The following is a 288358-nucleotide window of genomic DNA, read 5'->3' as shown; positions in this document are numbered from 1 at the left end:
TACTTTACTATGCAAACATACTTTAGGAGCTGGTGCTTTAAAGTAAATTTATTACCTGGCTTTTATGACCGTGTAGACCTTCCCTAAGAACAATCTGTCTTTTCTATAAAAATACTCGTGTTCCATAGAAAAAGAGTGACACAGAGGAAACTAAATCAAAGGAGCAAGAATAGGATCCGACTTTCCCTCCTTATTCATGTAGAGCGAATTTGATGTTGAAACAAACGATCTCTCACTGTTTTGTTTGCCTCAATTAGGGATACCACAGCTTATAAAACTCTTTCCACACTGAGGGGCAAAATTTTGTTCTTTAGGTAAATTGAACCTGTAAATATCATTCAAGATATCACAGGGATGATTTAAGGAAATAAGAATCTGGCTTTTATAGCATCTTTCCTTGAATATTATATGATCATTATGGCATGTGGGTAAAAACCCAAGTTTCGATCTTGCAAATTCTATCCACTTGAGCTGCTTCTTACTGCTACAGCACATGACCTAATCCAGGAAGAATAAAATAATCGCAGAATAATAAAATTTTCACTGTACCTAGCAAAGGACATAAAAGTTGGATTATTGATTTTGTTTGAATGATGTGCTGTAATTTCATACGCCAACAGAGTGGAGCACAAATCCTGGCCTGCCAGCTTTCATTACTGGAATTCACTTTCTTGCCACCAAGTAACTTCTACTGAGTCACAAAATAAATCTGGATTTCTCAACTTACTGAAAATGAATCTCTTTTGCCCCAGGTAATTAATAGGAATTGAGGGCTATAGATCTGCTTCATTTGGGAGAAGAGGGGAAACAGCTGAACACAGACAGTTCTGTTACCACTTCTCTGGTTTACCATTATTCCCGTGCCAAAGATAAAGTAACATGCATGCAATTTCTAAATCTTTACCGTATCTCTTTGCCTCCTCGACATACTGTTTTTGGTTCTTTCTGTTGGTTCCACTGTGCTAGTTTAATAAATAGTAATGGTAAAAGTAAAAAACTGTGCATCAAAACAAGAAATAGGGGTGTCCAGGTGGCCCAGTCGGTTGAGCGTCCGACTCTTGATTTCAGCTCAGGTCATGATCCCAGAGTCATGGGATGGAGCCCCGTGTCTGGCTTGGTGCTAGGCATGGAACCTGTTTGAGATTCTCTCTTTCTCTCACCCTCTGCCCCTTTCCCCTGCTCACACACACTCTCTCTTTCTCTAAAACAACACAACACAACACAACACAACAAAACCAAACAAAAAACAAGAAATAAAACCAGGTAGAGGTCAAAGTGGCCAGGTTTGATCATTGTACACACTGTTTTGCATCAGCTATCATACGTTCATAGAGCTAAACCTAAGAGTTAATTTGTACTGATTTTTAAGGGAAAATGTGTGGATGACAATATAAAATCAATGGTAAACAGTGCAAAGGGCCTGATAACATGTCAGTTAGTCCATGATGCAATTCTTATGTACATAAAAAATTAGAAATTCATATGTAACTAAAGCATATACTATGCAAGTGACAAACTATCTCTGATTTATTTAAATAGGAAGAATTTTGTAACACAAATAATATATACCAATGGAATGAGAATTTCATAGAATCAAGAGGAGCTATGGATATAATTCCCAATAATGATTATTATATAATTAAGTGACAAGTAATATGTAAAGCTTTATGCATTATAGTTTTTCTTCCATACTCCAATAATATCTACTGAACACATGTCTAAAGTATTGGAGTTACCAATGAATAAAGATGGCATGCTTACGAACTAGCAGAAACTGTAGAATTATATTACAAAATTCTAGGCCTATAATTACTTGAAGAAGAAGTGGTCCATATCAAGATGAAGGTTAATATAATGGTGGCATAAATTAGGATTGTGCTTCTTTTATTGAAAAATGACATGGCCTATGTATTTTCAGGGACTATAGTCCCTCAGCTTGTCCCTCGAGAAAGCAGCCTTTTATGAACCACATTTATTCCTGTAGATGAAATTAATCTGCAACTTGGAGAAAACCTGGCCTATTCCAGGGAATTAGGAAAGACTGGCGATTAGAGAAAAATATTTACATTAGAAAAAAAGTATCTAGATTGAAAAAGTTCAATATTTAGATTAAAACAGGTTTAAGAATGAGAGAATTTTCATGGTCACCTTCCCTTCTCAAAGCATAAATTCCTTTCCTTAAAATAAAATGAAATCTTAGAAATACTTAAAAAGAATGCATAGCATAAATCTACATTCCTGGGGGTAACAAAGGCATGGATAAATTATTTTATGTAAAATTCTTTATGGTGGAATGAATAATTATTAAAACTTTTAAGACCTTCCACAGTCTTTATACTGGTTATTTTTTACTTCTTGTCTCTTTGCAGGACAGATTTATAATCTTGGTACTGCTTAAATAGAGTGGAGAGCAGAAAGTAATATGCTCCTCCAATTTGGGAGTTAAGAACAACTTTAAAAATAGCATATTAGTTCTGAATTTGGAGCTGATAATGTCTTTTCTGCTATCACTTAAGTTTGTGTGATATGTTAGGGAATGGAGAAAACTGGCACAACATAAAATTAGATTAAAATACTTATAAGCAGACATTCAACCGATGTCTGATAAAACTGTTTCAGATATAATCTAACGGCTTAACATCACCAGAAGACTAGAACTTCCTGTGTCTTCAAACAGACCAACCAGCAGGAGTCCCACGGCAGGGAAGAGAGGCTTCTGGTTAAAATACATGACTTAAAATGTCCTCACCACAGTGTGTAGTGTTGTAAATATCAGAGAAACTGACATTTCATAACCATCAAACTAAAAGTTTGGGCTTATTTTTCCATTAAGGTTCATGTAACAGGGCAGTTCAAATTTATGTTGGAGGCTAATATAATCTCAAGGTTTTAAAGGTACAAGGAACACATTATGCAAAAATTCTCCTATGGCATTTTATAACTAATACTGCTGAATATTATTTGAATTTCTCTTTTCAGAATGAAATTAGAGTAATGGTGATTCACGTATTATATACCTACACCATTCAGTAAGCACTTACTATGTATCATTTGTGGATGGGTCTGGAAATACAAAGACAGACAAGCTCCAGGAATCCAAGAAACAATGAGAAAGAAGAGGAAAGTGGAGGAAAGCCTTAAAATTATGAACACAACAGAAAGTGACAAGTGTTTTAGCAGAGCCATGTGTAAAACTGAGTAAGCATGCAGATAAAAGGAAGCAATTTTTCAGTGTGATTTTTAACTTTGTATATGGCATTTTACAGTTAATTTTTAGCTGTATACTCCCATATACTTTCAGTAAGTTAGTGAGTTAGTCGCTTTTGATTTGCACTGCCAGTAGTCTTCATGAGTTGTATCAAGCAATCTACACATATGCTTAATTAGTCCTTGAGAAGAAGGTTATAGTTACAAAACTGATGACAGGCTGTGGCCCATGGAAGTTTCTTTTTGAAAAACTCTGTCTCTGGTTATAAAATTAAATTGAGCCATGATTTGCACCACCTCCTAAACAAGAGATGCCAGTCTTATCCTTCGTTCCTCCATTTGCCTGTTCCCCTCCCTCAATTGGTTGTGGATTTTTACCAATTCTGCCTCAGAAATGTCTCTTTAATCTGTGTATGTTCTCTCCATTCCCATAGCCACTGCCTCTGTCCAGACGCCCACAACATCTTTCCTGTCTCCCTTCTCTTTTGTCCTTCCAGTCCCAGATGTCAAGTTTTCTTTCTAAAAAACAAGGCAGATCATGTCATTCTCATACATAAAGATTCTCTATTTGCTTTGTTGTTTGCAGGATACAACTCAAACTTCTGAGCTTGGATACAAAATCCTTGATGCTTGGGCTCCAGTCTACCCTGTCCAAGTGCCACATATGCTTGTCACAACCAACATCTCATACTCACCCTCATTTCCCAGATACACTAGTCTCTTTCACAGAAGGTAAAACCACTCTCTCTCTCTCTCTCTCTCTCTCTCTGGGATTTCCCTTCTTCTCTGGCAGTTTCTGAGACATCCAGTGGTTTGTCAGCGGCCAACTAAAACTTTTGGGGTCTCTTAGAGTTGGCAATAGACGCTGTCATCAGCACTGCACAGTGCTCCAGTTCCTATCTTTGTCCCTGCCCTTTCCATATGGTTCATACGTGGCTTACATGCCTCCTTCTCCTTACTTCTATCTTATCCTATTGGCTCATCAAATCTCTGGGTCCAACCCAGTGCCTTACATAAAGTTTACTCCCTATATACATCCAGTAAACCAAAGCAAATACGGCAACGATGCTGGTCTCAATAATAGCATTGGCGGTATTACTGTTATTAAATAATGTCAACAGCAAATAGTTACATAACACAGTGTGACAGACATTGTTCTAAGTGTTTTACGCAAATTAGCTCATTTAATCTTCACGCCAATGGCACTATTACTATCTCCATTTATAGAAGAGGAAATTGAACCACAGAGAAAGTAAGTGGTTTGCCCAAAGATGCCTAAGCCTCCCACAAATTTCCATGAAAGATATTCATTGGCATTAAAAGAAACAAACATATGAACAAACAAACAAAGGTTTTGTGTTCAAAGTAGTTTTGGAAATCCGGGGTTAAACAGAGATATACAAATTTCTTCACTGCAGGACTGTAGAGTCTTTATGCTGCCAACAAGCACTGTGACAATGTAAAACTGTATTAAGGGCATATATGCCCTGATTCTCTAGACATAGCCTTGTGGTGGCCAAGCGTCCTATGAAACTAGTGATCCATGAAACACACTTTGAAAAACACTGCTAGAGGGTTATTTAAGGTGACACAATAAAATCTGTTATCAATTAATATTTGCATGTCACTTTCTCTTCCTCTCCTTCTCCGGTCCCAAAATAGGTCTTAAGTCCCGTGGTCCTGCCTAAGGTCAGAGGTGAACAAATAAATTGTCAAAGACAGTAGTTAATTTCCTTTCTTCCTTCTCTCCTTTCGATTTACAGATGCTTTGATTACATATTAAGAAACACTGGACAATTTTTCTTTGCTGGTGTTACATATAGTTCTTAAACTAAAGTGCAAAGGCTTTTATATTACAGCTAGAACACGTCAGCAACTTTCTATGCCTAGTTGAGAAATGTACATTACAGTTGTATCAACTTTCCACTGAGCTTCTATGTGTTTCTAAAGGCAGCAAGCAGGATATGTACAGGGTAGAAATAAAGAGACCCGAGTTTGCACAAACTAGCTGTGAGATCTTACTCTGTGCCTCAGTTTCTTTATCTGTACATTAAGGATATTTGAGTAGCGATCTCTCAAGTACCATCTAATTCTAAAAGTCAAACTCATGCAGATTGCTCCTCCAAATTCACTGAAGCATAGAACAGAAAAACATTAACTAAATATCTAAACTACATTGTTGGGAGTTTTTCCCCCATATTATAAAGAAACTTCTGTCGACGAAATTAAATATAAATAGTAGGTCGTGGAAAGCATCGTCAGGAGAAGTGAAGAACAGGAGGTAAGAGGAATAAAATTTTTACTGCTTCCTTGGTAGAGACAGTTTTTTAGGCTAGAGAAATGGCAGATTCTTATATTCTGGTGTACAGGAACCATATGAATAAAACATGGCTGTGCAAATGAACTCGCAACCTTATTCCAAAGTACCATTCGGGAATAATACGTTTAATGTCTCATCAACTTCCCCAGAAAAGTGAGAGTAAACCTGTGCGCACAGACAAAACAACCATAACAAAAACCAAGGTAGAAATAAATCTGCTCTGGGGAACAGATTTGATCGACATTTGAAGGTTTTCAAAACTCTAAGTAATATGCTAGTCACTTAAAAATATTCCCACATTTCTGCCTTCTCCCATCATTCTATGCCTTAAGATTCATCTGTCAACTTTGATGCATCTTTTTAAGTACCCCTCCAAGCCTAAAAATCTAGACCACAGAAGAGCCCTCTTTGCTTTGAAACTATCTGATCAGTCCATAGATCATTTACCTGCAAGGATTATTTGGTGAAGCTAAAGCGGCACATCCACCAGCAGCATCTGAGGGCCGAGGCGGCTGAACGTGAACAACAAATTGTCATTGGCATCCCATTTATGAACCTTCAAACGGCATCAGATCTTTTCCATGGGAAACCAGATCAGGTCAGACTAGAGCTGAATATTTCTTAACAAGCTAACCATCAAAAGAATTTACGTTTTGAATAAAAAGGCTATCATTTGTTGATTTGAATATCAAAGGGATCCACTGCAAACTCCCAGTCTAGAAAAACCTCCCTAAGCTACACTAGACAGGTGTTTAATAATCTATTATTAAGGCACTATTTTAGGTTACTCAGAATTATAAAAAATAGCTGTAACTGTGAAGCTGCAAATGGGACTGCACAAAGAAATGAATGCTATTAACATACTATTAACAATTCAAAAGAATGAGTTGACATACCAATCAAACTTGTTAATTGACTGTCAATGGCCTGTCCCTGAATATACAACATGACTGCATTATAGATTTCAAATGCTGACAGGAAGACAGTTCCATTTGCATTAACTTCATAAACTGATCAACAACCAAACTGCCACATACATTTATAATGGGAAGCTGAATCATTTCAATATTCATGGAGCTCTGTAATTGTAAATTAGGTACTGGCAAACAATACAATACTGTACGTACTCTAAAATATCCTAAATTTCATTGACCTACTTTCGTTCTGATTTTAAAAGACAGAGAAAAGTTTCATCTTGAAGTGATCATTACTTTAATTTATGGTTTGTGCCTTAGGCAAAATGTGTTTGCAACCCAGTTTGCAACTGTGGTTTATAGAGGCAACTCTAGAAGCATCTGTGGTCTAGAAAATAGAAGGTACAAAAGGTGACGTACAGGTGCTCTTGCTTTAGTTGGGGATTTTGAAAACAGAAATATGGAACAAGATGGTATCAGCTCCTTCAGTGACGACCAAATGATCCGTTATGACAAGATGTTTAGCAAATAAACATTCATATAACAAAAAGAAGGTTAAGTATTAGTCCTGTCCTGGAGCTTCCTCGAATCTACTTACACAGCCCTGCTGCTGTGAAACCATACTTCAACATCTTCAATCATCTATCAGTTTGGGAGTCAATAGAGTAACAGTGAAGATAAATGAGGGCTGAAGATTATGGCTAACAGACGCTTCATGAGAAATGATCTGAAATTCAATAGTTATCAGCATGGAAATAGGCCTTTCAAATGCTTCTATGACCTCTTCAAGAATTAACACTGATTTCTTTAAAAAGCTGTTTCCCATGGAGGTAAATGCTACTTTTATCTCTAACATTTTTCTCTGATCGTTATCTATGCATAACTTCGCCAGACACTGGAGGTTGCTCAAAGTTTGTGGAGCAGTCCTGGAGAATTTGAACGTGTCTTCACAATTTTGGATTGGCCAATTTACTCTCATTAGCTTCTATAAAAAATATATTAATTTTGTTGTTGTTGTTGACTTTCCCAATAGCCTATTGCTAGATAATTAACCAAATGAGTTTACTTGTTGAAGGGGGGGTGTGGTACTCCTAAATAATTTGAATGTTATCCTTAGAGGATTACTCATCCAATCTGTTAAGATTTTTAAAATCTTTGTACAAATAACCAATAATATATACTACATAAAAGTAAATGATATACACACAATATGTCTGTGTATATAAACCTATATAAATGTTTAAATATAATATATAATGTATTTACTGTACTTCTATTTACAAATATAAATGTTTATAATATAAATACATGTATTTATTTATATGCAGACAATGTATATATTTAATAAACTTTTTCTTTACAGTAGTTTTAGATTTACAGAAAAGTTGCATAGGATAGTACAGTGTATATAATAAACTGCATCCAGTTTCCCTTATTGTTAACATCTTACATTATCATGACACATTTGTCACAACTACTCTACGAATACTGATACATTATTATTAAGTAAACTCCATAGTTTACTTGGATTTCTCTAGTTTTTAGCTAATGTTCTCTTCTCTGTTGCAGGATCTTGTCCAGGCTACCACATTACATTTAGTCATCAGGTTGCCTTTGGTTCCTTTGACTGTGACAGTTTCTCAAACTTTCCTTGTGTTTGATGAACCTGACAGTTTTGAGTAGTCCTTGTCAGATATTTTATAAATGATTCTTCGATTTGGGTTTGTCTGATGTTTTTCTCATGGTTAGACCAGGGTTATGGATTTTGGGGAAGAAGTCCACAGAAGTAAAGTGCCATTCTCATAAGTGATATATTTTTATCTTTGAAGGTTCTCAGGATACTAACTGTACTTAAAATATAATAATTTGTTTACTTAGAAATAAAAGGCAACTTATTTAAATCATCAATAATAATATACTAAAGAGGCCATGTGGCTATAACAGAAAGGCATTCTATTATTAATTGGTAGTACAGTAGATGTCAAGCTATGTGTTCACTGCAGGTTTTGGGCATGTCTGGGCATGTCTGTAGCACTGGTAGTTTAAGTCCACCAGGGGATGCATTCACAAGAAACGGAGCCAGGCAGGTAGAGACAGCAGAGGAAGAAGACACATCCTGACCAAAGGGAAAAGAGAAAACTTTACAAGTATGGTTCAGGGTCAGTGGACAAGCTTGTGGGGGATGGGGCAGGGGGATAAGAGTAGTGGTGATCTTGACTACATTATTTCCAAACTTTAGGACAAGAAATGTACATCGAGAGCATAAAGAAATATTAAAAAGGGTCTTTTGATAGACATTAGAGGTAGGGGTGGTAGCTACTTCAGCACTAATAGAATGTTAGTGGCTTGGTAGTGATACTGGAGGGTATTGGTGACTTGGGAAAAGACTGAGTACCATTAGAATAAACTTTAGTGTCTTCAATTAGTGTCAGTAATGACATGGGCAGGTATCACTCCCTACAGATGACATCAGTATAGCAAACCAGGAAAGGAGGAGAAAAATAGGAGAAGCTCCATAAATAGCCAAGGGTATTTGATTTTCATTTTTATGTAAGCTATTTCTTAGGAACACATAAATAACATCTTTGGGAAAAATCATAGGGCTAGATTTTTCTCAGAGAAGTTATAGCGTCTTGTTAGAGATATGCCAGATTAGATGGTTGTTTACCTATTGGCCTGACCTATAGTCATTTGCATTTTCTGAGTTTCCATAACCATGAAATGGGATCCAACCTACTTCAAAAAGTTGTTCTAAGACTTTGTAGATATGAGAATGATTTGGAAAGTATAACAATTTCTTTAAATTGGTTCTTGGGTTCTATGCAACTCAGGTTCAAGAAATGAGGATTTAACGTAGGGATCCAAGGGACATTATAGGAAACAAAATCTCAGAAAAATGCCTCATGAGCACTGGAACTAAAGTCTTGTTGTGGATTGAAGGTGGTTCTGAAGAACCACAGTAGCAAGGTGTTCAGGAGTCTCCATTCTAGCGTTCAAATGAAATTACAATTATTTTTTAGGTGTCAGCTTTTTCTGTGTGGCTTTCTTACTCATTCTATCATTATGACATATCTATTGATTGACTTGTGGTACTCCTGAACAATTTCAATGTGTTACCCTTCGATCATAAATGCAAGCAATAAAGGGAACTCCACAAATGGCTAGCTACTTAATTCACCACTCCATACAGCTTCCCTACCTGTTAGGTTCTGGTTTCTTGTGGATACAACTTCAGCTCTCCTATGGAACATCATAGTCCCTCCTATTTTGTGACATCTTTCTATAAATTCTTTTTACCTTAGCTGCCTGATATTTGCCTAACCCATATCTTTATGGGTAGGATGTTATTCTTTTTGCTTTTCAGTTTGTGCCAAGCCATTTGATAAGACCATTGCATGGCTGATGGAATGCCTAGTCCCTGGAACCTTTCTCTCTCTCTCTTTTTTAAATGTTTATTTATTTTGAGAGAGACAGAGACAGTGAGGGAGAGCAGGGGAAGGGCAGAGAGAGAGGGTGGGGGAGAAAGCGTGGGGGAGAGGAGAGCCCAAGTAGGCTCTGCAATATCAGCCCAGAGCCCAATGCGGGGCTCAATCTCATGACCCTGGGATCATGACCTGAGATGAAATCAAGAGTTGGACGCTTAACCAACTGAGCCACCCAGGTGCCCCTTTGAGCCTTTCCTGGACAAAAAGCCACTGGTGGTATGAGAGGTGGGAGTGGAAGTCATACCCTGCACAAAGACAGAGGAGCCTGTAATTGTTTTCTTCTACAAAGGAGATTGGAAGACATTTTTTCTCAGAAGGGAACAATGGACCCGGGAGACTCCAGAATGGTCAAGACCAGTGTAATACTTGAGAAAAGACACTTTGATTGTGATATTAGTTGGCTGTACAAAATCTAAACCTATACTTTAAAGTCTGCTCCTCAGAAAAATCATAGAATTTTAGAGTTAGAAAGGATACTAGAGATCATCTGGTCTAAAATTTTCAATTCATAATTTTCATATTCATATATAATGATGTGTATAATTATATAATACATAGTTTTTCATTATGTAGGCTTTTTATCTCATAACTTTTAGTGCGAAAGTCCAAGTCTGGGTTAAGTGTCTGCTAAAGGTTGGAAGGCTCTTTAGAACAGTGTTAGGTTTAGAGCTTAATGTCCTTTCTTTTAGTCCAACCTGTCTCAGGAAGCTTAGATATATGTTAATGTGGCAATAAACCTTTACCAAGATAGGAATTCAATTTTCTTTGAAACATGTTCACTCTTTTCTTTTTTTGGCCAATACTTGGACATCTATCTTTTACATGGTTTCATAAGGATTCCTTTGTTTTCACTAGTTGGTGATATATACACCTACATTTTCTATAGCTTCCAAATCCTTTCACCTTCCCTTATATATTTACTGCCCTTCATACTCCATATTCATCGTCTCTTTAAAATTCCTCCTATATGATCATCTCTCCCTCTCCATCTCCTCTTGAATTCTAGTAGGTGGTTCTAATTTCTATCAGATATTTGTAGAGGCAAGCTTAAGGCAACACTTTTTGCCCCACTTCAGTCAAAATCTTATGAGGCAGCTGAAAGAAGAGAATTACTGGCTACTGTGATTTATCCAAAGCAGAGATTTTGCTACAAATATAACTAATGACTGTGCATGTATACTATACCTCCCAAGAGGAAAAGCTGTCTTTGACACATAACCTATCATAGAAAGAAATGATTCGTTTCTGTAATCAGTGATAGTATTTACTCACAAGTAATATAAAATAGATGAAATAGAAATATAAGATTTCAATTATGAAATGCAGTTTCACAGGAATGGGCTCTGGAACATGCTGTACAGCTCCCTTTTGTATTTGTGATTATAAAGACGCTGAGAATTAATTAATTAATTAATTAATAATTAATTTTTGATAAAAAGAGAGAGAAAGGGAGAAAGAGCAGGGAAGGGGCAGAGAGAGGAGAGAGAGAATCCTAAGCACGTTCTGTGCTGTCAGTGCAGAGCCCAAGGTGGGGCTCAAACCCACAAACTGTGATCATGGCCTGAGCGGAAACCCAGGATCTGATGCTTAACTGACTGAGCCAACTAGTTGCCCCAAGACACTGACAATTTATTATTGCTTATTTATTTATTTATTAAAAAAAATTTTTTTTAATGTTTATCTTAGAGACAGAGAGAAAGCAGGAGCAGGGAAGGGGCAGAGAGAGAGAGGGAGACACAGAATCCAAAGCAGGCTCCAGGCTCTGAGCTGTCAGCACAGAGTCCAACGCGGGGCTCAAACCTACCAGCTGTGAGATCACGACCTGAGCTGAAGTCAGATGCTCAACCAACCGAGCCACCCAGGCACCCCCCCTGACAATTTAAAACAGGTTAAGCGATACACAGAAATAAGTAATATCATGATGTTTACTATCCAGAATGTAGTCAAGAGCCTTGAAGCAAGCTCCTTCCTACCTCCTTTACCAGAATTAAGCTGCTGAGCAGCCAATCTCAGTCCTGAGAGAGCCACATGCTTGTTAAGCTCACACAATCTCAGTGCAGTTTCTCAGATGTCTCCTCAAAAGTTACTTTCCTTTTACTTTACTTGTGGTTATCCCAAGCTTCTCGTCTGGTTTTTCTGCCCAGAAGAAGTTAGATACAACAAATTAGAAAGTGTCAGAGAAGAAGGCATGAGAGTCAAGCTCATGGATGTTACCAGGAAGGGACAGCTGGTCAACTAGTAGCCAGGGAGGAGACATAAGGACTACAGAAAACAAGTCCAAATACTGAGAAATGCAAATGGGGATAAATAGTCTTATTAACCTCAATAGCCTTTGAGAAAATTATTACTTTAGAGTAAAATAATGCTCATGATGTGACCATAAATCTTTAAGAACAATAAAATTCTTCAGTATATTCTTTTTAATATGCAGGGTGAAGTGAAATATATTTCACCAAGTTTTTTACTTAAAATATTTAAATAACATAAGTAATCTGAATCCTTCACTCATATAGAATATTTTTTTCTCTATCAATTTAGGATAAATGAAGCAACCGCGTACAATGGTCGCTCAACTCACTTTAGCTCTGATGAAAAGTCACATACTAATTTTCATGTATTTTACCTAGTTCCTTTTTGTCTCCTCCCCTATCTCAAGAGGAGAGTTCCTTTACAACAACTGTATTATCTTCTGGTTCTTATTTTTTAGCCTCTGACCTCAGGCAATCCATTTAAGAAAACTTTCAATTTCTTCAGAGTATCCTTTTCTTTGTTTCCAGATGCACTGGGCCTAAGGACGTCAATATGATCTGTAGAGGGTTCCAGCACAATTGTTACTTAGTGGTACTCATTAATTTTTCTGGAAGAACTCTAAGTCATTCCTTTTACCTTATACATTTTCTATATAACATTTTAACAACTACCCATCCTTACAGTTATTCATGTCTTGTCTATTGATTTATGAAAAGAAATTCCCAGAAGTCAAAGCCCACAATCTATTAAATCATTTCTTCTTGGAAGTCATTTCTGCATACCTCGGTCCTTCTTGCCTCATCTCCTTAGATGACTTAGTTTTTTTCTTTAACGGTTGCCCCAAATACATTCCTTATGCAGTTTCATTCGGCTTTTATAGAGAGATTTTATCCTTCCTGACACAGCACAGCAATAAAGTGTGCCTCAAGCACGGTACCCATAATCACACCGCTCTCTTTGCTGTCATGCAGAACTGGAAACATTCAGCTAACCTGAAATCCAGCATTATCTAGAGGTCTTTGTTGGCTTTAAGGGTTCCTCCCCCTCCTCTTGAAGGTCTTTTTTTGCTCCGTCTTTTAGTTCAAGTTGAACTTAATTCTCTGCATGATGATTGTTTTTCATGTTCACTCACTATCTTTTGCAGATGCTATGGCATAATTTAATAGTTCCACCTTGATCATTAATATAGTCACAAATATAGATTTGATTTCTCCAAATTATTAGACATAAACTTTATATATATAATAGAAGTGCTTAGGTAAACTGATGCCTCAGGATGGAATAGGAATACAAATCTAGAAAGTTAGTGAAAAAAGAAAACTCCTCCTTTGAATTACAGAAAGGAATGGGAATTTTACATTAAAGTGACCCAAAGCATAGAGTAAAATAGTTTTAGTTGAATTGATACTGGTGAAAGGGAAGCGAATACCACACATATTTAAAAAGTGATATAGAGGCACCTGGGTCACTCAGTCATTTGAGCATTTGACCCTTGATTTCAGCTCAGGTCATGATCCCAGAGTCATGAGATCCAGCCCTGTCAAGCTCTTGCTGAGCATGGAGCCTGCTTGAGATTTTCTCTCTCTCTCTCTCTCTCTCTCTCTCTCTCTCTCTGTCTCTCTCTTCCCTCCTCTACCCTGCTTGCACCCTCTCTCTAAAATAAAGAAAAAAAATTGTTAAAAGGTATATAGGGTGGAGATATATAAAAAAAAGGGTCTGCTTGAGAACTACTATGTATGGCCCTTACACTTTTCTCCGTGTTCACTATCCTGGGGGTTTTGTGTAATACAACAAATGAGTATACTAGAAAGACTGCTTATAACTCAAGATTCCACAGCAGTCAGTAAGTTTATACATTTGTACCATTTTTTCTCATTTCCTTAAAGATTTAAATTAGATTTGTTACCCGAGGCTCCTAAAATTTCCTATTTGAAAAATGATATAAATTTTTTCGTGTAATCTCCAAAGTGCTTCCAAAACAAGATAAACACATTTTATAAAATATTTTAATTCTAATAATGAGTCAGAAAACATTTAATCTACATGAACTAATTTTTCCTAAGTCTTAAAAATTTTTTTCTCTAAGTGATTTTTCAGAAATTAAGATTTCTGAAATAGCCATTTATGGAAAACTTTGTTTACTTTCTAACTGTATAAATATCTCTTTGTTTTCTTGCCAGATGCCATAGAGAGATCTTTACCATGATATCTTCCAGGAGTCCTACCACTAGATTATTCTCATGCTTACATGTCTTAGAGTGGAAAATGAAAATGGGAGAACCAGGCAAAATTTTGCCCTTATAAATCATTAGCAAGTTAAAATTGTACCATCAGATAAGGAATATGCCTTTAAAATATTTGAATCTTGGGCGATTTTAGCTCAATATGGATAATTAAGTGCCAAAAGGAAGACCTCTGCTTGACATGATAAGAGAAAAAGACATAGAAACTTTCTAATGAAGAAAGACATCTCAGTGGATTTGAACTCATTACTTTTGATAACTAAGGAAGATATTTCATTTACAAGTTTATCACACCAACTAATAATAATAATTTATCTACATATGTCGCATTTCATCCAGCAATCTCAGACAAACATCTAACTGATCTTCTCAACCCCCGGTAAGACTATGGTACCTGGGAATATTACAGGCATAAATTAGCTCTAGAAAGATCCTCCATATTGTCTCTAAGTTTGAAAGAGGATATTACCAAGAAAATGTTTTCAATGGAACATAACAGTTTATTTTTTTAATGGCTTTTTTTCTTAGTTCATTGACTTTTCACTCATATAAATCAAGTCTCATTTTAAAATTCAGGATCAAAGGAAGGATGCAAGTATTAAAATAAGTATTTCTCAAATGTCACAGGTTCTCTCTTTTCCCCTTCAGAGCAAGCAGCAAAATCTATTTCAAGAATTTATGCCGTGTGTTTTTTGAGTGCTTCATGAAAATAAAGAATAAAATTTTGTTTGTTTTCTTCAGTACTATCTGCTTCATTGAAATTAGATTCAATTTGGCATTTATTTCACCTGAATTTTTCTTTTTTCTACCACTGGCAATGACATTCAATATTTTCCAAACTCTGCTCAAAATGGCATTTAAAGGTTCTACTCTTATCTGACCCAGCATTTTAATATCTCTTTCATATTATCCCATTGCCGTGAATAAACCATAGCAGACTCTCTTTGGTTCTTAGGTCTCCTAGAACTACAAGTTTACAAGTATTGTTTGAAAAACAAAAGGGCTATTTTTAATTTTAATTGTGGCTAACATCCTGAAGTAGATCCTGAATTTCCCAATCATGTTGCTGAGCCTACCTTCAAACTTGGTGGGTGGGAACTGAGCAGTAGTCATGTGGAATGGCCTTTAATTGAGGTATCAGTTTAATACAACAAAGCACAACATGCATATTCATCTGTTCATGCATTCAGACAACAAACATTTGCTGACCAAAGTTCTGAGAACACAGAGATAAATAGGACACAGTCAAGACTGTAATGAAATCCCCGATACAATGTCAACACAGTGTGCAAGGTGTTCAGGGAGCAGAAAGTCTGAGAATCTAACTCTGTCGAGAGTCAGGGAAGACCTCATTGATGAGCTATTTGGCCTCTATTGGCTGAGTAAGAATATAACATGAAAAGCAGGATTTCAAGAATCCTCCTGGACATTTAGAAATAATTGAATGGAAATATATTATACTCCAATGTTCATAATTATTATTTATATAAATAATTATGCCTTACCAGATTGGGCCATGCTGTCTGTCGTCCACGCAGTGAAAACAAACCCATCGTATCCACTAGAAAAATAATTAAATATAAGCTCCAGGTTCTAGGGGTCAGAAAACACAAAATAACAATACTGTTTTTGACTATAAACATGGTAAAATAGCTTTAAATTAAATGTAGACTATAAGGAGAATCAAAAGAGATATTTAATCCTAAAATTCTATAAAAAGGAAAGAGCACAATACAAATGTAAGAAACCACTATAATAAAAAGAGTAAACTTTCAACTTAGCCATAAGAAAGCCAAAAAACTTCCTTTTGATAATCCTTAAATTAAATTTCATTTTTCAGAATGTGTCTCTTTTTCTTGAAGGCATCCACAGTCTTCCACATGATGCCTAAGTGTAGCCAGACTGAAGTGACAGTCTTTAGGCATTTCTTCAAAGAAAGGAATAAGATCTGACAGATTCCTTTGCACGAGGGGAAAAGGCATAGAAGGACAAGGTCTGGTGGGAATCTTAACATTACTCTCTCCATCTGCAAGATAGTCCTTCTCTGCTATACTGTGATAATAGCTTCTGAAGGTGTTAGCACCCAGCAAGACATCTCTCTGTTTTTTTTTTTTTTTGAAAAAAAAATTACATAGCTTTTACTTTTGGATTGGGACTTATCCATTGTCTTTAAAAATATACACACTTATCCCGATAATCTGTTAGAGTTCAGTTTAGAAATACTAATTTTCACTACTTGACAGGTAAAATATGGAACCAATTTAGAAAACAAACCAAAAAAAAGAAAAAGAAGTAAATTGACAAATTAAAAACAACAACAACAACAACAACAACATGGTCTCTCTTTTATATTGCTGTCATATGATTGTGGCATTATCAGTATTTTGAAGTCACACTGAAGTGTAACTGACCAGATGTAGCATAATACCTAAATTGCCTCATTAATGTTGAAGTGTATAAATGGCAACTTGTATAGTCAAACAACCTTGTTTACAGTTTCAACTGGTTGGCTCTGAGTACAAGTACTTCAGGACACGTGGAAGGAATATATTTTTGTAAAAGGATGTGTAATATGAAAACATCTAGGCCCAAAGTAATTTCTCCATCTGAAGTAATCTGAAAGGACTTCATGATATCATGAAAGGCTTCGGCTGCTATTTGGTGGTACTTGCTCCTGCACCAACTGCCTAGTTATGGGCGTAGCCGGTGGAGGTGCTTATTATATACTGTGGACCACAACATTCCACATATGATGCCTATAGGTCCACAAAAGTTTGAACCAGTGTATGGAATAGGCAATTATACTATAGTACATTTATACAGGAGAGCTATGGTAGCAGGAGGGGGGAGAAGAAAGCATGCTCAGACTAAGTATTAGAGTAGCTTGATTGGCTTGTATTGGTTTTATGGGTATATCTAATAAATCAGGTAAGATATACAAGATATGCTTCAGACCAACTGTTAATCCCTGGAAAAGTGGGAATTAAACTTCTAGTTTTAGTTCTGAACTAGTTGGAGCTTGCACTTTCAATCAATTAATATAAATTTTGTACTGTGCCAGTCTGAATCCATTCTGGTTAGTTAGTGCCTGTTCAATAATGACTGCTAACATTTTGAATATTATTCCATGTTGGTATCTAAAGGAAGTGTACCAGGCTACATACTTTCATTATAATTGTATTTAATAGTACCATATACACTGGACTTGAAAATCAAAAAGATAATATTTAATCCGCTGATAATCCTTTATAACTGTTCTTCACTGTCCTTCCTAGCTCTGTATTTTTGCAATGAAACAGGTATTATACTGGGAGCTTTGCGTGAAAGAACAGAAAGACATTGTTCATGCACTCAAGGAGTTTACTAAGATAGATAAAATGATTAGAGAACAGTTAAGTGCCAAACTGGGTAGAAATTATTATAAAAACCACAGATATTCAGAGGAAGTTATAATCACTGTAGGGAGCAATAAAAGATGATTTCAATGAAGAGATCAGTCATAAACTGGTCTTGAAAGAATGTGAAGATTTGAATAAATGAAAGATGAGACAAAGGAAATGTTACAATCCAGGAAGTGGAAATGTGCACGGACAGTATAAAATGCAGTGAAAAACAAACAAAACAAAACAAAACAAAACAAAACTGAGAGCAGTGAAAGATAAGGCTGCCAGGGGCTCTTCTCACTTCCAAAGAGCTTCATAAGCTGTGGTTAACAGGCAGGGAAGGGCTGCTAATCAGACTAGGTGAGGCGCCTTGATCTGGACCAGGCCCCTTTTCTCTGGGTGCCAAAACGTCACATGCAGGCACAGATCCTCTTTCTTTCTTTTCTTCTACCCTGGAAACCAGATCTGTAAAAGGATTAAGGACTTCTTCTTGGGTCAACTAGCTCTCGTTCTGCTGCTGCTGCTGCTGTTATTTTCTCACCCATCAGGCTGAGAGATAAGCCCTTCTCAAGGCAGGCACTTATTCTTACCTACTTATTGCCTCTCAGTCTGTCTGTCTCTATCTGTCTTCCCCAATCCTACCAGCACTTAGCTTCCCAGGAGTTCTTATTATCTCAGGCTTGGTGATTTGTTTATGGCACTATCTGGCCTTTGCAGGATGAGGGGGTTGTGCTTAGGCCTAAACCTCCAATTGCTCATCAGTTTTCTGGAATAACCTGAAGGTTTCAGACACCTTGCTAATATTACATATAATTCATATTCTCATTTGCCATTGCTCTTTGTGTATTTATCTCCCTTGAGAACCTCATTAGGACAAGGGCTGCATGGCAGGACAGGATATGGGAACTCCTGGTTCTCTTAGCCCAAGGCTGTAATGGGATCCTCATGCTACCATTATAGTCTAATGGAAAGCAGGCAAAATAATTTGAACTTGACATAGTATATTAAAAGAACCCAAAGGATTCTGAGCAGTAAAGTAACAATAATAAAACAGTGTTGTGGCCATGTCTGCAGAAAGAATTACGAAGGAGGGAGATGGAGATAGGTAGACCAGATAGACAACAATCCCAGTTGTCTAGATGTAAGGCAGGGTGGCAGTGGTAGGAAACATGATGAAAGACAGATCTGAGAGGCATTATTAAAGAAAAAATGACAGGACTTGGTGACAAATTCAATGCAGAAGTGATGATGAAATATTCAAAGGTGACTTGAGGGCTCCTATTTGGGAAGCCTGGAAGGTTAGTGATTTTATAGCACTAAAGAGAACATGAGGGATAGAGCATCTATTTTTTTTCTTATTATTTCTCTTTTTTTTAAAGAGGGATGTAGAAAAAACCTAGTGAAGGTGAAATGACTATAGGATGTCTTTTAATACCATATTTTTTGTTGAAACATAAGATTAGAAGGCAGGAGATCATAAACCAAATCATGCTACAGGACCACAAGGGCAGATAGGCTAATTAATAGAAGTCGTGAAGAATGAATAAATGGCCTAAAACAAAGTACCAGGAATTGGGCTTTGTGGAGGTAACCTTGGCTAGGGCACATGAGGAGGAAAAGATAGAAAAAGCAAGGTTGGCAAGGTAGAAGGAGAGCCAGGAAAGGCCACTAGGCAAAAGGAATGAAAGAGGAAAACTAAATAGGTTACATGTAAAACAATGTCGAGATGGGGCACCTGGCTGGCTCCATCAGTGGAGCATGTGACTCTTGATCTTGGGGTTATGAGTTCGAGCCCAACATTGGGTATAGAGATTACTTAAAAAAAATCTTAAAAAAATATCAAGATGGATGTGATCAACACAAAAACTACCTTTTGATTATATAAATCTCTTGCTTGGGCGTATGGGATGGGGAACTGGAAGAGTTGTAACATGGAAACTCTGGATCTGAGGGCTGGCAGTATTCCTCTGTGTGGACTGAAGAGGCAGAGAAAGCTATGCCACAAGACAGAGCAAATGCTGAGACAGAACAGAGATGACAGAGGGAGTCCTGTTAGTTTCTAGAAGGGCAGTTTAGCTCAGTGTTCAAGGGCATGGACTCCATGGCACATGCAGCTCTGTTTCAGCTTGCCTTCATCATTTATAAGCTATGTGACCCTGGTACGTTACTTAACCTTTTTTCTGCTTTCTCTTCCTCATCTATGAAATAGCGATAAATAGTACCGACTTTATAGGATCCGTGTGTGCACTAAATAGCTTAATACATGGATGCATGCTTATACGAAGGCCTGGTATCTAGGAAGTATGATGCTATAGACTGACTTGTATTCTTCCCAAATTCATATATTGAAACCTTAACCCACAATGGACTATACGTGGAATTAAGGCTTTAGCAGGTAATTAAGGTTAAATGGGACCATAAGGATGGAGTCCTAATCTGACAGGATTGATGGCTTTGCAAAAAGAGGAAGAGAGAGAGAGAGAGAGAGAGAGAGAGAGAGAGAGAGAGAGAGGTTGCTCTATCCCTTTAAGTACATGCACTGAGGAAAGGCCATGTGAGGACACAGTGAGAAGGCAGCTGTCTGCAAGCCAGGAAGGGAGACCTCACCAGAAACTGAACTGGCTGACACCAAGATCTTGACCTTCCAACCTCCAGAACAGAGAGAAATAAATTTCTGTTGTTTAAGCCACCCTGTCTCTGGTATGTTGTTATGGTGGCCTGAGTGGACAATGTAAACATGATGTAAACATTTGCTGTCATTATTGGTCTGATTTTAGTTCCTGGTTATAGTTCTGATGACTTTCTGAGGGCTAGCCAGCTCCCATCTTGAGGTTCTGGGAGACAGTGAAACATCATCATCACTAATTTCCTACATTTGCTTAAGTCAGCTTCTGTAATTGATAACCAAAGAGTCTTACCAATAAATGACATTGGATGTTAATGTAGACAAAAATGACTTGTAGACCATGGCTGGGATGAAAGTACCATCGAGGAGATGAGATTTAAGCTGGAACTTAAAAATGGCTAGACTTTGAAAAGGTGGAGAGAGGGAATGCTCTGAGACTATGGCATAGAGTCATGTGTGCTGGGCATGTCACAGCGGTACACACCAGGCTCAAGAGTAATAATCTGAATCTGAAATTTGGATTATTCTGGATTAAGTAATCACAGTTACAGAGAACTATTTACCAATGTATCTTAAACATATTAAAGGTACAAATGTCAAATTCAAATATCCAGATGATTTAATAAATGTAAAGCCTGGTTAAATAGGTGAGGTAAAAAATTCATTTTTCTCTTTTTTATTACGTTTGGTGAGGATGCAAATGCTATGAATTCCCTCAATGTTATCCATAACTGTCATTGCATAGAATTAGTTTTTAAAAGTTCAAATTCTCTCAGGAGTCTAGCGAATTTCTTGGCTCTTCTAGATCTTTGTCAGACAGATGATTCTATGCCTTCTACTGATGAAAGCCTCTTCAAATGTAATATTAAAATAGACACATAATTGCCTATCTGTCCTTTAACACCACTTCATTTACAATTCTGAGTGAACTATCCTGTAAAAATCAAAAGGGTATCTAAAGTCTTGCTCCCTAAAACAAACTCTTGTTTATAGGAGATCTCAAGGGTGAATTTCATCACTACTTCCTTTTAAAACTCTAATCAAACCATTCTAAAACAAAATTATTACGTATATTTCCCCAAATAGCTCATAAAACTAAAGACTCAAGAAAGGCATTGCCTGAAAACTATTACTTAAATGTTGCTATTTAAATATGCACTGAGACATATTTTGACCCCAAATAATTTTTTTAATTGAGAAAGCATGTTCCATGAATACATTTTCCAGTGTCACTTAAAATGGCCAAGAGGAGACATGCCTTTTGACCTGAGCAGGTTGCTGGAAGGCAGGGAACTCAATTTTATTTTCTATGGCTTTTCACAAAGTCATGACCTGTCAATATCCATTCTTCTTTGCAAAAAAAACTGGCCCACTCTTTTAGGTGTCATCTCTTTTAGGAAGACATTCATGAATTCCCAGGCTGGTGAAGGAAAGTACTCATTCATTCAGTAATTTGTTCATTCCTAAAACACTTACTGATTATTTTGTATGTGTCAGGCAAACATTCTAAGCAAAGAATCACACAGAGCCAATACAGCTTAGGGAAAAACATGCCACAGAGATATCTATTGTAGATATCTCAGGTAGCCTGTGTCAAGCTTTCAATACTCTCTGGTCAAGAGACTGGTCAAGTACTCACTCACTCACTCACTCACTCACTCTCTGGTCAAGTACTCACATGCAACAAACTGGTTTTTCATTGTGTGCTAGTTTCCTTGTTTTCACTTAAATTCAGTCCCTTGTATACGGTCTTCAGTTAACAATAGTCTAAGATGCTTCATGATTTAGACAACATGACAATATTCAAGAGTATAATAATATTCAACTCGTCTTATTAGTCCTTGCTTCTCCAAGACAATCCTTGATCCTTCTGTTTTCGTCACTTAAAAAACTAAGATGCCAGATCTTGACCTGTTTTTCTTGCTCCTAAGGCATGATTCAGTTTCTGTGCATAGGTTTTAAAGGAGCTTAGTTTTTGCCTTTTTCCTGGGTTCCTTCTTTCCCCAACTTGAAAAACAATGGATTAAAAGCATATAGTTTGAAGTCAGGTAGAACTGAGGTTCATAACCTATTCCACCAGGTAGTAGCTGTGTCCTTCTGGACAAGTTACATAACCTCTCTGAAGCTCAGTTTCCATAATTGAAAATAGGGATAACAATATTCATCTAAAAGGGTGACTGTGAGGATTAAATAATAAATGGATGGTTTAGCATGAGGAATATACAGTCTTTATGGCTTTGCCCCTGGCCCATGACCAGTTTTTTCTCTTTTCTTTTTTTTTTTTCCCAATTAGGTCTAAACTAACTTGCTTTTAAGAATGGTCTCCCTATTCTGTGGAGCCAAGCTTCTTCATCTTAACTGACTGTTCTTATTTATACTTTGGGTGTGCTCACATTGTAGTCATATGGTCTTGGAAGGGAATTTCATCTTTTCCTGGACCTTAACTCTATCATATTAGCTCCCTTTCCTGGCCAGACACAAGTTTTATGTCTTTCTGTTACCAGCTCTCCCCACTTCTCTTTGTGCTCCTGATGACTCATTACTTCTGTGGTCCTTCCACCCCCTCTAACTCCAGGGAAAGACCCTATAGAATCCCATCATCAACACCAAAACACTTTCAACCTCAAGTGAAAACAATGGCCACCATTTCTAGCAAGAAATATGATTTACCTTTATTCACTGAGCAGATAGTGTGCACATGGTCTTAGACAAGTTCTGAATGCACTGGAAAGTAGTTTAGACACCCCTATATAAGATGTATATCACAGTGATATAAATTGATGGTGGGGAGAACTGGTTCTCTAAGAGTTACATTAGTGATCCTTCTGGCTCTACATGTCTTTGCTGTGGTAATTTCAGATGTTTTATTCTTTCATCATGTATAAATTTTAGAATCCACTTGTTTTAATCCAGTTCCAAGGGGCCAACAGGACAATAGGAACACAATTTCTTTTCTGGACACACTTCTGTTCTGTCAACAGGAAAGCCTTCCATTTGAAGTGTGATCTGATCATCTTCCACAATCAGACCAGTGGCCTTTTCTCTTTTCTCATCTATTCTCATTCATTAACTGCCACACGCTTTCAGAAACTTTGAGAGTTTGATGACATCCCACTCTACATGCACAGTATGATCATAACACATATTTACAATTAATATATTTCCCATATAATATATGCAAGAAAAAATCCTCTGAATCGTCTGTGAGGAATAAAATTACCATGTGTGTGAAGGAAATGAAGTGGTATCTTTTCTCTTCTTTTGCTAAGTTAAAATGACTATCATTTGGCTAAATTCTTACCCTGAAATTCTCCAAGGAGCCCTGTCTACATCACGGACTAATAGACTGCAAAAATTTTCTGGGCAATAAAAATGGTGTTTTAAAAATTAATGAAGAGAAGCAAAATGAGAGAACTCATTGTTCTATTTATTTTATCATTTCAGAAATGTTTTCTAGTATAAATTATACATATAGTATATAAATTATTTTATAACAGTCAGTGGACCATTAATTTTTTTTTGGTCAGGGGGAGAAAAGTGAGGTTAGAAAAGAGTGGTTGAGGGAAGGACACCTTCTTTTCTTCACTGTCCTGGTAAAAGGACTTCAGGGCTTAAAAGGTAAGTTTGAGCCAGAAACAAGTACAATGACTTTTGTATTAAAAGAAGCAAACCTATGACAGATATAAAAGGAAAATACAGGGGTGAACCTCCAAAATTTATGTACACTGAAATGTTATTAGAGACATCTCCCCTGGTGGGGGAAAAGAAAACTGTATTTGAAATAAATATATGCTATTCTTTGCCTTGGTTTCTTTTTAGTTATTTTCCATTACCAACACCTTTTCAAAGAATTTATTAGTAAGTGAATATTTTTCTTTAAAATAATAAATTTTAAATTAAAATTTCAATAAATATTAATTAATTAATCTGTTTCCTGTATATTTAGTAATAAATATTTAGGGGCACCTGGGTGGCTCAGTCGGTTAAGTGCCCAACTCTTGATTTCAGCTCAGGTCATGATCCCATCATCATGAGGTCCAGCCTAGCACTGGGCTCTGTGCTGATAGTGTGGAGCCTGCTTGGGATTCTCTCTCTCTCTCTCTCTCTCTCTCTCTCTCTCTGTCTTTCTCTGCCACTCTCCCACCCTTTCTCTCTCTCTCTGTCTCTCTCTCTCAAAATAAATGAATAAATATTTTTAAAAAGAAATATTTAGCATTAAATTCTGTGGATTGTGGTTTAGCTAACATTCTCATTTACTCAGGCAAGTTAGCTGTCTACCCTGAAATATCTACAAAAAATATCTCTATGGTACATTCTTTCTTAAGCTCTATCAGCTCTATGATATTCTTGGTTGACTCAGTCATCATTTTCTTTGATGGTCTTTCTTGAGACTACTTGCCCACCACACAGAATCCTAAAGAACAACTATTAAATGATAGAGTTTATAGAGACCACTATTAAATTAAAGTTTGGGCAAAATAATAATAAAAAAGCATGCAAATACCATTAATAATCTTTGAGACAGTAAGCTTATTAAAGAAGACAGGTGAGTAAAAGCAGACTGGAAAACAAGTATAGTTTGCTTCCTCAAGTCACCTTTACTGGGAAAACAAACAAACAAACATTTTATTCTCAAATAAATTGGTGATTTGGGTTGCATCACAAAGTAGGTGGACAAAGAACCACAAATCAGATACCCTTCTGTTAACATGAAGATTACCAGGTACTTTGATAATGTAATGAATTTTCCAGGCAAGCACCAAGAACTGAATCCAGTCCAGATGTGATGATAGCACGTTAATAAGCTAATTCCTTTAGCTACCTCTTCATTTTCTGAGGCTCATTCCCAGAGTGGCAATGCCATTAACTCTGGATGAGGTGCTTTGCCCAATAAATACCTCTTGATTAAATTCGCTGATTGGGCCTTCTCTGCTCACTTCACTCTTTATCCCTCTGGGAAATAAACTCTCACACGGTATACTTCACAGGACACAGAAGAGGCTCCAGAAACAGTAGGAACATATACGGACTGAGCGAACAAATGGCTGAATGAACAGTTCATAAGACATTAAAAGTTAAACTATCATTGCTAGGTTAGTGGTCACTAGACAGGGTAACAGAATAATAAAGTAAAGACACTGCAGAAATGGATCTATAGATTGCATTACTCTACATGACTACATTGTTCTTTTTATTTAATTTAGAAAATCTTGTATGAAGAAATACAATTTAAACTTTTATTTTATTAAAATATATGGGAGGTGGGTGGTGAGATGTATACTTATTTGAAAAAGTTTTCATCATTCATCATAATCTTCTGTAAGAAAAGCTAAGAAATGGTTGCTGGCTGGTTCCTCCCCTGAAGATCATCTAAGAGTACTTTGCAATTTAAGGGAAAATACGAAAAAAGGTTCTAACCAAGACAAACTATCTGGCACATTTCCTTCAAGGAAAGAAATCTCACAGAAGCAACAGGTGCCTTTTTTTTCCCCCACGGTGGTATCCATCAAAAATAAGACAATGAAAAAATAATTAAAACGTGGCATAGACAACAAAAATGGAGTCTATAATCCCCACTCTTAATGCAACAAATATTGTACAGGATATCCACTTAATAGCCACAATACTGAAATTTGGCTGAAATGTTACAACCCAGCAAACAGGGTTCATTAAAACAATCTTCTTATGAGTCAAGGAGTGATATATTAGGGAAATAATGTTCATAAAAAAACCTAGTTTTTGACAATTGGCACCATAAAGCAGTTATTATCTCTGATTAGTAAAACAGTTTGTTTGAAAGCAATCAGTTCTGAAGAATACAGACAGGAGGGCAAGTTATAAAACATATGAGGTTTATATAGAAGGCCATTATTTTACAAACAACAAATGATTTAAAATGCTCTGAACTAACAATTATTTGGAGTCACTTTCATGTTATAGAACTCAATAAATAATACTTTTTTAAAAAAAAAACTTCACACAGTTTGTCTTGATCTTCTTGTAATTGTAGGGCATTATTAGTTTCATGTGTATCATGTTTCTGGATACTGGGTGTTGAAAGATTTATTCACGTTGAGCTGTGCCTGAAGGTAATCTTAGTTTTCATAAAACCTAATTCTACAATTATAACCATCTGAGAAAATGAGTATTCTTCCTATCTAACACTGTAGTAAGAAGAAACATTCTTATTACAAGCCTGATCCACACAAGTGATTTTTTTTCATTTTCCTTAAATTCTTTAATTTTTTTTTCTTATTAGACCCTCAACCCACAAATGTTCAACTGTCATAAAAGATCAATGTTACTGAACTGCCAGCATTAATCTTTTGTTTGAAATGTATAAAGAAAGACAAATAAAGGAGACATTGCAAAATGTCTTTGTGAAGTGGAAGCAGATATTGAAATGATAAATAACGTAACCTGCAAGCACTAGTTATAATGTTCTTGGGTAGAAGAAATTCCTAAATACCAAAGACGGCGGCATGACTGTCAGGTGCTCTATAAATAAACCATGGACAATTCCTGACATTGGACCTTTCATTCTTGCAACACTATGCTAAATAAGCATGCTCTCCTTGCCTGTCTGAATTCTACATGCCCATTTCCAGAAATGCCGCTGCAGATAAGTAACACTGTCATGTTTGTTTTGTCAACTACATGCTGATTATCCTTTCCTATCTGCAGTTGGGGAACATTATCAAGTTCAGAAGCAATCTCTCAGAGAACCTTTCCTAATGTGGCTGTATTCGATCATTTCTGTAAGCGACTTCCATAAGCAAACTTTTCAGAAGCACACATGTATTTTCCAGGATTTGACTTTTAGACCATGATAAAAGGAATGACTTAACCAGTAAGGCTTTGGGAATTTAAAACCAAAAGGAGGATGAAGTCATTCATTCTATGTATTTTCATTTACTCCCTGAAAATGCAATACTGGAGGATGGCATATCCAATTTTTTGAGATGCTTGTGCAATGACCCTACTTTCTCTTCCTTTCTAACCTCTTCCTATTTGTTTTATTTTATTTTGACAAATTGTTTATGAAGCATTTGCAACTGATGCACATATCACAAAATTATTTCTGCCAAGCTTCCTCTGTGACCTGCCCGTGGGACATGACATGCTCCAAGATGCATCGCTCTATCAACCCACATTTTTCCAGGACAATGCAAATTATGACAAATTCCATCATCCTGCATTATGTGCTTCATGCTAATCTCACTAATTCTGAAGAATCAGGAGGGCCCGCTGTTCCGCTGAAGGGCATACTGTCTGATTGAATGATAGGAAAACCACATTCGCCATCCCCTTCTCACAATCCCAGCTGTGGCCACCACTGCCCCACTTCTGCCAGGCAACTGCTCTTGCTGTGTAACTTCCATACCAGAATTAACTTCACATCGGCTAAGCTGTCTGCCAGGAAATTACACATCGCCAACCAAGATGGTGCTCAAGTCCAGAAAATAAAAGGCATTTGGTGGTAAAACGGAAAGAGGAAACTGCATTTCTACTGACTGCTGGATATCCAGATTTATTTTCAGCTATTTAAAATGAAGAGGGAAGACCAAACTTATCATCTAGATGCTAACAACCAGACAGACTTGAATGCTTTTGACCCAGAAGGCTTTTGCTACTGGATCACTGCAAATGGCCACCTGAGAAGTCTGAACAGCTAACCTTGAAGATAATCCTTCTGTGCTTCAGAAGGTGGCAGTATTACTACATGAAAGAAGCCTAAAGTCTACGTGCTATTCTATGGCCACATTGCTGAAATAAACATGTTTAATTCCCAAAGAAACGTATATTTTATCCGGTGGCATAATTTACTTATAACATTAAAACTCAAACACGGAGCAATTTGTAGCAATAACCATGATTATGCTGTTAGTGGCCCAAATGTCACTGTCTAGATTAGGCTAAATGATACCTAGCACCGAAGAGCTACTATGATTTATTTTTTATGATCACGGGTAGAACTTGCATGCTTAAAAGGCTCACCAGAAAACTGCCTTCAATAAATAAAAAAGGATGAAAAGATTGAAAGAATCTTGTATTATTGTTCGGAGATGTGCTTGTAAAAAAATGTCACAGGAATGAGGTAAATTTTAAATCTCAGAGACACTTCCAAAAGGAAAAAAAAATAGAGGGAAATATCTTGAACATTGCTAATGTTATGTTTTAGATTTTAAAATATTTTGTTGTAAACAAATCATTCATCTTATAGAATAGTAAATTAAAACATATCTAAAGTGTTTTGTCCTTTTATGAGTGTCTTCTGAAATGTCAGAACAAAATAAAGATTTTTAAATACATGTAATGCATTAAAATTGATTATTTTAACTACTTCTAGAGAATGCAGTAAATATAAATCTGTTGATAAGTGTTAGAAGTAAAATAGCCTATTCAAACCTCTAATAATTTACTTTTGGGGAATTCTGGTCTGCTGTGTACTTCTACCTAGAAGCTACATGATATCATAGATTTTTTTTTTTTTTTTTGCTCATTATCATCCATCAAATTGAAATTGTTATTTGTAATCAAAGAGAAAGGAACTTAACCTGTACTATCTAAAGTTGAAAAAGGATTTTACAATAAACATACATTTCACTAGTTACTAAAATAAGGGCAAATTTAAGTCAGCATTTATATTTGTGCTTTAATGGAACATTGCATAATTGGTTTAACGTTTTAGTGAGTCCTCACATAAGCTTCATAAGTACGCAGCACAAATCGACAGTAAAGTATCACTAAGAAGAGACAGGAAGATCTTTAGCTTTCTACTCTGCTCCCAGGGAGACCCAAGCCCCTTAGAGGAATACGACAATGCGAGCATGGCTTCAGCAAAGGCACTGGGCACACCCTGCGCATGCTGTGGCTTGTTGACATGAACCAGGGCAGGCAGGCACCAATAATACATGAAGTGCGGTTCAGAGGCAATTAGGATCAGTTGTCAAGGCCAGGCCATTAATGAAAGAACATGTCAGAGGAGCTGGAGACTTCAATGGTTGAGGGCAAGAAGGCGATTTAGTGTGACAGATCGAGTCCTTCCAATGTCCTCAGTGGTATATGCTAATACCAGCCTTAACAACCTTTTGTGGCAGTGTATAATGCGACTAACATGGACTTTGATTCAGCAAAATGACTGCTGCCACTGTTAGTCTGTCTCATTCAAACAACAGTAAAAGCATTGCTACAAATAATTATCCACTTCCGTCCCTCCCTCTGCCACTTAATGCATCCGCCCTTTGTGCATGCCACAGTGTTTGTTACTAGAAGGTTAGGGTGTTTTTCACTTTTGGTGTATGTGATACAGTTTTTTTGTGTTTTGGGGTGTTTTTTTTTGGCGGTGCATATATTCCCAATTAATTAATTACAATGGGTTTTAGGAGGCAAAATAAATAAACGTATTCCATTCTCAAGGAGATAACATTAAGAGTTGCTAACATAAGTCAACTTTGTCTAAGAGAAACAACGACTATCTTGTAAGTTACTCACAGGCAATAAGGGAAGTTGCTTACCTAAGGCTCCAAAACCATTAGCAGAAAATTAGCCTTATCTTCAAAGAAGTAAAAGCAGGAGCATTACAGAAAATTGCTTCATTGCCACTTTTCTGGTCTTTACAATTTGATAGTAATTTAAAATAAAACCCTACATGCCTATAACCTGATGATCATCAATGACTAGGAAGATGTGTTAAACACTGGTTAGCAATCCAGATAAACAATAGCAAGGGAAATATGATATTGTAATACAACTCAACCAATAGATTTTTATGTTACGATAAAACTCCATAGTATCCAACTCTTAAATTGTTTTTGGGTATAGACCCTGTAATTTGTTAATTTTTGGTTCTTCTTTCTTATTCTCTGCTTATTTGGGTAAGATATTCCTATGAAGGGAAAACTGACTTAATAGAAGATAAATGGCATAAGTTTTTTTATATAATTTATTTATGTTTGCACCCCCTCCCATTTTTTTCCAGGATTTACTTCTAGCATCTCAGCTACAAAAGCTGATGTTATGATACCTTAGGGCTTATGGCAGAAAGCTCAGCCTTGCCTGCTTATGAATGACCAGGGAGATATGAAGAAAGGTGTTTGGGTAGAGATTAATGGGAATCATGTTGTCAGGGTGGTAACTTCGTATGATATATACATTATTTTCCTGTGTCTTAGTTTTTCCTTCACTTCTGAGATGGTTTTCACTTCTTTATTTCCTATCTCACATACTGTTGTTCTCTTTTTTAGGAATTTTGTTCAATTCTCTTTGCTTACTCTGTTTTTTTCTTGCCTTAGCCAGTGTCACTGCTTTCCCTAATACTTGATTAATTATCAGCTTTCTTGCATCCTCATATAAGCACTTTTTTCCTTTCTCAGGAAAGCTTTTAGAACTGAGCCCTAAAAGGAGTACTGGTGTTAAAAGAATTGTCAGTACAAACATCTAAACGTTCATGCATTTAAGAAACAAAACAGATGAACGTATGGGAAGGGGGGGGGAGCGGAGAAAAGAGAGGGAAACTAACCACAAGAGACTCTTAAATATAGAGAACAAACTGAGGGTTGATGGAGGGAGGTGGATAGGGCATGGGCGAGATGGGTGATGGGTACTAAGGAGGGCACTTGTTGTGATGAGCCCTGGGTGTTGCACATAAGTGATGAATCACTGAATTCTATCCTGGAAATCAATATCACATGTATGTTAACTAACTTAAATAAAACAAAAAATTAAAAGAACAAAAGAAGAAAAAAACAAAAAATAATAAATGTTCATGTAATCCCAAAACATTTTCATAAATAAATATTTTTTTGATAAAAATATATATTTAGGAAAAAGGTTACTGTGCTAAAAATTATATTCCTTATAGTTTTATACAAAGTAAACACACTTTCCAAATGCCTGGCAGTATTAAGCTATTATTACATTAAAAATATACTAATGTAAATTGTCTACCTGGTCCTAACCAATAATGAATATATACCCTTCTATAGAGAAGTTCAACAGACTAGTGATCAACTCTTGGTCAGTCTGCAAGACATCTAGCTTAAGATTAAGATTAGCCCTCCAAAAAAAAAAAAAAATCAGCCCTCCAAGTCTGGGTCTCTGTTGTGAGACACGATATTTCTACATCTTGATATAAGATCAGCTGATATGTATTTTTTCCCCCTGAACTTTTAGGACTAATATGATAATGGAACTGGTTCAGCTGGTGACAGGGACCAGTTTTCATGATTTTTTCAGGCTCCTAGACTTCATGACTCAGAAACAGACCTATTGGGCTAGGAGTTAATATCACAAAGTTAGCTGTGACACTACCCATTGGTAGAACTTCAGAGTTTGCCAAAATAAAAATGATTTTATAGGTATTCATTTGGATAATAAAAAATTCCAAATCTATCAAAAGAAAATTCCTGGAAACTTCCTATTTAAAAAAAAAGTACAGTTTGAAATGAGCAACTTTTTTGAGATGGCCTTTGATAACTGTGTTCTGTCTCTCTCCCTCTTGGTTTGAAAATCTGGCATCTGTCATAATGTGTTTCCTTTGAGCATAACATTGTAAAGGTATTATTTTGTCTTCTAAAAACTCCTAAAAGGTTTGTTTCTCTTTGTAAGCATAATTATACCTAGTTTCTTCAATCAGTGTCTCATATTTTAATAATATGTTGCCATTTGGGTACAGCCATAACCATAATAATGAACACGGGGTTCAAAGATCACTAGATATATAGATGGCATGAACCATTAGTAAGAAATATTCTACACCACAGAGATCACACATTAAAAAGCCCTGAAATTCACTATAGAATTTGCTATTCTGACTAAGGCATCCTTCTATGTAATTAACATAAATCTCGTTACAAAACACGCTAGTTTTAATAACAAATAGGGACATTTTACAGGAAAAATAAAGAATAGAATACAAATAAAATTATAATATGAATAATTTAGTTATCTCCTTCTCATACCTCAAAAAGACATTTGTGTAGCTATAATGGACCTAAATCGGAACTATTTCCCTTGAAAAATAGGCTTATCTCCCTTTCCTATATGTCACTGAAATTCATATCATCACTTCCACACAAAAACACATAATTAATTCTAATTGTTTCCAACACTCTGAAAAGGAGAAATGGAGCCTGGGTTTCTCTCTTTTATGTGTGTTTAGCCTTTCTGGCCACAAGGGCACCATTTAGTAAGTTACTTCCTCCAAAACCCCCGGCCACTGGCCTCTTGGCCTGAAGGAGTTAACACAGCTGCAAGAGGTGAGTCACAGAATTCCTTTGTGACAGAAAGATGAAACTGGGTGATTGCTCAGAGGTGTCCTCCTCTGCTATTGAATGATGAGCCAGTAAGGAAAAAAAATCACTTCTCACAAGCAGGTTTTAACAAGACAAATGACGAGTATGCACTGTAAATGCACAGAGGGGGTGGGCGTGAAAGGAATGTGAGGGTGTTCCTGACTGGCACAAAATTAAAATGGAAACAGAATGAACTCTTCCCTAGAGGAGATTCTTCAACTTTGTTATGACTTGTGTCCACGATGACCTGACTCTGTATTTGCTGTCTTAGGATATTTGTTTTGGGTGACACTTGGTAGCACAAGGGAAGAGCACAGTTCCCATAAAACCTCTGGCTTTCCAACCTCTAGACTCCAAGTCCCACTCAGTTGGAAGAGAGCCTCACATCCTAGCTAGTTAAGTCGTTTGCTCCAACTATGACTAATTCTGACTTTCCCAAATAACTGTCTGAGGCATGGCTACGCTCCCCCAAATGCCCCGGCTCCTGGGTCTACCTCAAATATGGTCAAGTGCTTTCCTGCTTCATAATGTTGCAATGCTATTTTGTATCCTCTTTTTCTCATCCTCTTCTCCCCTCCCCATTGTATCCCCAAAGCACCTCTTCCTTCCTGGGTGCACTTTGCTCCCACAACCATTTACAGAACTGTAACAGCGGCTACTTCCTTAACCAGGGCTAGGTTCTTGTAGGAGCTGTCTTTGAAGTTGCCTCCAGACCTTTGTTGTCCCCCAAGATTTCCATCTTATGCCCTTCTGGCAATTACTGTTGCAACTAATATAGTCTTTAAATAGTTCTTTGCTTGCAGACCCTAGGTTCCCAGTGTTGCCTCCTCAAGATTAGCTAGGTCATGTCCATGAAGACTGAAAAGGAAGATGTTCATGAAGACATTGCAGGAAGATGTCCTCCTTGCAATTTAACAGTATCTCCTTACTGTTCTCTTACTGGTTCTCTTTAGCACCCTTTACACCCTTTCTTTTGGGTCATTTATACCTGCCAGCTCTGATTTGTTAATTCATTAAATGTATCATTGCTGAGCACCTACTATATGCCATACACCAAGCTTGAGGTATCGTAGTGAACAAAAGCAGGTATGCCCCTTTTGTAGGAAGCTGGGTCTAGTAAAACAGTCAAATTTGATAAAACAATCTCAGGCATAAAATGCAACTGAGACGCATTAATAAATAGATTTAAAGGTGAAGTGCGAGGTGATGTAAGAGCCTGGTCAGGGATGCCAGAGAGACAGGAGAGGTTTCCCTGAAGACAAGAAGCTTGTGCAGAGACCTGAGAGGAGACAACCAGTTAGTTAGTTTCCAGGCCCAGGATGAGGTACGTGCAAAGGTCCTGCTGCAGAAAGGAGCATGTTCAAGTTCAAGGGGCTCAGTGAAACTGCCTTTCCTCACAGCCTCAATCCTCGTCCTATTGCTATATCACTACTTCAAGACTGAAGGGAAGTCCCTGGAATTGCTTTGCTTCCAGTGAGGTTGCTCTTCCTCAGCTGAAACACCATCTCTCCTCTAAAACCTACCTAAGAAATCAAACTGTGAAGAAGGCTCATATGGGCTGACCGTCCACATTTTCTTTCATTACCATCATGACTAATCAGATCCATGTTAATCTTAGCCCAACCCTCCCTAGTCATTTTCATTTGACCCATCTCCCACTCTTCTCTGACCTCCCAAAGACTTTCCGTGGGCCCTGTGGAAGGCGCAAACTTAATAAAACGATACCACAGCAACAAAGTCCCCATATGCACAAAACTTTCACTCAATTTTCTTTTCACTTTTTTGCTCACAGTGAAACCAGGCTATATTCTGAGTCTATATCTTTCCCTGAGGTCATTCAAACCAGGCTCCTTTTCTCTTTCCCATCTCATATTCTAGGACCTGGGGCTAGTGTGTTCTCTCCAGTGCTTTAAAGCCTATAGCCTCTTAGAAGCACAAATCACAGCCAGACTGTACCACCATTTCTGCTTCATATCATTGAGCACCTATCACACTTGGCATGGCTCTCATTCATGGACTCAGTTGGCATGTATGTCTCTGTCTTCCACTGTGCCGCTACTCCTGTTGTCCTTGGCCGCTTCCACACGTAGACAGATAATCTAGCTGACCCTGTGGACTCTCAGGTGTCTGAATTCTGCATTTCCCACCACCCTTTCCCCATTCCCATAGTCATTAGAGTTGTGTTTACAAACTGCAAGTTTGGGTCCATTAGCAATCATAAAAATCAATGAGTTTTTGATTTGATTTAACAAATTATAACCAGGCTTTTCTTCCCCTTTTATGTGAGATAAAATAGATTTTGAATATCAGTTCATTACATTAAGTAAGGCAAACATTGTTTCATGAAAATTTCCTTCGGTTACACATCATATATGTATGGGCATACAAAGCTGTTTCGAAAATCATATTATTTATTTACTGTGTCCAGTCCAAAAAGTGTAAGAAATACTGACCTGTTTTGTCTTCACCAATGGCTACCTTACTTCCAAAACTTTGACTTTAATTTTCTTAATGTTTATTTATTTTTGAGAGAGAGAGAGAAAGACAGAGCGTGAGCAAGGGAGGGGCAGAGAGAGGGAGGCACAGAATCTGAAGGAGGCTCCAGGCTCTGAGCTGTCAGCACAGAGCCCAGTATGGGCTCCAACTCACAAACCATGAGATCATGACCTGAGCTGAAGTTGGAAGCTTAACTGACTGAGTCACCCAGGTGCCCCCCCAAAACATTGACTTTAAACATCCCACTTGCTAACTACTACCTTCTACTTTCAGAGCCCACATGTTCCAGGCTCTTCTCTATTAAAGTTTTAACCTCATTCAGACTTCCAAATCACTGACTCCACCACTTTCCACTAAATTGCCCGTTCCTGCTTCATATGCTCAAAACTCTCCTTGTCTGGCTCAGATTCCAGGCTCTAACTTTAATCATTCCTTTAACTGCTTTGCCCCTTGCTACTCTGGTTTTTTGGGTTTTTTTGTTTTTTTTTTTTTGTCAAAATCCCAGAAGCTACACCAAACTCTCCAACTACTTTGTGCTACCATCTAAGCTTCTTACTGTCACTGGAGAAAACAGAACTGTGTAGACATCACATTGAATTTCTGATCACAGATTTCAAGCAGGCTTTCAATGCTGCTTAATCCTACTACATCTCCCTAGGAATTTAACTTTCCCATTCTCCTGGCAACAATTTTATGCTTCATCTTCATTTTATGCTAAAATGATGACCTGGTTTATTTTGTTTTTCCAATACCAAATCTGTGAACAGTTGAGCCCATATACTGTGCCTACCCTTAGGTCACAATAGAAGCAGCCCTACTTCTGTTTAAGGTTAAACCACTCCACTTACAGTGAATTCTCATCCATCTTGCTGACACAAAGATTTGGATTCTGAAATTACTGTTATACTGTCCTATGTGTTCAGTTTTATCCTCTCATTTGGATTATATCCATTAACATAAAAATATGCTGTAGTAACCTCCATCTTAACTTTTTTGTTTTTTTATGATAGAGAGAGAGTGAGCGGGCGAGTGGGAGAGGGGCAAAAGGAGAGGGAGAGAGAGAGTCTTAAGCAGGCTCCATGCCCAGCATGGAACTTGACATGAGGCTTGATGTGGGACTTGATCATGACCTGAGCTGAAATCAAAAGTCAGACGCTTTACTGACTGAACTACCCAGGTGCCCAATAACCTCTATCTTAAAAACAATAATCTCTCAATGCTAATTTACAACTGCCCTATTTCTGTTCCCCTCTATACCAAAACCCCGTGAAAGTGTAATCCATACCCACTGTCCTTTTCCCATTTGCACTTTCACTTTAGCTATCAGTTTTTATCTCTACCCATCTGTTGAATCCAGTCTCGTCTAAGTTCGCAACAACCCCCACTTTGCCAAATCCAGAGGTCAGTTCCCTGTCCTCATCTTATTCTATTCAGAGCAGCATTTATACCACTAAGTCTTCATTTTTTTTCCCACCCCCTCATTCTTTAACTTTATTCTTCTGAGATACCATGCTTTCTTGGTTTTCTTTTTATCTCTAACACATAGAAATCCACAAAGGAGATTAACTGATGATCTTATTAAGAGTACTATAGGACTCGATCCCTCTCCTTGTCACTTCCCAAAGTTTTCTGTCTACTCATTTCTTAGATTTTAATCCCCACTGACATGCTATGGCTTTCAATTTTATATCTAGAGCCCTGACTTCTCCCTTGAGTTCCAAACTCATATAATTATATACTTGCTTGAAAGGAACACTTGGATGTCTACCAGATACCATAAACTTACCTTTCCCCAGCCAAAGGGGAAACTGGGTTTTCTCCCATCCCCACTTAACCTGCTTCTGTTCTACTCTTCCCTGTCTTTATTTATAGGACTACCATTCATTTGATAGTCAAGCCAAATATTTAGGGACTATCTTTTTTTCCCCTTTATTTGAGTACAGTTGACACACAATGTTACATTAGTTTCAGGTGGATAACTTAGTAATTTGACAAGTTTATACATTATGCTATGTTCATCACAGGTGTAACTACCATCTGTCACATTACATTGCTATTACAATATCAAGGACTGTATTCCTTATCCTGTTCCTTTTATTCTCTTGACATATGCATTCCATCCATTCACATCCCTCCCTTCTGGCAGCCATCAGTTTGTTCTCTGTATTCATAAGTCTGATTCAACTTTTTGTTTATTCATTTGTGGGTTTTTAAAAAATCTTTTTAGATTCTACTTATGAGTGGAATCATGGTATGTGCCTTTCTCAGACTAACTTATTTCTATTAGCATACTACCCTTTATGTCCATCCATGTTGTGTCAAATGGCACAATCTCATCCTTTTTTACGACTATGTAATATTCTCGTGTGTGTGTGTGTGTGTGTGTGTGTGTGTGTGTGTGTGTGTGTATACCACATTTTCCTTATCCATTCTTCTATCAATAGATACTTAGGTTGCTTCCCTGTCTTGACCATTATAAATAATGCTGCAACAAACACAGGGATGCATATATCTTTTTGAATTATTGTTTTCCTTTTTTGGGGGCAAATACTTAAGAGTGGAATTATTGGATCATATGGTATTTCTATTTCTAATTTTTGGAGGAACCTCCATACTGTTTTCTACCAATTTACATTCCCATCAATAGTGCACAAGGGTTCTTTTTTCTCCACATCCTCGCCAACACTTGTCATTTTTTATCATTTTGATTGCAGCCATTCTGACAGGTGTGAGATGATATCTCATTGTGGTTTTGATTTGCATTTCCCTAATGATTAGTGTTGTTGAGCATCTTTTCATGTGTCTGTGGTTTAGGTATCATCCTTAATTCCTACCTTTCTTTTTACCAACCATTAGCAAATTCTGTTAGCTCTACCTTCAGAATGTGCCAAATCATCCCCTTTTCTTTTTCTCCTACCACCATCTCCTACCTCTCCAACCTTATCTCTATTTTCTTCCTCACCTACTATGCTTCTCCCCACCCTAGCTCCTTCCTGCCTTTTTCTGCAGATTTTCACAAGCTAATTCTTGGGGGAAAGACTTCTCCAACTCTCTAATCTAAAAGGGAATACCCATCCTCATTATTCTCTATCTCTGTGTCCTAATTGATTTTCCTCCTACTACTTAGTGGAATCTGAAATTATTCCATTTGTTTGTACAGTTAGTGCCTACTTCTCCAACTAAATATTGATTCTCTAAGGTCAGGGCTATATGTTCAGCAACTTGAATGTAGTTGAATGAATGAATGGGAGCTGAAAGTGGAATCACGGTGGAAAGAGTAGTAATGGAAAAGGAATAAAGAGGTCAACATGATCAAATACAGTACTTTTAAGAAAATATCATTCTGGCTGGAGAGTCAGAGTTGATACCAAGGCCAGTAAGGAAGCTGCTAGAACAGGCTGGGTGAGTGATGATGGGAGCTTGTCCTAAGACAGTAAAGGTAGAGATGGTGAAAAGAGAATGGATTCCAGAGATGCTTAGAAAGAAGATCACTTGATGTCCTATCACACTTGGATATCAAAAGTGAGGGTCCAGGAAAGGGATATTTGAAGGATGTCATAAAAAATTTGTATTTATGCTTTACTACTGACTTAGGGACATTAAGAGAGGCCAACTTTTAAGGACAAGTCATGACTTATTGTTTGGGCATGCTAACTCTGATTTCTCTTGGCATAATTATGAGGAGATGAGAAAATGGCAGCTTGATATAAAATTCTAGAACTCTGAGAAATAATTTTGACTAATGTTATAAATTTGTGAATCATTTTATACATATAAGTGGTGACTGAGGTCATACATATGGAAACATGGAAAATCTCCAGGTTCCTGCCTTCAGAAACTGGTTGAATATTTATGATATTTCCCGTGATGGTTGAAAGACTGAAGGAAAAATGAGTTGGGGAGATATGTGGAAGTTAGGTCAGGTTAATAAACTATTATGGTGTTTTATTGTCTTTCACCACACATTGTAAGTCTGTATATTATTCAATAATTCTGGTGACTGTTTCCTTAGGTTAGTACTGAGGACTGAAGGTTCTCAGATATTCTTTGCAACATTTGAGGAGTAAGAATTTCCTTGGTAATGATCTCTTACGCCCCTGTGTGGTCACAGGCACATGTAGTATCATTATGCTGGGTTCTATACTTTATTCAACCATGTTGTCCTCTTCACAGAGTACCACCAGTACAATTCAACAACCAGGGTATGAGAAAAAATCATCCGCTTTTTAAGTGTTAGAATTGAATGGTCACAAGGGAGTTATTCAAGATGAGTTTTTGACCTGAACAACAATTACGTGATCTTGTTTCCAAGTTAGAAAAAAAGAATAGGAATCAAGAACCAAGGGCTTTTCTGAATTTAAACGTAAATCACACTAATTCTTTCAAATAGTACTATGTAGGTTTCAAGAAACTTAAAATTGAATGTATTATGAAAACACCCTTTCCAATATTAATTTGACCATATAGGTAACTGTATACTTTATCATCCATGCCAATGCATTTTGGGGAGTGAAAGAAGGAGTGGTTGATTATTACAGGTAACCATCAAGACTGCTCAGGCATATTGGGACCTATGGTCACTCATTTTATACAGCCTGATATCTTTTTTTTTAAATGTTTATTTATTTTTGAGAGAGAGATAGAGCATAAGTGCGGGAGGGGCACAGAGAGAGGGAGACACAAGAATTGGAAGCAGGCTCCAGGCTCCGAGCTGTCAGCACAGAGCCTGAAGCAGGGCTCAAACTCATGAACAGTGAGATCATGACCTGAGCTGAAGTCAGACCCTGAACTGACTGAGACACCCAGGTGCCCCTATACAGCCTGTTATATTAAGAATGAAAATCCAGACCAGTATCTTGTCCCACTTAGCTACATCAGGTGGTAAAATACAAGCATAAAATGAAAGTCAGGAATTCTGCATCTATTTAGTATTCTTGTTTTTCTTTTTTTTCATTGGTTGATCTAAACACATAATAACTGAGTAAGTTTTGAAAATTCAATTTGTTTACATACCTGTGAATTGAATTTGTGGTACAAATCCAGGTAATATTCTCATTTCATTACATCAACCCAGATCATATATTAGTACTTTAAAAACTTGAAGGGAATGCTAGAGACATATCATTTACACATTAAAAGAAAAATGAAACTGATTTCAAAACCCCAAATTATAAAGTAATACAGATTAAAAACACCAGTTCCAACATTCATTGTAGTTAATACATACAATACATCTATTAATAGGTTTGTTAAATACGTGCATACAAAGAAAACGCTGTTTACATATAGAATAAAACTATCATGCCTGAGCTCAATCACACTGAATACCACCTCTTTAGTAACCAAGGGAAAAGGTTCCCCATAATGTAAATATATACTTGGGGATGTTTATTTTTCTCATTTCAGTTTCATTTTCAAAATATGCTGTATTTTCCATGTAACCCATTTTTCATCTGCCCAATTACTAGCAATCTTTTTTCTACTATCAAAAATGATCATTTGTTTCTTTATTGTCGTAGATAAAACATCCTTTCATTGTTTCAGCTCACAAGCTGCGCAGATCCTACCCACTGTTCTCGCCTCCAGCACTTTACATTATTGGTGCATTATTTCATGCGTGCCCTACTCTTTTATCAATTGCTTTTGAAGTAATGTTAATAGACTAGAAAATTGAGACATTTATGAAGTATAGGCAGTGTTTATGAAAAAATCCATAAAATATGACACAGGCAAGACAAGATAAAAGCAGCATTTTAATAGATTATGGCAAAGAGATCCTGTCAGAGTTGACAACTGACTCCTTCGAGATCACTAATTTTTATGGGATTAATTCTGTGGTATAAAAAATGAAGTTAAATGTCCTAATTAATCTGTAAATAGCACACCCACAATTAAACCTTGTGGCCCCTTCTTGGATTGGGGCTGCAATGATTTTTGAAAAGTAATTATCTCATATTCATAATGAAGAAGGTTTTTCTTTTTTCATTTTTTTTCTCATGGCATTTCAGTTAAAAATCCACCTGGATTCAAACTGGAATAGCAGCCTTCTGAAACATAGATCAGTTCAGAGCTTGGTGTGGAGTCACAGCCATTAGACTTGTGAGCCAAATATTTATGAATGGTTTATGTATTAAGAAACTAAAATTTGGAGAAATGGTGGAGTGAGGTGGTGAAGGAAAATCTAGACTTTCTCCACATTTAAGTAACTCTTCTTTGTTCCACGATTTATAGCACCCAGAAAGGTATAGAATTCCCTTCTCTTATTGCGCCGGTAACATGGCAAAGCCCTGTCTTTTACAGGAGTTAGAAAGTACATTTATATAGAAGGTAGAACATAAAGCTCTTGTCTGGGTTGTCCTGATGCTGAGGCAGGGTACTCAAGAAATGTTGGTTTCATTCCCCTTCCTGCCTTCCACATTTCATATTTGAGTTTTATAATACTTTCTGTAAATGTATGATGCTAGTTGTATGTAGTCAGATGGAAATAATATAATTTATTAAATATGAAATATTTTAGAATATTTTTGTAAGACTTAATGTTAATAATACATACTGGCCTTTATGACTCACATTCATTATTTCATTTCATCCAGACAACAGTAATCCAAGGTAAGGATTACTGTTACCACCTTGTTAAAAACAAGGAAAATGAGGCTCAGAGATGTTTAAGGAACTATCCTAATCATATCTACATGACAGGTGACAGATTCTTGAACCTAGCTCTCCTGAGTTAACGTCCTATGTTTTTTCCACTATAAGTAAACTATGAGGTTATGTCTTTACAATCAGAAATACCCTGTTAATACAGTAAAATATTCTGTTTTGGTGAAGAAAAAAATTATTCAAATTAGTGAGTTCTCAAATTAAAAAAGGTTCAATGACTACTTAGCTTTCATTTGGATACTCTGCGTTTTGGAGGAATAAGGATATAGTTTTGTTTGTTTGTTTTGTTTTGTTTTGTTTTGTTTTTAAGAAGGACAGTTATGTTCTTCCTTGAGTCCCATGAGAAAGTAAGTTAGTGAAACTTAATCTAATTTATCTACTTTATGTATAGCCTATGGCCCTAGCAATAGGTAAACTGTGGTTATACTCTGGAAGATAATATTGTAGCAAAATCATGTACTACTACCATATTTGAGAGAAAGATCTTTTAAGTCGTCATTGCTTGGCAAAGTAGTACGAATATTAAGAAAACAGATACTCATGTTCTCAAGATACGACAATGTGGTTTTCTGACCGTTCATAGTCTTACTATAAACGGTTTAAATATTTTGGCTGATCAGATGCTTGGTTAACATGGTTAAATGACTTATTTATTTGATGCTTAACGGATGGAATGTATTTTGCACTGGAGGAATCTTACAGGCTGGCCAAAACCTCTCACATTTCACATGGAGAAATAGAGAATCAAGAGACATTGAGTGATTGCTCAAGATCATATACAAATTAACTTGCAGACTCCTGACTAGAACCCATGACTTCTGATTCCAAGTCCAAAGTTCTCTTCCAATAAATTACCTTATCTGATTATATCAGACTATTATTCAGTCAAAACCTTGGGTACACACAATCCAAGAGTTTAGCACATCCTCTGATGGAACATTCTTCAACAGGTAAAACATTTAAGAACAGATAGGCCCAGTATTATAAACATGTTCGCAAAGAGAAGTCTTAAGCTGACAGAAAGAGAAAATAATAAATGGCAGCTTTTTCATCTCTAAACTCTCTAATACCAAGAAAACACCTTAAAGCCCTTGCCTTGGGTAAAAAATATTCGAAATGCCAAGTCCAGTTATCAATTCATCTCTATGTGTGTCGGGAAGGATTACTACAGTTAAGTATATTCTAAGCCTGTTTATACCCAGCATAACTCCTAAAGTTCCAATAAGAGTGCCTATTTTTATTTTTATTTTTGAAGTGACACTAACTTGAGAAGAAAGAAAAAGAACAAGCAAGTTTACACCATTCTTCAAAGTTCATTGCCATGAAGCTATTTTGATGGTTTAAAAAAAGAGGAAGCAGGCTGCAGCTCAATTAGATGGTCTCACTCTCACATTCTCTGCATACAAATAGCAAAGGAACTTGATGTAACAGAGTTGGCTAATCAAATCTGAAATTCTGTTTATTTATACAGTTACTGCGTCCTAGAGCTGAAAATACAGACAACTAGTTACAGAGGAACGCTTTTAATACTACTGTGTCCACATCTTCATGTAAGAGTAGATGAGGAAGTTTCCTTGTATGGCGTGGCATGCAACAAGGCCAGCCTGTGTACTTGGGAATGCTTCGGAGATGTGAGTAAAGGTTTTTACTGAGCATTTAATAATACTCGTTGAATAAATAAACTTGGGTGCCTCTGAGTCAGGGAGTACGCTGTTGATTCTGCTATGTACAGTGAGTGCTACGCAGTGACTCTTTCTAGGGTATGTAATAATTATCAGTGACATTCCTTACACTTACAAAGGGCTCAGTAGTCTCGAATGGAAAACAATGACCACAGTCTTAAAGAATGTAGAACTAGTTTTCGTGACTTTGGACTGCGGACACACTTAGCAACAGCAAAATTAACATTTTCCAAACCACTTTTGTGTTCAGTTCCTGATTACTCCCATGATTCAAAGCACTTAGGCTTTAAGTTTTAGATTACTCCCTTTTACGTTCAATTACCACATCAGAAGGTTTACAATTGAGTTGAGATCTACCATCTCTCTACTTGCCACAAAGCCACCTGTGTTAGAGTTGGAGGCATTTTGACATGGGCATAGAGAAAATTAGACTCTTGGCTATTGTGCTTAGACACGTTGAAAAAACCCATTAAAGACCTCACTCACATCAACAGAATCCTACATATATTCCTACGAAAGATCAGTTACATTTTATTTTTCAAGAATACACAAAATAAAATAACATTAAAATGGAAATAGAAAATTAGCATGACGGAAAAGAAACACATGAGTCAGACCTCAAGGGTCAACATGGGAAATCAAGTTTCATCATTTTTTTTTAATGGTTATTCTGTTATTCTTGTGTTAGGTAATGGTATTGTTGGAACAGTAAGCCCTCAACATCTGTGCACTTTGGATCACCTTAAGCCAGCTGGTTCCTCTCAAAAGTGCTCATCTTTTGTTCTTACTATGTCCTGACCTGGGCCTCTAGCCTTAAGACAGCTCTGTGCTTTCTGCAGCCAGGATATCCTCTTCAAGACTGTCAGGCAATTTCAAATGATTGATGTGCTAGTCTGGTGCTCTGGTATTTTTCCCTCAGTAAGTCTCCAGTAAATCTACAGCTCATTCTGTAAGAATGCTAATTAGATCTACTCTTACTTAACTTCATGCACATTTTTCTTCTTTTCCCCTCTCTTTGGAGGTGAGCTCGAAGTTTACAACACAGTGTGTTTCTAAGATAGTTTTTTTTTTCCCCACCAAGGGGAGCAATTCAAGCAGTAAACTCGGTTGACACTCTTCTCTCTAGAGCTGTGCATCCATTCTGCCCACCTTGAAACATGATTTCTAGGCCCACTCTGAAAGTTAGCAATCATTTACCCACTGGCCTTTGAATCCCTTTGTCCTACTACTCTGTACTCTGCTGAGTCTTATTTGGATGCTGCTCTACTCCTTCCTTCGTGACCGGAGGCGACCAGCAGAGGAGACCCTGTGCTCTCATCTCGGAAGAGAACTTTAGCTTCTGCTGCAGAGGGTCACAGACGGGACTCTCACCTTATGTGGGCCATGCCCCTAACTAAGACAGCCTTCTCTCAGTCAAAGCCCACGCAAGGCACAATATATATGGAAGATTAGAAAAACATATCAAATTAAAATTTACTTGTATGCAAGACAGTATTCCTATTCTTAGAAAAAAAAATACACTGAACGATGTAAAAGGCCATGTAACTGACGTTTAAAAGGCTCAGAAAAATGCATGTATGCACATAAAAATACACACACATATACACACATAATAAATATATGTTTTCTATACACACATATACATATGCAGAGAGAGGGAGAAAGAGCAGGTGAGCACACACATCTGATAAAGGAAATGGGGCAAAGTGTCCACAACAGGTGAATCTGGGCAGAAGACATATGAGTATTCTATGTATATGCCCTGTATTCTTATATTCGTCATTTTCTGTAAGTTTGAAATAATTGCAAAATGAAGCCATAAAGAAACAAAAATTGTGCTTTAGAGTCCCAATAGCTTCTACCATACAAGATATCGTCAGCTATGGTGAGGGGTCAGGGAAAGCATGAAGAAGGTAGGACAATTGGTGCAGTAGACAGAAATCTCTCAGTTTAAGTGTGTGGTAGTCAGAGAGAGAAGGCAAATACTTGGATAATTCATAATTGGAAAGGTAATTCCTGTAGAGAGGAGAATATATACATATGCCCAGAGGAGATTGCTTTCTTTCTTTATTTTTTTTATAGTTGGAGTTGAAAGATTTGGATTTTATGAAGACATAAAAAACGACTTTGTGTAGTAATGTCTATGTTATTTGTACTTCTCTACACTAAATGTAATAAATGTAACTTGAATGTAACAATACGAGGACCAACACTGTGGACAGAGTTAATATGTGCTTATCTGAAACTTAGCAGATAAAGAGATACTGCCAAAATAAACAACCGAAAGTGAGAACGGACATTTGAAGTACATTATTGTGTTACTGGAACATCTGGTACTAACACTGTCAAGTTTACATATGTTCTCAAATACTTATTTATGTAACAATCAAATGCTAAGCATTCCAGCTGCACTTGTAAACTTTTTATGAACTGAGTCATATGCACAAGCTCAGCTAAATATACTTGACAGAGGGAGGAGCGTGAGGAAACTATTAACTCTCAGAAGTGAAGTTTGATTGCAGTGGGGCCTCTGGCAATGTTACGGACCAGTGTTTGGTAGAGCTGAGCTGCTTGGCTCATGTGAGATTGATTTCATTCTGGTGGGTAGAATCACAAATATCTAGTCAATGGTCAAAATCATGATGTGACAGCTAATTGTTTTTTTAGATACAATTTTCTCAGGAAAGAAAACTGTATACAGATTGAAAAAAATAGAGTGGAGGACATGATGATGTAAGGTGATTAAGAAAAGGGTATTGGATTCTAAAAGTAAAAAAATATTTTCCTCAACACATTCTAGAGTCAGACAGGTGGTCTGACTGTAGCAATGCATAAATTAGAAAAGATAGCATAAAAAGACAAGGCACTTTTGCATGATGATCATCTAATATTGCTCCCAATGAAAATTAGTTTAGTGATACTTGCCTCTTTAGAGACAGAATAAAGAGTAACCACCTTAAACCCTTCTGAAAGAGTAAAAACGCAAGAAGAATGGAAACAGATATTTCTATGCCCAGTTTCCTTTTCTACAAACAAAAGGAAGAAGATGGACATGGCTTTTCCCAAAGTTTGCCTAATCACTGCTTTGATCCAATTTCTAGAGGATGCAATACCACAGAAATTCACCGAGTTCTTTATTTTATGAACAGCAGACCTTAATCAAAGTGATTTCTGGCAGGTTGAGGTTAAAAGGACATATTTGGAGGGTGGGGGTAAGAATCACTTCCACCCCCAATCTCCTGGCAGGATTCTGAAAGTTCCTTTAGAATTCACCAGATGTTTCAGAATGATTCCTTGATCTGGAGGTGTGAAGATCTGTAATCTACGTGACCCTCCTGCCCATACTTGACTTACGCCAAAACTTGAAATCACAGATCCTGGGCCAGGAAAAATACTATTTCCCCTTCACCTTGTGTAGCTCTAGGAAACCTAGATTCATGTTTACCTTCCTGGGGGAACTCTTAAAAATCTCAAACCCATGCTCCATCCCAGACCAGTGAAATCAGAGTGAAATGTAGGTATCAGCCGCACTTGACTGTGCACCCAAGGTTGAGGATAAGGTTGGGCATTTTTTCAGGATCATGGGATTCGTTTTATAAAAAGGGCATCGTTTTTGCAAAATAATTTGGAAGCGGTAGGCGTTCCCCATGCTCTGTCTTTTAATTAGGTCTGGAAATGTGGGAGTTACAAACACAATAGCTCTGACTCTTCAAACTCCATCTCTTCTCACATCTTGAGAACACCTTAAGGGCTGCTAAGGGACCGTCTGAGGATAGGTCGTCTAGCTTTCCAAGTCCTACAGCTTCCCTCATTTTAGCTGAAGAAGGGCTGAGCAAGAACAGTGTTTTGTTTTGTTTTGTTTCATTTTTGACAAGTTATGAAAAAAGTTGCAAATTCTGCCTACACAACTATATCATACAGTCATGAATGTGAAGGGGAGGGTGGGATTTAAGCAGGAGCTTAAATTATGAGCAGGACAGAACATACGAACCTTTTAAAAATACCTTTTAGGGCTTTTTGAAACAATGAAGAATATAAACATATACATATAAATTTCTTGCCAAGAAGAATAACCTGGAATTCAGCTTGAAGAAGAAAGACTATAAATCCTGCTCTGCCTGGACAGTTCCAGTTTACACGTATTGTCTCTGTGTATTGCTAACAGTACCTTCTTTGACTCAGAGTGTCCTGTTTGGATTGTGAATTACACTATGAGGGATTAGAGAGTTCAGACTGAACACAGAACTCAGTTTAAAAAGTAGAGACAATGGGGCACCTTGGTGGCTCCGTTGGTTCAGCAGCCGACTGGCTCATGATCTCATGGTTTGTGAGTTTGAGCCTGCTTGGGATTCTCTCTCCCTCTCTCTGTCTCTCCCCTACTTGTGTTTTCTCTCTCTCAAAATAAGTAAATAAGCTTTAAAAAAAGAGTAGAGACAAGATACATGAATTATACATAGCAAATGCTCAACAAGTATTATTTGCTGTAAGACTATCGTCATTATTATTAATTCACAAGCAACATGTTTTACAGGCAGTCTACAAGTATTAAAAGGAAACAAAAACACACACTGCCAGATTTCAACCACATCTCTACGATTGAAAATTGGTTTCCTCTGCATTCCCACAAGTGGTAATACAGTGTCATCTTTGAAAACAGAGGGCAGTTTTCTTACTCTTTTTTCTATAAAAAATGTAATTCAAGGTAATTAAAAAAGGATTTTGTCTCTGAAATGTCAGAGGGTGTGTAAGATGTAATGTAAAGATAGTTTTTAATCATTACTAAATAGATGGCCTTCCTTCTATTATTATCTAAGCTTAGCGATTTATGTTCGATGGTCTGGGACAAGAAAGCAGAAAAGAAATTAATTAAAAATGAAAAAGACAGGAATGGCATTTAGATCTGCTTTAAGTACTATCTAAAATGTTCTCTTGTTTTGACTTACTCCAGAAGGAAAACTTAAAACAATGAGTAAATGAGTATAAGTTACAAAGAGGCATATTTTAGCTCAACATAAGGATTTTTAAAATAGAGTTGTCCAACAGAATGGATTGTTTCAGGAAATGATGAGCTCCTTTGCTGAAGATATCCAAACTGAGACCGGATGAGCATATGCCAAGGATGCTGCAGGAAACATTTCTGCACTGTGTGGGAGGTTAGCCAACAGAAGATGATGCCTTAGGTTCCTTCCAATGCTAAACTGTATAAGTCCTATGACTATCGCAAACATGAATAACTACCTTAATGATACAAATCCCAAGGCCTGGTTAAGAAATTGAAAAAAAAAAGAAAAGAAAAGAAAAAAGAAAAGAAAAGAAAACCAACCAAGCAACGCACTTTACTCGGGTTCTAGGGAAAACAAAGCATGTGAGGAAGCTTTTTTTTTTTGAATGTGAAGACAAGAGAAGTTGCTACATTCTAAAAGTATACACTTTATGATAAATGCAGTTATTTTATAAAATTTAAGGCAACCAATAAAGCATGCATTTTCAAAAGATAAATGAACTGAAGAATAAAGAACCATTTGCTGAATTACCAAATTATCCAAAATAGGATAAGAAGCTAGGCAGAAAGCCACTGAAGGAAGGTTTTCCACAGTCTCACAGTCCCATGGAGAAAAAAAAAATAGAGTTCAGAAACTTCTAAGGGGGAGAAATCCTGATTAAAAACCCTAGGATTGCAATTAGAAACCCAGGTATCCACAATAGCAAAGCAGAGACAAAAAAGTGGTAGATTGAGCAATTACCAAATCTGCAGTTAAATCTCAGGATCAGAATAAGGTAATCTGCCAACATTGTATTGCTCAACCAGATCCACAGAGAAAGTTGACATTATCCAGAGTCACTACAGTTTAGCAAACATAGTTTTTGGTACTAATAAAACACACACACACACACACACACACACACACACACACACACACACCAAAACAGGACAGGAGATAAAAACCAAATCAGTAGATGAGCGATTTATTGGAATTATCAGGTTGGAAACAAAGAACTATGATTAATAGTTTTAAAAAATAAATGACATGAAAAATTTATAGATTCTAGAGAGGTAGAACTTATTTAGAAAATCAAATAGAATTTCTAGGACCAATAATAAGTGGAAATAAGAACAAGATTGGTGGGTTAAATACAATGTTGGAAACTGAAAGGGGTAAGTGATCTGGAAGAAACACCAGAGAGTATTTGGGTTGAAATCTGGGTAATAAAAGGAATGAAAATACTAAAAATTTTAGCTATAATATATGAATGAAAAAAAAGTATACTTCATGTTCAGACTGTGGAGGAGAAAAATAATAGGACAGGAAACAACTGAATAAATAAAGGCAAAGGATTTCCAAAGTGAAAAGCATCAAGGCAAAGAAAGACACATCATAGCAATACTGCTAAAAACGATAGACAAAGGAAAAAAAAGTTGAAATAGCCAAAGGGGAAAAATATACCTTACTTTCAAAGGTACAGAAATAAGAATAATAGTTAACTTATCAATGGAGATAATGAAAGGCAGATAATGGAATGACATTTTCAAGCTGCTGAAAGACAATTGTCATCCTGGATTTTATACCCACCAAAAATGTTCTCCAAAAGTGAAAGTGAAATAGAAAATAGCAGACAAACAAAAAGAAAATGAAATATCCTCAATGAAATGCATACAAAAGTTAGTTCTGCTGGCAAAAGGAAAATGATTCCGTTAAGATACAAAACAGATGAACATAAGGGAAGAGAAGCAAAAATAAAGTAAAAACAGGGAGGGGGACAAAACATAAGAGACTCTTAACTACAGAGAACAAACTGAGGGTTGCTGGAGGGGTGTTGGGTGGGTGGATGGGTATTAAGGAGGGCATTAAGGAGGGCAGTGGTTGGGATGAGCACTGGGTGTTATACTCCAGTATATTCATCTGTATATTCCAGATGAATCACTGGAATCTACTCCTGAAATCACTATTGGACTATATGCTAACTTGGATGTAAATTAAAAATTAATTAATTAATTAATTAACATTAAAAAACAAAAAAGGAAAATGATTCCAAATGGAAGCACAGAAATTCAACAGGAATAATAAAAATGTGGGTAAATATAAATGAATATTGATGGTACATAGCAGCAATTACAACACTTTCTGGGGGAATAAAATAGATGCATTAGTACAATGATTGATGACAATAACACAAAGGATGGTGATACGTAGTATTCTAAAGTCCTAGCATTGTTCAGGAAGTTTTAAATGTATGGAATTATATTACGTTGTAATAAGATCAGACTGTATGGTGTATTCTTCAGGATAGGCACTAACCATAATAAAAGAATGTGTAATTAACAAACCAACAGGGGCACCTGGGTGACCCAGTCAGTGTTCGACTTTGGCTCAGGTCATGGATCTCACAGCTTGTGAGTTTGAGCCCCGCGTCAGGCTCTGTGCTGACAGCTCGGAGTGTGAAGCCTGCTTTAGATTCTGTGTCTCCCTCTCTCTCTCTGCCCCTCCCCTGCTTGTGCCCTGTCTCTCTTTCTCAAAAATAAATAAACATTAAAAAAAATTAAAGAAAACGAAGGGTGGGGTATAATAATGAAGGAAATCTGTTTAACCTTGAATAATGTAAAGAAGGAAAAAAAGGAACATGAAACAAGTGAAGAGAAGAAAACAGTTATACACACAAATACATGAGTAATTACATTAAAAGTAGTTGCTTTGGTTAAAAAATATTTCACACTAGATTAAAAAATACTGTAAGAGGAGTGCCTGGGTGGCTCAGTCGGTTAAGTGTCAGACTCTTGATTTCGGCTCAGGTCATGATCTCACGGTTGGTGGGATCAAGCCCTGTGTTGAGCCATGCACTGGGGTCTATGCTGACAGTGCAGAGCCTGCTTGGGACTCTCTTACTCCCTCTCTCTCTCTCAAATTAAATAAATTAACTTTAAAAAATACAATCAGATGCTATTTATAATTGATATTCTTTAAATATAAGGATAGAGAGAGGAGCCTGGGTGGTTCAGTCGGCTAAGCGCCTGACTCTTGGTTTTGGCTCAGGTCAGGATCTCGCAGCTTTGTGGGTTTGAGCCCCACATCGGACTCTGTGCTGGCCTGCTTGGGATTCTCTCTCTCTCCCTCTCTCTCTGCTCCTCCCCACTCATGCCTTCTCTCTCTCTTTCTCTCTTAAAATAAATAAATAAACTTAAAAAAATAAATATAAGTATAGAGAAAGGTTGGAAGTAAAAGGATACAAAAATATATAGCATTGTAACTCTAACCAGAAAATCTGCTGCAGTTATTCTACTTTTAAAATGGATGATAAATGATAATCCATCATAAAGAAAACAATTCTAAATTTGCTTTCACATACCTCCAAATATCTAAAGCAAAATGGACAAAACTTAAAGGAGAAGACAAATCCTTACAACCAGTTCCATCAATTGTTGGTAAAGAAGGGAAAGGAAAAATATCAGCAAAGATATAGAAGATCTAAAGAATATTTTCAACAAACCTCCTGTAAGTGGCATATATACAGCACTGCACCCAATAGTAATAGAATGCACATTCTACATAAATGAATATGGATCATTTTCCAAAGTTGGTCATGTGGGCATAAAACAAGCCACAACCAATTGCAAGAGACTAAAATCATCTAGAGTACATTCTTTGACCACTACTTACTTAATTAAGCTGGAAATCAATAACTAAAAGATAACAAATATCTTTGTTTCCTAACCTAAACTAACACTACAACAAATAAGAACAACCAGAAGTTTTCCACTGCAGAAACTGATCCAGAAATTATTTTCAAACATTTAAAACCATGCTGTAAAATAAATTTGCATTGATTTTCAGCTAATTACCAAAAATCTGCAGAGCATTTGTTTTGATTAACTTTGTATAGATGAAATAATACATAAAATTGCTTAATTGTTTTTGCCAATAAATGAGGTCCCCCTCTTAAAGATGTCACTCTACATACCTGGGATCACTAATATGATAAAGATTATACTTGAATCGAAAACTTTGTTATTAAAAAAGGGCCAACCTGTCAACTTCACGTATTTAGTCAATTGCCACAAAAATAAGAAAATCTTAAGCACATCTACTAACCTTGATAGACTGACTGTATGGTCCAATGCCAGCAGGTGCTCAATGAGAAATACTCTGAACATGGAGGATTTCTTTGGGACGAGAGGGAGACCATCACCAATCTTCACGTCACTCTGGTGGGCAAGGCAATCTACTGAGAAACGTATTCCTTCCAGCAACCTAGTTTCTACACACACTCTGAAAAGTAAGCCAAATTGAAAGGAATGAGGTAAAGTTAAAAAAATCAAAACCCCAAACCATGGTAATCAATGTGGAAAGATCGTTTATTGTTGTGGGTTAAGTTATCGGATGGAACCTAAATATTTATTTTTTGTTCCTTTCCTAATTCTAGTGAAGCAACAGTAATACTATAAATCTAAAAATACATCTTTAGCAATGCTGCAAAGTTAGAGGGGTGCTAACAGCATACCAGAAGAGGAAGGAATTTCTGGAAGGTATGAAGCAAGACTATGAAAGAAAAACTGGGGAAAAATTGCAACAAAGTAGAGAATTTGCAAACTCAAAACAAAACAAAAACAAAGAAAGGATATTACATTCAACAATTATAACTTTCACCTCTTTGCTAGTCACATGGGGTGATGTAAAAGTCTATTTAACCTCCAGTTCACTAAACTGATCTTCAGCCTGTTCTATTATTCAGCCTGAGTGATTTTTTTAATGTTTATTTTAATTTTTGAGAGAGAGAGAGAGAGAGAGAGAGAGAGAGAGAGAGAGAGAGGGAGGGAGGGGCAGAGAGAGAGGGAGACACAGAATCGGAAGCAGGCTTCAGGCTCGGGACTGTCAGCACACAGCCCGACATGGGGCTAGAACACATGAACAGCGAGATAATGACCTGAGCCGAAGTCAGATGCTTAACTGACTGAGCCACCCAGGAGCTCCTGGCCTGAGTGACTTTTAAGAAATCACTAATAATTTCATTTTCATAGCAGCTTTTTATTTTTTTCAATTTTTCAAGTTTATTTCTTTTGAGAGAGAGAGAGAAGGGAAAAAGAGAAGCCTAAGCAGACTCCACACTCAGCATGGAGTCCACCGTGGGGCTCACTCTCACGACTGTGACATCATGACCTGAGTCAAAATCAAGAGTTGAATGCTTAACCGACTGAGCCACCCAGGCACCCCCATAGCAGCTTTTCAAAAAAGCTATTATCTACCTCGGGTGCCTGGGTGGCTCAGTTAAGCATCAGACTTCAGTTCATCTCATGGTTCGTAAACTTGAGTCCCTCTCAGGGGAGCACAAGCCCTGCTTTGGGTGAGCCCTGCTTCTCTATCTCTCTCTCTCTCTCCCTCCATTTCTCTCTCTTCCTCTCTGCCCCTAGTGGGATTCTCTCTCTCTCCCTTTCGCTCTGCCCCTCACTCACTTGCACCCTGTCTCTCAAAAAAAAAAAAGAATATAAAAAAATTAAAAAAATATTATCTACCTCAATGTCACTAAAGATATTAAATAGAATAATTTTGAAGTTTTCTTTATTTATCAAATTAACTTTGTTTCCACAAAAGTTCCATTGTTTTATTTGTTGAGTTCCTTGCCTCTTTGTGCTTGTGTTGGTTATTCTTGAATTTTGGTTCTTGGTTATCTACTCATATTTATATGCAAGGATCTTGATTACTGAATATTGCTACCTGGAGTGTATTTCAAGTGACAATGTTCACCAGAACATTGTTCTGACAGTAAAGATGATTCCCTGGTGTTGGCCACACTTACAGGCTGGCTTGTGTATATACCATACCTTTTTGGTGGACACATTCTCTTGTTTTGGGGACCCCACTAATCAGAAGAGACCCTATCCCATTAAAATCTCCTTTGGGACTCTCTCATATCATATTTAGTTTTCCCAGTTTGTGGCTTTATCCTGTACTTAGTAGAGTCAGCTACTTTGAAAGCAGAGTGCTGGTATAGTTGTTCTAACACCTTGTAATTAATTGGCCAACCAGACATAGCCTATTCCTCTCAGTTCCTTATAGCTGCTAATCATGGGCTTATTCCTTTTGTTTTGGAAGATCTTTTCCATCTCTATGGAGCTTTGTTGGGATATGCCATCAGTCTTATCCTATTTGCTTTGTATCTTCCAGAAATTTGTACTTCTGATAGACCCCTTCCCTGCTTTCGGTAGTTGCTATGGATTTATTATTGTTTTATATTTCTTGTGTCAGTTCAATAGAATTCTGGTAGGGAGGAAAGACAAAAGCTGTCAAAATGTTCAGTCAGTTCTCTTGAACCAGTATATAAATTTCTGTCAACTCACTCGAACTGAATGAGCAATTAAACAAATGTAATCTGATAACACTTTCTAGTTTACTGAAATGGAAGCCATCCATCTTAATTCCAACTCTCCATTAATGTTTTAGTAAATTCACTTAGACTCTGCTTTTCTAACCTTTCTTCAATATTAAGAAGTACACTGTCCCACTCCCCAACTCTTTCTCTCTTTTGTATCTCTAATCTTTCTTCTGTGGGTCCTTCTTTTCTTCTACAACTGATGATAAATCTTCCCTATCCCCCAAATAGCTCCTCAATTCAACCTCTCTCCTATCCTTCACAGCCCTTTCATTAACTCTAAGCCCTATAGCGATGAACACTGCCAAATACTCACTCTTGAGGAAGTTTTCCTTGGAGTCCCATGATCCTATCTCTTAGTTTGAAGTTAGTGGGATAATGGGGAGTGGAAAGAGCATAATGCCAAAGATAGAGAAGAATCATGAAAATTCATCAGGAATGGGAAAAGGATGGAAAACAATGCTGGAGCCTTCATAAGTCAAAACCTATGTTCTTTCTTTTCTTAGTCTTCATCTGCAGCAATGAACACCACTGAACCCTCTCTCTGAATGTAACTTCCCTAGAATTCCATGGTATTATTTGAACTGGGTCTTCTTCTCACCTTTTTGACAATTCCTTCTTAGTCTGAAGGTAGTCATACAATGCAGGAGGTTTCTACAATATGGAGTATAATCTGTAGGAGAGACAAAGATTAAAAAAAAATTCCTTGAAATTCATCAGAATGTGGAAGGAAAATATAGAAAATAGGACAAACAGGAAAACAGGCTGGAAGTAATATAAAGTAAACGGTGGACCCGGCTGGTCTGTGGGTTAACTCTGGGCTTCAGAGCCACTGAAGTCTGTGTAGGAAGTTGTAATCTTAGCATTGTCTACACAGTAGAATGGCTGGCAGATGTCAGGTACTCGAGCCCCTATCTGTAAAGCACCCAGTGAGCATTTCTTACCTCATTTGCCTAATAGTAATAGAGATTCTCATATCCTGGTCACTGTTCCCTAGTTCTGGAGTGAAATGGGTAGCCTGCTCATGCCTGAAAGCTGTTCACTGTGCCACCTGAAATAGGCCCAAAGCAAAGCAGATGTTCCTGGTTTCCCTGGGTAATGCCAGAATACTCTGATCATTCCTTTATCTCCTGCCTACTAAGTATTAAAACATTTTCTCATTCGTAAATCACTTTCTGCTTATTAACCTGTGCTGGGCCTTGGGTTGTTTCACAAAATTATATTACCTAATTCTTAGAGAGTTAGAATCTCTAAACCTAAGAAAAATCTTTTTCCTTTCTTTCTTTTAAAAGATGTATCTCCCTGAAATAGTGTTTTGCATAAAAATTAAATGACTACCAGTCTCTAGAAAACTTCCCAGAAAATCAACTTTTCTGTCAAATTACTTTAAGCATTTTCTGTGATACAATCAAAACCATCTTCTTTTTCTTCCTTGATTTACTTTGAAGGTTAAGTATTTCAAAAATAATTGAAAAATATGATTAAATATTAGTCAATCTCCTTGGTCAGTCTTACATAGTCAAAAAAAGAACAAAACATGTGGTGTTCAGTTGTTTAAAAGTATGTCTGAAACCATTTATTTCAAGGATAAGGAAACCAGGCCAAGTTGGACCATTTGAAAATGAACATAGATTGGAAGCAGAGGTGAGGGGAGAGAGTAAGAGGAAGAGTGTACTAGCTCTGCAAAGATGCCTTCTTGACCTCATTGCCAGTACCTCTCTCCAGTATTAATTTTCCTCTGTGTATATTCCAGAATTCCTTTACTTCTCAAGCCGTACCATTAATGCATGTCTCTCTGTGTGTGGATTACTGACAATGGTTGTTAAAGAACAGTAAGAATGGCCACGTAAGATAGGGATAGAGAAGAAGCCTGTGATAACAAATCATGCTAGGAAACATTAAAGACACATACATTTGGAAAGCAACACAACCACTCTACTAATGGGAGAGAGCACGATAAAGGGCAGGCTTGGGAGCCAGACAGAGCAAGGCATGAAACTGGAATGGGGATTTCAACCAGATAACCAGAAAAGTGCCTCATGCCAGGCATTCGGGCAACTTTCTCTTCACATGACAGCAATAGTTACCTACCTTGCAGGCAGACAGAGGTGAATGTGGTCACATATGCTGAGTTAGCAGCTGGGAAATTCTTCACGCTTTTTCAGATAGGTGGACCAAAATGATATCTTTAAATTCCATTTCCCTAATTTAATAGGAGCTGCAGAAGAAAAGAGATTTTCATAAGTTCAGGAAAATTGTAATTAAAATTCTTCTTCTAAACAATTATTGGTGATATTTTGAGCAGGCTTCATAGAAAATATATTCCATATATTATATATATTTCTCACAATGTACTAGTGTGACTGTAGCACTTGGTGATGAAATAATGCAGAGGTTGGCAAACTTTTTCTGTAAAGGATTAGATAGTAAATATTTTAGACTTTGCAGGACAAGAGGCAAAAATGAAGACATTATATAGAACATAACACATTTTGGAAAATCTAACAAAATGTAGACAACAAATTGCTTTATTAGCAAAATTCAAAATACAACAGTAATAATTGAAACATTAAAAAAATGTCGATTAATGAGAAGAATGGAGTTCTCTTTTCTTTTGGGATAACATTTCACTCAATAAACTTTCAACGTTAGTATTCCTGACATCAAAATGGTTGCAAAAGGTCATCTGTAAAAATCATTCTTAGCTTGTGGGTGGTATCAAAATGGCAGCAAACTGGCTTTGGTCTAAGAGCTTTAATTCATTGAAGCAGTACTCAGCTCTAAAGCTATCATGATTTGGCCTTTTATAAAAATTAAAGTGTGACTTTAAACTACAGGTTTTAGAAAATCAATCAATTATAATTCACCAATTTTTTTCCTTATAAATTTTATATTAATAATATTAAATAAATGATACATTTTTAAATGTTAACATTATGGAAAAATAATCTATTGGTTTTTGTTTTAGCATACTTCCATTGAGTAATCTCAATGCTTTTAATAACTCATCCCTTAGTGAACAATAGCCAGAATAAGGAAAGAAACCATTACCCAAATTTCAATTAAAACAAATTGATCTTATTTTTGACCTCTGAAATTTCTTGTAATGCCCTCTATGCTGGATCTGACATTAGAACACTTTCTATTTGATTTGCCTTAGATAGATTGTAAATACTAGAAAATTAAGATAAATACAATTTTCTTCAAGATTGTTGATTATTTACATATATTGCTATCACTTACTTTCTCCAAAGCTCTAGAAAATAATGAGATAAATCTTCATGGAAACAAACACCAGAAGGATTTAATGTGATAAAGAAGCAAGAAACCAGAACCACATCTGAGGAGACTGAACATTACAAATAAAACAGAAAAGGGCAATAAAATTCTTGGGATGAAGTTAATCCTGGGGTGACCATTGACTTTATAGAACTCAGTTGTTAAGGAACTTGGGAGAAATTCTCTCTCCTTTAAGGTGATTCAGTTAGAACTGAGAATCACAGACAAAGAATGCTGAGAAGATAACTGAGCAGCTAATTATCAGTAAAGTGACAAAAGGAATAGGATTTAATATATATGATATATTCTGAATAAAAGAAAATAGCTACAAAACAAAATAATAACTTACAAACAGTTCCATTTGAGGATCTTAAGCTGTTTTCTAAATTAATATTATGTCATTCTTACACACTAAAAAATTATGTCAAAATAACAATTTATTTCTTGTGCCAGCAAACAGCGATATTCTTTTCTTGCCAGATCCATTTATTTGGGCCGGGGCAAGGCACTAACTTCTCTTATTCAACATTCATCGGTGATAGTCTTTCTTAAAGTACTAAGAAAATGAATTAAACTTATTCTAATGTGTTATAGCTTGATATGCAAGTTAATACTTAAAAGTAAGCCAAAGATAAAAGGTTAAAAGTGAGATCTCTAAGCAAGGATTAAATATTTAGTCTTAAATTAAAAAAAAAATCCCATTTATTAGAACTTCTGGCTATAAGAATTCTGAAATATTTGACTATTGGAAAGATTTTTGGGTTTCATTCTTTATATTTTTCAAAGAAAGCACTGCTATTTTTCCAAGTTCAAGTATAATTCTGCTCAAGAATAGAGATTGGGCCCAGATGAGCTCTTGCCGTTCCTTTCTGGTTGGTGATCGTTTGCTAAATGTGGCACTCAACAGCATTTACACCTAGGAGACAGAGGATACCATTATAAAGCAGAGAATCTGAAGCTCCCATGTCAGAATCCTTCTCCAACTGCTCCTAGTCTAGAAGTAACAGAGAATTAGAAACTTCCCTCACTCACATCTGTGTTTTCAATAGGTCTGACAGCTGGAGATCTTGAATTGAAACTCATGTTATACAAAATACGTCTACTTTTAGGATTTGGAATTTTCAACCCACAGCTATTCCCTGAGGATGACAAACAGGTGATAAAAGATACCTGACTCACTTGCTGGCAACACCTGGCTGGTTTGCTTGCCTACTGAGAACATTTGGGATAGAGCTGCTTCCACTCTTGATGGTCTAGGGATACTGAAGTCCTTGCACTACGATGCTGAGAACACTAGGTGTCCTGATTATATGCAGCTATCCCCACAAACAGTAGTAGATAAGAGACGGGCTGAAAGGTCCACTATTATCCATAGCTCCCCAGAAGATGAAGGCTATCTGCTACTGTGGCAATCTCCCTTTTCCTCCCAACAAGTCTGTAGTGGGTCAGGGTGCTAAGGAATGCTACTCTGGGAGCATCAAGATGCACTTCACTGCTTTTTAATTCTTCGGAGATTATCCTTTTCATTATCCCGTTGGGCTATCTGGATTTATGACACGTTAATGCCGAGAATTTTCAACTAGGAATTTCTAGCTGAAAATATAATTTTTGTCATAGAAATTGATTTGTAAGAAAAAGTTTGTTTAGTCATGCACATGTTATGGAAAAATGATTTGAGACAGCTACTTGTGAAAATTTACCTTGCCAGCAACTTTGTCAGAATCTGTTATCCTGCTAACTTTATAAGCAAGAAACAATGTAACCACAACGTTTAAAGTGCTTGGTCTCTTGAATTCAGAAAATTCTCTTTCAACTAGACTATATTGAAAAAAAAAGTATTATGGATACTTTAAAAATATATTCTTTATCACTTTTGTGTGTCCTAAATATCTTGAAAATTTGAATAACTATAGAAAGCTATACCTTACCATATTAGTAAAAGTAAAAGATATTAATAATAGTTTGTGCAAATTTTGGCAAGTGTGTGAGAAAAGCTGGAATTCATGCACATTTTATAGGCATATAAATTGGTTCCACGTTTAAAAATTTTTTTTTAACGTTTATTTATTTTTGAGACAGAGAGAGACACAGCCTGAACAGGGGAGGGCCAAAGAGAGAGGGAAACACAGAATCTGAAACAGGCTCCAGGCTCTGAGCTGTCAGCACAGAGCCCGACGTGGGGCTCCAACTCATGGAGCGTGAGAACATGACCTGAGCCAAAGTCGGACGCTTAACCGACTGAGCCACCCAGGCGCCCCTGGTTCAATGTTTTAAAACAGTAATTTAACCACATGTTCAGAGTCCATTTTTGGAATACGAAAGATACAACTTTTGGAAGATAACAGGGTCTTCATGACTTTGAGATAGGGAAATATTTTTCTTAAATGAGACACAAAAAGCATTAACCTTAAAAGACAAAAAAAAAAAAAAAAAAAAAAAAGAAAAAAAGAATAAATTGTTCACCAAAAGACATCACTGAGAATGAAAAGGGAAGCCACAGTATAGAAGATGATATTGCAACACACATCTCTGACAAAGGGCTTACATTTAAAATAGTAAGAAGGCTCTTAGTGATCAATTAAAAAGTATGACAGATAATCTTGTAAAAGAATGTACAAGAGACTTACACAAACACTTTAGGATTTCCAGATGGCTAAAAAGCAAGCAATCACAGGACTACTAATTAATACAATGAGATACCACCATGAACTCACTAAGATGGCAAGTATTAAAAAGACTGACATTGTAAGTGTTGGTGAGGCTATGGGGCAAATGGAACTCTACTAAACTGCTGGTAGGAATTCAAATTGTTTCACACACTTTAGAAAACCCAGCAATTCTACTCAATGAGAATGCATACACATGTAAACAAAAGTTCCGTAGAAGAGTATTCGTAGCACAATTATTTGTAATAGCCATTTAATGCCCAAAAGTCCATCCTAGAATGGATAAAGTGTAGTATATCCATACAAAGGAATACTCTTCAGAAAAAGATATAAAAGAAAAGATGAACCCAACCTGTCTTTACAACAACATGGAAGACTCTCATCACCATAATGTTGTGAGAAATGAAATGAAAGAAGCCAGGCACTTCGGATTCTGTGTCTCCTTCTCTCTCTGCCCCTCCCCCACTCATGCTCTGTCTCTCTCTCTCTCTCTCTCTCTGTCAAAAATAAATAAATGTTAAAAAAAAATAAAAAAAAAAAAGAAAGAAAGAAGCCAGGCACAACAGAATACCTGAGAATGAACATTTTCATTTGTGTAGTGTTCAAAAACAAGCACTCCTAATTACCTGTGGTATTAATTGTGAGAACGGTGCTCACCTTCAGGAGAAGGGGAAGGAATGGTGACTGGGAAAGTCACAAAGCTGAGGGGAGGACTTCTGCAGTCCTGATAAAGTTTTATTCCTTGGCCTGCATAGCAATTATGCAGGTGTGAGCACTTTGTGAAATTTCACTCATCTGTGTATTTGATTCTTGCTCTTTGTGTTAATACATCAACAAAATGATACAAAGCAGTTGTATGGATTTCACTAAAGTGATTCTCCCAATATCATTTCATTCATGCACAGGTGACAGACACATTTCTTCCAGCTTCTCCAATTGCACAGCCACCATCTTCTAATAAATTTTGGTCATGTCACCTGTATTTTTAAACATTTTCTCTCACCGTCCTTTCTGTGTTACTGCATTTGTCTTTTTCTTTGAAGTGGTAGATAATAACCCTGAGAGCATCCAAGAGTAGTTTTGGGTGGAAGTTTTAGTCTGAATGATCATGTCTTCTCAAACTAAGGACAATTTTCTTCTATTTTATAAAATATCTCTCCTCTACCACCAATTTGTGTTCTGTTTATTTTAAAGTGGGGCCCACATTTTTCTTCCATATCTCTCAACTTCTCTTCCATATTTTCCAGTTTGTTATATATTCTGGGCCACATCCTTGACAGGTGGGAAATTATTAGATTATAAACTTGTTCTTCTGTTTTGAACTATATGATATGTCTCTGAAAGTCAGGTTAACATATACTTGATTTCAGGAATCCAAGTAGCTTTCTGAATGAATTTATCAATATTTTTGGAAACACCTGGATTTTCATTGAATTTTTGAGTTTTTTCACTCACATATATTATTCAAACACAGTGAAAGAATAAAGGAAAAATAATGAAGACAATGCTCATGGATGAGTTTGAAAAAGATGCTAAATTCCGCCTTGTCAAATGTTATACAATGCAGACATTAAGTAATTAAGCTGGATTCTTAAAAAGTTAAGGTCCAATTCTGAATATGGCATTTATTTTTTTATTTTTTTATTTTTTTTTAATTTATTTTTGGGACAGAGAGAGACAGAGCATGAACGGGGGAGGGGCAGAGAGAGAGGGAGACACAGAATCGGAAACAGGCTCCAGGCTCCGAGCCATCAGCCCAGAGCCTGACGCGGGGCTCGAACTCACGGACCGCGAGATCGTGACCTGGCTGAAGTCGGACGCTTAACCGACTGCGCCACCCAGGCGCCCCTGAATATGGCATTTAAAAAAACATTCTATTTAAGGAATAAACAATAACATCTATTCTTAGAATCTATTATAGAATAACATCTATTCTATGATGTTATTAAGATATAATATGCTTTAGACATGTCATTTTCCTATGAATGCTTTGAATCATCTTTCTTATAGAGAATTTTGGTTTCACGTCTCGCTTAAAACAGTTTTTTTGGTTTTGTTTCAATGAACATATTTGTGGGACGACAGCCAAGAAAAGGTGCCATTTGGGGAATGAAGGGGAAAACATTTTGTTTCTTTTTTTTCCTTGGGATATTTTTGTTTACAGAGAGAACACAGGTTGCCATCAAACTTCCAGATCTGAACAGCAGAGGTGACTGTCAGCATCACTTTGTTCCTAAAGTCAGTAGCTTTCCAAAACAGTGTCCTTGCCAGCTGACCTCTTTAGTTACTGCCACATTTAGACACGTTAACAAAAGCCTATTGTTTACCCTAAGTGGTATCATTTCATTTTTATGTATGGCTTGCTCAAGGTGAATTTATTTGTAAGGAGGATTACTGCTCTAGAGTTATTCCATTATTAAATTGCTCTAACAACACTGAGAAATTATTTTCAGCCACTAATTAAAACTAAATGCAGCACCAGAACCCATCCAGTAAGTATTTGCTTTGCTTCAGCACCTAGAAAATGCTGTCATTAGGATTCCATTGGAAATAATTTATTTGACAACATCTGACAAATTTCTACACTTAACTTTTCACTTAAAATTTCATAGCTAAGTAGCTTGAGAAAAGTACCTATGTTTTTTAACACAATCCTTCAATGACAGCCTTATAATGTAGGTACATCACTGACCTATGGAGAGGTCATATAGCATAGAAGTTAAAGGCAGAAGCATGAGAGCCAGAGTACTTCTGTTTATCTCACCAACTGACTACTTGTGTGAATTTAGCCTAATTAATTTTTAGATACCTCAGTTTCGTCATCTGTAAAATGGGGATGACAACAGTACCTAAATCATAGGGTTGTTGTGAGGATAGATGAGTTAATACAGTGCCTGGCACATAGTAAGTATTAAATAAAATCTAGCAGAGTGCCTGGATGGCTCAGTCAGTGAAGCATCTGACCTCAGCTTAGGTCATGATCTCATGGTTCATGAGTTTGGGCCCCACGTTGGGCTCTCTGCTGTCAGTGCAGAGTCTGCTTCAGATCCTCCATCTCCCTCTCTCTCTGCCCCTCCCCTGCTTGCACTCTCTCTCTCTCTCTCTCTCTCTCTCTCTCTCTCTCTCTCACACACACACACACACACACACACAAATAAATAAACATTTTTAAAAATTTAAAAAAATTTAGCCAATTCCTGTTTTTAGTGAGGAATCATTAGAGAGTGTCTGAAGATGCTAAATCAGTAGAGATATGCATGTATTGTATAAAGTTATAAGTCATCTTCCAAAAGACTTAAAGATAGAAATTGCTAACTTTAGAAGTCAAGGGAATGATAAACCCAATAAAAATAGACGAAAAATAGCATAAAAAATAAGGGCATAAGTTAGTTAAATACAAAACCACTCTTTCCTCTTGTGCCTTCTGGCTTTGCTATTTCTGTTATTCCTGATGCTTTTTAGCAGCTCTCTCTATGATTTCAAACATTGCCTATGCCCTGTCTTCCAAGCACTGAGCATATACACACAATCACATTGAAGCTGAGGAACCTGTAAACCCCAAGAAGAGAATAAAGATCGCCACACACAAGTTCCTGTACTTTTCCATCTCTGCAATTTTTGCACTGGGTTGTGTAAAAATTCCTCAGCTTAACCTTCCAGCTCCTTAAGCTGATGTTTAGATCAGTTCTTCCTGCCATGCATCCCAATACCAAGGTTTCATTTTGTTTACAATTGACTCACTGTTACAACAGCAGCCCTTTTTGTTAAGTCAGCTGTACCTTCTGTAATTTATCTGATGCTAATGGTAATAATTAGTTTTCTTCTGCTTCTCAACTCATCTTCCCAAACACGTAAATTATTCCTGTGTGTTGAATACGATGCCTGTCTTTTGTGCCTGTGTTGGTTTTCCTCAAATTTTTGGTGATTCTTGGTTATCACTTGATGTTTATGGATAAGCATCTAGATTCCTGATCACTGGTAGCTGCAGTGTATGTCCCCAGTCCTAGTGACAATATATATTTTTTTTTCCTGATTCTGTGTATAAGCTCTGATTATATGGGCTCTGGCCATGCGCCCAGGCCTTCATGTGGGCTTATCTTTTGGATGCAAGTATGCCTGCTCTCGTGAGGCCACCCAGTAGCCTACATCTCTAGCTGAGGAACAGAGTATAAGCAGAGTGGAAGAAGCAAAATATACCCTATGTTAGAAAAGGACAAGTGTTATTGAGACGTTTAAAACAAGGAAACACAGACAAGATATTAGAGTGAGTATGTGGCATTCCTAGATAGGGCAGCCAAGGCAGGCCTCCCTGAGAAGGTGACATGCCCCCAGGGGCACAAAGTAAGGCAAGAATGTTCCAGGAAGGCTAAATTGCAAGTGCAAAGGCCCTATACAATGTCTGAAACTTCTGTAAAAGGAAGCTGTGTTAATCATTCACATTTTGCCTTTTGGAACTTCTACTGGTTCCCCATTTGCTTTGTGCTGCAATTTAAGATGTTGCAAGTTTTTGAAGCATTAAACACGTTAGTTCTTGCTGAGTGGTTATAATCTAGGTGCTTTGTAAAGGCTTTCTAAAATTGACTTTCCAAAATCATTATAATCTTACTACCAAAAAGTCCTGACTAAAATCTCCAGGGAAGGTCCTATAAGCAATGTTGAGAGTCTCTGAACTGGAAGTCAGGTGATATGCGCTCCAGTCCCATCCCTGCTGGTAACTTGCTGTCAGCCTTTGGTCTCTAAACTTCTTCAGTCCTCAGTTTCCTCACCTATGGAATGGGACAGGTGAGTTGATTCAGGTATCTTATGTCCACATTTTGTTCAATGAATAGGGTATTTTGAATAACCTTAGACTGAACTCTTTGGTTTAACTCTACTTCGCCCCAGTAAACATCGAAACTTGCCATCTTCTATCTGGCCCATTTCGTTCCTTGTTATCTGCCTGACTCCTGACAAAACATCTTTTATGGACCCTCTAAGTTATAAGGGCATGGTACTATGACTGTACCTTGTTTATTAAACCCTCCTAAACTTAGGAGGCTGCTCTGGTTAGTTCATTTATCTTCGCATAACAGGAACCATCGAAACTTCCACTCACTGGGATAAAGTTAGGGATACGTTGTGGAAAAATGATATTGAGTTTCTTATTTCCTGATTGTGAAAAGGTGGAGGCTGTCATATCTGGGAAAAAACATACCCAGGACAGTTTTCAAGCAACTGCCTTCTATGCAGCTAAGTCAGGGTGAGGTGGCTGCAAGAGTCTTCATGGGATAAAAGTACAAGTCTTTGAACAATCTCCAAAGCTTTTTTTATTTTTCTGCAAAAAAACCTTCATCTTAATCCTTAAATACAAATTGAATACACACTCTTGCCAGTAGATTGTAAGCTCTCTGAAGGCAGGACCTATTCCTTAGTTGTCTTTACATCTCAATGGCATGACATGGTACCGCACATAATACACACTTAACACATGCTTGTAGGTTGACTTATGTTCAAAATTTTCTGCCTCCCTTGTCTGCCTTCTGGCCCTCTGTGGCATCATACTCTCTCTTGTTTCTAGATCTCATAAGGCTATTTGTTGTCTTTGACAAGGCAGCATTTTTCTCCTTCTTTCTCCTATCTTCACCTGATAACTCCCAAGACACCTGAATCCCCCCGAGATCTAGGTCAGGTGCATTGCTCTCTCTCTGTCTCTCTGCCTCTCATACCTATTTTGTTATGGGTATCATTTTCACTAGACTCTAAATCCTGTGAGTGCAGACAACAGGTCCGTTTCCTTCTCTGTGGTACGCCCAGCATTTAGCACAGTTCCTGGCACAGGATAGATACTAAGAAAGTGTTTGCTCAATGAAGGTTATGAAAAGAAGGAGTCCTAGGATACAGCTGGTCAAAAGAAGAAAAGGTGATGAAAGAAATAGGTGATAAGAGGAAACAAAGACTTAAAATAATTTATCAAGGAAGATAAATCAAAGTTAAGTCCTGAAAAGTTATTTGAAACTAGTGCTCCAAAATGATTGCTAAAAAATTAAGCTGAAGAATCCTCATAGGTCACAATCCTTAATATTGAGATTTATTCCAAATAGGTGGGAACGTAATGCTGTTAAGTGCAAGCAAAGACACTTCCTTGGGGGTCAGTGAAATATATTAGAAAAGTATAAATTAATGGTCACTGGGGAGGACTTAAGCATGGCAAAGTACAGTATCAGATGACTACAGTGTGTGCTAGCAATTATTCACATCCAGGATGTATTGACTTCTAAGATTATAACACACAAATGCTATCTGGCAATATTTGTTATTCGATAAAATATAGGGAGATAGAGTTGTGAAGGATGGGAGGAGTGTCAGCTTTCAAGACAGTAATAAACATTAAGAAGCAACTCAGTCTTAATTTTAATATTACTTCAGCTAACTTGTGAAATTCTAAATTCTTAAATGTAGACTTCTGAATTCCTCTGGCAAAATTTATCTTCTTTGGGGGTTATTAAATCAATTAACCTTGGGAAGGGAAGGTTAAGAGGACTTCTGTGGGCTACGTTCTCACAGCATGAAAGAGAACAGGCAGAAGCCTGAGTGAACCACGGGTAGGGTTCAAGGAAAGGTTTACACTAGCAGATGATCAGCTCTGTTCTTGCTAAAATTTGGCAAAGAAATACACTGTGGTTTCTTCAGATGACAGCATCATAATTCATTTAGCTCTCTCCTACCTTTTCACAAAAAGGCCAAAACCCCACAGGAAATGTGAGCACTGACATTTTCTACCCAGGATCAAAAACCGACTATTTTGCCAGAAATTGAAAACAATATAGCTAAAACAGTAAATACAACAGTAATGTGTTGAAAGAAATAGGCTGCTGGACTGGCCAGTGACACAATCCATCATTTCTATTTTAACTTCTGATGGATAGAAAGGTAAAAAAGAAAAAAGAAACAAAAAATAACAAAAATATGTTTGGATTGGCAGACTTCCATGAAATATAATGAAAACCAAATAAATGTCAAAAAATCCCTTTGCATTAATTTACAGATTATGCTCCACAGATTTGCACTAAACGCAGTACTTCTAATGGCAAGTTTGATTATATGTTTCTAGCTGATTTCCAGGCAGTTAAAAGCTAGCTTAAGGGCCATCTAGAAGGCCTGATTTCTTTTCTTTCTGCAAAATGCTAAAGCTTCTTTATCATTCTGTATTCAGCCATGAACTCAGCTGCACAAGCCAAATGTAAAGGTTTTATGGGCCAATCTATCATGTGAAATCGTGAACAAGAATACAAGCCTACTCATGCAGACGCTGAGGGTGATTTCCATTTTTATGAATGAAAAAGAACCCTGCATAAACATTCTTTATTTAAAGTTTTAAATGAAGAAAGATGCAAAACAAAATGGGAGCATTTTGTTTTATATGTCAATATCTTGTAAGAGGGGCAAAGTAAGGGATCTGGCTCACATGATTCCCAAGACAGCAGTATCTCCTTTGCATTAAGTACATAAATGAGATTTATGGCCACTGACCTAATCTTAGATGCCAAAATGTACAGCAGGAACAGCTTTCTGAAAAACTTAATTTAAAATTATGGTGTTAACAAAAGCATTTTAGGAAGCAGACAACACGGCTGGCGTGCACGCACACAGGCATCTAGGAGAGCTGGCTCTAGAAAGGAGCTGTGGGTATTTGCATAAAGCTTTTCAATACATCTCAGAGGTAATTTAAATCCACAGGTTTTCCTTTTTCTCCCTACCACCCTGGTGTTAATGAATTTCCAAATAAACTCATATCACCAGACAGTTGATTTTCATCACTAAAGGTCATTTAATACCAGACATTCATAGATTTTGGGGAGGCTTAGAATAAAGAAAAATAAATAAACCTGTTTATTCCTTTTCTGAATTTTAAAAGCAGGTTCCTTACCACTAAGTACTTAACTAGATTAGCACCTTGGAGAAAAGAAAAGGCTTGAGCAACTGCACTTGGAATACTTTATCCACTGAATGAGAGAAAATGGGCTGTGATACTGCTAATCCACTGGTAACCACTTGGAGATTTTCCTGAACACACTGGTTTTTGACCTGAAAAAGACAAAAAAAAAAAAAAAAAAAAAAAAAAAAAAAGAAGAAGAAGAAGAAGAAGAAGAAGAAAAAGAAAAAAAGAAAGTAGTAAAGGAAACCTACACTGACAGATATCAAGTCAACACTTTCTTAATATAGTCCCATAAAACAGAATTCCTGGAAAAAATAACATCCTGCAGAATAAAATGTCAGGTTGAAGAAACGCATCCCTTCCCTTATCATTGGATTTTAACAAGTGAACTGTGCATAGTTGGAGGAGGTAAACATATAGTAACATGTTTTCCCAATGATTTCAAAAGCTTTTACTTTTCAATACAGATTTGAAGCATGAAAGTGTACACTTCAGGTATACCTACGTATATCATCTCCCGGAAACAGACAAATCATGTCACTATGTAACATGTATATAGGGCTAAAAAGATTATCAAAGAGAATCATCGAAATTTTGAAATTAAAATGCAGAGTTCAAAAGAATGTTGGATTATGTAAATTATCTGAACATTCAGTTCCAAATTCCTGTCTCAGTTTATGTTGTCCCTAAACAGTCTAAAATATGAACTTGGCTGTAGGTAATTTCTTTGGGAGGTGAATCCTAGGAAACAGAGTGAAGGAGGTGTGGGGAATGAGAGAGGGAAAGAAAAACCAATAATGCTATTGAGTTCATTAATGATCTGGGCAACTGAGGATCAATTCTCCTGGCATTCTCTGAGGAGCTCTGTAGAAAGTGCCTTAAAATTGCTTATCTGAAGGATGTCAGGCTGGTGCCTTTATTCACAATACCCTGTTTCCCATTAGTTGAGGGCTGTTGCAGGTGGCAGTGACTCCCTCACCCTTTCAGGCTTTCCTGGCATAAGGGCTGAGTGAGGTCCGCTGGCTTCAGAGAAAGCCTCAGGGAAGAAGAATGGAGGAATGCACAGCTCATGCTTCTGGCAGAACACTGTCAGTGTGCCTAGGGCTGTTCGGTACTGCTGTAGCTAGGGTCAGAGGTGAGATGACAGCATGTGACAAGGGCATCAGACACCTGTACCTCAGATGCTAGGTCACCTACAAAAGCTTTCACTACATGACTTTGAATCAGCTCACAGGATGGAGATTAGTAAGACTCTTCATAAATTCAAAGTTTTTGCTTTCTAAAATTCATTATTATTCCTAAATTTAAAAAAAGCTGCAAACAATCTAATTTATAAAAATAATTTGTGTTCATGTAACCAATCCAATCTCCTTTCCAATTAACATTTCTGTGTGTGTGTGTGTGTACTTTCTGAAGAAATTGATGTTTAAACTAGGCAAAAGAATGCACTTGAAATTTAAAGAAAAAGAGGAAAGAGAAGAGGGCAATGATGCTAAAAAAGAGAAAGAAAGAGTATCACCTAAATAGGTGTTTATGACAACTAATTTTCACATTGTGTCAGCAGTACAAAATTATTTAAATGGAAAATAACGTAATTATTTTTTCACCTCAATAAAGAACAATCTGGTTTGGATTAATTTAACATTTTTCAAATGGTTGCTTCAGCATCACGAACAAACACATTGTCTTAATTGTATTTTTTAAAAAAGACCATATATCATAGTGGTTAAAACTGCTCAGGCCTTGAGGTCAGATACTTATGTCTGAATTCTCACTCTACAACTTACCAGCTGTGCAAAATGGTAACAGTGACATATTTAGTAATACATTCAGTAATTGGTACTTTAGAATTAAATCACATGACATCATATAATATGTATGGAGCCCTCAGAAAAGTGTCCAACTCAGAATAACTGCTCGGTAACATTGTTTATTATTATTGTTGTTGTTAATATTCTGCAAAAATTAGGTGGTAAAAAGTCATAAGGGCAAGTTCGTAATTATGTGTGTCCTCATATATTGTTACAGTACAAAGTAATAAAGGAGAAAGAGCATGTAACTGAGTGAAATATAGACTCACTGTTTTGTAGAAGGTGACTCCATGATTTCCAATGGGAGGTGGAGTTTCACCTTGGTCTTCTTCCCCTGTTACAGTGAGGACATTGTCCTCATTACGGTTCACCTCACATGAACGGCTACCCATAAACAGCTTGTCTGAGGATTCCAAATGCTAAGAAAAAAGATTAGTGAGCAGAATAAGAAATGATGACTCAGGAAGCTTTTTTAAAAAGCTGAAATTGGATAGGTAAGTAGAATTTACATTTACTCAAGATAAAACTGAGAGGAAAAGCAAAAAGTTTACCCATTCATAGGAAAACGCAATTATCTGGGAATGGCAAGCAAGTTGATGTTGGTGACACCATACGGTCTGTGAGTGGCGGAGAAGAAAAGAGCTACAACAATCGCACAAATCCTTGGTGTATCACAATCATACAAAGGAACAAAGGCGTTATACTACAGCAGTGTAGAGTTGGGTGGTGAAGTGCTTAAGAGAAAAGGAAAAATATATGGCCGCTAAAAGCATAACAGACACAAAGAGAGCATCAATTAAAAAAAAGCTTTAAAAATTTAAAAATTCCAGTAGGAGAAAAGGTTGATCATGCAGTATCAGGCCAGCATTAGAAACTCATGTGTCAACACCATTAATAAATGAGTTCAATTAAATAAATTAGTACATAAATGTTGTGTAAAGTAGGACAAAGTAATATAAATGAACAAACTTAAAGTACTGGGCATACTCATAAGAAATGAAATTTGCGTTCAATCTGGATTAAATTTGTTCTTGCACATGGGTGTTATGGGTCTAAATTACTATAGTGATCTAATGGGCACCAAATATGATAGATAGCCATTCTTAATTCTTCAAAGTCCTCTAATTTTAAAAATGGAATAGAGAAGTGTACTAATTTGAGATTCTGTAATTTCAGCTCTAAAAGAAACATCAGCTTAAAATTTTTTTTAATGTTTATTTTTGAAGGAGGAAGAGACAGAGAGAGAGAGAGAGAGAGAGAGAGAGAGAACGAAAATGAGAGAAGGGGTGGAGCAGAGAGGAGACACAGAATCCAAAGCAGGTTCCAGGCTCTGAGCTGTCAGCACAGACCCCAACGTGTGGCTGGAAATAACAAACCATGAGATCGTGACCTCAGCTGAAGTAGGACACTTAACCGACTGAGCCACCCAGGTAACCCAAAACATCAGCTTTTAAAAGATGAAAACTAAGTTTATTTTAAAGAACAGATGACTGGGTTTCTAATAGAGTTTGGTTTAAAGTAGACACACGTAAAATATGTATGAAAGGTAAACTTGTGTATCACAATAGAAAATAAAGTACTTTTTCCTCTAGGTTTTCAAATTGGTTTCCAAGTGGTTTTTTAAACTGGGTTTCATGTCAAAATATACTTTTCTTATTATATGGGTTTTCATAATATGAACTTGAGAAAAAATGTTAAATGCTTTCCTAAAAAACTAACCAGTAAATTTTAGAGGTGTCAAAGATGATTAATTCATGCCCATCAGGTCTGTTTTTCTCAATAATATTAAATAGAGTTTCTGTAATTCATGGGTTGTCTGACTTCCTTCCTTTGGATACAGTCAAATGAAGAATGAGACTCAGCCTAGTATTCCTCCCACTCAGCTTTAACATTTGTCAATTCAAAGCTAATCTTTTCATCTGTACTTTCACCCACCTCTTTATCCTCACTGTGATTATGTTGGAGGAATCCCAGATATAGTATTTCATCTGTATATATTTCAGTAAGTTAAGGCAGAAAACTCATTTTTTCTTTTTAAATACAACCACAATACAATTATCACACCTAAAAAAATAATTCTTTAATATCATCAACTGTCTTGTCAATGATGGTTTATTGAATTTTGACAGACTATAGTTCGATGAACTATAACAAAGTGTAAGATATCTTAGCAGATGGTACAATAAATGGCTGAAGCAAAATCCACACACCTGATCTAAATATATGCCTTAGTAATTAATTCACATATGAATTATTAACAGGTAAAATTCTTAAGTATCCAATGTTATTTAATTTAAAATCTCCACTAAGCAATATAGAAGGATTTTGACTTTAAGATTCAGTAGTTGCCAATGAATTATCTCCCATGTGTTCACTTTTCTTTCTGTGAATAGTCAACACTAACTTATATTAATATCTGCACACAGATAAAAAGAGATGATGCCCATAACACAACAGTGCATGAGGTCCTTTTAGTTATATTGCTGCCTTATTTTCTATTATATACTACCTCATATTCCAATAACTATTTTATCTATGGTGACAATGAATAGTAGGGCTCTAGACTGCTGTAAAAGATGGCTTTTAAATCAATCATCCTCTGACAAATTTAAGGAGATGACTAATTCACCTCAACTTAATTCAACAAATATGTATGTATGTATGTATGTATGTATGTATGTATGTATGTATGTATGTATGTATGTATGTATTTAGAAGGAGCAGGAGAGAGGGGCAGAAGGACAGAGAGAGAGAATCTTAAGCAGGCTCTACTCAGAGTGCACCCTGATGCGGGGCTTTATCCCACGACCCTGGGATCACCACCTGAGCCGAAATCAAGAGAATGATACTCAACCGACTGAACCACCCAGGTGCCTCTCAACAAATATTTATTGAATGCCTAGTAAATGCCTCTGCAATATTATATATACTGTGACGTCTGCAGTCACCAAGAGAAAAGTGATCTCTCCTCTCATCTAGCTAATGATACAATTTAGTAGGAAAACTGTAAAAATATGCCAAAGCAATAAATGCCCATGTGATCTATTTCTAACATTTAGAAAATATGATATTTAAAACAATACCTAGCAACATTTGTTTCTCATGTGGAAAATATAATTTTATTAAGAAAAAATTGAGGAGAGGTAGGAAGCTTCGCATATAGAAGGATACTCAAAATTAATGGGACTAAACTGATTAATCTAGATTTTTTCCTGGATAAGGCACTTGTTACTTTCCATTTTTAATAACAGTTAGCTGTGCTTAGGCAGATGAAATAACTTATAATTAAACCTGAAGTAATCAAACAAGATAAGTTTAAAACATCAAGTCTATGTTTTATTATTAGGTACCTTTCCTTTTCAGAAGTTTATAATTACCACTGATGATAAAGGGAAGCCAGGTTAGAAAGAAAAAGGAGTGGCGGGACATATACTAAGTTCAAAGAGAAAATATAACTGCCAATCCTAAATCCATTTAAAAAATGGTCTCTCTCTTAAAAACTGAGAACAAACTGAGGGCTGATGGGGGGTGGGAGGGAAGGGAGGGTGGGTGATGGGTATTGAGGAGGGCACCTTTTGGGATGAGCACTGGGTATTGTATGGAAACCAATTTGAAATTAAATTTCATATTAAAAAAAATTAAAAATAAATAAAAAATAAAAATAAATAAAAATAAAATAAAAAATGGTCTCTATCTTTAGAAAAATACTTGTTCCAAACTGAACGCCCCATTATTTGCAATGGAATGGAAACTTAGCTTATAAGTGACGTGGGTCAAAAGTGTAAACCAGAAATTCAAAATATACATAAATACTTGACCTAAAAACAGAAAGTCTCTAGTTAAGTAAAGCTGTACATTGAAAGTTCTCAGAAGACTCAATTACTGTCCTTCATTCTTCTAGTAAATACAATTCAGGAGAGGCTTAAAAGGAAGTTTAGAAAAGATTCCCGAAGGATTTATATTCTCTCATTAAATATTCACTTATTTAAGGAAGTGAATGACCAAGTGATAGATATCAAACTGAATCAATAAAAAGAAGCAGTTAAATAATACATGCTATAATATTGTGTAAAATATTTTCCTACATGTGCACCATGGTCTCCATTATAAACAAAATAAAAAATAGGTTACCAAAACCCATCATTTTGTTCTGAACTTTAGTTATAAAAAATATAGAAAATTCACTATTTATGTATTATGTTACAGTTAAAGAATGTACAAAAATATAAGCAGATAGCAGTTTCTACCTTATTTCAAACTGAACTTGAACTACTTTTGAACTTAATCCAGGGAAATCACTTTTAAAGCAGTGGAGGATCTTATTTTTAAAGGGACGTGAAACCTTACCCCTTGGTTACACTATTAGAAAAAAGATAGTATATATGTAATGTACAATATGATTACAGTGAACACTGCTGTACGTTATTTTTTTTTTTTTTTTTTTTGTGCATTTCCTTCTTTGTTTATTGTTATTCTTTTTTTTTTTTTTTTTTTTTTTTTAATATATGAAATTTACTGTCAAATTGGTTTCCATACAACACCCAGTGCTCATCCCAAAAGGTGCCCTCCTCAATACCCATCACCCACCCTGCCCTCCCTCCCACCCCCCCATCAACCCTCAGTTTGTTCTCAGTTTTTAACAGTCTCTAATGCTTTGGCTCTCTCCCACTCTAACCTCTTTTTTTGCTGTACGTTATATAGGAAAGTTGTTAAGAAGTAAACCCTGGAGCACCTGGGTGGCTCAGTCGGTTAAGTGTCCTACTTTGGCTCAGGTCATGATCTTGCAGTTTGTGAGTTCGAGCCCTGCGTTGCTCTGTACTGACAGCTCAGAGCCTGGAGCCTACTTGGGATTCTGTGTCTCCTCCTGTCTCTGCCCCTCCCATGCTCATGCTCTGTCTCTGTCTCTCTCTGTCTCTCAATAATAAATAAACATTAAAAAAAAAGTAAGTCCTAAGAGTTCTCATCATAAGGAGAAAAAGTTTTCCCTTTCTTTTTTCTTTTCTTTTATTGTATCTATGAGAAGATGGATGTTATTGATGAATTTATTGTGGTGATTATTTTACTATATATGTGAATGAAACCATCATGCGGTACACCTTAAACTTATACTGTGATATATATCAAATATTTCTCAATAAAAGGTTTTATGTGTTTGAATTGGATCAACAATCCATGAACTTATACACATATATAAAAAGATCAACAGAGACTCAAATATGTAGCTGCAAAGTATCATAGTAGATAGTATTTGCTCAATAAGGGTAGAACTTTTGATGTAATGTGGCACCCGATATACCGCTAACATTCATTGTGAAAGTACTACCGCTCAAATAACATAACAATGTGAACATTTTCTATGATTACAGTAGCCATTTTCTAATTAATAGATATTATTAAATACTAATATTATTTAATAATATTAGCACTGTTAGATATTAGCTCATTTATAATATTTGAGACTGACCTATTTGGGGGAGGTGTTGCATTATCATTAATTCTTCTTGAGACTTTCTTTTTCTATTCTGTCCACAACTATTTTACTGCTTCCAAGAACTTCAATTCCTAATGCCACCTTTAATATATTAAAAAGGTCAAATGTAACAATAAGAGCATTACACTGTTTTCTCAGAGAAATTTTGTATTTGCAGCAAATTGGGAAGTTCTTCCCAATCTTTACCATGTTAAGTATAGATTGTATCCTTAGATTATAAACCATTAAGAAATTATAAAATATTATTGCCTAATTTTATCACACAAAAAAAGATAAATTTAGAAGCAAAAATCCAGGGGCACCTGGGTGGCTCAATTGGTTAAGCATCTGACTTAAGGTCAGGTCATGATCTCATGGCTCGTGAGTTCAAGCCCGGTGACGGGCTCTCTACTGACAGCTCAGAGCCTGGAGCCTGCTTCAAATTCTTTCTCTGTCTCTCTCTCTCTCTCTCTCTCTCTCTCTCAAAATACAAATAAACATTAAAAAACAATTTAAAAAAGAAGCAAAAAATCTAGAATTCTTTCCTAACAAATCATTCTCCATGTTTCTCTCTGTCCTTTTTTCAGGCTCATAAATTTTAAACATCTATAATCATACCATAGGCATAATTGTGTCTTTAAAATTGTGCATTTACAGCAAAGGAAACAACCAACAAAACTAAAAGGCAACCAACGGAATGGGAAAAGATATTAGCAAATGACATATCGGACAAAGGGCTAGTATCCAAAATCTATAAAAAGCTCACCAAACTCCACACCTGAAAAACAAATAATCCAGTGAAGAAATGGGCAGAAAACATGAATAGACACTTCTCTAAAGAAGACAGCCAGATGGCCAACAGGCACATGAAAAGATGCTCAACATCGCTCCTCATCAGGGAAATACAAATCAAAACCACACTCAGATATCACCTCACACCAGTCAGTGTGGCCAAAATGAACAAATCAGGAGACTATAGATGCTGGCGAGGATGTGGAGAAACGGGAACCCTCTTGCACTGTTGGTGGGAATGCAAATTGGTGCAGCCACTCTGGAAAACAGTGTGGAGGTTCCTCAAAAAATTAAAAATAGACCTACCCTATGACCCAGCAATAGCACTGCTAGGAATTTACCCAAGGGATACAGGAGTACTGATGCATAGGGGCACTTGTACCCCAATGTTTATAGCACTTGTACCCCAATGTTATAGCACTTGTACCCCAATAGCCAAATTATGGAAAGAGCCTAAATGTCCATCAACTGATGAATGGATAAAGAAATTGTGGTTTATATACACAATGGAATACTACGTGGCAATGAGAAAAAATGAAATATGGCCTTTTGTAGCAACGTGGATGGAACTGGAGAGTGTGATGCTAAGTGAAATAAGCCATACAGAGAAAGACAGATACCATATGGTTTCACTCTTATGTGGATCCTGAGAAACTTAACAGAAATCCATGGGGGAGGGGAAGAAAAAAAAAAAAAAAGAGGTTAGAGTGGAAGAGAGCCAAAGCATAAGAGACTCTTAAAAACTGAGAACAAACTGAGGGTTGATGGGGGGTGGGAGGGAGGGGAGGGTGGGTGATGGGTACTGAGGAGGGCACCTTTTGGGATGAGCACTGGGTGTTGTATGGAAACCAATTTGACAATAAACTTCATATATTGAAAATAAAATAAAATAAAATAAAATTGTGCATTTAATGGTATGCAATATGTAATTATCAATGTTGTATACCCTGTATAATAAATATTTTGAATGGATGTCTTCCACTGAGCTGGTGTACTATAATTTAACTATTGCCCTTAAAAAGAAAAATGCAAGCATGTCCATATTTAAAATGCTTAGAAGAGTATCTGTTATATACAGTAAGTTCTGCATTAGTGTTGGCTTTCATTATTGTCATTATTATTATTGCTATCACTGCTATTGTTATTGTAATTGTTCTTAAGGTACTTAAAAAGTAACACTTAAGAAGAATAAGTGAGATGTAAAAATATCCTAATTAGTTGATACATATACAGTTGACCCTTGAACAATGAGGAGGATGCTGACCTCCCTGTGCAGTTGAAAATCTGCATATAACTTACTTTCCCTTTTTCCAAATTTTCATTTAAATTCCAGTTCGTTAACATACAGTGTAATATTAGTTTCAGGTGTAGAATTTAGTGATTCTTTACTTACATAGAACACCCAGTGCTGATCACAAGTGCCCGCCTTAATCCCCTTCACCTATTTCACCCATCCCCTACCCACCTCCTCTCTGGTAACCATCAGTTTGTTCTCTATAGTTAAGAGTATGTTTTTCGGTTTGCTTCTCTTTTCCCCCCCACCCCCCACCATGTTCATTTGTTTTGTTTTTTAAATTCCACATATAAGTGAGATCATATGGTATTCGTGTTTCTCTGACTGGCTTATTTTGTGTATAGCTTTTGACTCCTTAAAAACTTACCTACTAATAGCTCACTGTTGACTGGAAACTTTATGGATGACATAAACAGTCAGTTAACACACATTTTAAATGTTATTTATTATATAATGAATTATTACAATAAAGCAAGCTAGAGCAAAGAAAATGTTAAGAAAATTATAAGGAAGACTAAATACATTTACAGTATTGTATTAAAAAATGAATCTGTATATAACAGGCCCATGCAGTTCAAACCTGTGTTGTTCAAGGGTCACTTGTATATTCTTGGGAAATCCAAAAGAATTAACAAAAAAAGATACTAGAAATAATAAAATTTTTTTGAGTTAGTGCTATAAAGTCAATTTATAAAAAACCAGAAGCTTTATGCAAACAATAACTTGTTAGAAAACAAAATGTAAGAAAACTATAATTATAGCTAACGTTTATTGAACATTTGTTAAGTGCCAGGCATACCTTATATTTATTTATTCACTTAATCTTCAAAATTACCTTACATTCATCAAATCCAAGACAACATCCACTGGGAGACACATAATTTCAAAGATGTTAAAGTATGGAAAACATGGTTTATTATCTATAAAATTCAATATTATCATCCCTATTTTAAAGGGCAAACTGGGACAAGAGAGGTTAGAAAATTTGTTCAAGGTTGGTCAACATGAAAGTGAAAGTCAGCCTGGATCCCTTTCTCTTTCTGGGAATACATAAATAAAACTTTTTTCTACATTAACCTTGTATCCAGAAACTTTACAAAACTTACTATTAATTCTAAGAAGTTTGTAGATTTGTTTTATGTTTTCTATTTATACACTTATAATCTTCAAATAATAATAGGTTTCTTTCTTCCTTTCCCTAACTTATACATTTATTTATTTTTCTTGCCTTCTCTACTGGTTCAACAGAGGTAATGATTTCAAGCATTTTTATCGTGTCTTTAAACTCAGATGAAAAGATTTCATCAACTCACACTGAAAGTAGGATGTTTGCTGCATCATTGGCAATGGTCCTATGCTTTTGTCTTTGTTATTTTGTTTATATGGTGAATTCATTGACTGATTTCCAGTTGTTAAGTCAGCCTTGCATTCCTGGAATAACCTAACTTGATTATTCATTTTATACATTACAGGTGCTATTTGATAATATTTTTTGAAGGATTTAAAAATCTATGTTCATGACTGTGATTGCTTTACTATTTTTTAAATTTCTTAATAAATTCCTTAATTATCAGATTTTGTTATTTCCAAGTATATTTAAAAAAATTAGAATCATGAATCTAAGACAAATATAGATTGAACATATATCAAATATCAGTAAAGATTGATTTTACCCACTGAGTAAAACTAGTCCAAGGAAATCAGAGAAGTTACACTAATGAAAGAACTCTAGAATAAGACAGGGATAAATATACAAAAATGGTTAATGTCCTGCAGGGCTCTGTTCTACTTCACAGAAAGCATTCACATCCCTGCTGAGCAAAAATCTACATATCAATTAGCAACTTCACAGAGTCTAGGCCTTAATCAGTAAATTTTAAGTGAAATACAAGTTCATCTCCTAGACAATGAAATATTCCTTGAGTGGGTTTAATAATACCCCAGAATAACACTGAAAGGATATGCAGTCATCCTTTCCAAAGCATTGTAAACAGAAATGTCAGTTATACTTAACAGAATCTACATTGTAATAACTAAATAACATTATAGTAACAAAATAATGAGTCTCCTCTGCTGTTTTTTTTTGAAAAGTTTCTATAAAATTGGCAATTTTGCCCTTAAATGCTTGGTAAAACTTACAAGTGAAGCCATTTAGACCTGGAAGTGTGTGAAGATCTTTAGTAATAAATTTATCTAATACAAAGAAAGGACTATTCAGATTTGCTGAATTATTTCTGGTGCCAGTTTTTTTTTAAAGGAAATTTCCAATTCATCTAGGTTTTCAAGTTTATTAGCATGAAGTGGTTGGCAGTAACTTCTTTTTTCCTTTTAACATCTGAAAGAACCATAAGGATGTCTTCCTTTTAAGATTTCTGGTACTGTTCATAGTTGACCCTTGAACAACATGGAGGGTTAGAGACACCAAACCCTTGTGCAGTTGAAAATCCACATATAACTTTTGACTCCTTAAAAATGTAACTACTAATAGCCCACTGTTGACTAGAGGCCTTACAGATTACATCAACAGTCAGTCAAGTAACACATAATTTGGATGTTCTATGTATTATATACTATATTCTTACAATGAAGTAAAATAGTAAAGGAAATGTTAAGAAAATCACAAGGAAGAGAAAATATATTTACAGTAACGTCTTTATGGAAAAAAATCCATGTTCAGGCAGACCTACGCAGTTCAAACCTATGTTGTTCAAGGATCAACTCTATTTGTGCCTTCACTTCAATCTCAGTGTTGCCAGGGATGAATTCAGTTTAGTCATTTCCAAGAATAAACTGTTGGCTTTGGTGATCTCTCTACTGTATGTTTCTATTCTATTTAATTTCTTTTTAAACTTTATTATTTTTGTTTCTTTGGGTTAAATTGCTATTTTTTATCTAACTTCTTATGATGATGGCTTAGCTCATTGATTTTCAGCCATCCTTCTTATCTAATATATGTCTACATCTATATAGATACCTATGTAGATATATATTTGAGGCTATATATGTAGATATATATTTGAGATATATATTTGAGGCTATAGATTACATTAGAAATACTGCTTTAATGTTATTTTATAATTTTGATATGTCAAATTTTTCATTGGCAATTTGTTCAAGAAATTATTAATTTCCCTTGGGATTCATTCTGTGTATCATGGATTACTTAGAAATTTGTTTAATTTCCACATGTATGAATATTTTCAATCTATCTTTTTAAAATTGTAATTAAAAACTTGCAACATAAAATTTACCATCTTAACCATTTTCAAATGTACAGTACAGCCATGTTAACTATATACATATTGTGCGACAGATCTCTAGAATTTTTCATCTTGTAAAACTGATAGTATATACTCACTGAACAAATATTCAGTTCTCCCTCCCCCTAGCTCCTGGCAACCAATATTATACTTTCTGTTTCTAAGAGTTGGAGTACTTTAGATATTTCAGATAAGTAGAATCATGAAGCAATTGTCTTTTTTTATGATGGGCTTATTTTACATAGCATAATAATCTAAAGGTTTGCCCATGATGTTGCATATGACAGGATTTCCTTCTTTTTTAAGACTGAATAATAGTCCACTGTATGTATATACCACTTATCATTATCCATTCATTTCTTAGTGAATATTTAGGTTGTTGCCACATATCAACTATTGTGAATAATGCTACAATGAGTGTGATAGTACTATTTAAGACCTTAATTTCAATTCTTTTGGATAAACACCCAGAAAGATTTCTGGGTCATGTTCTACTTTTAATTTTTTGAGGAATCTCTGTATTGTTTTTCTATAATGGCTGCACCATCACATTCTTACGAAAAGTGCACAAGTGTTTCCATTTCTCCACATCCTCACCACTATTTGGTATTTCTCCTCCTCCTTCTCCTCCTCCTCCTTATTCTTCTCCTTATCTACCTTTTCCTTATTCTCCTTCTCTTCTTTCTTTAAAAATTTTTTTTAAAAAGTTAATTTATTTTTGAGACAGAGAGAGAAAGTGCAAGCAGGGGGTGGTCAGAGAGAGAGGGAGACACTGAATCCAAAGCCCAAACTCTGAGCTGTCAGCACAGAGACTGATGTGGGGCTCGAACCACAAACTGCGAGATCATGACCTGAGCTGAAGTCTGACACTTAGCCGACTGACTGAGCCACCCAGGCACCCCTCTTCCTTTTTTGAAAGTGCAACCCTACTGAATGAGGAGATATATCACTGTGGTTTTTATTTGCATATCCCTAATAATTAGTGATGCTAAACATTTTTTTATACAGCTGTTGGCCCTTTGTCTACCTTTGTTGGAGAGAGTATATTCAAGTCCTTTGCTATTTTTAATTGGATTATTTTTGTGATTGAGTTAGAGTATTTTATATATCCTGTATAATAATGTGTGTGTGTTTTTAATGTTTATGTATCCATTTTGAGAGAAAGCATGAGCAGCAGAGAGGCAGCGAGAGAGTGGGGGAGAGAGAATCCTAAGCAGGCTCCACACTGAGGTGAGATCTGGGATGAAATCAAGAGTTGGACGCTCAACTGATTGTGCCACCCAGGCATCCCACTAATATGATTTGCAGATGTTTTCTTCCATTGTATAAGTTGCCTTTTCACTGTGTTGTTGATTGACTGATTTTCTGTGCATAAGTTTTTAAGTTGGATGTAGTCCATTTGTCTATTCTTGCTTTTGTTATCTGTGTTTTTGGAGTCATATCCAAGACATCACTGTCAAATCCAATATCATGAAGATTTTCTCCTATGTTTTTTTAGGAGTTTTATAGTTTCAGGTCTTATGTTTAGGTCATTAATCCATTTTGAATTAATTTTTGTAAATAGTGCAAGGGAAGAGCCCAAATTTGTTCTCTTGTTTATGGATTTCCAGTTTTCTCAACACCATTTGTTGAAAATGGCATTCTTTCCCTATTGTGTAGCCTTGGTACTCTTGTTGAAGGCATTTGACCATATACAAGAGGGTGTATTTCTGGGTTCTCTATTCTTTATGTTGGTACCATACTGTTTTAACTACTGTAACTTTGTAATATTTTTTAAAATTAGAAAGTATAAAGCATTGTTATTTTTTCAAGATTACTGGGATATTTGGGGTCCTTTGAGAATGTATATGAATTTTAGGCTGGTCTTTTCTATTTCTGCAAAATAACAATTAAAAAAAGCAATTGGAATTTTGATAGGGATTGCATTAAATTTTTGGATTATTCTGGGTAGTATGGATAATTTGACAATACTAAGTCTTCCAACCTACAAACATGGAACGTCTTACTGTTTATTTGTCTTCTTTAATTTTTTTCAGCATTTTTTTGTTGTGGTTTTTACTGTATAAGCTATTCATCTTCTTGGCTAAGTTTATTCCTAAGAATTTTATTATTTTTGAGGCAATTGTGAGCAGGACTATTTTCTTAATTTCCTTTACAGATTGTTTTTAGTGTATAGAAATGCAACTGGCTTTGTGCGTTGCAACTAGTTTTGTATCTTGCAACTTTGCCGAATTCACTTATTAAGTTCTAACAATTTTTTGAATGTTTGTTTATTTTTGAGAGAGAGGTATACAGCAAGAGAGAGAAAAAGAGAGAGAGAGGCAAAGAGAGAGGGAGACACAGAATCCAAAGCAGGCTTCAGGCTCTGAGCCATCAGCACAGGCCCCGACGTGGGCCTTGAACTCATAAACCGTAAGATCATGACCTGAGCTGAAGTCAGATGCTTAACCAACTAAGCCACCCAGGCACGCCTCTAACAATTTTTTCTGAACAAAATCCTTCCTTAAGGTTTTCTACATGTAAGAACATAGCATCTGCCAACAGAGAAAATTTTACTTCTTCCTTTTAGATTTGGATGCCTTTTATTTCTTTTTCTTATCTAATTGTTCTGTTTAGGGCTTTTAGTACTGTGTTGGATAGAAATGGTGAGAAAGGAATCCTTGCCTTCTTCCTAATCTTAGAGGGAAAGTTTGTTTTTTTACCTTTGACAATAACGATAGCTATGGACTTTCATTTATGGTTTTTATTCTGTTGAGGTAATTTCCTTATAATTTTAGTTTGCTGAGTGCTTCCATCGTGAAAGTGTGTTGAATTGTGTCAAATGCTTTTGCTCTATCAATTAAGGTAGGTAGTTACTGTCCTTTACTGTGATATATTATATTGTTTGATTTTCATATCCTGAACCGTCTTCATATTAAATGAATAAATCTCACTTGGTCTTGGTATATAACAGTTTTAATGTATTGTTGAGTTTAGTTTCCTTATATTTTGTTGAGGATTTTTGTGTCAACATTCATCAGGGATATTGGACTGTACTTTTCTTGTATTATCTTTGCCTGATTTGGTATCAGGGTAATACCAACTTCATAAAATGAGTTTGAAAGTATTCCCTCCTCTTCACTTTCTTGGAAGAGTTTAAGAATTCCTGTTAATTCTTCTTTAAAAGTTTCACAGAATTTTTCAGTGAAGTCATCTGGTTCTGGGTTTTTCTTTGTTGGGAAGTTTTGATTACTAATTTCATCTCCTTACTAGTAACAGTTCTTCTCAGATTTAAAATTCTTCATGATTTAGTCTTGGTAGGTTGTATATTTCTAGAGCTTTATCCATTTCTTGTAGGTTATCCAATTTGTTAGCATATAATTGTTATAGTAGTAGTCTCTTATCCTGTTTATTTCTGTTACACCAATTGCAATGTTTCCTCTATTGTATTTTATTTTTGTTGAGTCTTCTACTTTTCTTAGTCTAGCTGAAGTTTGTCAATTTTGTTGATATTTAAAAAAAAACTGTTTCATTTTTTTTTCTATTGTTTATTCTTTCTTTTATTCCTGTTTTAATCTTTATTATTTCCTTTCCTCTGCTAGCTTTCTATTTAGTGTGTTCTTTTTCTAGTTCCCTGAAATGTAAAGTTACATTGTAGATCTGAGATCTTTGCTTTTTTTTTTTAATTTTTAAGAATTTTATTTATTTTGAGAGAGAGAGAAAGCACAAGTGGGGAGGGACAGCGAGAGTGTGATAGAGAATCCCAAGCAGGCTCTGCACTGTCAGCGTGGAAACTGATGCAGGGCTTGAACCCACAAACTGTGAGATCCTGACCTGAGCCAAAGTTAGTTGCTTAACTGACTGAGCCACCCAGAAGTCACCGCCCTGCCCCACACCTTGCTTTTGTTTTTAATGTATGTGTTCACTGCTATAAATTTACCTTTTGGTGCTGCTTTTGCTGTATCTTATAAGTTTTGGTATTTTTTTTTTTCTTTTTTTCTTTTAGAGAGATAGTGCTGAGTGGTGGGGAGGGGCAGAGGGAGAATCTTAAGCAGGCTCCACTCTCAGCATGGAGCTCAGTGTGGGCTTGATCCCATGACCCTGGGATCATGACCTGACTTGAAATCAAGAGTCGGATGCTCAACAGACTAGCCACCCAGGTGCCCCTGTTATTATTTTTTTTCCTTAAGATATTTTCTAATTTCTTATGACTTTTTTCTTTGACCTATTGATTGTTCAAGAACGTATTTTTTTTTTTTTATGTTTATTTATTTTTGAGAGAGAGAGAGAGAGACAGAGTACGAGCAGGGAAAGGGCAGAGAGAGGGACACACAGAATCCAAAGCAGGCTCCAGGCTCTGAGGTGGCAGCACCGAGTCTGATATGGGGCTCGAACCCACGGATGGAGAGATCATGACCCGAGCCAAAGTCGGCTGCTTAACCAACTGAGCCACCCAGGCACCCCAAGAATGTATTTTTAAATTTTAGTAGCTTTGTAAATTTTCCATTTTCCTTTTGCTATTGACTTCTAGCTTCATTTCATTGCAATTGGAAAAGATACTTGATAGGATTTAAATCTTAAACTTGTTAAGATTTGTTTTGTGGCCTCACAGGTGATCTATCCTGTAGAATGTTTCTTGTGTGCTTAAGAAGAATGTACATACTGCTATTATTGGGTGGAGTGCTATTTTTATGTCTATTAGGTCCAATTAGTTTATACTATTGTTCAAGTCCTCTGTTTCTTTACTGATCTTTGAATTGGTTGATCTATATATTATTGAAGAAGAAATATCAAAATCTTTAGTATTATTGTGTCAATATTTGCTTTGTATATTTGGGTGCTCTGCTGTTAGGTGCATATTTATTTATTGTTATACCTTCCTTGCGAATTGACTTTTTTTTTTTTTTATCATAATGTCCTTGTCTCTTGTGACAATTTTTGACTTGAAGTCTATTTATCTGATATATGTATGGCAACTCTTTCTCTGTTTTGATTACCATTTTCATGGAATATCTTTTTCTATCCTTTCATGTCCAGTTTTTGTATGTCTTTATGTCTAAAATGTGTCTCCTATAGATAGCATATAGTATAGCTTATTTTTTTTATCCGTTCAGCCACTCTGTCTTTGATTGAAGGAGTTTAACTTATTTACATTTAAAGTAATTACTGATAGAGTAGAATTTACTACTGTCATTTTGTTCATTGTTTTCTTCATGTCCTGTAATTATTTTGTCATTCCTCTCTTGCAGCTGTCCTTGGTGTGTTTCGCAGGTTTGTTTTTTGTTTGTTTATTTGTTTGTTTTGTAGTGGCATGCTTTGGTTGCTTTCTTACTTTCTTTTCTGCATTTTCCATAGGTATTTTCTTTGTGGTTACTATGGGAATTACAGGAAACAGATATCTTACTGTTATAATAATCTATTCAAACTAATAATATCAGTCATATAAAAAACTCTACTCCTTTACATTCTTCCTCTTCCATTTTATATTACCAATGTCACAAATTACATCTTCATATATTTTGTATTCTTATTTTTAAATTTTTATTTGTAAAATTCTATATCAGAATTAAAAGTAGTTTACATGACACCATCATAGTAGTACAGGTTTCTGTACGTATATTCACCTTTGCCAGAAAGCTCTACATTTTCATATGCTTTAGTGTTACTGTCTAGTGTCCTTTTATTTCTTTTTCCTTTTCAACATAAAGAACTCACTTTAGCAATACTTGTAAGACAGGCATGTTTAGCAGTTGATGGACTCCCTCAGCTTTTGTTTATCCGGGAAGGTCTTTATCATTCCTTCAACTTTTCTGAATGTTTAAAATTTTCTTTAATAAAATGTTGGGATAAAACAAAAGTGAAGTTAAGAAAATTTCAAAGAAAAACTAAGAAAATTTATTATTAGCAGGTTCACACCAAAGGATGCTAAAGGATGTTAAGACCTTAACATGAATGTTATTATCTGGAATTATATTTGCCTATTCCTTGAGGAAACAAATTGCAGTGAAGTGGACAAACCATAAATGTACCATCAATGAATTTTAACAAATGCCATTACTGTCATCCTGGAAGTGCCCTTGCTTTTATGTCTAAAGGATATTTTTGCTGGGTACAGAATTCTAGGATGACAGTTATTTTCATCTAGTATTACAAAAGATATGATTCCATTGTTTGGGTTTCTCCTTTTTTTCTGTTTAAAAGCTAGATTTTATTCTAATAGTCTGAGAGTAGCCTGTTTTGAAGACACTTTAACTGTTTTTAATTTCTTTGCATTTGTTTTCAGCAATTTCATCAGCATATGCCTATAGAATTCTATTTTATTCAGCTTGGGTTTCATTAAGACCTCTTGAATCTGTACCTTGGTGTGTTTCATCAACTTTGGAAAGTTCTCAGTCATTATCTTTTGAAATATTGAATCTTTCCCATTATCCCTCTCCTTTCTTTCTGACACCAGTTATATGTATTCCTAGACCACTTCGTTGTTTCTACTTCTCCTAACCTCTAATGTGTGCTTTCTATCTTTGTTTTTCTACATGCTTCATTCTTAATATTTTCTTTTCACCTATTTTCCAATTCACTGAATCACTCTTTGGCTATACCTATAGATGTTTCACAAGACCCTCTCCCCTTCCCGACCTTAACCCAAACAGTCATAGCTCACCACCACTCTCTGCCATATGACCAAAACTTCTGGTCTTATTACTCTGAATCTGGGTTTAAATCTATCACCATGGAAGCCCAGGATTCTCAGACTATGCTTATTCCATAAAATTGAATCCCCATTTCTTTGGGCAGTGAGGCAACTTTCCCACCATTTTCTTTAGTTTATATATTTATTTGTCTCACTCCATAGGATCCATAGGCTATCCATAGGATAAAAGCTTCAGGAAAGAAATGATTTTTGGGTGTTCAGTTCACTACTGCATCCCTACTATATGAACAGTGCTAGGTATATAGATGTAAACACTCAATAAATATGTGTTAAACAAACGAACAGTATTCCACTTTTCTTTTATTTCTTTTAATACTTTCCCCACTTCTCTTTTATAAGAAATCAACAAAGTGAAACTTTATAAAAAACATCAAAAACTTTATTTTAAAAATAACAACAACAACAAGCCACATAGGAGAGCATAACAACTAAACACTAGGAAATAATATATAGTCAACTAGAGTTTAAAAGCAGAGAAGAAAATTGATTGGTTATTTTATATTACCTTCCCCCAAACTGATAGGTCCACCACGGATTTTGGAATGAAAAATACTCTTCTGCTGTCCAATTTGATTCTTGACTTGTCGACACAGTGGTATATTATTGCTAGTATTGAAATTCATGCATTTGGGACAGAAATGAGTCAAGTAGTTCTCTAAATTTGAGTGAATCTGATGCTTGATTACTCTGCTCCAATGACCTTTTGTAGCAATAGTGACTTACTGGTACCCAAAGCCAAAATCTCTCTGAATCTCAAGTTATGTCATTGAAGTTTATAGAATTAGGTTTTAAAGCTTCTGAAATGCCTTGTTTCCCCTTACCAAATCATTTTCCTCCTCTTTAGCTTGAGGACAAAGATGCGGAGGTAGGAAAGATGGGGTAGGAAAGCTGTACTGAACCAAATGTTGGTGAATAAAAATCATCATTTATCTTCCTTCTTTTGTCCCTTCTGTAAGGAAATATTTTTGAGGTGGCATAGAACAGTGGCAGCATACCTCTATGGATAGGATCTTCCAGTTTATACACGTTGCTATGAGTGGTGAGAGCAAATTTTCATGCATAACAAACTCAAGAGGCCTTCCATCTGAATGCTTTCAGTCTCTTTTATACATATACTTTCCCCCGGCAATCTCTAAGTAGACTTTAGCATAGGATCAACTAGATTTCAACCCACATTGTGGGTACCATTTTCACTTGAGTTCTATGGAAAGTTTTAAAGGGCACTAATATGTCTCTTTCTACTTAGACTACTAAATAATGTTGCAGAATCACATTTAAATATTTATTTAGCACTAAAACTCACTACACCATCTCCACCCTGCCCCTTGAAGTTAATTTTCTTATACAAATACTTAAAATGTACAAGTATATGCTCATTATAAGATGTCACCAATTACAGATATGTAAGTATTAAGCTTTTCTATTTTCTCTCTTCATGCCCCTTTCCCCCAAAGAAACCAATATTATCACTCTGGTTATTATATGCCCATCCCTATTCTCCTTATTCAAATATAAATAAATACATAAGCTCCTTGCCTCCACCAATATTTTTCAGAAAAACAGGATCAAATCCTACACATCACTCTAGATGGACTAGAAATCTGTCACGGTAATCATGATTCCCAGAATAACTTCATTTTGAAGTTAGAATTAAAATTACTCTGTAATCTGTCCTTATTTATAGTGAATTCCATAGGGGCCTAAGAGATTTTTTAAACAGAGTAGGTGTCCATAGGTATTTGTTAGATCGAAGCAAAAAATAAAAGGAGATAGCTTAATGTTATAAAGTTTTTCAAGATATTTGATGATAGTTTGAAATAAAGCAAAATAAAGTGAAAGAGCCAAGAATGGACTATGAGACTATGGTATATTTAAAAGTTATAACTTCCACGAATGTGGGCCTTTACAATTATGTAAAATATATAATTGTCCCATGAGATTATTTCAAAAATCAAAATTAAGTACTAAGTAATAGTAGAGTCCATTAATAAAACTGGGGCTAACTTTCTGTGAACCTGTTTCTTTAAATATGCAGTGGCTTTGCCAACAATTAATTTGAAATATTATTTCCCATAAAGCTGTTTGGAAAATCTAAAACAACTATATAAGGAAGAAAAAGCTTGTAATGGTGAAAAGTAAAAGTCTTGATTCTTCTGTTAAAGGTTATGCATTTTAATATGATCTTTTGGCTGATTTATGTAAAGCTTTGTATTTTTCATTTTCTCAAGGCTGCCACTGTAGTGATATATGGTACATTTTAGCATCAAGTTTGCCATAAGCAATAAAGCCTGGGCCCCAAAGAAATTTTAATATATTTCCCCATTTTTTAACCTGGAGCTTTCCATTATTCAGTTATTTTGTTTAAGATCCCCTGTTTAGTTAATATAAGTTTTATATTCACATAAATAACTTCACAATTTTAACTTAAAGATAAAATTTAAATAGATTAATTATTTGATAGAGAAGTTTAAGGGTCATCATATGTAAAGTGAAAATCTTAGTGATAATTTAAATTTTACACTGACAATCTGTCTAAAGGTTGTATTTTTATATTCTAGTCTGTTTGGAGCATTTTTTCTCTAACAACAAGATAAAAGAAAAATAAACAAGAAATTGACTTTCATTAAATGGTATGCAACAGGAAAAGGAAGCACATGTCTATAAAATTCTGTAAGAAGAAAAAATGAAGAAAATAACAATTATAAATTCAAAGATCTTATTCCAGAACTAATAGTTGTTACAGAGAGTATAAAGATAAAAAGGGAATAGTCCTCAAGAAATTTATGACCTAGTGTTAATAACAAGTGCTTAAACATTATAAGATATAGCTGATTATTTGTCACAAGAAAGGAAGAAACGAAGTGTTAGGACAGACAGTTCATCAGGTGGGGCCATGAATGTTTGAGCTCAAGCTCAATCTGCCAGGAATATCATGGGTAGGATATAAACAGTTAAAGAAAGTGAAGAAGAAAGGAAGACAAATAAGATAGAAAAAGCAAAGGCAAGAGAGGAGAGAAGCATAAGGCACAGTAAGAGAGTATCCATCTAATGACTCCATACTACTGGAGTAAAGGATACACGTAGGGGGGTCCCGAGAGCAAGACTGAGAAAGGACGTTATGGTTAACATGTTGGACAGTCTTCAATTCGTGGCTAAAAATCTTTTTTACTTAGAAAAAAATGTAGCTGTATTACACATTTTTGTGCACAGAAACAAAATCTAGGAAGAAAAAATCAAGATGGCAGTGGGACAGAATTTGGGGATAATGAAAGCAAGGAGTCCACTTAAGGAAGCTTTATGTTCTCCAAGAGTTTAGGCAAGATACTACTTTCACTAGAGAGATGGGCAAGGAGATGGAATGGTGTAAAAGATAAATTAGACTAGCATGTAAAGAACTAGATAACCAACTTAATGTCATGCTAAAAGAGAGAGAGCTGTAAGAAATGATGCCAGTATTCTTTTCCTGAGTTATTAGGGGGGAAACAGTTGTGTTAAATAATAAAAATAAGGAGAAAGTACATTTGGAGAGGACAATGAGTTCAAGGTTTGTACACAACGAACTTGACAAATACTGAATAGAGTCACATTCAGCAGCCAGTCAGAAATAAGGATCTAGAGTTAAGGAGAAAGAGTAGTTATCAGCAGAAAGATCAGAAAAAGAGTGACTTGAGAATCATCTGCATAAAGCTGAAAAGTAGACTGTGGGAGAAGATGAAATCCCAGAGACAGAAAATATGAAAAAATTAAAAAAATGTAGCCATAAAAGGAACTGGGGAGTATATACTTGTTGAAGGTAAGAAACAGAGAAACTACTGAAGGAAACAGAAGAAATCTTGAGCGAGTACAAGTCAGAATGGTACAGGGACATGTAACCATTAGAGGGGAATTTTTCAAGGAGGTGGTGGCCAATATTATCAAGGAACAGGATTAATTAAAGATTATGAAGATTGAGAAAAGACCAAGAGCACTTCATCAAAGTAACTGAGGTCAAGCTAGATTGCAAATGTTATAGAGTGAATGGAAATTAAAAGAATTTAGGGAACGGATATAGATTTTCAGAGTGGTATTCAAGGTACTACCTTCTAGATCTATTATTTGGGGTGGAGGTTTAATTAATTTACTCTGAATTTGTAATAGCAATGTGATTTTGATAAAACATGTGAGAAAGTATCTATATTTTTGCCCTCTAGCATTTATTTACCTTCCTTTTGGAAATCATACTTCGTTTTCCCTCTAGAATCCCCTTCTCTACTACTTGGGTGAGTTCAGGAGTAAAGCTGGTGACTAAAACAATGTGATAACACCACACATCTATTAGAATGGCAAAAGTCCAAAATATTGATAACACTAAATGCTGATGAGGATGCTGAGCAACAAGAATTCTCATTCATTGCTGGTGGGAATATAAAATGATGTAGCCACACTCGATGACAGTTTGGTAGTTTCTTATAAAAACTAAACACAGCCTTAACCATATGATCCAGCAATCACACTCCTTGGTATTTACCCAAGGGAGTTGAGAACAAAAACTGGCACACAGACATTTACAGCAGATTTACTCATAATTGCCAAAATTCAGAAGCAACAAAGATGTCCTTTGGTAGGTGAATTGAATGATAAGTAAACTGTGGTACATCCAGACAACGGACTGTTACTCAGCACTTAAAAACTAATGAAAAGACATGGAGGAAGCTTAAATGCATATTCCTAGGTGAAAAAAGCCAAACTGAAAAGACTACATATTGTATGACTACAACTATGTGACATTCTGGAAAAGATAAAACTATAGAGACAGTGACAAGATTAGTAGTTACCAGGGGTTAAAGGGAAAGCAAGGATGAACAGGCAGAGCACTGAGGATTTCTGGGGCAGTGACACTATTTTGTATGATACTATAATAGTGGATACATGTCACTATACATTTGTTCGAATCCATAGAATGTACATCATTAAGAGTAAACCATAATATAAAGTATATACTTTGGGTGATAATGATGTGTCAGTGTGAGTTACATTGTTACACTGACTGTAACAAATGTACCACTCTGATGCCTGATGTTGATAGTGGGAAAGGCTGCGCATGAGTGGGAACTCTGTTCCAGATATTCAATTTTGCTGTGAACCAAAAACTGTTGTAAAAAATTAAGTCTGTTCAAAGTAAACTCGTCTAATGTCAGCAAAGATAATACCAAAAAATTACGTTAATAATTTGGCTATTATAGATAATGCTGCTATAAACACTAGGGTGCATATATCCCTTTGAATTAGTATTTTTGTATTCTTTGGGTAAATGCCTAGTAGTGCAATCTGGATCATAGGGTAGAGGCATAGGGTGGTGCTATCTTTAAGTTTTTAAGGAACCTCCATAGTGTTTTCCAGAGTGGCCATGCCAGTTTGCATTCCCATCAACAGTTTAAGCGGGTTCCCCTTTCTCTGCATCCTTCCCAACACCTGATGTTTCTTGTGCTAATTTTAGTCATTCTGATAAGTATGAGGTGGTATCTCATTGTGGTTTTGATCTGTATTTCCCTGACGATGAGTGATGTTGAGCATTTTTTCATGTGTCTGTTGGCTATCTGTATGTCTTCTTTGGAAAAAATGTTTATTCATGTCTTCAGCCCATTTTCTACTTAGATTATTCATTTCCGGGGTGTTGAGTTTTGTTAAGTTCTTTATATATTTTGGATACTAACCTTTTATCACATACGTCATCTGCAAATATCTTCTCCCATTCTGTAGTTTGTCTTTTAGTTTTGTTCGTTGTTTCCTTTGCTGTGTAGAAGCTTTTTATTTTGATGAAGTCCAGTAGTTTATTTTTGCTTTTGATTCCCTTGCCTCAGGAGATATATCTAGAAAGAAGTTGCTAGAGCCGATGTCAAAGAGGTTACTGCCTGTGCTTTCTTGTCTAGGATTTTTATGGTTTCAGGTCTCACATTTAGGTCTTTAATCTGTTTTGAATTTATTTTCGTGTATGGTGTAAGAAAGTGGTCCAGTTTAATTCCTTTGAAAGTTGCTGTCCAGTTTTCCCAACACCATTTGTTGAAGAGACTTTTTCCTTTTGGATATAAAAATTGTGTTTTTTAATGTTACAAAATAACCAGTAAGAGTTAATGATATTCTTCCTGATTGTCCAATAATGTTGATAAAATGAATACTGTATCAAAACAAAAATGACAAATCATGTTGGAGACATCCAGTAGAATAAACTTGATTGGCTAAATAAAGTGATTGCCTTTTCATCCTGATTTTCAAATGCTCTGCATCATTATATAATTGGAGGAGATGAGAGCAGGGAAGAGAGAAAGGGGAAAATAAACCAGCGTGATGAAAGCAAAGAAATGTTACAGAAATGAGAGTTGAAGATGAAATAAAGGGGAAAAAGGGCACACATCAGACAGAGGTCATGGACAGGACATGGTAACAAAAGTCATAGAAAGTGAATCCTGAAGAAATTGCCAATAAGAATGAACAAGGTTTTCACATTTCCCCAACTAATCAATGTTTCTATTAGAATAAAAAAATGTAAAGAAAGAGCTGGATATAGTAATTGAGAAAATACTACGTAATTTTTTCCATAAATGGCAGTTTAGTAAGCAATGTCCAAAAATGCTTTTTAAGAATTATGTATATAATTAGATGTTCTGTAGTTGTCAGGCAATGGGGACACCTAAAAAAAAGAAGAAGGAAAACTCACCATATTTATTCATATTTATCCCACCTTAAAGAAATCACATTCTTTTTTTCAAGAGGGCAAATGGACTGTGAAAACCAATGAAATACTAAAACAACAAATGAATAAGGAGCTATTTAGGTAAAGCCGAACATACAATGAGTGATGTCTAAACAAGAATTCGGTGGTTTTTATTTTCTGTGCATTGCACGTGGCAGCAATAGTAGCAGAGAACTAGAAGGTAAGAGGTTCCTTTCATTGGATATGAAGGAGGTTTGGATAGTACGACTTCATTTTCTTGAGGATTAACAGCTTTTGGGGAAAAGATCACCAGTAATCATCTAGCTTAATTCAGTGACTTACTTTCAATCCTGTCAACCCTAATTTTTCTGGACACTACTAATTATTTTCTCACTTTGGAAACTCATTCTAAGATTTCTGGAGTTACCATTCTTTTCCTTCCTTTGCCAATCCTCATTAAACCCTTTTGATTCTTCAGATTCCCTGTAATATATATAACTTGGGTGTGCCTCAAGACTTGGTGACAGAACATGAAACATGCAGAAAACTTTTTCTGATCCTTTACATCTCAAGGAATCGACCTTAAAAATTTTGTTTTTATGTTTACTCATTTTTGAAAGACAGAGAGAGACAGAGCACAAACAGGGGTGGGGCGGAGAGAGAGGGGGACACAGAATATGAAGCAGGTTCCAGGCTCTGAGCTGTCAGCACAGAGCCCGACGTGGGGCTCAAACTCACAAATCGCGAGATCATGACCTGAGCTGAAGTTGGACGCTCAACCAACTGAGTCACCAAGCTCCTCTCAAGGAATGGACCTTTTAGTCAAAGGATGCAAACCAGATCTTTACCTATTCCAAATACATCTTTAAATTGACATTCTGCTGTATCTTGACAATCAAGGTATTTAAAATAAAACCCTTTATCACACTTCTGCCTCACTTTCCATGTTTCACTTGTACTTCTGTTCTCGTGGATAGTTTTGGAAAATCTCTTGTTTCTTTTTTTCCTCCACTCTTTTTTAAAAAAATTTTTTTAATGTTTTATTTATTTTGAGAGAGAGAACGAGAGAGCGAGGGAGCACAAGTGGGGGAGGGGCAGAGAGAGAGGGAGACAGAATCTGAAACAGGCTCCAGGCTCTGAGTTGTCAGCACACAGCCTGACGCAGGGCTTGAACTCACTGACTGTGAGATCATGACCTGAGCCGAAGTCAGACGCTTAACCGACTGAGCCACCCGGGCACCCCCTTTTCCTCCAATCTTAAACTTCATGTAATGAAGCTCCAATTCTTCCTCAAACCTTTCCTCTCAGGCATATGTACAATAAACTAATTTTTATTTTACTAGATGATTTAATATTTGATTATATAATATCCTGTCCTCTCACTACTTCATGTATATAGGAGTCCCTTTTGAAGTGAATTACAAACTCTTCGGAAATGTAATTTATTTTGCATCATATAGAGTTCTCACAACTAAAAACATTTGCAAAGTTCTTCACTAAGTATATGAAAAAAAACCCCAATGCTTTTTTTTTTAACCCTTTTAGCTATTGTTATAGAATTATATATACAGAGCCAGTGCATGTATCTCAACTTTCTATTGAAATCACTGTTGAGTCTGAATCTTAGATTTACTTGCCTTGTCCTCCAAGTGCAATTCCAAAAAGCGTAGATAAGCAACAGGTGCAAATGCATCAGCTGAATGTATGACCACTTCTGATGCATCCCTAAAACACAAAAATTTTATAATGCATTTACTTACTACATAAATTATGGCAAATTGTTCTCTGCTAGTGTCTAGAAGAGACCAAAAATCCCCCTTTTGTATTTATTTCCACTGGTAACAATATGTAGTGATTAACTACATATTAATAGTCCAATTTTTAATTGGGAAAAGGATTGGGGAAATGAAATTTCCAGGAAAAAGTAACGAAGCTTTTTGTCTTCATAACGACACACAGTTCAACTTTCAGGTTCACTCAAAGCTCTCTGAGCACTTTTGAGACTTAAAATTCCTATTCAATTTCATTTTCACAAATTTGCTTGGTAGGGGCTAACCATTAAACAATAGCGCTTTATCTTCATTATTCCTTTCATTTTCAAGAGGTAATTCATTCAGTGTTTCACACAAAATCTCAATTATCCTTCACAAAAGCAGTGCTGGTGATGGTTTTAAGCTCTAGGTGAACTCTTCACACTGCAATATCGTTGCTATTAAAATTGATTGTCTGACATAGTAATTACCACATTCAGGTAAAATGATATGAACTGCTTGCTGGCACCATATGGATACATGTAAATTAACTCAACTTTTATCAAAGATACCCTGTAAAGCACATATGAATAACTAAGATGTGTGAAGTTCTAATAACTAATTATTTTTTATTGTTGTTTATTAAGAAAGCAATAGTGTTTTGCATTTCAACCGAAATTTTAAAAATAGAAATTCCCCCATATCTCTTTAATGCCTTGGGAGCTAGTTCCATTGTTTATATTACTACATTGTTAGCATTTTAACCTTTGTAGGATAGCAAGATAAATTGTTACTTTATTTGACTTTGCCACTAATGTAAGTTATTTTTGAGTCAACTTTCGTAATGTAAAGTTATTTAATGGCAATAAAAGGAACCTCAAAATACTTGGCTCCAAAATATTAAATTTTCATGGACAAAATCTGTTTACTTTCCCCTTTGAAAGATCAGAGATAGAAAAAAAAATGTTTGATGATTAAAAAAGTCAACTACCATTCATGAACTTTTAATATCAAATATGCCTCTTGTTAGTGCTTAGGAAAAATAACATTAAAAAAGGCTTCTGTGACATTACAAGGAAAGCAACTTCTAGTATAAAAGAAACAGAATTATTAAAGAGTCAGGATCTTGACAGAAAGGTATAACTGCCTTCACAGGCTACATCAACCAAAAGATGTCTCAGGTATAATGAGGAGGAGGAGCAAGACAAAGTAAAGAGGGCCTCAGGATTTCTCCCACGTGCCCCTCTGGCTTGTTAGCCCTAATCCTATTTCTCCTACTTAGTCCAGAGTTGCTTGTTCTGATCCTATCTTGGCTCAGCAATCAGATTCCGATTCCAGTTCCTATGTACAGTCTCACTCTTACATTAAATTTCAATCTCCCTGTTCCTGATCTCAGCCGTGGATACAGACCCTGAGCCTTGATTATGCCTCATCTAGGCAGCTTGGTCTTGATATTCTTGACAATGGAGTACACCAAAACTCTAATTAACCCAGAACCAATGCTATGTCAGCAGAAAGGGTGTCAGCAACTCCCTTGTCATGCCAGTATTCTCCACTAGAAACAGAAGGTTGAGGGGCACCTGGGTGGCTCAGTCGGTTGGGCGTCCGACTTTGGCTCAGGTCATGATCTCACGGTTCATAGGTTCGAGCCCCGCGTCGGCCTCTGTGCTGACAGCTCAGAGCCTGGAGCCTCCTTCGAATTCTGTGTCTCCCTCTCTCTCTGCCCCTCCCCCGCTCAAGCTCTGTCTCTGCGTCTCTCAAAAGTAAATAAACATTAAAAATTTTTTTTTAAAAAGAGACAGAAGGTTGACAGCAAATAGCTCATTTAATAAATGTAATTACTGCATTCTGAATAAAGATCGTTATTCAGAGAAAACACAGATATTCTAAGCGCTAAATAAAGAAGAATATGATTTTTATGGATTCTATTAAACCCATAATCTCTAATTGACTAACATCAATTCATTCACTTATACAATAAGCCAGCCAACTGGAAGAGACTAGATCTCAAATGAACAGTGTTTAATGCTACCATTTCTCTTCTTTACCCTTTTGGAATATCCTCAGAGTTACCCAGGAAATTAAGACCAACTGTGCCACAGCAAAAATGTTTTCCAGTTGGCTACTTTCCTGTCCTTTCCCTATTAATACAAAGAGTCTGGGCACTATCTCTTATACAAGTGGGGCTTCTCTGCAGCCAAGGGGGCTAGCCCATGTTCCCTTTCACTGTGGCATTAGACTTACCCCTATTTACAACTTCAAAAGGATAGGTGAGTCAGGCCAGGCTCCCAAGGTGTGAGGTCAGGCCCTATCCCCTCACGTCAAAACAAAAAACCCTGACATTATCTCTTGAGACACAGCCATGGTCTTTGTTCCTACCCTTCTTCTAAAAAGACAACTGTAAACAGACCCTCTGTGGATTCACACTTATCCTCATAGACATGTCCAGTATCATTTCTGCAAAGCCTTCCCTAGTTTTCTCCTTTATGTGCTTTAGTAATGTGTTCACAGACTTTTCATTGCACATCTACTACATTATAATTACGTGTTTGTATGCTTGTCTTCCTTCGTAGAGAGGGAACAGATTTTGATCACCTTTGTCTGACTTACCCCACCCGACCTCTCTTGGCTCAGTACAGAGTACATTGCCTGGTATTTATCAGACATTTGCTGAATAAATGACTGTATAGTGAAACTTTGTTAAGTATCTTCACACACACTAGTGAGCTCTCACAAACCCACACTAATTTTTCAGTTACCTATCTTCACATGAATACATACTTTTTCATATGTGCATGCTGTATGTATACGTGTGTGTATACACCAATAATAGCATATAGGATCTCTAGCATAATAAAGATAATACTTAATAGGTCTAAAAATTTAAATATAAGGAAAATAGTTCATAAATTTAAGTAAATTCCCAGATTATACAGGATAGACGTCAGAAGGTAGATAAGTGCTTGATTCATCCTTACTGCTAAATGTCACATTATGATGCTCTGTGCTGAATGATGCCTTGAGTGGGTAGAAAATAGGAGTAGGTGGGGAAAATGAGTACAAAGTATTTTAACCATGGAATTTAGTTCTCCCTCTCTCCCTCCTTCTGTCCTTCACATTCTTCCTTCCATCTGTTCACCCATCCATCCATCCATGCATGCATCCATCCCATGTGTAGCAACTTTACATTAGCAGTATAGTAATACCAATACTAATAATTCAAATGGAAAGATGGAGTTGTATCAAATCCTGACATTTACAAAATATGTTCGTGGACAGAAGAAAATCACTTCCATTAAAACAACATTAAGAGTTCAGTTTTTATGTCTGATACACACAGATATATATTTCAAAGTAAGAAGTAATAAGTAGGCTCTTTATTTGAGGATCTACAATTGTCTTGCAATTATCCTCCTTTGTTAAAGGCTAGGCTATAATTCTTTTCCTCAAGGCCTTTCCAGAAACAAACAAACAAACAAACAAAACACCCACCATTATTTTCTGAACTAAAAATCTGTATCTAGAAATGAGTAATCACATTCTAATTGACATGAAAAGTGAATTGTGAAATGTTCTAGCTAGTAAGTTTTAAAATTACTTCCAGACAAAGACTGCTATATGACTTTCCTGTAAGATTTAAAAAATGTTAATTGAGGCAAAATGTATATTATAATAAACTTCCAGAACCACCTCAATTTCTCTAAATTACTTCATTATACAAAAAGGATTCAATCTGTGTTTTTGAAAAAAAAAATCCCTAATAATAATCAAATCATTTTGCAAGTAAAAGTTTATTTTTTCTCCCCTTAGAGGTGGTCTTCTCCTTCTCATCAAAAAAAAAATATATATATAAATTGATTTAGACATTTGAAATGAGCTTCCTAATAATCAATTAGTTTTATGCCAACTGTGGCAGGCCACTATTAAATCAAATAGAACAGGATAAATTGTTAAATTTGTCCAAGGAATGAATTCGAAGTTACAAGATCCAGATTTATTTATTTATTTATTTATTTATTTATTTATTTATTTATTTATTTTTGAGAGACAGGGAGAGACAGAGCACAAGTGGGGGAGGTGCAGAGAGAGAATAAGACACAGAATCCGAAGCAGACTCCGGGCTCTGAGCTGTCAGCAGAGCCCGACATGGGGCTCGAACTCACAAACTATGAGATCACTACCTGAGTCAAAGTCGGATGCTTAACTGACTGAGCCACCCAGGTGCCCCTACAAGATCCAGTATTATTAATGGTCAATTGTTAACAAACCGTTACAAGAACTACACTTTTAATTGTATCTCTAAGTCAAATAACTTTAATTTGTCTAACCTGTTATGTTAGGACTTTGGTATGGGTGATTTTCCCACCTCTCCTGTTGCAGGAAGAACTCATCTACAGGGCAGGGCATTAGCTTGCAGAGCTCTGCTCACACAATTCATCTCAATAAACGATTATTCAATTGAACTTAACAGCTCATTTCGGCACTAGAGGGTTCTTTTTTTTTTTTTTTTTTTTAAACTAGGGGGTTCCATACCTCCCCTGACATCCCTCTCTACGATAGCATGACTAATTTCCCTCATGCTATTGTCTTGGTCAGGCTCAGGTTTCTGTGCCTACAAATGATGTCTACAAAAGATTCAGTGTTTAGGGCTAAAGCACTATAATAAACAGACCTTCTGGTTATGTAGTGTAAAGCAGTACATCTCTTAGAATTCTAAGTTGGTCATAAAGACTTCTAAGACCTCAAGTTGTCAAGTAAACGGGAAAAGTTTGCTTCTTTGGCATTTTTCTCTTACTGTGCTTTGTTTTGTTTTGTTTTTACTAATTTAGTTGGACCCATATTAATAAGCAAATATATTGCAAGTTTCCCATTATACTGTAATTCAACTTAGCATGCAAATACTCTTCTTGAAAAACCAGATAGTATAGAGTAAGACCTAATGTACACTTCATTCAGGAATCATACCCAAATGAAGAAATATCTCCTACCTATGAACTTATGACTTTTATCCTTTATCATCTTGTATCTTAATTGTGTACAGATGTATCCTCCAGCTAATCTTCAAAGGCAGGACCTATCTTTTATTTTAGTGTTTATTTACTTATTTTGAAAGAGAGAGAGAGAGAGAGGGAGAGCAAAGCATGAGCAGGGGAGGGGCAGAGAGAGGAGAGAGAATCCTAAGCAGGCTCCACACCTGGTGTGGAGCCCGACATCACACTCCATCTAATGACAGTGAGATCATGACCTGTGCCAAATCAAGAGTTGGACACTTAACGTGCTGAGCAACCCAGGTGCCCCGCCATCTCTGAACAACAATGATGTGCAGCAGAATGCTCTAGACATAATAGGTACTTGATAAATATTTGCCAAATAAATTATTCTGTTGATGGTTATTAAAGGAAAAGAGTTAGAAGAACATGAAAGAAGAGTGGATGATTATTATATATATGATAATGAAAGTGTCCTGGCCATGTTTCACTAGATAAACGTATCTGTTTAGAAAATTCACCTAGAGTTGTCTTAATTTTCTTAGCTCACTCCTCTGCTCATTATTAATATGTACCAAAAAACCCATCCCTTAGTGGTGAACATGTTGAAGCTGTTCCTCAATACAGGATTCTAATCTTTCATCAAATGAGGCTTCTGAAATCAAGCATAATTCTGCCAATCTTTTCCAAGAATGAGAGCTTAGGAAAAGCAGATAAAGTGTTCTTTTAGCATAGGAGAAGAGTGACATAATTTAGAGTATGGATAACAATGTAACAAACTGAACAACAACAACAAAAAAAACAAAGTTCTTGTTTTTCACTGAACTAATTTTAACAATCTTATGCTCACCATAAATAGAATTCATTTAAAAAAAGTTTATATGTAAAAATAACCCCCCAAAATGAAAGAGAAATGTTTAGCATTACTATTCCAAGTTGCTAAAAGCCAAGAAAAAGGAAAAAGAGGATGGAGTTAATGGAACCCACAGGCTACTGATGTGGCAGTTTATCAAATGTAGCTGTAATGAAAGATAAATAATACAGGCAATTCACACTTCATGAAAGGATAAAAGTGTCAGTGTGTAGGTACCAGTTTTACTGCAGGGCATAATCAGCAAGTAAACGAAAGTGCAATGTCTAAAAAGTTTATAGCCTTCTATGAAGGCCTCGTCTTGTCAGGTATTGATTTAGGTATTCAGACGATTTCACTGGTATTAAACAAATTGAGTGTTTGTGAACTTGGAGGACATGTTCTATTTCTCCCAACAAAAGTTGCCTCGAGCTTAATGTTAAGTTGCTTCCATCACTTGAATTTAAGGAAAGTGAAGAAAATGCTGAAATGGTATCTTACACAATTATTTTCTTCTTAAATAGAGGGCAATCCAAAGTGAATGTTTCATACTCTCCGCCTTCTCCACAAACATGGACTCCATACTTCTTAGAAAGCTAAAAAGAGGAAAACAACAACAACAACAAAAACAACAACAAAACTTAAAATTAGATAGCAAAAATTGTCACTTAATAGCATTTTTCCCTAAAAAAAAATACATGTAAGAAACTTTAATTCCAAAATACATCACAAGCTACAGGAAAATAACTTTATATTTCTACTTAAAACATATGTTTAAAGCCATCTGAAAAATGTTATCATAAAGCATAGGAATGTTAGTAATCCCCAAATCCTTGTAAAAAGATGTAAAGGACCAACATTTTATGTATAATGAGAAAACTTAGAGATCATTATAAATGTCAGGAATGACACCAGCTTTAGATTCAAAGAAGGCTAAAGAGGAAAGGTACTGAGTCATTAGATAGTAAATGAGAATATACGCAGCCAAACTGTGCTTGCTTCTTGTCCTTTGACCTATATGTGAATGGGGAAAAATAGGTCATGTTTAGGCCATTTTTCGGAGACACAGAGAAAGCAATCTAAGGCGTTTCCTGTGGCCTGTGAACAGAAAGGAGTCACAGACATGGTTATTATGCTTGAGGCTGTTTTTCGTGAAGTTCCAAGGGTACCAAGAACTAGTGACATTCCAAAGCTGTAGACAAGCCTTAGGAAGGTCTAACTCCAAGAAATGTTGGCATAGATAGCTTATCATGTTGTCTAATTAATTCTGAAATTAAAAATCAAACAAGCAAGCAAAGAAATAAACAACCTGTGATTTGCATTAAATATAAGCTGTATTATTTAAATAATCCTGATATCAACAGTAAATTAATCTCCCATTGGGCTGATATATGACTGGAATTGATGCTGGGGAACACGCTCACTGGCTGTGTCAGAGAATCTTCCTGCTCTTGTGTAGACGCTTTATGACTGTGATTCCATCCCCTTTGTTCTGAATTTCATAGCTTTCCCTGCTTATAGCCTCCCCTAGTCCAGAGTCCTTACTGCCCAAAGGAAGAGTGACTCCATTGATGTCACTGTTACTGCCAGTGCTGGGACTATGGCCTAAGTCTTCAGTTTTATCTGAATAGTTATGTATTTATTTCTTTGGTTATTTTTGTGGTTGTGCTATAATTCTGAATCCATTACATTTCAAGTCTTGACTATGTGCCCTTAGGGATTCAAGGCATGGGTTTGTGAGAATTCTGTTCTCTCCACGGATCAGCAGTAATGTGAATGACACCGTAAAGCCAAACAGTAAGAAAAGGAGGGAAAGAAAACTGGGTGGCATTTGCTATACGAGCTCACAAGAGCAAAGCAGAAATTTTCACCATGTTGAATCATGAACTAGAGTATCAGCAAGGCAGAATTATGGCAGTGGCCCTTTTGGGAGCAGAAAACAAAAACAGCTTACTTTACCATATTAAGTCAAATTAAATTAATATCTGCTTTGCAATAAAAATGTAGAAACAAAAATGGGATATGGGTTTCAGCAATGTCTTCTCGTTCTACCAGCTAGGGCCTGTCCTCTTTTTGGCTTGTCTCCCTTTCAATGGTCTTCTCATTCCAGCACCTTTCCACCAAGTGAACCTTCAAATCTCACTTTTATGGTCAGTCTTTTTATGTGAGAGTATACATTACCAATTATTAGCTTCCTTTAATTGGAAAATGCTTTATCCAAGCTTTGCATACTTTCTATAATCTACCAGCAAAGAATAGCTGGATTTTTAAATTAAAGTTGGCATTGCTGTTATCCTACTGAAGTAGTTCTATTAGTCTCTAGTAAAAATAATGTAAGTTGCTATGTGAAACCAACATATTATCATTATAAAAAGACTGCCAGTACTAGGAAGTCTAAAATTTGGATGTATCCAGTGATATTTTCATTTCATACACAATATTTCCATAATATTCATGTAATCACTTCTTCAACTAGTATCTATTGAAAAATGATTATTAGGCAGGTCATGCTAGATGAGGAAGATCCAAAAGTAAATTAAGACAATATCCCTGGTATTTTGAAGCTTATCAAATATCTTACACCCTATATTTCAACACCACAAGATAATGAAACAGTGATGTGTCTTCTATTACTAAATGTACACAATCTCTTCTCCCTTTCTATTATTGATTCATCAGCATGAACACAGATTCTAAGTCAAGAAGTCTGAATAAAGAGCTCACTGGTTTTTATAGCTGATGAACCAAGAAGTAGTCTTGAATATGAATGCTTAGGATGTCTTTTGCAGCCATTCTAAACTCTACTAGTTTCAAGCTCTAATAGACATGAGTCCTCAAAGAAAAATCCAACTGTATCAGCTTACTTTTAGCCAGCTCCAAGGCCCTTTGACGTTGTGAGAGAACTTTCTTAAGAAGCAAAGCCTATGCTAGTCAACCACTCTCTGTAACGAATCTCCTGCGAAGACACAGCATTCTATTAGAAATCAATATCCTTGCAGCACCAAAGCATGATGTATGCCTGTTATAGAAAGGGTCAGTTTAGGGAAGTGGAGAATCCAGATGTGCCCATTCCAGAGACATGTTTGTGATACACAATATTCACTTTACTCTTCTAAAATCTGTTAAGTCTGTGTTACTAATATACTGTCCACAGAAAACTGCAGCTTAATAAAGTTGCAATATGTCTCTAACATGTCTCAAGTCCATGTCTGGTTTCAACTCAAAATTGCCATTATTGCATGCTAGCACTTAATCATTCCAAATACAGTTTTGCAATTCTCTTTGATAAGTTTTTCTATCAATCTTACTGTCACTGAAAATGCTAAATAGGTAGCAGTTTTTTTAAAGTTTAGTTTCTCACTAAATTATCATGATTTTTTCTGTAATTTAAGTACATAAAATAGCAATATTGAAAAATATTTTTCAATTTCAATATTTCAGCAATATTGAAAAATATATTGAAAAATAAAAAAATAAAATTTTTTTCATATTTCTTCACTAAGGGCTAATATTTATTAATGATTAAACTATATTTAACAATTTCAGTTAGTATGTAAAAAGTGGAAAACACAGTTGTTTTCACCATAACAGCAAAAATATGTCAGACAGGTTACAAAATCATGTTTTTTTGTTTTATATAGAGATAGCTAAGGAGGCAAAGAAGTCTGGATGAACTAAATTCCAGGTTGGGGTGGACCTTTCCTAGGCGAGTGAAGATGCATGGCCACTTTCCTAATGGGAGAACGGCATACTTCCACAGAGAGACTTCGATCAGCGTGTGTAGAAAACAGTCAAACACATGACCATCTGCGGACTTCTGCAATGGCTTATTAGAGTCCTGGGGAGACCCAGGAGTCAGTATAGCCTGCCAATTCTTTCCCAAAGGCTTTAACCAACTGCACATAGTGACTATGTGCTGGGGCCAGAAGACAGAGAGAGAGAGAGATTCCTTTGGGAACATCTACTTATCAAGTCTTTTCTATTGAGCTTTCACTGTACCAAAGGCTGGGGATAGAGCAGGAAAACTAAGAGATTTTTTTCCCAAGGCTTGGAAGGCCAGGAAGAAGTCAAGGAGAGGCTCAGAGCACTAAGCCTGTGAAAAGGCACGAAACACTGGTGGCAGGACAGTAAAGCAGGGGGAGAGGACAGAAGTGAGGAAGGAAGAGAAGGAGGGAGGAGAGGGGAATGGAGGGAGGGAAGGGGAGAGAGAGAGAGAAATCTAGACTCACTGGGAGCATAGACCACAAGCCCTGATAAATGAAGAGCCCTGATCCTACTCTTGAAGCATTTGAAAAAAGTAGTAAACTGAAATAAAATGCAACTCAGATCAGACCCAGCTCAATTGGATATTAAACAGAATAAACACCCCAGACTAGCTGTCAGACAGAGGAAGGGGTGTGGTTTGGGGAGGGACGGTATTACTTTAGTCTCTACTCTTCTTTTTTATTCAGTATCTACCACAACATATGTAAAAAAAAAATTTGAGATGTCAAAAAGTGAAAACTGTGACTTATAATCAATAGAAAAACAAACAAACAAAAATGGAAACAGACCCAATATTAACCACATATTGGACTCAGTAGGCAAAGACTATAACATAACTATTGTAAATATGTTAAAGAATTTAGTGGAGAAGATAGGCAAAATTCATGACCAGAGAATAGTTTCACCAAAGATGGAAATCAAGGATAGACAGATCTAGGTTCATATACTGGCTCCAACACTTATTAGGCATAGAACATAGGATGAATTGCTTAACTTCTCTGAATTTCCATTTTCCTAGTAATAACTACTATTATAAGTGTGTTGTCACTGCTAAAACAGATAATAAGATAATAGATAACAGATAACAGATAATAACAAGAGCTCTTAAGTGCATAGTAAGCACTCTCAATATATGCTATTTTTTCTCTATTAGGTTAATTTGCCCTTCCCTTGGGCCTTCTGCTCTTTTATCTATACCCTCCCTTTTTGAGGATCATGACCACTATTCTATTACTTCTATGCAAATGACTCTCAAAGCAAAAACCCTAGTCACTGATCTCTCTCCCATATATTAGGCCCTTGTGAAAATTCTTTTTTTAAATGTTTATTTATTTTTGAAAGGGAGGGAGGGAAGGAGGGAGGGAGGTAGAAAGAGAGAGAGAGAGAGAGAACACGAACAAGCGGGGGAGGGGCAGAGTGAGAGGGAGACAGAGGATCAGAGGTGGGCTAAAGTGGCGGCAGCAGAGAGCCTGATGTGGCGCTTGGACTCACGAACCTTGAGATCATGACCTGAGCCAAAGTCAGACGCTTACCTGACTGAGCCACCCAAGCACCCCTCAAACTTCTTACTGTTTTACTTGGGAGCCTTCTTGTTCTAAATTTAACATGAATAAAGCAATGTTCTTGATTTTTTCTCAAAACCTTCTCTCCCTGCTCAATTCCCTATTTCTGTAATGGTTCAATCACAATGAAAACTTGAAATATTGAAGAACTTGACTCCTTCCTTTCCTTCTGTCATTCTTTCTGCCGGAGAGCCTACATTTAAAATTTTTACATTAATTCATTTATTGAATCAACAAAGATTCACTCAGTACTTACTAAGTGCCAGATCCTAGGGTATATACTAGGGGAACGGTAGTGAACACTATCTTCCAGTCTAATATCCTTCATGATCACTTCACACTTCAACAATTACAACCATCTCTTGTCTTCCTGCTTAGTTTTCATAACTCTCAATCTACCCTACATATTATTACCATACTAACTCTCCTTAACAATATATGACCATTTGCTTAAAAGTTTTTGGGGGCTGACTGTTACCTGTTCAGTAAAAAGCAAACTCTGTAGACTGACAATCAATGCTTCATCCATTTCATCCGATCCTTTGCATGGATATAAAGATTGAAACGTAATACAGTAGGTAAAATAAAATAAAAATTCAAAAGGATCTTGACTGGCTGAAGGAAAAAAACACACTAAATCTTATAAAATGAAATATAAAGTGATAAACCCCAACATCTAGTTTTCTTCTCTTCAACTTAAAAGGAATTGCCCTTTTTATTGCCTGTGGGACTATACTATGATATATTTCTGGCTTGTGATATATTTCTGCACTGCATCACTATGTACCTCTTGAATTTAAAATTTTTCATGTGTGACTTTTTCTCATGAGACTATGTTTCTAAATTCCTTAGACTCTCTCCCAGCTCCTTCCCACTGTATAGCACGTAGTACTTAGTGACCCAATTGGGTGCCCTCCTTATGGCCCAGATACCCATGCATGCTCCCAGACAAGAGCCCAAAAGACATGGACTGATAGGTCTAATTTGAACTAAAACAAAGCCACCCCTAATCAGAATTACCAAGTAAAAGGGCAGAGAAAGTTACTAACTTCTTTTTCTCTACCCTTACAAACAGGATTTTTATCCTCTAGTTTTAGAAATCTGAAACAGTAAATAAAATTCAAACATGATAGTCAATGTTTTCCTTATCTCATTAGCCACTGAATCAGTGATGTGACATTTACCCCACTCTTTTCAACCATTTGGGGAATGTTATGTAGAAAAAGATTTAGACCAGCTGGTTATTGGGTAAGATTAACACATGTGCTATTTTGCCGGACTTCTACCATTTGGTCCCAACCTTTGTATGAATACAAAGATATAAAGCTAATACAATAGATAAATTAAAAGTTCTAGAGGATCTTAACCAGTTGAAAAGAAATGTTGCTGTTTTCTAATGAGTTGAATTATTTTTAATAAAACAAGATCATTTCTTTACTTATTACACAATATAATTTTCATCGCACAAAAGCATACTCATTGATTCATGTATATCTAAATTGTGCTATGTTCTATTTTTTTTTAAGTTTATGTACTTATTTGTTTATTTATTTATCTGAGCAAGAGAGAGAGTCGGGGAGGGGCAGAGAGGAGGAGACAGAGAATCCTATGCAGGCTTTGCCCTGACAGAGCGGAGACCAATACGGGGCTTGAACTCACGAACTGTGAGATCATGACTTGAGCCAAAATCAAGTCGGATGCTTAACCAACTGGGCCACCCAGGCACCCCTATGTTCTCTTTTAGATAAAACTCTTAGGGAAAGTGAACATTGGGTTTCCATCTAACTGTTGTTAAGATAAGTTTTTTAAAAAGCAATCTGACAGATGTGGCTGACTTGGGTCATTTCATGGATTATAAAAATGCCTCAGAGTATGAACATTTAAGAAGTGAATTCCTAGTAAATAAAAAGGAAATTACTTACATGATTCTATTTTTTTCTAGTGTACTTATATATAGATGAATATTCATAGTCATAACAATTCCATTTGAATGCTACTGATTCTTGAACTGAAAAAGTTAAGGGCATCTGGCTTTCCTGTTTAATTTTTATTCCTTTAAAAGATTATAATAAATACAATTGTGAGAATTTCTTATTAAATCAAGATTTTTCTTCTTTTAAACCAGCTTCATTTATCTGTTGGTCATCTTAAAATTGGAAAGAAAAAAAAAGTGAAATCAAATTACATTTCATCCTCTCACCACCTACAGAAAACCATGAGGTTTATAAAAACCGCTAAAACATAGAACTTACTCAAGAATTATTTATTGAGTATCTACTATAGGTTTGGCATCATTTTAGGTGCTGCGGATAATGATGGGAGCAGACATATAAATCCTGCATAGAACAGCTTTGTATCTGGAAATACAGACAGAAAGTTAAACAAGCAATCACAATAAAAGGTAGTGGTTGCTTTTGTGGATGCAGGAGATGCTGTGGGAGTATAAAGCACAATACCTAAACAGAAGGAACCCAAAACCTTCTCAAAATAAAACGTAAGGTAAAATCTGAAGGATGAGTTAACCAGGAAAGGCTAAACGGAGAGAGGCAGAGGTGGAGGGAGAGAGAGAAGGAAAGGTTGTTCCAAAGGGAACAGCATATATTAAGTACCAGAGCACATGATGGGTCCTAGAAACTGAAGTAAGTATGGCATAGCTGGATCATAACTAGATGAATAATGCTGAGATGAGGCTGACTAGAAAGAAGACACATCTTATGGGGTTTTGTAAGTCATGCTAAGTCATTATCCAAAGTTCAGTGAGAACCTATGGTAGGTTTTAAGCAGATAACTGAACTCATCACATTTATCTTTTAGAAACATTCTGGTCACACAATGGGGAATGGTTGAGGCAAGTAAGTCAGGAAGCACAAAGAACTGAGAAGTTGCTGGAGGAATCTAGCCAGGGGGTGAGGATTTCCTGAACTGAGGAAATGGCAGTGAGGACAGAAGGGAGAGGCAAGGTATTTTGACAGATATTGTTAGGAGGCTGCATACGTGAAGGCTCCATACATTAGGAGGCTCCATAATTGAATGGAGGAGTGAGGAAAGTTAAAAAGAATTAAGGAAAATTGCCAGTTTTCTTCACTGGGAAACTGGTGGATGGTGGTTGTGTTTATTGGTATCTCAGCAGGAGAAGCATTTGCTGGGAGACTCCAGTGACCTTATCCTTTCCAAATTTTATGTGGCATGATACTATGATGTCACATATCTTTGTAATCATCTTCCTCAGGTCTCATGTTACCATGTTTCTTAAGCTATTGTTAAGCTTCTCTGACTCCTTCCTGCTCCTCCTAAATTATAAATATCCCTCATGATTCTCTGTAATATATTCTTCTCAATTTATTCCCTTGGATAGCCCATATACTCCAAGGCTTCGACCATCACCTTTATGTTATTCTGCTGCTGCTAAAACCAACACTATCACCATTCATTAAAGACCATTTGTTTTATGCCTTAAAGTTAAGAAAATGATATAATTATTTAATCCTCAGAATGACTTTTAAGAATAAAAAGGAGCATGGATTCTGGAATCAGACAGACAGATTTAAGCACATATTCAACATCTGCTTTCTCCAGCTGTGTGACTATGGGAAAAATTACTCACCCTCTGAATGATCCCTCATCTGTAAATGTAAATATCAATGGTCACAATCTCATAGATTAGTTGATCAAATAAAATAATGCATAAAAAGCGCTTAGCACAGAGTATGGCACTTAGTAAGCATTTAATAAATACACAGCTTTGCTACAAAAGTAAGTAAGGCATATATTTGTAGTCACGCGCAGCGAGAGCAGTGTTGCACAACTGGTTAAAAGCAGTAGTGCTGGAGACACATTCCTTGGTTTCAACCCTGGCTCAGTCACTTTCTAGCTGTGCAATCTTAGGTCATGCCAGCTCTCTGAGCCTCAGATGGCTGATCTGTAAAGTGGAGATGACGACGGTACCTATCTCATAGAAGAGCTGTTTTCAGAAATAAAACCAAATGAAAGGAAAGCCTAATGTTCTGTCCAGCATATAATATACACTCCATAAAATGGCTAAAAAAATTTATTTTTTCCCTTTTCTAGTGGGGAGAACTGACTTGATTTGCAAAGGTTATGGAATTTAGAACTAAATAAAACCAGAACTTGAAGCTGTATATTGACTCTAAAATATGCTGATAAATGAACTTTAGAGTTTTGCCTGAACATCTCAATTGGGCTCCAATCTCATAGTTTAAAAAATATGCCTTTGGTTTATATGTTATAATTAGAAGCTCAGTGTGTTTAAGACCAAGCTTATCATGTTCTTTCTTTTCTTTTTTTTTTTAACGTTTTTTATTTATTTTTGAGACAGAGAGAGACAGAGCATGAACAGGGGAGGGTCAGAGAGAGGGAGACACAGAATCTGAAACAGGCTCCAGGCTCTGAGCTGTCAGCACAGAGCCCGACGCGGGGCTTGAACTCACAGACCGCGAGATCATGACCTGAGCCGAAGTCGGCCGCTTAACCGACTGAGCCGCCCAGGCGCCCCATCATGTTCTTTCTTAACCCTGTTCTCCTCTGCAGAAATACATGCTTCCAGTCTCCGCAGTCATTATGTGTGGACTACTCTTTAATTCTTTCCTTTTGGCTTCTGTCAGTTTGATGCCAATTTCTTTTCCATTTCTTCCATCAGAATCTTTCTTTCAATTTTGTCCTCTCTCTTCATCCTTACTGTCAGCAGGCATCATACTCCAACCCTTCACACTGTTACCTATAACAGCGTCTTAGACTCTTTTTTTATTTCTAATTTCCTCTAATCCCAAATCCATAACTACTGTTGCCAGACTAAATTTCCTATGATATCTTTTAATAATATAAATCCCTGCTGATAAACCTTCTACATCTTGTTAGTTCTTACCCCAAATTGCCTGGCCCATCTCTCCAGGCTCTTTTTGATGAGGTCATAAATTCCCACCTCATCTGTTTCTTATGAATCTACCAACATCAGCTCTTAGTTCCATTTAAACCAAGTTCCTCATTGTTCCTGCATGGCTTTTTGCCAAGAAATCTTCATTCATATTGTCTCAATTCATTGCCACCATCCGTGTAAATATATCCATCCTTCAAACCAGTTTAAGTGCTAATACTTGAATGATATCATTTTCAGCTACTCCAGGTCATGCAACCATCTTCCATTTTTTAGCTTCCAATTACATTTATAGTAAATACCAATTTATCTGGCTTCATCTTATCCAGGTCTCTAGACTTGTTAGACTCTCTATGTCATGAAAAATACCAAATCATTTACTTATTTTGTACCCTTTAAAGCGATTAGCATAGACTGGTTGTATAAAAAGTCCTTACAAATACTTACTATTCAATTCTATTAGTACAACATGACACTGGCAATTAAGAGTTCACCTATGAAACACATTCAGAGAAATGTGAGGAATAAGTTCAAAGTCATATATTGAAACAGCCACTAACTATGGAAGATGGCCTGCACCTCTTCTCTTTAAATACAACAATCAATGGACACTACTGCCTGGTCAAATTCCTTAAAGTACACTTTTAAGGACTTTACTGCCTTCCCCTAAAACTTTCAGTTATTTCTCATTGTTTAGATAATTAAATACTCATTTCAGGATTCAAAATCTCTTTCTGTCTGGTTTCAACCTCCTTTTTCAACTTCCTCTCCTACTGCTCAAAAAATACTCTAAATAATCCAGCCAGTCAAAAATACTGTCCCTCTTGTAAGGCCAGTACGACTGTCAGTTTATCTCTGAAGTTACTCACAATACTTTCAACATTTAATTTTTTTCTTTGAAATTCTCTGGCAAATATTTTTTACTTTCTTAGAGTAAATTTTAACACATCTTGTAGTTTTTATTGATCATAGTGGACATCTTGACCATAAAGTTTCACATATCCTTCCAACTCAATTATGTTCAAAATTCAAAATCTCTTGTCAAAGATATTCTGCCTACTTTTTACTTTCAAGGTCAGTCAAAGGTGTTCTTTTCCATAAAGTTGGCACTGCAGGGAACAAGGCTTAAAATTCTGTCTCTCTTAAATCAACTTTGGTGAAATTCTTTTTCTTTTTCTTTTCTTTTCTTTTCTTTTTAATGTTTTATTATTTATTTTTGAGAGAGAGAAACAGAGCATGAGCAGGGGAGGGGCAGAGAGAGAGGGAGACACAGAATCTGAAGCAGGCTCCAGGCTCTGAGCTGTCAGCATAGAGCCCGACATAGGGCTTAAACTCATGAACTGTGAGATCATGACCTGAGCCGAAGTCAGATGCTTAACTGCCTGAGCCACCCAGGTGCCCCTCTTTTTCTTTTTGAAAAAGTGATAGGTAGCTTGGATTGCAGACTGTACTTTTGTCAAACCCAGAAGGAAGATAAGTTAACTCCTATAGAACAGAGCTTGGAACACAGTTTTAAGCTTGAAACTTGCATTACACTTATCCTGGTGCATTACACTTATCTGCTTACCTTTGACTCAAGGCAAGAATTCAGATTTCCCAATTCTATGTGAACAGTCCTGGAAGAAGCAACCAAACCTATGAACTCACACTTTTTCACCTGGTATGGTTCCACGCTCCCATCTAGCAGACAACTTTTATTTAGATGATCTTAAGAAATTTCTTGATTAAAGACTAATTGTTGCTGGTAAAGATGGCAGATTGAATCCCGATATCTACTCTCACTCCTTTCTAAAATCTTCCTAGAATGTATTTCTTAACACGGAATAAACTGACAAAGATGGGGAACAGAAGAGAGGAAGTGACAAAATCAAACAATTTAGCAGAACGAAGAACACTGAGTCCTAGGTCAACAGTGGAGAGTGTAGAGGACCAACCCAATTTACACAGTAGAACAGCTCTTTCCCCTAAAACAGAGTAAGGAGTTGGCAGCACCAGGTACCTCGAGAAGTGAAGGAGAAATGAAAAGTGCCCCAAAATAAAGATTGATTGGCAGTCTGTTTAACAAGCAGTCAGATCCCTAAATTCCTTCCCTGTAGCCTGGCAACTGTCTTTCCTCCACCCTGGCAGAACCCTGGAAGTTTATTCTCTGCATACGGTGATGAAAACAGAGGAACTGGCGTAGGAGAAATGAGACACAGCTGAGGGAAGAGGAACTATAATAAAATGGAATCAGTTAATGTATGCACATAAGATTCTGAGACTGCTAGTCATTTATTCCTGCCTAACTCCCAGGAAAACAAAACAAAACAAATCAAACCAAAACAAAATAAAACAAAACAAAACAAATTGCAGCATGTCTTTACTTCAAGAAAGGAGATTGGAGAATCCTTTTCTTTGGAATCTAGATGGCTTAGATTAAATGACTTAGCCATACCTTCCTATAGTAAAGTTCGAGATCATAAAGCCCTATCCACACATTTAGTGCTTACAATAAAAAATTTAGGCCCTTACTCTTAAATATGAGGAGAACACCAAGGTTAGCAGAAACATCTCTAAAATTAAAGTTAGAGACCAACGGAAACAATGGAGAAAACAGACTATATACGGGAAAAGAAAACCAAAGGAAGAAAAATGAGAAACAAAAAAAGAGAGAACAACAATAAAAATAGGATACACTCTAATAAGGATAGAGTGCTATAATTTTAAAAAAGAGAATTCAGAGAACAAAAAATGAGCTTCTAGAAATTAAAAATAGGCCATGAAAAACTCAGTTGAAATTGTAACCAAATCCAAGTCCATCTGCCTGATGTGCAGCAAAGCCAATCACTGAGACAGAAGTCAGGTATGCTTCAAGGAAAGGGTTTGAGAAGCAGCCAAACGTGGAGACGAGACTGGAGGGCAAGCCTCAAATCTGCCTCCCTCCAAAGGGAGAGAATATGTTTTTTATAATCATAGGGGTTGAGATTACATACATATTGAGGAAAAGGGAAGGGAAAAGTTATGAGTATTCATGAGGGAAGATGGATTCTGTACACTGAGCAAACATGCATGTAACATGTATGTAACATACATCCCATGTTCACTGGGGAGTGGAGACTGACACCACAATGAGGCACAATTCAGACCCTGAGTCAGGAGATTACCTGAGGGCAAGGAGAAGGAGCTACAGGCATGCTCTGAGGGCAGGTAGAAACTAGATGAGGTCCGGGACTCCTTATCTCTAGGAGATATCTTATACCTAGGCTGGAACCATAGCAATTGACCTTGAGTCCAGGCTTCTGCAGACATAGCTAGTGGATTTGTTGGGGGGGGGGGGGTGTCTAAAAAGACACAGTATCTGATGGGGGGGGAATAGTTCTCTGAAAAACAAGCTTTAAACTTTCGGCTAGTTTCAACCTCATTGACCCTATGGGGCACAGTTTCAAAGGTTTGAAGATAAAATTGAAAATTCTAGAAATGGCAAAAATGAATCAGATAAAATAAGGAAAGAAAAGTTAGAAATTTAAGTAACATCTAAATAATAGGAATTCCAAGAGGCAAAAACAGAAAGAAGATAAACATCAGTGAAATACTTCAAGGAAATTTCCCCAAACTGAAATTTTCAAACTAAAAATTCTACCTATCCTAGCACAACGGATAAAAACACACTCACTCAAGACATAGCAAATAAATTTTATAATTCTAGGAACAAAAGAAATATATACTCTTGGAGAGGAGATGGAGAGAGAAATGAATAAGATCACATATAGTTAGGGATCAGAATGATTTTGGGCTCTCAACAGTACTGAGATGCAAGGAAATAAGATTCAGAAGGAAAAATATTCTGAAAATAGAATTCTGTGACTAAAGAACCAATCCAAAGTGAGGAAAGAATGAAGACATTTATAGAAATACACAGTGTCTCAAATGTTTTACCTCCTGTGGACCCTTTCCTAAAAATCTTCTAGAGAATATGCTTCACAAAAGTGAGAATAAACAAAGAAAAAGGAAAATGTTGTGTCCAGGAAACAAGGGCTCCAAGACAGAGGGAGGATCAAGGGATCTCCAGGACTATGGGGAGATGCTAGGATGACAGCCTTACAACAGGCATAGGAGGAAACTGGTCCAGGCTACATGTCAGAAGGCGTTGGAGAAAACTTCTTCTGGGGAGAAAACTGACAAAATACTCAATACCCCTGAACATCTAGATAAGAGATTGATAAACCAGTAATGAGTACAGCATTGAATTAGTGGTGAGCACAATACTAAATAAATCAAAGAACAAGACAATTATTATTTCAAGGGAAAAAATAAAAAGTTGTACAGGAAAGGTTTATGACCAGAGTTTATTACCTAATTCAGCTGTGTATTGGGTTTTCACAGTTATCATAATGTCAACTAGACTTGCAAAATAACCATATGGGAAGATGGTAGAGGGAAAAAGTTCACATATGCGGTGGAGGTAAAGGGAGACAGCTAACTCTGCATATTCTGGAGTGATAAGTGAATAAATAATGCTAAAATTGAAGAGAGTCATGAAGTAGTAATACAAACATGTAATTTAGAGATGTGGAGGTAAATATCAAAATAATCAACTACAGAGGATGAAAGTAAGATGTTGAAATGGGAGAAGGGAAAGACTCAGAAGGTTGTTCCCGAACCAAAAGTTGAAGACTCATTTGACAAAGACTGTAAAACATCACAAAAATAAGACTCCTCTTTAACATTTAAGGAATAGTTCTAAACCTTTAAAATTTGATGCAACTTTTATATTAAAATTCATCTACTTTTTTGAACAATGAGAAAATAGTCCTGGGGGAAAAAACCCACGAAGGAGAAAATAATTTTAGAATCCATTTGTTCACTTATCAGATGATAATTTTAGGAACCTGCAGAAGTTTAAGAAGCAAGCTAAAATTGTTCTATAGTTAATTTAGAGTTACAAATGTACAATCCTTAAAGTTGTATTTTTTGATCTAGAAATTACATTCCTAGGAATTTATCTAAAGAAAATAATAATCAGAAAGGTACATGAAGATTCAGTAGGAAAGATAATAATCATAATATTATTTATAATAATTTTAAAATAAGTAAAATTATTTATAATAATTTAGAAATAACAAACATTTCCAACAAGAGATAACTCATTAAATTTGTCATAATACATTTGTATGTAGGATACAAATATGATGGAATCCACACAGTCATTAATTAATGTATTTTCAAATTAGATATATTTATGTGGGAAAATAAATATGACATAATGCTAGGAAAAAAAACCAAGACAAACTATATGTACCGTTGAACCTAATTATGTAAATAAAACATGCACAACTATTTAATTATGTGAACTTGTAAAAAAAGTGAACTCTCAGGAAAAAAAAAACAGTTTCAGAAGGCACCAACAATGTTAGCAGTGTGCATCACAGGGTGGAGAAACTATGCTTTTTATTTACTTCTCTGTACGTTATTATACTCAAATTTTCAGCAATATGCAAGTACCTTACATTGTTTTTTTTTTTAATTGCCATTTATTTGTATAATTTATTCAAGATTTTTCCTTATCAGAGGCAAACATTTAGAAATATTTAATGGGTATCTTTTGTCTATGTCCTTGCAAATGTATTATTATTTTGTGTGCCTGTATTTTTAATTGATTTCCATGTCACTTTTATGCATTCAACACTTTGTTGCTATATGCACATTGAAGATATTTTTCTAACTGCAGACCTGTATTTCATAATGTGCACTCAACACATTTTAAGTAACTGGTTAATTTTAACTAACTGGCAATGGACATTCATACTGCTTCCAAGAACCCCAACACCATCAAAAATAAACCTGCAAAAACTATTTTCACTAACGTCCCCTTGTGGACTGATAGGATGGGGATATTTAATGTAGGAATTGCAATACTGCCTTCCAGAATGGTAGTACCAACCTATATTCCTAAGGTTCTGTAAAAACCTCACCTGTCAACAACTGGCATTATCCAGTGTTCTTATTTTTGTCAAATTGGTACAAGGTAACATCTTATTATTGCTTTAGTTTGTCCTTCTCTGATTGCTAAATCTGTTTGATCATCTCTTCATATCTGTACTTGGTTTTGAGATATTATTTTCTGTACAGCGTTTCTCCACAGCCTTTGCCAGTTTTCTGTTAGGATTGTTATCTACATGTTGATATATGTCAGTTAACAATCTCTTGAGAGTTTTAAATGTTACTCCAACTATTGTGTCTACTCAGTTTTCTGGGGTTTTTTATTGTAAAGCAGAAAAATTTCAGGATTATTCTTCAGTAATAACAAATTTTACTCATAATAGTAAACATTGCTAACATTTATTGAGCATTTAGAATGTGCCAGATACTGAGCTAAGCACCTTATATATCATTCTATTGCTATTACTTCCATTTTATACGTGGGAAACTAACTAGATCAATGTTTGAAGTAAGCAGTAGAGTCAGGATTCACAGCTGAGCTCCTGGGTACAGAGTTAGCTTGCTGACTGCTGTCTGACACTGCCTCTTCCCCAGGCAATCTGAATGAACTATGAAAAGGACCCTTGCCCAAAGGTATCATCTTTTCTCCGCCACCTCTGCCACCAACCTGTCTGTAATTCTCACGATTAAATAGTAATTTCTTCAAGGGAAATCATTATAATATACAAAAACTCCCTTAACTAAAAAATATTAACTCTTGGATACAATAATATATTAAAGGATTAACATATTAGCTCAATTAACTTATTACATTTTATAAGTCATGTCCACCCACATTACACAAAAGGTACATAAAAGATGTTTCAGGAGATCTGAGGCAGGTGAACAAAATGGGTTCCTCTATTTAATCCCTTTTTCTCCCATTCCTACAAGGTCAAACATTTTTTTTTCTCTTTTTGAATATATTGAGTATTTGGGAGAGTTGTGCCAACAAGTTGAAAAATGAATACGTAGTTGATTTTTATCTCACTTAATGAGGTTAATCACATTATTCATAAAGATAGAGACATACAGACATTCCTTAAAATTTGATTTGTCTTAGGCAATGACAGAGAAGACAGAATCCTAGAAAACGTGTCTTTAAAAAATTAAAAAAAAAAGTCATACCCTACAAATGCAGAAAGAAGATGGAGTTTGACAAACGACTCATTCTGCTTTAATATTAGAATCATTGTGCTCTGGGTACATCAGATTGAGGTCTCTTTTATGAGCATAAGTAAAAATGAAAGGAAAAATAAGAAAACCAAAAATCTGGGTTAAGATCTGGGTTGTGTCAGATAACTGTTGTGCATGAGGTGAGAAATAAATTGATAACAAATTGGTGTAAAAATTTAGTTAGCACTTACTTCATGGAAAGCTCATGTACACACAGATTAGACTATGCAGAAGCCAGAGAAAAAGACACACTAGATTATTTTGCATAATTTTCTGTAACCATCAGGAAAAAATAATTCCTGCCGAAAATGTGCAATTAACCATTAATATTCAATCCTTCTCTTTTGAGCAATTTTTACCATTTTGAAAAGCTCCTTGTCAAAATCAGCAAAAATAATGACAGGTAAATCCTATAGTAAAATCCCTTCAAACATTGCTTCTGTTCCTTTTTCTCTCTCCTTCACTCCTGCAACTCCAGTTACAGGTATGACAAACTTCTCTCCTTTATATCTTTTATATTCTTCTCTTTACTTTCCATCCTGTTTTTCTTTGTGCTTCAGCCTGGATGTTTTATACCACCCTATCTTCCAGGTCTTTAATTATCTACACAGTTGTATCCTTAATTTCAGATATTGTATTTTTAAGTTCCAGAATTCTATTTGATTCTTCTGTATAGATTCCAAATTTCCCTTAAAATAGTTCACCTTCTCACCCAATGCCACAGTCATTTTAAAGTCTAGATCTGGGAATGTGATCATATGACTCCTCTGAGACTGTTTCTAGGGTGTGTTTTTTTCTCAGTTTCTCTGGTTTCACTTCTCTCATCAGATCTCCTGATATGCTTGGTAATTTCTGATTGCCTGCTGAAAACTGTATGTGAAATATTTTAGAGACAGTCTGAAGCTGTGAATCATGTTATCTTTCTTAAGAGGAAACAAGCAATATGAGTAGTAGCACAGGTTAATTCAGTCTAGGATTGGTATGATCAAAAGTGGGATATATGTATTTGCAAGGGCTGCTCTATTTCTGGTTTGCCTTTACCCCTAAGCTATAACCCATTCAGGAGACCGACTGAATACCTGGAGGGTTAACCAGGTCCACTCCACTTTGGTTTGCAGTGAATTCCAATTTGGGTCTCTCCAGTGCCATGAAAGCCCTACTCAGCTAGAGTTTTCTCCATAACTTCTTCCTATCCCTGTACCATTTTTTGAATTAGAAAATATCTTGAAGGGAATAGAGGCTCTGTTCTCACTGGAATCCCGTCAAATTTTCTCATTTTTTTTGTAATTCTCTAATGCCTTCCAACATTATTTCTGTTTTAATTTCATATAACTATTCTAATTTTTTTAACTGGGAGAGTCGGTCTGATATAAGTTATTCCACCACAGCTGAAAATGGATGTCTTCAATGTCTATTACACTTAAAATCATATATACATTCTGACGCAGTATTTCCATTCCAGGACTTTATCCTACAGATAAACTTATTCATGCCACAAAATATATGTACAGTAATGTTCATTCCGGCATTATTTGAAGTAGCAAAAGACATGAAAGCATGAAAGAAATCAGTAAGGAATAAAGTTCATCAATAAACAATGGGCTCAATAGTTATCCACATAATCATGTTGTGGAAACAAATAACATGTATCTTTATGTGTTAAAATGGAAGATGGAGAAAAATGTGCACAGCATGCTCCAATTTAGGTAAAACTGAATAAACACTTGCATATGTATTTACATATGCAAAAAAAGTTTTTGAAGAGATACATTAGAACAGAGAAGACTGGTTGCTGTGGGAAGGGGTAGAAAACCTGGGGACTTGGAATCATAAGAGTTTTCATTTTTGATAGTGTTTGAATTTAGTTTTTATACATTACATGGTTTAATGTTATAATAAACAATAGAAAAAATATATAGCATGAGAAGTCTACATACTGGGAGTCAAAGAAGAAAATGGCAGCTCACAGGAGGCTTATTTAAGCATGACTGTGAAGTTTAGACTTTAAGGACAGTTTGGATTTACTTGAGTGAAGGAATATGGGGCACCTGGGTGGCTGAGTCAGTTGACCATCTGTCCTACTCTTGGTTTCGGCTCAGGTCATGATCTTATGGTTCATGGGTTCAAGCTCCATGTGGAGCACTGTGTAGGGCTCCATGCTAGCAGAGTGGGACCTGCTTGGAATTCTCTCTCTTATTTGTCTCTCTCCCTTTCTCTCTGCCCCTCCTCTGCTCGTGTGCACATGTACACTCTCTTTCTCTCAAAATAAAGTTTGAAAAAAAAGGAGAGAGAAAGCATGCAGAGAGGGGGAGTAGAAGATGGAGGAACAAGGGAGTACTCACTCTAGGGAAACCATCACTAGCAGCAAACTCATAAAGGATAGATAGGGTGGATGTAGAAGACTGCCCATTTTTACAAGCCTCAGTTTCCCCAAGGACACATTGGGCTGTGTCTAGGAGTTAAATTTTACTTTGAGGCAATAGGGAACAATGCAAAAGTTTACAAGCAAAGTGTAATATGATCAGATTTACACTTCACATGTGTGATGATGACAGTCCTGTGGACGATGGATTGACAAGGGGTAAGGTGAGGAGGAGAGACTTGAGCTAGAAGAATGCAATAACCCCAATGCACTGACAACAAGGATTAAAAGGGGCAGATAATAAGATAGAAGGTAGAATTAAAAGAAGTCAGGGCCTTATTTATGAATAATGGAGCCTATGAAATCATTTATTATGATTCACTGTTTCTTGGTCTTGGACAACTGGGTAGAAGACAGAACCTTTCATGGTCAGGACACATAAAAATGGCATGGATATGTCACCAAAGAAATGTTTAGTTTTGCACAATTGAGATTGAAGTGCTTGAGTCATATAAGAGAGAAAGGTGTCCAGCTGAATACAGATGTCTGGAGCATAAAAAGATGGCGGAGGAACAGTCTTAATTGTCATAAGAATAAAATTGGTAGCTGAAGTCATGGGGGGTATTTAGTATCACCACAGGAGGAAGGCTATGGATGGGACCACCACTTATAAGGGGTGGGACATATATGGTAAGCCTCAAAAGCAAGCTAAGAAAATATTCAGAAAGCCTTCAAGACTTAAGTAGTAGAAGCCAATGGATGACAAGTTTCAAGAAGGCTTACACTCTTTCAGGGAAATCTAGAAATATAGGGCTTGAAGTGTGTTGTTGGTATTGAAGAACTACAAGATGATATATATGATCACTGTGTTAGAAGTACTTAGTGCTTGTTTAAAGATCAGATTCCTGGTCCTTCTGAACTCAGATTTCTTATGGTGGGAAACGAGTACATACATTTTAACAAGGTCCCCAGTAAACTTCACTCTCAGGTCTGAAAGTAACGGTGGCAGACTGTCCACTCCGTAAGAACAAGAATTTTTTTGTTTAATTCATCGTGTATACTTAGTGCTCACCACAGCATCTGCCACATAGCAGGTCCTCAATAAATGCTAAGTAACTTAAGGATGAGAGCAATGAATGGACGCACAGACAGATGAACACACAACTGCAGGAAAGAACTGAAGAACTAGTATCTTTGCCAAAAACCTTGGTAAGATTACTGGAACTTACGTTCTAGTGGGATGGGTGAGGGCACAACAGATAATACACAGGTAAACAGATAAACATGGTAATTTGTAGAGATCTATGTAAACTGGGGTAGTCTGGGAAAGCTTTTCTGAGGAGGCAGCATTTGAGCTGTTGCTTAAATTATGAGAAAGCAGTCGCCATGTGAAGGTCTGAGGTAAAAAACATTTCGGGCAGAGCAGAGTTCTAAGAAAAAGGGCAAACAAGTGTGTTTAAGTAATGAGGAGGCATCTGTGGCTCTGGCCCAGTGAGTGAGATGGAGACTGGCAGAAAACGAACCCAAGAAGATTGAGTGGATGCAGATCATACATGGTTTTGTCGGCTGTGGTCTCATAGGAATTTGATGTTATTCTAATTGCAATGAGAAACTGTTTAAATTAAACAAAGCACTGAAATGATTTGATTTACACTTTTAAAAAATTACTTTGGCATCTGTATGAATAATGGATTGTAGCAGGGCAGTGGTGGAAGTAAGTAGACCACTTAAGGGTTGATGAAGTACTCCGGACAAGAGAGGATTATGGTGGTAGCAACAGAGACGGTGAGAAGTGCTTGGGTGTAGAAGATATTCCGGAGATGGAACAGACAAGATCATGCTAACGGGTTGGCAAGAGTAAGTAACGGAAAGGGGAGTCTAAAGAACTTGGATTTTAGCCAGTGAGCAATGGGGACTTAAAGTTTTGAAGTGAGTAACACAATTACAGTAGAATATATTAGAACAGTTATCTTCAGGCAGTGAGCAAAATGCATTCTTTGGGAAATGAAACGGAAGGTAGAGGCAAATTTGGGGTTGTCAATAATACTGTAGGCCTGACGTGTGACAGGCACTGAACTAAGGTGAAGACAAAATGAATGGCAAAAAGTGAGGTATAGCTATAAAGGCCGCCATCAAGTTTGTGGAGATTTAATTTGCAGTGCCTCCGGGCACCAGAGCTTTGCAGAGAAATTTGGCCAAGCAAGATTTCGGAATCATCAGAATATAGCTAGTTATTAAAGCCATGTGAGTGACTGATTAAACCCAGAAAAAGGTGATAGAGTAAAAATGGAGTCTAGACCAGGAACTGACAAAAGAGACTAAGAGTAACCAGAACAAAAGGAGAAAAACTAGGAGAATGTGGCATCACGGACGCTGATGGGGGCATTTTAAGAAGTGTTTATAGCTGTCAGATAAGGGCTAAGAAGCATTGGTTGGGTTTGGTAAAACAGAGATTGTGGGCGATCTTGGTCAGAGCTGTATCCATTTGGAGGTGTTGAGAGAAGCCAGACTCCAGGTATGTGAGGCGTCTGGGACAGGAAGAAGCACTGACCACGAATATAAAGAACACTTCTGAAATTTCTGGTTTGGAAGCAAAAAAGAGAAGCAGCTAAAGCAATAAACAGAGTGGAGGAGGGGTGGAATCTGGCATGGGAGAGACGGTGGTATGTGTTACTATGATGTGAAGGACACAATAAAGAGAAAGAGGAGGAAGATACAGGAGGGGATGAGTGTTTGCAAGGTCTGCAATCCCAAAGCCTTAGTTGCCTGTGCTACAAAGACTCTACATGCTTGAAACCTGAACTTGTAACTTTAGATTTATGGAGCAGCTTGCAAAAAGCTTTTTTGCCAAAGCCCCAGTCTCTCATTTCTGAAGTTCTCTTTCTTTCGCCCCCATAAACTTAATTTCATTATTTATCTACATTGCTTTTTTCAGAGGCAACATTTAGTCTGATGGTAGGGAATAGATGTGAACATAGGTATCAGGTTGTGAGAAGCTGTAGCCGCTGTGAGAAGAGTCCCATCAGAGCAGTATAAAAAGCAACCATGTTCATTTAGCTCAACTTAAGTGACAACAAATAATCTAGAAATCAAATGTAATTTGTGGCAAATATATGCTAACTTCATTTTTATTTTGATCTTTATTTACTATTTGCCTCGCACATATTAGATGCTTACTAACGCTTGATGAAAAAAGGAATTAATGTTTCAGAGATTTCTAAGCATTTGGTACATATTGGTAAACCATAAAATAAATGCAAATAACTGAAAGAAAATATGAAATCCACAAAGTTAGTAAAGAAGGTAACTGCTAACATATCATGGCAATAGTATTAACAATGTCTAGAAATAATGTTGATAAATTAAGAGCAGTGGAGGATAAAATGCTAACTTATTAGAGGAGTTCCATTCTTTCATAGAAGTAGGGTAATTTTCTTTTTTTCCATCATAATTGTGACATAAAATATTCTTACAATTATATCTTTTAGTTATCATTGCCATACTAATAACATTTGCTCCCAAACTCTCATAAAATATAATACACAGTTAATAGAAAAGAATCAAAATAACTAAATCTTTCTTTAATGTTTAGAACACATTTAGGATTTGACAACGATATGGGTTTAACAGTTGTTACTTGAAACCTTAAAATAATTTTTTTGCTACTCTGCAGGTTAATTTCCTAATTGGTAAAAGAGAAGAGGTTAGATTAGATAATATCTGAAGGAAGTTCCTACTCACATTTCTGATTGAAAAGCATATGATCACAGAGACCATCAGCTACTTTAGGAATATAGTACTTTTTATATAGCATACAATGTCCATTTTAATAAAAGAAACCTTCTGACAGGACAGTTCCCTTTTGGTATAACTTACTGTTTTATTCAGACCCAAAAGCTGGTAATGATTTTCATAATTAATTTTAGACATTTTTATATCCATTAGAAGTTTAATTTTTTCACAAAATTATATCATGAATGTTATCTGAGTTTTTCCAAAATAAAATTAATTTTGTAATCATCATATGACGGTCTCACTTTTTCTTCCTTTAGAGGCCTATATTTTGAGAAATAGTATAAATTCTTACCTCTAAGAGATAAGGTTCCATTTGATCCAGGGTTTTTCCAAGATGCTTATCTGGATCTAAACCTGCCAAGAAAGGTTACATTTTTTTTTAAGATAACTATTGGAGTATGGAACCCAATTTGACAATAAGTTATATTTAATATAAAAAAATAAAGATAATTATTGGATTGGATGTTTAAAGACGCATTCCCCTACCCTCTGCCCCTCCTTGCCTAGGAAACCAGTACGTGTATATTTCAAATTGCTTTGATCCTAAAGTAAAATATATTTTCCTATTCCCCTTGGATAACTGGTTTTCTTGCTCTTGAAAGGTAAGTTTTATACCAAATCATTTGATTGCACTGTATCAGCTTCCAGATACATTGTTTCAATTCATTTTGAGCAACTGTAATTAGGATGGAAAACAGGTTTCATTTCAAAGGTCATTTATGTCCTCGGTATTTTAATTATTGTCATTATTTTACTGATGGACAACAGTGAGAATTTTCTTATGTGTCCCTATTCTATCTAAGCTTTAAAATTCTTACTTTGAGAGTAAGAGTAGAAAATAGGAGAGTGGTAGACCATTATGCTTTTATAATTAATTCACCTCAAAGGAGGGTACGAACAAGGACAAAAATAGTTACATTATCAAATTAAATGACATTTCATTTCAATGACCACTTGTGCAATAATGTATTTCCTAAGCAAAGACAGAGACAGCTCTGAAAAAATTGTTATTGTACCAACAGCATGTGCATAATCTTAGACAGAGATGTTCAACTGATATAGTAGAGTTTATGTAGGTGACAAGGTATAGGCAGATACGTATGGACAATAAACTCTTCCGACATAACAAAACTCACTTGCCAGTGAAGAAAAAGTCACATGCCAAATGGGTGCTATAGAATGAAATAATTCATTTTAGATATTACATTCATAATACAATTAGATATTTACATCCATAACATATGTATTGGCCTAGCCTCATTTAAATAAGTTATTTTTATTTCTTAGGGGATTAAACTATTTAGCTTATTAATTACACAAACTGATTAATAATTTTCTGCTCCTAGTTGGATGCCTTTTTTGGTAACATGATATTTCTTATAATCACACATCAGAAGAAGGGAAGTCAGGCAAAGACTGAGGATTCTTCTGCCACTGAGTATTTTTAGGTGAAACTCAAAGCAAAAAAAACTCAGACCAGTAGCACTATGGAGACTTTCTGAGTCAACTCCCTTCACAAAAATCTTATTCTGATGGTCTATTCACTAAAATTAAAATTGCAGGGAGATGGGTGAACGCATAAATGAACCAATCACTGACTTTGTCTGGTTCCTCCACGTCTACCACCACTTAGCAATTCAGTATTTAGAATGAACAAGTAAATGAAATGCTTTGACAGAAACACCTGTATAATCACCACCCACATTTAACAAGCACTAACATCATGTCATATTTCCTCCACAACATTTTTTTTTAAGAAATAAACACCATCAACACAATAGAATGTCCCAGTATATTTACTCTTAATCTATATCCCCTATTCCTTCTATAATGTAACCACTCTTCTAAAATTACATTTTTATAATTTTACTGTAAATGTATGTATCCAAACAATATTTATTATTGTTCATGTATATTAAATTTTTACATAAGTGATGTCATCTTTAACTTGATTTTTTTGTTTCACACTGTTAAAGAGATTTACTTATATTGATTACTATGGCTCTTGTCCATTCATTTTTACTATTGTATTCTATTCCATTATATGGGTATACCAGAATTTAATTATACACCTCTGATAGATGGGTACTTGGGCAAAGGCTGTTTCTAATTTCTGTTTTGCCACAAGTACTTTTTATGCTGCAGTGAACATGCTTTTATGTGAAATTACTATGACAGAGGAGAATATATACATATAATTATATACATTATTGTATATATGCGTGTGTGTGTGTGTGTGTGTATGTGTGTAATCTTCAAGTCTATTAGATATTGCCAAATTACTCTCTAAAGAAGTATTACCGTTTTACTTCCACTTTCAGGGACATAGAATTCATATTTCACATAATGTGAAAATAATTTAGTGGTGTCAGAATTTTAAATCTTTGTTAATCTGATATACATACATATACACATATATGTAATATACATGTATACATTGAAATATATAAAATATACACATAATTGTTTTAGATATTTTAGTTTTAATTTTCTGATTACTGTTAAAAGTAAGCACCATATCAGGTCCAGATGGTTTCCCAGGTGAATTCTACCAAATATGTAAGGAAGAGTTAAAACCTACTCTTCTCAAACTATTCCAAAAAAAAAAAAAAAAAAAAAGAAAACTACAGGCCAATATCTCCGATGAACACAGACAAAAATCCACAGGAAAATATTAGTAAACTGAATCCAACAATACATTAGAAAACCATTCATCATGATCAAGTGGGATTTATTCCAAGGATGCAAGGGTGGTTCAATATTTTCAAATCAATCAACATGATACATCAAATTAACAAGACAAACAGTAACAGCTATATGATCATCTCAAAAGATGCAGAAAAAGCACTTGACAAAGTATAAGATTCACTTATGATAAAAACTCTCAACAAAGTATGTTTAGAGGGAACATAACAAATAAAAGTCACGTATGAAAACCCCACAGCTAACATTATTCTCAATGGTAAGAAACAGAGCTTTTCCTCTAATATTAGGACAAGACAAGAAAGTTTACTCTCCTCCCTTTTATTCAACATAGTACTAGAAGTCCTAGACACAGCAATCAGGTAAGAAAAAGAAATAAAAGACATCCAGACTGGTAAAGAAGAAGTAAAACTTACACTATTTGCAGATGACATGATGCTATATATAGAAAACTCTGCAGACTCCACCAAGAACCTGCTAAAACTGATAAATGGATTTAGTAAAGGATACAAAATTCATGCACAAATAATCTGCTGCATTCCTATATACCAATAATTCTGTAGCAGAAAGAGAAATTTAAAAAAATAATCCCATTTACAATAGTACCAAAAGGAATAAACTATCTGGGAATAAGCCTAACAAAAGGCAGTGAAAGACCTATATTCCAAAAAAATATAAATCAATGATGAAAGAAATTGAACATGACAAAAAAAAAATGGAAAGATATTCCACGATCATGGATTGGAAGAAACAATACTATTAAAAGGTACACACTACCTGAAGCAATTTATAGATTTAATACAATCCCTATCAAAATACCAATAACATTCTTCACAGAACTAGAATAGATAATCCTAAAATTTGTATGGAACCACAAAAGACCCCTTAATAGCCAAAGCAGTCTCGAAGAACAAAGCTGGAGGTGTAACAATCCCAGATTTTAAGACATACTACAAAGCTTTAATGGTCAAAAGAGTTTAGTACTGGTACAAAAACAGATACATAGATCAATGAACAGAATGGAGAGCCCAGAAATAAACTGACACATTCAAGGTCAATTAATCTATGACAAAGGGGGCAAGCATATACAATGGGAGAAAAGACAGTCCAACAAATGGTGCCCGGAAAACTGGACAGCTACATGTAAAAGAATGAAACCGGACCATTTTCTTAAAAATAAAATGGATTAAAGACCTATTTGTGAGACCCAAAATCATAAAATTCCTAGAAGAAAACAGGTAGCAATTTCTTTGACATCAGCCATAGAAACACATTTCTAGATATGTCTCCTCTGGCAAGGAAAACAAAAGCAAAATCAAACTACTGGGACTATGCCAAAATAAAAAGCTTTTGCACACTCTGAAGGAAACCATCAACAAAACAAAAAGGCAACCTACTGAATGGGAAAAGATGCTTGCAAATAATATAACTAGTAAGGGGTTATACAAAATATATAAAGAACTTACACAACATTAAAACTCTCCCCAAATCATCTGATTTAAAAATAGGTGACAACCGGGGCGCCTGGGTGGCGCAGTCAGTTAAGCGTCCGACTTCAGCTAGGTCACGATCTCGCGGTCCGTGAGTTCGAGCCCCGCGTCAGGCTCTGGGCTGTCCGTGAGTTCGAGCCCCGCATCAGGCTCTGGGCCGATGGCTCGGAGCCTGGAGCCTGTTTCCGACTCTGTGTCTCCCTCTCTCTCTGCCCCTCCCCCATTCATGCTCTGTCTCTCTCTGTCCCAAAAATAAATTAAAAAAAAAAAAAAATAGGTGACAACCTGGGATGCCTGGGTGGCTTAGTTGGTTTAACATCTGACTTTTGATTTCAGTTCAGGTCCTGATCTTACGATTCATGAGATCAAGCCCCACATCAGGCTCTGCAATTTGAAGAGCCTGCTTGGGATTCTCTCTCTATCCCTTTCTCTCTGCCCTGCTCATATGCTCATATGCCTGCATATGTTCACTCTCTCTAAAAATAAACAAATGTTTTTTTAAAATGAGCGGCTAGCTGAATAGACATTTTTTTCAAAGAGACGTACAGATCGCCAACAGACACATGAAAAGATGCTCAACATCACTCGTCATCATGGAAATGAAAATCAAAACCACAATAAGGTATTAATTTACACCTGTTGGAATGGCTAAAATCAAAAACATAAGAGATAAGTGTTTGTGAGCATGTGGAGGAAAAGAAACCCTTGTGCACTGTTGGTGGGAATGCAAATTGGTGGAACTACTATGGAACACTATGGAGGTTTCTCAAAAAATTATGCTTTATGTATTTGAGAGTTATGTTGTTATGTGCATACACATTCATAATCTCTAAAACTTCTTAAGATTATTTCTTTATCCATTAGTAACAACCTATTCATCTCCATATGTCTCCATATGTGGTTTTTATCTTATATCTTATTTACCAATGTTACGACACCAGCTTTATTTTGTTAATATTTTACTGGCATATATTTTTCCATCATTTATTCTCAAATTTTCTATGTGCTTTTGTTTTAGATGTCATTTATAAGCTACATATAATTGGATTTTTAAAAATTTTATCCTATCTTATAAATACAACTCTAAAGAATGGAGTTTAAAAATCTTACTGTAGATTTCCTGTTAAGCTTTATACAAATTTGTTCCTTTGCTCTTTTCTGCTTCATGCTATAATGAAAGGATTTTTGTCTGTTTGTTTTCTCTACTGATTAGGAAGCTATAGACTGAATTTCTACTCTTTTAGTAAATACTTGTAATTTTTAACATTCAAAACCATATTTTTAAAGTCTAAATTTAGTATCTAAACTGGGACGCACCTGGGTGGCTCAGTTGGTTAAGTGTCCGACTTTGGCTCAGGTCATGATCTCATGGTTCATGAATTCAAGACCTGCATTGGGCTCCGTGCCTGCAGTTCAGAGCCTGGAGCCTGCTTCGGATTCTGTCTCTCCCTCTCTCTGCCCCTCCCCACTCCAATCTCTCTCTCTCAAAAATAAATAAACATTAAAAAAAATAAATGTATTATCTAAGAAGTATGAATCTTAGAATATGAATCTAACAATTTATTTAGCATCCTTTTGACTAAGAGAAATTAGCATGTTTTCACTGGTACTAAATAAGCCCTACCATTTCAGTTGTTATTATTGTGTTAATTCTTATTTCCACCAGTTCTGGCAAGAAAAATTAAGCCTGCCAACATATTCTACCATGTCTATGTTCACAATTGTTTCTCATTAACTTCTCCTGGAATTCAATCTATTTCTAACTGAAATCCATTCTTTATTACTAATTTTTTTTTTTTTTTTTTTTTTTTTTTTTTTTTTTTTTTGACTGAAGATCTGTGAGTGGTAAAACCTCTTAGGTTTTAGATGTCTGATAATATCCTATTTAATTTCATCATTACATAATAGATTAGTTATAATATATTCCTTCTTCAGAAATTAGTTGTTCCTAATAAGATTTATGCTGTCAGCTTAATAGTGCTTCCCATATAATATTTATTTTTTCTGTGCTAAACTGTACAGTTTTCAACGTACTTGTGACATACTATAATGTTAACATAATGTGTGTAAATGTATGTTTGTTTATTTTTATTTATTTTGAGAGAGAGAAGGTGCAAGTGGGGAGGGAAGAGGGTTAGAATCCCAACCAGGCTCTGGGCTGTCAGCGTGGAGCCTGATGTGGGGCTCAAACTCAGGAGCCCTGAGATTATGACCTCAGCCGAAGTTAGAATCTTAACTGACTGAGCCACCTAGGTGCCCCAGTTTATTTTTATTTATACCCTATAGCACCTAATGTACACTTTCAATTCTAAAATTTACATTTTTATTCCAGTCTAGGAAATTTTCAGTCATTATGTCTGTAAATACTGTTTTTCTGCCTTCTATTTTTTTTCTGAAACATCTATTACACAAACATTGCCCTTTACCAATCTATCTTAGTATTTTTAAATTGCTCTTTCAATTTGTTTTTCTCCCTCTATGTTGTCTTTTGGGTTATTTTTCCTGCTTCATTCATTCTCTTTGACTTGACTCACCTAGAGTTTATTCTATCCACTGAGTTTTTTTGATTTTTTAAAGTGACTGTATGCTTCATTTTCAATATTTCTTTTCTTTTTTAATGTTTATTTATTTATTTTGAGAGAGAGATAGAGAGAGAGAGGGAGAGAGAGAGAGACAGAGAGAGAGAGAGAGAGAGAGAGACAGAGAGAGAGAGAGAGACTGAATGGGGGAGGGGCAGAGAGAGAGAGGGAGAGAGAGAATCCCAAGAAGGTTCTGAGCCACCCAGATGCCCCTCCAATATTTGTAATTGGTTACTTTTCATATCAGTCTCTTGCTATTCCAATGTGATTTGTTTTTCTAATTGATTGCTTTTTCTTTAATGGATGTTTTATTTTTCTTCATCTCTCTGAGGTTCTCCTTCATACAGGACACTTTCAGTCTCTGTTTCCCCCCAAGATTATGATCTCCTAAGTGCTTTTGCCTGCTTCCTAACCTTTTGTATTACAGCCCCACAGTTCAGTCTTGTTTACCATTTTGTATGTGTACTCATTTCTACTTCACAGAGATGTTTATGTTTTCCAGCCCAGCTATGTCTTTCATACTTTTCCTTCGTATCTTTATCTATTACTGTGGGCTTGAAATGGGAATGTGGAAATTTTAAAGCATGAATGTACAAGGCCAGGATGACTGGAAGTCACTTCTTAGCTTTCCTTCCAAACCCTTGATTCTTACATATTGGTCTTACAACATAACCTATCTCACTCAGCACTTGGGCACTAGGCTACACATCATTAAAATCATTTTAAAAGTCTCTCATGATTGAATCTAATAATTGACATTTTGCTTCTCTGTAAGGATCTGGGAATAAATAAATGCCTGTCTAAAAGTCATGAAGGGAATTTAAGAGGACATGGTTTTACATAGGTAGGCACTGGAAGATCAAACTGATAATCTTCCCATTTTTCTTCCAGTCGTTTACTTCATTATAGAATCACCAGGCCTCAGCTCTAAACTGTTAACCTATAAAAATAGCTGTTACATCTCATTTCAGAGATTGTTGCATTCCATGATGGATAAAGTAATTTGGCTTGTCTTTAGATAATAGTCAGTAAAATCTGTAAACATAAGCCACTAGGCATAATTTTTCCACATGAATCTGTGATCATCACACAGTATATTTTATCAAAAATTAGTTGGTTATTTAAAGTTTTTCCTTATTCATTGAAATATTTTCAATTTATTTAGTCCTGGAGTATGGCACTAAAAATATTAAAATAAATCAAAATTTAAAACCTTAAATAAGATTTTCAAATATTTTCCTGAAGCACATTATAGACCTTTTCACTACAGTAGAAAATTACTATAAAGCTATAAAATAGCTAAAATAAAAGAGCTACATTTCTTTTCTCTTAGAGTTAATAATGAAATAAGCTGCATGTATAAGTCTTTATAGTATGGTAATGGGGTTTGTGTTATGTTTAGTGAGCATGATAGGTTCTATGATTCACGGTCTGATGCTTTAGACATTTCACACAGGGAAAACAACCAATCAGTAACATTTCACATACACAAAGCAATAGATGATTTCACTGGACATATAAAAGCAAGAGAATGGCAGGACCTGAGAAATAAATAGCTTAGACACATTGTAAATTTATCGGAGGTTTTGTCTGGGGATTTTGGTAGGCTTCTTTGGCATGAACAATGATTTAAAGGTTCTTATCTCATGATCCGATGTTATTTAAATAGACTAGAATTCTTTTCCAAAAAATGTCTAAATTCTATAATGAAACTCTTTGTCTAGGTTCAATACAATAGTCTACATATTCTCTTGAATGGATCTTACTACTTTAAATCAACACTGTATATCATGCACACTTGGGTCAGGCCAACCCATTCCACTGTACTTGATTATGACTACTTCAGTCCTTTTCTCCTGATGCTTTGCTGGGTACTCTGTCCAAGTGCAATCTGTCTTTGCTTCCATTTTTCTGTTCATTAGAAAGTGACAAATCATTGGGGATCTCATGATCACTACTCATATGACATGCCCATATGAAATTTCAGATTGTTTTTATAAAATGTTTTCTTGGATAAGATCCAGAGATTACTAGCAATTCAAGCTACTCTCTTTAAGAAATTAATGGCCTGGAACCACCATGGTCTCAGAGATCTCTTCTAAATCAGCTGAGCCTATTGCACGTGGGATGATATTAGTCAGGGATGTGGTAGGACGATTATTCATCCTATGCCAGAATATATTCAGATATAGAACTCTTCTCAAGAAATCTTTACTTCCTAGAACACTGATGATTCCATAAATATTAAACTACATGCAAATGAAAACTCGTTGTAACTTATTTTTATAAATATAATGAAAGTTTGAATATTTAATTTTCTTACACTTCCACATATTTTTTCACAAGTTTCCTCATTTAGAAACATTGTAGCATTGTATGTACAGTCGTTATGATATTTAATTCTTCTTAAATGGAACAAGATTATTACTAAAATAATTTTAAAACAAGGATTTGGAGAAACAAATCACTTTAACATGAAAAAACTGTTAGCGTATCTATAATTATGAAGCTCATGGATGTCAGTCTTTTATCTCGTGTATTTTTGGCTTGGGTATTTTCTAACTTGGTGATATGCATGGAAAATTCTGACATTCTTGAATATCTTTCATAATTGAGTCCTTCATAATTGAGAATGGAAGGTCAGGGTCAGATTAGCATCAAAAAATATATTTATCATTGGACATATTTTTTAACTTTTAAGCTTTAAATGGTTTAGAGAGAAACAGTTTAAATAATGAAGTCAATATTTGAGTAAAAATTTAACACAATGGTTAGACAACATTAATACCTTCTCTGTTTAATTTACTTGTTTTACCAATAAGAATCCACCCATATTTCTAAGTACAACTAAAGATACTAATGTACCAATATATTTGTATTATATAATATAATATATATTTGTATTATATAATATTACATCTTCTATTACACAGAATCATTTTATCTATTCCTTCTTTCCTCTCTCTCCCTCTCTCTGTCTCTCTCTCTCCCCCCCCCCCCCTTTCTTTCTTGTAATCTCCACATCCAACATGGGGCTTGAATTCATGACTCTGAGATCAAGAGTCACATGCTCTACCGATCGAGCTAGCAAGGTGCCCCATACATAAAGTCATTTTAAGGCATAAGAATAGATAACAATACATCAGTAATTTTTAAAGCCATCTTATACACGCATTCATTCCATTTTCAATTTTTCAGCAGTAGCCATTTAACTGGTATATGCAGCCAGTCCAAAAGGCATAATCTTCTCTTTCTTTAAATAAACCCAAGAATCTAGACCCAGTACAGTTTCAGTATAATTTGAAAATCTCTCTCCTAATCTTTGTAATGTCATTGTTCCCATTTTATTTTATATAAAACTGTATTATGTTAAAACTCTTTGAGGGACTATGAAAAGCCTATGAAAAAGCCACAATGGCTCACGGGCTTTTTCAAAGAAATTCAACTTTATCTAAAAGTTTCAACTTATCCCAGTCCTTGAAAAAGATGTTTCTTTTTTAGATTCACTCAATTTAGGTGTTTTTTTCTAGTGAAACCTGGGTCATGAATGGACATAAACTGCACTTCCCCCAAACCTTAATAGTCTGTTCAATTTACCTCCTGAATCAGTGAGTGGTAGAATGAAAGTCTCAATATATCTATCTACCATATGAAAACATTTTTATTGATTGAGATGTTTACATTTATTAATGTTAATATATATATATCAATATCAAGAAACATCAATAGTAATAAAGAAGATAATTACATTCCATAGAACCCAGGATGCTGTTATATTTAGAGTAAATTTGAACTCAAATACGTAAGTTACTTACAGTTACTAACACATTTTTCTCCAAAGTGCAGAAAAAATTTACTAAAAATCCTGACCCCTAACCATTTAATCATGTCTTATAGACATTCCTTGATGGAAGCTGGGTGGATGAATAAACCCACAACAAGACCTAGGCACTGGATAACTCCATGCAGAATTAAGAAATTAATTAGGAGGAAGAACCGTAATTTGCAGAGCTGACATCTATTTTACTTTACTTTCATGTATCAATGGGAAGCAATTACAATTCAATTAAAATATTCAATTTTATTACTTTACTGACTGACCTTGAAGTTAATGCCTGTTTTATTTAATTGCATCATCTATGAATAAATGTTAACCCTACACTGTTATGCCCCATTATTTTCAATGCATTTTTCAAATTCTCAACTGAATTATATCAGTCAATTTATTATCTGCTGTCATGAAAGCAAGTGGAGGTTTATTTCTTCATGACAGCCCAATATACGATATGAAAGAAACATCACAAAATGTTTGATAATGCTATTTTTAAAAGAGTCAAGTAAAATGAATTGTGTTCTCATATCAACTTTTGTAGCCTAGACTTTTACTGTAAAATCAGTAGGTGATATTAGAAGAGGTATAATCCTTCTGAGAAGCAATTTCTAGTCTGCCTATAATTTCTGATAAATTCAGTGCAGACAGGAATGGAGCATCCCATGTATCTTCAAAAGCTAAACACACACACACACACACACACACACACACACACACACTTAATAATCTCTTCCTATTTCTACCAGATTCACCAGCCACCAGAACAAGTAGATCTCATTTAAAAAGCTCTACAGTTTTGTTGGTAAATGCAACTTTTTCCTTTTCTTTTTTTTTTTTATTCCTAGACTCCACTTGAGCACACCATAATAATTGAGCATTTTAGAAATAAAATGATTAAACCTGTGTAAAAATGAACAGGTAAGAAAGACTAATTATGTGATCTTCAAAGTAAAGATAAACTCACATATTGTGAAAGTTGACTATTTGGGGAAGGATGTTATTTCACTTTCTAGATTTTCCATTTCTACTATTAGACCACTAAATCCTTACCTTAGAGGTTGTATTAGAACTCATCTCAACATAACTTCTTTCTGAAATCTATTAATTGGTATTTTACTTCAGTGTAAGTAACATAAAGGAAACTCAGATACTTTATGGATTCACTTTTAAGATCCATGACATCCATAAAATTAATGACCAATAAATCATATTAAGTATAATTCTGCAGTTAATGATAATCAATACTTGCTGGTGATAGCTGAAATGGTCCTTTTTTTTTTACCTTTAAAAAGATTATACAGTTTTAGCATGTAAAAAATGAATCAAAAGTAAAAGATACGGGTTTCAAACAGAGGGATTTTTTTTAAGGGAGCAATTTGAAATATTTCATTTAGAAATATCTTCCTACACTTTCATAGTATTATTTAACATAGTAAGTACTGGAAACTGAAAGCTTGATATGAGTAGGGAGTATTTGAAGGAGTAAAAGTTGAGGTTAAAAAAGTAGACAAAAGCCAGATCCTATAGGGCCTCGAGTTTCATCTTAAAGAACTTACACCTGAATGTAAGGTCACAGAGAAGACAGAGAAATGATAAGCAGAGGAATGACAGGATCTAATTTGACTTGCAGAAAGATCACTCTAGCTTCAGTATAATTCCTTGGCAGGAAATAAGACTGAAGGTAAGAAGGCACATAAAGGGGCTGCTGCAGTAGTAAGAGTATGTAACTGACAAGGCAGTAGGTACAAAAGGAAAAGAACAGATTTGAGAGCAACATAAAATAGGTAAGATATATAGTACTTGCTAATGAACTATAGGATGATTCTCAGGTTTCTGACTCTGGACAATGTTAAAAATGGTGGCACCATTTACTTCAGATACAGGACAGTAACAGAAGAATGTTTGGGAAGGTAAATAAAGGTAGAATCAATTCGGAAATGTATTTGAGGTTCCAGTGAATCATCCAAGAAGGGATATCTAATTGGCAATTAATTATAAAGGGTTAAAGTTTAGTAGAGAGGTCTGGGCTAGAAATACTAATATAGAAATAGATGCTATGAGATGAAATGACTCAAGGAGAATATGCAAAGTGACAAGAGAAAACACAGGAAAGAGCTTTGAGGAATATCAAACTTTAATTGACACTGTAGTCAGCTGTCCAAAGTCCAAATCGGATCTGGTCATTTTCACTTCAAAATCTTTCAAACATATTCTGGGCAAGATGAGCACTAGCTTCTAATTTTTCCATTTTTTTCCTGCAATGGTTAATTTTATGTGTCAGCTTGACTGGGTCATGAGGTCCCCAGATTAAGCATTGTTTCTGGGTGTATCTGTGAGGGTGTTTTCTGGATGAGGTCAGTGTTTGAACGGTGGTCTCAGTAAAGTAGCTTGCCCTCCCCCATGTGGGTGAGCATCAACCAACCCCTAAGGGCCTGGGCAGAACAAGGCACAGAGGAAGGAAGACATTACTCCTCCCCTTTTCCTGCCTCAGTATTTGAACTGGGACATCTCACATCTCCTGCCTTTGGGTTTGGATTTACATCACTGGCTCCCTTGGTTCTCAGGCCTTCCAACTTGGATTAAATTATACCTGTAGTTTTCTTGGGTCTTCAACTTGCAGGCAGCAGATTGTGGGACTTCTCAGCTTCCATAATCATGTAAGTCAGTTCTTCATAATACATCACCTTCTACATCCTATTGGCTCTGCTTCTCTGAAGAACCCTGACCAATACATTTCCTAATACATTTCTCCATTCCAAACTCCACTAACAAAAAAATCTCTGAATAATCAGGAAGAAAACATCAGGACTGAAACTACCCAGAACTTGAACTAAATTTTGCTTGACAGAAGATGGAATCAAATTCAGAAGAAAATATGTCCTAAGACTTTTCTGGTGAAAGAATAACTTGTTAAGAAAAGTAAGTAAAGGGGACTCGGGAGAATCATAATAGCCGGTACCTCAGCTCCCATATCTTGAGATGTGATACCTCATGTGGTTCTTATATAAGTTTATACTGACTGTGACCTATATACATTTGTTCAAATTTGAGACATCAACCAATACAATAGTATCTACCTGAAAGAGAAGTCATCAGAGGACAAGCCCTACAACCTTTATAACATATTCTTGCTCCACGCAATTTTAATTGATAAATGTTGGGTGCTCAGCTACAGTAGGATAATCTCACTTTCCAACCATGGCAAATACAGAATCATACTGGTATTAAGGCACGAAACACAAATATCTGCTTGGACAATATAATTATTAAATAGTCATATAACTAAATAGACAAATAGAAAAAGATTTGTGGACTTACTTTCCAGGAGTTTTCAGTTAACTGTTACGTATTACCATGAAAGTTGTTTTAGCATAAGCTGTCTGACACAGATATAAATGTTAGAGGGCTCACTTTTATAACAACTGCATTAAATAAGATCTTATTTATTTGTAAATATTGCATTCTGTGTATTTTTGATTTTTGTAGAATAGAGGGAATTGGAGCTACTCGTTGAGATGAAGATAGAAAGATAGGTTTTGGAATTATAATATAGTACATATTTCTTGTAAGGCAATATATTACATATATTAACACACACACCATGGCTTTGGGATGGAAAGGACCTCAATCTATTAAAAAATTCAAAGAACATATGCATACCAGCACCAAAGAGTTATGGATGTAACTTAGTGTTAGAACAGCCTGCCCCACCTAGAGAAAAAAAATGTGTTAGCAATAAAATGAACAAAACCAGCATTTATGTCCTCTGCTGTTATAATCTGTTACTCCCCTTTAGAGACTGACCAAAAGGCATTTTATTCAGAGATTATGAACCTTGGGATTGGCAGTATTTGTATTTGAGTCTTAAGGAAGGATTCTACCACACATACTCAGAATTTGATATTTAAATCTTTGTTTATTTCCCTCTCAATTTAAAATAGTAGGTGATTTACAATACATTTGGGAAATGTCAGAAGTCTCAACTTTTGATGTTTCAATACTTAAGTTATAAGTTTAAAAATTTTGCACTAAATTATTTTGTATAAAGATAGAAATATATTTCTAATAGCAATTAAACTACACTCGAATGCACATTAAGTAACTCTTTTTAAACAAAATAATTATTTGAACAAAGTTCAGGTAAAAAATGATATGTTAACCACAGAATATGAAAGAATAATGCAAATTGCTTCTAACCTTTACTGTTCACCATTATTTCCTAGGAAGACTATTGCAATGAATGGTTTTAATTATGTCCATTATTATCCAAATGAATGACAGAAGAGCACAATGCGTAGAAGCAATAATTAATATGCCTTATCTTGGCTTATTTGGGCAGTTACAAAAGAGGAAATAGATTAATATGACATACAGGAATTACCACAGGTGAGTATGCGTAGGAGTGGAACTCAGCAATTGGGAGGGTTGCACAATTAAAGCTCGTGTTCTAATTAGTATGGGCATCTCTGAATGTTAACCCAAAGGGGTAAACTATAAGAAGTATATGTTAAAAATCTAAGAGAAAAAAAAAAGGTGGGCAGCCCTCTAAGAGAGAGGCAAGTAAAGAGTTTAAAAACTATCCAGGCTGCTTGGAAGACAGATAAGGATGCCGGCAATGACAGGTGTATGTACCGTGTCATTATCTGAAAGGTCAAAAGAGAAATTTGTGGATGGGTAAAACAAACAAGCAAAAAACTAGAACTAAGTCCATACAGACATTTACGAACACACTGGAAGTATTTAGAACATTGTTTAATGCAACTTTTTTTTCTGAATTAAATGCCAAAAATATATTGTCAAAGAAAGGGAGAATATGGAAAATAAAAATACAAAAGGTAACATGCAGGCTAGACAGCCAACATGAATGGTTGGACTAAGTGCTGACTTTCTCTCCACTGACGAGGACTTGCTACAAAGACAGCAAGTAAGAGGACAAGAAGCAGCAGAGAAGTTTAATTCAGTTTTATTTGGCATTGACCTTGTCTGTACAGGATACGAGGGAAACGACTATTCCAAGGGCACTTTCTGAGAAAATCAGTGGGGCAGTAACAGAGAGCAATCTCCTAGGAGAAAATAATAGAGCAACTTGAGAAATTCCACCACAGCAATAAATCACCATGACCAGATGGTATTCAACTGAGAGTTTCTGAAGTAAATAAAGTGTGAAATGGCTGAGCTACAGATGAGGATATGCAATGTATCTGGAAAACCAGCAACTGTTTTCAAATATTGCGACTTTGCTAATATGGTCACTTTTCTGTAGGAAAGAAAAAAACAATCAAATTAAGATTTATAGAATTACAGACCAGTGGCTCTCTTGGTGATAATGGAGAAACTGATAGAGTCTAATTAAGAATAGCTTCCTTCAACATCAGGATAAGGTTAACCTGCTAAGGTCAAATCACCCACTGAGTCTATAAAGAGAACACTGTTTCTCTCCATCCTATTAAACTTATCTGGAAATGTCAATAAAATACTAGATAGAAGCAAACCAGTAAATGTAATTTATTTGGGAATTACATGAAGCTTTAACAAGGTCACATGAGACTATTGGGGAAAATAAATAAGCACAGTCTTTGGGAGGAGAGGCCACAAGAGAAACTTCTGTCATTAATTGTAAAACTTGCTAAGTATTGAAAACAAAGTTTCAGGGACAATTTCTCTTTTCTTCCCTAACACTAAGTTACCTTTTCCAAAAGTATAGATCACATTCAAATTAAAAAAAGAAAAAAAAAATTTCACCATGGACAAGACACACAGTAACAGAGTAGGGAAGAAAGATGTGCTCCCAAATCAAGAAGGAAACAAGAGACCAAAAGACAACAGCAAGATAAGCAAGTAACAAAATTTTTACCTATCCAATGGAATCTGAAAGCCATAACTGAGTTTAAGTTTCTCATTACTGTGCTCTGTGCCAAAATCAGATTTTAATAAAAACTAACAAGTAGTAGAGTAATGAGACTGACTTTTACGTATGCAAATGAAGGCTGTCACCTTCAAGGTGGTCATCTTGGCACACTATATGCTTATTCCAACAGTACGATATATTTATCCTCAAATGATTTCTAAAATTTTTTCTATAGATATACTGCCTTCAGAGCCAGTGGCATACTGTTCTGAAATCATCCAGTGGTGGCAAAGCTTCATCCTTCAATAGTGCAGCCAGAAGCCATTGGGGAGGGGTAGCATTCCCTCCCGAAAGCAACCTTTGCTAGTCCAATTCTATAACCTCTGATTACCATTTTGTTACACACAGTACAAAGAAGCCATATTATTTGGGAAAAGGCAAGGGCCATGCAATAGAGTCTTGAAGAAATCACACAAGGGCCTGGGGCAACCTCCTGGGCCATTATTTGAGAGCTCTCCAAATGTTAGAAAGTTCTCATAACTAAACCAAGACATGTTTCACCATATAGCTTCTACTTGCTCTTAGAATTATCCTCTGAATCCACAGAAAGTACCCGCAGCCTTTCAAATATTGTGAGTTGCTACAAAAATCCCTGTTCTCCTTGGCCCAGTAACCTGCTGCCTTCACTTCAGGCTAAATATATAGCTCCTTTATATAGTCCTCCTGTGGCACCACTGTGTGTCCTTTCATTGTTCTGGTCACTTTCCACTCAGTATAGCTGTTTCTGTGTCCCATTTTAATGCGATCTTTCCCCCTGCTTAAAAAACCAATTTCTGCTCATTGTAGGAAATAAAAAAATTAGCAAAACTTAAAAATTTTTCATGTTAACACTTTCCAGTAATATCTTCTGCTAATCCACTGTCATTTTATTTGTTTTTTTTTTCCCCACAAATACCTTTTGCATACATTTGAGATCCAATTACTTATCCTGCTTTTTTCTTAAATTACTATAGCAGTAACCTTCGTAAATTAAGGTGCATAATGAGACAAAATATTCTACCTTAACTGTTAATGCAACCCCTCAGATCTGTTTAGCTGTTTTGGTAGCTACAAGGTACCACTGACACATATGTAATGTCATAAAAGCTCAAAGATTTTTCTCTCAACTGCTAGCGTTAAGGAGTATCTTACCTATCCTGTATCGTGGAGTTGGCTTTAGGAATTAACATTCAGAACTCTTTATGTTTACTTTTTCTACATTTTACCTGGTCAGATTTAGTCCCTACTCCTAGCCAATTAATATGAATCAGTATTCTGAATGTATCATTCAAAGTATTAATGATCCTAAGAACCTCTGTGTCATCTATATATTTAATCAGCATGCCATTCAAGGGTTCATTCAAATAACTGTTTAAAGGAATAAAAGGGTAGGATAAAAAAGAGTGATACAGGTCTTCCAACATGTGATACTGACTTACTATAAATTTAGTATTAGTTTTATTTAACTAAATATGAATTAACTATTAAGTCATTTGTTTTATCTTACACGACTTACATACACACATTGTATATACAAAATCTGGTGTCTTTGAAAAACTCTAAGTAAATTAAATCAAATTTTAAATATCAACAGAATTCAATATTGAAAGGATTTGTGTAATGAAAAAAAATCTATCCCTAATATGAGTAATATTTTAGTAATGCTGTTTTATTTTAACTGTATATTGGTGTGTAGTTTTTATGAGTTAGGAGTGGTAAAAAGCAAAACAGCGATTAAATAGGAGCTAGATCCTAGGAGGCTATGGACATAAGAGCTAAAACTAGTCTGTGAGCAAAAAGAGGGGGGATTAATTTGTTAATGTGGATCTGTGTCTTAGAACAAAGTTAACCACATTAATATGTAAAGATTGAATTAAAAAATAAATCATCAAAATATGATATCTACTTGTTCAAATATATGTCTAAGTAAACCTTGAACTTTTTAAGTGAATGTACATAGAAAAAAGGGAACAAAGATGAAAGTAGTTTGAAGTCATGCTACTGCTAATGAATTAGGGACTTACATATATAATAATTGCATACTATCGGCTGCATTTGCTTCTCCTCACTGGAGTCTATTATTTGGTAATGCATTCATTACTGCTTGGTTTATAAAGTACTACAGTTATTTACCTAAAAGATAAATAGATAACCTGTACTTTAACTTTTTTGCTACTTGATATGTTAAACAACCTTCATACTTAAAAAAAAATGCAATTATCGAAGCACAGCTGAATGGCCCCAGAGCACACAGGCTCCATTAAATTTGCTTACATCTAATTACTCCTGCCTGAGGCAGGTGAGAAATTTACTCTTATAAGATCCTTCTTTATCTGGTAGCCAAAAAATAAAAAATAAAATGAAATAAAATCAGTGATTTTCAATCTAATTACTATCTAAAACTATTTGTAGCACTTGCTCTTTCAGACCCTATAAAGCTGGGCTTTGTGCAATAACCATTATAATTATGTTTTTAACTGCTTAATACAAACATTTCCTCCTAGAAAAATTAGTGTAAATCATCATCAATGTCAACTATGAATTCATTTCCTGGATCTTTCAAATTAAACATTTTAGGGTCATTCAAAAACATTGTTATTTATAAATTGTGATACTGTTCCATTTTCCCAAAACATATAACTTTTAAGTGATCTTAAAAATCTTTTGAAAAGCAAATAAAAATGTGAGATTAACAAGTACAGCATAAGAAGCCAAAAAGCTACAAAATTTAATCTTAGTTCAGACACTGACTTTTCTGAACCTGTTAAAAAAAAAATACATCTCCTAGCTCCATTTCCATTGAAAACCACCAGCTTTAATTTTCTTGTCTAAATTCCACCTTTTGCATGGGAAACTTCCAATGAGTTTTATAGGGGCAAAGAGAGAGAGTGGTGTATTGGATTTATGTTGCATTACAGTTATACAACACCCAAGCTTCTTTTTTTTTCCAAATGGAAAAATGAAAGAGCAAATGAAATATATGAGAAAAGCTTACCCACTATGTGTACTTGTTAAAATACATCATTGCATATCAAAAGTCACTCATAATTATCCCTATACCAGTATAGAAGTAATACTAATGTGTGTAACATGTTAAGCTGTTCAAAACTTTCATAGAGTCCTACTTTAGAAATGTTTAGTAGGACAGATGATAAAATATTTGTTTTACTGATAAGAAAATAGGAGCTGTGAAAATGAAGGTTCTGGGGCTAAGTGAATTCTCTAGATTGCAAGGCTAACACATGATAAAATCAGGCATTGAAATGACATATTTTGATTCTGAGTCCAGTACTCTTTCCTAAAGATCAAGTTAAACCATAATAAAATAAAAAAGGTGCTCCTTAAACTCCAGTACACAGGCAGCAGTGTGCCACAGGCTATATCGGCCCATATTAACATGACATACCTTCTTGGAACAATTTTGTTAAGAGAATTAGGGACATAAATATCCCAAACAATGAAATATAATGAGGATGAGCATTTTGATATTAGGCATACACTGAAAAGCCTAAGAGGTGGCACAATAAATTATTATAAAATTTTTTTTAACGTTTATTTATTTTTGAGACAGAGAGAGACAGAGCATGAATGGGGGAGGGTCAGAGAGAGGGAGACACAGAATCTGAAACAGGCTCCAGGCTCTGAGCTGTCAGCACAGAGCCGACGTGGGGCTTGAACTCACGGATCGCAAGACCATGACCTGAGCCAAAGTCGGACGCTCAACAGACTGAGCCACCCAGGCGCCCCACAATAGATTATTATAATAGGCAGAGAGTAATCTTCAATCTTGGCTGCCCCTTCGTATCAATCACTTGGCAAACTTTTAACAAATACCAATACCTATGCCTCACCCCAGAACTACCAAATTAGAGCGGGGCCTATGTAGAAGTACTTTTTTCAATATCTCCCCAGAGGATTCTAATGTGTAGCCATGGTTGAGGACCACTGATAATAATATTACACATGTGGGTGAACAAAATACAAGGAAAGCAGTATATGAAACTTGGAAGAATATAAGAGAAGGGAAAAAACCTACATGTTTGAAATGGGTAAGAATGGGAAATATCTTATAGAAGAGTATATTGCTAATTTATATTCCTGAAAGAGGTACTATCTTCCAGGTATAATGTTTGCTGCAGTTGAGTTTCCTATCATCATTTACTATTCTCTTCGGTGGTTTTTCAGACTCACATTTATAAGAGACCTCTCAGACTATGCACAATCCTACCAGAAATTAGCCCAACTAGAAAGAGAGAAAAAGGGCCTGATCATAGGCGAAAGCATTCATTCCTGTAACTCAGGGAAGGAGGGAATAGGCACATCAATAAAAGTGTTGAATTATTGCCAAGCAATCTTGAAAAAGAAGTACAAAGCTGGAGGTATCACAATTCTAGATTTCCAGATATACTACAAAGCTGTAGGAATCAAAACAGTATATTATACTGGCACAAAAATAGATACATAGACCAGTGGCACAGAATAGAAAGTCCAGAAATAAACCCACACTTTTATGGTCAATTAATCTATGACAAAGGAGGCAAGAATATATAATGGGGAAAAGATAATTGCTTCAACAAATGGTACTGGGAAACCTGGACGGCCATATGCAAAAGAATGAAACTAGACCACTTTCTTACACCATATACAAAAATAAACTCAAAGTGGATTAAAAGACCTAAATGTGAGACCTGCAATCATAAAACTTCTAGAAGAAAACATAGACAGTAATTTCTTTGACATGAGCTATAGAAAAACATTTTTCTAGATGTCTCCTCTGTCAAGGGAGACAAAAACAAAATCAAACTACTGGGACTACACCACAGTAAAAAGTTTTTGCACAGTGAAGGAAACCATCAACAAAACAAAAAGCCAACCTACTGAATGGGAGAAGATATTTGCAAATGATAGGGGTTGATAGGATAGATATTTGCAACCCCAATAGGGGTTTATATACAAAAATATATAAAAAAACTAACAGCTCAACACGAAAAAAACCCAAATAGTCTAATTAACAAATGGGCAGAGGACCTGAATAGACATACAGATGGCCAACAGACACATGAAAAGATGTTCAACATCACTCATCACCAGGGAAATGCAAATCGAAACCACAATGACATATCACCTTAGACCTGTAAGAACGGCTAAAATTAAAAACACAAGCATTAAATTTCAATTAAATTAAAAATAAGGCATTTTAAAAATACAAGAAATAACAAGTATTGGTGAGGATGTAAAAAAAAAAAAAAAAAAAAAAAGAGAAAAAAAAAAACAAACCAAACCCTTGTGCCCTGTTGGTGGGAATGCAAATTGGTAGAGCCCCTGTGGAAAACAGTATAGAGGTTCTCCAAAAAATTAAAAATAGAATTACTGTATGATCCCATAATTTCACTGCTAGGTGTTTATCCAAAGAAAATGAAAACACTAATTCAAAAAGATATATGCACCTCTCTGTTTATTGCCACATTATTAGTAATAGTCAGATATGAAAGCAACCCAAGTCCATCAATAGACAAATGTAAAAGATGACATCACTACTGATCCTACAGATGACAGGACAATGAGAAGTCATTAGGGATTACTTTATACCTATAATTTTCACACCATAGAAGAAACAGAAAAAATTCTGGGAAAAACACAATTTATCAAACTGAAATAAGAAGTAGAAAATCTAAACAGTCACTCTAACACAGAAATTGAATTTTGAATTGAAAACTTTCCCTGAAGATATCTCCATGGCCAGAGGGCTTAAACAATAAGTACTTCAAGACACTGAAGAAAAGATTAATACCAATCTTACAGAAAAACTTTTAGGTAATATTAAAAGAAGAAACACTACAAAGCTTTATGAGGCCACGGTAACTTTATTACCCACATCTGTAATTACTAGGAAAAAAAATTATAGATCAGTCCCTCTTATGAACATGCAAAATTCCTAAACAGAGTAATAGCAAACTGAAGCAATAACTATAAAAGAAAATTTATCACAAAATATTATATGGCAATAAATATTAATCTATGATATAAAATAGATGAATCTTGAAAACATTGTTTCAATGAAAGAAGTGAGTCCAAAAGATCACATATTGTAAAATTCCATTCATATGAAATATGCAAATGTATAAATACATAGAATAGGCAAATCTATAAAGACATAAAGATGCAAAGTGGCTTCAAGAGGCTTAGTAGTGGAGATGCGGGGGGAAAGTTGGGGAAAAATGGGGAATTATTGCTAAGGCATACAAGTTTCTTTAAGGGGGTACAAAAATGTTCTAAAATCTGATTATGGTGATGACTGCACAACCATGTGAATATACCAGAAAACATTGAGTTGTACACTTTACATTTGTGAATTACAGATGTTAATTGTATCTCCAATAACTGTTAAAAAGAGTGTACAGTATATAATAGCTTTATGCTTGGACCAAATAGAGAACTCAAAAAATAGGTAGGGAACATTCAGAAAAACATGTAAAAAATTCTTTTTTGCGATTCTCAACGATAATACTGGTGGTAGTAGTAGCAGCATTGTTATTCTAAGACTGTTTCATATATTGCTAAAATTTTAATATCTATATTTATTAATATGCTGAATGCTAATATGAGTTTCCTGGAGCAGAACAGATGATTATTACTACTTACATATAATAAGTAGATAATACCATTCTGGCTCTTCTCTGCCCCAGCTCTTCTCACAGGAGCCAGGTGATGAGAATGAGATGTAATCTTTCAAGTAATTGAAACTTGAAGGTAAGGAATCTCCCCAAAAACAAATCTGCATGTTTACTTAGGAAAAAGAAGACAGTTGTTCCCCTCTCCCCTTCTGAGAGTTTTTCCTTGAAAAAGTGAAGGGAATGACTTGTGTCTTCATACTTTAGAATGTGAAAAAAAAAAAATCTCTGGGGGGAATAAACTAGTGTCTTCAGTTTTACAACCCAGATGTCTCCAAGATCCTGGTCTCATCCCCCGACCCTTGAAATATAAACATATGCTTCCAGAGAAGTAAATCTCACTGTTCAGTCATAAATTAAATTTTAATGCTTGTCTTTTAGCCTAGGTCCCAAGTTTCTATCAAATTTGCTCAGAAAGCCCTAACCATGCAGATACTTTTAAAGAATAGAAGTAATGAAAAAGTACAGCAAATCAGGAGGCATTCCAGGACCATGAGAAGAGCTTTCCAGGTCCTTGCTTGTTACAGTAGATATACTGTGGCCCAGGTTAACATACGAGGTCAATTAGAATTATAGTAACATTCTCCATTTCTTCCCCAACAAAAACAACTCTTTTCATACACATTCACAGTGACTAGGGTAATGACCAGAAATTATCATTCAATAAATTCTTGATTCCATCTGGTTTGAGAACATAACTATATCCCAGATATCACAGTATGGGCTTTAACAGTCATTAGATTCCAGATGTCATTATGCAAGATGCTCTTTTCAGGACAACACAGTGTTGTTCCTTTATCTGTCCAATCCCAACCAATGTATCATGAGAAAGATAAAACCCCTATAAATCTGTGGTACCTAGGCCATTAGAAAACATACATAAAGGTCACACTGTACAGTAATGTCCTATCATAATTTAGGTTGACCATAGTATTCCCATAGTTGGCATCCTTTGCTTGCCTTCCGTTACTCCTGGTCATTGATCTTTAAAAACATCAACTTCCATAATGATTAGAATATTAAATAGTCTTTCCTGGGTAAGGATACAAGTCCTCTTCCTTCACTGTTAGCTGATAATGATGCTCCATTAAAGTAAATACTCTATTAGTCCAGTCATTTAAAGCTTTGTTGTCCCTCCAGGGCCATTTCTAGATAGAGCCAGTCTCCTGGAGGAGAGCTCCCTCTAGTGTCTCTATTCGGACTAGCAAGTCCTTTTCATCATGATGAGCTTTCAGGAACATTATTTTGGTCTGATGTAGTTTCCCAAGCCCAGTACCCAAAATCCTGACAGAACATCTGGCACAGAGGAGACAACAGCAGTCAAACGACGAAATAAGTTATTACCAGAGTATATTAGTATATCTGTACGATTTAGGAAAATGGTTTGCACACAAAAATAAGTCCAATGACGTTGTCAATTGGTATATTATACCCAAATATGGCTCTGTGTGGGTGTCATGGATATTCCATAAAAGTATTTTGCATAACTTCACAAAGGAGTTATCAGTAATATTGATTCATTATATTTCCTCCAAATCTATCTCCCTCGAGGGTGGTGTTTCCTTAAATAAATTCCATTTTCACTGACATATTCTGTATTCAAAGGACTAGACCAAGCTATAGCAGGCAGCAGAAATCTGTTTTCCATTATACATATGTCTTAGCAACATATTGTTTTGATTTATGCCCATAAAGAGAGCAAAAGCTCTACTGTTCAGAGTCTTACACCTATATAATTCTTTAGTAATTATCAAGTCATCAGAAATATGATCAGAATGGTAAAGACTATTGCCTTTACACTAATAACTGAGTGCTAACTGTAAGAAACTAGCCCTTTACTGAGCCATCAAATAGCACTGTGTCATTTAGTTGCTCCAAATTATACAGATGGAATCTTTAGGTAGAGCTCATACATCAGCAATTTCCCTTCCCTGCAAAAACAGGTTCAGACTTTTCTCTTGACAACAGTTAAGTAGTCAGCATCAGATCTGAGAGAGATGCCTAAGAATCTCCACCTGAGAGGCCCTGGCACAGAGGTCACATGATTGCACCCCTCCATAGAATTGTAATCTGCTTATAGGTACATTTCTATTTCCTATGATTCCTTTCATTTCCATTTATTACCTGTTTGACCCATAACCTATCCCCTGTGATTGGTCTCTCTGGCTCAGCAGATGTATTATAAATCCACAAGGCCAGTAAAAACAATAGCTTTGTTAACACATCTCCTTGGACTCACTCCCAGGCTGATATAGAATTTGAAAGATAAAGAATCATAGGACACATGGCCCTATGTTTACAGACAGGCCTTAACTTGCCTACATGGATGAAGCTATGACATACCCCTAAGAGTCTTTAAGAATGGTCTAAATGGGTGATGGGCATTAAAGAGGGCACTTGTTGGGATGAGTACTGGGTGTAAGTGATGAATCACTGGGTTCTACTCCTGAAACCAATACTACACTGTATGTTAACTAGCTTGAATTTAAATAAATAATAATAAAAAATAATATGCATGTCAAACTTAGTGGTATCAATATTTGTTTAGTGCATTGATAATACTTCCCTATGGTAACTTTAAACTTAGGCCTGGAACTACCAGATCAAGTAAGACAAAAGAAAAATTTTGTGAAGTAGGAAAAATATATAGTTGTGTACTTATAGTGTCCTATCACCTCATTCCTATCTCCCAATTCTAGAAATCTTCCCTGTAGAGTCTTGGCATTACTTTCTTTTATCTAGTTAAGCTACAAAATCATTTAACTGGTTAAGCTAACCCTTAAATCAATCTATCTATCTATCTTTCTTTCTTTCTTTCTTTCTTTTTCTTTCTTTCTTCTTTCCTTCCCTTCCCCTTTCTTTTTCTTTCTTTCTTTCTTTCTTTCTTTCTTTCTTTCTTTCTTTCTTTCTCTTTATTTCTTTCTTTCTCTTTCTTTCTTTCTCTTTCTTTCCTTCCTTCCTTCCTTCCTTCCTTCCTTCCTTCCTTCCCTTTCTTTCTTTCTTTCTTTCCTTCCTTCCCTTCCTCTTTCTTTCTTTCTTTCTTTCTTTCTTTCTTTCTTTCTTTCTCTCTTTCAAGAGAGAGCAAGAGCAGAGGGAGGGGCAGAGGGAGAGGGAGAATCTTAAGCAGGCTCCACACTCAGCATGGAGCCTGACACAGGGCTCAGTCCCATGAATGTGACATCATGACCTGAGTAGAAATCAAAAGTCAGATGCTCAACTCACTGAGTCACCCAGGTGCCCCCTTTTTTCTTTCTTTTAAGTAGCCATTTTAATTAGCTAGTGTATCAATTGCCCATTCTATTTTCAGTGACACTACTGCTCGGAGACTGTTAATAAATATAGTATGTCTATGAAATATTTTTTGTCCATTTCTGTGCATTTGTAGCAGTAAATATGTTTCTCTAATTTAATTCTTCTGTGGTCAGAGAACATACTTTGCCTGATTTCAGTATATTACACATACTGAAATTTCTTTTATGATCCACAATATGGTCTATCTTAATGAATGGCCATGTGCATTTGGAAAAAATATGTAATTTGCTGTTAATGGATGGAGTATTTTATAAGTGCTAACTAGGTCAAACTGGTTGGTAGTGTTGTTCAAATTTCCTACATCCCTAATGATTTTCTGTCTACTTGTTTTAGCTATTACTGAAGAGAGACATTGAAAGCTCCATGTACAATTGTGGATTTGTCCAATACACCTTGCAGCAGTTTTGTGTTGTAATATCTTAAAGCCCTGTTATTGTTATATAAACCTTTAAACTGTTATGCTTTCTTGATAAATTGACTCCATTATCATGATGAAATGTCCCTCTTTATCCCTAATAATACTCATTGTTCTAAGGACTACTTTGTCTGATGCAAATATAGCCACTTCAGCTTTCTTTTATTAGTGTTACAACATCTCTTTCCATCCTTTCAGTTTTAGCCTATGTTTCTATAATTAAAGCACATTTTTTATACAGAGCATATAGTTGGGCCTTGGTTTTTTGTTTTTGTTTTTTTCAAATCTGAAAATCCCTCCCTTTTGTTTTGAGGGAGTAAGATCATTTATATTTAATGTAATTATTAAAATTATAAAGTCTGCATCTACCATCTTATTTTTGTTTTCTATTTGTCTCATCTGTTCTTCTTCTTTTTTTTTTTTACCCTTTCTTGCTTTCTTTTGGATTATCTTATAATTTTTTATTTACTTTCCATTATTGGACTATTACCTATACTGCTTTATTTTTTAATAGTTGTATTATTGTAGGGATACTTGGGTGGCTCAGTCAATTAAGCGTTCGACTTTGGCTCAGGTCATGATCTCACGGCTCCTGAGTTCGAGTTTCGCATGGGGCTCTGTGCTGACAGCTCAGAGCTTGGAGTCTGCTTCGGATTCTGTGTCTCCCTCTCTCTCTGCCCTTCCCCCACTCACGCTCTGTCTTTCTCAAAAATAAATAAACATTAAAAACAATTTAAAAAATAGCTGCATTATTGTTTATATCTTTAAGCTATCACAGTCTACGTTCAAATAATATTATACAACATCATGTATTATTTAGAAATTTTACACACTATACTTTCATTTCACTATATTTCCCCCTTCTGTTATTTGTGGCACTGTATATATTTTACTTCTCATTTGCTGTCAACCCCACAACATACTATTATTTTTGCTTTAAATAATCTAATACATCTTTTAAAGAGATTCAAAAAGTAAAATAGATTTAGAATTTATTTACTTTAAAATAATTATTTACTCTGCTCTTTATCTTTTTGTAACACTGAATGTCATAAATTTTTTCCTTTTGTCCAAAGAACTTTTTAAAATATTACTTGTAATGCAGATCTGCAGGTGATGAATTCTCTCAACTTTTGTACTATCTGAAAATGTCCTTATCTGACCTTCATTTTGAAATCTATTTTACTAGGTATAAAATTCTTGGTGACATTTAGTGATTTTCAATACTTTAAAGATGTCTTTTCATCATCTTCCATAGTTTGCATAGTTTCTAAAGCAAAGTCTGTTAACACTTTTATCTTTGTTTTCTGTATAAAATTAATCTTTTCACACTGGCTGCGTTTAAGATTCTCTCTTTACCACTGGTTTTCAGCAATTTGATTATAATGTGTTGTGTTTTTCCTCTTTGGATCTGTAGTCTTATAGTTTTTATCAAATCAGGAAAATCTTTTGGCCATTGTTTCTTCAAATAGTCTCCCATTCCCTTTTCTGGGACTCTACACTCAAGTTAGGCTGCTTGATATAGTCTCATAGCTCGCCAATGTTGTGTTAATTATTTTCAGTCCCTTTTTTGCCCTCTATGTTTCATTTTTGACACTTTCTATTTGTCTTCAAGTTTATTCAGCTCTTTTGCAATGTCTAATTGCTGTGCATTGTTCATTTCAGATAATGCATTTCTGAAGTTGTATTTGGGCCTTTTTATATCTTTTATCTTCCTTGTCACAATCCTGTATTTTTCTACTTTTTTTGAACATACTGAGCATATTTATAAGGGCTGTTTTAACTTCCTTGCCTGCTAATTCCAAATCTGGGTCTATTCTGATTGATTACTCAGTATCAATCAAATGTTCTTGCTTCTTTGCATGCTGGGTAATTTAGATGCAAGGCACAGTGAATTTTAATTAGTGTGTACTGGATTTTATAGTATTCCTTTAAATAGTTTAGGATTTTGTAGAATCACCATCTGATCTAGTAACTGTACTGCTGGGTCTTTATGCAAAGAATATGAAAACATTCATCTGAAAAGATATATGCACCCCTATGCTTACTGCAGCATTATTTACAATAGCCAAATCATGGAAGCAAACCAAGTGTCCCTCCATAGATGAATGGATAAAGACGTTATGGCGCACACACACACACACACACACACACACACATACATACACACATACACACAACTACACACACACACAGGAACATAACTCAGCCAGAAAAAAGGAATGGAATCTTTCATTTGCAACAACATGGATGGACCTAAAGGGTATAATTCTAGGCAAACTAAGTCAGAGAAAGACAAATACCATATGATCTCACTCATATGTAGAAATCAAGAGATAAAACAAATAAACAACAAAAAAAGAGACAAACAAAAGACTCAATTATAGAGAACAAATCAATGGTTACCAGAGGGGAGATGGGGTGTGTGTGAAATAGGTGAAGGGAATTAAGAATACACTTATCTTGATCAGCACTAAGTAATGTATAGAATAGTTGACTATATTGTCCACCTGAAACTACTATAACACTGTATGTTAACTGTACTGGAATTGAAAAAAAGAAAAGAAAAAAAAGAAAAAAATAGTTAAGGATTTTGTTTTGGCATGAGTTAAGTCATTTGTTAGATCAGGTTCATAGCAGCCCTTAGTCTAAGGCTCATGACTACCAAGGTGATACCTGTTTACCTCAAGTAGTTGACATAGATATATATTTACTGACATGGAAAAAAATCCCTAAGACACATTGTTGAGTAAAAAAGTCAAGTTGCCAATCAATACACAGATTATAATACCATTCATGTAATATATTAAGAACCCCATAAAACAATCATAGGATTTCGACTCATACATAATACATATACAAAAGAAGTGACATAGACAGATGATCAGTTATTACTCTGGTATATACCTCGGGAAAGGGAGTGCCTGGAGGAAGAGAAGATAACAGAAAACACATGGAAACTTTATATACAAAAATTTAATATTATGTGGCTAGAATGTTTTCATGTACTACTCACATAATTAAAAATAAGTATTTCTAAAAGGCAAGATTCTTCTTAAATACAATGTACACATCATTCTTCAAGTAAGTCTAAAACTCAGAAACTTCTTAAAACACCAAGTTGTTAATGTTAGATTTCACGAATTCACTGATGGTTACAAGACACCAAGGTTATGTGACACAGTTATCAGAAATACATTTTTATTCACCTATGTAGAACCCTTTTCTAAGACCACTCTATAATCTAATAGGCCACAAAACTTTGCTGAACCCCTCTCCCTATAAAGATCCTTTTGTCCCACTTTTTGATTGAAACCCTTTCTGAAAAATAAATGGGCAGGGTGGTGGTAAAAAACTTTGGAAACCTATATCGCACCATTTACACATTTTTGTGTCCTTAGAAAAAATGTTCCACTCAAGAAACCTTTCTTAATACTGTTCTCAAGAATAACTTTTATCTTTGTATACCTTTAGGTAATCAATAGAAACTATGTGCTATAAATGTTAAAATCAGATCTATACTTTTGTCATTGGAATGATAAAGACAAATTAGCTCAGCGTTATACTTTATCCAAAAGTTTAATACAGTGAAACACCATCTCTAACCCTTACTTAGAGGTGCACGCACATCCACACAGACCAGTGAAAAGACACACAATATCAGTTACACTATAATAGAGGTGTCAGTAAGGTTATATCCTATGGCTCTGTCTTGCTAATGAGGTAGGTTCTCTCTGGGTTGTAATCCATCCTATTCTCCAACAGTAAAAGTGACAGAATATGTACTGTCCAGTGAAGTGTCACATGAACTTCATTACAGAACTAGGCAATCTTAGCAAATCCAAAAGAGAGAGCAAGAGACAAAGAGAAAGCAAGAGAGCATAATCTGTATAGATTTACATAGAAACTCAAAGGACAAATATATCTATACTGAGAATTTCAGTCATGGGTTGCTGAGCCATCTTTTCTCAAATATGAGAACACTCACCTTGATCTTTCTCTTTAAAAGCTGAGAAGATCAACTTCAGGTTCTTTTTATAGGACCTTCCATGAAAGACAACATTTTAACTTCAACAAGGAGAGAGTAGATTGGTGTTTACCAAGGAGAAATATTATGAGATCTTTCTTTTAATGTTGTTTAAAATGTGAATTTGTCTTTAAAATCCTCCACAGCTTGAGACCTCGTTATTTCAGAGATCAGCAATGTAAACTCACAAATGAGGTACATGATTTAGTCTTTGAGAAACCTGAGGCTCCAGGGCATTTACTGTAATAGGTTTGTGAAATAAATGCATTGAGCTAAACCCACTGAAAATGAATATTATTATAAAAATTCAAAACAACAAATGAAGTGTGTTCGTATGTAATATCCATATTTGAATCACATTACCACCTGCCCGTTGTGTCTATGCTAACTGATCAAATGACAGTCTCTCAATTATAATCTTCTTACCATCCCCAACAAAAACCTACTACTCTGCTTATTTTGGACACTACAAAGCCAATCATTCTATTTTAACATATTCAAAATATGTTTAAAAAAATAAGAAAAATATCACATGTTGTGACAAATATAGATTTTAAGAAGCTTAAAAAGAAAAAGAAAGAAAGAAAGAAAGAAAGAAAGAAAGAAAGAAAGAAAGAAAGAAGGTTTTTTCCTGTTTCCTGTGAACCTGGGTTCCCAATAGTATAAAAAGACCTTAAATCAAAGGTCCGTAATGCTATAACAATTTTAGAGGCAGTTACACATTTAAAAAAGAATATGATGAGGCTCATTTGTAATCACTTTGGTAAATGGTCAAAAACCCATCTTAAACTTCCCTCTACTTCAGTTGTGATTCCACACTTTTACATTTTAAATTATTCCTCCTTTTCTGTTGTAACTGCTTATTAGTGAATACAGATTATCTGTGTGGTAACAGACAGCTCCCTTGAAAGTCTGGCTACATACCCAAAGCTGCTACTTTGATGATGATTGCTTGAATGTTAGATGATATCATCTCTCGGAGCAAATCTTCCTGGTTTCTCTGCCAAAGGTAAGCTAAAGGCTGGAGATTAAGCCTTTTACACCTATAAAATAAAAAAAAAATCAGATGATATCTTAATGTTCTATACTTGGATCCATAGCAATTACTTTGATTTTAAACATAATGCTTCTCTCAAGGATTTTAGCATTTAAAATGCTTTAAAAAAACATGTTTTGCATAATGAAGTTTATATATACAACATAAACATATTTAATTTCCACAGGCTATGCATAAACAGATAAAAATGAAATCTCCAGGCAGATTAGAAATATTAATTTTAGTAAGGCTCTAAGTTTAGAAATCTATGCTAAAAAGCTTCCAAATGCCAACGGATGCTTATTCTTGTTTTTAGAACTTCCTTGGGTATCAAAACTGTGAAGCATATGCAAAATAGGCAAATCAACTTATCCTAATAAAATAATCATATATTGATTAACTTTACAATACCTATGGTTACATGAACTATTCTTATCTACCAACTTTGACATTTTTAAAAAGAATTTGACTCTGAGTGGAAAAAAAAGAACAAAAAGTACAATATATTGAGCACCAAATATGCTGTAGGCATTGTGTTACATATTTTACATTATGGTGCAGCAGAAAGAATATAAGTTCGAGTCAAGACAAACGTGGATTTGAAACCTATCCCTACACTAACTAGCAACATGACTTTGACAAGTCAATGAAACTCTAGGTCTTTAGTTTCCTATTTCATAAATAGGAACAAAAATATTTCCTTTCAAAGTTCTTGAGAAGATTAAGAAATTAAAAATTGAAGTCATCCTTTATTCCTTTTGTTTTGTTTTGTTTTTCCTTCATATTTGTCATCCAATCTACCCCAATACAGGACAGAATCATTCCTCACCAATACCACTGCGAACACCCTGGGCTGAGCCACCGTTATCTTTTGGGTCAATATCTCCCTAAATTCTTTCCCTGCTTCTACCCTTACCCTTTTAAAATCAGTTTTCAATGCAGCAGCCAGTGTGATCCTTTTAAAACATAAAACAGATTATGGGACTCCTCTGCTCAAATCTCGACATCACTCCTTGTAAAAGTCCTTGCAATAGACCTGCATGGATCTCACTCTGGTTGGTTCTCATACCTCACCTCCTACTACTTTCCCTTCGCTCCAACTACCACCATTGGACTGCCCACTCTTGTCTAATAGACTAGACATGCTTCCTACCTTTTTCACTTATTTCATGCCTTTGTTTAAATGTGACTTCCTCAAGAAGGATTATAATTGATTAAAAGTAATATAAATAAAGAAAATAGTACAAATGCCTAGATAAAATAAATATTCAAACAACGGTAGTCAAAGCCAAGTGACTTGCCCAAGTCACAGCATAAGTGGCTGAAATCAGATTTCAAATAAAAAACATAGCCCTAAAACCCAGTGTCTGTAAGTTTGCCTGGCTGACTAGGCCACAATGATCTTTTTCTCTCAGAAAATCCCAATACTTAGTAAATATACCACGTTTGGCCATTTACTCATACATGGCCTTAAAAATATCACTGCTTTTAGGAGGGCCAGGGTAGCTCAGTCGGTTGAGTGTCTGACTCTTGATTTTGGCTCAGGTCATGGTGTTGTGGTTCGTGGGTTCAAGCCCCACGTCGGTCTCCACACTGACAGTGCGGAGCTTGCTTGGGATTCTCTCTCTCTCTGCCCCTCCTCCTCTCTCTCTCTATCAAAATAAATAAACTTAAAAAAATATATATATATCACTAGTTTTTCCATGTATACATACCCTTTCAAAAAAACCAAAACCGTCCTACTGCAGACTGTTATACATACTTTGTAAAATATCCCAGAGCATCTACAGAAATGTTGAGGAAGTTAATAAACACAAAAATAATATAACTGAAACTACCCATGTAACAAAAGTATAATTCTAGCTGTCCTCTTAGCAGTGTTTAATGCCTACCTATGAAACTGGGCTCTCTACCTCTTTTAAAAAGCTAAGATTTTTTTTAATTGAAAAAACCTTATTCCACCCTTATCTTTATTGTAAAATTCTTGATTGTTGCTTTGATAACCATAACCTTTTGATTATTTCTAGACTTAAGTCAAACTTTTTTTTTACCTATTTAAATTCTTTAACAGTTCAAAATATCATGACTCAAATACACTTCCTCTGTAAGTCACTACTGCAGTTGAGCTGTGACATTTATTAAATACTTTATATATTAAAAATACACTGATGCAATACAAACTACAAATGTAAGACACGCTAATTGAAAACTGAGTTTATTATAAACGAACGGACTCCCAGTAACATTGCTTTAACATTTTTAAGGATAAAATTATTGGAGATATGCCTAGTGGTACAAAATCTGGGTATTTTAACCATGTGTTGAAGCGTATCTAGACTGTTTTAAGAAAAATCTTGCTCTATCTATGGGTATGCTATGGACCTTTCTCCCATATAAATGTAAAGCAGCCTCTTAATCAGGAGCACATTTTCATTTGGCTTTTAACTTTCATAAATAAATGTCAGCCCCATCTACAGTTTGGCTACCCATTAAACCATGTGGGCTTGAACTTATTAAAAAACACAGATTTGTAAGCTAAATAATTCTCAGAGAATGTGACCTAAAACTTGATGAAAATAGTATTTCCAACATATGGTTTAAGGGCTATGCAATCCATCTCCATTTGTAGATCAGTTGTTCTCAAATGTAGGCAAGTAGAACGTAAGGAAATCTTTTTCAAATTACACATATGACCTCCTCCACTTCCACCTCCACTCTCCCTTCTCTAGAGATACACACCCCAAAATAGGAGATCATCATAGTCCCCTTCATTTAATTATGCTTTGTCCTATATTTCCTCTGTTTACTTTAAAACTTCTGGATTTTTAAAAAATGCTTTACTTTTTTTTTTTTTTTTTTTTTTTTTTTAGTAACCCCTACACCCAACACAGGCCTCAAACTCACAACCCTGAGATTAAGAGTCACATGCTCTTCGGTCTGCGCCAGCTGGGCAACCCTAAAAACTTTGGACTTTTGACTGCCTTGAATTCACTGTAGAACTAGAAACAAAATAAATGCAATAATAAAAATAAAACAAGTTTTCAAGTCAATTAATATGCAAGTTTTTGATGTGATAGTTGATACGAATGTTTCTTTGTCAAGAATTTGAAACAATTACACAAATACAGTCCTTATGTGATTTGCATTTATCCTTTTGGATGGCAAAATTACTTATTTCTAGGTCAAGTTGTGTGCAAGATTAATACTGGAGTCCACATTTTCTTTTTGCTAATCTAATTATATGTAAAGTCTCTATACAGTATTTTATGTATCCAGAAACTAAAAATGAAAAATAAATTCATGTGATCTTTTGCCAAGTGAACATTAAATAATCAATATTATCACTTGACTTCATGGTTTTTGAAGAGATCAATGGAATGGATTATTTTGGTATTTGGAGATACAATATTTTACCAACCTTAGAGGGTGAGAAAGATGGAGAGAGCAATAATCTAAAAAGTCCTTGAAAGTTGAATGACTTTGTATATAAGTATTTTAATCACATGAATATTTTTGGCCAAGAACTGAATTCTAAAGACCAAAAAAGGAATGATTCCTTAATAAGCCTTTTTTTTTCTTTAAAATATCACTGTATTCCTCTTATTAGCTCCTGATTTTTATTACAAATGATGATGAGTTAAAAGGGATTAAACAGGTATACTGATTCAAATAAGGAAACACTGAAAATAATACTTTTGATTTTAAAAAATCTTTGTCTTGATTTTTTTATTGTAGTTTATTTTGTTACTTTGGTAATATAGATAGTTCCATGAGATATGTACAATATCACATTCTATTTATTATTTGGATACAATTATATTTTCATTTATTCACATTCTTAAAATACATGTAATTTTTAAAATACAGGAGAAATTAATGCTCTCTTACACATTTTCTACTCGAACACGCTGATAGTCAGAAAGTATAGCACCTACTGATATCCCCTCTACTTCTTCTTTTTCCTGAAAGTAAAAGAAAAAATATAACTTTAAAAATAAACATGTGGCTATGCATTATGCTCTGAAAGTTATAAAAGAACTGGGTCTCATCTAGAAAACCATTTTGAAGCAGAATAATTTACGAAAATGCAATCCACATTCAGAAAAAATAAATACATGTATTTAAGTCATACTCTCAGCTGTGTGGAAAGTAATTATTCTTTTTACTTAAAATCCAAATAAGTACAGACCATTTTCTGTGAAGAAGGCAAAGATTTAGACGGTACTTTCAAGATGTTTCCTCACTAAAAATATTTTTAAAGACTCAATGATGTTCAGTGAAATTTTTTGAGAAATTTCTATTTTTTCAGACTGAATAACTTTATTTATTTAGTTAGTTATTTATAATGTTTATTTATTTTTGAAAGACAGAGACAGAGCACAAACAGAGGAGGACCAGAGAGAGAGGGAGACACAGAATCTGAATCAGGCTCCAGGCTCTGTGCCAGCAGCATAGAGCCCGATGTGGGGCTCGAACTCACGAACCGTGAGATCATGACGTGGGCCGAAGTCGGTCACTTAACCGACTGAGATAACCAGGCACCCCAGAATGAGTAACTTGAAAAAAAGTAAGCAATGGCATAAATAGAAAAGGGGACACAATGATTTTATCTGTATCTCCAGGAAGCAGAGATAATAGAGCCATTACTTGGATAATGGTATAGCACAGTGGAGAAAGAATTCTATGATGAGAAGAAAGCAATGGATTGCTATCAGCAGAGTTACAACTGAGAATACCCAGCACTACATCTAACAGAATCTCACAGGAAAGAGGAATAATCTATCCAGTGTGCTCATTAATGAGTTGGAGGAAATGTAAAGTCAAATATGATCAAGTTTGCAAATGATACAAAGCAAGGATGGGTAATAAAAAAAAAAAGGAAGAAACGAAGATCAAACATGTACATGGATGGATATGGAGAATTTGGGGATTTGGAAGGACGGGTTTAAGATGAGATTTAATGTAGAGAAGTATAAGATAGTACACTTACAGAAGAATAATACATAATACAGGTATACACTAGGAATCTGTTATCTAGAAAACAGATATGAAGACAGTGACTGGAGGGTAATTACTAACAACAAACTAAATAGAAATTCTCTGAATAGGCATAAAAGAAAATCCATCCTGGTATATGGAGTACGGAAGAAACTACTTGAGAGAGATGACTTCATTATTAATACTCTTTCCATACTTGGAAATCTACAAAGAAAAGCAATCGTGTTTCACATAAAAACATATGTAATACTTCAAGGCATATTGAAATAACCAGTGTGTCCTAATAGGATGCCATAATAAATAAACAAAATGCGCAACAAGAATCTCTCAAGTCTTTGGAAATAAAGACAATTTAGAGTTTCTCCTCCAAAATGAGAAAGAAATATCTGCCCAAACATCCCCCAAATAAGATTCTATTACATAAGGTTTACAGGAACAAAAGCAATTTCCTGTACTTTCCTAGTTTAGCAACATTGTTAGAGCATTTGCTTATAACCTTTCTCTTCACTTCCTAGCCATTTTCTTTTCATAAAAGTCATTGTATTCTTTAGAAAAAGTCAAGACATAGTGTTCCTAAATAAATATAAACATGGCAGGTGCCTGTGTGGCTCAGTCAGTTAAACGTCTGTCATCCAGCTCTCCACTCAGGTCATGATCTCCAGTTTCGTGAGATCGAGCCCTGCACTGGGCTCTGTACTGGGCTCTGCACTGGGCTCTGCACTGGCAGTGCAGAGCCTGCTTGGGATTCTCTCTCTCTCCGCCCCTCCCTCTCTCTTTCTGTCTCTCTCCTAAACGAAATAAATAAATAAATGCAAATATGTCATAGATCACAGAGTAGTGAATAGTGTCATCAAAAGATCAAAATCAGTTATATTATTCCTATATCATATAGTGGTTTACATGAAGTTTTGCCATAAGAAAATATAAAGGACTAAAATTATATATGTATATGTGTGTATTTCTCTATACATCAAGGAAACAAAGATAAGAGGTACTGGTACTTTTCTGTTTTAACTAAGTCACGCCATTGTCAAAATAAAAACTGGCATTGACTATCCATTTAAAATGTGCTATCATTCTATAATTCTCATTTAATGTTCACCGTAACCCTAAAATAATTATTATTTAATCATTCTTAGTCTACATACTTTCTCTGGAATTCTCTTCTCTTTCCATCTCTTTTATTTTCTATTTGATAATACCTAATTAATCAGCTGTAGAATCATATACCAAACTGAATTTGGACTATCCTTCCAAACTAGGCCTAAATATAGATCACTCATTTAAAAAAATTTTTTTTAATGTTTATTTATCTTGAGAGAGAGAGAGAGAGAGAGAGAGAGAGAGAGAGAGAGAGAAAGCATGAGCAGCGGAGGGGCAGAGAGAGAGAGGGAGACACAGAATCCGAAGCAGGCTCTAGGCTCTGAGCTGTCAGCACAGAGCCCAATGTGGGGCTCAAAATCACGAACCGTGAGATCACGACCTGAGCTGAAGTCGGATGCTTAAATGACTGAGCCACCCAGGCGCCCCTAAATCACTCATTTTTTAATGTGAGAATCATTTATTAATTTTTAAAAATTTTAATTCCAGCGTAGTTAACATTAAGTGTTACATTAGTTTCAGTTATGCGATATAGTGATTCAGCAGTTTCATATATTACTCAGTGCTTATTGAGATAAGTATACACTTTAATCCCCTTCACCTATTTCACTCCACCCCCTGTAACCATCTGTTTGTTCTCTATAGTTAAGTCTATCTGGGGGTTTGTCTTTTTTTTTTTTTTTTTCCTGTTGGTTCATTTGTTTTGTTTCTTAAATTCTACATATGAGTGAAATCATATGGTATTTACATCTTTCTCTAACTAGCTTATGTCCCTTAGCATTATTCTCTAGCTCCATCCATGTTGTTGCAAATGGCAAGATTTCATTCTTCTTTATGGCCAAATAATATTTCATTATATATATAGTATTTCATTTTACATATACATATATATGTATATATATATGTATATATATGTATGTGTGTGTGTGTGTGTATACACACACACACACACCCCACATCTTTATCTATTCATCAATCGACAGACACTTGGGCTGCTTCCATAGTTTGGCTACTATAAGTAAAGCTGCAATAAACATAGGGGTGCATATATCCCTTCAAATTAATGTTTTCATATTCTTCGGGTAAATACCCCATAGTGAAAATACTAGATCATAGAGTAGTTCAATTTTTAATTTTTTGAGGAACCTCCATACAGTCTTCCATGGTGCCTGCACCAGGTTGCATTCCCACCAAAAATGCAAAAGGAAAAAGAGCCCTTTTCCTCCAAATCCTCACCAACATTTATTTCTTGAGTTTTTGATTTTAGCCATTCTGACAGGTGTGAGGTGATATCTCATTATAGTTTTGATGTACATTTCCCTGATGATGAGTGATGTTGAGCATCTTTTTGTGTGTCTGGCCATTGCCCATATGGATATCTTCTCTGGAGAAACATCTGTTCATGTCTTCTGCCCATTTTTTAAATGTTTATTTTTATTTTTAAATTTTTTTATTTTTAAAATTTACAACCAATTAGTGAGCATATAGTGCAACAATGATTTCAGGAGTAGATTGCTTAATGCCCCTTACCCATTTAGCCCCCCCCCCCGACAACCCATCCAGACACCCTCTGTTTGTTCTCCATATTTATGAGTCTCTTATGTTTTGTCCCCCTCCCTGTTTTATAGTATTTTTGCTTCCCTTCCCTTATGTTCATCTGTTCTGTGTCTTAAAGTCCTCATGACTGAAGTCATATGGTATTTGTCTTTCTCTAATTTTGCTTAGCATAATACCCTCTAGTTCCATCCACATAGTTGCAAATGGCAAGATTCCATTCTTTTTGATTGCTGAATAATACTCCATTGCATATATATATATATACCACATCTTCTCTATCCATTCATCCCTCGACGGACATTTGGGCTCTTTCCATACTTTGACTATTGTTGATAGTGCTCCTATAAACATGGGGGTGCGTGTGTCCCTTCAAAACAGCATACCTGTATCCCTTGCATAAATACCTAGTAGTACAGTTGCTGGGTTGTGGGGTAGTTCTATTTTTACTTTTTTGAGGAACCTCCATACTGTTTTCCACCAGCTTGCATTCCCACCAGCAATGCAAAAGAGATCCTTTTTCTCTGAATCCTCGCCAACATCTGTTGTTGCCTGAGTTGTTAATGTTAGCCATTCGGATAGGTGTAAGGTGGTATCTCATTGTGGTTGTGATTTGTATTTCCCTGATGATGAGTGATGTTGAGTATTTTTTCATGTGTCGGTTGGCCATCTGGATGTCTTCTCTGGGGAGAAGTGTCTATTCATGTCTTTTGCCCATTTCTTCACTGGATTATTTTTTGGTTGTTGAGTTTGACAAGTTCTTGATAGATTTTGGATACTAACCCTTGTGCTGATATGTCATTTGCAAATATCATCTCCCATTCTGTTGGTTGCCTTTTAGTTCTGCGGATTGTTTCCTTGGCTGTGAAGCTTTTTATTTTGATGAGGTTCTAGTAGTTCATTTTTGCTTTTGTTTCCCTTGCCTCCAGAGACATGTTGAGTAAGAAGTTGCTGAGGCCAAGATCAAAGAGGTTTTTACCTGCTTTCTCCTTGAGGATTTTGATGGCTTCCTGTTTTACATTTAGGTCTTTCATCCATTTTGAGTTTATTTTTGCGTATGGTGTAAGAAAGTGGTCCAGGTTCATTCTTCTGCATGTTGCTGTCCAGTTTTCCCAGCACCACTTGCTGAAGAAACTGTCTTTATTCCATTGGATATGCTTTCCTGCTTTGTCAAAGACTAGTTGGCCATACGTTTGTGGGTCCATTTCTGGGTTCTCTATTCTGTCCATTGATCTGAGTGTCTGTTTTTGTGCCAGTACCATACTGTCTTGATGATTACAGCTTTGCAGTATAGCTTGAAGTCCAGGATTATGATGCCTCCTGCTTTGGTTTTCTTTTTCAAGATTGCTTTGGCTATTCGGGTCTTTTCTGGTTCCACACAAATTTTAGGATTATTTGTTCTAGCTCTGTGAGGAATGCTGGTGTTATTTTGATAGGGATTGCATTGAATATGTAGATTGCTTTGGGTATTATCAACATTTTAACAATATTTGTTCTTCCTATCCAGGAGCATAGAATCTTTAAATGTTTATTTGAGAGAGAGAGAGAGAGAAAGAGAGAGAGAGAGAGAGAGAGAGTGACAGAGAGAGAGAATGAGCAGGGGAGGGGCAGAGAGAGAGGGAGACAAAGAATCCAAGCAGGCTCTGCACTGCTAGCACAAAGTACAATGTAGACCTTGAACCCACGGACCATGAGAACATAACCTGAGCCAAAGTCAGAGGCTTAACCGACTGAGCCACCCAGGAGCCCCTTCTGCCCATTTTTTAATTTGACTGTTTTTGTTTTTTGGTGTTGAGTTTTATAAGTTCTTTGTGCATTTTGGATACTAACGCTTTATCAGATAATGTCATTTGCAAATATCTTCTCCCATTCAGTAGGTTGTCTTTTAGTTTTATTGGTGATCTGCTTTGCTATGCAGAAGCTTTTGATTTATTATTATTACTTTTTAAGATTTGATTTTTAAGTCATCTCTATACCCAACATGGGGCTCAAACGCACAACCCTGAGACCAAGAGTCACATGCTCTACTGATTGAGCTAGTCAGGCACCCCAGAAGCATTTTATTTTGATGTAGTTGCAATAGTTTATTTCTGCTTTTGTTTCCCTTGCCTCAGGGGACATATCTAGAAAGATGCTGCTGTGACCAATGTCAGAGAAATCACTGCCTGTGCTTTCTTGTAGGATTTTTATGGTTTCAGGTCTGGCATTAGTTCCTTCATTCATTTTGAGTTTATTTTTGTACACAGTGTAAAAAAGTGGTCCATTTTCATTTTTTTGCATGTGGCTATCCAGTTTCCAACACCATTTGTTGGAGAGACTGTCTTTTTACATGAGAATCTTTATTTTGACAAATAAATACCGTATACAAAATGTTAACTTAAAAAAAGCAAGTAAAAATTAACATTTACAAATTATTGTAGAAATAATAACAACAATACAAGGGTTAAAATTCTTACAGAGGAAAAATAAAAACATGTCCAATTGTATAAAGGCTCTTCCCTTGCAGGAAACAGGGATAAAGTTGAAGACTCAGTTTGGCCGTGCTGCTGAAAAATGTACAAAATAACTCAGAATAAAGAGTTGAGGTCAAGTGCTATGAACCCACTATTTGTACCTGCCTACTCTTGATCTGAAGAAAGTTAACAACTGGAGTGCAAGGCAGAGCTGATGGTAGGATAGTCAAGTTCTCCATCTGGGAGTTCATAATCTAAATATAGGCCTAACTAATGACTTGTTTAACAATCATGATTACTGCTACCCATTAAAAATCCAACCTTACCACCTACTAGCTTGGTGGTTTTGAACAAGTTACATAATTTCTGAGTTTCAGTTTCCTTATTCATAGGATAATAATAGTTCCTGTTTCCTAGGGTTACTGTGAAGACTGAGTAAAATAATCCAGATCAATAACAGTAAGCACTCAAAATCTTTTGTGTCATTATCATAATCTTCTTTCTTATTACTACTACTTCTATAACTACTTCTGTTACTACTTCCATTACTACTACTGGCCACCACCAGCACCACCTACTACTGTTACTACTATGTAATGAAGGCCTAACTTGACAGATAAAACCCTTCATTCCTGGGCATTAACTTCTTGCTCATTATCATTCCTCAACACAAGCCTACAAACCTGTGATGGTTAAGTTTATTTGTTAACTTGACTGGGCTGATAAAAGGTTATTTCTGTGAGGGCACTTCAGAAAGAGATTATAATTTGAATTGTTAAAACTGAGTAAAGACAGCCCTAACCAAAGAGGTGGGCATCATCCAATCCAATGAGGGCCTGAATAGAACTAAAAGGCAGAGGAAGGGTAAATTTATTCTGCTTGAGCAGGGACATCCATCTTCTCCTGTCCTTAGATATGGTCACCCCTGGTTTTCGAGACTTAGAACTTGCACTGAAATTTACATCATTGGCTGCCTTCGTTCTGAGGTCTTTGGGTTTGGACTGGAAACATATCACCAGTGCTCTGGGGTCTCCAGTTTGCAAATGGCAGATCCTCCATAATCCTCCATAATCAGATGATAATCTCTCATAATAAATCTCTTTCTATACATCTTTGTATATCCCTAGTTCCCTGTGTCTCTAGAGAGCCATGGCTAATACATAACCCTAACACTCAACTCTACAGTCCAGATACAACAAACTTTCAACATAGTGAGTCCTGAATAATCCAAGGGTAAGTAAGACTTCTGTTGAATCCTTAACCATTCAGAACATACTACTAACTTCGGAGAAGGCAAAACAGACCTTTAAAAGATAAAGATCTAACAGAGTCAATTTACTCTGTAAAAAAATTTAAAGCTAATAAGCTCATGCCTTGACCCATGACCTGTATCATTTGGGGAAAAAAGTCAATAAATTAACAATAGCAGCAAAATAATAGCAGTGGAAGTGTCAACAGAGAAACAAAAAGAAAATGACGACTAGAATCAAAAATGAACTGAGGCTGCATGAAGACACAGCCAGATAAATCACCTTGTGCCATAATAGAAATAAAAAATGGATGTGCTGCAGAAAATAATTAACACAGAATGTGGGGCCCTGAAGTCTGGCCACACTCAAACCAACTTCCTATGATCTGATTCTGTGCCCACTAAGCAAACTTTAGACTCTAATTTAGGTTGCCTTGTTACTTTCAAACCCAGAAAGATTATGCTAATCCATCAAAACAAGCATTCTCATCCTTTTAACACAAATGGTCTACATTATAAATGAACTGACATTCTGGCTTAGACATTAGTCTTAAAGGAATTTGGTTTATATTAATCTATACTAGAGAGACTGATAACTTCTTGGTACATTGTCAAAACCGATCCTGGAGAGCTATACCATATTGCTCACCAAGTACTATTATCAAACTTAACCAGTCATTTAACCCTCTCCAACAATAAATGCTAACTGTCATTGTTCTTTAACTGTTCGTATAAGCAACAAAATAAGGGCATGACATATAAGAAGGGATGGTCAGCTGTATTGAGTAGCTGCTGTTGAAAGCACATATCAAGAAGTGGAAGGAAAAAAGGCTGCAAAATGTAGCCTGGGATCAAACTGTTGGGCAATGTGACCTGCATCCTGAAGGCAATGGAGAGCCCTTCCCTGTAGGATTTTTTTTTTTTTAATTATGTCTATTGAGGTGCAATTTACATACAATAAACTGTATCCATTTAAAGTGCACAATTCAATGAGTTTTAACAAATGTGTATATACCAGTGAAACTGCCACCACAATCAAGATACAAATCATTTTGGTTATACCCAAAATATAGCTTGTGTCTCTTTGCAGCCCAACCCTCCCTTCACTCCTGGCTTCAGGCAACCACTAACCTGCTTTAGGTCATTACACATTAGATTGCATTTTCTATAATGTTTTCTATATATATGTGTGTATATACACATATATATGGACATATATACTTACATATATATATACACACATATACATATACGTGAATGATACATATCCTTTTGTATTTTGTCATATAATACATATCCTTTTGTTTCTGGCTTCTTTCACTCAGTATGATTTTGAGATTGATCCATGTTGTGTGTATCTATAGCTCATTCCTTTGTGTTCCATTTTAATCCATTGTACAGGCCATACCACATTTGTTTACCATTCTTTTGTTGATGGATATTTGCATTGTTTCCAGTTTACTCTTGTGAATAAAGCTGCTATGAATTTTCCTAAATGTCTTTGTGTGAATACATGTTTTTGTTTCTCTTGGGTCATGCTAAGGATTTTAAGAAGATACGATCATATATACAAGTAGAAAGATAAGACTCACAGTGTCAAGGGTACACAAGAGAGTAGAGAGAGAAGGAGCTTAGTCTGAAAGAACTGAAGAATGGAGATAAGAAGCTAAATTCCAAAAACAACTTAGAGACAAAATTAATAAAACTTGGGAACCATCAGCACAGAGACAAGAAGCACATATAAAAGGTGGGACCAATGATTCCACTTTAAGTGACCACTAGTTAAGAAAGGAACTACATGTCTTAAAACAAAATACTGGGTTTATTTAAGCTTTATGTATATTTTTAAGTTTGTTTGTTAGGTATCCAAAGTAGAAAGACTATTAGGTATATTGAATACTCTGGTGCTCAAAAGAGTATAGAGAAAGATGTGGGTGTTATCAGCATATAGAAGAACTTGAAGTCGTAGGAGCAAACAAGAACCCCAAGGAGCAGGACAAAGAGCAAGAAGGTGCCTCAGTGTAAGACAGTGAGGGTACAGCTAAATGTAAGGAGAAGAAGAAAGAGACTTCAGTGAAGACACTGGAAAAGAGTGGTCATGATAAGAAGAGACACAGCAAGGAAAGAGTAATGAATGTGTGCATAAATAGAATTTTGATGAAAAAGAAAGATAAAGCAACAATATTACCAAGTGCCTAGTATATGCCAAAATTTGTGTTAGGTAATGTGTATATCTTATCTTAGCTATTCCTTATAGCATTCCAGAATACTATTAAACTGATTTTATATATGAAAAAATAAGATTATCTCATTCAAGTTGACACAGCTGGTCAGTAGAACAAGCAGCCTTTTCACTGAGGCCTGTCTGCCAACCACACCTGTGCTCTTGCTTATATACATATACATAGTGCCACATGCTATAGAAAGTTCAACAGAACCACTGTATTTTACAATTAAGAAGTTAGTTAGTTACGACTACTGTGGGGAAAGTTGCAGTCATGTTTGATGAAAGCAAGAACAAAATATTTGACACAAAAACCATTGCCAAATTCTGCAAAAAATGAATGTCAGAGCCTCAGTAAAACAAATGACTAATCAAACAATGAATATCTATTGTTAAATTGAACACAGTTCACAGAATTTTGAGAGTGAATACAAATCAAATTACATTCCTGTCATCAAGATTGTCAAAGGCAGAGAAAAGCAAAATAAAAAATAATAATGTCAATGATAGAGAAGTTAGAGACAAAGATTGGACCCTAAATAGCTGAGTACATTGCTAAGCCACAGGAGCTCTCAAACACAAATGGACACTACTCAGCTTAGAACATTATCACTATCAATGATGGACGTGTTAGTTCTCCTGAGGAAATAATAGTCAGCAATGGCATCACTGAGTATGAGAAACAGCAGTGCAGAATACCATTAAACATTTGTATTAGTTACTACTCTCAACAATGCTCCAAGGTAGACTGTCATCATCTTCTTTGTTTTGTAGATAAAAAATGCTAACACATATTTACAAAGTCAGCTATGACCAGATCAGCTAAGTAGACATCACAGGGGTCATTTGTTGCTTACATCACCCTTTCCCCCAAGCTTTGTCAATGTGAGACACACCTGTAAGACTGCTGAGAAGCTAGTCCATGCAGCTATCTGACCAACAAGGCCAATCATAACAATAGAGAGGGCATATGCAGAAGCAAACATACTCACAAACTGGTACAAACACAGCTTCATTATTACTAGCATGTGGTACTATGTAGATAAGCAAGAGCACAGGTGTGGTTGGTAGACAGGCCTCAACAAAAAACGAATTAGCAAGGTAGAAGACATACCAAAGATAGAAATTTCTATCATTCTAAGTAGTTAGCAAATTGTTCAATATCATCTTTTATGTAGAGAATTCTCCCCACCAGTTTCACTGTCAACTTTATCATATGCTACATTCCTATACATGTTTAGGTCTTCTGTGTACATGTTCCACTGATCTATTTCTGGGTCAGCATCACACTGTTTTAATTACAGCATCTTCAGAATATGTCTGAATACCTGTTAGTGTATGTCTAATCCTTGTCTTTTTCAGTCAGGAAATATTAGTGAGCTTCTTAGACTTCTCTGCAATTATATATTACAAATCTGCACTGGACTCTTAAGGCAGAGGATTGTAGTTTGATCTTCAGCAAATAGTTCTCCTACCCCCTCACTACCTCTCTTTTAGCTCTGTCATTATTTTTTTTTAAGTTTTTGAGAGAGAGAGAGTGCACACATGAACGAGCATGGGAAGGGCAGAGGGAGAGGGAAGGAGAGAATCTTAAGCAGGCTCCATGCTCAGTGCAGAGCTTGACATGGGGCTTGATCTCACAACCATGAGATCACGACCTGAGCTGAAATCAAGAGTCAGACAGTTAACTGAGTCACCCTCTTTCCTTTTGAAGCAAACTGTATTGATTTTAATTAAGCATCATCATCCTGAATACATACGTGATTTTTTTCCTGCTCTTGGGAACCATTCTAAACATTTAGAAAAGAAAGAAAATAAAATCCAGAAAGATCTGACTAAGGATCATCAGCTCTATCAACCTATCAGAACCTGTACCTATAGATTCTGCCTCTTCCTATGAAAATGGGCTCCTAAGCGCTAACTGCTCCTAAGTGATCCTTTGCATGGGATCCCAATACATCTAGATGGCTTAAGGGCTTTTTGTTTTTTTCTTGTACCATCAATTTTTACTCCTGGTTCATGTTCATCATTATATAATATACTGTGATAGCAGCCAAAAAACTCATGTCCTCTTCCAGGTATCATTATTTAATAGGGATAATTATTATCTTTACTAAAGTAAAACTTCAAAAGAACGTATATATTTTTCTCCATTTCCTCATCATCCATTCTCTTTTAAACCCCCTCCAGGCAACCTTGAGTTCCTATCAGTATACTAAAACTTCTCTTATCCTGTCAGTGATCACTAGGTTTGCCAAATTCAATGGGCAATTCTTGGTCATTACCCTACTTGAATTCTTCTTCCTACCTTAGTGGCTATTCCTCTCTCTCCCTTACTGGCTCCTTGTCCTCTTCATTATCTCCAAAAATTAAAGTGCCCAGAGTTCAGTCCTTGTCTCTCTTCCCTTCTCTAACTATATTCATTCCCCGGCAATTTCATCTGGTTGCATGTTTTCTAAAGATCCAGGATGCAAATGTCTGCTCTAATGCCCATCTGGGTGTCTACTAAGTATCTCAAACCTGAACAGATTCAAAACAAAACTCTTGATTCAGGCACATACACTCATCACACCTAGAGATGCTTCCATATGGCTGCTCATCTTAGGAAATGACATTGCACATATATTTTTGGTCAGGCCAAAAATCTTAGAGTCCATGATTTTTCTTTCCCTTATGACCCACATCCAACCAAGCAATAGTTCTATTAGCTCCATCTTCCAAAAATATCCAGAAGCCAATCACTTCTCATCTCCTCCACCACTACCACTAGTGTTAACCACCATCACTCTCAATTGGACTACTGCAATAGTTTCCTAACTCACCTCCTGAAGCCCATACTTCCTCACTACAGTTTATCTCCACAGAGAAACCAGTGATCTTTCAAAATATAAACCAGAACATGCAGCTCCCTGCTTGAAAATCCTCTAATGGCTTCCCACAAAGCTTAAGAGTAATACACAATCTCCTTTTGGATAATATACAAGGTTCTAAATGGCCTGGACCCTCCCAGCTTCTCTGACATCACCATCTACTACTATCCTGTCAGCTTATTCCAATGATCCTCATTGGACTTCTTGTTCCTCAAACATTTAAGCTCATTTGCATCTCAGGGTCTCCTTCCCTATGCCTATGAAACACTTCCTGTAGAAATTTACATGATCTATTTGGTTACTTTTTTAGGGTCTTGCTCAAATATCTCAGACAGGCCTTCTCTGCCTTCTTTCTAAAACAGTCCTCCTACTCCACTCACTACCCCTCCCTAGCCCTGTCACTACTTCCTTGCCCTGAATTTATTTTCTTCATAGCATTACCTGAAATTACATTGTATGTTTACTTATTTAATTTTTATTTATTTATGTTTCTCTCTTATTTAATTTTTTAAAATGTGTCTTTAGTTTTATGAGGGCAGGTACTTGGTCTTGTTTCACTATATCCTCAGCTCTAGAAAAGCACCTAGGACAATATTGAATATTCAATAAATATTTATAGTTGAATGAAGATGATTACATAAAATTACAACTTCAGCAATTATCCTAAACAAAACTAAGTCAATAAATGAAAATAAAAATACCACTTTGTAACATACATGAGAAAGAGTTAATGTCTTTGTCTTTCAAGATAGAAGGAACAGATTAACACCCAATAGTAAAAATGAGAAAAGATATTACTAGGTATTTTTAAGAGAATAACTACAATGACTAATTTCAACCTTCAGAAGAACAAAGAAAATACAAACTAGAATTACTTTTTGTCAAACAAATATAGATATATGTCTGTGTGTAATTTTATTAAAATTTGATTAATACTTAAAGATGATTAGGATATGGAGAGTTGCATAAGCTCGTGCACCATGGATGACACTGTTGCTAGTGCATCCTTTCTGAAAACCAACCTTGTGATATGTATCAAGAAGCTTTATTATGTTTATTTTCTTAGACCCAGTAATTTCGTTGTTTTTCTTTAACAATTTTTTAAAAATTTAAGTCCAAGTTAGTTAACATATACCGTAATAATGATTTCAGGAATAGAACTTAGTGGCTCATTACTTAGATATGACATCCAGTGTTCATCCCAAGAAGTGCCCTCCTTAATGCCCATCACCCATTTAGCCCATCCCACTACCCACCTCCCTCCATTAACCCTCAGTTTGTTCTCTGTATTTAAGAGTCTCTTATGGTTTGTCTCTCCTTCTGTTTTTCTTATTTTTGCTTCCCTTCCCCTATGTTCATCTGTTTTCTTAAATTCCACATGAGTGAAATCATATGATATTTGTCTTTCTCTGATTGAACTAATTTTGCTTAGCATAATACACTCTAGTTCCATCCACATTGCTGCAAATGGCAAGATTTCATTCTTTTTGATCATGGAGTAATATTCCATTGCATATTTATACCACGTCTTTATCCATTCATCAATTGATGGACTTTTGGGCTCTTTCCATACTTTGGCTATTGTCAATAGTGAGACCCAGCAACTTAATATTTTACTTTCAGAAATGTAGTCAATAAAACTAACTATAAATGTACACAAAAGTTTATTTATAAGTATCTTCATCTTATTTACATTCTTCATGTAATTGGAACAAAAATTTTAAAATCCTAAAATCTCAAATAATAGGATGGTACATTAATTTTTAAAAATTTTTTTTGAGAGAATGCACACGTGCATTTATGAACAAGTGGGGAACAAGCAGGGGAAGAGGGAGAGAGAATATCTTAAGCAGGCTCCATGGCCCAAGGTGGAGTCCAACACAGGGCTTGATCCCATGACTGTGAGATCATGACCTAAGACAAAATCAAGAGTCAGATACTTAACCGACTAAGCCACCCAGGCATATCCATGGTACATTTAGAAGAGAGAAGACAAAGCAGTCATTAACAAAATATTTTCAAAGAATATATAACATGTGGAAATACTTATTTATTTTTTTACATTATTATTATTTTTAAATATATGAAATTTATTGTCAAATTGGTTTCCATACAACACCCAGTGCTCATCCCAAAAGATGCCCAACATGAGGAAATATTTATGACATAAGATTCAGTGAAAAAAATTTCCACAGATTGTGTATTAAAATATATGAATTTTTTCTGAAATATCCATAAGGCATGGAAAGAAGAGCAGAAATAGACCAAATTACAATAATGCTTATTTCTAAACAGTATTTCATTTTTCTGTTTTATTTACAACTTTATACCTTCTCAAATACCTTTTTTAATGTTTATTTAATTTTTGACAGAGAGTATGTGCTATTGGGGGAGGGCCACAGAGAGAGGAGACAGAGGATCTGAAGTGGGCTCTGAGCTGACAGCAGAGAGCCTGCCATGGGGCTTGACTCACATGCCCTGAGATCATGACTTAAGCTAAAGTCAGATGCTTAACCGACTGGGCTACCCAAGTACCCCACAAATATTTTTATACCATGTGTATTACTTTTTCAATTAGGGGAAATATTATTAAAAATATATCTATTATTAAAATAGATCTATTATTACTATTAAAAATACATACATATTCATCTCTTATCCCATGTGTGGACAAACTGGCAGGCAAAATTACTCATGTATTTATTAAACATTAATATATAAAACCCTACTGTGTGACCAATCCCATATTAGGAGAGGGTAAGCACATTTGAAATAGCACAGTTGTTAACCTTAAGAAACTAAAATGCTGTGAGGGATGCAGGAGAATGGGAATTTTAAATAAAATATGTGACATAAGTCTATACAGAGGATAATGAACCAAAAGAAGGAGGGGAGGAATGACTTTAGGAAATACTTAAAAAAAATTATACCCCAAGTATGGAACAATCAGAGATATTGATTCTTTGCCCTTCTTGACTATAAGAACACGGATAACTGCTCCTATTACTGTCTTCCTATACCCTCCTTAATAAAGCATTTATGTAAAAAATCCACTAAATATTTTTCTTCAAAGAAACAAATCTGACTCTAACAAGAAATTTATATATAACTTATCTGCTAACAAACTGACATAATTCTAATTGCCTATCTCCATTTGGTATCTGATTGTATGGTTGAATCTTCTGTATTAAACAACCAACTAATAAGGGCCTAATCTGCCATTAGTCCTAGTCTAATCGCTGGAAGAAGTAGAAACATGGACCTTCCCATAGTCCTAAAGTGTTATTAACGCCTACTCTTAATATCAGTACCCTAAAGTGTCAGGAACATAGACACACAAGGAGATAAATGGACTTATACCTGATCTGTTTTTCTCATTTGTATGTGAAGCTCTACCATATCACAGCCGAAAGGCACCCAATACAGACATTGGGATGGTGAAAGCATTTGGCCATATGGTAACAGTGATAATTCTAAGTTTATAAGGAGGGTTTCAAGGTAGAAATCCAGACCCAAATTAGATTTACTTGTTAGACCCAATATTAGAGCCAAATATTTACTTGTCTCCATACTAAGAAGTTGGTTCACAAAGACGACAAGATAAATTGAACACAAGCTGCCCTTTTTTTAACAAATGAAAACTAGACCCACTTATTCTAAAGATAAGAAGATATGTAGCTTGCATTTATCGGGGATATTATTTTCTTTGAAAAATGCCCCAGTTACGAGTATTATTCTGTTAATGAGTTCCTGCCTGTTGAGAAAAAAATGATCTGCTGAATTTAAAGCGGTTTTCATCTGAAAAACATTCCAACATTTTTAATATGAACCATTCATTAAAGAAGCACACTTGCATTATAGCTCTGAGTGGTGATATTTGGACTTCTGGCAACATGACATTATTAAATAAGAAACATTTGTGAATGCCAATGATGTTCTAGGGCCTGGATAACTAAATAAGAAATTTATATGGCCAGGAAAGCACTAGATAGTTTTCCTTAAACTTCCAATTCTTCACTTGAGTAGAACTACACAAGTCCAGGTTAATAAAAATAACTACAGAAATGAATACTATTTTATATGAAATAATTCTGAAAGTGACACTGAGAATTTTCAAATGGTAGTGATTTCAAATGACATACATTCTGACTAAAAGTTTTGTTTGACTTGTTAGAAAGGCGTTTGTTTTTCTTAGTATCATCAATATAAAACATTTCTGAAATGGAAAATGATCACCATGTGGAGTTCTTCCATTAAACAGTGAGCTCATGACAGAGTATTAGGTCACTAATTTGTGGGATTATTGTCTCCCTTTGTGAGCTTTCTCAATTTAATAGGGAAAAAAATTGTTAAGGCTGAAAATTAAATGACACAGAAACTGCAGAAAATCATAACCATTTGTCATTTATTTCTATTTAAAGCTGGTGTATTATTTTACTTTTGAGTCTCCATTTTAGTTGCCATAGTATGACAATCCCAGTTTTGAATAAATTAGCCATTACTACATCTTAATGTGGAAGCTGAGAGTTTGCTATTCATCCGATACCAAATTCAACCTAAAAATGAAGCTGAACAGAAGTCTAGAACTATAGTTCCTTTTTCAATTGAGTTTCCCAAGAATATTCTTCTTGGTAAAAAGATAAGGTGATATTTTGAGGACTTCTGTGGAACTCTTTAACAACAACAAAATAAATAAACAAAGGATTAAACTGTTAATCCTTTTTGGGAGAATAAAGCAACAATCAATAAGTTTTCAATTCCAAGCAAATCAGTTTGATAGAAAGCATTTAATCTGTTTGGAAGATGCTTTCTGCACTCATTTTTTAAGCTCCTAAGAAAACTTCCTTTGATTAGTTTGAGATATTTTTTAAATGCAACTCATATAAATGAGGATTATTATTTTTTATATGATTTAAAAATTATTCCAGGTTTACTGAGTTATAATTGACAAATAAAATTGTTAGCAATTTAAAACATGCAATGCGGTGATTTGATATATACATACATTGTGAAAGAATTCAAAATTCTCACTATCAAGTTAATGAACATATCCATCAATTCGCATATTTCCTTTTTTTTTTCTTTTGGTGACAACATTTAAATCCTATTCTCAAAGCAAATTTCAATTATACAATACAGTATTATCAACAATACTCACAAGTTATACATTAGATCTTCAGACCTTCTTCATCTTACATCTGTAAGCTTATACCCTCTCCAACCTCTCTCCAAGGGCAACCACCTTTGCACTCTATGAGTTCAACCTCTTTTTTTTTTTTTTTTTTTTTTTTTTAGTCCCACATATAAGTGATGCCATGCAGTATTTATCTTTCTCTGTCTGGCTTCTTTCAGCTTGTATAATGCCTTCCCAGTTCATCAATGTTGATGCAAATGGCAAGGTTTCCTCTTACTTTCTTTTAAGGCTGAATAATATTCCATTGTACATATGTATATGTATATATGTGTGTTTGTATACACACACATATATACCATATTTTCTTTATTCATTCATCTGTCAATGGACACATAGGCTTTTTCTATACCTTGGCCACTACCAATAATACTGCAATGAACATGACAATAGAGGTATTTCTTTGAGATAATTTCATTTCCATTGGATACATACCCAGAAGCAAGACTGCTGTATCATGTGGTATTTCTATTTTTAATTTCTTGAGACACCTCCCTACTGTTTTCCATAGTGGCTGTATCAGTTTACATCCCCACCAATAGTGCACAAGGGTTCCCTTTTCTCCAAATCCTTATTGGTATTCATTATCTCCTGCCTTTTTGATAACAGGCATCCTAAGTGATATCCTATTATGGTTTTGATTTGCATTTCCCTGATAATTAGTGATGTTAAGCATCTTTTCACATACCTGTTGGACATTTGTATGTCTTATTTAAAAAAATGTCTATTCAGGTTCTCTGCCCATTTTTTAATCAGGTTATTTTTTAGCTATTGAGTTTTATGAATTCCTTATGTATTTTGGATATTAATCCCTTAACCATAAATGTGGTTTGCAAATAGTTCTCTCCCATTTCACAGGATGCCTTTTCATTTGTTGGTTTCTGAGGCTGTGTGGAAACATTGTAGTTTGATATAGTCTCATTTGTGTATTTTTGCTTTTGTTGCCTTTGCTTTTTGTGTCAAATCCAAAAAATCATTGCTAAGACAAGAACAATGTCAAAAAGTTTATCTTTATATTTTCTCCTAAGAGTTTTATAGTTTCAGATCTTACCATCAAGTCTTTAACCCATTTTGAGTTAATTTTTATTTATGGTGTGAGACAGAGGTCCAGTTTCATTCTTTTGAATATGGCTAACTAGTTTTACCAATGCTATTTATAGAAGACACTATCTTTTCCTCATTGTTTATTCTTGGCTCCTTTGTCAAAATTAACTGATCATATATGCATGGGTTTATTTTGAGGCTCTCTATTCTGTTCATTGATCTACATATCTGTTTTTATAACACAGTTTAAAATCAGAAAAAGTGATGCCTCCAGCTTAGTTGTTTCTCAAGACTGCTGTGGCTATTGGAGGCTTTTTGTGGTTCTACACAGATTATAGGATTGTTTTTCTGTATACGTGAAAAATGCCATTAGAATTTTGCTAGGATTGCATTGAATCTGTAGATCACTTTGGGTAGTATGAACATTTTAAACAATTGTAATTCTTCCAATTGATAAGCACGGAATGTTAAGGACATTAACATTATTGTACAATTGGATTTATATTTTTAAAACATTATGTGGGAGTGCTTATCAGAAAAGCATAAAGTTGGATGCAAAACATCTACTTAGGAAACCCTTAAGAAATCTAAGAAAATATATGATGAAGGCCTAAACTAGGGTGGTTATGACGATATAACAAGGAAATGGCAGATTTGTGACATAAGACCAACGGATTTTACTGGCATGTGGCTGAGAAAGAAATCTAGAATGATCTCAAATTTTTGGCTTGGTCACTTGATGGACAGCAATGGTTTTGATTTCATAAGAAATCCACAAATTTTGGGAAGGGATATGATGAGTACTATTTTGGGCATGTGCGTTTAGTCATTCAATGAGAGCTGTCCAGTAGACAGTTGGGTATGGAGCTCAGAAAACAAGTATAATTGTGAGAATGCAAGCTGGTGCAGCCACTCTGGAAAACAGTATGGAGGTTCCTCAAAAAACTAAAAACAGAACTACCCTACAATCCAGCAATTGCACTACTAGGCATTTATCCACAGGATACAGGTGTGCTGTTTCGAAGGGACACATGCACCCCCATGTTTATAGCAACACTATCAACAATAGCCAAAATATGGAAACAGCCAAACGTCCATCGATGGATGAATGAATAAAGAAGATGTGGTGTATATATATACAATGGAGTATTACTCAGCAATCAAAAAGAATGAAATCTTGCCATTTGCAACTAAGTGGATGGAACTGGAGGGTATTATGCTAAGTGAAATGAGTCAGAGAAAGACAAAAATCATACGACTTCACTCAAATGAGGACTTTAAGAGACAAAACAGATGAAGATAAGGGAAGGGAAACAAAAATAATATAAAAACAGGGAGGGGGACAAAACATAGGAAACTCATAAATATGGAGAACAGAGGGTTACTGGAGGGGGTGTGGGAGGGGGGATGGGCTAAATGGGTAAGGGGCATTAAGGAATCTACTCCTGAAATCATTGTTGCAGTATATGCTAACTAATTTGGATGTGTATTTTTAAAAAATTAAAAGAAAAGAAAAAAGGAAAGAAAAGAAGTATAATTGGGTGGCATAAATGTGTACATCAGTGGTAAGTGAAGCCATGAGAAGAGATGCAATCAAACAGCAAGGAAGTGTAGGCTGAAAGAAGATGAAGAATGAAGCTGTGAGGAACCATACCATTTATCAAGTAGACAAGAGAAAGAAAGATCTTGAAAGAAAACTAAAGACAGAGAGACAGATGGGAAACTAGGAGGGATGAAGATCACAGAAGCCAAGGTCAAGATTTTAAAAAGAAGGAAAGGTCATAGGGCTGAATTACCACAAAGAGGTCAAGGAAAGGAAAAATTAGGGGTAAAAAACAGAATAAAATGTGTCTACCTGATTTGGTTGTTACCGACCTTAACAAGAGAAATTTTAATAAATTGGTTCTGATGGAAATCAAACTGAAGCAGGATAAGAGAATGGCAATGAGAAAGAAAATAAGTAAAAATAAATATTCTAAAAAGATCTACTGTTAAAAAGACAGGGTACAACTGCTAGAAGGGATGTAGAATCAGAGGGGAATATATTATGTTCAGTACCAAAAGCCTACGAAACATGATGGTGGCACCATTATGGAAAGAATCTGGTATGCCATTTCCCAGTTCAGTCTTTCTTCCACGTATTTATTTATTTATTTTTATTTGGAGAGAGAGAGCAAAAGAGAGGGCAGAATTTTAGGCAGGCCCCACGCTCAGTGCAGAGCTGGAGGTAGGGCTCACTCCCATGACCCTGGGATCATGACCTCAGCCGAAATCAAGAGTCAGACCCTCAAATGACTGAGTCACTCAGGCACCCCCTCACTTCCGTTAACATACAGAAACATTATCCAGTTCAGGAATGACACAGTCATGAGAATATGTATCTAGTTTAGTAATCTCTTAAAGCATGGGTGTCCTTCAAAAAGCAACCAAAACAAAAGAAACACCCTTACCTTTTACCTCAGTCATAAACAAAAATTATGCTCTCAGAAGAAAAGGGTTTTTAAAAGTTTGTATCTTTCCTTTAACATGTCCAAAATTCAATTTACCATAATTACTGAAGAAATTGTGATTTATGGTCAAAAGAACACATGGCATTAAATGTAACCAAGGAAGCTAATAAAGTGAATTAGTTAAAAAAGAAAAACAGGAAAAGGGAAGACCTGAGTTAAAATGTTCAACTTCACAACATAGCCAATAATAAAATCTTGTACAAACCTAACTCTGATAAGTATAGTTTCTTCATGAAATACAAATGATAATATCTAGTTCATAGGGTTGTGAGGCAACTTGTGTAACATACAAGATAGTACTCAAATATTCATAGAAAGCAATACAAATACTGGTTTCTTAATTAACCTCCTTTATTGCCCCATTTCTCTACCTTTGTCACTAACGACCCAGGCTCAAAACAGGCTAGTAACTTTAGACTCTCCGCTCTCTGTGGGTGCTTGCTCAGAGCCAGATAAGCATAAGATACGAAGAGTCCCCCATCTCTAGTCACTAGGTAGGGCAAATTAGGCATTTCACTATAGTACTCCCAGTTCAGATCCTATCAGCAGTCCCTAAAACAACATCAATGGAGCCATCACTGCTCTCTCCTCCTCTAATTTCTTCTCCCTCCAACTGACCCAACCCATTCATATTCCCCATCCGCCAAATAAATTTCTCTCTCTAATCTACATTTATTTCCATAAATCCTTTACACAAATCTCTACTATTTAGGCTGAATATAATAATTTCCATCTCCCAACCTTTGTTCTTACTCTTCTTTCCATTTTCAATGTTCTACCCTCTGGCCCAATTACCACCAAGTGCAATCCTACTCAATCTTCACAACCCATGAAGCCACACCTGTTCCCTCTGATCAGAAGTGATCTCTCCCTCATTTAAACCCAGTATACTCTTATAATCAATCATCAAGTGCCTGAGCAAAATTCAGTCCTTTTAAGGGATCCTACAGTAATAAATGTAAAGGAAGGCTATTTTATTAATTATTTAGCAATATCAGAGTTATACAAGATTAGGACTTCAAAGACTGTATCAATTAAAGTTCAACTAGAAAAACAGGAACCACTCTAAGAGTTTAAAGAAAAGTACAGGGAATTGATTTCACAGATGACAGGACTGAGAAGGGAAAGACAGCACAGTGAAGTGACCCAGGCCCAGCAGTAACAGAAGGCAGTTGCTATCCCTAAGCTGAAGGGACAAAGGATAAAGAGTGCAGGAACCAACCAAGTAACCTGGCAGAAGCTGGAACCTCAGTGGATGTGTCCAATAGGAACTAAAGCAAGAGGCAAGCCAGCCACAGCAGATACTCCACCCAGGCAGAGAAGGAGTCAGGGTTTCTCCCTTCCTTTTGACCTCCAGTCTCCCCAGTGGCTTGCACTGGCCAAATCCAAGGGAAAGCCAGCTAAAAGGAGCAAGAGAATCGAAGCCAATGAGCCCCTTTGGTACCAAGCAGTGCCTAGAAGGGGCAAAGAACAGAGATACAGGCAAGGAGGTCTAGGATAAGTACAATGACCTTAACGATATATAATTATTTAAGAAAACTTAAGGAAAGGGTGGTGGGAAGGTACTTATCAAAGTAAAATGCCTAAAAATCAGCAACAGACAAATCCCAACAATTTTTTGTTTTTACTCAGTAAATTACTCAATAATAATTTGAGTTCCTATATGCATTCTAGATTGAATAATACACAAGAAGACATCACCTGTATGTTCAAGGAGATTACTGTCTAATAAAGGCCCTCTAGAATACACCAACCTTTTAAATAAGATATAGAAATATATAATTTGGTGGTTTCCAGCATCACCACAGAAAAGGTTAAGAATAGAGGGTTACCACCTCTTTTTGAAATTTTCTTTTCTTCTTATTGTCTTAAGTGCTAATCTGGAAAATGATAGATACAACTTCACTGACTATACCAAAAAAGGAAACTTAAGGAGGAACAGTCTTTAAGATGTTCAGCTTCAGACTAAGAAATACTTTGCTAGGAGTGAGGGGTAGCAAGAGTATCTATGTTTATAGATGCTAATTAATAAATGCCACATAGATTGCTAAACAAACAGGAGTGGTCTCATTTTTACATAAAGGCTAGTGACCATCCTGGAAAAGAACGAAGTCATGGTGCCAGCTTGAAAGATGAAGCAAGTGCTGTGCTTTTCATAAGTTCACCGAATACATCAGAGGCATCAGTATCAGGTAAATAGCTTAATACTGAGTTATGTATTCCTTTCATTAAAAAAGTAAAAATAAAAGCCTAGATTAAACATAACATAACCATTATATAAGAAAAATCCCAGTTGCTCCTGTGTTTCTCCCTCACTCTCACACCTACAACTACCACACCCACAACACTTCTGATACCAGATGTGGGGGTTTTCTCCACACCAAGCAATTCTGCAACACCAGTGTCCTACAGTTTAACTCAAGTCTGACACTACCTGTCTGGAGTTAATGTGAGATCCCACAGAGAAATGGCTCAGTCCCCTGAGACTGCCTCCCCCCACCTTTCACGTGCCAATTCTCAGTAGTAGGTCCTTAGGTTATCCACAACTTCTGCATGCAACTACAAATTGGAAGTGCCCATGAACATTTGGAACATTTTGAATTCTGAACCAGGTGAATGTCTGCTTCCTCAATAAATAAATAAATAAAATTAACAGCAACATCAACAACAAATTACTCTAAATCTTTGCCCTTAGCAAATTTGGCAGGAAACTGATTTCTAAACCAAGTTAATTTTTTTCCCCTCTCTCTGAGAGAGAGAAAAATTCAAGGGAAAAATTCTAATTAGCCCTGATCTGCATATTATTGCCTGAAGTGTTGTTACAACTATAGAGTCACTAGGTTTAAAACTCTAGCAGAATGTTGTCACATAAACATATGGAATTGCCAAAGGAGAAGCAAATACTGAGGACCAGTTACATTCTTAACTCTTCTTTGCCCTCAATAAACTCAAACGTGCAGACATTGATGCGTGCATGTACACACACACACACACACACACACACACCAGCCATAACACCAAAACTTTCAAGGCATAGACTATACTTTTCAGAATTATTTCAAGGCCAACCTGCTGATGGCCTGTATAGGGTTAGGCTAATTAAGATAAACACAGATCTATGTGCCAATTTTTCTTGGTGGATCATCTTTTAGTTATTCATCTTAGCATTCCTGAAGACTGCTGACCAGCAGCCAAACAGTGCTTCTCTCAAACCACATTGGGATATTATATAAATGTAAAAAGTTAAAATAACTAAAGAATTTTTTATGTTGATTATTAGTCAGCATTATCTAATTAATGAATGTCAGCTTTATAACTGCACTGAAAAGCAGTAAATGCATGAAATGTCTTCATTCAGAAGATCTTTGATATCAAAACTTGGGACAGAAAGAGGTAGTGAGAATATTGCCCCTCATGCTACCTGCAAACTATCAGAATCGGGAGAGCTGAAAAAAGCTTTAACAGCTAGCATGATTCTTGATTTTATCTCTCCTTCAGGCTTTACCTCTGCATCTGGATATGAAGCAGACACAGTAAAGTACATTTAATCTAAATGCACGGTTATCTTGGTTCCAGCTGGCAAACATTAGACACTGGACAGGATAGAGATAGGATGGAGAGCAAGAGTTAAACGAAACTTGGAGACGGTCCTTATAGGTCTTCTTTCCAAGTATTAAACCGCACATACATCCAAAAGATCGCTGGTGTGATTTTCTAGTTCAGGGTCACATACCAGCTGTAGGGCAGATCTAGAAATAAACCCCAGATCAGTAATGGTTTCAGAAGCTATAGACATCAATATTCATTTAGCTTCTCCAAACTTTTTCTGCAATCAAAGGCACTCAAAAATCATAAAACTGGAGAACCTAATTGGAGCCAGTATTCCAAACTTGCCAAGGTCTTTCCAGACCAAGCACTGACTGAGATGACATCCGGTTACAATTAAGGGACTGCAATGCTATTGGGGACATACTGATTAAGTTGAATTATGTATTTCTTAGCTCAAGTCTTTGATATTCTGTGGTCGATTTCAGAAAAGCAAACTTTTCTGATAAAGTTGCTAAAGAAACGGGGGTGGAGGGGAGGGGAATTTAATGTTGCTTTGAAGTATTTTGTATTTGGCCAAAGTTACATTATATTAACATTTTAACATCATTAATTTCTGGACATCAAGCATCACAGGAACCTGAAATTAATGTAAAAAAGACTGGTTTAAAAAAAAAGTCAAGAAGAGGGGTAAGGGTGGCAGAACAACAACAGCAAAATATAACAATAGTAACATAAACCAAAAGAAAAAAATTGGGAAGAATATTAAATAGCAATATAAGTCACAGTCTCTGCCCTCACAGAGTTTACCTGTTTCCAGAAAAAAGTTATATAAATATAATATTAATAAAAAACAGTAAATAAAAACAACAAAATAAATTTTTATAAAGCAAAACATTGAAACATTGCTGTAATTAGCTACAAAGAGTACAGAGGAAATAAAAAGGAAAGATTTGGGACAAGAGAAGGCTTATTAATTTTAACAAAAAGCTTTAAAATACACAAGCCATTTTCAATTATAAAAACTATTAGATGATTTGTGAAAGCAAGAAATATTCCTGAGTTCCCATAACAGAAATGATATCTTACAGGATGTATATTTCTGATAATCACTAACTATGGGTCTTTGGCCAAAATTCCTAACTTCTCTGGATCTCGGTTCCCTCACTAGTTAATAAGAGGCTTAAACTTCTTTTCATGTCTGTTATTCTGATACTGAGCTGTTGAGAATGATAAATATAGTCATGTCCAAAGTAAGGATGATGGAGTAACTGATGATCTGAAGAGGTACACTGTGATTCGGTCCTGCTGTGGTAAATCAATGAAACACAGGCTCACTTTTTCTAAAGCCTACCTAAGATTGTCAAAGAAATTAGTATAAATAAATGCAAGCAATGATCTTTAATTCTGAGATTAGAACGCTCATTTAAACACAATCTAAATTCTTTAATTTTTTTAAAAAGTCCACATACAAGCACAAAATTCTGCTTATTCCATTGGATGATTTTAATTTATTGCCATTACCTTACATTCAATTTACAGAGGAAAAAAAAATACACTAAAACTTTGTGATTACAAAGTCTTCAAGATCTATCTTATGGGATTACTCAGAGGTAAAACTTCTTTAAAAGAATGTCCTATGATTAATCAGGTACAATAGAGCCTGACCAGATTGAATCCCCCTTGCCAGCAATAATGTGCATTATGAAGAAATCCCAATGTATTGATTTAGCCTTCAGAACGTTCATTATAAAATAATTATAGCACACTAACTGTTAAGAAAAATAGTCTATGAAATGTAGGTAGCAAAAGACTATGCAGATTTCCAGTTAATAAAATTTATTTTCTATAATATTTTCTTTCCATGGAAACCACTAAGCTTTTCTGTTCTAAAAATGAACACGAGACTTTCAAAAACCAAACCTAACAAACCAAATAAAAACAAATACAATTGTGGATTATGACAAAAGACATTTAGAGGCAGGCACAATACTTTATCACATCTACAAAGATAAGACTTCTTAATTATAGGTTTTATTTTTCATACAAGCTGAAGTGATATTATTTTAGTTTTTATTATACCCTACGCCTATCATTAATGAAAGTGGAAAAAACCCTGGAGGCTTACTGCTAGATTAAAATGTACAATTATACAATAACTATATATCACAGTATAACATTTATTGTCTGAATTACATAAAATTTTAAATAAATCCTTTTTTAGATTTTTTTTTTGTTGTTTTGTTCAGGGGTCTTCGGAAGGGAGGAAGGTTTTCTCTTAAATATTAACATGGAGTTACTGTGCTTTGATATACAGCATAAAATATTTTTCCAAGTTAAAAATGAATCATATTAAGAAGTGTTAAGAGCTATATAACAAACAAAGGTACTGCAAAGGCCCATAGCATCAGGGTATTTCATCAACTGAGCATATTCATTCATTAGAGTGGTGCCATCATACACTTGGATAGTAGTGATGTATTGGTTCCTGGTAGATGTATTACTTTTACAGGTCAGACCACTGTAATATTTTATAAACTACAGTACATAGTGATTTCATTCATTTAGAAATTTCATTTCCTTGTCACAGTCTAAAATGAGTTTTTCTCCACATTCATAGTAGTTTCATTTTCTGTTTCCAAAATGTCTTAACTGGCCAACCAATTGTTTAAATTAGTGTGACTTACATGGGTTTTCTTCAATTTCACATTCTCACTTCTTATCTAGCCATCTTAGGGTTCAGCAAAAAGAAAATTAGTGATAATGCTTTCAATTTAATTAGTATATTACATGCACTGTAATTATTAGCGGGAAATGTTATATTAATGAATGTAAAAGTTAGCAGTAAATTACCTTGTAGCTATTATCAATTTCCCAAGCTACTGCTCCTTAAGATAACCCTCTCCCTATGGTCCTTCCGGTAATTTTTCTTTGCCTGATAAACATGATGATTAAATAGCACACAGAGCAAACCTTTGATACTTTTTAAATTAAATCCATGCCCAGCCTAAGGGCTGTGTCTGATTTCAACTAAATGTGTCAGTTAATCAGATAAAAAATTATCAGTAACTCAAAGAAACAGCAGCCTTAGGCTTCATCAGTGCCAGGGAAAGCTGAACAAAATAAGACATTCAGACAATATCACATTATGTGTAAAGGTTACTGATAAGCCTATAACTAAACAGAACTGCTTACCACTATAACAATGTCTGTCTGGAAAGAAATGTTATATTCAACATTCAAATTCCTCTAAAATTTTAAAGAAAAAGTGTAGTTTAGAGAAAAGGCTAGGAATACTTTACTCATACACACAAACATACATGCACACGCACACACAGATAAACTCACATAAAGAGAGTAAAATTATGCAGTGGATTAGGAAAGTGGAATTCTTAAAACTAGATTCTTGGAGAACTGAAAGAGAACTTAACACCCATACTACTTCTAGGATACTTCAGAAATTACACCAAGTAAACCAAATATTTCATAGTTTTTAGCATATGTGAATTCAAGATTATTTATCCACACAGTTCTCACCTAGTGACTAAATGATGCAATTTTGCCATTTTTTAAAAAAAACCTGAGGTAGTCTAAAATTATAGCAAGATCCTAAGTTAATTAAAAAGCAGATTATTTTTAACCTGTAACAACGAGCACCAACCGTCATTTGCAATATTACCAATTAAAATAATACATATTATCAGGTCCTGATTATTTTAATAAGAGGATTTAAAAGCTCCTACAATTATTAGAGAGGCTGGCAAACCCTTAAACTTTCAGAGCATATTATGATTTTCAAAGCATTCTCAGATTCCTAATTAAGATTGCTTTAACTATAGAAGAACACTATCTTATAAACTGATATATCAGTAACAACTGCAAGAAAGAAACTAAATCTGAAAAGAAAAGAAAATTATCATTGAAAGACATAATGGGCAGTAGCTACGAAAAATCCATTTATAGAGCAGAACAGGAGTCCCAAACCTTCTAACAAAGACAATTTCAAATTAATACTCCATTATCTTTATTCTTCGCTTCTACTATAATCAGATAACGTAGTCCACTGCAACAAGATTCTCATTCTTCTTTATCAACTGCAGCTTTTCAGTAAGTAGACCTATGACAGGAGAATGGGGCCAATTCTACACAAATATAAGCTGCTAAATATCAGACACACATACGAATTTAAGTTATCCCACAAAATTTCATACTCACTACCCACAAAAAAATATAAGATCACTATGTCTTAAAAGTTTAGATTCTCAATACATTGAAACATTTAACACAGGCCCTCTGAAATCACTTTCACCCAGAGAGAAGGTAGGAGGGGAGAAAAATAGAGAAAGGGGATTAAGAGGTACAAACTTAAAATTAAAAAATAAATAAGTCACAGGGATGTAAAGTACAGCATAGGGAATATAGTCAACAATATTGGCAGCTAACTACACTTATCGCGGTGAGCATTTTGTAATGTATATAATTGTCAAATCACTATGTTGTACACCTGAAACTAATCTAAGATTGCATTTCAACTATACTTTAATGAAAAAGGAAAAGAAAAAGAATTATCTGAAGTGCAGAGGAAGTGGTTTTGCTTTCCTAACTGTTACAAGCAGCAATGTACACCCTTCAGGAAACACTTTAACGATGGGAGTCCAGCAAGGACTAACACTGCTTAAAACCAGGTTAATGCTTCTCCAAGACATCTACACATTTCAGAGTTCACCAAAGAGCAGTTGAAAAATTACCTTAAGGTTACACACAAGATGGAATTTGAACTGGTTGCCAAATCTATGCAAGAGTTTTAACAACTGGTTTAAATAAAAAGCATAATGATTTATAAGTATTAAAAATTCTAATTGAAAGAAAATTACCAAAAGCTTTAGTTGAGACTCTATGTAATTACAATACTAGGTCCATCCTCTAAAAGTAACAGAATGGAAAATAAGAATAATGGCATTTATTAAAATAATGTATTCAATGTATTTTCCTGAACTGTGGAAATATTACTGTTTTAAAAAATTAATGATAAAATTTATTTTGGTATGTGATAACTGATATAAATCATATTAAACTTTGAAGAAAACAATAAAAGTTAATCTTAAATAATTTTCTGATTTTATAGCAATTATCAAATTTCATTCCTAGGGAGGGTTCAAGCCAATAAGAAGATCTTATAACAACATTACCTTAAAAAATCTAATCTCAGGTAGATCATTATTGGCCGTCCCAGATATAGGCATTTTGTTTCTCGCTTTAAAATAAAAGCTCAGAGATTCACAGAACATTTGCTTATAGACAATTCTTTCAGGAAATCCTACGTAAGGATGACCTCCATCAGAGACCTGATGATGATTTATATTAAAACTTCCTATATTAAGCTTCCTGAGATTTAATAAACTAAAATTATTCTGCAGTGATGAGGTACCAATGAATAACCACAACAATTTCATCTAAAGCCTAAAGGTTTCTATCTAATACTAACTACATAAATAGCAATTATATTTGTAGAATGCCTGTAAAACCTATAGTAGTTAATTGACACTTAAAGTGTTTAATATCTGAAACAAGCACTATCATATTTTACATATACCATGCTAATATTTAACATAAGAATTCCACTAAAATAATGGAACAAGAGACTCTAAGCCACCTTATACTTAAGAGTGGCATTGTCTGTAAGAAAATATTATTTTTAAGTTAAGAATTAAGAATTTGTCCTATTTTTCCACATAGGAACTCTATCACTGAGTAACTGTTGGTAACCAAGTAATCAGCAAATGGAAGACTCTCTTTATAGAATATTCCAACTAACAAATAAAGAAGGAATTATAGAATCATTAATATCACCTTTTAAATAAATCTAAGTAACATTCATCAACGGCTGTTTACATCACAAAAAAGAGGGAGATAATTAGACATTCTATATCTCCGGATGGAAGAACATAAAACCATTTGTGAGGTATTCTTAAAAAACAAACAAACAAACAAACAAACAAACAAAAAACCCCAAATTTAAAGACAATCTAAAAAACCTTTATACGTATGGCCAATTGATTTTTCACAAACTTTCCAAGCAATTCAATGGGGAAAAGGATAATTTTTCAACAAAGGGTATTGAGACCATTGGATATTCATATGCACAATGATTAATTTGGGTCCTTACCTCTCACCATACACAAAAAGTAACTAAAAAATACATATACGCAAACTTAAAGGTAAGAGCTAAATCCATAAAACATTTAGAAGAAAATGCAGGGGGAAATCTGAATGGTCTTAGCTCAAAAACAATGTCAGAAGCAAAATAAAAAAGAAAAAAAATACAAATTAGACTTCCTCATATTTTAAAATTTCATGCTCAAAAGATAAGAAGATAAGCCATAGACCGAGAGAAAATATTCGCAAACCACATATCTGATAAAAGATTTGTATACAGAATAAAGAATTCCTAAAAGTGAATGATAAGAATACAAACAACTTATCTAAAAAGTGAGCAAGAGATTTCAATAATATTCTACCAAAGAAGACATATGAATGTCTAATAAGCATATGAAAAGATGCTCAGCCTCTTTAGTCATTAGGGAAATGCAAATTAAAACCACAATGAGATTCCAATACATACCCATTAGAATGACTACAATCAAAAAGACAATCAATAACAAGTAGGGACCAGAATGTGGAGAAACTGAAACCCTTATTCATTGCAGTTAGGAATTTAAAATGGTGCAACCATGTTTGAAAATAATTTGGCAGTTTCTTAGAAAGAATCATAAATTTACCTTACACCCAGCAATTCCATTCCTGGTGTTTGTGCATGAGAAATGAAAACACATGTACACAAAATTTATATGTGAATGTTCACAGCAGCATTATATGCTATTAGCTTCAAACTGGAAAGAATTAATTTTCCATTAATTGTTGAATGGATAAGCAAGGTGTGTACATATATCTATATAAGAGGTACTATTCAATAATAAAAAGGAATGAAATAATAATATCTGTACAACATGATGAACCTAAAAAAACAACATGCTAAATGAAAGAAACCAGACACAGACGACTACATATTAGACTACTTCATTTGTATGAAATGTTTGGAACAGGCAAATCCATAGAGACAGAAAAGCAGATTGACTGCAAACTCTATAGATTTACTAAAATCATTAAACTGTTCACTTATGGGTAATTTTACATTACACAATGGGTAAATTTTATAGCATTTTTCAAATTATGCCTCAATAAAGCTACAAAAACAAATGATCGACAGGGAATAAGGGGTAGGGAGATACAGATGAAACAAATTTGGTAATATCCTGATAATTTTTTTTAAAGCTTATTGTATTAGTTGCCTATTGCTGCACAAGAAATTGCCCCAAAAATGGGGCGCCTGGGTGGCTCAGTCGGTTAAGCGACTGACTTTGGCTCAGGTCATGATCTCACGGTTTGTGAGTTCGAGCCCCACATCGGGCTCTGTGCTGACAGCTCAGAGCCTGGAGCTTCTTCAGATTCTGTGTCTCCCCCTCTCTCTGCCCCTCCCATGCTCATGTTCTCTCTCTCTTAATAATAAATAAATGTTAAAAAAAAAAAAAGAAATTACCTCAAAACTTATAGGCTTCAAACAAAAAGTATTTATTATTTTGCAAATTTTGTGCTTTAGAAATCCGAGTGCAGCTTAGCTGGACATCTCTGGTATAAGGTCTCTCATGAAGTTGCAGTCATGCTGTCAGCCAAGACAGTGATCTCATATGAAGACACAACTTCGGCAAGACCTGTTTTCAGGCTCTAACTTACATGGTTACTGGCAGAATTCAGTTCCTTGTGGACTGTTAGACCAAGCGTACCAGTTTCTCACTGACTATTGCAAGACGACTTCCTCAGTGTCTTGGCACGCTGGCCTCATGCGGGAGCTCACAATATGGTAGCTGACCTCCCTTAAAGTGATCGAGCAAGAGAACAGGAAAGAAAACACACAAGATTTAAAAAAAAAAAAAAAAAAGCCTTTTTGTAACTTAATCTTGGAGTGACATTCCATCACTTTTGTTGTATTTTTTCAGTTAGAAGTCCCTAGGTCCAGCCCACATGCAAAGGGGAAGGCTACCAAAGGCCAGGGACACTAGGAAGCAAGGATCACTGAGGGCCATCTTAGAGGCTGCCAAACGCAGTAGGTGATTGATAATTGGGTTTGTTACACCATTCACTCTACTTTGATATATGTTTGAAATTTTCCATGACAAAAAGCTCAAAAACAAAGAGGAAGTATTATTATCTGAAACTAAAGGTAAGGAAGCATTTCTCATGTTTAACAAAACTTAAAAAGTTTCAACAAAGTAGCAAAATAATGAAAATGTTATTAAATGAAAAAACGATTATTTTAAAATTTATTGATCACTTATCACATAGCAGACAAATGTTATAAACACCTAACATGTATTAATGTAATCTAATTTTCACAACAATCCTCTGCAGTAGGTATTACTATTATCACAACTTTAAAGATGAGAACATTGAGGCAGAGAGGTTAAATAATTTGTATAAGGTCACATAGCTAGTAAGTAGTAGAAGCAAAAAGTTCCATAGGTAGTAAAGAGGGGGATGGGGATTGGATGGCACAGAGAACACATCAGAAGTGTAGAATTAGGGAATTCTTTTTTATTTATTTATTTATTTATTTATTTTTGAGAGAGAGAGAAAGCACGTGCGCACTCTCTGGGGAGAGGCAGAGAGAGAGAGAGAAAAGAAAGTTCGACGTGGGGCTCAAACTTACAAACTGTGAGTTCATGACCCTACCTGAAATCAAGAGTTGGACACTTAACCAACTGAGCCACCCAGCTGCTCCTAGAATTAGGAATTCTTGGTAAAGGCGACTGAGATTTTTTGTGTTGTCATATTAATGTTTAAATCATTACTATATAATTCATGTGTCATTAATTACTAGGTCAAAATAACTAAATAGTCTTAACTCTCCTTTGTCAACTGCATTACAAGACCGGGTCATTACAAAGACTAGTTTATTCTATGGTTCATCTTCTGCTCAAAACATCAGCATGGATTACCTTTAGATATAAGCAATATTTATTACACAATCTAATTTCACACTTATACATACTGTAACGTGCCTAGCTCTTCTTTTCAACTATCTTTTGTTCTTCTATTAGTCACATACCTTCATTGGTCTCTGATCAGTTGGCAAGGTAAGACTTCCTATTCCCATGCTTCGCTCTCTCTGCGTCAGAGTCAAATGTCTAATAATAACTTGTTTGGGTAGAACACTTCTGAATTTATGAAGTAATTTTATCCATATTATCTTATTTGATCCTTCTCATAATAAGCCTGTGATGAATTTAATAGTTTGCTATAATACTGCTAAATTTAGATTATGGTGATATGCTGAGTAGGTGAATTCAAAGCTCACACCCAGACTCCTGGGCTTCTTAGTCCAGGGGCCTTCCCAGTACCCACTGTCCTTCTCTAGATATTCTGGAGTTTAGCAGGAGACCACAAATCACACTAGGTATCTTAAGTAATTAAATATCAGGGGAAAAAAAAAAAGGAATGTATTACACATTACGTAAAATAAAGTTCTATGGAGCTATAAAAAGAAAAAAATGATGAGGAAAGGAAATTATAATAAAAAAATGGAATTAAGAAATCTGGTTGAGCACTATAATTCAGAAATGAGATTTGAATTTTACTAAATTCCCGAAAAATACAAGACTGATACTGCAACTTTGTGCACAGCAAGATAGAAAATCACTTAGCAACTTGTAATTTCAGTCAATGAATGTAGTAAGTATGTACTTAGTTGCCTGTCCCGTATCTCTTTTCTTCAAACTGCCTACCTACCATCTATGTGATAACCACACTGATTTTTTTACACAATTATTCAGCCCCCATGACAATAACTAATTGGTTTAATAATGGGTACTCCAAGCTCAGCAGTAGTTGATTTCTCAGAAATTTGAAATTGGAACTAAGAGATTTCAATCTCAGACTAAGATGGGGCTCTTGACCTTGGAAACCATTAGCAGCCATGTTTTTCTCCTACATGACCTGTGGATCTGAGAAAACCAATCTACTGAGAGAAAATGGAGTGGATAAACAAAGAGAAACAGAAATAAGAAATAAAAGTTTTTAAAGTGCTCCAATCCCCAGTCCTAGTTTCATGAGATTTCCTTCTGTCCTTAAAACACTTTTTTTTCTAGCTTAACTTAGTTTAACTTGGTTTCTGTCACTTGTAACCAGAAACCCAACTAATATATTACACACATAAAATATTATGCATATTAATAAATATTAACCATAATTACAATCAAAATTTTTTCTCTAAATTCTTGCAGAAAGGGCCTATATCTTTCTCATGTTTAAATTTATCTGAATAGTTGGGATACCTGGGTGGCATACTCGGTTAAGTGTCTGACTCTTGGTTTCAGCTCAGGTCACGATCTCATGGTTTGGTGAGTTCAATTCCCACATCAGCCTCTGCACTGGCAGCAGGGAGCTTGCTTGGGATTCTCTCTTTTTCACCCTCTCCCTGCCCTTCCTGCATTTGCACTGTCCCTGTCTCTCTCAAATAAATAAACAAATTTCTCTGAATAGTCATCAAAAATACATAATCAAGAGTAGATCTTTGGAAAGGTCTCCTGAACATTTTAAGTGGGTGGGGAAAAAAACTGAGGTATTCAACAGTGTACATAGAATAAGAGCCTTTTGTTTACAAATTAAAAGATCAAATATGAAAATAATTTTTCTTTCTAGCACAATATATGAAAAACTATTAAATGTTTTGCTTTGGGAGGATGGAAAACAAAACCTACACCTTCACGTGCAGTTTCTATTGTCTAATAATACATCTTTTTAAAACACATCCACAAGGGTTAGCTGGGTTATGGGATTACAAGATTTTTAAAAAATCATTCTTCTGAATTTAAAAACCTAATAATGATTACTTTTTAAAAAGTACAAAAAGATATAAACTGTTTTTGGCAAACAATTAGACAAAACAGTTCCAAATACATAAGCCCAAAAGGAATACTCTTCATGCAGAAGGGCCACCCAAACTTAAAGAAAACAGTCAATGCTAAGAGAAGACTGAACAATTATCTCCTTACTTTGACTAAATCTATTCCAGGCACACCAGCTCTGTAATTACACCTCAATTCTCGGGTTAACAGGTACTTCACTTAACAGTCAAGTCTGAGATTTGTGTGGCTCCCCCGCTTAGTACTCTTAACGAGAAACAAAACTAAAAACCAAAAAGACAGCCTGAATTGCCAGTCATAAAGAGAGATGTGTACTAGATCAAATGAATGTGGAATGTAGCTAATAAATAAACTATGTTCCATCACTACAAAACAAATACCTTCCGTATATTTACTGAAAAAGGAAAAAAATTATGAATTAGTATGTATATGTGACCCCATAGAGCCATATAAGGACAGCAATCTGTTGTGCCAACATTTCATCTTCTTTAGGTCCGGTATTATACGAAAGAATATTTTCTCATAATAAATTCTTGTGTGCCACTTCATTCATGCTATTTTATTTAGAATTTCTCTTTTCTGAGATAGCCTCCTGGGACATGCATCTCATTTTCATGAGGGTCCCTGAGAGACTTGAGCATACAGTATTTACTTCAGTACAATGTCAACAACATATTGCAGAACATTTCATCTAAAATAATAATAGAAAATGTTGAGCCATCTTTCCATTTGGAAAAATATATCTGGAAGAATGTGACGTCTGACGAAATCCACATTGTTTAAACACACTGTGCCATCTCAGCTTGCTTTGGGAATTTAAAGACATACACACACACACACACATACACACACACATATATATATACATATATATTTTAAGAATGTTAGAATGTAGACAGATAAAAGTCTGCACACTACTAGGGAAGAGAAAATTAATAGGCACCTACATACAGTTCCTGGCGCAGAGTAAACAAGAGCACCATTAAGGTTAGATGGCTACCTGACTTGGCTCAAAGTGAAATGACTAGATTTGTAGATACAGAAAATTTTCCTACAAAGTAGACTGTTACTGAAATTAGTGTCCTAAACCAAGTTCTTTCAAGTCCTTCTTATAATCACTTCCTCAGTGGCCATTGTCAATTAATCATCTGACCTGTCATGGGCAACATCAAACATGAGGCCAGTGAAAGAAGATAATTAATTCACCTATTAGGTTACTCAAGTGTTTCATGCAGACATGAGAATATTCGCCAGCAAACGAATGAAAATTATTTATCATGCGGGTGCTACACGGCAATCCATAAAATTTCCCTCCCTCTTTATCAGTAATAGCAATACACAAGAGTAATACTTTCTAACATTCAGAAACATTTTTTCTCTCACAAAGCATACTTTCACTGGCTACCACCAACAGATTTTCAAGTTTGAGAGCACTGCTAACAATCAGAGTTGCTAAATCAAATGCATGCTCTCTGCTAAGAGTTTTACATGTATTATCTTATTTAATCTTCACTATAATTTCATAAGGTGTGTTCTTTTATTTTTGATTTTACAAATAAGAAAACTGAAGCACAGAGGGACTAAGTAACTTGCTCAGGAACTAGGGCCATATGGAGGCACCTGGGTGGCTCAGTTGGTTAAGTGTCCAACTTTGGCTAAAATCATGATCTTGCTGTTCATGGGTTTGAGCCCCACGTTGGGCTTTGTGCTGGAATCTGCTTCAGATTCTGTGTCTCCCTCTCTTTCTGCCCCTCCCATGCTCACACTCTGTCTCTGTCTCTCTCAAACATAAATAAACATTAAAAAAAAAAAAAAAAGAAAAAAGAACTAGGGTCATATGACACCAGGATCTAAACCCTGGCCATTTGGCCTGAGTCCACACTTTATAACCACTACACTAGAACACTAGAGCAAAGGTACTGAAAGAAGTGAATAATTAATTCCATTATTTTGGTTTACTAAATGTTACACAGAGCTTTACAAATATAGATCCAAATATATAAATTACTTTGATCTGATTTTTAGTGCTATCTCTAACATTAAAAGAAAAAAAAAAGATAGTTCTATTTCCTATCATAAGAAGGACACTAACTTTAAATTCTTTATCTGAGAATAGTGGATTCATATTGATCCACCAACAGTCTCTCATTTGCAAACAAAATAAAACATATTTGAGACAGTTCTCTTTGGTTAGAAATGTAATCTAGAGTCACAGACAAAACAAAGCTAATTGGCTCACTCATTATTTCTAAATAAATGATTGAAACAGCAACAAATATCAAGTGTGTGTGTGTGTGTGTGTGTGTGTGTGTGTTGGATAAGGAGTGTATACAAACTTCAACCCACCAAAAAATTATGTTTTGCAAACCTATTTAAATAATGGTTAGAGTCCCAGGCTAAATTTGCTGACCTAATAATAATATTCCCATAGATATGTGTAATGAAAAAAGAGTAGAAAGTCATAGTTAAAATTTTAGTAATGAAACAGCAGCAACAAAAAGAACTGGATTTAAAACAACAGCAAAAAAGGTTGTATCTCATATACATAATGCTTGAAGGAAAGCATTGTTAATGAAAGCCGAGGAAACAGAATGGGACATTCTGGGATACCTGAAGGGTCATTACAGGCATTTTAGGAGTATGAAAGGTTAGATTTAGTCATTCTAAAATTTTAGAGATTAAATAATTTCACTCTAGTTTATCATTTGGACACTGAGGAAGATTCTTCATTACACCTAATTTCACTGCAGAACGGCTTTGTTGCTACCGAGAGCATGTGAAGTGGTTTCGTGTAGGAAAAGAGATGTTTGGGTGAAGGTCAGACTCGATGGTTTCGGAAAGACAGGAGGGAGAAATGGTGTACCCAGCACATGTACAGGGGCAAATAATGATGTCTTCACGTGGAGAACTATTCCCTATCATGTGGGAAAATTTTAATAACATGTTTCTTGCTGCTGCTGGATTTTTTGAGTCTGAGATGAAAATGTGCTATTATCCATCTATTTTAAGATCCTACTAAAGCTAAAAATTTCTATCCCAGCACAACATACTGCAGCCTTCTAGAGAAAGCTCTGGAACCAACACTCTGGAGTCAAATCATGACTCTACCCTTTATTAGCTGTGTGACCTTAAGTAAGTTACTTATCTTTCTGTGCCTCAGTCTTTCAATCTGTAAAAAAGATAGATAAAATAGTAGTGTGAGAGTTATTATAAGGACTGTGTTCATTCATGTAAATCACACCGAGCACTGTCTGCTCAAAAGCAGGCAATTTTTAATTGTTCAAAAAATATTACCTTTAGTTATTACTACTCTTACTACTATTATGACTACCGTTATGACTACTGCTTGTCATACATCTATCTCAATGACCCAAAGTACAGTCTGTGACATACTTTTTGATGGCTTCCAGATGGCTCCAAATGATAACAATTTGCACAATGCACAGTTTAACCTTTTGTACATTCTCACTATTTTAGAGCATCAAATTCCAAAATAAAAGAAACTAGAATGGTTACTTTCATTACTAAATGAAAATAAATTATATAACAACATTGGATACCTGTGTAGCAAAAACAAAAGAAATAAAAATTATGTTAAAATACTCAAATGTTGATTTTAAATATCTAGAGCTTTTGAAATATTAGATAGCTGAGTTTTTAAGTTTTTCAATGAAACTCACACTTCAAACTAATTTTCACAATTTCCTCCAAATAATTCCTTTCAAATTTTACAGAAACTAGGAGACATCCCAAAACTTCAATTTCCAATGAACAAAAAATTTCTCTTCTATTTTCCATATGAAAATTATCCATTAGTAAATCCTATCAACTTTTCTCCATTATAGCAACAATTAGCATTTAAATAGTCTATGAGCTTCAAAGTTAGTTCATGATTAAAAACAAAACAAACAAAAAAACTCCTAACAAATGAACAATGAGCAATAGAAAGAGAGCTACCTTAGATGAAAAGTATCTACAAAATTCCCATAGCATGTATCTTACTTAGTAGTCTAATACTAAAGGCTTTTTCCTCTGAGGTCAGGAATAAAAGTCATTATTCACAGGTGATATGATTGTTTATGTAGAAAATCCAAAATAATTAATAGAAATACTTTTGGAATTAAGTGAAATTAACTAGATCACTATATATAAGACCAATATTCAAAAGTAAATTGTAGAGGGCACCTTTTGGGATAAGCACTGTGTGTTGTATGGAAACCAATTTGACAATAAACTTCATATATTGAAAAAAAAAAAACAAAAAAAACCAAATTGTATTTTCCTATTTCAGCACTAAATAATTCAATTCCATTGTATTATGGGCTGAACCGTGACCCCTCAAAATCCATATGTTAAAGTCCTTAACCCTCAGTACCTTAGAATGTAACTGTATTTGGACACAGGGTCTTGAAAGAGTTATTTAAATAAAATTAGGTCATGTGGGTAGGTCCTAATCCAATATGACTGGTATCCATATAAGAAGAGATTACAACACAGACAACCTCACAGACACAAGGAAGACCATGTGAAGATACATGGAGAAGAGGGCCATCTACAAGCCAAGGAGAGAGGCTTCAGCATATACCTTGATCCTGGACTTTGAGCTTCCAGAACGATAAGGAAATAAATTTCTGTTGTTTAAGTCACCCACTCTGTGGTACTTTGTTATAGCAGTGCTAGCAAACTAATAAATAATAAACATTGGCTGTGGCATCAAAAAAACTCCAGACCTGAACCTAAAGAAATATGTGCATGACTTCTACATAGAAACTTCAAAATATTATTGAGAGGAAGATGATTATTAAAGAAGATCCAAATAGGGGCGCCTGGGTGGCTCAGTCGGTTAAGCGTCCGACTTCGGCTCAGGTTCAGGTCACGATCTCACGGTCTGTGGGTTCGAGCCCCGCGTTGGGCTCTGTGCTGACTGCTCAGAGCCTGGAGCCTGTTTCACATTCTGTGTCTCCCTCTCTCTCTGACCATCCCCCGTTCATGCTCTGTCTCTCTCTGTCTCAAAAAAAAAATAAATAAACGTTAAAAAAAAAATTAAAAAAAAGAAGATCCAAATATATCAAGGGACATACTGCATTTGTGTATTAAGACTCAATAGTGTCATGACACCAATTCTCCTCAAATTAATCTATAGATTCAGTGCAATCCCAATCAGAATCCCAGCAGATTATTTTTGTAGAAACTGGCAACTTGATTCTAAAATAGCTGAAAACAGCCAAGGCACTCTTAAAGTACAAAGTTGGAGAAATTACACTACCAGATAGCAAGATTCATTATAAAGCTGCAATAATTTAAAAAGTGTTCTAATGAAGCCATGGAAGAAAACAGAGAGTTCAGAAACAGATCGACACATATATGGTTACCTGATTTATTACAAAGATGACAGTGTGGTATAATGAGGTCTTTTCAATATATAATACTGGGACCAAGGAGTTTCCATTTGGGGGAAAAAAATGAATCTTTATCCCTAGTTCACACCAGACACAAATCAATTTCAAGTGTACATCTAAATGTGTGAATAAAAAATAGCTTCTAAAAGACAGTATAGGAGAATATCTTCACGACTTTGGTTTGGGGAAAGATTCCTTAAACAAGGCATAAAAACACCTTATCTAATCTGGGGCACCTGAGTGGCTCAGTCAGTTAAGCATCTGACTCTTGAGTTCAGCTCAGGAATGATCTCACAGTTCCTGAGACTGAGCCCCATTTTGGGCTCCTTGCGGACAGTTGGGCTCCATACTAAGATTCTCTCTCTCTCTCTCTCTCTCTTTTCCCCTCTTCCACTTGCACTCTCTCTCCAAGGCCCCAAAATAAATAAACTTTATTAAAAAAAACCCAAACAAACAAACAAAACCCCCCATCTTACCTAATCATAAATAAAAAGAGCTGCTAGTTTAAATTTTTTTTAATCAAAAAAGTAGAAGATATTTTTCTACCGCAGAATAAAAGATCTTTGCAGTACGGTAGTCCCCCTTTATCGGGATTTCGCTTTCCACAGTTTCAGTTCCATCCAGTCAACCACAATGTGGAAGCAGATGATCTTCCTTCTGACATATCGTCAGAAGGTCAATAGCAGCCTAACACCACATTGCAATGCCTACGTCCTTCACCTCACTTCATCTCATCACGTAAGCATTTCATCTTCTCACACATCACAAGAAGGGTAAATACAGTATAATAAGATATTTTGAGAGAGAGACCATGTTCACATAACTTTCACTACAGTATATTGTTATAATTGTTCTACTTTATTAGTAGTTACTTTCATTAATTTCTTACTGTGCCTAGTTTATAAATTAAACATTATCATAGGTATGTATTATGGGGAAAAAACCAGTAAGTACAGGGTTCAGTACTATCCATAGTGCCAGGCATCCACTGGGGTCTTGGAATATATTCCCCACAGATAAGGTGGGGGGGGGACTACTGTACATGTACCCGATGAAAGACTTGTATCAAAAAAAGCATAAAGAACTCCTAAATCAATACGAGAGAGAGAAAATCAAATAGAAAAATGGGCAACAGACTTTACTAGGCACTACCCCCCAAAATATATCAAAACGGCAAAAAAATATGAAATGATTTTAATATCAGCAGAGAGATGCAAATTAAAGCCATAACGCCCAATACTATATCTACCAGAATGACTATCTTTTGTATTTTTTAAACTATCGATACCAAGAGCTGACAAGGATGTAGAACAACTGGAACTCTTATACACTGTTGGTGGGAGTACAAATTGGTACAGCCATTTTGGAAAACTATATGGTAGTACCTACTAAAGCTGAACATATGCATACCCTATTTCTTAGCACTTTGACTCCTATACACATTCCTAACAGAAATGGATACGTATGCACACTGAAAGATATATACAAAAATATTCACAGCAGCACTTTCTGTAAGAGCCCCAAACTGGAAATAACCCAAATGACCATCAAGAGTAAAATAAATAAGTAAAATAATGTATATCCATACATCAGAATATTATGCTACAATAAAAGTGCACATTTACCACTCTGTGCAAACACAGAAGCATCTCAGAGACAGAAAAGGATCGAAAGGAGCCAGCTGTAAACGCCTAAACACTATGATGCTGACTGTGTGACAGTAGGAACAGACAAAAATAACTTGTGGTGATGGAAGCCCCTGGTAAAGGGAGAGTTATGGCCAGGAGTGGATATAAGGGAATTCCAAGATGCTCTTTTGCATAAAACTTTGGAGCCTTAAACTGTTCATTCAAAAAAATATTTGAGTAATTTTTTTTTTTTACTGAAGTATAATGCACATATAGAAAAGAGTATCAAAGGGGACAGTGTGATAGATACTCATAAACAAACAACCTAGGTAACTGCTACCCAAATCCACCTACCTCTCCAGACTCTTCACACAGGAGTCTCAACTTTCAGTGCACACACTGTAGCCATACTTGTCCTCTCCCAGCCTAATGCTACTCACCAGGCTGCTCTCTGGCCTGAGAGGCGCCTTTGGCCATGTCCACCTCTGGGATGGAAGCACTTCCTTTCCAACACTCACTCAGATACTGTCCAACTGAAGAAACCTTAACACTCAAGCCTAACTTCAAGAAAGCCTTTCCAAAGCTTTGACCAATTTAAATTCCTTCTCATGGTCTCTTACACCTCTCCTTTGTAGCACTTGTCACAGATGCAATTTTACGTTTTAGATGGTTTGTTTGATTAATGTCTATAAACCCTAATAACTAATTATGTAATTAATTAGTAATTAACACAGACATTAATTACTAGATTCTAAGCAGCTGTGCACCATTATACTCCTAGCAGTGATATATATCACTTATTGTCACACAATAAGTACTCCATGAATATTTGTTAAGTAAAGGAATGAAAATAAATGTAATGAAATAAAACTATAAAATAATATCATGCAGTCAGGAAACAGTTTTAGTGAGTTGTCCTTTATACTGAAATGTTTGTTTGCTGTTTTTCAAGAGTGAATTTCCAACACTTCACACATTTAGAAACCATCACTGACACCAAGATATGAAGCTATCTAACAAAGTTGGAATTGACTCTGTTCTCTAAAATGTGTTCCTCTTTCATACAGCAAGTTTGCTCGCTCTAAGGAGTGTACTCCTAAGATTTTTATAACCATATACATAGTCAGGAAGAAGAGCTCCATAACATGGTGAATTCATTCCTTGCAAAAACAGAATAGAACTTTCATCAGTCTCTATATTGTACGCGGGAAAGGAAAGAAAAAAACTACTAACCCTGCCAATATATCAAAATTTCAATCAATCCTCAATAAAATGGAGAGAAAAGGATGACTCAAACTCATAGTTAAAAGGAATAAAACCAAATCACAAAACTGAAGTAATTCAAACATAGTTAAAATTATCCAGTATCATTTCAGAACCATTTATTGAAAGTATGAGGTATTTAAAAAACATGCTATTCTATAACACTGTCCAATAGTGTAAAAACAATACTACAAACACCAAATACCACACGAATTGAAGATTCCAGACCAAAAGAATCATGGGTTAAATGCTGTATTATTGTTGACCGCTGGAGAGCTGTGCTCTTCTTTTTTCAATACTAGAAGAAAGCGTATGTGGTATTAGTTGATCACTCTGTAAATCATCTTCTTCACTTTCTAGAGGTTGAGCACACATAAGACCATAAAGCCCAGCAAGGGGGCTAGAAGCTAAGACCACTGCTAAATTTAACAGTTAGCACCTTTTCTCTGTTGAGTTTAGAGACATCTCTTAATTCAGAAGTCAAAAACCCATGCCCTTCATACTATCTCAAATATCTTTCTAACCATGCTCTTGGATTGTAAGTTCTCAGAAGGCTTTTCTCAGATAAACCTAGAATGCTAAAACCTCAGTCTCAGGCCCCTCATTTTTAACAGCAAGGTCCTGAACTGATAGAACTAGTTTCTCTATTTCCTGTTCCTCATTCTCCCTCTCCTTCCTACCCTCAGTCTGAAACATAAAATCACTTCTTGGGAAAGAATTAGAGAGTCCTCTTATTCCTTGACTATCATAAAAAACATATTTCTACACAGGTTGTCACAGCGTTATCAAAGCACAAGATTAAGGTTATCCAGGAATCTTCTACTCATTCCTCTTCCTCCCTCCACATCTCTCCACTTCCCAAGAAGTATGTATAGTTAAGAAACTGCTGCTGGTGAGAAGTACATGCTTCCTTGTTGATGAGAATGGGTCATTCTACTGTGGGATAGGCACAATATGATCCTTAATGATTCCTATAGAATTCTAAACAGAGAGATCTGATATGTCATAATTTTTTTCACAATGCTAAATCTTGCAAATTACAGTTTACCACTCTGCTAATATAGCCTAAGTTATTACATTTTTGTCATATTCCCTTTTAGTCTCTATTCATTGTTGTTTTTACATAGATGCTTGTGAAACTGTATGTGTAATTTGGTATCTTTTTATATGCTTTCATGTGCTAATATATAGGTTTCAGCACTTACTTTAAATCTGTGTAAAATATCCCATTTAATTGGATTACTTACTTAGCCATTCCCACAATGTTATATACCTCTTAGAATAGTAAATTCCAGTAGTATGCTGTTCCTTGAGAAAGCCACTCTATACTTTTCTATTTTCCTAAATGTGTCTCTTGCCAGCTCTAGAATACCAAATATAAATGAACTTGTCCATCCTTCTCATATTCCTTTCCAATTCCCGTTTTTCCTGACAAAGTTTCACTTGAGATGCTATGACTAGAATCAAATGAAACAGACTAAGGGCAGGACTTTCAGAGCTTATAGAAAGATAGGATTCCCCCCTCCCTTCCTTTCTTCTATACACTCCCCCCCCCCGCCCAATTCTTTCTCTGATTATTATGAGATTTAATGTATCTTTTTGTCTATAAAAGCATATTTGACTGATGTCAATACTTCCTCTATTCCAATCTACCAAATTTGGGCCAAGTGCAATTTGTATTAACGGCACAGAATACAGGAATATCTCTGTCCCTTACTCTACCCCTATAAAATCTGGTAAAACTTTTAGGTTTGAAATCGGAATTTTCTATGGTATATTTTGGGAGAGGGAAGATAAAGAGGGAAGAGTTAGGAGAGATGATCCCTGACTATTGCTATAGGAATAGAAGCCTAAGCCCCTAATATCAATAGCATGGTTGTCATGGCCACATCACTATTGTACCAGTAAGTGAACTCATTTAAGTATTAAGGGGAATGCCAGTTACAGGAGTAAAAGGAAACCACAGCTTTATGGGTCTAGCAGATGCTTGCCTTATTACTTTCTGGAAATTGTGTTCGGCAGGTTTGCCTGTTGGTCATAGGTGCGGGGGTGTCATGCCAGTGAGCTTCCCATTTAACTCCGTAAGTACCCTGACAACAGCTGCAGCAGTGTCAACAGAAGCAGAAACGAGGTTCCTGGCAATAACATGCCCGTAACAACCAGCTTGCTAAAGGGACCATTCAGTCTTGTGGGTGTCAGCAAGGTCACAGACTGCAATGGTGTGACTTGCTTTCCATAGTGCCAACAGGTCAAGACGTTGAGAAGTTAAAGGTGAAGCTGAAGCTAGGTTCGCTCCTGTCACAAATATGAGAAACATGTTGGTCCTACCCTGTAAGTAAGCTATTGTTGCAAGATAATGAATACATCAGTGTCCATCACAACAGAATCAGTATCATAATCACCTCCTATCATGCTGATGGATTTTATCCTAGGAAGACAGTGAAGGGCTCTCCCTTGACCAGAAGCTTCCTATTTTCAGTCTTGAACCTCATACTTTCCATAAGTAGAATCATAATGTTATGGCTAATGAAAGGGTCATTGATGGCAATATTTTCTACCTTGCAAATATTTTCAACATACTAACAGGGAGCCCAATATGATCCAAGTCAGTTTAATTTGATATTCACTACCTTTTATCAGAACTGTGTCTGCTAGCAATGCAACCTGGTGATCAAGGAGAATGAGTGCCAGGGCTATTTTTACAAACAAGTGTAAATTGATTTGGGGATCCCTGTCATGATTTAAATAATAATTCAAGCTACTGTCCTGCAAGCAGTCATTGTTTTACTATGTGCTTGTTCACTGGAAGGCTAAACTCCCACTGCTTTGGTCCCTGGCATTTATTTATTCACTTAAATAAGGGCGGGGAGGGGGGTACCAAACATGGGCAAGCCACCATGCCCACACAAACCTGGTATCTTCCAGCATTGTTTCTACTAGGAATAACTCTAAGCACACAGACTGCAACATTTACTCCCTTTTTGTGATAATTAACTTTTAATATTAAATAAAATAGGTCTTAGCTTAAGTATGCATTGTATGAATTTACCTATTCAGTAGGTTGTCCATGTACTTCTCTTTTATCCCTGTCTCACTGCCCATTCTCTTTTCAAAAATTATTTCTTCTAGTTTCATGATTATCAATAGTTATAATAACCTGAGATATGGAAAAACATTAGGAGCTTCCTCTCACATTCACATCACTTTCTGTTGAAAACTATGCCTCTCACTAATATCATGTTTCTTTATGTTTGAGCAAAGTGGTGCTCATGAATGCTAAAGGAGCCTTCCTATCAGCATTAATGTTTCGATTAGTCAAAAACTCAATTAGTTCTCTAAACTGCTGACATGGGCCAATTGCTGACAACTGTAACTTTTCCTAGGAACCTTCATCATATTTCACATATAAGATGAAAAAGATAGAAAAGTTAGTTGCACATTACTTTTCTTCAACTTCCTGGTGAAAAACAAACGTGTAGTCTCTGTTACACACACACACACACACACACACACACACACACACACACACACAATTACGAACCACTGAGTTGATTTAAGTACTGGAAAGTCAACCCAGCTGTTTGTTTTCAAGTAAATAGAGCAAATGTGTTCCTGAAAAATTAACCACAAAGCAAAATACTGATCATATTTTTGTTCCTTCATTAAGAAACTTTAAAAACTCAAAATATTATATTTATCTTCTGGAGGAAAAGTAGAAAGCCATTCTTATTTAAATTTTGTTCATATACTTTTAAGGGTGGCTGTATTTTAAAACAGCTCTCAAGAGTTTTCCTAATCAGGGTAAGAAGGACTATTCAGTGGTTCAAAGACACTCTCAAGCCAGACCTTAACTTATCTAAGTTTAGCATTCCCAAAATAAGTTCAATTCTTATCATGTAGTTAGTAGATATTCTTGACTTTAATCTCTCATTTGATAAATAACCTAGAATTATGATGCTTTAATTGCCCTAACTGGAAAATAATAAAAACAATGGCTTTAAAATGCTCCCTTAGGGTACAGAGGGAAAAACTTACTCCTTCAAAGCCTATTTATGCAAACTGATGTTTAATTTTAGATGCTATTCTGGGCTTTTTTTATATTTATAATTAAGATGTAACTAGTTATCATATCGGCACCAACACATCATAGGAATCTGTACACATTAAGTGAAGCATTTTATGTTGAAAACTACTACAGCTGGAGACAGCTATGTGGGGATTCATAATGCTATTCTCTCTACTTCTATACATGTTTGAAATTTTTGTCAATCAAAAGTTAAGGAAAAAAAGTTAAGCATTAAATGAGACTTTGTGTAGTTACCAGAGTGAGAGGAAATGAAACAAAACACCACCAGAATCTCTGCATTCCTATTTCCAACCACTGTTCGTCTATTAACAAATAATCTCCCATTCAGAGTTTTGTTTTCTATTTATGAATCCAAACTATCAACACTCAATTTCTCATGAGTTAAAAAATTGTAAGCAGTCAACATTGGTGTATGTAATAATCCTCTGTAATATAAATTAATGTATATGAAGTGAAAGTATTCTAAAGATTATTCGCCATGCTCAAAATGGGAAAACTGCTTAATAAATTAAATATGGGATAAGCATTTAAAAAGGATTTTTTGAAAAAACTAATTGAAATAACTCTTGAAGCAACTTACATAATACAGAAAACTACAACAACAAGTTGTTATGCAGACATCTATTAACTTATCTGTGGATGTCTCGGTTTGCTTGTTTTTAATATGAAATTTATTGTCAAATTGGTTTCCATACAACACCCAGTGCTCATCCCAACAGGTGCTCTCCTCAATGCCCATCACCCACTTTCCCCTCCCTCCCGCCCCCATCAACCCTCAGTTTATTCTCAGTTTTTAAGAGTCTCTTATGGTTTGGCTCCCTCCCTTTGCTTTTAATTCACTTAAGTCAGCAGTCCAGGCACCTAGGTCTCCTTAATCTCATTACTAATGCCAGGGTGGTGTGGCTATGCGTTTGATTCTGTGAATTGTTTTCTGGCATGAGGGTCTTTCATCACTGATGTATTAAGTGACCATCATAAAATGATTGCATCATCTATTGTTTGTTGCCCAGAAAATACTGTGTTTGAGCAGCTGTATTCATTTAAATGCATATTAATGCTGCATTCCCCTCTCTGAAGTGCGGAGGGTTGTTCTCATTGAGATTTACTCAGCAGTTATTTCTATAATAATTTCTGAAATGCTTTATTTATATATTCCATAATAAAATACATTACTTGCCTTTAATATAAGTAACATCCAAAAAAAAAAGTGATCTTATTATAAAAGATCCTTAGTTTTATTTTCAATTTAGTTGACATTAAATTTTAAAGACTGCCTCCTTTTCAAATTTTTGGTTTCCCACCCCACATGGGCACTGGGCAGTTTGGCAATCTTCAGACCCCGTTTCCTTTCTCCTTAGAGATCATTCCAAATATTTAAAATTCTCCTCAAATCCCTTAATTACTTCTATCATCTCCACCCATTTGAGGGAGACGGCTTTGCCTCGAAATAGCAGCTGCTGGATGGACAGTCTTTATCATTCTGTTTCTCCTTTCTAAACATAGTTATATCCTTCTGTCCAGAACTGACCTACCAACCTGTGCTCTGTGCACAATCACTTCTGCATCTTCCTGGATCTTATTCCATCACTTGTACCTTCAGTAACTTTTTTATTGGCTGCATTTTCTTAATTTATAAACACATCCCATTCTCTCTCATCTTACAAAACTCTTGCCCTCTATTGATCAGCCATTTTCTTCCTCCTCAACAGAACACTTCATAGGGGAAAAAACAAAACGCCTATTCTCAACCCTAAATAATAGCATAACAATAAGTAACACTATGTTAACTCATTCAATCCTCACAACAACTCTATAAGGTAGGCAATTTTTATCCCCATTTTATAAAAGAAGAAACTGCGGCACAGTGAGGTAAAGTAACTTGCCCATAGTCCTGTAGCTAGAAAGTGGCAGCTGGGAAACCAGATATGAGTTCAAGTTCTTTCCCACTATGCAATACTTCATCCCCATATTTACTCACATGGTTTTGATTATTAATTATATGCTGATGATCGCTACCATCACTTTATCTAGTCTTGATTTCTATTTAGTTTTGCTGCCTCCTATTTTGAGATACCCTAATCTCAATATATCTGAAAGACCCAGCCTTAATCGCTCCTCTCCCTAAGCTTCCTCTATGCTACCACAAAGTACAACTCTATCTACTTTTCTTCTTAACTCATAAACCTTCAATGGCTCTCCATTACCTACAAAATGGGGTTTACAAATTCTTCAGTAAAGCACACAAGTTTCTTCATACCTTGACCCCAAATTACCTTCTTACTCCTATTCCTGCCCTTCCTTATACACATCCTCTAATCACCAGCCTTTGGGAAGTATGTGCCATACTTTGTCACATCCCATGCACCATGCATAATGTTCTCTCAGTTTACGAAGTCATTTTTAATCTTCTCCTCTTGATGAATCATTGCTCACCTGTATTATCACCTGGGAAAGGGGCTGCCCATCCTGCCCCTTTCCCAGATAAAAGCGGATCTCTCTTCTACTTCTATATCCCCATAACATTTGTTAAAAAAAAGTAATAACTCTATCATCACAATATAATATTGTACTGTCATTAATAATCTAGACTACAAGCTCTTATAGAACTGGGACATTCTCGTATTGATATTTGTATTCAGTGCCCAGAACAAGAGCAGTCACTCAGAACATATATGATGAATGAATAGATGTAGCTCTTCTTTAATATTCAAAATCAATGTGCCCTGGACATGGGAAGATAAATTAATACATCGTAGGAAACATCATAATCTTAATTAATCATTATTTGCCCATGAAATGCCTAAAAACTTAGCAACATGCAGAGGATATTTTTGTTTAAATTTTAATACAAGTATAGACTTTCTTTCTTGACGTGCCACTGAGCAAAGAACTCCACCATCTACACAAGCAATCTTTGAGTAAATAATAAAATATATTAAAACAAACAGAAGTCATAAATGTTAGGCCTATCTCTAAGTCACAAGACTTGGTCATAAACAATCATCAAATTATAAACTTTACAAAATATCCCCATGAACTAAACAGTGAAGTGTTAAGTCTCAATAGTTTTCCCCACTACACTAATTCCTTAATGAAGAAAATATCTGGGCTCTGGTATGACCCAGTTATGGTATTTACCAAATGGTTTATTAAATTACATTTATAAATCACAAAAACAGCAGTTTACAGGCCAACTAAATATAAGTGTGAGGTGGACTGAAGCTGTCTACTGAGCCTCAAGGGTGGGAAACACACTGCTCTTAAGTTTTGCTTATACGAATAAAAGTAAAGTGTATAAAGTAGATCTTTAAAGAAAAATTCAACCAGAAAGCAATGTGATTTCTACCATGTTTTAAGCAGTTATTTCCTCTGCAAGCATTTCCTCTTAATTCTACTAAGAAAAAAAAAGTAAAGGTTACAAAATAAGGTGATGAGAGAAATTCAAAGTAACACAGAGTAATGATGAAATACCCAAGCGGTTTTGGTACTTAAGCTACAATGAAGTTCATTACATATGTCTTATTCCTTTAAAAACTGATGAGTATCTCACTGACAGTTTTTTTCCTAATTTGTATTAAATTCTAATATCAACATTTTTTTATTGCATTTAATAATGTCAATAGTATTGAGTGATTCTGATCCTAAAGTGACTGTGTTGCTTATATGCTAAGGTTCACACAAGGGCTGGTCTAAGTTCAGAGTTCAAAATAATTCAACTTTTAATACATATAATGAAAAATTACACCTAAGTCACTCACCAGAACACAAAGGCAACATTAATATTGCCACTGTAGACTAAACAAAAGCAGGAGTGATCAGTCTTTAAACTTTTACTGTTTTTCTAGCCTTAAACAGGAAAAGCATTTTGGAAATACAGGGCTCATTAAAGACACCCTTTAAACTACCGTTGGAACTTAGGATTTCTGCCTTATAGGTGGAACTCTGAACAGAAATTTATTGACCATTCTTACTTACACTTGTCAGAATTTTACAATTTTATACTCTACAGAGAACAGCTGATGTTGGACATAGCAAAGTTCATTATTAAAACCATAATATGCCAAATCCAAGACACAAAAAGAGAAATAAAACTTTGATTTGTTAAGAAAAACCTTACCGTGCACAATTTACTTTTCCTCCTGCATCACCAAGTTTATATTTTTATCTTACTTAGGATTAATGGCCTAAAATAAAATGAATTAAAATTAATGAATTCAAAATAATTTAATACAAATAGCAAACCACCAAAATACTAGAACAAAACAAATCTCTAGGAATGCTTAAATAAAAATTCTGGAGCTTGAAAAAGAGCTATTTACATGCTTCCCTGCATTAACAAAAGGGCAGGTAATAATGATGGCTTGTATGACAATATTGTCTTTGTTAGTTTAGCCCCAACAGAACTAAAGATTTCCTGATTACAACTTTGTAATCTAAGTCAACTGAAAAGATTTCTGGGGAAGGGAAACAAAGAGGAGTCTGAGTGCTAGCATTAAAGTGGAATATATTACCTAAGTTTACTCTTCAGTGAGGGACATTGTAAATAAGAGGGGCTCCTACTTGGACAGCCCATGCTAGGTCATGACCTGAACTCACTGTACTGGTGTAAAAGAGAAAGTTGTGCTGGAGTCTCAGATTTGCACGCTTCTCTGCTTCACCTTCAGGATCCTGTAATCACATAGGGCCTTACAATGAATTGTTCGCTCTGTACTGTATCTCATTGTCGGGATTTTTAAACAGTTGCTTTTTTATTGTAATGAGCCAATTATGAGCCAGTCACTCAAGCAGTCATTAACAATAGATTTTTTTAATTGCATTTTTAATGAATTTTATTTTGGATAAAAGCCCTTAAAAGTACCTATGGCAAAGGGTAATCATACATTGAATTAACAGCAAAATCTGTTTAATAATGACTTGTCTTTTATTTACTACAACAAAATAAATTCCAGTGAGAACGCTAACAAATTGACAGTGTCAGAGAAAAAAAGGCTGGGGGTTGGAGGAGGGAGTTGTATCGACGCTGCTAAAAAAATTAAAATGAAATTATGCCTTTTCTTGCATTTAGTTATGTCCTTGTTCTTTCCTAATTTTAAGCCACAAATAAAACACTATCTGATCAACATAGACCTTGCGCTATATTTAGAAAATAATCAGTTATTATTTTATCCCTAAGCTATTAAACAATGTTTAATATAATTCTAAAACACACCAGATTGAAAAGAAAAAACAATCAAATTTAATGAACGCATTTCTAAAGATGAATGTAATATATAGGTATGTTAAAAGTTATTTTTTAAAACTGTTGCTTAAATAAAACACTAGAATGTAAAAATCTTCATTCATTTCAAAACACTTTTGTGTATGTATGAATGGAAATGTCCTTGCTGAAGATAAAAAGTGACCTTAATGAAAATTTGAATGAGCATAGTTTATGATCAGAAACAAAAATGTATTTTTTAAGTTGACTCTGTTAAATCCTCCTAAATCTTAATCAAAATTAAGAGCCCACTACTCAGTGTGATTTAATAAATCATTAATTAGGAAGTTTTAAGCGTGCACACTGACACTAGAAAAATTTTCTCTTTAGGGGTTATACATATCATACTCTGGTTGGATTTTAAAATCACATGTGCAAAGAGAACAACAACAATAAAAAATATATGTGTGTGTATATATATATATATATATATATATATATATATACACATACATATACTGTATATATATATGCCTAGATTCCTAGAAAAAGTGTCACTATACACTATGATTCTGTAAAGAAAAAAACTTTTTTGAATGTTCAAAGTCTTAAAAACCTTGCATTATCTGCCTCAAGAATGGGCTGACTGAAAGCACGAGCCTCTGCAGCCTCTGGTTAATTAATCTGCCGGCTGAATGACAGTGCGCCTAGGGGCATGGCGCTGGCATCCTACACAGGGTCCCAATGTGCTTTAAGCCTTGGATAGCTATATTCTGCACGCCAAGACTTTGCCCAACAAATAGCAGAGAGGCCTATAGAGCCTTTCTTCTTCTGAGACATTCCATTTAATTAATATAATCCCTCTTTATCTTAAAGTTTTAATAAATTTAGAAGGTGAGACAAAATCAACACATTTATGACACTGAATGCAGTAACTAGTTGCTCTAACACTTTTCTTATGTACACAAAAGGCTTCTTTACAAGGCAAAAGAAAATGAAACCAAAAAAATGTTACAGCTCGTTCAGAAATTTTCAAATATGCTACTTGATCTGTTAAAAAAAAATATTTGTACAACCCAATGTTTAAGAATTCGATTAAATGAATCTGGTGATTTCCATTTCACTGGGTTTAAAGATTTTAATGTTCTAAAAATATAACTCATAACCCAACCCAAAACTCTGAAAATTGCTAATACCTAATCTTGAGCAAGGTAAGGCTATATATATATATATATATATATATATATATATATATATATATATATATTAGCAACAGGATACAAAAGACATTCTCTTAATCCCTTTTACTGCCAGAACAAAACATCTTTCAAATCAAGATAAAATCGCTACATCATGAATGTTAATATCATTCTGAGAAAAATAATACCTTATGACTAGAAAAGACCATCCCTTTAGGGAGAAATGTTGTGTTAAAGTGGATTATTCTTTTAGTAGTGTAATAGAATGGCTTCCACCTAGTCCCAGATGGAAAATCAAAATCTGCATTTAAATGGAAATATTTTAAAACAGATAGAAAAAAGGCTAAAACCGTAAGGAATACCTCCTTCCTTACATTTTAAAAATCCAAAATGCTTCACGTGAACTTTTCTGGAAGGTATGGCTTTTAGATTTTGTTTGTATGTTTGTTTCATTTTTATGAAGAGCTCTCAGAGCAACAATTTCAGTTTTGTGATTAACACATACTATTTAAGCCTATTTTATCAAATTTACAGGTTGGATCAAGAAGTTGGTCTGCAAAATTTCTGTTATTACAAGAAACAGATTTATGATCTAAGTTTATGCAAAGTTAAGAATGAGTCCTCTAGTTTATTCCTACTTTTTAACCATGATGTTTTACATGCAATTCTTACAAAGAAATATCAGTGCTGAAATTAAATAAAATCTGAGGGTTTTTTTTCTTTTTCTTTTCTTTTTTTTTTTTTCTTTTTTTAGCATTTGACTCAAATCACCACTATGGTTAGAGTAAAAAGAAAGCAAAATGTTAGGCAATATTATAACAACTGCTCTTTGCGACCTGAAAGATTATTTTCAGTTCTTCAATAGTTGGGGCAATTTTCTTAAATCCTGAAGGAGCCTGACAGCACTGCACATTTCTTAATGCTTGCATTTACTTTTACATTATAAAACAATAAAACAGCAGGATAATGTTCATGCAGTTTAGAGACTTGTAACATTACTACAAATAATTCTACTGTATTATGGCAAAACATAAGCTTTTTAAATGTAGGCTGCCGAAAGAAAAGGGCAATCTATATTCATTGAAAGTACATAGACAAATAAGATTGGAAATATAACTAAAATGTTGTTCCTAGTTCTAAAATAATGTTTGAAAAGGTTTGAAAAAGCAAAAGCTAGATGAATTTTTTGGGTCATAAATTAAAATACAATTTATTTTCAAGCACGGAGCTTACTGGCAAGGGAAAGGCTTCCCACATTTCTTTCTTCGAGTTTACAACAGACTACGTGGCTTCAGTCATTTCAGGAACCAACCATGTTAGATAATTTGATCATTTTTCCTCAACAATGTTATAGATCAAGATATTCTGCAATTTAAAGATGCAAGTGTTTTGATGGTGGTCACATTTGACTAATGGACTGCAAATAATGGGCCAACCTGCAGAAGCTGGTCACAGCATCTCCTTTCTAAAATCAGCCCATCTTCTAATCTGTTGTAGGTTCTGATACATCCTTAGTGCTAGAAGCTGTCCATTTTTTACACAGGAAATTATGTGGATCTCTTTATTTAAAAGACATGAAACACCTGTTATTTAAAAGCATAATGGGAATAACTTCTGCATATGTATTGGGTGATTTTCTCACTTTCAACAGGTAACTCATTTTAATCCAGTTGTCCATGCTTCTCCTAGTGCTCATCATACGGATGAGAAGGAACAAAGCATTTTTCTGCTGTAATCTCATTCTCCTTTACACCAGCGCCTCCATCCCTGGTCCCAATTCCCCACCCCTCACCCTCATTCCCAAAACTTCCACAAGAAAAGTTTTTCAACACCATAAAATCTAATCACCCACATCAACCTAGAGACATGTCATCATTAGTCTACACTAAACAGCCAACTAAACCAGGGAAGCTGTACATGGGACCATCACAGAATGCCCAAGACTCAGAGATCACTTAAATCACCATGCTTCACCACTGCCTAAATTAGAGAACTGTAGAAACATAGCAAATTATGTCTTAAAAGAAAATGTACCCTCTCATCCTTGTAGGTATTAGACTCTTATAGCTAATATGTACAGCGAATATATGAACAAACTGGCTTTTAAATTCAAATATTCCTGTTCTAAATAAATGACACTCTCAGCAGGGAACCAGAGTCTAAAACCTTACTATGCAAAGTGGGGCCTCAGACCAGCAGAACTGACATCACCGAGGCACGTGTTAGAATCTCAGGCTCCACCCAGACCAACTGAATCAGAACCCGGATGTTTAATAAGATTCCCGGATGGCTCGTCTACATAGTGAAGTTTTGGAAGTTCTGGTCTTTTTTTTTCTCTAGTTGTACCGTTTATTCATCATTAAGAGACATAAAGGCTTAAGGACAGAAGAGCTTGTACTCATAAAAACGTGTAAATGTTACAGATGACCCCAATTTAAATAATGAAAGAGAAAACAGGGAGAAAATGTACGTAAAACTTTAGCAACTAAATTAGATCTAGATCCTGCAATCTTTGTTTTTAATACCTGAAAATCCATGTATAGTTGCGGATGAGCATGCACAAATGCATGAGGGAGATGAAAGAGGAAGACAGGAGAAACAGAATGAAAGTGACAGGAGAAAGAAGAGAATGGAACCACAAAGTGTACACAGTGCGTAGAGGCAGATATGTTTAGAGCTGGAAAGAAGAAGAAATAAAGTGAGAACCCAGCTGCTTAGGAAAAAACAGCAATACCCCCTCTGGACAACACTCCCACATACCAGCCTAAGCCGGTGTGTTGGAATGTTGTTCATAACACTAACAAGAAACTGCCAAGCAATAAGCATTAAAAGAGTAAGTATGTCAAAGATGCCAGCATCCCCTAATACTAGTTGTATAATACAAATAAACACAGAACTAGTTCTGGGAAAGCAAAGAGACCAACAGCAAAAGGTAGTTATAATACCAAAAAGGTGATCTAATTCTCTTTTCCCAAGGTCTAAGTAACCATTTAGTTATAATTACCATGAAATGAACATTACTTGTTTTATTCTTACAAATGAATTTACCATTATTATAGAACTATTGTTACTATACTAAGTCCACTAAATTCAAAAGAGTAGCACTATTGTTTTATTTTTCATGACATAATAAAAATAGCCAACATTAATGATAGAAGTTCATTTTTAAAAAAAGGAAGCATAAGATATTTTCTACGGGATTTAGTGAACATGAAGTAATGGCTTACACCTACAGTAATAATTTGTAGAGTGTGAAATATACCTAAAATATTATGCTTGATATTAAATATATATACCCAAAATGATCAATCTCCTGTGATTAATCCAATAGTCTATCAGCATTTATTTAATGAGAAAACTGGAAATAATTTCTAAATACTACCAAACTTCATGATGCCAGTAGAAAATAAACCAGTTGATATCCAGAGACTACAGTGTGGCTAGTCAGAAAATAGAACTTATCAGAAAAAAATGAGTTTTAATTCATATGACATCTGGAACTTAAAAAAAAAATAACATATATGCATCTATTTCTGCATCTGTGTTCATCCACATGGCACAATATTAGTATGCAATATACTAAAACTCAGCCCACTTTGCGGCAGATTATCTATTGAATGTAGTCCCATTAAAACACTGGAAAATGACTTCTCACAATATGGGGGGAAAAACATCACCCTATGCCTTGCGTTACATGACTGAGCTGCCCTAACACATATCTCTTTGGTTTTGTTCCAAGAATAAAATGCAGTCAAAGATGGGCAGAATGCTACTCCCAGCTTGTATTCACCACATGCCAGGAACTGTAAAAATAGAATTCCAAGTTGAGGTTTCAGACACATTAAACAAAGACTTAGAATTTCAAAATATAAATAATGCATGCATAAACAGGTATATTATTTATGGAAATCAACTAGGCAATATGTATCAATGGCCTGAGAAATAATCATATACTTTGAACCATTAATTATACATCTAGAAATCTATCCTAAGAAATTAATATTTTTAAATGTTGACAATAATTGATGTACCCACATCAAAGTGCTATTTTTTATACTAAAAATTATATTCAGCCTAATTTACAAAATTAGGGAATCATTAAGGAAATTATTATACAGCTACATGATGGAATATTAAGTAGCCATTAAATTATGTTCATAAGGAGGTTTTAATGGCATGGAAAATGCTCCTGATATTTTAAGTTAAAAGAAAGCAGTCTACAAAGTTATACACACAACTGATTATACATGTGTGTGTGTCTGTGTGTATCTATGACAGTATGTTAAGTATATATGCATGGAAATGCATCAAAATGTTAACTCTAAATGATTGAATTTTGAGTAAGATCTTCACATTTTTTTCTATTTTCATGTGTTCTCCTTAATTTAGAAAACAATTATCCTAAGTATCAAAGAATATTAAGGAGTAATTTAGATTAAAAAAAAAAAAAAAACAAGGCGTGAAGAACAAGGGTAAGAACCCTGTGAAGTTATAACAAAGCTATTTTCACTGCACAGAGAAAGTACGTGTGTCTGCAAGAGGAGTACAAAGAACCTAGTCTCAGAGGAAAGAAGCTTTCTGGACTACCTAAGAGGCAGAAGACAGAGGACAAACACAGATAGTTAAGCATAAAAACAATGAAAGTAAAATAAAAGAATGCAGAAAAGTCAGATCTATTAGAATTTAATAACTACACAAAGAAAGCAAAGGGGATCTCATCAATGCCAGTGTTATTTTTACTACGCAAAAGCACCAAATAATGGCAGAAAATAAATGATAACCATTTTAGGAGGCTTATTCCAGCGTTTAGGTTAAATATAAGAAACTGGTTACCAATAAATCAAAACACAATTTATAGATCTTCATTTTGTTTTCTAAAAGTTGATAATTACAAAGACTGTTTTTTTCTTTTGACAAACGTAGTTAAAACACATCTTTAAACTGTGCAGATAATGAAAATTATACACTCAAAAATGTGTACAATCCACAAGCTGTGGCTTTTAGGAAACAATTATTTTAGTTAGTTTATTAGTAACAGTTAGTTGTAACTTACTATATTTTCCCTTAACTTTTCTTGGTTGTAAATGCTTTGTATCATTTCCATTTCAGATTGCTTGACTAATCAGTTGATTCCAAATCAACATAAACATAGGGTGAAGAGTAGCCACACTAAAGCCATTATATAAAACAGAATTCAGTGAATGCAAGGATTTACACACAGTAGGGAATTGGTAATTATCAATTAACCATAAAGCAAAAAACATCAACCTAAGTTTGGCAGCTTCTAATTATATAAAATCTTCACAAATTAGATAAGTTTTATCTATCATGTAGCATTGTTTTGTCTAAAATATACACAAATAACATTCTGAGAAGAAACTGTGCACAATACAAGCTACTCAAAGATGAAGACCGAATTTCTATGTAAGTATAAATGTTTAAGAACTCCATGTGAAACAAGGCCCATTGATATTAACTTAAAATTAAAGTTTATAATATCACCTAGCCTCTGACAGAATCTGATCTGTGATGGCCCTAAAGAATGTCTGAAATAAATGCAAAGATGCTTCTATAAATAATGGGGGGGGGGGCAGCTACTGGCCTTCCAAAAACAATTAATTTAAAATAGGAAGCAAATACTGTCTAATAATGACCTCAGGATACACTGAACTGAAAGTCTGATTCAATTTCAGTGCTATATCATACTTCACACTTCAGCGAACATCTTACAGTAGTACTGTGGAGGAAGCACTGAAAACCTATGTTAATGTATAGTCACCTGCTCTCTATTGGAGAGGACCAGGATAGGGAAGAAGCCTGGAGATTCTAAGACTCTAGAAATGATAAATTATTTCAAGGTATTAGTCAAAATTATGCGCTAAATCAAAAGTCGTCAGTATAATTCCCAAACAGGCACAGATAGAGCAATACTGAGCCTCAAAGACCACAGGATTCTTAGGAGAAACTCAGCAACAATGGCTAGACGATGAAGGATGAATGCCAAGTCATGGAACAGAGATACACTACAAGAAAAATGGAATATTTTTAAAAGAGCAAAGAATTTGCTACAAATAATTTCAATGAATACATAGCAGTAACTTTCTGCCTCCCTGAGACAGGCACTGTGCCTTAATCATCTACATTTCTGGCAACTAGAAAAAAGCCCACAACTAACCAAGAGAAAAAAAGTAAATGTATATTAACCTTCTGCAACTCATACAGCATGTGTAAACATTACAAACAATGGTTATATAGTGTGTGACTTCTTATCTTTGCACTTCTAGCACTTATCATTTTATTGAAGTTCAAAGAAAAAAGCGTATAGAATAAAATCATCTGAAGAAGTTTCTCCTCATACCGTTTTCTCATATAAACTTCTCAAATTCTTAGTGATGTGACCATTTTCTGCCCACAAACCCTTTCCATTAAGAAGTTTTTAGCAGATGGACTCCTGGAAGACCCTGTAGAAAAACTAAACCATGGAAAATATTCAATTAATTCCAGTCGGTATCAACCTAATGCAAAGTCTAAAACAAACATATTGAAATGCACAAGCTTTGACATATTCATCAATGTCAAAGCAACTGATCCTATTAAACAATGATCCTATTAAACTAGTTAAGTATGAGCATTCTTCCATTGTTCCCGTGCAGGAGAAACATTTTATCTAGTGAGTTGGTATATTATTAATATTAACATTACATTAATATTAGTTAACATTACTATTACTATTATTATTCTTAATGTGATAGTTAACATTTACTGAGGCTTCCTTTATGATCTATTTTACATGGATTATCCCATTAAATGCTCATGACGATCCTATGATGTAGGTACTATCGCCAGCCCCAACTTTACAAATGTGAAAGCCACAGTGTAGAGAAGTTAACTAAACCAAGGTCATATAGCTAGCATGTGGTAAAGCCTAGAGCACAGATAAGTCTGACTCCAGAAATCCCACTTATCTCTTGTAGGCAAAACAAACAAACAAACAAACAAAAAAAAAAAAAACACACAAAAAACCCACCAAAAACAAAAAAGCATTTGTTATACACAAAATTGGTTTTCTTAAATATATGTAATTATAAAGATATTATTGGTCATCATTATAGTCCAGTGATGGAGCTGAGGAGGAAATACCACTCAGTCAATCCTGATACACCCAGAGGTGTCTGTCTCACCTAGAGAATTCCACGGTATACATACCTATTTTGTTATTTGTAAGCAATGCTACTTATGTCTCCACCCAAATCGTGCTTATGGCTCCAAGAGATTTTGAAATAAAATGCGTATTCAAAGATTTTGCCACATTTCTCTCATGAAAGACTCATTAAAAAAAAAAAAAACCATACATACTTCAATATTAACTCCTAATAATGAAAGCTGAATTAATAAAAAATAATAAAATGCTACTTTTTTCTTGGGTTTAATCTGTTTCATTCAGCAGCGATGATCTCATTTCACATTCTACCACCTTGAAGAAATTTAAGGGATTTCTTTGGAGGACTGCTATAAAATTATCATTGACATTTTAATTAAAAAAAGAAATGTATGTAGAATAAACAGGACATTTCCTCTAACAGTCTGCAGTGGCTGCTCCATTGCTTCTTTGTACAGTCTTGGTAAATTATGCAGGCTCTCACTAGACAGAGCAGCTGTATTTCACTGTCTTCAGTAATGTAATCTACATTTATCATTATTTTAATTAAGCAGATTCTTAATTTGGTACTTTCATTGCAAAGAAAAATACCTTATTCATTTTTTTTTTTTTTTTTTTTTTGTAGACAGCATCTTGTCAGTCTTATGAACCAGAATTTAATTTTAAACATGTTTCTTACTGCAACTGGTCACTATTAAAAAAAAAAAAAAAAAAAACCTACCATATTTGGTTTCCATTTCATTCTATTGGTTTCAAACACTGGTTCCTTCTCTATAATATTTTTTTTAAAAAAAGATACTTTCATAGTTCTCAATTTTAACCCAAATGATATACTAAAAACAAAATGTGGTTTATTATAACATTAAATTCAGGATTACTCAAAATCAATATGAAGCACAAATAAGAACTTTACAAGAAAAACAATGCTTTAGTCAATGTTGAGAAAATTTAATTCACAAGTTCTTTGTGCAAGATTATTTTTACCATCAGGTCATTTGAAATGTCAGAATCTTTTGCTAAATCCATCACTGTGGAATGCAACAGCTTTTAATCATCTGGAAGACAAGTTCTGAACAGTTTTATTCATTTCCCATTACTATTTGTGGTCACAACAAGTTGATTTTTAAAAAATAAACTGGTGAATTACACTTGAAGTGTGCTTGTTTAATGGGTTCACATAGAAACAATTATTGTAATAGTATGTTGCCACATTAAACTGTGCATTTTAAAACATATGGTATCTCAAATCTTCTGTGTCAATAATGGGAGGCCTGGTACTCAAAAAATTCTGTATTTAGCACATGTTAATTGAGCATCTTTTATGTGCCAGGTATAGAATTAACTATTGAGCATCTTTTATGTGCTAGGTATAGAATTAACTGCTCTGAATTCAAATCAAAGTAGCACAAAGCCTTTGTATGAGAGACAGAGAGAGAGACAGAGAGAGAGAGAGAGAAAATATATCTATGTGTACACACACATATACATATATGGTATAGCACCAAAATGGTTTTTAAACTTTGTTCCTTCAAAAAGAGACTTGAGCCCCCATCTCCACTTCAACCAGAAAAGCTCCACTTTCATCTATTTTTATAAATCAGTCTTTTTCTGTAACTGGGTAGAGAAAGCAAAATCCACTTACCTAGAAAAATATGGGCTCTAGACTACTACCGAGAACACAGGTAAACAAAAAGCATCCTAAGTTTTCCCCAATACACCCAGGGTTTGAAACAGTAAAAAAAGACTCTTTGTTCGAGTTTCATTTATTATCAGTTTTCACAAGTTGCCAAACATTGGTTTGCTAGTAACTGTCCATTAGAGTTTATAAACGTGGCTTATTTAAGAAGTTTGGGGATGAAGTCTGTAAAGACTTGAAAGTTAATGCACATCTCATTGTGTCAGTCCACATTACTGAGGGATGCCATGTCAGCTTTCAGATTCACATAAATCATTGCAAGTCATGAGACAGAAATTTTTGAAAAATCTAAAGTGTATTAAATGTGCTCTAGATTTTTATTGAAATGTCCCTGTATAAAACAATGCCATTTACCTTCACACTGTGATTTTTTAGAACAAAGTAACCATTTGGGCATTTGTAACAACTTGGCCAATTAATATACATTATCTCTAATCCCTCACAAAAACCTCAAAAGATAAACACTTTTTACTCCCATTCTGCAGATAAGAAAGCAGGCTCAGAGATTAAGAAATGTGTTCAATATTACATAGTGAATACATGGAGAAGCTAGGATTGGGCCCATGCTCTTTTTACTAAAACCCTTTCAGAAGGAAAACAAACTTAGCCCGTGGTATTTTTCTCTTCTGATCACAGCTAAATATGATGCCTGCTTTTATTATCATCTAATAACTTCACATAAAGTTGTGTTTACAATGAAAAATTTAGCTATCAATATATACAATCAAATAGGTAACCAATAAAGAAAGGAAGGGAAATCTAAAATTTAAATCAATGCTAATGAATGACAAATACTTTAGACATTGTGTAACTCCCTGGGTTTGAATTTAAATAATGTCCTGTATAAAGCCTGTGTTACCCAATTCAGGGACAAGTAAAAGTTAAGTTCTAGGCAGCCACTTAGGCTCTAATTAAATAGAAGAAAAGAGCACAAAGGAACTAAATTATTTTTAAAAATACTCCTATTGGAACTCAACTTCAAAAAGATATTTCATGAAGAGACAGTACAGCTTGTAAGATTCCTTCTATCTCAAATTACCCTGATGAATGTCTGATAAAACTTGAGATTTACCACTGGGTAACAACAAGAGGTAGCCAATAATTCTAAATGAAAACTCAGAATGGTCCTTTGTTCCCTTTGTCTAAAGTAAAGCCGCTCGTGAAAAACAAGAATGTCTAGTCAGGAAAAAGGAGTCTCTTGTCTGAGCAAAAATTAAATTTAAATATCCTGCTTCTTACCTGAATATTCCAAATCATCTACATTTATCTACTGTTCACTGAAAGACTACAGAGGGCACTGTTGCATCAGCTTTGAAGCTTTACAATAGAAGCCTAGAAAAACTGTCTACAATGTATAATTTCTTTAAAGGGTCAAACGCATGGAAATCTACCAAGCTTAATATAAGGGACAAAACCAAAATGTATGTTTTTTTAAAAATAGACTGGACTTCAATAGGGCAAAAAAACTTAACAAAAACAACTGTCAAATTGAGAACACTGCACCGCACACATTTTGCATTTTCTTTTGTAGTGCTTTCAGGAGAAAGGTAACTAATCATAGCACCTCCTTATCCAATGGAAACAGCAGCCCATTGCAGAATCCTTTTTACAATCAATAGGAAAATGAATGTGGCACCTCATGCAATCCTTCCATAATTCTATCAACAGAAAGAATGCAGTCTGTTTGCATACTTTTGTCTAAAAGGCCAATTCCATTTGTCCCCTCTTTGGGTAAAATGACAGCTACAGATCAATCACTCTCACATGAAAGTAAACACACTGCAAACAAAACAAAACAAAACAAAAAAAGGATCAAAACTGAAATCCTCACCGTTTTTAAACGTAATTTTGTTACACACAGGAACTCAAACTCAAAGCAAAATAGAAAAAACAAGTTTTTCCTCACAGACACGTATTTCATGCTATTGTGCAATAGTACTGGGATACAAAATTTAAAAGTTACAACAATACGCACAAAGATTATAATTAGATATGAATAACATTCAATTAAGCTTCCATATATTTTCTGTTCTCTACATCGTTCCTCTTGCGGGTTCTTTGAAACTAAATTCAATTAAGTATAGTGCCAAAGTTTTTTCTTAATACATATGTTTGCAATGTATTACAATAAGACTAGTATAAAAAATATAAACCTTTTCATTACACTACCACTTAATTCTTTCCACTTGTTTACTCACCAAAAATTTAGATCTCTGACACTACAAAGCAATACAAAAATAAAAGGGAAATCATTTTATTTTGGTGACGTAAAAATAATGTCTTGAGTTGCTGAACCTCTGTAGAAACACTAACATTAGCTATAAGAATTACAATGTCATGACCAGGCAACTACAGATAACATGTAAAATGCGAAAGGAGGACATTCTGCTAATGCATATCAGATCGCAACACCACATCACATATTTGATAAATCAACATTAATATAGGTACCATCATAAAACTAAGGCCTCTAATAAAGAATCCCAAATTCCCCAGAAAAACAGTATACAACTCATTTTGTCACTCCCAAACTTCCAGAGAGATTAGCACCTTCTCTGAAATCAAAGTGCAGAACTGTGAAAGCGTTAAAAATTCTTCAATAATATGTCAACCTACTCATAAATCGAAAAAGAGGGGAAGGGACTTCAGATGGTATGTAGATTTCACTTTATGACAAAAGCCTTGGTTTAACAAGTTATTTTCAGCCAATAAAAGTCAAAAGTAAAGCATTGTTAAAGTGGCCAGCACTGACTCTAAGGCTTTAGCTTATTAAGTTAACCAAAATGCTACTTGGGTATTGCTCCCTTAAATTATTAATTTATGAGTTTTGTTCCGTCTCCTCCTGAGGCAAGGCAGTTTGTAGGTATGTTGAATGCATGTAAATAAACAGAAAGCTTTTATAAGAGTCTAATAATACACCAAACATAATAAAACAACCCCTTTTAATGAACACTGAATGCACAATCCTATGAACCAAGTTTATATAAATGGGCTATATAATTTAAAGGAACTGTAAGATCCTCTAGGAAGTAAATGCACAAATTCAGAAAAATTAAACATAAACCTATTGATTTTCATTGATGTGATAAAATTCTTACAACAGAATCCAAGTGTTGCCGTGTGCCTATGAAGAGTATGCTGCACGCAATTTTGTAGAAATCTAAGAGGAAGGTCGTCAACTGTGAGAAAATTTATTTGCAATCTTGCTTTTCATCTACCATAAGTATGACTACAAAAAAAAAAAATCAGGGACTGCCTTTTAAACATCCAGTGTACTTAACTGGATATGTTAGTTACTATTGCAGAAAGAAATGCAGGATATTAAAATCAATTTTAGTTAACTCTAATTTATGCAAAGCTTGATTGTGAGCAATAGCTGCTAAAAGGATGCAGCATTGTTGATTCATATACAAGCATTTTGCTTAACTACATTGGGTAATAGCAGTGCTCCTAAAGGAGTATAAAAAGCAAAGTGATTAGCAGTCATTACTGTTAATTAGTGCTCACATTGCATTCCTTGGGATGAATCTCCTTTAAGTTGAATACATGAGAAGTTTATTATTTAAAGAACTGCCAAACCTCGCCTAGGTAAGTATTGGAATAAACCGTCAACTATCAGTAAACAGACTAAAAAACAGGGACAGATCAGCATCCAATTAGTATGTCTAAGTTTTTAAACAGGAAAAGGGTTGAAGGGAATGAGTAAAACTGGAAACTCATACTTCACATTCTGCAATCTCACTGATAAAAGGAGGAAATGTGTGTTTATCAAACTTGCTGTGAGTGCACAGTTCATTTGGAGTCCTGTAAACAATTGCCTGACTGCCCACTTCCAAATTCATGTGAAAATCTTGGAGATTCAGAGCATCATATTCAGCAGGCAAGGTCACTCTAGCGATGCCCTGGAAATGGGAAATTAGGAAAACGTGGCAATCAGAGGTTTAGGGCTGAGCAGAAAAAGCCCTGAGGCTGGCGTCCTATCTTTCACCACTGGTCAGGCTGTCTCTGCTTATTCAGTATTAACACAACAGGGCTGAGAGTGAATGAGAAACACTCCACACACCTAACTGGGACATTGGCTTTCTTGTTTAGAAAATGATAGGCATTTGTCACAGGGAGAAAAACAGCAACAATAACCACAAAACTCAAACACAGCTTTCAAGAACAAGTTCTGAAAGAAAAACAGGCTCCTTGTAAACCTTCAGAAAAGGACCTAGGGAATGGCAACATCCTGTTGATTATCAGGTTTCCTTTCCTCCTAGACCATTCTGTGCATTTTAAAATGGAGGCCAAATCATTAACAAAGAAGCTTCAAATACAATGTAGTCATTAGAGGGAAAAAACTTAAAAATTCAAATGTGCAAAAATTACACATTCTTAATACTTGCTACATGCAGATCTAAATACATCTTTCAATTATTTTTCTATACATACATTTCACAAATATGTTTTACAAAACTGTAATTATACCTTACAGGGTATTTGGTAATCTATTTGCTTCTCTTAATAACATGTACAGATGTATTTCTGCAACTTCATTTTTGATGCTATATATTCCATTATATATATATATATATACACCATAATTCAGTTTGCCAGTCATTTCTTAATTTTTGAATACATCTGTATTTCTTCAGAATAAATTTCCCAAGGTAGAAATGTTTGGTAAAGAGAATCTATTTTTTGTGTCTGATGAGATCTGCCAAATTACCTCAGAAAGGCTGAACCAATTTACAGGGCTGCTGGCAGCACATAAGACACTCGTTTCTTCAAAACCAATATCATTTCTTAATCCTGCCAAAATAATAGCAGCATTTTTGAGTAAGTGAGATTGCACATTTTTTGGTCATTTGGATTTCTTTCTCTATGAACTGCCTGTTCATATCCTTAGCCCATTTCTCTATTTGGAGGCCACTTTTTAAACATCAAAAAAAAAACACAAAAAACAAAAAACAAAAAACCAGTGAGAGAGTCTTCTCAAATGCAACCTTGGAGGATCACGGAAAAGAGATTATTTTGAAGAGGTATATTGTAATTATATACACATTCAAAGACTCTGGGGCGCCTGGGTGGCTCGGTCGGTTGAGCGTCCGACTTCGGCTCAGGTCATGATCTCATGGTCCGTGGGTTCGAGCCCCGCGTCGGGCTCTGTGCTGACAGCTCAGAGCCTGGAGCCTGTTTCAGATTCTGTGTCTCCCTCTCTCTGTGACCCTCCCCCGTTCATGCTCTGTCTCTCTCTGTCTCAAAAATAAATAAACGTTAAAAAAAAAAAAAAAAAAATTCAAAGACTCAATTAAGGTTGGTAACTTTATATGGGACTCCTTTACAACATATTATATTATAGAAGGAGGATTCCTATCCTGCCCAAAAAGAATAAAAAAAATTAAAAGCTGAACTAGTATAAATATTGTCTCATTGAAGCAACTTTTATTTTCTATAAATGAAAAATCATACTAATCTATTAATCTGGAATTAACAGCAATGTTCTGTTTTTTTGTTTGCTTATTTTTATTTGTTTTTATTTTTCCATTATTCCAGGGAACAGTTTGAACACCCACAAAAAATATGAATTGCCTTATTAGCAACTTTGATAAATCATGGAAGGAAACTGTAACTACAGATGACAGACAAGTTCCTCATGCTATTATTACCCTGGATCAAGGACTTAATTAAAATGTTATTCTTGGGGCACCCGGATGGCTCAGTTGGTTGAGCATCCGACTTCAGTTCAGGTAATGATCTCACAGCTCGTGAGTTTGAGCCCCACGTCGGGCTCTGTGCTGACAGCTCGGAGCCTGGAGCCTGTTTCGGATTCTGTGTCTCCCTCTCTCTCTGCCCCTAACCCACTCGCATTCTGTCTCTGTCTCTCTCAAAAATAAATAAACATTAAAAAAAAATTAAAATGTTGTCATTCTTGAGGAAAGTACTAAGGATAAGAAAAAAATGAAAAATGCCCTCTCTTCCAAGTCAATTCATTTAGGGCCTTTTCTCACAGAACCAAGGAACTGACAAAGTAGCCAAATGTACTGATTCCTACTTCATCTTCAGAAACAGACTTAGATTAGAATGTAATTTCAAGCTATAGATCATGTCTTTTCCTTTTCAAACAAACCATAGCTTAAAGGTGTTACCTAGAACAGTGCTTCTCAAACTGTGTTAAAGACAAGGGTATTTTTCTCTTAATTTCTAAAACTTTGGAGACAGAAACATCTATAAAACACAATTAAAATAAAATATAAAAAAAGAGAGAAATTTTACAAACATACAAAATATGAAGCCAATTTTTTTTGTTATTAGATCCAACAGATATAAAAATACTCTCAAATAAGTATAAAAGTTTCCAAATGCTTATTTTCCATTTCTATAAATAGCTGACCTTGAACCAATAACAATCACTTCATGGACAGCACCAGCCCCTAGACTACACTTTGAGTAGCAAAGATTTAAAATAATTCTGAGAGCTATGAAATGAGATCAAACACAGATAGATCACTTTGATCCTTGACTCAATAACCCCACTTTGCCTTATCAAACCACATGCCCACCCCTCTGTCTCACAGTTAATTCACACATGTCTTATTTGTTTATATATGCACTATATATGTACTGTTATATGGTAGTATCTTCTTGATAACACAATGTAATGGTGGGAGGCAGAAGAATATAGTGATTAAAAGTACATATTCTACTACTTTCTACCTGTGTCACCTTGGACAAGTTACTTAAAATCTCTATATCTCAGTTTACTTATCTGCAAAATAAAGAAAGTAGACCAGGGTTGATAAAGATAAATTAGAATATAATGTATACAACGTGTAACAGTGCCTGGCAGATTGTGCTACATAAACAACATCAATTAAATTATAATACAGAAATAACTGAAAAAAAATCACATGGCTGTGGGCTTTCTAATAATCAATATAAAACGAAAACTAGAACGAGTTGCATGATTTACAGTGTTCATACAATAAAAACTGTCCAACAGTTATAGTTAAGGCAAGACTATTACAAAGACCAAATCCGGAGAAATATTTCACCCTTGGAGTGCCATAAAGTTAAATGTGTGATATGGTAAAAATCCTCAACAGCATCCTTAGAGCAAATATACAACAAAAATTTTGAGCGTCTCACTTGGACAAGGCCTCATGGTGAGCACTGCAGAGTATCCAAAATTGAAAAACACATAGTCCTTGCCTTCATGAGGTATAAACTAATAAGCAAGATATACTGTATATGAAAATAAATATGTAAAACAAGGCATAACATAATAACTTCCCTCAAAAGAAACTAAACACAACAAAAATTCAACAAATAAAAACTACACTTGAGGAAATCATCTTTTACGTCCTTATCCTTCTCTCCTTCAACATCAAACCCAAGGGCCTATTATGAGCCAGCCAGACCACGTATAGGTCTACAAGTCTACTGCCCATCTGGTCCCCATTACTCCCTGCCTGAAATTTGAAGATGCCACTTTGCACTCTGTTCTCTTTGAGATTTTAATGACGTTCTTGAGAGATACGTGTCTCCTCATCGGCTCGCAGGTGCTCCCTCTTCACTCTTCATAAGACCCAGGGAGCCCCTCTGACCTCCAAGTACTGAGCACAGTATGTGCTACACAGTCAAAAGACAACTGATTCCAAGTTGAGTAGTCATAAATACCCCCCAGGATATAAGGCTTTCTGAAACTGAGGATGAAAACAGTACTTACCATGGGCACCTGGGTGGCTCAGTCAGTAAAGCATCCAACTTCAGCTCAGGTCATGATCTTACAGTTTGTGAGTTCTAGCCCCACATCACGTTCTGTGCTGCCTGAAGCCTGCTTTGGATTCTGTGTCTCCCTCCCTCTCTGCCTTTCCCTGCTCACTCTCTGTCTCTCTCTGTCTCTCAAAAATAAATAAACATTAAAAATTTTTTAAAAAGCAGTAGTTATTAAACTTCTGAAGAGACCAATGTGAGACTATGATAAAAATCTCTCCCCAGAAAAATTTACATATACAAAAAATTTGCACAGAATTTCAGAGTTCAAAAACACCTCTCCCCCCTAGATTAAGAAATCTTGTCTTACAGTATCACATTATCTGCATTGAATTCCACTGGATTGATTTTTATTAGTTTTCTATGACCAAGTTCAGGTTATATGACCACTCAAAATCAGTAGAACTTCGGTGAGGGTTAAGTAAGCCACAAAAATGACTATGAGACAAGTAAAAATTATTAACGGAGCTAAATTGTGAAAAGCTCAAAAGGGAGACCATGGATTATTTATCAAATAATGATTCTCTCTGCCTTCCCCACTTGCCAGCAAAATTACTATGTAGGAAAGAACCTTTAAGGGAACTGGTCTTAAAATAGACCTTGAGCCATTTCAATGGCTCTGAAACCAATCGTATAGTAGGTAAAAAAGAATTCTGTAAAGGAAGGGAAACAAATGTCTGGTAAATAATTTCTGCCTTTTCTGATCTCTCAATGTATTTAAAATTTTTTTTTTATTTATTTTGAGAGAGAGAGAGAGAGAGAGTGAGCAGGGGAGGGGCAGAGAGAGAAGGAGAGAGAAAATCTTAAGCAGGTTCCATGCTGTTAGTGCAGAGCCTGATGCAGAGCCACAAACCGAGAGATCATGACCTAAGCAGAGATCAAGAGCTGATGCTTAACCGACTAAGCCACGCAGGCACCCCTATTTGTCAATGTATTTTCATAAAAATCTACAAGGAGCAATGAACTTTATCAGGGTTAGATGCGCTTAACTTTGTTCACTAAGTTTAATTTAACAACTGCTCATTGAGCACTCAATGTGTGCAAGTACACAAAATAATCACATGATCCAGCACTGGAGATGTTATGAGTAACTGTGATGTAATTCCATTGGCATTGAGAGGTAATAGCTTTCACAAACAGGAGTGTATATAATAGCCCTTTTCTATTGCCACTGGACATTTAAGAGCCATTTTTAAAAATATCTTATTTTTTCATACGCTCTTTCAAAAATCTAAATTCTCTAAAGTCAGCTCATGTAACTTTCAAATGGAAGTCCTTGCTTGAGGCTTTTTACAAATGAGTTAGTAGAGAAAACACTGCTTAGATTTTAAAGATAACCATAGAGTTAAATCTGAAAAGAACATGCCAAAGTAAGTTCTGATGGAAAGAAAGCATCTGTAGATAACAAGTTTTGTCATATTCAGGTTCACTTCTTTATCTTCTTTTGAATGACCCATGCATCAGTTTATTCATGTAGGTAACTAGCTAGAAAACATTAATTCCACATGTCCCTTAGAATAGGTTCAATTATCTGAATGAAAAAGTCTATAAAAAAGTCTCAGGAGGGCCAAAAATTATAGGCAACAATGTAGAAAGATAAATTCAATCTAATATAAAATACAAATTTCCCCATATTAAAACCTCTTTCACAATATGAACAATTACCATTCTTTTTCTTCTCTGTATTAACTTACTAATAAAGTCAAGAGGAATTACACTCATCTCAATGCCAACTTACAGCAACTGCTTAATATTAATATACTAATGGAACTTTGCAATGAAAAAAAAAAACTGACTTTATTTAGCTTTACTGGATTATTTTGGAAGCAAAGGAATAAAGTAGAAAGAAAACCTGGCACTAACATGAAGTCGGCAGGCTAAGAAAAACAACAACAAAAAAACAAAAGAAGATTAGTTTATAGAGCATCTTTCTTCCTAGAAACCTAAAGAGGCTCTCGTATATTTCACCTTTATTCTCAAAACAGATAAATAAAAAAACAGAAACAGAAAGATATATTCGTAGTTTACAGATGCAATAAATGAATTCCAGAGAAGTACAGTTGAACACATTGTCTATATAGTTCAAGAGTTGTATAAAAAACTCATATTAAAAAAAAAAAAAGGAATACAATGCCCGGCTCCTCAAGGTACTTAGCATCTTTAAACAAAAACCCACAAGATAAAAAACAAAACAAAACAAAACAAAACCTAGTAGCTCTGAATATCAAGATAAAGTACTATAAGAGAAATACAATATTATGTGAAGGTTCCAGAGAGAAAGATATTACATTCAGTGAGCACTTGAAGGAAGATATCAAAAGGAGATGCCATGTGAAAGAAGCTACTGGAGAGGAAGGATTATTTATGACTATAGCACAGCACTGTACAGGAAAGACATGGCCTATGTGGGTTAAAATGAGTTCTGACATAGCCTAGTTTAGATGGAACATAGGTTCCATGTGGGGGAATACTGGGAAATGATGAAAGATAAGCTTAAGCCATATTGCAGAGCACCTGACAGATCAATGGTGAGCAACAAGGATTTTTGATGAAGAGAGGAATGTGATTGGATCTACACTTTAGAAAGACTAACCCGGCAGGAGTTTGTAGGATAAATTATAAAAGGAGAGACTGGAGGAAAACCATAAGTGAAATATCTAAGGTGTCAATTAATTTACAGGTCTGAAGCCAGGTTCAATCTAACATGATGCCGAAAAGCCTACAGAATCTATTAAGACTTTGTATTTTGTAAGTAAGTGGGACTACATTAAGCTAAAAAGCTTCTGCATAGTTAGAGGAACAATCAACAAAAGGAAAAGACAACCTACAGAATAAGATATTTGCAAAATCATGTATCTGATAAAAGGTTAATACTCAAAATACATAAAGAATTTATACAATTCAACAGCAAACAAACAAAAAAAAAACAGCAACAACAACAAAAGCCCCACAAGTAATCCAATTTAAAAATGTGCAGTGGGACTGAATAGGTATCTTTCCAAAGAAGACATCCAAATGGCCAACAGTACAAGAAAAGGTGCACAACATCATTAATCATCAGAGCAATGCAAATCAAAACCCACAATGAGATACCACTCACATCTGTTAAAAAGGCTGTTATCAAAAAGGTAACAGATAACAAGTGCTGGTGAGGGTGTGGAGAAAAGGGAATACTTGGGCACTGGTGGTAGGAATGTAAATTGATACCGCTGCTATGGAAAACAGTATGGAGGTTCTTCAAAAGAAAAAGAAAAAGAAAAAGAAAATAGAACTACCGTATGACCCAGCAATCCCACTTCTGAGTATATATTCAAAGGAAATGAAAACAGGATCTCAAAGAGATAACCTGCACCCCCAGTGTCCACTGCTGTATTATTCACAACAGCCAAGATATGGAAACAATCCAACCCATCAACAGATAAATGGATGAAGACATGTAGTACACATATATCTCATTATATACTAAGCGAAATAAGCCAGAGACAGACACATGTGGAATCTAAAAACCTCCGGACCCAGAGAAATGGGGAGTAGAATTGTGGTCACCAAGGGCTGGGGTGGGCTAAGTGGGAAGATGTTGATCAAAGGGTACAAATTTCCAATTATAAGATTAATAAATTCTGGGGGTCTAAGGTACAGCATAGCGATTATAGTTAATAATACTGTATTACACTTGAAAGTTGCTAAAAAGATAGATCTTAAATATTCTCACTACAAAAAAAAACAAAACAAAATACGGTAAATAAGTGATGGAATGGATGTGTTAGCTAATGCTAGGGTGATATCATTTTGCAATATATAAATGTATCACGTGAAAACATTGTACACCTCAAACTTATACAATGTTATCTCAACTATATGAATAAAGCTGAAGAAAAGACAATATTTTACATGATCACCAGTAAATAAGTTTTTAATTCAATTACTATAAAATTAAATCCCACTTACACAGATTATTATGTTAAGCTCATTAATATAGTACTTTTCGCTTCCTTCTGGGAATTCACACTAGGTGATTTTATTTAGAGTTAAGAAATAGGGAAACAAATTTTTTAGTTGGTATGTACCACATATAACAATATGAAAAAAATGTTAAACATTCAGTTAAAAGCACCATCAAGACTAACATTTATGTATTTATTTATTTAAGTTTTTATTTTAATCAGTCAGTGCTCATCACAAGTGCACTCCTCAATCTCCATCACCTATTTTACCCATCCCCCACATCCCCTCTGGTAACCATCAGTTTGTTCTCTATGGTTAAGAGTCTCTTTCTTGGTTTGTCCCTCTCTCACTCTCTCTCTCTCTCTCTTTTTCTCTTTGCTCATTTGTTTTGTTTCTTAAATTTCACATATTAGTGAAATCATACGGTATTTGTCTTTCTCTGACTGGCTTATTTCACTTAGCATTAAACTTTCTAGGTCCACTCATGTTGTTGCAAATGGCAAGATTTCATTCTTTTTTATGGCTGAATAACATGCCATTGTATATACCACCTCTTCTTTATCCATTCATCAATCAACAGATAACTGGGTTGCTTCTACAACTTGGCTATTGTAAATAACGTTGCTATAAACACAGTGATGCATGTATCCTTTTGAGTTTGTGTATTTGTATTCTTTGGGTAAATACCCAGTAGTGCAATTGCTGGATCATATGGTATTTCTAATTTAACTTTTTCAGGAACCTTCACACTGCTTTCCAGAGTGTTCTTGGCTGTTCCTAAGAACAGTACAAGAGAGTTCCTTTTTCTCCACATCCTCACCAACACCTGTAGTAAGACTAAGATTTATTAAGAGTTAATCTTGATTTATAAAAAAAAAAAAAAAAAGAGTTAATCTTGATTAAATGAAGCCAGCTTGAATGAAGCATCTCCTATACCATCCTACACCAGATTAAACACATGACAAAGACAGGGTGCTGTAAAATTTAGTGTCACAATATTTGTAATACATAGCTATTGTAATTCACTTTGCTTAGAAACACTGCCCAGTGAAAGCTGAATTAATTAGACATGGAACTGTTAGTTTATGAAGTACTTCATGTAGACTCCTTGTCACTTTTTATTTAAACATGTTTTTATTTAAGCCGCCGTCAAGCCCTATCAATCCACCTACAATGTCCGTTCTTCCCCTTTCACACTGCTATTCCCCCAGTTCAGGTCCTCAGAAACTTTCATCTAGCCCAGTATCTCAGTTTTCAGTTTGAGCTCCTCATCTCCAGAATTCCACTTCTCTAATCCATTTCTCGCATCATTATAGTGGTTCAACTTAATGTCCTTGAAGTTCCCTTCAACTGTACAATTCTATGTCATTCCATTTGCAAAATCCTTCAGAGTAGTGGCTTTCAAATTTGTTTAACTATAACAATTTGTTTAACAGTGTAGAATATACATAACATACATTTATACTCACATAACACTCATTTATATTCACATATGTGAATGCACATTTCACAAAATATAATTAACCTTACTATGTACAATGCATTTTGATATTTTCTATTTTATTCCAGTCTCTTTCATTTAAAGAAAAAAAGGTTGTGACACATTAAACTCAGTTGGAAAATACCAACTTAGGGGCTTGCCTACACAATCCTGCCTAAAATTTAAGACACTCCTTTTTTATTTCAATCAACCTTTGTAGACTTATTTTCCACTACTCCTTAAACTCCGAGCTCTAGCCAAATTGAACTTCTTGCTACTTCCCTCATGTATCTCATGATTTCCTGCTTCTGTGAGTTTGGATAAGCTCTGCCCCTAATTTGCAACTTTCTCTTAGACATTTGCTCATGCCTGCCTTTGTCAAAACCCAAACAACGTACAAGGATATCAAATGTAATTTCCCCCATAAGACCCTCTTGATGCTCCTACATGAGATTTTTTTTCTCCTCTCAATTCCCATAGCACTTTAATTGCATACTCCAATGGCAACTCTACCTTGTCTCTCCAGGTTCTCTGAAGGCTGAGACTGTCTTGAACATCTCTTTACACTACTGGTACATTATAAGCATCCAATTAATGTTTGCAGAAAGAAAAACATAGAGGAGTCTATAAAGTGCAGTAGTATCAGGTTAAAGATAGCAGGAAAAGTCAAGGTTGATTAATTCATCCTTTTTATTCACTCAACTTTTTTCTCACATCAGCATGTCGCAGAACAAGTCTCTACTGAATCATCTCTTACCAATACTAATAATTTAAAAACTCTATTTATTGATATCATCTTTGCTTTTTATGGCTATTTTATGATATAAGCACCACAAATTATCTGGATGAACAAGTTCCCAATTTAAAAGGGAAAGTCAATGTAAAAATATCAGTTTAAGATCTATCATACCATTGTGTCACTACCAATAAAGTCCTGTGCTATGAAAAAATGGAAGGATAACAACAAATGAATAAAGTAATTTATACTTGTAAATTTTAGTAATATGTTCTTAGTCATTTAATAGAGAATATAACAAAGACAAGGTAAAATACAGGTCTAGAGTTGAAGTAAAGGACTGTAGGATAGAAACATACATTGTGTTGTCTTAGACAACACAATTCCTAAGCAGACATCTGCAAAAGGTTTCTTAAAAAATAAATGGTAGCATAGACAGGAAAAAAGACGAAAAATTCAATAGGACCCAGACACCAGAGACTTGAAAGATAAGTCAGACATACCCAACACACTTTAAAATACATAGAGTTAAGATAGAAATCTATATTTTGCAGAAGAAAGGAACATAAGGAAAGTCAATTAGTAAATTTATAGAGAGGCACTGAACCAGGCAAAAAATAAATTGAAAGAGTATATATGTGCATGTTTAATATACACACACAATCAGTGATACCAAGAGGAGAAAGTTCAAGGTTAGGAGACAGAATAATCATTTTGCTAAAATGAGGGAGTCACATTTTCTAAGCTTTAGGGGGAATCTACAGATGAAGACTCTAGACCTGCGATAAGTTTACAAACTGTAATAATTGACAAGTATAATCCAACATTTTACTTCCAGACAGATCTTCCATCATGTGCTTTCTCATGCATGCATGACTTTACTGTCTGAAGGGCCAGCAATAACACAGCCTCAATGAAGTCACACCTGGGAGTCAAAATGACACTTGTCTGTGCTGATTCCAACTCTTCTGTTTAGGGTCCAGAATCAATACTAGCAAAGCATTTCTTGTGCCAAGGGACCAGGTTTAATGTCCAAAATCTTGGGAACTGACAGGGCTTGAGGCAAGCTGTGCAATGCTGAAGAGCCAGGAGCAATCTGTACAGGGCTATGTGCCTGTTTAATTAGCATTATGTCTGGGTCCTCCCTGCAAATCTTAAGGGCCTCTTATATGTTCCTCCCACTCCAAACCTTTTGGATTTGCCTCAAGCCACCCAACCACCAAGGGTTTTTTTCCCTAATATTCAGAGTGAAAAAAGATCCACAGAGCAATTTTCCACCATAAGCATGTTTTCTAACATGCAGACACCAAAAATAATTTGAAAAAGTATCTGCTCAGCATTTTTATAAAGTACTCTGCAGCTGGAAATTATTCTTGGTATACTTAGTGGGTTATAGTGCCAAATCTGATAGGATATCTTATTTTGAAAAGTTTCACAATTATGCCTATTCCATTTAAGCTTCTAAGTGGAAAAACAAAAACAAAATGAATTTACCAATGGCATTACATCCTATTTTATAACAATGTTGTGGCTCCCCTGAATTAGACACATTGTGATATAAAATATAATTTGTTAAGCTTTGGACTAATTTGTTCAGTCATCCTTTAAAAGGCATCCATATGCCAGAAATACTGCTGTACACTAGATATGTAAAAATGAAGAGTACCGAGTATGTCTTTGAGGGTCTCACAATCTAGCAAGAAACAGTCACATAAATAATCCTACTAATGTCCTGAGGAAAACAGTAGAGGTATAGACAAACAGAGAAGGAAAATACAGGAAGCAGATAAATTAGAGCCCATTTCATAGAAGTGTATGAAGTGAGAAGTTCTTTAGAACAGAGATAAGGATATGGAAAAGTACAGGCAAAGATTCAGATATAAAAAGCAATCTCCTAAAACCGATTAGTTCATTATAACTTGAACCCAGAAACTTGTATGGAAATGACAGGATCAGACAGGTAGGAATGGAAGGGAAGGCAAGGATCTCTTCTTAAAAGAGTCTTTTCTGCCAAGGTAATGTGCTTGTAGTTTGCCTTAGTAGTGGGTTATTTAAGTATTTATGCAGAACAGCCAAGGACAATATAGTAGAAGGGTTGAATGGTACACAAGGTGATATTGAAGGCAAGCTGACGAGTTAGGAGACTCTCACAGAGTACAGGTGAAAACTCAGTAATAGTGAGAATGAAATCACAGGGTCAGATATCAGAAGTCACAGAAGTAATAGCAGGTTCCTAGAGATCTAATAGTGGTGGTTGGTGTGGGAGCAAACTGAAAGAAAATGGAAATCTAGTTGTGGGTCCCAGGTTAGACTTAGGTGATGGGGGTAGATGATGATGATTTTAACTAAGAGAGAAATATAGGAAATGGAGCAAGCTTGTGCAGGAAGAGAATGAATAAAATTTTGAACTTGTTGAATTTATCGTGCCTATAGAATATTCAAGTGGAGATATCATGAGAATTGAATGCAAGTCGCAGAGTATAGACTCACTGTTGTGGTTCCAATGGTCAACTAGGTTTGAAAAAGGATAAGACAGAAGGAGGGAGGGAAGAAGAGATGGAGGAGAGGAGGGAGGGACATACTGAAAGAAGAGCCATTTAGGATGGTTCCTAAGTTTGTAAGCAATTGAAACCTATTTATTTTCAGGAAACCTGCTGCTTTTTACCTCCCTGACACAGTTCACACTTCTACCAGCAACAGCTTGCTTTGTATTTGGATATCCACTTTTCCCCCCAATGGGTTCTGTTCTTCCCACAGAACCATAGTAAAATGTAGTTCTAGTAATCATGACTCTATCTGTTGCTCTAGGAATGGCATATGATCTAGACCTATCCAGTCAAATAAAATCATCAACAATGACTGGTTCATAGATGATACAAGTCAGGCCACTGAGTGGCAATGAAACATAACTGGATAACTACATTTTCCTTTGAGTTATTTAAAAAGACTGAAGCTTTTCCTACTAGATTTGAACCAGAAAAAATGTAACCAGGAGCCATTTTCTGAATATAACAGTCTAGTCAGAGAACGGAATCAATAGAAAATAGAGGCAAGAGATGGAAACAGGGGGGAAAAGTTATTGATTATATAATTTGTGTCTTGTACTTAGTCTACTTGAAGCCAAACTTATCTTTAGGTTATTGTCAATAAATTATCTTTTTCTTAAAGGAACTCTCATGCATTGTTGGTGGAAATGCACACTGGTACAGCCACTGTGGAACACAGTATGGGCGTCCCTCAAAAAGTTAAAAATGGAACTACCATATGACCAAGTAATCCCACTAGAGGATATTTACACAGAGAATACAAAAACACTAATTCAAAAAGATATATTGCACCCCTATGTTTATTGTAGCATTATTTACAATAGTCAAATTAGGGAAGCAGCTCAACTGTCCACCAATAGATGAATGGATAAAGAAGATGTGATATATATATACACATATAAATGTGATTATAGTTTATATATATTATTATATATTAATAATTATATGTATATACTATAGGTTATATATAAACAATGGAATATTATTCAGCCATAAGAAAGAATGAAATCTTGCCATTTGCAATAACATGGTGGATCTAGAGAGGATAATGCTAAGTGAAATAAGTCAGAGAAAGACAAATACCATATGGTTTCACTCATATCTGGAATTTAAGAAACCAAAACAAATGAGCAAAGCAAAAAAGAGACAAACCGTAAAACAGACTCTCAACTATAGAAAACAAACGTGATTACCAGAGGGGAAGTGGGTGGGGGAGGGATGGGTAAAATAGAAGAGAATTAAAAGTACACGTTGTGGTGAGCACTGAGTAATGTATAGAATTGTTGAATCACTATACTGTACACCTAAAACTAATACAACACTATAAGTTAACTATATGAAATTAAAATTTTTAAAAATTAACAAGGAAAAGAATATATAATATGTAAAAAAAACCCAAAATTCTTTTTCTTTAAAACAGTTTGAATATGACTTATAATCAAAATAAATCTAACCAACACAAAGAGTAAAGTGGCAATTGATGTTTCTAAAAATATAAAGTTAAAATCTAGTTTAAAAAATCAGCCACTTATTTACAAACCTTTATCAACAGTAAATATTTGGTTTAAAAAACAAACAGCAGTTATTCATTTATTATTATATTCAAATTATAATACAAGTTTCCATTAAGGAATTTAAGGTCATCAACACCAAGATAAAGTGAGAAAACAAATATGAGAGAAGAAAAGTAGCAAGGATTAGAAGAGGAAGACTGAATATGCAGCTTAAGGAAGAATATTAAATGAATCCCATTAGAAAAAAAATTAACACAGATTTCTGGCTAAAGAGAGTCCATTAAAATGACAACAAAGATATAACATCTAGAAAACAAAATGTGGGGCAGGCAGGGGTAAACATCAAAGGATTTCAGTACATTTCCTGAGTCAACAGATGAAGATGGAACAACGGCTGATACGTCAGCAGCAGAAGCTGTAACCTACTATTTGCGTAGCAGAGAAGAAAACCAAGGAAGAGAACAAATTAGGCTACATTATCCTGAACTCCAGGTGTAACAAGTATGAGATATGGGGCTGGAAAAACTCTAAAGTCAAAAATGTTCACAGTCAGCTTTGCTCCTGCCTAATTCTCAGATATGAATAAGCAACCAACACATTTAAGAAAAGACTACAACATGAAAGGGAAGGAAATAGGAGAAAAAAGACCCTAAAGGAAACATTAATATTTTAGGAAACAATGCTTAAAATCACTAGTTTGTATTTTAAGAGGGATATAAGAATGTTACATCTATAGAAGGAGAAATAAATTGTTATAAAAAAGAAACAACCAACAAGTGAAGTTATTGATCACCAAAAATACAACTGTTAAGAAAGGAGGGCATTTAAAAAGGAAATCTCACATCATGTACAACAAAAAGATAGAAAGATACAAAATAATGTGAGAAAAGAGAGATGAAGATTCAAACTAGGAGGTCTAACGTCCGATCAGTGAGAATACCACAAAAAGGGAATAGAGAAAACCAAGGGAGCCAATTATCAAACAAAGGAAGAGCATTTCTCAGAGCCATCCTCAAGCTACACTTCCGTTGGCTCTGCTATTTTTGTGTGTGTGTCAGATCTGACATTTGTATGTTTTTTCCATACAAAACAAAAAGCCATAGCAACTCTAGGTCTTACATCCACACATCCTTCTCTACTGAAGAAAGTGTTTATCTCCTGCCAACCATCCATCATCCTAGGCTTCATTCCTTCTATTGGGTACATATAAGTTAACAAAACCATCCCTGATGCAATCACTATAGTCAGGAGAATGCCATGTTGTGACTGGCTTTCACCTGGATTAATACCATCCCTGAACCATCATTAAGAGAAAGAGGACAGAGATATGCTGCTACTCAATAGGAAGCTGCAGAACGGATGCAGGAAAAGCAACCTTCAATATCCAATGCATTGTTGTGACATTTCAGTACACCAATCATAAAGACACAATCATAAAAGTTAACAGAGAGGAAAAATAAGTCAGCTAAAAAGAACAAAAATCACATCAGCATCAAATTTTTCATCAGCAAAATGCTAGTGAACCATGGAGCAATGCCTTGAATGGTTTGAGGAAAAATTACTTTTCAATCTAAAATTTTAAATTCATCCAATGTATCCATCAAATGTGAGGGCAGAATAGGAACATTTTCAAAATGTATGGATTTGAAAGTACCTTCCTTACGGAAGTTTCTTAAAGATGGACTAAAAAGAAGGAATAGCCAAGACAGAGGAAGATATCAGAAACAGTAAGAAGTGGCTCCAAACCACTAGAGAGAGAAAGAATAAGTTAATCCTTAAATATACTCTTTATAGGGATATGGTGTTTACACATATCCTTCAGTAACTATTACATTTCTTTTTTTTAAATTTTTTTTAACGTTTCTTTATTTTTTTTGAGACAGAGACAGAGCATGAACAGGGGAGGGTCAGAGAGAGAAAGGGAGACACAGAATCCAAAACAGGCTCCAGGCTCTGAGAGGTCGACACAGAGCTGGCCGTGGGGCTCGAACTCATGGAGTGTGAGATCATGACCTGAGCCGAAGTCAGACACTCGACCGACTGAGCCACCCAGGCGCCCCTATTACATTTCTTACGTGACTTACAAAGAAAACCCACAGAATTTAAAAATCACTATATTTCCAGGAAATAATATAGGTTATCTATATACCAAATTAATATATATACCAAAAATATTTATATACCAAAAAATATATATACCAAATTAATCCAGGTGAAAACCAAGGTGACGTTTTAATACTAACAAAATTCTAAAGAATAAAAAAAAGGCTAGTTATGTGAAAATCAGGTTATCTTGTAAACAGCTTGAGATATACATATGTTATCTACCTGTCATAATCACCCAGTAATCTATGAGATATAAAAGCTTATTACATTTATATTGGTTTTCATAACTTCTACAAAGTAGGAAACTTACTCTGTCATTTCTCCCAAGTCGTTGCTACTTCTTTTCAGCAGTTAGTTAAGCACTTTGCAAAAAGAAACAACTCCTACTCAAAAATTGCTTTAATATTTTGAGGTAAAAAAAGAGCTACAAAACAAAAGATTGACTTACATGGGAAAGTCACAAAACTGCAACCTGTTATAAATAAATGCTTAAAATGAAAATGAATCTAAATGCTTCCAATGCTCCATTAATATTCAAAGGATTAAGAAATGCAATCCCATCTTTTTCTTAGAATGAGTGAACACTAACCTGAAGAATTATAGCTCTTCTAGATCCGTTTTTTCCCATAATTACTCAATTATTCATTAGAATATGTAAGACCTCTATTGGAATTTTTACACCAGTGTTTCACAAATGGATTTAACTATAAAAGCCTAGCTATACAATCTCTTCCATAAAAGCAATATATTTCTAATATTTATGTCCTTAAAATATCCTATAGTAAAATTAATATTTCTATACAGAAAGAGAAGGAACTATTTCGTCCCCGACAACTTGATAACATCTCTTTCAACTATAGTTATAATTATCATGTACGAACTTCCAAAGCAGTTGTCAAGATTTAACATTAGCATTAATTTATGTCATAACTGACGGTTACTATAAAGATAATGACAAAGCATCCATTTCTCCAAAGACAGCATGGATCAAAAGGGAAATTTCTTCTTAATTACTACTAATCTGCCCATTTTTAATTAAATTGATCAGTAATTTATTATCTTTCCCTTTCTTGGAAGGCTGTTATTATCACATAGCTTCCCCAAAGTTATCAGTTATCAGTGATTTTTAGGCAATCCAATTACTTCTGGTGTGAGTCCCACCATTTTGTAAAACTTGTTTATGCTAAAAACTTAATACCCAATTTCTCTGTACCTTAAAAAAGAAATTTTAAAAATGCAGGGGCGCCTGGGTGGCTCAGTCGGTTAAGCAGCCGACTTCTGCTCAGGTCATGATCTCACGGTCCATGAGTTCTGGCCCCGCGTCAGGCTCTGTGCTGATGGCTCAGAGCCTGGAGCCTGCTTCAGATTCTGTGTCTCCCTCTCTCTGACCCTCCCCTGTTCATGCTCTGTCTCTCCCTGTCTCAAAAATAAATAAACGTTAAAAAAAAAATTAAAAATGCAGAATTTGCACTCAATATTTCACACTTGAAAGTGAGCAGTTTCAAGATCTTATTTGTACAGAAAGACAATTAAAAGTGGAACTTTTATGCCTTTCCCCCTTGTTTGATAATCAAAATAGTTGTTATTAGTATGTATCTTCCCAGAGGAAAGAAATGAGGTCCTTGTAATTTCCTTTGAAAAATATCTACTTCTTATGCTATGCATAACTAAACAATAAATTACAGCATTATTCCAAGTGTTTTCCCTATCAGTTTCTTTTCTAAAGGTAAATACAAATGAAAATATCTGACATACAAAATAAGAAATACTTAATTCAAGCAAACTTTAAAAGAAGTTAAGTGCTTCATGTATTTTTTCTGAATCAAAATCCTTAATTGATATTAAGCTTTGATCAGCATCAAATTTAAAATATAACACTGAAGTAACAAATTTTCATGATACTGGTTCATAATATAACTTCTCAGAAGCTGAACGTTCTGTGAAAAATGAGAAAATGAAATGCAATGTTTCTTGATAGAAGGGACAGAAATCTTCCTTCCCTTTGTGACAATACGCTAAGACAAGCAGGAAATATCAGCTTACATTCTCTATTTCATTAGATATGCCTTGTATGAATTGACTACAGCTGATTAAAAAAATTCATATTAAGAATACAGAATGTATTCAAATAGTTAACTATCAATGCGAATGAAAAGATAATGGCTTAGTATAAAGTAATCTCCATTAATTAACACTTAGTGAATAAGTTTCTACTACATTTATAAGGCCCACATTTTCTCTCCTAAATTTCCTATTTAGAAAAATTAACAGTGAATGCAAAATGGCTGCCAAACTCTTATGTACAGGGACTTAAGAATTTAATTCGTATCTCTCTTACTAGATTTAAGCAAGGTTCAGTCTTTTAGGTCTATTTAAATTTCACCATACTAGAAAGGTCTTGCTTGAGCACCCCCTCATCACTCCTTACCACTCTGTTTCCTTCGTCTTCATAGTACTCTTCAGCACCAAGCATATGATTTGCTTGTTTGTCTATTATCTGTCTACTCCCACTGCAAAGTAAGCTCCAACACAACAGGGCTTTGTCTGATCTCTTCATTGCACTATCCCCAGTGCCTAGAACTATATACCGTGCACATAGTAGCATTCAATAAGTATTTGTTAAAAAATAAAAATGATTAAAAGGTCATCAGCTCCAAAATCCTAAGGAAAAACTTAATTAAAGACATTTGACAACCATGAATGCCAAACTATACCAAAAGTTTTATTTTTAAATAGTATTTAAAATAAAGGTATAGTAAGTTTTCTTTTCTATCCAAAAAGACTAAATATCTTGTCAAAGAATAGCTGGGTTACTAACAGTTGTTAATTATTACTACATTATTCAGTTAATGTAATTGGTTCCTGTGCATACCTTAACAAGTTTCAAAAGCTCATAGAGATCTTCAACCTCATCACCTTCACGTTCGGTATACACTCGTCCCGTATCCACACTCCTTCCTCTTATGGTACGGCGGTAGAGAGGAAGAGCCATCGCTTCTGCATACAGATCGACGGCGTGATGACCCACTGTCTGATACATGTAGCTATCCAGTTCATCTGACCCCACTGCAACATTGAAAGTGGAAATAATCAGTAAAACCGAGTGAAAAAGAAAGTGGATTTGAAAGTCCATCTGGGTTACTGCTTGGAGACTTACTACAGTATATCTCTCTGCATTAACGAAGTGAAATAAAGTGGAAGAGTGGCACATTTGTCCACAGTTGCATCCAGTTCACATCAGCTCTAGTCATCTCTACTACTAATTACAGATACATATAAATTTTTAAAACTATATACAATAAATGTTTAAAGAGAAGAGTAATATAGCCAATAAATTTTGATTAGTTTATTCAATTAAAGATTTTATTACATAAATGTTTTTCAAATCATTCAAGGTTATTTACAAAGTCATCTGGAGTTGTAGGAAAAAACCTTCCTTAACTAAGTAGCTACTTGGCTAACAAGTGACAAATATTTGTAAAAATAAATTACATGCTCTTGATATATTTTATATTCAGTACTTCAACAAGACATACAAAAATATATAAATTAAACAGCAGTCCAAGATAGCTGCAAAAGACCCTGAACTTACCTCCTTCCACAGAAATACCAAAACTACAGCTACATATGGCATAATTCCCACTGAATTCTAGCTGAATAGCTCCTTCCACAACAAGGAATAAAAGGCCCACATCAAAATGTGTGACAAAAGCAGAGACTCAATCTTGCCCAAAACCCCAGCAGTGACCCACAACAGAAAGGGACCTCACAATACTGAAACCTCTCCCTGAGGAGGGAGGGGTTTGTGCCCCACACCGGACACCCCAAAACTGTAAAACCTGCACTTGAAAGACAAGGACCCTAAAACATCTGGCTTTGAAAACCAATGGGGCACACAGCCAGGGGGTCTAAGGGACTGTGGAGATTTGAGATATTCCTTTTCAGGAGCTTGTGCATAGACTCACTCCTCCCAGGACCCAGCACAAAGACAGCAGTTTGAGAGATGACTGGGTCATACGTGAAGATTTATTTGCTAATATATAATTGTCTGCTGAAGGGGCAGGGGCAAGTTGGGACTTTTTTTGGAGATGGAAGTGCTGGTAAACAACATTTTCCCTCTCCTTCTTTCCACATTGCTAGCGCTGGTGACAAGTGCAGGTGCCTCACCTCCAATACTTTTCCCCCACGTGGCAAAAGTTATAGGCATGCCCTACCCTCAGCACTCTTTCCTTGCTAAATCCACAGGTGAGCCCCACCTCTAGCACTCTTTTCCTGCATTGCTAAATCTGTAGGCATGTCCCACCCCAGTGCTCCTCCCATACCTTGCTAAAGCCATGGGTATGTTCTGCACCCAGCACTCTTCCCCTGCATCACTAAAACCATGGACATCACCCTCAGTGCTCTCCTGCAGCCTCACTCAAGTTGGCCACCAAGCACAGTCCACACAACAGACACTCCTCCATCACTTGAACCTAGTAGCCAGAGGGGCTTCTGTTTCTAAGCCCCACAGGACTAGCTCTATGGAGGCTACCACACCTACAGCACTGAACAGACAGCAGACTGAAACTCCTCCCATCTGCTTTGCAAAAGGCCCATATGCTTGTCCTGGAGCTTCAACCTGAGGGACAGGCTTCATGTTAGTCACATACCTAAAGATTACAGAGGTGCCCTCAGGAACCACAGGCAAGGAGTTACATCTTTGAACCCTCCCTTGGCCTTGTTACAGCTCACTGATACCTCTCAGAAAGAAGCCCAGTTTTTTGTAACTCATGCCCAAAGGACACTTTCATCAAATCTCAAAGTTTAACAGCAGAGTTTATACTTGTGGTCCCACCGAAATGTATATATTTGCATTCTTTAAAAACTGCTGCCTGAGGATCTGGCTTTCAATCCACCTGAAACTAGTTCTTAACTGAGATCACTCCCTTTGTAACACTGATAGGTCTTGGAACACCTTCGACACTGGGGACCTAACAAGAATAAATCAGTCTACTTAGGCAATCACAAAAGTTCAAGAGACAACCAGGAACTAAAGCAAGGTTGAACAACAAGGTTCATCTACGGAAGGCCACTCCCATCAAGACTGGAAGAGACAGCGGTTTCATTTAATATATAGAAACAAACACAGAGAGTAAAGCAAAATGAGGAAACAGAGGAATATGTTCCAAATGAAAGAATAAGACAAAACCTCAGAAAACACCTTACAGAAATAGAGTTAAATAATTTAACTGATAAAGAGTTCAAAGTAGTATTCACAAAGATGTTCACTGAATTCAAGAGAAGAATGGATGAGCACAGTGAGAACTTCAACAATGAGGCAGAAAATATAAGAAAGTAACAAACAGAAGTCACACAGCTGAAAAATACAATAACTGAATTGAAAAAGTCACTGCAGGATTCAATAGCAGACTAAATGAAGCAGAAAAAGGATTAGTGAGCTGGCAGACAAAGCAATGGAACTCACCCAGAAAGATCAGATCAAAAAAGAAACAAAAATTAAGTGAAGATAGCTAAAGTGACCTAGGAGACAAGATCAAGAATAATAGCATTCACATTATTGGGGTCTTGGAAGGAGAAGAGAAAGAGAAAAAGAGGTAGAAAACTTACTGACGAAATAATAGCTAAAAACGTCCCTAACCTGAGGAAACAGACATACAGGTCCAGAAAGCAAAGAGAATTACAAATAAGATGAATCCAGAGAGATCCATAGCAAGACCCATTATAATTAAAATATCAAAAGCTAAAGATAGAGAATATTAAAAGCAGCAAGAAAAAAACTAATAGTTACATACAAGGGAACCCCCCCCCCCCATAAGACTATCAGCTGATTTTTCAGCAGAAACTTTGAGGACCAGAGGGAGTATCATAATATACTCAAAGTGCTGGAAAGAAAAAAACTTCCAGCCAAGAAAAATCTACCCAGCAAAATTATCATTCAGAATTGAAAAAGAAATAAAATATTTTTCAGAAAAGAAAACCTTAGGGAGTTTATCACCACTAAACTGGCCTTACAAGAAATTTCAAAGGGATTTCTCTAGGCTGTAAAAAAAAAAAGCATATGTCTAATAACTAGAAAACATATGAAAGTAAAAACCTAATGGGTTAAAGGAAATATATAGTAAAGGTAGTGAATTAACCACTTATAAAATCAGTTTATAGGTTAAAGGACAAAAGTAGAAAAATTTACTATAATTATAATTAAGGGATATACAAAACTAAAAATGTATAATATAATATTAAAAACATAATGAGGTGCCTGGGTGGCTCAGTCGATTAAGCTGAAACTTAAGCTGAAACCTGACTTGGTTTTGGCTCAGGTCATGATCTCTCTGTTCATAGGTTCGAGCCCTGACTCCACGCTGACAATGTAAAGCCTGTTTGGGATTCTCTCTCTCTGCCCCTCCTCCATTCACACACTCTCTCTCCCCCTCTCTCTCTTAAAAACAAAAAAAGAAAAAACTTTTAACACATACAGTGTGGGGGAGGGAATGTAGCTTTTAAAATGCATTCAAATTAAAGTTGCTATCTATTTAAAACAGACTGCTATATATGAAATGTTATGTATATATAAACCTCACAGCAACCAACAACCAAAAACCTATAATAGATACACAAAAGATAATGAGAAAGGAATCTAAATCCAACATCAAAAAAAAAAAAAAAAAAAGGCATTAAACCACAAGGGAAGACAGCAAGAAAAGAAGAAAGGAACAGAAAGAAATTACAAAAAAGATAGGAAACTTAACAAATGGCAATAAGTAATATACCTGTCAATAATTAATTTCAGTGTAAATGGACCAAATTCTCCAAACAAAAGACAAAGAGTGGCTAAATGGATTAAACAAACAAACAAACACAAGACTCAACTATATGTTGCCTAAAAGAGATTCACTTTAGCTCTAAGGACACACACAGAATAAAAGTGAAGGAATAGAAAAGATACTCCATGCAAATGGAAAAAGAAAAGTGGTACTGTTATACTTTAAAACAAAGACTATAACAAAAGATAAAGGGCATTATATAATGATAAAAGCGTCAATCAAAAAAGATGACATAAAATTTGTAAATATTTATGTACCCAACATAGCAGCACCTAAATATATAAATATTGCCAGATCAAATATTACCAGACCTAAAAGAAGAAATTAATAGCAATACAATAGTAGAGAACCTTAATCATCATGTAAGTAAGAACCACTTACATCAATAAATAGATCATCCAGACAGAAAAATCAACAAAGAAACATCAGCCTTAAATGACACATCAGACCAGATGGACTTGGTAGATTTATACAGAATATCCCATCCAAAAGCAGAATACACATTCTTCTCAAGTGTTTGTGACCATTCTCCAGGATAGATCACATATTAGGCCACAAAAAAATAATAAATTTAAGAAGCCTGAAATAATAGCAATCATTTTCTCCAACCACAATGTTATGAAAACTAGAAATCAAATACAAGAAGAAAACTGGAAATTTCAGCAGTATGTGGAGATTAAACAGCATGCTATTGAACTAATGGGTCAATAAAGAAATCAAAGGCAAAGTAAAAAATAATACCTTGAGACAAATGGAAATGGGAATACAACAATCCAACACCTATGGGATACAGTAAAAGCAGTTTTAAAGGGTAGTTCAAAGCAATGCAGGTTTACCTCAAGAAACAAGAAAAATCTCAAACAATCTACTTTAACATCTCAAGAACAAGAGAAAGAATAAACAAAGCCAAAAATTAGCAGAAATAAGGAAACAACAAAGAGTAGAGCAGAAATAAAATAGAGACTCAAAAGACAAAAGAGAAGATCAATGAAATTAAGAGCTGGTTCTTGGAAATGATAAACAAAATTGACAAAGATTTTAACTAGATCCAGCAAAAAATTAAGAGGACTTCAAATAAATAAAGTCAGAAATGAAAGAGGACATGCTACAACTGACACCACAGAAACACAAACGATCATAAGAGTTATTAAAAGCAATTATATGACAACAAATTTGGCAATGTAGAAGAAATGGATAAATTTTTAGAAACATACAATCTTCCAAGACTAACTCCTTAAGAAATAGAAAATCTAAATAGACTGATTACTAGTAAGGAGATTGAATCAGTAATCAAAAACCTTCCAACAAACAAATCAAGTGGGATTTACTCCAGGGTAATAAGATGGTTCACATCTGCAAATCAATTAACATGATGCACCATATTAACAAATGAAGGATAAAAATCATATGATCACCTCAATACATGCAGAAAAAGCATTAGAAAAATTTGGCATCCATTTATAATAAAAATTCTCAACAAAGTGAGCATAGAGGGAAGTACCTCAACACAATAAAGGCAATATATGACAAGCCCACAGCTAACATCATATTCCATAGTGAGAAGTTCAAAGCTTTTCCTCTAAGATCAGAATAAGACAATGACATTCACTCTCGTCACTTTTATTCAACATAGTACTAGAAGCTCTGGTCACAGCAATGAAGCAAGAAAAAAAAAAGCATCCACATTAGGAAGAAGTAAAACTGTCACTATTTGCAGATAACATGATACTTTATTATATAGTAACCCTACAGACTCCACCAAAAAACTATTAGAACTAATAAACAAATCCAAAAAGGCTGCAGGATATAAAATCAGTATACAGAAGTCTGTCACATTTTTATACACTGATAACAAACCACCAGAATGAGAAATTAAGAAAACAATTCCATTTACAATCGTATCAAACAGAATAAAATACCTAGGTATAAATCTAATCAAGGAGGCTAAAGGCCTGCACACTGAAAACTATAAGATATTGGTGAAAGAAATCGAAGAAGACACAAATAAATGGGAAGATATTCCATGCTCATTGATTGGAAAAATTAATTGTTAAAATGTCCATATTACCCAAAGCAATCTATAGATTCAATGCAATCTCTATCAGAATTCCAATGGAACTTTGCACAGAACTAGACCAAATAATTCTAAAACTTGTATAGAGCCACAAACAACCCTGAATGGACAAACCAATTTTGAGAAAGAAGAACAAAGTTGGAGGTTTCACACTCCTTGATTTCAAACTGTACTATAAAGCTATAGTAATAAAACAGCTATAGTAATCAAAACAGTATGGTATTTGCATAAAAACAGACAAATAGATCAGTGGAAAAGAATAGTGAGCTCACAAATAAACCCACACATATATCATCAATTACTTTATTACAAAGGAGCTAAGAATATACATTGGGGAAAGAATAGTATCTTTCAATAAATGGTGTTCAGAAATGGGACAGCTACATGCCAAAGACTGAAACTACATCACCATTTTATACCATACACAAAAATGAACTCAAAATCGGTTAAAAACTTAAAACAAATTAGAACTCAAAATAGATGAAAGACCTGAAACCATAATAATTCTAGAAGAAAACATAGGTGGTAAGTTCTTTGACACTGGTCTTGGCACTGAGCTTTTGGATCAGACTCCAAAACCAAAAATAAACAAATGGGACTAGATCAATCTAGAAAGCTTCTACACAGCAAAGGAAACTATCAACAAAATAAAAAAGCAACCTACTGAATGGAAGAAAATATTTGTAAATCATATATCCAATAAGGGATTAATAGCCAATATAAATAAAGAACTCGAGAGCAAAAAAACCCAAACAATCCAAATAAAAATGGTCAGAGAATCTAAATACACAGTTTTCTAAAGAAGACACACAGATCACCAACAAGCACATGGAAAGATGTCAAATATTACTAATTATCAGAGAAATGTAATCAAAATCACAATGTGACACCTCACACTGGTCAGAATGGCAATTATTAAAAAGATAAAAAACAACAAGTATTGTAGGGGATGTGGAGATAAGGGAATTCTCATACACTTTTGGTGGGAATGTAAATTAATAAGAAATTTCCAATATGGGAAACAGTATGGAGGTTACTGAAAAAATTAAACTAGAACTACCATATGATCCAGCAATTCTACCTCTGGGTATTCATCCAAAGAAAACAAAAATGCTAACTCAAAAAAGATATATGCATCCCCACATTCACTGCAGTATTATTTACAATAGCCAAGATATGGAAATAATATGTGTCCATCAATGGATAAATGAATATAGAAGATGTGGCATATATACTGCCACATACAAAGGCATCACACTAAGTGGAATAAGTCAGAAAGAGACAAGTATCAAATGATTTCACTTACATGTGAAACCTAAAAAACAAAACAAATGAACAAACAAAAGAAGACAAAAACAAAATCATACTTACAGATACAGAGAACAGATTTGTGGTTTTCAGAGGGAAAGGGGGTTGAAGGAGCATGTGTGAAATGCATGAGGGTGGTCAATTGTATGGCGATGAATGGTAAGGAGATATATCATGGTGGTCACTTTGGAGTTTAAACAAACATTGAATTATTATGTTATATACCTGAAACTAATATGTTATATACCAATTTTATCTTAATAAAAAATAATAAATAAACCATGTCTCAGGTGGACCCATGAGCTTTGTAATATACTTTTAATAAAACTGTTTATCTAAAAAAGAAAAAGAAATTCAATATTGTTAGAGCAGTTACAAATGTGTACAGAAACATAGCTTAAGCTAGTCAGTAACACAATCACTGGTTGTCACAAGATTCCACAAATATCAATACAGGTAAAATATTCAAAATAGATGAGTCACACCAGACTATTTTGATGATACAAACGAACTTACAAATATATTGGATCAGGCTTTTTGATCTCATATTTACTTTTGAGAAAAAAGAATCATGAAGGTACAAAATATTATTTGCAGATATTCATCACAGCATTATTTATATTAAAAATTATAGTGTATTCATATAATGAAATACTTTGCAACCATTAATATAATTTTGAGGAAAAGCATTTTCTATTTTTTACTTTATTGTTGAAGTATAATTGACATACAATGTTATATTAGTTTCAATGTTATATTAGTGTGCAACATATTGATGTGACAATTCTATAGACTTCTCAGTGCTTCCCACAATAAATATAGTCACCATCTGCCACCATGCAACATTATTACAATATTATTGACTATATTTCCTATGCTACTCTACATGCCCATTTTATAAACAGAAGTCTGTATCTCTTAACCCACTTTCACCCATTCCCCTACCCACTTTCCTTCTAGCAATCACTAGTTGTTTTCTGTATTTAAGAGTCTAGTGTTTTGTTTGTTCATTAGTTTGGTTTAGATTCCACATGTAAGTAAAATCGTATAATATTTGTCTCTCCCTGTCTGACTTATTTCACTTAGTATAATGCCCTCTAGGCCCATCCATGTTGTTGCAAATGAAGAAGGAGCATTTTCTTTTTATTTTTTCTATTTTTTTATTTTTATTTTTATTTTTAAAATATAATCTATTGTCGAGTTAGCTAACATACAGTGTATACAGTGTGCTCTTGGCTTTAGGAGTAGATTCCTGCGATTCATGGCTAATATACAACACCCAGTGCTCATCCTAACAAGTGCCCTCCTCAATGCCCATCACCTATTTTTCCCTCTCCCTTATCCCTCCCCCTATCAACCCTCAGTTTGTTCTCTGTATTTAAGAGTCTCTTATGGTTTGCCTCCCTCTCTGAAACTATTTTCTGCCCTCCCCTTCCCCCATGGTCTTCTGTTAAGTTTCTCAAATTCCACATATGAGTGAATACATATGATATCGGTCATTCTCTGACTGACTTATTTCACTCAGCATAATACCCTCCAGTTCCATCCTCGTTGTTGCAAATTGCAAGATTTCATTCTTTTTCATTGTCAAGTAGTATTCCATTGTATATATAATCCACATCTTTATTAATCCATCAGTTGATGGACATTTTGACTCTTTCCATAATTTGGCTATTGTTGACGGCGCTGCTATAAACATCGGGATACATGTGCCCCTATGAATCAGCACTCCTGTACTCTCCATATAAATTCCTAGCAGTGCACTTGCTGAGTCATAGGGTAATTCTATTTTTAATTTTTTGAGGAATCAACACACTATTTTCCAGAGCAGCTGCACCAGTTTGCATTCCCACCAACAGTACAAAAGAGATCCTCTTTCTCCACATCCTCGCTAACAACTGTTGTTTCCTGAGTTGTTAATTTTAGCCACTCTGACCAGTGTGAGGTGGTATCTCAATGCGGTTTTGACTTGTATTCCCCTGATGATGAGTGATACTGAGCATCTTTTCATGTGTCTGTTGGCCATCTGGATGTCTTCTTTGGAGAAGTGTCTATTCATGTCTTCTGCCCCTTTCTTTCTTTTCTTTTCTTTTCTTTCTTTCTTTCTTTCTTTCTTTCTTTCTTTCTTTCTTTCTTAAATTGTTTTAATGTTTATTTATTTTTGAGAGAAAGAGAGTGTGAGTCAGGGCGGGGCACAGACAGAAGGAGACACAGAATCCGAAGCAGACTCCAGGCTCTGAGCTGTCAGCACAGAGCCTAATGCGGGGCTCAAACTCATGAACCGTGAGATCACGACCTGAGCTGAAGTTGGGCACTTAACCAACTGAGCCACCCAGGCACCCCTTCTTCTGCCATTTCTTCACTGGATTATTTATTTTTTGGGTGTTGAGTTTGGTAAGTTCTTTCTAGATTTTGGATACAAACCCTTTATCCAATATGTCATTTGCAAATATCTACTCCCATTCCATCGGTTGCCTTTTAGTTTTCTAAAGTATGTTCTGCAGAATAGGAATCCCATGTGATGGTAATAAATACTGGACGCAGAAAGGATTCCATGGTCAAATAATTTATTAAAAACGGGATAACCATGTTAAACAGGTGTCTTTGCTGTAATTCTTCCTAGGCTAATGTGCTTTAACGTGTTCCAATAAGGGGAGAGATTATGAACTATATCTCAAATTTATGTACCCTTAAAAGACTTACATTTTATCAGGTATTTGTGATTCAAAGAATATATCTAGGAAATATTGTGATGGAATAATAATAACACGGAATATGTTCACAATGTGTTAGTAAGTTTTAAAAAAAGTTTACAACACTATTTGACATATATGTATGTATGTGTGTATGTATGCATATATGCCAAGAATGTCCAATTAACCTGAGTATGAAAAGTATCCTATCAAAAGGGATGAAAAAATGATATTTTAAGGGCCCCTTCATTAATCAAAACCATCACCATATGCCATCACATTTTGGCCCACCAGATCTGAACCCAACCCATACACCACACTGGCTTGCATGTACTCACATTATTACTACATACCTGTCTACTCCTAGTCAACAGTAGGAAGTAGAGATATAGCCAAAGTCACCAAAAAACCTTTCAGCCTACCCTCATCTCACACTTACCCTGGATCTTTAAATATATTAGTTTTAAAGAACAGTGATACAATTGAATTAATATATTTAAAGAACTTTGAGCTTCTCAGCAAGAAACTTCCTGATGTTGGCACAATAATTAAAACATTTTACTGACTTCAAAAAACCTAGAAGACAATTTTCCTTTAAGGCTCCATTTAGTCCTAACCACAATGTAACGTGTATTAATGGAACCTATATTGCAACAATGGTATGAGATCAAATAAAACCAAAAGACTCCACTGTTGCCTGAAGCACCTCAATTAACATGCCACAAAAGTTCCTACTACAAATTTAAAGAGATGGTTTTGTGAATTTTATGACAAGGTCACATTATCCCCATTGATGGAAATAAATTCCTTTCCAGACTACGCATTGAAAACCCAGTGCCATGAATTCACTCTAACCAATTTCATACTGGAGTCATCTCTACCAGTCTTTCCTCATTACAGTTCCTTTTACAACATGTTTGGGGAAAAAATAAGTCAATCAATGAGTCATTCAATAATCACCAACTTCCTGCTGACTTTAAATCAAGATTAGCTAAATCCTCTCCATTTACCAACCCACAGCCATCTACTCTCTTCCCCTACAGTTTCAGCTGATTTTTTTTTCCAGCTTTTACTTCATAATATTTTAATTCCATTTACTGTTGAATTTTTCTAGCAATATTCTAAGTAAATGTCTCCATACCATTCTGAAGTATAATTTAGAGATACACTTTATCATTTTATCCACCCTGCCAGTGAACCATGAACACATGGAAGATTATACATCAATGATTCAGTACAAAGTAACTATACTAATTCAAGTAGAGAAGTTTAAAACAAGATAGAAACTCCAGGTAGAAAAATTATATCATTATATATATTATATAAATTTCTGTTTTTTAAATACCAAGACCTCTCAGATAGAAAGCTTAAAAAACCCACTTGCCTGCTTAGCCAGAAGGAATAAGGGAAGTTTTTTTTTCCTTTAGTAACAGAACATAAGGCTGCAACAAAAGTCTGCTTCTTCTTTTATAATATAGAAGTTACAATACAGTTTCCATTCAAGCTTAGTCAAAGAGTTTTCTCTGTATTATTTAAAGTCAGAAAAAGGAGGTCATTTCCAATGCTGTTATATTATTTGTCATTGAAATGCTGTTATATTAGTCATCATTGAAACCCTAATGCAAAATCCTAGAGTGTGTGTTTACCCTTGACCCTTTACAAGATCTGTTTTCTATTTCTTCCTATAAAATATTTCAAATCTCTACCTTCCCACTTCACTTCCAGCATTACTTGGGTCTTAAGGGTGAAATAAAGAAAATTCAGATATCTGACTGAAATAACTGCTTGATATTCCAGGCCTAATTCTAGTTAGTTCATTATTCATCTGTCCACCGATAATTGAGTGAATGCCTACTATAGAGGCATAGAGCGGTCCCAAGTACTAAGGCGCAACTAAAGAAACATAGAAGACATAATCTCTCCTCTCAAGAATAAGCAGTCTATTTGGGGATAAAAATCAAAGACTAAATAAATAGAAAATAACTGTAAAATGATATAAAAACAAAAACTCAACAGACTGGTAGCCTTGAGGAGGGAGGGAGGGAGGGAAGAAAGGAAGGAGAGAAGGAAGGAAAGAAGGAAAGGAGGGAGGGAGGGAGGGAGGGAAAAAAAGGGACATATTTAGCACTAGATTCAGATTCAACTAAATTTACTGGATGCTTACTTCATGCCAGGAACTCTAATTAGTGTTTTTACATATACTACTCATTTAATTCATCCTAAAATAACAATAGAGCCAAAGCATGGTCTTGAAAAAAGCTGAGTAAAGGGGATGATAAAAAGCTCTTACTAGAAGAGCCATGTGGAGAAGTAGTATTAAATAAAGTCAGACAAGTATAAATCTTTCCCTATTATACCTTAGCAGTTAATATCTATAATTATATGGGTATAATAGAAGAGTATAAAAGGCAAATTGGTGAATATTTTCCTTTTTTTTTAAGTTCTAATAGCAACAAAAAGTACAACTATGCATGGTGATAGATGTTAACTAATCTTATTGTGGTAATCATGTCTTAATATATACATATACCAAATCATTACATTGTACACCTACAGCTAATACAATATTATTTCGCAGTTATATCTCAGTAAAAATAAAAGAAATTATCGAAGGTTGAATTGTGTCCCTCTCAAATTCTTTCCCTGAAATCCTAATATCCATAGCTCAAAATGTGGTTTTATTTGCAAGTAGGGTCACTGCAGATGTAATTAGTTAAAATAAGATCATTAGGGTGGTCTCTTAATCCAAATATGACTTGTGTCCTTATCAAAAGGGGAAACTTGGACACAGACAAGGTCACAGGGGGGAAAATTTCTAATTAGGGAAATTTCACTGGGAAGAAAACTGAAAAAAAAAAACAAAACAGCTTACATGAGGTCTGTGGCTTATTTGTGGATGCCCTTGTTATCACAGGCAAATAAAAAGTGGAAATGTACTGCTTTATGCTTCTCTCAAGTCTTACATGTTTAGCGTACATGTAAGATGGATCATTTATCATTATATGTCTCACTCTCCACTCTCCTGGAAGGTGTATCTTATTCACCTGTACATTGCTTACAATACTTGGAATGTGCTGTGGTGGAGGAGCAGTACGCTCTGAAGTAAGGAGGTTCAAGGGTTCAAGCCTCAGGTCTGCAAGTTTATTCAAGTTACGTACCTTGGAGAAATTTATAAAACTATGAGTTTCAGTATCTCTGTCTAATAAAACTGTCTAGGAGTTCTTAAGAGAAATAAAGGATATGCAATTAAAGACACTTAGCATAGAACCTAGCATCTAATTAGGTGCTAAATATATATTAGTTCCATTTTTGTCTTTGCATACTGCATACAATAGAATGCAATTATGAAGCTGGGAGTTTCATCATTTAGAGAACTTCCCAGTAAAGGTATCATACACTTACCTTGGTTTTCAGCTGGTCTTAGATTTGCTAAAGCAACGATCTGATGCCCAGCAGCAATGCACTGCATCATATTATAACAGCTGTCCTTCCCACCACTGAAAAAGAAATAAAGAGATAAATATCAGGTTATTGACCATTATTGAACATAGAATCATTAGATATCAAAATATACTTATTTGACTTTTCAGAATTTGACTTTTTCAGGAACTGCTTTAGAATTAAAACACAAAAGACCACATGTAATTTCCATAGCAGAAGCAAACTAAACAAATGCATCTGAATGCCTAAGGTTGCTACTGACAAGAGCTTGTGAAATTATGTGCCAGGATAACAAAGACCATTCTAAACAAAATATGATAACTCTTTGGTCTCTTTGGTTTATAACAGTGGCTCTCCTTTATATACAAAGTGCTTTGAAAATTAAAAATATGATTTAATTGTAAATTCTAGCTAAACAGCTATTACATATATTCCTTAGATGAAATTTTCTATGGAAAAGTAGAAAACAGTCTATTCTGTTTTACTATAAGAAATCTAAAAACTGACCACCATCACCAATTAAAGGCTCAAATTAAAGATCTGAGACCGAATCTAAGGACAGTTTGATGGCCATGGTGGGTTCACATTCTATAGAGCTAGAAAACAAAATGCTGAATTACACTGATGAAGTTAAACATCAATACCATCAGTACTTTAGCTATCACTATATGGATGATGGCAGGACAAGGCTTGAGCCTTAGATCTAATAAACAGATTGAAAGGAACTTCTAAATTCTCATATCAAATCTACCTAAGGCAAGGGCAAATCACTTAGTCAAGACAAGTGGTTTATTTATAACAAGGCTGAATGGCAACCTTTATGCCAATGGCAACCTCTATGCCAAGTTCATCTATAACAAGATTCAATGGCAACCTTTATTTTGGTTTAAAACTCTACTGCCTCTCCGAAAGATATGAATAGACACTTCTCCACAGAAGATATCCAGATGGCCAAATGACACATGAAAAAATGCTCAACATCACTCATCATCAGGGAAATACAAATCAAAACCACAATGAGATACGACCTTACACCTGTCAGAATGGCTAACATTAACAACTCAGGCAACAACAGATGTTGGTGAGGATGCAGAGAAAGAATATCTCTTTTGCATTGCTGGTGGGAATGCAAGCTGGTGCAGCTACTTTGGTATTTATCCAAGGGATACAGGTATCCTGTTTCAAAGGGACACGTGCACCCCAATGTTTATAGCAGCACTATCGACAATAGCCAAAGTATGGAAAGAGCCCAAATGTCCATCAACGGATGAGTGGATAAAGAAGAGGTGGTATTTATATACAATAGAGTATTACTTGGCAATCAAAAAGAATGAAATCTTGCCATTTGCAACTACGTGGATGGAACTGGAGGGTATTATGCTAAGTGAAATTAGGCAGAGAAAGACAAAAATCATATGACTTCACTCATATAAGGACTTTAAGAGACAAAACAGATGAACATGAGGGAAGGGAAGCAAAAATAATATAAAAACAGGGATAAATAATTATACTATTTACAATAATATAAATACAGAAAACAAACAGGGTTGCTGGAGGGGTTGTCAGAGGGGGGATGGGCTAAATGGGTAAGGGGCATTAAGGAATCTACTCCTGAAATCATTGTTGCACTATATGCTAACTAATTTGGATTTAAATTAAACAAATAAAATTAAAAAAATAAAACTCTACTGCCTTTCATTGTACATGTTTCTTCCTTTACTTTATCATTACCTCCCTTTTTTCCCTACTGTTCCATTCTTTCCAATCTTTGCTTAAGATCTGCAGGTGCCCCTCCAGGCACTTGAGACCTGTTCATAGACCAAGAAACTTTTAAAAAGAGACTGCTTGTCCTAGAAACTGGACCTTTTGCCTTTTATTTTAGTTGCCAACATTTATCTGCCTCTACCGCATTCTTCTAATCAATAACAACGGTCATTCCAGAACTTCTCAAGGCGAGACCACAAGGGGCATGGTGAAGTTATACATCATGCTCCCTTTCCTCAGACTCTGATATTCCCCTAAATCTTCCACAACTTCCCCTATTGAACTTCACTGCTCTATTTTCTCGGGACAAAAAGATTTCACCAATTCTTTAGAATATTTAGAATATTAAAGATTTATGTGCATAAAACCACAATTCTAATTCTTTAGATTATTAAAGATTAAAGAGTATACACCTGGGCACCTGGGTGGTTCAGGGGGTTGAGCTCTGACTCTTAATTTCACCTCAGGCCATGATCTCACAGTTTTGTGGGTTAGAGCCCCACATTGGGCTGTACGATGACAATGTAGAGCCTGCTTGAGATTCTCCCTCTCTGTCTCTCTGCCCCTCCCCTGCTCCCACTCTCTGTCTCAAAATAAATAAACTTAAAAAAAAATAATAAAGAGTTTACACCTATAATCAGAACTTAGCTTTATAATTCATTTGTAAATACATTAAAATTTCAAATATGGCTTTAAAATAGCATTTCCTAAACTGTGTTCTATGGAATGTTAGTGTCCAAAAAATACTGTAAGAACAAAAGGTTTTGAAAATGCTGAGCAACTTACTTGCCTCTTAGAACATTACAAAGTACCTAAGCATATGTTAGGTGAAAAGTCCTATAGATTAGAATTTTAATTCCCACCTCTGGTATACTAAGTGAAATTACTCAATGTACTTGGGTTTACATGCTTCATTATAAAACCAGAGAATGGTTTAGCTAATCCTCAAGGTGTCATTCAACTGTAAAATTGAAGAAGTCAATCTTTTGTGTATAAGAAGAATAATGTTCTTCATGGTCTAAAGATATGTGAGAATCTTGGTTTCACTTATCCCTTAAAGCACATGAATATATCCCATCTCTCATTTTAGTACACACACACACACACACACACACACACACGATACATTACAAACAGATTCACCGTATTTAAGTTTAAATTCATATATATTCAAATGTATATTCATATAAATGTATATTTATGTATGCATTCATATTCTTATATATAAATTGTTATATATTCATACTTATAGCATGTCTCCTAACATTTATACAGATCTTACATTTAGCAAGAATTTTCCAACATTGACGTTTTTTAGTAATTTGCTTTTTTACCATAAAAGTAATATATATACATTACTGAATATTTACTGTAATGGATTATAGTAATCTTTTATCAATGTCGCCAGGATCTGAATCTTCAGTTGGTGTGTCTTACTTCAATGGTTAAACTTTTGGCAAATGGCATATGATGTAAATTACTCATTTCCTGGACTACTTTTTATTCTTATCTATCTGATCATGAAGATCACAATGGTCAGAGATTAATCATTCACTTAACAGAAAAAATTTACTAGGGCGCCTGGGTGGCTCAGTCGGTTGGGCGGCCGACTTTGGCTCAGGTCACTGATCTCATGGTTTGTGGGTTCAAGCCCTGAATCGGGCTCTGTGCTGACAGCTCAGACCCTGGCGCCTGCTTCGTGGATTCTGTGTCCTGCTTTCTCTGCCCCTCCCCCATTTGTGTTCTGTCTCTCTCAAAAAAAAAAAAAAAAAATCAAAAAAATTTAAAAAAAAACAGAAAAACTTTACTGAATATCAATAATTATTTTGACGTTATAGAGTCATAAAAATGGCATTGGAATATTCCAGTCACTGCAGAAAGGATTAGAATGTAACATTAAGCATTCTTAATAGGTCACTATTGTTAAGCAGTATCAATTAACTAGGGCATTGAACAAAAACGTTTATGAAATCTTCAATGGGCTTACAAAAGAAAAGTTGGTTGTGATGTATCTCAGACACTCTATACAGGTCCTAATCTCATCAAATATACATGTACTGTAGTCTAAATTCCCTTTTTAATGTTACTATGTTTATCTTCTCTTCAGTTTACATATTGCACATAGAAACATTTAAACTAGTCTGTCTTTCCCTTCCCTTATATAAAACAGGGAGGGGGACAAAACAGAAGAGACTCATAAATATGGAGAACTGAGGGTTACTGGAGGGGTTGTGGGCGGGGGGATGGGCTAAATGGGTAAGGGGCACTAAGGAAACTACTCCTGAAATCATTGTTGCACTATATGCTAATTAGGATGTAAATTTTAAAAAATAAAAAAAGAAAGAAAAAGAAAGAAAAATAATAAAAAGTATAGACTAGTCTGTCTTTGGTTATCACAGGACTCACTTTTTTAGACACCTAAATAAGTTGCGCTAATATAAATTTCAAACTTCTTTTGTAATAGAATATGTTACCATACGTCAACCTAAAAGCAGGTGTCTATATCAAAAGCAACTGGATTTAGGATAAAACTGATACAATTCCATCTTCATCCCGAGGGAAGAGACCCTTTCTCTGTACTTGAGCCCAAGGTAAAATACACCTTGGTCAAAAGCAAACCAGTCGCGGGTGGGACTGCAGGCGAGGGAGAAGTGGCCTTAAGCGGGAGGGGGCGGAGCTAGTAACAGCCCCCGGAGGAAGGCGGACCGAAGTCGGCGCAGAAAGACAAGGAACTGCAGAAGAGGACTGAGTAAGTGGAAGTGAAGCCGTTGGCTCTCAAACTTCACTGCCCATTACACTTTTTAAGAATCCGACCCGGAACCTTGTCAGAGTAATGAAACCAGCGCTCTGCCAGTGAGACCCAGAAAAGGGTGGGTTTTCAAGTTCCCCTGGTGAACCCAATGTGAATTCACGTATGAGGGCCAGAAAAATCAGAGGCAGGGGCTGACAGACTGAAGAGCCTCGGTCCAGGGCCGCGGGAGGGGCCGGGCAATAGCCCGAAAACTCCGCCTCTTCCTGTGGCCGGGAGGAGCCGCTGGGCCCCCGAACACGCGGTTCCTGCACAGACACTCTTCCGCGCCGCCGAAGGCGGCGGCGGTAGCTGCCGTTTACCAGCAGGAAAGGATGAGAGGCCGGCAGGGGAGGAGGAAGGCGGCTCCCGCGCCGCGTTACCTGATCAGAGCGGCGACCCTCATGCTGGGCGCAGTACGCGTGCGTGCGACGGGCGCGGGGGGGGAGCCGGGAAGTCGCCGCCGCCGCCGCCGGCCGTGACGCGCCGCGGGGCCTGGCGCGGGTGTTCGCCTCGCCGCCTGTGAGCGGCGGGGCGTTGCGACCTCTGCGGCTGCCTTGTGGGACATCTGGCCACGGAGGAGGCGGCACGTCGGCGCCTTGTCCCTGTGACAGGGCCCTCCTGGCCCAGGAAAAAATGATGTTTAGGCGCGGCCTGACCACCTAAGTGAGGGCACTGAAGCTACCAGGGAAAGGGCAGGGTCCGCGTCGCCAAGCCCAAATGCGGTGGCAGTGGATTTGTTTCGGCAAGAGAACGTTCAAAATCACTTAGGCTGCAAATGGAAACACTTGGAACATGCAAAGGGAGAGGAAGTGTGCCCTCACTTCCTCAGCCACCTGCAAGAAACTAACTGCACCCTTTAGTGTTTTTTAACCTAACATCTCCTTTGTATTACAAATCTAAACCTGAAACTACCCCTGTGAAGCTCGAAGCTCCCTGGGGTTCGGCCCTTTGCGTAAATACAGCACCGTAGAAGCCGGCTAAGGCTCCTCGCGAAAGAGCCTTGGCCTTGCAGAATCATTCACTAAGTATTTATTGAATGCCTTTCATGTACCAGACACTGTTTTAAGCTCTTTGGGATACATTCATGAATAAAACAAGGATCATTACCTTCCTGAAGTTTATATAGGGGTGAGGAGAGCAGACAGCATGCAGGTTAAAAAAATCCTGTAATATCTTAAAAAGTGGTAAGTGGTATGAAAAAAAAGTTAGAGATTGAGAGGAATCAGGAAGGAGGCAGAAGGGCAAGTTGCAGAATTAAAAGGCAAGATAGGACTTCTGGGAAGGTGAGATTTGAGCCAACTCAAAAGGGATAGCTGTGTATGACTGGAGATGTGCTCCAGGTAGAAGGAAAAGCTAGAACCAAGGCCCCAGGTGTATTAGGTGTCTGTAGAGGAACAAGGCTGCCCCTGTGGTGGGAGCAGAGCAGCTCTGAGAGTACTGTGAGGCAGAGAGTACAGCCAGATGAGGTTCCAGTGATGGAGGGAGGAGGAAGATCATATATAGGGTCTTGTAAGCCATAAAGAACATTGTCTTATTTTGAGTGAAGTCAGTGGCCACTGTAGGGTTTGGGACAGAAGTCTGACTTAAAACTTTTAAAAGATTCCACTGTGCTGTTTTAAGAATACACCTACCTGTGGTGAGGCTATTGCAGTAATTGAAGAGAGACACGGTGGAGCCAGGAACCAGGATGGTGCTAGTGAATTTGGGCAGAAGTAAGAGAATTCCAGGTCTATTTTGAAAGTAAGTTCAAAATACTACTTTGAAAGAGTTCATTGAATTGGATGGGTTAGATGTGAGTTACGAAAGAAGGAAAACCATGAAGGATGATACTAATGTCATGCATTAAATTAATATATGTAAGGAATTTAGAATCATGCCCAGCATAAAATAATTATTCAATTTAATTATACTATAATGTTCTCATTAACTCCAGTACTCTTGGTATGATGAGTGACTACAGCAATGACAGTCTGCATACCAGTTGCACCATCTAAAATGATGCATTTTTATTGGACCCCTGGGTGGCTCAGTCAGTTGAGCAGCTGACTCTTGATTTCAGCTCAGGTCATGATCCCAGGGTCCTGGGATCAAGCCCCCCATTTGGCTCCACTGAGCATGGAGGCTGCTTGGAATTGTGTGTGTGTGTGTGTGTGTGTGTGTGTGTGTGTAGACATATATATATATATATATATATATATATATATAGGCTGTGTATATATATGTATGTACATATATATATATATATATACATATATATGTATGTGTGTGTGTATATATATCCCTCTGCCCCTCTCCCCTGCTCATCTGTGTGCTCTCTCTCCAAAATAAAAATAATAAAATAAATTATTAAAATGATGCATTTTTAAAATTATGAGATGGTGGGTATTTAACAAATGAGTCAACTATTTAAAGTGTTTGTTGTCTAGTTGGGGAGATAAGACAAATACATTAAACAGATATTCGCAATACAAGATGGCATATTTTGAAAGTAACAAGTTATGTGATGCCTATAGCAAGGGGCCCATGAATTGAACCCACAGGGTAAATGCTACAATGAGGACTGAATTTCAAAGATGGGCAAAACAGAGCAGGAAGAACAGTTGGACCTTACAAACAGGCAACAAAACAGGAGGAGTTTAGAGCATGTCACCCCAAAATATGTTGCTTCAATGTATTGATTATTTTAAATTAAAGGCATTGAGAAATAGCAGACATGGGAAGGGCACTCTGACCCTCTTTATTCCTGAAAACAAGGGATAAAACTCCCTCATAGAAGGTGCCTTCCCTGTACTCGGCAGAAAAGAGACAGGGAATTGAGGAATAGACGTGATATGACCTAAACATTCATTCCTAAGGGGTTGTAGACTTTGGTCATCATATCCTTCTTACTCTGGGGTTGTTGCATGTGTCCATTCACAGTTACCATTGGGCAAGGGAATGTCAAGAGGCACCCAAGTTGACCACCTGTGCTCCACCTGTATTCTTCCTCGTCTCTACTGTGTGAAAGCAGTCCCATCTCTTCTTGCTAATCAGAGTCAAGTATCCTTAGTTGCCTGCCCCTGGGTGCAAAGGGTTAAAAATGCCCTACTACTAAATGTCTTCTAGTTCAATATATCAGTGTTGTACCCCCTGGCAAGAGAGAAAACCTTAAAGACTAGAACTGCTAACTCTGCCCAGCCCAGAGTTGTGGGAGGTGAAACACAATGTTCCCCAGTGGGTCGTTGAGAGTGATTGTAAATGAAGCTGTTCTTCCTTTCACCCTTTGGTTCCCAGATCCAGATAGCTTTCCTATTGGAAACACACTGTCATACAGAGATCTCTGACTTAGTGCCTATAGTGTATCCTGAGGAATGGTGCACCTTCACTGTAGAGTATTGTCTTTCAGCTGCTGATTTAGCTGTTACTTCAGTAGGCCTTTCCAGTACTCTATAAGGCCAGCTTCATGTAAATAGTCCAGTATGTGATACAATTAGATTTCATGGATATGGGCCCACTTCTGTACCTCATCCTCTGTGAAGTGGGTTTTTTTTTTATTCTTTATGAATACTCTGCTGGATGGGATTCTTTGCTTATAGAGTGAGCACTGCTAGTAGAGTCATTGCAGACAAGAAAGGCCAGGTTAGTATCCTCTCTGTGTTCAATCCAAGTCTGGGAGCAGCCTGGAAAGGCATGGCCTTCGGTGAATTCCATAGCGGATCCAAAAGTGTGGCAGTTGAAAGGTGTCTGTCATCCATGCTTCCCGCAGCAGGTGTTTTTGAAAGGATATCTGAGTGGGTCACCTCCATGACTGCCACACTGAGGCAAAATGGCTTTCATAGAGTCACATAATGAGGGGCAACAATGTTTACACTACTTGTTTCACACCGTGTCCCTTTGGAGTAAGAAATGTAGAATGAAGGGTTCCTTCACACTTAGAATTATATTTGAAGGAGAGTCCATCTGAATTTGTGAAAAATCTACATAATAAACAGTATTTTAAAGAAATGCTTTAATTTAAATCAAAAACAATATATTAATCTTAAACCTAGTAGTGTACTCATTGAATGCTGACAAAGTGTTTTTAAGAAGACTCATAAGTTAATAGGGAAAACTTATTTTTAATTAGTAATATCCATTTGCCTACAATAATTTGTTGAAACTTCAAGAAAAGTTGGCTTAGCAAGACCTCTATGTGCATAGCATTCTATATGGATAGTGTAAAGGTTACTGCAGCCTAGTCAATGTCAACAAGTTAATGAATTTTATATCAGTATAAAGTAATTACTATTTATTATACTGAAATGACTTGTCCAAGATTCGCATTTTAAAGGCATTGTGAGCTCACTTCCTGCAGTCTCAAACTCTTACATTTGAGTGACTATGGATTCATTTGTAGAGCCAACAAAATAGGTGAATAGGAAATCAAACTCAGAATAATTTCAATCCCTTGCCAGGGTACTTAAAAGAAACTCTCCATAGCCAAACACTGTTGCTGGTAATAAAAAGTTGCAAGCTGTCACTGAATTCTGCTTTCTTGGCAGCACATCTCAGTGATGTACTGATTGATAAAGACTCAGATAATCAAATCGAAAACTCTGCAGGTAGTTATTCTCAGAGGACTTAAGGATTTCATTATGCCGTATCAGGAAGCCATCGGAAGGTTTCTTGGTAAGAACTTAGGAAAAAAAGAATTAAGTACTTATTTGAAGCATAAATTTAAGGGCATCATTATATGAGTATCTGATCCATCTATATTAGTAATGGCAGCTTATATGGGCCGGGCAATCCTCTAAGTATTTTATGTATGGTGACTCAATTAAATCTTGCAGCAAATCTATGAAGTAGGATACAGTGTCATTCCCACTTGCAGATGAGGAAGCTGAGTAGAAAGAAGCTAAATAATCTGCCTATCTTAGTGAGTTTGGGCTGCTTTAAAAAAAAAATATCATAGCCCAGTGACTTAAACAGCAGGCATTTATTTCTTACAATTCTGGAGGCTGGGAAGTCCAAGCTCAGGATGCCACCATGGTCATGTTCTAGTGAGAGCGCTCTTCCTGGTTAACAGACTGCTGTATCCTTACAGAGTGGAGAGAGTCTCTTCTTATAAGTACTATTCCCATTCATGAGGGTCCAAAGTCATGATCTAATTACCACCTAAAGGCCCCCGCCTCTAAACACCCTCACATTGGATTTTAGGTCTTCAGCATTCAGTCCATTGCACTGCCCAAAGTCCTATAGCTAGTAAATGTCAGAACCAGGATTCCAACCCAGTCAGTCTAACTTTAAAGTCTATGCTTTTAACCTCTATACTCTATCTGCCACTGAAATGGTCAGCTGGTTTTCTGGCTAAAATATCCTGTTTCCAAGATATGTTTGGAAGGACAATGCCATCATTCACCTCCTGAATTTCCTTTTTCTGTGCTCCCAAGCTGACCGATGCTTTTTCTTAAAGACACAAATTGTTGTATTATATGAATTAATATGTTGTATGAAGTCATTGTTAAACATTCCAGGCCTGAGAGTCATTCTGTTGCCTTTACATATGTTTTTTCTTTGCTTCATAATGGGTAACATGAAATTCAAAAGCTATAGGAGCCAGGCAGGTAACATAAATGAGTAAAGTAGCCTGGTATAAGACAACAGGATAGTGAGGACTTTGGCAAACCACTACTCATTCCTCACTTGGCTTCAGCTGTGCAAATGTGGACCCAATCAGAAGGACCAGACCTTCTGATTTTCCAAGAAATGACATAAATCTTCATTTTAGTTAACTCCTTTTGTTTTAATGTTGAAAAGTAATTTAAAAAGTTTTTTAACATTTATTCATTTTTGAGACACAGAGAGATAGAGCATGAGTTGGGGAGGGGCAGAGAGAAGGAGACACAGAATCGGAAGCAGGCTCCAGGCTCTGAGCTGTCAGCACAGGGCTGGACGCGGGGCTCAAACTCACGCACTATGAGATCATGACCTGGGCTGATGTCTGATGCTTAACCAACTGAGCCACCCAGATGCCCAGAAAACTAATTTTTAAAATTTTAATTGTTTTCACACCAAATAAGGCATATCTGCTTATTATTAATTTTATGATTTAGAGAGTAGCTTTAGAGAGTAATCTTTATTCCTTTATTCAACCAGCATTTATTGATAATCCATTATGTTTATTTATAAAATTAAAAATTTTTATGTCCTTTCCTACAGAAATATCTTGTACTCATATGTGCAAAAATATACAAGTATGTGCCAATGCAGCATTATTTGCAAAATGGAAATCTCATCAGGGCAGGAACTTTGTATTATTCACTTCTAGAACAGTCCTGGAATTAAAGTAGGAACTAAATGTGTGTGATATATATATATATATATATATATATATATATATATATATATATCTTAAATTTCATCAACAGAATGGGATAAATTATGGTCCCTCTGCACAGTGAAATACTGTGTAACAATTAAAGAAAAATGAAGAATTCTTTAAGACATACTTTCAGCATAAAAAGCAAGTTGCAGATGTTCCATTTGTACTGAAGGAAAATTAAACATATATATATGCATACATATGTAAGTAGATATTAAAGGCTTTACAAAGTTACATCCTAAGCTGTTAACAATGATACTTCTGATGAGAAAAAATGGGAGATAGGACTTCTACTCTTTGATTCATATACATCTATGTTGTTTGACTTAGATGAATATATGTGTGTTACTTGTGTATTTTCAAAGGCTAAATATTCAGCCCCATTAATAAATAAATGAAATGAAATAACCATATAATCTCATTTCTTAACTGTCAGGTTAACAAAGATTTCAAAGAAGAAAAGCTGGTGAAGATACCAATGTCGGCAAGAATACGGGGAAAGGAACAATCTCATGCTTGGTTGCTGGAGAAGTAAGTACAATTGTTCTAGAGGGCAATTGGGGACTACACATTAAGTCTTTAATGTGCATGTGCTCTAAGCATTCCCATCTCTAGGAATTTATCTTAAGAAGATAATTGTACAGTAATACAGAAGTGTATATACAAGAATATTCCTCGTGATGCTGTTTATAGTATTAAAAAATGGAAAACAAATTGAATATCAATAATTAGGAGGCTGGTTAAAGAAATGTACCATGATAAATATACCACAGTATACCCATACAGTAGAAGATCATGCATCATTATAAAGAGTGATGTATGCATATATTTGTTAGTATGCAAATATAAGCATGAAATGTAGTATAATTGCATTAACATACAAAAAGTACACATGGGCATATATATGGGAGACAGTGCAGAATCACGGTTAAATACTTGTAGTGTGGAGTCAGACTCCCTCAATTTGAATGTCAGAACTGCTACTTACTAAGCTTGTTACTTTGAGTTACTTAACTGAAACTTTCTTCTTTCTTTTTCTTTCTTTCTTTCTTTCTTTCTTTCTTTCTTTCTCTCTTTTAGTTTTGTTATCTGTAAAATGGGATTAAAATATGATCTACCACACCTAGTTGTTGTAAGAATTAAATTAAATAGACCATCATAATTACATAGTCTATTGTTATTTTACATAAAGAGAGATCTGGAAAAAAATCATCAATGTGTTGGTGGTGGCAGTCTTTGGGTGGTAAAATTGAATTGAATTTTTGATTCCATATATAGACCTTTCTGTATTGTTTTGGTTTTCTAAAATTAATGCAAATGTTTGTAAATAAAGTCAATGATAGTTGGAAGAAGAGATGATTGGTAGAATGGAAGGAGGGAAGGAAGAGAGATGGGATACCTGACTGCCTCAGGGTTGGTCTCACAGGGAGCCAATTCTCTGATGAAGTTACAGAAAAGTATGAAGAGTAGATCCATAGATCTTCAGCTCCATAGATTTTAGAAATCAACTTTACTATTTATCCAATGTAGACCAGATGGTAGGAAACTGATGGAAGCTACGTAGTTTCATGGAGGACTCATTAATAAACCAGAATGTGTATGAGTCAGCTGATTCTTTCGCCACTAGGAAAACACAAATTAGAAATATTCTTTCATCAAAACATTGCTTGATAAATTAAAACCACGATGAGATACCACCACATACCCACTAGAATACCTGAAGTTATAAAGACTAACATTACTAAGTGTTGGCAAGGATATGGATAAACCAAAACTTTAATACACTGTTAGTAAGAATACAAAAATGGTACAGCCTCCTTGTAAAACAGTTTGTCAGTACCGTATAAAGCTAAGCATAATTTACCTTATGACCCAGCAATTCCAGTCCTAGGTATTTACCCCAGAGAAATAAACACATGTGTCTATGCAAAAAAAAAAAAAAAACAAAAAACAAAAAACAAAAAACAATGTGAATGTTCGTAGCATTATTTATTTATTTATTTATTTAATTTTTTTAATGTTTATTTATTTTTGAGACAGAGAGAGACAGAGCATGAATGGGGGAGGGGCAGAGAGAGAGGGAGACATAGAATCTGAAGCAGGCTCCAGGCTCTGAGCCATCAGCCCAGAGCCTGACGCGGGGCTCAAACTCACGAACCGTGAGATCGTGACCTGAGCTGAAGTCGGACGCTCAACCGACTGAGCCACCCAGGCGCCCCCGTAGCATTATTTATAATAAGAAAATGAAAGTAACCCAATCTCCATCAAGTGGTAAGTGGATAAACAAATTATACCATGGAATAGCGCTCAGCAATACACACAACATGAACGAATTTCAAAAACAAGCTACAGTGCATTAAGTATGATTTCCTTGATATGAAATTCTAGAAAAGACAAAGCTACCAGTGACAGAAAGGGAATCAGTGTTGCCTGGTGTCAGTGGTGAGGAGAGGTCATTAAGGGCAAAAGGCCTTGAGGAGACATTTTAGTGTGAAAGTGCTGTTCTACATACTGCTAGTAACAGTAGTTATGCAATTACCAAAATTCATCAAACTATACAGTTAAAATTGGTTAAAATTTTTATATGTAATTAATACCTTAAATTATTGGTAAGTTACTGGTAAGGATAGAGTTCATTTTTATTATCTGATAAATTATATTCCATTAATTCACTTTCTCAAAATGCGTATCTGTATATGAATGAGTATATGTACTATAGGAATTAAACTTTGAAGGAGACTGGAATGTCTACATCCATTGGTGGAGACATCCTTTTCTTTCATTCTTTTCCCCCAATAATGGGAGTTCTGGAATTCTATATCAAAGATGTTTTACAAGTGGCTATGTAGTTAAAAGTGTGTTTGTATAGTAAGCATACTCGTATTTAAGTTGTGAGTTTATTTGAGGCTAGTGTTAGATATTATAGAGGAGCTAAAGCCTCCTAAATCATCTTTAGTGGCACTTACATTTTTGAGTATTGTATTGATGTCAGGCACTAGTCAGTTATAAATATATGAAAGAAAATTTGCATTACACATTAATATTATCAGCAGCATACTTTAAAACTTTGCCTGAAGGGTAAGACTTTATTTCTACAGATAGTTAATTTCTTCACTATTCTGTTTTTCTTCTGATTGATGAGTTTGACTAGATTCAATTTCATAGAGAAGGATAACAGTAATGTATATGTTGATTTTATTGCCAAATTCTGACAATTATTTACATTTAGACCCTTTATCCCTTTCAAGTCTTCATGTGTATATTCAACCATTTTAAATGTAATACCAACTCAGTGTTTATCCTGTGTCCTTTTTATGGACTTCTGACCATATCAAAGGTTGAAAAGGTATTCCAATATTTTCCTAAAAATATGTTTTGGAGTCGGCTTACCTGAATTTGAATTTTGGTTCTGAGATATTGGTTCGTAATTTCAGCAAGATGTTTTTCCTTGATCTGTAAAAGAGGCATATCTGTGCTTACCTTATGAAATGAAGATTAAATGTATATAAATGCACTAGTCATGGGGCGCCTGGGTGGGTCAGTTGGTTGAGCAACTGACTTTGGCTCAGGTCATAATCTCATGGTCTGTGAGTTCAAGCCCCATGTCAGGCTCTGTGCTGACAACTCAGAGCCTGGAGCCTGTTTCTGGTTCTGTGTCTCCTCTCTCTGCTTCTCCCCTGCTTGCACTCTGTCTCTTTCTCTCTCTCTCTCTCTCTCTCATAAAAATGAGTAAACATTAAAAAAAATTTTTTTTTAATAAATGCACTGGTCACAATATCTGTCACATGCAAACTCTTAAGCAAACACTACAAATGATAGAACAATATTTATAACAAGCCATGAAGGAATGAAGATAAATTCATATAAAAATGTTCACTTAGTCCAAAAGGAGGTAAGAAAAAAAGAGTAAAAGGAGAAGAGAAAAATGAAACAAAACAATAAGCTGGTAGATTTAAATCTAACAATATCAGTAATCACATTAAATGTCAATGTCCAAACACTTAAAATACAGGTTGAAAGATTCAACAAGAAAGCAAGACCCGACTACCCTGTTTACAAAAAACACTGTTTAAATATGAAGTCATAGACAAATGAAAAGTAAAAGGATGGAAAAAAGATATATACTATGCAAACACTGGTCAAAAAAAAGCTATATACATATATATGAGAAAATGTAGATTTCAGAGTAAGGAATAAAATTAGTCTCTCTGCTTCCTCAGATCTCCAGTCCCCCAGATCCCTTCCTGTGAGGCAACACATTACCCATTTTTCTGTATCTTTCCAGAATGAGTTTATGAATATATAAGCATATATCACTTTTATTTTTCACCAAGGGGAGCATACTGTATTCACTGTCGTCTACTTTGTTCTTCCAAATATATCTAGGACATTATTCTGTATCACTACATATGGATTTATCTCATTCTTTTTAACTGCTGTATGGTAAAGTATAGGGGGAAAAAAGTATTAACTAAACTATGGTAAAGTCTGTTTTTTGGAAGGTCTCCATCAAGAACACTAGTGCTCCAAATTCTAGCTAACATGGCTAAGTGAGACTCCTCCAAAATATGATTGGGATGTAACTAATTTAAAGAACTCGGGACACCTGCATCTCCAGCACATTCAAACCTAAGGTCAATATCCTGATATGTCACACATTCAAACCTAAGGTCAATATCCTGACATGTTACACTCCCACTGAGTCACTCCAACTCACATTTCTACCAGTTTGTTACTTTTTGAGGACACCATCCTCCACCTACTTAGTATTCAAGGTAATTCTTAACTTCCCCTTCTCCCTGATGTTTCCCCAGTCTGTAACCAAGTCTTATAGATTGTACTCTCAAGGTGTCTCAATAAGTTGGAGATGGATGATGAAATTCTTGAAGTTCATTGTTACCTATTCAATGCACTGGAACTAAGACTAGTATCTGCATCCAGTTCCAATCTCCATTGCCAGATGTTTTGTCTATAAAATTGCATCAGAGGACTTAAGAGGTTTCTTAAGTGATAAATTGATGTTTTTAATATTCCCTATTCAAAAAGTTTATTTCCATATTCTTTCTTTATAATTTTATTTATTGCTATTCTTATTTAGGAAGATATTTCGGTCTGGTGGGATATACAGTTTTATAATTATAGTGTGGTATTATGGTTCTTCTTTTGACAAGCTCCAAGTACTTTAACAAGTTCTGTTTCATATATCCTAATAATATCCCTTTGAAATAGGTTGAAGAAAATATTTTCTTTTCAATTTAGTAGTGAAAGAACGGAAACAGATATATCAGGTGATTAGTGCTTGGCTACGCAGTGTGTTAGTGACCAAGCTGGGACTGGAACCCAGGTTTCCTGACTTTCAAGCCAGATTATGTGTTTCAGAATCATAAAACTGTCTACTCTGTAATTTTGAAAAAGTAATGGTGTATACTCTCACACATTCTGAATTTCTAGATCTGTAATAATAATCCATTAAAAAAAGAAAACAATCTTCCTTAGAGAATCTCACTGGAAAGGAACAGTTCTCAAGAAATGTAGAGAATACATATTCAACCACTGATTTTCTTCATTAAGCACTTCTCTGTGAAATGAACTTAAAATGTGATGACATCAGATTCAATATTACACCTATTTTTATTCCCCTAAAATATTGTCCAAACATATAAATGCCCTAGACTCTAAATCAATCATTTGAAAGTGGCCGACCACAGCTTTGAAAATATTGGGAGCATCATAAACATCATGCCCATCTGTCATTTCTTTTTCATCATGGAACATATATAGCCTACAATCATTCAGAGCAATATCTCATGGCTCAGGTAAAGCCTTATGAATAACTTTCTCTGTTCAGCTGTGCAATTCTGAGTAATTAGATGAATTCAAAAGTCCAACAAACTAAATTCTAAAAGGTGACTCAATGGCAGCAGGAATAGTTAAATAAACTAGTTTATTTTAATGGAAAACCTGATATTTCTTTGAAGTAGAGCAATTTGCAAGAAGAACTGGAAAAACTAGCATATGAAAGGAGAATTTAAAGTTGGAGCATTTTCTTTGCAATTGTAGAATACATTAGAATTTGATTGAACAACGTTTTATTTATGGTCCTTTTCCCTTTGAGCTTTTATTTCATCAATAAGATTTCTGTATGTTGGTGTTGTTTTTTGTAGAAAATTTTAGTAGGTTACCAAAATTTTATTGTGTTTAGCAATGTGTACATTGGATTATGTGCTTACATATTTCTAATATTGTTTTTCATTTCTCATCTGTGTATCTCAGCGCATACACACAGGATACATACTCTGCACATACCTGCAAGATAAGTGATATTTGAAAATTATTTAAGTATGAGGAAGGAGAACATATATAGTTGTTATGATTTAATTTATCTACAATAAAAAACATGACAAATGAAATAGGTAAGATTTTTAAGCAAGCAAAATTTAGTATATAAACACTGATGGAATGAAAATAATAAGCGATGTTTGATGATGAATAGACAGTGAATACTTAAAATAATTTATCATGAAATTGGCATTATAATTCTAGAAATTAAACAAAAGAATATTCTTCTGTATCTCCTTACAAACATTTCTTTTAATTTTTCCATATTTAATTTTTTAATTGTTTGCACATACACACACATAATTTTAACATAATTATTTTGAGTACATGTAATTTTGTATTTTGACTTGGAAAAATGAATGCTTTTTACAGGTAAGAAGTTCTTTGGAAAATTGTAGTGGGTATTAATTTGATTCAATATCTCAAAATATTGATAATAAAAATATTTAGGAAGAATCTTTCTCTAAAATCTCAAATATTTTTAAAATAAAAGATGGAGTGGGCATCAGGGTGGCTCAGTCAGTTAAGCATCCAACTTCAGCTCAGGTTGATCTCATAATTCGTGAGTTCGAGCCCCACATCAGGCTTTATGCAGACAGCTCAGAGCCTGGAGCCTGCTTCGGATTCTGTGTCTCCCTCTCTCTCTGCCCTCCCCCTCCTCACGCTCTGTCTCTCAAAAATAAATAAACATTAAAAAAAAAAAATAGAGAGAGAGAGAAAAAAAAGATTGAGTTATAAATTAATAAAGAACACATAAATTAACCTACCTGATTTATTTATAGGATTTTCTTTCTTTTTCTTTATCACTGACTCCTTTGCCTCTCTCAGGCAAAAGGAAATTTATATGTCCTTAATTCTGCTCTCTTTTAAAATGCATATGAAGTGTTGTCATTCAGTTGAAATATTCTAATGCTATTATTGCAGAATACTAATGTGTGTGAATGGATGGGAATATTTTGCCCATGTAAGTTAGACCTAATTGAATATTCATTATTAATTTTGTATCTTACAGAAAAGACTCTTGTTTCCTAAGGCTTATCAAGACTTTTCAAGACTACCTGATTTCCATCCATTGGCAAAATTGCATCTACTAGATGTAGTAGCTTTTGTTACTGTTCACTAAATTTTCTAGTTTCCTTCCCTATGGAGTCCCTTGCTGAGAGACCATCCATTGCTGCTCAGTGATCATGTGATTTGTTCTGGCCAATGAAATGAGCAGAGGTGACAGAATTCACTTCAGGGAAGAACCCTTAAGAGCCAGCACACAGTTCTTTGATCCTCTTTTCCCTGTTTCAAGAGACTGGCAATCATCAGTCATTGCTCCATAAGCCTAAGTCTTGAAACAGAGCCTTTAGCTGTTTAGGGATGGACACTTACCATCATTGAGAAGTAAACCTTTCTTGTTGCAAACCACTGAGATTTTAAAGATCACTGAAATTAGGAGGCCACTGAGTTATCTCAAGGAATATGTAATCCTGCCAATTTACATGAGCAGCAACCTGGCAAGCATGTGTAGGAATGGTTTCTAAAGGTGATAGATCAAAGAGAATTAACTGTGAAATTGAATTAGGCAAAATTTACCTTATCCTAACACTTACAAAACTAGCAATTTTTTTTTTTTACTTGTAGTCACTTTTCATGATTCTCAAATAGGTTTAGTTTACAGACCTCTTTGATGCAAAGACACAGAAGACTGTATTTGCCAAAACTTAAATTCTCACATACTTACTCTTGGCTATGTGATATTTAACATCTCATACAGCATTTCTTCCCAGATATGGGAGGCTAGGTAAGATATCCCTCCAGGCAGTGCCATTGCACCTTGTGCTTTCCAGTTATAATATATTAAATGTCTATTTTCCCTGCTACAATCTTTGTTTCATGAAGGCAAAGAATGTCCTGTTCTATTGTACCAGTCAGGCTAATGGCAGGAAACTGGAATTTGAAAGAAATTGAATGAAAGGACTTTTTTTGCGCGTTATTGGCAAGATTAAGTAATCACCCAGAGATGTTGAGGCACCCAGGAACTAGTAATATCAGGAAGAAAATAATATCTGTATGTCTGAAGGAAAGAAAATGGTACAGTTAGATTTTTTTGTAGACTAGAACAATAGAACAATAGAACAACAAAAGAACAATTGTTCTATTGTAGAACAATAGAAGTGGAGTCACTCAATAGGAGCCACAATAATACATCATACTTCCACAATAGTACACCAAAAAAGGGAAATCTCTGGGGAAGAAATACCCTGGTCTCTTTCTCCATCTCCTACCAGGAGCCTCCCACTGACTGAATCTCACAGAAGGTCAGAGGATGAGGAAGGCTGTTGATACAGCTCACAGAGATCAGCTCCTTACAGACAGAGAGCAAAGCAGAGAAGGATGAAGGATGGGACTTGGGAGGGCAGACAGAAGAATGTACATACCTCTTTATTGATACATTTCCAGTTCCTGCTTGTTTGCCATGTACGTAAGAAGTGCTTAAAGATATGTGATGAATGAAAGAATGAATAATGAAAGGCAAAGTAATCTGAATGCTAAGATGCAAGCTGCATTTCTTATTTTTTTAGGGAATTATTTTACTTCAACAGGTTGTTTTCTCATTGAATGTTGTCATAAGGTCCTTTCAGTTATTGGTATTAAATACTTATAAACCACATTTTGAACTCCTATGAAGAACACCGAGAAGTAAAGTAACTGGGGAAGCATTGTGAAAGAGATCATATTGGCATGCAAAAATGAAGTGGCTCAATTTGAACAAGTTTATTGAGAAGTTAATTAAGTAAAGAGGGTAAGTCATAAGACGTAATTCATGGTATGCAGTGACAACACAATTACTCATGTAATCGCTGGTATTGATACTGGGTGGAATGTCAGCTGGTGCAAGGCGTTAGGAAATTATGTGGTTGTGTCATTTGATCACCATGGCAACAATGATAATTAAAAGATTCAGAGATGGGTTGGCTATCTCTTTGTTGTAGAGCTTATAAGAAAGAAAAAGTCATGCCTAGTGCTTGAACTCTTAAACCAGAACATGAAAGCAATATCAGAAAGTTTCTACGGAAGTTTTAAGGAAGATTTTCTAACCTAGGGTACACATTTAGAATTCATGTTTCTTATGTTATATTTCTTATGTAGGGGCATTTGTTGGGAAGAAATGAAACACTGACATTTGGGATGGAACATTTGGAAAGGCATAGATGAGGCTGAGAATTTAGAATTTCTGATTGTCTTGAACCTGCTTTAAGAGTGAATGCAGCTCTCTTCCATTGTCTGAAAAACCAGTTTTTCCTTGCAAATAAACTTTTCAGTAACTTCTGTTCTCCTCAAGACACTCCTCCCTCATTCAACACCCCTTACCACCTTTAGGTCTTTAAAGAGAATTAAATACTAGTGTAACCCTGAGGGAAAACTGCAAGATTGACTCTGGGAGGAGATCATTTTACCAATTTGTATAAGCAAGAATCTGGCAGGCATGAATTAGGTTGAATTCTAAAGAGATTACAGTTAAGGGGAATGAACTGTAAAACTGAATTAGGACAGTGGTTTTCAAAGTGTGGTGATTGGGCCAAGCCAGCATCGATTGTCACCTGAGAACCTGTTAGAAATGCAAATTCCCCAGTCTTATCCTAGACCTATTGAATCAGAAACTCTAAGGTATGGGACCCAGAAATCTGTTTTAACAAATCCTCTAGGTGATTCTACTACAGGTTAAAGTTTGAGAACCACTGGAATATGCTAAATGTACATATGTGGCCTCTACTAGGATTTGAGGTTTAGTATTTTAGCTAGGACAGTTGGGAGTGAGTCTAATGGTTAGCTGGTTAATGGAAGCCTGGACTTAACCGTTGCTCATGGTCAATGAGGTTAAGATTACAGGTCTACCCTGACAAAATGTAGAAAATGAAGTTTGATGCCTTAGAGAAATGAGAACAGATTTAAAATGTGCAATTTGCTCCACCATTCTCTTACCTTCTGTACCCCCAGAACACCCTGAGGAAACTTCTTTCATTCAAAACATATTAAAATGCACTGGTGAGAGTAACAGCCACATCCATGAAAGCCTCTGTGGTGGCTGTCCCTAGCAGCTGATGATGGACATGGGTGATGTTGCCATGAAAATGACACCCTGATTTGAATAGAAAAAAAAAAAGGGATCCCAGAGTAGTAGGGCCAAGTGTCCGTTCTTAACTGTGAGTCAATGTGGCACAATTATCCTAAAAGGATATAGTTTCCAGAGTTGCAATCAGAGTGTTTTGACTCACATGGACATGTGCCCATAACTAAGTGATCATAAGGTCACTGGGAATTGAATAGATGGGCAACCTTCTAAGGTGTTTCTTGACTTGTTACAAAATAAAAAGTGACTTAGGTTGTCATAGTGAGAATTCTTAGCCTCATACCCATCTTCCAGACTTAAGCCAACTCACAGATTTAAAGCCCTTTTAATTAAGGAACAAGCCAGGTTCTTTTGAGGAAGAACGTGGCCTGCAATATGGCCATAAATGAGCTCCATGGGTTTTCCAAATAAAGCTACCAAGTCACTTACCAGGATACTTTTTCTGGGGGAGAGAAATTTTCAGGTCTTCTGGAGATTTTTAGATACTGCCTCTGAGATAATGCTAGGTCTTAGGATGTAAAACACCATCATGTTCCAGTAGTCAGAGCATGGACTTATGGAGATCAATGGATTAAAAAAGGCCTGACTCCATTCTGCCTGAAAGTGGCTCCAATAAGTTTGCTGACCCCCTGTGGTTATTTGCACAATTTCTGAGTCTATTTTAAAATAGTTTTTTTTTTTTTTTTTCTTCAGCTGAGGCACCAGCTTAGAAACACTGGTGAATTTAGGTTGCTGTAGAGTACTTTCAACTAACGGGAGACATATATTGCCATCCTTCCATAGCCAGAATCTAGAGGTTGAGGAACCAAAGGGTGGAGGTGGGAGCTACCTCTTTCACTATTATATATTTCACTTAAAGGTTCAGAAGTTTTAGAAGTCCTAATTCCCAAGGTAGGACAATTTCTGCCAGGAAACATAGTTGCTGTTTCATTACCTTAGAAGCTGAGACTATCCTTTGGCCATTTGGGGCTTCTCATGCTGAAGAACCAATAGGAAGACCTTACTCTACTGAATGAGGTAATTGGATCCAGTTGCCACGGGGAAATTGGGTCACTGTGATACAGTAGGGGCAAGAAGAGTATGGAGGAACTAAGAGGTTTCACTGAAGAACCTCTTACTATTCTATAAGAATAGTCAATGGAAATTGGAATTCAATAAAGACAGCACTACCAAAGATTTTAAATCATGGGAATAAAGGTTTGGGTCACCCTACCAAGGAAGGAACCCCAATCAGCAAAAATACAGGGTAAAACAAGTGATGGATATCATTTTAGGTCTCATGATCAGTTATAGAATCAGGTATTATAGTGGCTGTATCTTATGTTAATTTATGTTTTCTTTTTCCTCTTTGCTACTGAATATGAAAAGTTCTGATGGAAGGTAAATTATAATTTAAGTTTTAGAAAAGGGCATGAATGAACTGAAATTATCCCATGATTACAGAATAGTTGATGGGATTTAGTATCACTTTTGTGTGGAGAGCAAGAGTTGCTTCATAAAAGGGCAGAAATACATGCTGGGAGGCAAAGGGCAAACTGTGCTGGTTGCTTTCTGACTTTTCTCCCTTCCCGTGTATCAATTAGCTATTGCTGCATAACAAATTACTTCCACATCTGATACCTTAAAACAATAATTCTTTATTATCTCACAATTTCAGTGGGGCGGAAACCTAGACATAGCTTAGCTACATCCTCTGGCTCAGGATCTCTCAGAGGGCTGAAGACTCATGCAAAGACTTGACTAGTGAGAGATTCACTTCCAAGCTCACTTGCATGAATATTGCCAGGATTCAGTTCCTCATGGCATTGTTGGGCTGAAGACCTCAGCAACTTGCTAGGCTTGAGGCTTATCTCATTTCCTTGCCATGTAGGACTCTCCATAGGGAAGTTTGTACCCTGGCAATTGGCTTCCCATAGAATGAGCAAGTGAGACAGCAAGAGAATATCCAAGATGGAAGCTGAAGCTAGGAGCCAGGATGGAACCATATCATGGAAGTGACATTCTAACACTTTTGTCATATTCTTTTCATCAGAAGTTTGTGACTATGTCCATCCCACTTTTAAGGGGAGGATATTACACAAGGGAATGAATACCAGAAGGCAGGGATCATTGGGAGCTACCTTAGGTGCTACTTCTCATAACCCCAATTCATTCTCTGCCTTTATTTGGATCTTAGTTGGACTGCATCAGTCAGGTTCTTGCCCTCTGGCTTTCTGTTGGGTTTTGCCAATAAGAGTTCTAGCAGGAGAATAAAAGATGAAAGAGAAGTCAGAATATTTCTTTCCCTGCTTTCTGCCTTCATGCTGTGTGTCTGGCTGTACTTTTCTGCCTTATGGCCTTGCTTCCCTGGCTCTAGCCCTCCCTGAATACTGGTAACACCATTTCCTTGCCTGGGAGGTTTAGGCCTGGGGACATTTTAGGCTTCCCATATTTGCCAGTGTCTGGACACCTCAGTATCCCTTGCTGATTCTTCACTTCTGCACACACCTCTATAAATGATCTTTCCATTGAATTTTAAAAAATGTTTATTTATTTACTTTTGAGAGAGAGAGAAAGAGAGTGCATGCATGAACGGGGAAGGGGCAGAGAGTGAGAATCCTAAGTAGGCTCCATGTTGTCCGTACAGAGTCCAGTGCAGGGCCTGATCCTACAAACTGTGAGATCAGAACCTGAGCCAAAATCAAGAGTCAGACGCTTAACTGACTGAGCCACCCAGGTGTTTCCCTGCTAGCATCTTGAATGATACGTATCTCTTAAGGGGAGAGATTATATATTGATATTTTTTTAGTCCTTGTGTTTAACATGGTAGGCACTTAGTCAATGTTGGATGACTAAGTAGATGGATGGACAGATGAACCTAGTTTGAGTGTTATGAAAGAAAGGAAAGAGAAAATATTTTTAATTATATGAAAATTCTTCACTGATGCAGAATAGGCCTTGTATGTTTCATCTGAGACCATAAGGAAAAAAAGAATTAAGTGATCTCTAAAGAGAAATGGCAATTTAAAAAGTTTTAAAGAATTTTTATTCTGCCAGAGAAAGAGAAACTAATAGAGAAACTTATTTAAATCAAGCCACCGAGTCTACAGCATTGTAAGGGAAATTGTTTCAGAGGATTATCAAATTTATGAAGGCAAATGCATACTGAATTGGGTTAATATGAAATAACCATAACCAAAGGGTGTGGTTATTTTTATACCATTCCTAAGCAGTTAAGATTATTCCAGCCATATGTGTCATTAAAAAACTTTTACCAATGATTTTTAAATTTATGTTAATAATCAAGGGCCATTAAGCTGATGTTTGAAAATATTTACAGTGTTAGGCATAAAATACTTCACAACAAACCATACTGTGTTCTAAATTTCAATGTACAAAAAGCGAGGAACGTTGACCCTTTGAAGAAAGACAACTAAGAGGATTTACTATGTTAGGTGACCTCATCTGCAACAGGTAATATTGTAGAAGTCTGGCATTTTTACAACTTACTTTGTGAGGGAAAGGTACCGTATTCTCTCAGATCTTGGCTTGTATCCCTTTGCCACTATAGTATAAAATATCTTAGTGTGCTGGGTTTTAATCGTCAATACAATGCGCATCCTGAAGACCATCTGTTTTCATTCTGTAATGTGGGCTAGAGCAGCCTTGCAAATAATTTTCAGAAATTGACTTACTTAGTATTTTTCCTACCTGCCCTCACCTCAGGAGACATATGCTTGAGCAGTAAATTCATAGTCTTTATTACCCCTAGGCCCACATGATTCCTTACAGTGGGCAAGTGAATAAGGGAATATTTGCAAGGCCCGTGTAAAGGTGATGAGGAAGAGCAAAATTTAAGGGAGACTCCAGGTGACTCAAAAACATTTTATTAGTGGAAAAATTATTTGTTTAAATGTATTTTTGTGGAGCCCAATTACAGAGCTAATTTATGTCTTAAGAAATATCTAGGAGTACCTTTTCTTGTCTTAATTGGCAGTTTTACTGGCACAGCGTTGACAACAGCCCTCATTAATAGAACATTCATTGCACTTAAAGAAACGTAAGATGGTATGCTGTGGGGTGTAAAAATACCTCAAACAACTCTGCACCTTCTTCCCAACATTTGCAATCAGTAAAATCAAAAAGTTGAGAGAAATTAATAAAGTGACAGAAACCAATAATATTCAAAAAGAAACTCTAACACTAAAAACCTCAACTTCTTAATTAGGTCCTCTCTTCCATTTTGAACACACGCATGCACAGGCCTACATATATCTTAAAATCAGCATATTCAAGGATATACTCATTTTTACAGACTTGAACTGCCTTACATATCCCCAAAGAGGCCAAGGGTCTAGGAAATTGTTCAGTTAACAGAGAGCCAAGAATTCTTTTAATTAAAAATATTTGTAATCAACCTCCCAAGTGGGTAATAAAATATGTGACTGTGAAACAGGCAAAATAAAAAAATCACAAATCCATTTATTTTCCCCAAATCAAAACATTATATTGAGAAATCTGTTACTCACTCACCTGCCAAGTTCTAAGATTAGAAATCTTTGTTTTTGCTGTAACAGTTGATGCTACTGAAAGCTGCTAAGTCGCTTGAGGAACCTGTTCGCTGTTCTATTTCAGATGTTTCTTCTTCAGTAACTTTTTAATTAAAAGCTTTACAGATCACCCTAAACTTAGAGTCATAAGAACAATGCTTTCAGATTTTTTTCCCTCTTGTGTGTGTACATATGTAATTCTCCAGATCTCTTAAGATATGTACTGTCGTGCAGGCTAAAATAAAGCTACAAGTAACAATCAATGTCTGCCTCAGTTCTCTAATTATCTCATGGATTTCTACCCTTGTATTAATTAGCTTCTCAACTTCTTGACTCTGTGACCATGTAGTTCCTTCTTTCAGTATCATCTGCTCTCAGTATTGTTCATAGTTAAAAAATCAATCAGTCAATCTTTTTCTATAGATTTCATCTGAACACGACTTGACCAGTCACTACAGCCATTAGTCACCATCTCATTAAGACACTACTTCTTTATGCATATTACCATAGTATATTTATTTCTTTGGGATAGAGAGAAATGTAGTAAGGCCCTGATAGTATCATGTGTTAAGAGGTGCCACAAGGCCAGACTCTGCTGAAAACCATTCTTCTTTCTACATGGTGTGGTGTATAAAACTCTTACCATTGGGGGCACTCCATTTAGTTAAGCTGAAGGGGCCAGGACAATTATGTATTCTGATAATGTTACAAGGGAAGTAATCTAATAACACAACAAACTACACATGCTTGGGGTAACTTGAAACCTCTATAAACAAAATAAAACCCATAACCCTTGCCAGTGGGTTTGGGATCAAACTTAACTTTTCACTGAGTCTTCAAATTCTACAACTTTTCCATTAT

General features: G+C 35.6%; 1 protein-coding gene across 2 annotated transcripts; it reads right to left on the bottom strand.

Moving 5' to 3' along the window:
• Positions 1-94136: 94136 nt before the first annotated feature.
• DPH6 (diphthamine biosynthesis 6) lies at positions 94137-266717 on the bottom strand. 2 transcript variants are annotated; one of them, XM_042942479.1, is made up of 9 exons: positions 266550-266717; positions 261576-261670; positions 248150-248343; positions 161734-161807; positions 157734-157852; positions 126186-126247; positions 102886-102980; positions 96433-96520; positions 94137-94771 (listed from the first exon to the last, which is right to left on the bottom strand). In XM_042942479.1, exons 1-9 carry the CDS (start codon positions 266570-266572, stop codon positions 94718-94720), a joined length of 804 nt encoding a protein of 267 aa, XP_042798413.1. In that variant the 5' UTR covers positions 266573-266717; the 3' UTR covers positions 94137-94717. The 2 variants fall into 2 exon arrangements, with proteins under 2 accessions (XP_042798413.1, XP_042798414.1); XM_042942480.1 differs by lacking the exons at positions 94137-94771; positions 96433-96520; positions 102886-102980; ... (1 more) ...; positions 157734-157852; positions 161734-161807 and adding an exon at positions 228800-229094.
• Positions 266718-288358: the final 21641 nt, after the last annotated feature.

This window comes from Panthera leo, chromosome B3 (assembly GCF_018350215.1).
Source record: "Panthera leo isolate Ple1 chromosome B3, P.leo_Ple1_pat1.1, whole genome shotgun sequence".
Lineage (NCBI taxonomy): Eukaryota > Metazoa > Chordata > Mammalia > Carnivora > Felidae > Panthera > Panthera leo.
Note: the sequence above shows the minus strand (reverse complement) of the source record. Positions and strands in the feature narration are given on the sequence as shown.

What these genes read in the sequence shown, in the direction of transcription:
- DPH6 (XM_042942479.1), bottom strand. Translation starts at nt 266,572, where the DNA reads ATGAGGGTCGCCGCTCTGATCAG. An exon ending in CGTGTTCGAGTAGAAAATGT is followed by an intron (nt 157,853 to 161,733) that starts GTAAGAGAGCAT and finishes TTTATTTTATAG; the next exon opens with GTGTAAAAGGCTTAATCTCC. An exon ending in CATCAAAGTAGCAGCTTTGG is followed by an intron (nt 126,248 to 157,733) that starts GTATGTAGCCAG and finishes CTTTCTTGGCAG; the next exon opens with GTTTAGATCCAGATAAGCAT.